The sequence below is a fragment of the Leucopleurus acutus genome (assembly GCF_964270905.1).
Source record: "Leucopleurus acutus genome assembly, chromosome: 4".
Taxonomy (NCBI): Eukaryota; Metazoa; Chordata; class Mammalia; order Artiodactyla; family Delphinidae; genus Leucopleurus; species Leucopleurus acutus.
This window is the reverse complement of record NC_139146.1, coordinates 71988767-72277124: the sequence shown is the minus strand read 5'-3', so window position 1 is coordinate 72277124 and position 288358 is coordinate 71988767. Positions and strand designations below refer to the sequence as shown.

General features: G+C 41.4%; 3 protein-coding genes and 1 pseudogene across 4 annotated transcripts; 3 read left to right on the top strand and 1 right to left on the bottom strand.

Annotated features, from left to right (window-relative positions):
• Window positions 1-48606: 48606 nt before the first annotated feature.
• On the bottom strand, window positions 48607-206230 carry SPATA18 (spermatogenesis associated 18; the record flags this gene model as incomplete). The annotated part of the gene is made up of 13 exons (XM_082838140.1): window positions 48607-48740; window positions 177265-177310; window positions 180139-180222; window positions 182015-182138; window positions 184594-184769; window positions 185599-185757; window positions 187247-187529; window positions 189219-189473; window positions 191080-191175; window positions 196145-196257; window positions 197673-197788; window positions 197908-198013; window positions 206144-206230. 13 exons carry the CDS (start codon window positions 206228-206230, stop codon window positions 48607-48609), a joined length of 1779 nt encoding a protein of 592 aa, XP_082694266.1.
• A 56-nt stretch (window positions 206231-206286) lies between these two features.
• On the top strand, window positions 206287-236029 carry SGCB (sarcoglycan beta; the record flags this gene model as incomplete). Its single annotated transcript, XM_082838139.1, has 7 exons — window positions 206287-206684; window positions 216866-217244; window positions 224038-224247; window positions 230977-231162; window positions 231824-232015; window positions 232349-232480; window positions 235826-236029. 7 exons carry the CDS (start codon window positions 206287-206289, stop codon window positions 236027-236029), a joined length of 1701 nt encoding a protein of 566 aa, XP_082694265.1.
• Window positions 236030-242456: 6427 nt separating this feature from the next.
• LRRC66 (leucine rich repeat containing 66) lies at window positions 242457-262947 on the top strand (the record flags this gene model as incomplete). The annotated part of the gene is made up of 4 exons (XM_082837997.1): window positions 242457-242952; window positions 252426-252595; window positions 259390-259582; window positions 261074-262947. The coding sequence occupies 4 exons, from the start codon at window positions 242457-242459 to the stop codon at window positions 262945-262947; spliced, it is 2733 nt and encodes a 910-aa protein (XP_082694123.1).
• On the top strand, window positions 255339-255957 carry LOC309960981 (dr1-associated corepressor-like; annotated as a pseudogene). The gene has a single exon. The product of its transcript is annotated as a dr1-associated corepressor-like (transcript).
• Window positions 262948-288358: the final 25411 nt, after the last annotated feature.

Below are 288358 nucleotides of genomic sequence, written 5' to 3'. Positions count from 1 at the left end.
TCAATCAATGAGAGCTCTCCCAGAGATCTCTGTCTCAACAATAAGACCTAGCTCCACCCAATGACCAGCAAGTTCCAGGGCTGGACACCCATGCCAAACAGCTAGCAAGACAGAAACACAACCCCATCCATTAGCAGAGAGGCTGCCTAAAATCATACTAAGTTCACAGACACCCCAAAACAACCAATGGATGCAGTCCTGATTAACAGAAAGACAAGATCCAGCCTCATCCATCAGAACACAGGCACCAGTCCCTTCTACCAGGAAGCCTACACAACCCACTGAACCAACCTTACCCACTGGGGGCAGACATCAAAAACAACAGGAACTACAACCCTGCAGCCTGAGAAAAGAAGATCCCAAATACAGTAAGTTAAGCAAAATGAGAAGAAAGAGAAATGTGCAGCAGATGAAGGAGCAAGGTAAAAACCCACCAGGCCAAACAAATGAAGAGGAAATAGGCAGTCTACCTGAAAAAGAATTCAGAGTAATGATAGTAAAGATGATTCAAAATCTTGGAAATAGAATGGAGAAAATACAAAAAACGTTTAACAAGGATCTGAACAGCTAAAGAGCAAACAAACAATGATGACAACACAATAAATGAAATTAAAAATTCTCTGGAAGGAAACAATAGCACAGTAACTGAGGCAGAAGAACAGAGAAGTAATCTGGAAGACAAAATAGTGGAAATAACTATCACAGAGCACAATAAAGAAAAAAGAATGAAAAGAATTGAGGACAGTCTCAGAGACTTCTGGGACAACATTAAATGCACCAACATTTGAATTATAGGGGTCCCAGAAGAGGAAGAGAAAAAGAAAGGGACTGAGAAAATATTTGAAGAGATTATAGTTGAAAACTTCCCTAATATGGAAAAGGAAATAGTCAATCAAGTCCAAAAGTGCAGAGAGTCCCATACAGGATAAATCCAAGGAGAAACATGCCAAGACACATACTAATCAAACAATCAAAAATTAAATACAAAGAAAAAATATTAAAAGAAGCATGGGAAAAGCCACAAATAACATACAAGGGAATCCCCATAAGGTTAACAGCTGATCTTTCAGCAGAAACTCTGCAAGCCAGAAGGGAGTGGCAGGACATATTTAAAGTGATGAAAAGGAAAAACCTATAGCCAAGATTACACTACACAGCAAGGATCTCATTCAGATTCGATGGAGAAATTAAAAACCTTTACAGACAAGAAAAGCGAAGAGAATTCAGCACCATCAAACCAGCTTTACAACAAATGCTAAAGGAACTTCTCTAGGCAGGAAACACGACAGAAGGAAAAGAACTACAATAACAAACACAAAAAAATTAAGAAAATGGTAATAGGAACATACATATCAATAATTACCTTAAATGCAAATGGATTAAAGCCTCCAACCAAAAGACATAGACTGGCTGAATGGATACAAAAACAAGACCCATATATATGCTGTCTACAAGAGACCCACTTCAGACCTACAGACACATACAGACTGAAAGTGAGGGGATGGAAAGAGATATTGCATGCAAATGGAAATGAAAAGAAAGCTGGAGTAGCAATTCTCATATCAGACAAAATAGACTTTAAAATAAAGACTATTACAGAGACAAATAAGGACATTACATAATGATCAAGGGATCAATCCAAGAAGAAGATATAACAATTGTAAATATTTATGCACCCAACATAGGAGCACCTCAATACATAGGGCAAATGCTAACAGCCATACAAGGGGAAATCAACAATAACACAATCATAGTAGGGGACTTTAACACCCCACTTTCACCAATGGACAGATCATCCAAAATGAAAATAATTAAGGAAACACAAGCTTTAAATGATACATTAAACAAGATGGACTTAATTGACATTTATAGGACATTCCATCCAAAAACAACAGAATACAATTTCTTCTCAAGTGCTCATGGAACATTCTCCAGAATAGATCATATCTTGGGTCACAAATCAAGCCTTGGTAAATTTAAGGAAATTGAAATTGTATCAAGTATCTTTTCCGACCACAATGCTATGAGACTAGATATCAATTACAGGAAAAAATCTGTAAAAAATACAAACACATGGAGGCTAAACAATACACTACTTAATAACCAAGAGATCACTGAAGAAATCAAAGAGGAATTCAAAAATTACCTAGAAACAAATGACAATGAAGACACGATGACCCAAAACCTATGGGATGCAGCAAAAGCAGTTCTAAGAGGGAAGTATATAGCAATACAATCCTACCTCAAGAAACAAGAAACAACTCAAATAAACAATCTAAACTTACACCTAAAACAATTAGAGAAAGAAGAACAAAAACCCTCAAAGTCAGCAGAAGGAAAGAAATCATAAATATCAAATCAGAAATAAATGAAAAAGAAATGAAGAAAATGATAGCAAAGATTAATAAAATTAAAAGTTGGTTCTTTGAGAAGATAAACAAAACTGATAACCTATTAGACAGACTCATCAAGAAAAAAAAGGAGAGAATCAGATCAACAGAATTAGAAATGAAAAGTAACAATTGACACTGCAGAAATACAAAGGATCATAAGAGATTGCTACAAGCAACTCTATGCCAATAAAATGGACAACCTGAAAGGAATGGACAAATTCTTAGAAAAGCATAACCTTCCAAGACTGAACCAGGAAGAAATAGAAAATATAAACAGACCAATCACAAGCACTGAAATTGAAACTGTGATTAAAAATCTTCCAAAAAACAAAAGTCCAGGACCAGATGGCTTCACAGGCAAATTCTATCAAACATTTAGAGAAGAGCTAACACCTATCCTTCTCTAACTCTTCCAAAATATAGCAGAGGGAGGAACACTCCCAAACTCATTCTATGAGGCCACCATCACCCTGATACCAAAACCAGACAAAGATGTCACAAAGAAGAACTCTACAGGCCAATATCACTGATGAACATAGACGTTAAACTCCTCAACAAAATACTAGCAAACAGAATCCAGCAGCAAATTAAGAGGATCATACACCATGATCAAGTGGGGTTTATCTCAGGAATGCAAGGATTCTTCAATATATGCAAATCAATCAATGTGATACACCATATTAACAAATTGAAGGATAAAAACCATATGATCATCTCAATAGATGCAGAAAAAGATATTGACAAAATTCAACACCGATTTATGATAAAAACTATCCAGAAAGTAGGCATAGAGGGAACTTACCTGAACAAAATAAAGGCTATATATGACAAACCCACAACCAACATCATTCTCAGTGGTGAAAAACTGAAACCATATACACTAAGATCAGGAACAAGACAAGGCTGCCCACTCTCACCACTATTATTCAACATAGTTTTGGAAGTTTAAGCCACAGCAATTAGGGAAGAAAAAGAAATAAAAGGAATCCAAATCAGAAAAGAAGTAAAACTGTCACTGTTTGAAGATGACATGATACTATACATAGAAAATCCTGAAGATGCTGCCAGAGAACTACTAGAGTTAATCAATGAATTTGGTAGAGTAGCAGGATACAAAATTAATGCACAGAAATCTCTTGCATTCCTATACACTAATGATGACAAATCTGAAAGAGAAATTAAGGAAACACTCCCATTTACCACTGCAACAAAAAGAACAAAATACCTAGGAGTAAACCTACATATGGAGACAAAGGACCTGTATGCAGAAAAGTATAAGACACTGATGAAAGAAATTAAAGATGATACCCACAGATGGAGAGATATACTATGTTCTTGGACTGGAAGAATCAGCATTGTGAAAGTGAATATACTACCCAAAGCAATCTACAGATTCAGTGCAATCCCTATGAAACTACCAATGGCATTTTTCACAGAACTAGAACAAAGATTTTCACAATTTGTATGGAAACAGAAAAGACCCTGAATAGTCAAAGCAATCTTGAGAAAGAAAAACGGAGCTGGAGGAATCAGGCTCCCTGACTTCAGATTATACTACAAAGCTACAGTAATCAAGATAGTAAGGTATTGGCACAAAAACAGAAATATAGATCAATGGAACAGGATAGAAAGCCCAGAGATAAACCCACACACATATGGTCACCATATCTTTCATAAAGGAAGCAAGAATATACAATGGAGAAAAGACAGCCTCTTCAAAAAGTGGTGCTGGGAAAACTGGACAGCTACATGTAAAAGAATGAAATTAGAACACTCCGTAACAATGTACACAAAAATAAACTCAAAATGGATTAAGGACCTAAATGTAAGGCCAGGCACTGTAAAACTCTTAGAGGAAAACTTAGGCAGAACACTCTATGACATAAATCACAGCAAGATCCTTTTTTGACCCACCTCCTACAGAAATGGAAATAAAAATAAACAAATGGGACCTAATGAAACTTAAAAGCTTTTGCACAGTAAAGGAAACCATAAAAAAGACGAAAAGACAACCCTCAGGATGAGAGAAAATATTTGCAAACAAAGCAACTGACAAAGGATTAATCTCCAAAATATACAAGCAGCTCATGCAGCTCAATATCAAAAAAACAAACAACCTAATTCAAAATGCGCAGAAGAACTAAAGAGATTTTTCTCCAAAGAAGATATACAGATTGCCAACAAACACGGGAAAGAGTGCTCAATATCACTTATCATTAGAGAGAGAAATGCAAATCAAAACCACAATGAGGTATCACCTCACACCAGTCAGAATGGCCATCATCAAAAAATCTACAAACAATAAATGCTGGAGAGGGTGTGGAGAAAAGGGAACCCTCTTGCACTGTTGGTGGGAATGTAAATTGATATAGCCACTATGGAGAACAGTATGGAGATTACTTAAAAAACTAAAAAATAGAACTACCATATGACCCAGCAATCCACTACTGGGCATGTACCCTGAGAAAGCCATCATTCAAATAGAGTCATGTACCACAATGTTCATTGCAGCACTATTTACAATAGCCAGGACATGGAACCTACCTAAGTGTCCATCAACAGATGAATGGATAAGGAAGATGTGGCACATATATACAATGGAATATTACTCAGCCATAAAACAAAAAAGAAATTGAGTTATTTGTAGTGAGGTGGATGGACCTAGAGTCTGTCATACAGAGTGAAGTAAGTCAGAAAGAGAAAAACAAATACCTTATGCTAGCACATATATATGGAATGTAAAAAAAAAAAAAAAGGTTCTGAAGAATCTAGGGGCAGGACAGGAATAAAGACGCAGACATAAACAATGGACTTAAGGACACGGGGACGGGGAAGGGTAAGCTGGGACAAAATGAGAGTGGCATTGACATATATACACTACCAAATGTAAAATAAATTGCTAGTGGGAAGCAGCCGCATAGCACAGGGAGATCAGCTCAGTGCTTTGTGACCACCTAGAAGGATGGGATAGGGATGGTGGGAGGGAGACGCAAGAGGGAGGGGATATGGGGATATATGTATACGTATAGCTGATTCACTTTGTTACACACCATGAACTAACACAACATTGTAAAGCAATTATACTCCAATAAAAATGCTAAAAAAAGTCCCACTAGGCGCATTTACAAAATAGCAGGGTTTCCCCTCTTCCCCTCCCTGTGAGGCTTGGGAAAGTTGATTTGGGCCCCACTGCTCTGTAATATGGGGCATAGATGATTGCCTTCAATGCCTGGATTCACCCAGAGAGTGTAACAAGTTTGCACTTTGCCCTGATAAAATTTTATACACTTTGAGCCAGTAATGGTAATGTAGCCTCATGATAAGAAAACCAGGTGAGGCAGCAGCCCTGAGATGAGGCTGCATTACTAATTCTGGTCACTAAATAAAGGTATCAGTAACCTCAGGCAGCAGTTTGCAAGGGTACATCGGCTGTCTCAGGTTTCAAGGCAAAATTATAGAGGGCAAATTTGATCCCTGACACACTCCCATGCTCTTTTCTGAATCCCATTCCCACAGCTGTCCTCTTCTTCCTTATCTCCCTATGTGGTAGGTTCAATGGTGAGCCCTTAAATGATATATCCACCTAAAACGTGTGAATGTGACTTTATTCTGGAAAAGGGTCTTTGCAAGATGTTACTAAGTTAAGAACCTTGAGATGAGATCACCCTGGATTACCTGGGAAGGCTCTGAATCCAATAATAAGTGTTCTCGTAAGAAGAGAAAAAGACAGCAGGAAGTGATGTGAAGACAGAAGCAGAGATTGAAATGATGCAGCTCTAAGCTAAGAAATACCAAGGATTTCCAGCAGCCACCAGAAGCTAGGAGAGAGGCATGGAGTGGATTCTTCTTCAGAGCCTCCAGATAGAACCAACCCTGCTGACACCTTGATTTCAGACTTCTGCTCTCTAGAGTCATGAGAGAACAAATTTCTGTTGTTATAATCCACTATGTTTGTAGTAATTCATTATGGAAGGTTCGGGAAACTAATGCACCTCAGTGGGGAGTTCTCTCTCTCTGTCTAAAACTTCTCCGTCCCTCTCAGGTCTTCCTTCCAAAATTTCCTCCCTCGTTTCCCTGACCCATTAAAACAGTCTCTGAATTACTACTGATTGATTTAAAGTGGTTTGCCATATGTGTAAACAAACTTTAATTTTCATTTGGTGGTTCTGAGGAGTTTGTGAAAAGCTCATGAATACTAGTTGGGGAGCTAGTACTGAACTGGGGGTCCTCCTTCCTGTAGCTAATGTGCAAGAGTGGTCACTCCCACTTTCCATGGTCTCTTCCTTCTTGGTGCAACTTTCCCAGCAAAGAGTTTTAAATAAAGAAAAATTTCTTGGGAGAAAGACATTAGACATTGAGATAAAATTTGGAACCAGAATAAATTAATGGAGGAACATTATCATCTCCTGGATTCGGCATAGAGAAATCACCTCCTTCAAAGTGGTCGCTAAATAAACGCATTAGTAACCTTGGGCAGGGTACATCGGCTGTCTCAGTTGAAGTCACAGATGTCAATACATTTCTACAAGTTTCATGTTGAATCCCACCTTTCAATTCAATAGTTCCCCTAGCTTCCATATTCCAAAGGATGTGTTCCACAAGGTCGGTCTGTGGAGGAGGTGGCATCTCCACCAATCACTTTGGAGTGACACGTCTGAACCAAATGTCCAACTCTGAAGTACAGCTTTCTCTGGGAAGTGGTAAGATTTAACAGTTCACTGAAAAAACTAGTTTACAACCAGCAAAGTTCAAACCACTCTGTTTTGAATTGGGTGAGGCTTTGGGGGAAATAGCAGTAAACAATGTAGTGAAGTTAATTTCTGGTGTAGCCAGAATTCATCTATTAAAGTTGGGGGGGTGCGTGGTGAGAGGGTGGCCTTCCTACGCATCTTATCTCCTTCATTAGCTAAACTGGATGTGCATTTTTATGAAAAAAATCTGATAAACAAAGTGCCTGATAATGGGTGAGAGATGTTTATAAAAGCCAAGCTACAAGTGGCCAAAATAATGTAGTTCAGGCCCTTTAATGGTCTGACTTCCTCTAAATAAAATAACTGAAATCAACTAAAAGAATGATTTCTCAGACAGTGCTTTACACATTATCTGAGGTCGTCCAGTGTTATTGATTGAATTGTGTGTCCTCTGGAAAATAAGTCCTAACCCTTAGTATTTCACAATATGGCCTTATTTGAAAATAACATCTTTACAGAGGTAATCACATTAAAATGAGGTCATTAGGGTGAACCCTAATCCAATATGACTGGTATCCTTATAAAAAGGGGAAATTTGGACACTGAGACAAACATGCATAGAGGAAAGACAATGTGAAGAGACACAAGTAGAAGACATTCATCCACAAGTCAAGGAGAGAAACCTGGAAAAGATCCTTCTCTCTCAGCTCTTAGAGGACTTCTAGACTCGGACTTCTAACTTCCAGAACTGTGAGACAATAAATTTCTGTTGCGGTACTTTATCACGGCAGCCCTAGCAAACTAAAACATCAAGAATGTAGGATTAACCTCAAAAGCATTTCTTTCTAAATTTTAGAGAATTTAAGAATTTTTAGGGGTTAATATCCAAAATATATAAACAGCTCATACAACTCAATATTAAAAAAAACAAACAACCCAATTCAAAAATGGGCAGAAGATCTGACTAGACAGTTTCCAAAGCAGATGTACAGATGGCTAACAGGCACATGAAAAGATGCTCAACGTTGCTAATTATTAAGGAAATGCAAATCAAAACAATGAGATATCACCTCACACCTGTCAGAATGGCGGTCATCCAAAAGTGTACAAATAACAAATGTTGGCAAGGATGTGGAGAATTGCGTTGGTGAGAATGTAAATTTCCACTATAGAAAACAGTATGGAGGTTCCTCAAAAAATTAAAAATAGAGCTACCATATGATCCAGAAATTCCACTCCTGGGCACATATTCAGAAAAAACAAAAACTCTAATTGGAAAAGATACATGTAGCCCAAAGTTTATAGCAGCACTATTTACAAGAGTCAAAGTAAGGAAGCAACCCAAGTGTCCATTAACAGAAGAATGGATAAAGAAGATGTGGTATATATATACAATGGAATATTAGCCATAAAAAAGAACAAAATCCTGCCATTTTTAGCAACATGGATGGACCTAGAGAATATTATGTTTAATGAAATAAGTCAAGCAGAGAAAGACAAATACTGTATGACATCACTTATACGTGGAATCTATAAAATAATACAAACAAATGTATATAGCAAAACATAAACAGGCTCACAGATATAGAAAACCAACTAGTGGTTGCCAGTGGGGAAAGGGAAGGGGGAGGGGGACCTTAGGGGTATGGGATTAAGTGATACAAACTACTGTGTATAAAATAGATAAGCAACAAGGATGTATTGTATAGCACAGGGAATTATAGCCATTATCCTGTAATAACTTTTTATGGAGCATAATCTACAAAAATACTGAATTGCTACGATGTATAGTTGAAAATAATATAATATTGTAAATCAGCCATACTTCAATATAAAAAAGGGAATCTTGGAGTACACACACAATGTTTATGGTTGGCTAAAGGACTAAATAGCTCTAATAGGATATTTTAAGTGAGGTTCAAACATCTTAAGGATGGACAACCTCCTTGGAAGCTTTGGCATAGTATTCTCTGCTTAAAAAGAGCAAAGTGTCATTTAATGAATGAAGGAAGGATGAATACAGATTACAAATAAATTTACTGCTTTCAACATGATTTAAGCAGTCATGTGAATCACTCAAGGGGAGAGTGAGTTACATTTCACATTCTATGCAATCTAGTCAGTCCCTTGACTAATTTAAAGAGACACAGTTGTCAAGGGATGGAGTTTATTTAAGCACTCTGAATTGGAATAGTAGATGAGAGACCACATGAGAGACCACAGTAGTACTTGAAAAGCACTATTTTACTTAAGTAAGTGCATTTTACTTAAGCTGGTAAATAGATATTATCCTAGATCTGCACCCTCCACCCTCTGTCTTGTCCCTTATCAATTCTACTGCTTTTACTTTTCCATAATCTTTACAGCAGACATTGTATTGATTGACTCTGGAGTCAACTCTCTAGACACTGATGGTCAACCCTAATCTAGCTCCTGACCTGGTCCATTACATCTAACAGCAGCTAGGTAAGCACACCTGGATTTTTTTAAAATAACTTTTTATTCAGTTATTTATTTACTTGGCTGCTTCGGGTCTTAGTTGTGGCACACGGGGATCTTTGTTGTGGCACACGGGCTTCTCTAGTTGTGGCATGTGGGCTCAGCAGCCCCACAGCATATGGGATCCTAGTTCCCTGACCAGGGATCGAGCCCATTTCCCCTGCATTAGAAGGTGGATTCTTAACCACTGGACCACCAGGGAAGTTCCTGGAATTTTTTTTTTTTTTAAGAATTATTTTTCTCACGAATGTATTTTATTTTATTTATTTATTTTGGCTGCATCGGGTCTTTGTTGCTGCACGCGGGCTTTCTCTAGTTGAGGCGAGCGGGGGCTACTCTTCATTGCAGTGCGCAGGCTTCTCTTTGCCGTGCATTCTCTTGTTGAGGAGCATGGGCTCTAGGTGCATGGGCTTCAGTAGTTGTGGCACGCGGGCTCAGTAGTTGTGGCTCGCAGGCTCTGGAGCACAGGCTCAGTAGTTGCGGTGCCCAGGCTTAGTTGCTCCGCAGCATGTGGGATCTTCCCGGACCAGGGCTTGAACCTGTGTCCCCTGCATTGGCAGGTGGATTCTTAACCACTGCCCCATCAGGGAAGCCCCGGATGTTTTTTTCAGTAGCTTACACTCGATATTACTAAACGTGAGCTCATCTTCTGTCTTTCCCTTCACAGTTCAGTGTCTCTTCTAATTTCAGTGTTCAGACTAAAACCCTGGCAGTCTCCATAGCCTCAAAATAGAGAGTCAGATATACATATTGAGATGTTTACCACAACCTATATGTTATATGTGGAAACAGCCTAAATGCTCAACTATAGAGGAATGGTTTAAACCAATCATTTTAACGCATATAATGAGTTATGATATATTCATTTACAGTAGGTTTCCAAGGAATGTTTAACGACTTGAGATGGGGCCCATAATATAAAAGTAAATAAATATAGACACAGAGGGAAAAAATGTAATATTTTAAAGTCAGACTTCAGTCAGGAAAACAAAAACACCTCCTGTCTTCCAGGTAAAGAAGGTTTTAATACAAGGAATACGAGGATTCCAGAATTGTTGGAAAGGCTGGGGGAGCCGCCCTGATCATCCGAGCCTGCATCCCTGAGGCAGGTGGCTCTCAGGAGCTCACCGGGAAGCCTCTGCAAATCTCAAGAACCCCCAGGAAGTTCTGGCCACTGTCTTTGTCTGTAGCAGTGAAGTGGCTGGTTTTCAAAGGCTCATTCCCCTTAAGCCACTACGAAGTGCACAAGCTCCTCCTCTGGCTCAGCTGCCTCCAGGCTTAACGGCTTCTCCTTCTAGGTTGGCTTTCAAACTGACATGAGCGTCTCTTATTAGCAAATCCCAACAGGACAACCATTGGGCAAGAGGATTCTGGGAACTGTAGTCTCCAGAAAGAGCTAGTGGTGATGTTGTGGTGATAGCAGATATTCAGTAAGTTACTCTAAATTACTGTGCTTCCATATAATGGAATACTATGCAGGAACTAAAAAGAATCAGATGGCTTTACATATATGTTACAATCAAAAGATTCAAGACATATTACATAAGAAAAGGATATTGCTGTACAATAATTACAGTATAACACCATTATAAAAATTTTTAAAACATGTGTTGCTGTAAAGAAACATATTTTTATAATTGCAAAGAAAGCTATCTGAAAGGTCATATATGAAATTCATAGCCACAATTAATTCTGGGAGAGAGAGTGGAATTGGGGGTTAGTGAAGAAGAGCTTCCACTTTTTAATATACTTCTTTATTGTTTGACTTTTTCATAAAAATCAATTCATGTACTACTTATATAATTTAAAAATTTGAACTATACTTATATACATATATATATGTATATGTGTGTATATAGGTATATCTATCTATGTATGTATATAGATATATATCTCATCTATCTATCTATCTATCTATCTATCTATCTATCTATCTATCTTCATTCATGCATTGTAATGTGCCAGATATTGGGAAAAAAATGATGACCAAAACAGACAAGAGTCTGGGTCTCCATAGAACTTATAGTTTCCCCTTCTTAACAACCTTTAATGAATTCCCACTAGTGACTTGTTAAGTTCTTGCCTCTCTTTACCTACTCATTTTCACCAGCTATCCATCTGAGTCTCTTTATTTCACCTCCCAGAGGTATTCTCCTCTCTTTCTTCTTGTTTAAATTCTATCGAAATTCTACAGACTTCAAGGTTTTGTTCAACTCTTAGTTTCTCTATAAAATATTGTGACTTGGGGAACGATTCCCAAACTTTAAGTCCCATCCTGATCTGAAGGTCAATGTCAAGTTTCTCCCTGGGAAGCAATCTTCCTGCCTTGTCAACATTGTCAAGCACATGGCTATTTACAATCCATTTAATAGACAAGGAAACGAGGCTCTCTGAAAGCCAGACTGTGTTTCCCAGCTGCCTGAAATAAGTGCAGTGAAACCGCCTCTACTTCCACTCAGTCCTGATATTAGATGCTGTCTGATGTCTGTTTGGATTGTGCTGTTTTGAGAGGAAGGCTTGAAGGAACAGAGCTCAGGAGACATGTGATACTTTATACACAGCACAGACTAGCCCTCTGTTCCCTTGTTGAAGATTGTCAAAGTGCTCATTTTCTATCCATAGATGTAATTTGAGATCAAAGGTGCAGGTGTTTTGTAGTAAACAAACAAACAATGGACTTGCCTTTCAGCAGGAAAAGAAAAGGAAGCCTTAGGAAGCCTTCACCTTTTCTCTGAAATCTTCTTGAATAAACTCCCTTTTATAGCCATGTTCCCACGTAGGATTAACCTGAATGCTCTTGCTTCCAGAGGGTTCCGTTCTTCATGAAAATATGTCACTGATCACACAGGGTTATGGATAAGTATAGAAGTAAAGGTCTAGCTCCCCTGTGACATTGTGCTACTCTCTGGAAAGATGGTAATTAAGAGACGTGCCTGGCCTTGATGAGCTCACAAGCTCAAGTTTCTCAGAACATGTTACAAGTTCCTTTGGGATCTAAGCTTCCTGGTAATCAGGCCTGTGTTCCTATCCCAGCTTGGACAGATGGCACCAGTGTGTGATTCCACTTGACTCTCAGGACCAGCATGAATGAAGGTCCCTGAGGGCCCAATGTAATTAACATTCATCAGTCAACAACTATTAACTGAGCGCCTACCAAGAGCAAGGTGCGGCAAGGGTAGGGACCTGATGCTGAGTGAGATGAGCTCCTTGCCTTTTAGGCAATTGCACACCAGAGGTAAGTTTCCTTAGTTTTATTATAACTAAAGGCTCTTTCTGTTACTATCTTCTCTATTCCCATGACTCTCTGGTCTTGTGATTTTGAGCCTCTGCCACTGCCATGAAAAAAACATGGCTAGGCTATCTCCCTAGTCTCAGGGGAAGGATGAAGAAGTTAAGCAGCAAAGCTGAACTGTCCCAGCCCAGTCCAGGCAAGTGAGCTGACACTCAACTGGCCAGCAGCCCCAAGAGGATAAGTTGTTGCTATTGTAACCCACTGAGTCTTGGGGTTGTTTGTTATGCAGAGAATCTAAGCCAATCCGCAGTATGATATTACAGTCCACGCCCCATTTACAGCTGGGCCTTGGCTAGCTGTCTTACAGGTAGGCAAGTTTGAATATTCTGATAAACTACACGATCTTTCTTTTGTTCCTCAGATTACGACTCCTACAGTTCTTAAAATTTGAAGGACGTAAGAATTATGATTAATTTGATTAAGTGAGATTTTTCTACTCACTCATTTTAGAATCTAACCCCAATTAAAGTGGAACTCCACTATGTTTATCCACATTTAGGTTGTAAGCTTCTGGAGGAAGGGACTGTATTACATTTATCTCTGTGTCCGCCTATCCCCCCACTCCACTCCCATGCTAGCTCAGTGTTGGTTTAATTGAATTGTTTTGTAGTCATTAAGCATCCCATTGCACAGGACAGCGTTTCTAGAGAGCTCTAGGGACACCGTTTGTTGCTGCCAAAAGCTTGCAAGCTAAGGTGTGGAAGTGTTCATTCAAACATTACATAAATCTTTTAATTGAAAATTTAAAGCCAGGGAACACCAGTCTCTTGGGTGTACATTTCCCTTGCCAATTAAAGCAGCAAGATTTTCTTCCTCTCCGCCAACCAGGTGCAAATTAGAAACAGGATATTTTAGAAAAATTGTCCCTCCCTCAGATTTCATCACACAGCTGCTCTCAGCTCACACACCCCGACAATTACAGAATGTCCCAGGAACCATTGCACTTGAAGGAGGCACGTTCAAAGTCCTGGCCTAGGAACTGGGGATCTTCTCTAGGAGACCTGACCGAAGCTCCCACTCTGGCTGCAGGAGGATACAGCCCATTTCTCTTCCCACACCTGCCCCTGTGTGATCTAGGTCAACACAGCCAACCTCCTTTGTTTGTACAGCTGGACATTAGGGATAATGACACCCAACTATCTCACCAGGGTATCGAAGAGTTCAACAATTAATCACATTGAAGCCCTTGGTTGAAAAGGGCCACAAAAGTGGGCAGGAGAGAGAAATCCCCTTCAGCGAAAAAGGAAGAGCTGTGGCAGAAAGACCCCTCCAGCAAAAAAGCCCTTCCCCTCCCACCCCTGAGGTTCCCCAGGTATTAGCTAGAAGACAATCCGCTTGTCCCCCAACTGCAGGGACCCATGTTAACTTTCGCAGAGCCCCTGCCTTTTGACGTTTGTTTAGGAGGAAGCACCCTTGCCCGGAAGTGAGGGTGGGCCTTACCGCACACCAGCAATTCTGTCTCCGACAAGCTTTCTCATGCCTCCAACTCTTTCCTCAGCTTCAAAAGCTGGAGATTGATGGTCAGTTAAGGGAAAAATCTCAGTTTTCCACAACTTCCTATTGCAAGTCCTGCCTGATGGTCTCACATCTCACTTGGGAATGTGGCTTCTGTATCTTGACACCTCAGGTAAACTGTAACAAGAAGAATCCAATTTTTTTTAAATTAATTAACTAATTTGTTTATTTTTGGCTGTGTTGGGTCTTTGTTGCTGCTTGCGGGCTTTCTCTGCTTGTGGCGAGCGGAGGCTAAACTTCATTGCGGTGCACGGGCTTCTCATTGCGGTGGCTTCCCTTATTGCGGAGCACGGGCTCTAGGCACGCGGGCTTGGGTAGTTGTGACTCTCGGGGTCTAGAGCACAGGCTCGGTAGTTGTGGTGCACGGGCTTCGTTGCTCCGCGGCATGTGGGATCTTCCCAGACCAGGGCTCGAACCCGTGTCCCCTGCATTGGCAGGTGGATTCTTAACCACTGCATCACCAGGGAAGTCCCAGAAGAATCCAATTTTAACACCCCGTTATTTTGCTGGTAAATTGCCAGGCTCATAGGCACCTGATAAATTTTGTTGAGTGAATAAATATTGCTATTTCTTTATCATTTGTTTTGTTTTGTGTTTTTACTCTCCAATTAGATTTTCAGCTACTCTAGGACAGAGACTATGCCTTGCATAGAGCAGGACCACAGTGAGTCCAAGTAACCCAAAGTATGGTCCTGGGACCACTAGCATATATTATATCAGTTACTGGTCTCAATAGAAGTCTCATTGTCAGTTGTCCTAGCAAAGTGCCACTAAATTTCCTTGCTTTCTGTTTCTCTCTCCAAGAGCAATTTGTACTTTTACACTGTAGAAGAAACAAATAAAACCAGTCCTGATTTATCACAGTATATTTAGTGTACTTTTGACAGTTCTATCATGCTTCTAATGTTACACATTTTTTCTCTTTCTGTATTTTGAGAAAGGTACAAGTTCAACTCATCCTCCAGCATACAATAATCCCCCCCACATACTAAATTTATTGTTGAAGTGTTTGATTTCTTTGAGATTTCCCTTTATTGTGCCTACTGCCCTACATGCATACAGTAAACGCTCAATAAATGTTACAGTCTCCTGTCAATAGAGTTTTGATGAGAAATTCAGTGATTAGTAGGAGAGAGTGGCAAATCCAAAGCATTAGGGTTATAACATATTGGCATAAAGATCGTTCTTGGGAAGAGGACAGAGAATTATGAGGAGAGACAGAGTCTGTAAATGGGTGAGGTAATTAGAAACACCTGGTGTGCAAAGATCAGTGACTGTGTTAATGTTTTGGTAAGGATAATCACAATTTTAGTTATTCTCCAACACTACAGATTTCTGTACTGACTCCTATTGTTAAAATATGCACCTGCAAATCTCAAGTAAAACTTTTTTTACTTGTTTACTTGTCTCTTGTTGAGCTCATCTTAAATGTTGGCTGGAACTTCATTTTTTACTAGGGGAAACTTTATAGCTATTATCTGGAATGATGAGTACATGCCTTGAAGTTAACAAGGATTTCCCAGTGGAAATGTTCCACTGTTACAAACTGGGAGCATTCAAGATGCAGGGAATAACGTCAGCATAGGAACTGGGCATCCATTTCTCCCTACTGACTTTCTTGGTCTTTTTGGACCTCTGCAGAAGATTATATAAATTCTTTGAAATTTGACCTCATACACAAGCTGGGAGAAGGATCCCACAAAAGATTGATTGCTAACTCTATAGTGCTCTACACAATGTGATGTCGTATAGTTGGAGTGCAAATGTGGAGAATCTGAGCCTCTCGCTGTAAATGAGAATATGACAACAATAGAGAAAAATTAACAAAAGCAAATATTGGTTCCTCTAAAAGATCACCCAAATTGACAAAACTTTAGCTAGACTAACAAGAACCAAAGAGTAAAGATTCAAATTACTAAAATCAGGAATGAAAGAGAAGATATTAGCATTGACCTTCCAGAAATAAAAATGATTACATGGAAATACTATGATTAATCAGTTTATCTGGATGAAATGGAGAAATTCCTAAAAAACACAAAATATCAAAACTGACTCAAGAAGAAGTAGAAAATTTAAATAGACTTAGAACAAGTAAACAGATTGACCTAGTAATTTAAAACCTTTTCACAAAGAAAAGCCCAGGCCCAGATGACTTACCACTGAATTCTACTAACCATGTAAAGAAGAAGTAATGCCAGTTCTTCACAAACTCTTCCAAAAAAATAGAAAAGAAGGAAATAGTCCCCAGCTCATTCTATGAGGCCAGGATAATCCTGTTACCAATGCCAGACAAAGACATCACAGAAAAAAAAACTATGGACCAGCACCCCTATGAACATAGATGCAGTAATCCTCAACAAAATACTAATAAAATGAATCTAGCAATGTATTTTAAAAAGGATTATACAACATGACCAAATGGAATTTAACCCCCAAATGAATTTTATGGTAAGTAAATTATGTCTTAATAGTAAGCAGTTTTTAAAAAAAGAAAAAAGGAATCTGAGATCCCAGGCACAGTTGTATTTTGAGGAAGATCAGTGAGGAAGTTTCCTAACTACAGTATCTTCTGGACGTATTGAATACCCACTTGGTACCATATTGTTTAGTTCTTCACAACTCCCCTGAACCTTTTTGTGCCCCTAACATTTCCCCTGAACTGATTTTTGTCAGCAGCTTTGTCCTTAGATTTGCAGTAGACATCTCAAACTATACATATCTCACATTGAACCCTTGATTCTCTCCAAACCTGCTTCTTCTCCACTTTTCTCCATCCCAGTAATTGGAATCACCATTCACCTAATTGGGCAAGCCAAAAACTCAGCTGCCATCCTCAGTTATAATCTTTCCTCCCACATCTTGTTACCAAACCAAACTTCAATCCACTCACCCATGCCCAGTAAAGCCAATCTACTGATACCGGGTGGTGGTGAAAGAAAGTGCAGCATTTATTGTAAGGCACCATACAAGTAGTCCAAGACAGTTAATGCTCAAAAAGCCTGAACTCTCTGAGCAAAGCCTTTTATAGGCAAAATTTTGGGGGCGGGATGCAGGGTATGTGACCCTCCTCTGATTGGTTGGTGGTAAGTTAACAGGGTGGTGTTCCAGGAATCTCAACCCTCAGCTTTCTGGTTCCAACCAGTCTGGGGTCCACGTCAGTGTACTCAGCCTGAAGTTACCATCCTCCACCTGGGTGGGGGACTTAGTTCCTGTAGAAGAACTCAGAGATATGTATCAGGCCCAGAGAAGGAACCAGGCCCAGGCCCCATGCTGCACTGTTGTTTCTTTCCGCATTCCCTCACTCCTCTAATTACTGTTTGAATCTGCGCTTTGGAACTCAGAGAGGGTCTAGGAGGCTGAAAGATTTTTCCTACAAACAAGAGATGGGGGACACAGAAAGGCCTTTGTATTGGGGAGGGCCCCGCAGAGTCCTGAATGGTTTCAATCCCTCAGCTAGTCTTGATTATACAACTCCAAAACCTATCCTGAATCCATTTACTTAAATTCCCTCCCTGCTATCGACCTAATCCAAGCCACCAACAGCTCTCTACTCTGCTGGGCTCTGGTCTAATCTCCGGCCTTCTACTCTTGCCCCTACAAAATCCATTCTCTTCACATCAGCAGACTAACATTTAAATATATAAATCAGATCATGTCACTCACTTGCTTAAAAACCTCAGGGCATTTTTGGTAGTCACCCTTTAAGATGGCCTCAATGATATCTGCCTTCTTATATTCATGCCCTTGTGGATTCCATTCTCACACTGAATAAGGCTGACCTGTGCAACCACTAGGATATTGTGGAACTGATGCTTTGAAAATTCCAGTGCTAAGACATAAGACACCATAGCTTTCATCTTGCTCTTTCTCATATCATATGCTTTGGGGGAAGCCAGCTGCCATGTCATGAGGACATTCAAGCAGCCCCTGGTGAGGACTACATGACAAGGCGCTGAGTCTTCTTGTCAACAACCAACACCAACTTGCCGGTTATTTGTGTGCACCATCTTGGAAGTGGATATTCCAACTCCAATCAAGCCTTCGGTGACTGCAACCCTTGCCAACACCTTGATTATAACCTATGAGAGACTGTGAGTGAAACCACCCAACCAAGTTGCTCCTAGGTTCCCGACTCACAGGAACTATGTGAAATAAAAAATATCTGTTGCTTTACACCACTAGATTTTGGGAAAATTTGTTACATGGTAATTGATAACCATTATAGATTTTGGTACATGGAAGTCAGGTGCTAACATAACAAAAACAAAATGTGGGATTGAAACCAAGCAGGACCCTGTGGGGACCTCCCAAATATAAAGGCCTTGCTCTGCCCCCAATTTCTAGTGTGTAGGAAAAAGGCTTTCAGCCTCTTAGACCTTCCCTGAGTTCCAAAAGGCACATAAACAATCACTATGTAGGAGAGGGAGGGAATGCAGAAAGAAACAATAGTGCCTCGATGGGGCCTGGGCCCGTTCCTTCTTTGGGCATGTTCACAACAACCTGATACAAATCTCTGAGTTCTTCTACAGGAACTAAGGACCCCACCCAGGTGGAGGATGGTAAGTTGAGGCTGAGCACAAGCATGTGGACCCCAGACTGGTTGGAACCAGAAGACTGATGATCGAGATTCCTGGAACATCACCCTGTTACTTCACTGTCAACCAATCAGAGAAGTGTTACACACCAAAATTTGTCTATAAAAACTTCTTCCCTGCAACCCATCGGGGAGTTCAGGTCTTTTGCGCACGAGCCACCCATTCTCCTTATATGGCCCTTGCATGAACATTTCTCTGCTCCAAACTCTGACAACATTTCAAAGTTTGTTTGGCTTCACTGTGCGTCGGGCACACGAACTTGGGTTTGACAAAAGGAGTAACTTTGTAATCAGGAAGTGGGTGAAAGAACTTTTAGGAAATTGTGCTAGTGAAAACCTAGGAGTTTTGACTAAGGTTTAGCAGAAGCCCACTGGTCCTAGAGGAGGCTACCAGAGAGAATTTAAAGGGAAGGAAGAAAATGGCCTTGGAAACTGGAGGAAAGAAGTACGCAATGGTAGAAAGTTTAGCAACCCTAAACTGTGGGATTGTGGGAAAAAAAAATGTGCCCAGTGAACTAGCTGACCTAGGGAAGGAAATTTCCAGGCAGTGCTGAAGGAGCCTCCTGCTTTCTTCTTCCTGCTTATATTTAAATGCAAGAGGAAAGAGATACAATTGAGGAAGGATTTTTAAACAAAAGGAGTCTGGACTTGCAGGTTTTGAAAATTCTCAGCTTCTTCTAATGACAAAGAATAAAATTTTAAATTGGCTTTGAGGTAACATCAATTCTATTGCAGCAATCCATAATTTGTTACGCAGCAGTACATAATGTATATACTTTCCAACACTTTCAGAATGAAGTCTTTAATCCTTTACCAAGGCCTTTAAAACTGCCCTTTATCTATCTCTCCAGCTGACCAACTCCTGTAGCACCCTCTTCCCACCTCACTGGGCTCCAGCCAGGCTGAATTTCTCTCTCATTCTTTAACACTCCAAGCTCTCTTCCAGCTAAGTGACTGTATCTGCTATTCCCTCGATTTCAAATGCTATTCCCCCACATGTCCATGGATGACACTTTCTTGTCTTTCAGTCCTTCCTTTTAATTTAGATCAAATACAAAGAGAAGGGTTAAAAGAAAAGCCAAAGTTTCTCTAAGGAGGTAACATTTCAGCTGTGGTCTGAATGACAAGAAAGAGTTATTAGTAAGTATCATTCAGTAGCTGGTATTTTCATTTATTGATTTGTGTATGTTTTAATTGTCTCTACACCCCATCAGAAATGTCAATTCCATGAGAGACCTTGTCTTTCTTATTTCCCACTATATCCTCAGTATTCAGAATGGTGCCCAGCACATAGTAGGAACCTGATAAATGTGTGGTGAATAAACAATTGAATGAATGAATAAGTGAATGAACGAATGCCTAGTTTAGGGCCACATGCCACAGCTAGCAAGGGTGAAACTGGTAACTCAACATACTTGCCCTTAACCTCTCACCTCAATTATTAGAACATTTCCAATGAAATTAATGTTGTTAATGACTTCAGATCTCTATATATATTGACACAACGTTTTTCACATGTATTAACAGAAACACACAATCTACCCAGAACAGAAAAAAATTATAAAATAGTAGTTCAAGAGGCTCTTATCTTTTTTTTTTTTTTTATAAATTCGTTTTATTTATTTATTTGGCTGCGTTGGGTCTACGTTTCTGTGCGAGGGCTTTCTCTGGTTGCGGTGAGCAGGGGTCACTCTTCATTGCGGTGCGCAGGCCTCTCACCGTCACGGCCTCTCCTGTTGTGGAGCACAGGCTCCAGATGCGCAGGCTCAGTAGTTGTGGCTCATGCGCCCAGTTGCTCCGTGGCATGTGGGATCTTCCCAGACCAGGGCTCGAACCCATGTACCCTGCATTGTCAGGCAGATTCTCAACCACTGCGCCACCCGGGAAGCCCAAGGCTCTTATTTTGTTATTATTATAAGATGTATTCAAAGTCTGAAAAAGTATTAATTTCATTTCATCTTTTCTTTCTATATATTTTCCATAGAATTTTCCTTTTTTCTACCACACTCAGGTAAGTAAGGATTTAGGAGTTCATCCTTTCTCCCTTTATTCCTCTTCCCAGATTTCACAGAAAAAATATATGACCAAAGAAAAGCCCACTGAAGGGAATAATGAATACTGAGAGGCCATATGGAGCTGAGTGGAAGCCATTAGAGTCACTTCATCTTGTTTGGAGGGTAAATCACTGGCAAGTGCAGGCATGACGTGAATTCATTGCCACATGGCAGGGAGTGTTCTGGCTGAGTGATTATTTTTGCAACTCCATCTGCCTGGCATCACCAGAGCCTCCAATAGCATGCAGGTACATTGAGACAATCTCACCTTGGTCGGGGGAATCCAAGCTCTTCCATTATTGGGTTCCTCTGGGGCTTATGGGGGTCCTTTCCAGCTGAGAGGTCTGCTTTGATCTCACTAGGGGTGAAGTCCATTACTCTCTCTGGGATGGCCCTATTGGCTCACTCAGCAGCCCTCAACCATTTTAGCTTCATACTGAAAGCTTTTCTTGAGCCAAGGAAGCAGGAGACGTAAATAGCACCCAGCTTTGAAAACTGTGGGCAAATTGTGTCTCAGTTACAGTGTTCTAACCGGTAAGTCTTACTCCTCCCCCATAATAATCCCTCAAAACTCACACACACACACACACACACACACACACACACTACCTCACCACACACATTGACACATACACACACATACACCATACATTACGTATATACATAAACACATAGATACACACAAACACACACACGATCCCTTTAACAGTGACACTTTCAAATTAGCGTAAAAACACAAAGACTGTGCTAGGTTTCCATACTTGTATCTTGCTCATCTTAATTAAGATTTCCTGGATTTGTTCTTATCTAAATTTCTTTGCAAGTTACATGGAAGTTAGATAGACAGGAAGGCTAAATTGAAATAATAGTGAAAATACTTTCCCAAGGCTTGGTCTTTGCCTAAATGCTCATCCTAGCAAACCAGAGCAGCAAAATGCAGTGCAAATTGGTAGCTATGGTGGGAGGTGGCAATGTAGTGTCTACACATTGCATCCTCAATTTCTAGTACCTCCTGGGCTCTCTGTCTGGAGCAATATTCTAATTGGGAATTTGGCATCAAATCCTCTCTGGAATAAACTAAGAGTGTGACAGAGAGAGCGAGAGAGAGAATTTGTTTCATAGATGTTACTTGGCCATGATGGCATCCATTGAAAAGGTGGTTTGACACACAGGAAAGGGTAGGGGTAATTTGGGGACACTGAGGCAGGGTGTCCCTGCTCTGCTTATGGGTACAGATCAGTCATCAAAAGAACCTCATCAGCCTGGTCAGGCATATTTCCTAGGGAACTTTAGGCTTACCTGATCCCGTACTCCAAGAAGCCTCCACAGCTATCAATTTGTCCCCAGGATATATAGATTTCATTAGCCCCCACCTGGGATTTTCGAAGCCCCCAAGCCCACAGTCTGTACAAATAAATGTTCTCCTGTCCTTTCTGCCTCTCAACCACCAAAAATTATGTAAATGCCGTTACCTGGTACTGTTTATGGAATGTTTGTAGACTGAACAAAGGTTGTATCATGGGATGGACAAATCAGTCACCTAAGAATTAGAAGATGTGTGTTCTGGTCCTCTGCTGAGAGTTATTACCTGTGTAAACTTGGGCGAATCCCGAACCTCTCTGAGACTAAGTCTCCCCATCTTTAAAACGGAGACAGTGGTAATATCTGCTCTTCCAAACGGGTCAGAATCAAAGGACTTGAATATGTGTAACAGCCCTAAAAGGTGTGTTCCAGAGGAAAGGCACCATTGTGGTTTATGTCAGGGGGCTGCATGGAGTTTATTTATTAGAGTTTACAGTTTATGTCAGGGGGCTGTATGGAACCCAGCCGGAGAAATCTTTAATGCCCTTCACCACCCCACCAAAGCATGTTATTTTATGTATACTAGTGATTCTCAACTAGAGGGGGTTTTGCCACCCAAGTGGCATTGGCAATGTCTGGAGACAGTTTTGACAGTCATGGTTGTGGGAGAGGGAGCAGAGATGCTACTGGTACCCAGAGAGCAGAAGCCAGGGTGCCTCTACAGATCTAACAGTGCACAGGGCAGCCCCTCACCACAAATTACCGGATCCAAAATGTCAATAGTTCTGAGATGGAGAGCGCCTGATGTGTACATATGCTTACACCCTGCGCCTTAAAGCCAGAGAGCAGTTGTTGGGTGACTTGATAGCTGCTAATCCTCTGACACACACCCTGAAATCTTCTCCTGGAGAGCTGAGCCAGGTAGAGGGTGTGAAATCCCTTGCAGCAGTTTCAAAGGGGGTGGGGTAGAGGGGGAGCTCCTGAAGTATCTAAACCAGTTCCTGTCAACGTGTGGTCCTCAGACCAGCAGCATAAGCACCTCCCGGGGAGCTTGTTAGAGATGCAAAAACTAGGCCCTCACTCCAGACACACAGAGTTGGTGAGCCCCGACAACCTGCATTTTAGCAAGCCCTCCTGGTGATTCAAACCCAGGCTGTAGTTTGAGAACCGCTGCCTGAACAATAGTCACAACTCAGATTTTGCCACATAGCACTTGGAAAAGCGTTAGCTTGGACCCAGCTGTGGGGACTCCTGACAATCTTTTCAGCCCAGGAATCTCCCTGCTAGCAGCTCTATGCTTCAAGGAGCTTAGGCAACCTCTAGCTGCAGAAAGCAAATGTCGTTATGACTTAGACCTCCTATTACAAGACGCCTTGCTGAGAGCCACCTGGGGGGAGAAATGCCGCCAGATGGCACACATTCAGATGTGATAGGGCTTTAAATTTAGTTATTTATTTATTTTTGGCTGTGTTGGGTCTTCGTTTCTGTGCGAGGGCTTTCTCTAGTTGCGGCAAGTGGGGGCCACTCTTCATCGCGGTACGCGGGCCTCTCACTGTTGTGGCCTCTCTTGTTGCGGAGCACAGGCTCCAGACGCGCAGGCTCAGTAGTTGTGGCTCACGGGCCCAGTTGCTCCGCGGCATGTGGGATCTTTCCGGACCAGGGCTCGAACCCGTGTCCCCTGCTTGGCAGGCGGATTCTCAACCACTGCGCCACCAGGGAAACCCGCAGGCATTTTGAATGACAAATTTTTTCATAGCAGAGGGGAGTGTGAGCTTAACTCTTCCCTGCAAGGGGCTGGCTCCATGGTCCATGGCCCTGCCACAAGGTATGGCATGATATGAAGCAGTACTCTCTCTGACTGGTCCTCTAGGGATGTGGTTGAGGTAGAAGTAGGGGTGGACAGGCACTGAAGTTTCCAGAACCTGTGACTTTTCCTTCATGAGAGTCTCCTCAGCTTCTAGACATTTACTAGTGGACCCAGGTTCAAACCCCAATGGGAAGAGAATACAGCAAATTCCCTCTGTCTCCAGGTCAGTTATCTGGTTCTATCTCTGAACGTTCTCTGATCATGTGGCCCTGCGAAAGTTAGTAAACCTTCTCTAGATCACACTGCTTCATAAGTAACTTTGGAGGAATAATACCTTTCCACTACCTCATCACAATATTCATTCATTTAATAAACATGTATTCCATACATACTAGAATGGAAGATGTATGATGCAAACTCAGCTGGAAACACACACGTACATTCAATTGTTTATAACATAAAGTGATAATTGCTACATGAAGCCTGATGGGAGCCCAGAAGAGGAGATGTGGGGGTCATCCACCGAACCCCAGTCCCCTTTGTTCTGATAGCAGCACCCAATTCAGCGTTGGGTAACTAGGCTTCTCCCGTTGGACCCAGTCTTGGTGGAAGTGCCCATCAAGCAGTACAGCTCTCTCCTGGCTGAGGGCAGGCCCAGGAGCCATGCTTGTCCAATCAGCCATTTGGTCCCTAGAATTACATTTTTGAGCTAAGGAAGCAAAGGCTGAAAAACATTCGTACCTCATTTATCCTTACAGGGAAAGTATGAAGAGACTATCTGTCTCTATTTCCTGGATACCAGTGCTGCTTCCTGAGAAATTATTGTTCACCTTTTCCTTCAGTTCTGCAAGGGCCCAACATCACAGCCAATAAATGCCTTCTTCCTGACCCAGAGTTGTTTCTGTTGCTCACAACCAGGGGACTCTAACTAATATAGGGATTGTGAGTATCAAATGGGCAAAGATAGGTTCACTGGGAAAGCTCTCTGAGCTTGGGCATCAGGACCCCTTCCAAGGCACTCCTATGAGCCCCGGCAGTGTGTTCACATGGTTGTATGTTTTCACTGCAAAAGGAAGATTTTAATAGTAATTGGTTACAACCGCTGCTCCTTTCCACTCTGGCTTTCCCTTTATCAACGTTTTCCCTTGTCTTGGGTGAAACTGGAGCGGCCAAAGGTATTTTGAGAGCTCAGCTCAGGGGAAGCCAAGTTAAGAATACATTTAGTTTAGGTTTAATGGAATACTTATTAGATTTTCAGTCATTTTCAGATATAATAAAGTTATTTCTAGTCATTCCAGTTTAGGAAAACCACAGGTTTTAGGCATCCTAGGTCACGTATAATAAAAAAATTTTTTGATTAACGATGTTAGAGGAATGACTAAATTATATTGCTATTTCCCTATTGAGAAATTATATTATAATATTATGAAACTTGTGACTTGAAGAGGTGATTAAAGAATACGCAGCCAAAAAAAAGTTAGGGAAAAAGTAATATAGAGATGTATCAGGTAATTAATTAAAGTATTCACTGATTTTTGTGATGTATTGTCAGCTTTTCAAAACTTGAATTTGTTGTGATTTTTCTCTTTCTAAGTAAATACTCATGTTTACATCTAATTTTTTATTCTTTACTTAAAGAAGGCCTTCCAAATTGAGTAAGGATCAGGTCTACAAAACATGATCTACCCCTGAAGATAAGATGATATATAAAATATATGGGATGGTCCTTTGGAAGCTGTGACTCATATGTCAATGTAAAGGATGACTGATTCATCCAGCAAACATTTTATTGGGAGCTGCCTTTATGCCAGGCATTGGGTAGGTACTGAGGATACAAAGTAGAAGAAGGCAGTGGTTCCCGAACCTGGCTGGGCAGCAGAATGCTGATGAGCTTTAAAAATATATAGATGTCAGGATCCAAATGAGACCCACTGAACCCAACTATCGAGATGGAGCCTATGAGTCTATATTTTAAACAAATTCCTCAAGGGATTTTATGCAGCTAAACCAGAATTGGTCCTCCAGCAATTAGAAGGCACTGGAAGGACACTGTAGGCTGTTCTTGCTGCCTACAAATTACTTCAATTCCAGTGGGAGAGACTGAGAACTAAGTTCATAATTACGGTATTATGTGATAAACGCTATGTGAGAGATATAAGCATTTAAGAAGCAGGGAATTCATTTACATCCTCATCAGACTAGAAGGTTAGTGAAGGTTTCTTTGAGGAGGTGATGCTTCCATTGGACCCATTTCGGGTTAAATCAAGGAAAGCTAAGTCCCTGCTTTTCTCAAGGTAAGCTTGTACTTTCACATCCAAAAGCTAAAATGTTTGACCTTGGTTGTTTCCTAGTGTACCAGCACCACCCAACATGGCAGCCCTGTCACTGCCTGTGTTTATATAAATGAGAAGACTGAGGATTATAGCGGGTAAGCAGCCTGCCCAACCCAGACAGCTAAGTGGTGAACCAAAGCCCCAGGCCCTGGCAGTCTGACTCCAAGTTCACGTTCCTCCAACCTCAATACATACCACCTCCATTTAATCACACACAGGACTCTGGAGGGCATCAGCCTATAGAACCTCGCTATTCAAAGTGGGATCCAAGGACCAGCAATGGGGTCATCAGTGAGCTTGTTAGAAATGCAAAACTCTAAATCTATTAAATGAGAATCTGCATTTTAAGAAGGACCTAGGGCATTTGTGTGCCCAGGAGAGTGAGAGGAACACTGTTCTGGAAAAGAGGGGGCAGATGAAGAAGCCAGCTTCTTTCCTACAGATACAAGCCAGCTTTATCCCAAGGGCGTTAGGATTTGATGAAAACATTCTTCTCCAGAGGAGGAAATTCCCAAAGATATAAAAGAGGATGCTATTTCCACTGAAATTTCTCACTCAGAGGTTCTGCTTCCCCCACCCATTTTGTTTTGAACTTCTACACCCATGCGTTGTCCAATATGGTAGCAACTGGTCACATGTGGCAATTTGGCATGTGGCTAGTCCAAATTGAGATGTGCTCTAAGGGTAAAAGGCACATCAGATTTTGACGACTTAGTATAACAGAGAACACTTTTTCATCAATAATTGTTTGTATTGATTGCAGGGTGCATTGGTAATATTTGGGGTATATTGGGTTAGATTAAATGTATTATTACAGTTAATTTTACCTATTTCCTTTTAATTTTTTTAATGTGTCTTCTAGAGCATTGTAAACCACGTTTGTCCAAGGACAGCAAGCATTTGGGGCTTGTATTCTATTTCTGTTGCACAGCATGGACCTAACACTTGAGTTTCGGTAGTAAAGAAGGACTGAAATTTCTCTGTTTTTCTATCAAGTGACGAAAGGTGAGAGCAGATTCTCACTCTAAGGTAATTCACAGGATCTACATTTCCGTTGAGATCAGGTTGGAGTCTGAGCAGGGTGCTTTCCACATGGGCTGAGGCAGGAGAGAGTCCACGTCTGTCTCTCTGGGTTTGACAAAGTGGCAGAGCTGGTCTCTATGTGCATAAGGGCTTTGGATTTGGGGCTGGGAGAGAGTCATTTTCTGGGAAGCAAGGTGGGAGAGCTGGGGAATGAAGGAGGACTCAGTGTTGTGGAGGCCTCCACAGTACAGGTAGACGCATTTCCCATGCGCTGGCCACTTGAGGGTAACAGTGATGTTTTCCTCCTTGAGTCCTTCTTGACTCGGGACATGCTTAGCTACCTTACAACCTAAAAGGATAGAGAATACATAGATGGAATAAATATTAAATTGCATCTCCGTGAATGATTCACATAAAGGTTAACAGAAAAAGAAAAAAAATGCAGAGCAAGTCATTTTTTCTATACAGTTGCCTTTCAAGCACACATTCTGGGATTATATGCCAGGAAAACCAAGTGGGGACGATGAGCTAGGTGCTTCCTGGAGACCAGAGCTGCAGCCCATATGGAGTTTTCCAGGCCTGCCAAGGTTGGCTTCACTGTGAAATAACCTTCAGCTGCTCCTACGAGCTGCTGCTTTCAGCTGAGTTCAACAGCTTAGTTCCTCAGCTCAAGAAGTGGGGAGATCCCTGAAGACTGTATTTTAAAAAACAAAACAAAACCTTGCTAAAGGTGTTCCAGCTTTTCCTGTCCCAACCCAGAGAGCTGCTTAGTGGAGCTCATGGATGTCAGTGCTATAGAACATTTCAAATAGGAAGGGAATTCTTATGATTTCCTAGTGAATTAGAAGGGGGCTCATCTTTCGGTGGGGGAGGGGGGTGGTAGTGAATTTAAAAACATTGATTATGGGCTTCCCTGGTGGCGCAGTGGTTGAGAGTCTGCCTGCCGATGCAGGGAACACGGGTTCGTGCCCCGGTCTGGGAAGATCCCACATGCCGCGGAGCGGCTGGGCCCGTGAGCCATGGCCGCTGAGCCTGCGCGTCCGGAGCCTGTGCTCCGCAACGGGAGAGGCCACAACAGTGAGAGGCCTGCGTACTGCAAAACAAACAAACAAAAAAAACGACGTGGTACATATACACAATAGAATTTTACTCAGCCATAAAAAGGAACAAAATTGGGTCATTTGTAGAGACGTCGTGGATGGACCTGAAGACTGTCATACAGAGTGAAGTAAGTCAGAAAGAGAAAAACAAATATTGTATATTAACGCATATATGTGGAATCTAGAAAAATGGCAGAGATGAACCAGTTTGCAGGGCAGAAATAGAGACACAGATGTAGAGAACAAACATATGGACACCAAGGGGGGAAAGTGGCGTGGGGGTGGTGGTGGTGGTGGGATGAATTGGGAGATTGGGATTGACATATATACACTAATATGTATAAAATAAATAACTAATAAGAACCTGCTGTATTAAAAAAAAAAACCTTCTGGAAAGGATTCACCATTCTATATGCCATTAAGGACATTTGTGATTCATGAGAACAGGTCAAAATATGAACACTAATAAGAATTTGGAAAAAGTTGATTCCAACCCTTATAATTTTGAGGGGTTCAAGACTTCAGTGGGGAAACTAACTGCAGATGTGGTGGAAATAGCAAGAGAACTAGAATTTGAAGCGGAGCCTTGAAGATGTGACTGAATTGCTGCAAATCTCATGATAAAACTTTAATGGATAAGGAGTTGCTTCTTACGGCTGAGCAAAGAAAGTGGCTTCTTGAGATGGAATCTACTCCTGGTGAAGATGCTGTGAAGACTGTCGAAATGACAAGGGATTTAGACATAAGCTTGGTTGATAAAGCAGTGGCAGGGTTTGGGAAGATTGACTCCAATTTTGAAAGAAGTTCTGTGGGTAACATGCTATCAAAGAGCATCACATGTCACAGAGAAATCGTTTGTGAAAGGAAGAGTCAATCAATGTGGCAAAATCCATTGTCGTCTTATTTTAAGAAATGGCCATCAGCGACCACCACCCTGATCAGTCAGCGGCCGTCAACATCGAGACAAGACCCTCCACCAGCAAAAATAAATATGACTCACTGAAGGCTCCGCTGATGGTCAACATTTTTTAGCAAACAAGTATTTTTAAATTAAGGTAGGCACATTGCTTTTTTTAGACATAATGCTCTTGTACACTTCATAGACTACAGTATAGTGAAAACACAGCTTATATGCACTGGGACACCAAAAAATTCATGTGACTCACTTTATTCTGATATTCGCTTTATTGCAGTTGTCTGGAACTGAATCTGCGATATCTTGGAGGTCTGCCTGTACTTGGGGCCAAAATACACACTTGCTCTATGGGACAGATGCAGGAACAAGTCCCCTTGGCCACAGCGGTAGCCTGCCAATCACCCTGATGAGTGCCTTTGGAGTGTACTCGTGTTTTGTGGGCAGAGGATACATGGAAACAGAGTGGGTCTCACCAGTGGGTGGTCACATTAAAACCATGAATATTAAAGACCTTGTATGGCTGGTGTCTATTTAGTGTTTCATGAATATTTGGCATCTCATGAATATTAGGTTTCTCTTGGTCCTTCCGTCCCTTTCTATGTTCAACGCTGATGTGCTTGTTTTGCTTATAAACTTAATATTTAACTTACCTTATAAAACTCTAACTACATCTCACAAGGTGCTTGCTTACTCATTATCCATACTTGTGTTATCTCATGAGTTTCACATCTCCTATAGTAAAATAGAATATTCTCAAACGATACTGGAAACACACATCACAACTGTTTAACGCAAACCATTTCCATTGGGATAGAAGCTCCCACAAGTTAGATTTTGTCCGTCTTGTTTATTGCTGTATCTCTAGTGTCTAGTGTATTATGGGTACCCTTTAAATTGTTGAATGAGTAAATGAATGTCATTGAAATATGGAAATACAGAGAATAATTAGGGTAAAGAAAGGAAAGAAACACACGCAAAAGCTTCCTCTGCTAAAAGCCATACATGGGTCCCAAGTCACAGATGCCCTCCTCTCCCTTGTTTTAACCAGGTCTGTGATTCTGCCAGAGCAGCGAATCTCAAAGTGTGGCCCCCAGACCAGCAGCTTCAGCATCATCTGGGACCTGGGTAGAAATGCAAATTCTCAGCTCCCCAGACCTCTCCCCCATCTACTGAATCAGAAACTCAGAGGGTGGGCCCAGCGATCTGTATTTCTAGAAGCCCTCCAGGTGATGCTGCATGTGCTCAAATTTGAGAACCACTGTGCTAGAGTATTGCGGTGTTATTGTGTTTTATTTCAAGACATTTTTCTTCCAGGATATTTTGCTTCTCCCCTCTGGAAATAGGAGTCCAGCTTCATTTGTTTGTAAATGAAATCATACATGTGTTTGCAGCTTCCTGGGATGATGAGTCTACCTCACTGACAAATACTAATGGGCAAGACCCTCCCAGGACACCCACAGACAGTGCACAACCTACAGGCTGGCTCTTTCTAGAGTGAAAATCCAACCGGAGAGACAAGAAAGAAAGAATGGTGAAAGAGGGAAGTATCAGGACAAAGCCAGCCACGTGAGGGATTTTCCTCCAAGGTTCATTGGGAAACTCAGGCATGCGCTACCTTTGGGAAGAGCACCCTGTCTTATCAGTTGCCCGGTCTTCACCACCAGGCTTGGAGCCTTTGGGAGAAAACAGATGCAACTGGGGCCCAATGGGTGGTAGATCAGAGAAAGCAGGATCAGGAAGGGAACTTGGCATCACACAGCTAAAATAGCCAAGCATTGTGTTTGTCTCTCCATGAATTTTGTTTTTGGGAATTACAAATATATTTTAAAATCATGCTCTGTTTAATTCTAAATATAAAAATAATATGGTTATTGCAGAAAATTTGGAAAACATAGGAAAGTATGAAGAAAAGAATTGAATCATCCATTACTTACTGCCTAAAGATGACAACTCAATGTTTTAAGGTATTGCATTTGAGATAGAAAAATTAATAATAGATGTCTATATAATATTTTTATACAGAGTAGGAAAGCTTGATTTTGTTTCCTTTTAAAATACTATATACTAATATATAGTATACTATATATTTTAATACTATAATACTGTATATAATTCTTCTAAGCATCATTTTTAATAGCTACAAAATATCCTGCCATGTATTTTGTTTAGCCATTTTCTCATTGTTAAAGATTTATGTAGTTTCTAATTTAATGCTAATATAAATAACATCTTCGGGTCTTTCCCTGAAGCTCTATTTCTTTACGCTTGATTCTTAGAAGTAGAATTACTGGATCAAATGGCATTTTGTGGGTGTAGTGTGAGGTGGAAGGGTGCATCTAGTCGGGGAAGAGCATGCAATTGGCATTCAGGAGACCTGGGCTCCAACCCCAGGTCTGCCAGGGATTTGCTGTATGGTCTTGAACACGTCACTTTCTTTCTCTGGATGTGAGTTTTCTCCCATGTTAAATGAGAGAGCAGGAATAAGTCCTTGCATCTTGAATGGAAGTATTATACCACTCAACTAAAAAATGTAAAGCATTACTTTTTTATTAAAACAAACTCAGGTATACTATGGAGCAATTGTAGAACTTACTTTTTTTTTTAATCCCCCTCCTTTCCCCTTTGGAAACCATAAGTCTGTTTTCTATGTCTATGAGTCTGTTTCTCTTCTGTATATAAGTTTGTTTCCATCATTTTTTAGATTCCACATATAAGTGATATCATATGATATTTGTCTTTCTCTTTCTGACTTACTTCTCTTAGTATATAATCTCTAGGTCCATCCATGTTGCTGCAAATGGCATATTTCATTCTTCTTATGGCTGAGCAATATTCCACTGTATATATATACCACATCTTCTTTACCCATAGAACTGACATTTTTGTTTTAAGATAAAATACAAAACTCCAAAAAGCTTCCTGCTTGTATTTGGCCAGTTAGATGTCTCCCATAGACCTCCCTCAGAGTATGTGTTCACTATCCTTGGCCCACAGGGGTAGGTCAGGGAGAAATTTGAGAAGAATTGAACTAGGTGATCTTATATATTGCTTGCAGTCTCGATATTCTGTACATACATGGTTCCTGTCCTGTAAGCTACAATATCTTTAGCAAATCTTCCAGGTCTGAGTTAGTCTTCATCCTGGGATTGGGATATTTTCATACATTTTTCTATTGGCCAGCTTCATGTGGACGCAGGTTAAAAAAAACTCCTAGGGCTTCTCTGGTGGCGCAGTGGGTGAGAGTCCGCCTGCCGATGCAGGGGACACGGGTTCATGCCCCGATCCGGGAAGATCCCACATACCGCGGAGCGGCTGGGCCCGTGAGCCATGGCCGCTGAGCCTGCGCGTCTGGAGCCTGTGCTCCGCAACGGGAGAGGCCCCAACAGTGAGAGGCCCGCGTACCGCAAAAAAAAACAAAAAAACCAAAAAAAACTCCTAAATGTATTTTAAAACCTGATCAATCCCTCACTTCCCTACAGCTGCTTAACACACATCACACTGGTTCATAGAAGCTCACCTTCAGGCACTTCTTCACTCACACAAAAATACTTTTGTCCAACACTATTATGTATCAGACAACATCATGAAAGGTCAAGTACAAAGATGAATAAGATATAATCTCTATCCCTGTCTTCTTGGAGTTAATAATTTATTTCCCTCAAAGTATCCCAGAAAACACCCAATGTCAATAGGCATCATTAAACAAAAAAAAAGTGTTCATATGAAATATGTTTGAGAAGTGTTGAGTTAAAGTAAGTTAAGCAGGTTTATTTACTGCAGGACTTTTCAGAACCTTTAGTGTGCTAATATGCATTGTGAATCCTCAACAGGGATATAAAGTGTGCAGTGTCCCCAAAGTTATTTGTTTAGGAAACTCTTCATTTGTGGAGGATCTCTTGGCACACAATTTGAGAAATGCTGATCTAGTAAAATCTAATCAGTGTATTTGCTCAACAAACAGGTAGTAGTTTTATAGGTAGACAACAAAATACACAGGGAACTGAAGACAGATTCTTCCTCTTGAAGAGCTTTCAATCTAATAGGAAAGGCAGTCCTGAAACACACACAGGGAATATCCACAAACAAACAGATGAAAATCAGTATGAAAGTGTGGAGTCAGCAGAAAACGGAAGGGAAATGATTGAAATTAATCAAGGAAAGTTTCATGGAAGAAGTAAGGTTTGGAGACAGAATTTCTTTCATACACTAAGATTCCAAAATTATTTTTCTTAAGAAAATAATGCAGGCTCATTAATGAAAAAAAATTTTTTAATTACAGAAAAGTAAAATAACTCCCCCGAACACATACACATACACACACACGTGTGTGTGTATGTATATATATATTTCTTTTAATGAGGGAGGATTTTCTACTAGTGTTTTTAATATGCATAGGTTTAGGAGGAGTTATTTATAATAAGTATAAATAAATATTGGGTTTTTTTCTTGCTAAGATAGGGAAAAATTTGCACTTCAAAGCTATGCATTGTTTAGATCACACCCTTCCAAATTATCCTGTTCTAACCCTCCATTGTCTTTGAGCTATTTTACAATTCTGCAAATTGTAAATAACTGATAGCAATGCAAAAATAGTTCTTGTACATAGACGTGCGCATACGTAGACATTCACTTGACTTTCCTCCCCCATTGTGGAAGAAACCAGTTTTGCTTCCACTTGCAAATTTGTCTCATCAGCAGAAGCCACAAAGAGAGTTCTCACCAGATACCAACCCTGCTGGACCTTGATCTGAACTTCCAGTCTCCAGAGCTGTGAGAAAATAGATTAGTGTTGTTTACGTTACCTAGTTTATTATTAGAATACCTAGTATTTCATTATGGCAGCGGAGAAGACTAATATATTACCATCATACCTTGTGATTTCACAATATTCCTTTGACGGAATACTGCAGAGTTTACTTGGCCATTCTTCTACTGATGAATATTTGGAGTGTTTCTATTTCTTAACTTCACAAGTTGATGCATAAGTCTCTCTCAGACTTAGCATTACTTCATTACTTCTTAAGAGAGATTTCCCCAAAGCAGGACTACTGAGTCAAAGAATATGGGAAGTTTTCAGGCTCTTGATCCATTTTGCCAGGCTGCTTTCCAAAACTCTGAATGAGAATTCTCTTTTCTTGCCAAAGGGCTGGTTAGTTCAGACCAGTGCTTGTGTTCACCCCAGTCCATTTTGGGGTCAAAGCCAGCTTGTATTACTTTAAAAAAAATCTCTTCTACTATGTTAGATAGGAAATAGTATTATCTCAGTTTGGGGTTGTCTTTTAATTAAAAATGTATTAACAATATAAAAGAATATATGAAACATTAATAAATACAGTGAGATGTGGACTTCATCCATCAGAATTCTCTTGGAGAATATTATGTGTGTTAGGAAGAAATGTCTTGATGAGATGGATGGGGTAGGGATGAGACACCAAAAAGCCTGCTCACATAGAAAATGATGGTCACTGACTGCTATATCCTCACCTCCTAGAATAATCCTTGGCAAATGGCAGGCACTCAGTAAGTCTTTGTTGAATGTATGAATTATGGAGTCTGCTTTCTAAGGAGCAGGGGTTCTATTAATTGGAGAATCCTTTCTTGTGCTGGGTCCTTGCAATGAGTTTCAGGTGAGAGGCAGGAACAGAGGCAACTGAGTTGATCTGTCAAATAGAAGTTGGAAGAGTTTGAACTTCCTGGGATCATCTTAGTGAGAGTATGGAGAAAGGACAGGGGGCACTTAACGGAGAAGAAGAGGGGGGAGAAAATCATTCAGGATGGAGGTTGAGGTTGAGACAGGACTTTGGAGTACATAAACATCTTTTTTTAAATTTATTTTATTGAAGTATAGTTGATTTACAACGTCGTGTTCATTTCTGCTGTACAACAAAGTGATTCAGTTATACTTTTCATATTCCTTTCCATTATGGTTTATCACAGGATATTGAATATAGATCCCTGTGCTGTACAGTAGGACCTTGTTTTTTTATCCATTCTCTATACAATAGTTTGCAACCGTTAATCCCAAACTCGCAATCCCATCCTCCCCTTTGCAAACCACAAGTTTGTTCTTTATATCTGTGAACATCTTAAAGGAATTTTTAAAGTGGCTTCCTGTGGGATGGGTGTTGCAAACCCTCTCCTCTGTCTCTCTTTCAGTGTTTAGCAAAAGCTGCCTTTCTTACTAATGCTTTTGTGTGAGTGGATTCAAAGAGGTGCTGAGTTCCCCATGACCGCACAGAGGGGAGAGAGGGACAGCTAGTGAGCATGCAGGCGTGGAAGAGTGAAGTGACATGTATATGAATGAAAGAATGAGAAGACAGAGAGAGATCACTCTCCTAAAACACCCACCCCCCTCTGTCTGGTGAGTGGTGTCCCCAGGGCTGTTTAAAGTGCAGGTGGCTCGAAGCACGGGTATAGAGTAAGTGGCCTTTGGGCAGGCATTTGTGCAGCTTTGAGTTTTATTGCACATTTCCTGGTGTGCCTTATTGAAAGAAAATGTCTGTGAGTTTTCACACACTGCTTCTAAAATGTATAAAAGCGGCAGGGCTCGCAAACGTTGAGTTTCAAGAACAGTTTCTTTTAAACTTCATATCTAAAAATGAGTCCCGTCAGTTTTATAGCTCTCCTGTCCGTTATTCCAGTTTTGAATTTTGTTATGCAGTCAATCCAGTGTGGCTTCAGGCTCTCCTAGGGCTTTTAGAGTTTCATTATCTTTTGATACGTGCACCTGCAATCTACATTAGAACGAAGAGGAAACGGCCCTGTTTCCACTGCTTGATGTCCACTTTTATGGCATATGAAAACTAAGCCTGATTGAATTACCTTCATATTCAAAGCTGACCCCAGACTCCTATCTTCTGTCTCCTGGGTAGTAGCAGAAAGCACTATAGTTTTCAAAGGACTTTGTATAATTCTCTTTTTAACAACTTCAATGAGGCTAAAAGTGGTTAATGGGCAAGCTAGTTTTCAAATGTGGAAGCGAGGGTATAGTAAAGTCTCAAGGACAGCAAAGTCACTGGTTGTCAACCTAGTGAGTAGGCTGTCACCTCTCCCATATATTCTTCCCTCCAGGCTAGGGACCATTATTACTCTTACCTTTTAAAACATTTGAAATGTTGGTTCTTAAAGTTCCAAGAAAGAACTAGAACAAATTAGCTTTATGACCACACTAAAAGTCTAGAAAAAACATCCAGACGGCATCCGTGTGACACTAAACTCATTCTTTTGTTCCTGTAAAGTTTTCCCCTTATTATTTGTTTTGATTTTCTCATTACAAATATGATGCGTGGTAATAAAAAACCCCATAAAATACAGACAAGGGATTCTTTTTTTTTTAAACATCTTTATTGGAGTATAATTGCTTTACAATGGTGTGTTAGTTTCTGCTTTATAAGAAAGTGAATCAGCTATACATATATCCCCATATCTCCTCCCTCTTACGTCTCCCTCCCACCCTCCCTATCCCACCCCTCTAGGTGGTCACAAAGCACGGAACTGATCTCCCTGTGCTATGCAGCTGCTTCCCACTAGCTATCTATTTTACATTTGGTAGTGTATATATGTCCATGCCACTCTCTCATTTCATCCCAGCTTACCCTTCCCCCCCTTCTCCCTCCCTGTATCCTCAAGTCCATTCTCTACATCTGCATCTTTATTCCTGTCCTGCCCCTAGGTTCTTCAGAACATTTTTCTTTTTTTATTTTTAGATTCCATATATATATGTGTTAGCATACGGTATTTGTTTTTCTCTTTCTGACTTACTTCACTCTGTATGACAGTCTCTATGTACATCCACCTCACTACAAATAACTCAATTTCATTTCTTTTTATGACTCAGTAATATTCCATTGTATCTATGTGCCACATCTTCTTTATCCATTCATCTGTTGATGGACACTTAGGTTGCTTCCACGTCCTGGCTATTGGAAATAGTGCTGCGATGAACATTGTGGTACATGACTCTTTTTGAATTATGGTTTTCTCAGGGTATATGCCCAGTAGTAGGATTGCTGGGTCATATGGTAGTTCTATTTTTAGTTTTTTAAGGAACCTCCATACTGTTCTCCACAGTGGCTGTACCAATTCACATTTCCACCAGCAGTGCAAGAGTGTTCCCTTTTCTCCACACCCTCTCCAGCATTTATTGTTTGTAGATTTTTTGATGATGGCCATTCTGACTGGTGTGAGGTGATACCTCATTGTAGTTTTGATTTGCATTTCTCTAATGACGAATGATGTTGAGCATCCTTTCATGTGTTTGTTGGCAATCTGTATATCTTCCTTGGAGAACTGTCTGTTTAGGTCTTCTGCCCATTTTTCGATTGGGTTGTTTGTTTTTTTTGATATTGAGCTGCATGAGCAAATTGTAAATTTTGGAGATTAATCCTTTGTCAGTTGCTTCATTTGCAAATATTTTCTCCCATTATGAGGGTTGTCTTTTTGTCTTCTTTATGTTTTCCTTTGCTGTGCAAAAGATTTTAAGTTTCATTAGGTCCCATTTGTTTATTTTTGTTTTTATTTCCATTACTCTAGGAGGTGGGTCAAAAAAGATTTTGCTGTGATTTATGTCAAACAGTGTTCTGCCTATGTTTTCCTCTAAGAGTTTTACAGTGTCTGGCCTTACATTTAGGTCTTTAATCCATTTGGAGTTTATTTTTTATACGGTGTTAGGGAGTGTTCTAATTTCATTCTTTTACATGTAGCTGTCAGGTTCTCCCAGCACCAGTTATTGAAGAGGTTGTCTTTTCTCCATTGTATATGCTTGCCTCCTTTATCAAAAATAAGATGACCATAGGTGCATGGGTTTATCTCTGGGCTTTCTATCCTGTTCCATTGACCTATCTTTCTGTTTTTGTGCCAATACCATACTGTCTTGATTACTGTAGCTTTCTAGTATAGTCTGAAGTCCAGGAGGCTGATTCCTCCAGCTCCATTTTTCTTTCTCAAGATTGCTTTGGCTATTCGGGGTCTTTTGTGTTTCCATACAAACTGTGAAATTTTTTGTCCTATTTCTGTGGAAAATGCCATTGGTAGTTTGATAGGGATTGCATTGAATCTGTAGATTGCTTTGGGTAGTATAGTTATTTTCACAATGTTGATTCTTCCAATCTAAGAATATAGTATATCTCTCCATTTGATTGTATCATCTTTAATTTCTTTCATCAGTGTCTTATAGTTTTCTGCATACAGGTCTTTTGTCCCCTTAGGTAGGTTTACTCCTAAGTATTTGCTTCATTTTGTTGCAATGGTAAATAGGAGTGTTTTCTTAATTTCTCTTTCAGATTTTTCATCATTAGTGTATAGGAACACAAGAGATTTCTGTGCATTAATTTTGTATCCTGCTACATTACCAAATTGATTGATTAGATCTAGTGGTTTTCTGGTAACATCTTTAGGATTCTCTATGTATAGTATCATGTCATCTGCAAACCGTGACAATTATACTTCTTTTCCGATTTGGATTCCTTTCATTTCTTATTCTTCTCTGATTGCTGTGGCTAAAACTTCCAAAACTATGTTGAGTAATAGTGGTGAGAGTGGACAACCTAGACAAGGGATTCTTGATTTTCAAGTCTCAACACCTGATTGATCTTTTGGTTGAAGGTGATGAGCAATCTTCCAATATATGGGGCTGTTCTTTATTGCAGCTCAAAAAACTGATCTTTTCCAGTGTTTTCAAATCTCTTCTTGGAGTGTGACCCATGATTTAAATTATATAATTTTTAGATATTGAATAATCTGTCTTTGGTATACATGCACATAAAATAAAATAAAACAGAATTTTCATGAATGAATACTTACCTTCTTACCTATGATATGCACTGATCCTCCCATTCAATTCTTTTACTTTTAAAAAACTGTTCTGGTTCCCTTCCCATCTTAAATAAATATTTTCTTAAATACAGGTTCCTGGCCTTGACCAATGAAAAGGTATAGAAATAATGACCCACCCAATAACAATAAGTATCTGTAGTGTCCAGATGTGTTCTCTAAATACTATTTCCCACTGAAAAGAACCAGGGCTCTTTGAAAAAGTCATTTGGGTCTGGGAGAGAAAATATTTTAAATGGGCCAAAATTAATTGTTCTACTAGAAAGGAAGGAAGGTATTAAAGAACATTAATGTCATGTCACATTGACCCAGGAGCCAACCTGAAGAGCTTCCCACAGACAAAAGATGGGACAATTTAAGCAGCAATAAAAATAATAACTGCAGTGGACTGAGACACACCAAATATATTAGAATCTATTAGTTTATAATGAGACAAAAAAAAAAACCCTCTAATTGGTAATCTCTGGAGGACGCTAAGGAACCAACTTATTATTCTAGAAACTGGTAAATAAAGGGAAACAATCAAGCATTTATTCTGCCTTTCCTGTATGGATTTTATCTCAGGGAAACCAAGTAATTGTTGAAGGAAAGTCCTTCTTTACAGGAGAAATTAGGCCAATTAATGCATTGGGATGTTAGAATTAGAATGGACTCCTTTTTTTTTATGAGTGGGTATAAAAGGGTGATATTCTAATGAAATTATGGATCTAGGTAATAATCACTAATAACTGCTAAAATCATTAGGTCAAAGCAGATGCCCAGATCAGGCTGATAACATCTGAGCCCACTGACCAATCTTAACCTCACAAAAAAGAAAGACTGCCAGACATTATGCGACGCAATAGGAAGTTCTCAACATTTCCAAGAGTAATCTTGCAGAAAATGGAAACCGGTTCTGATCAACCTTTAACTCTATGTACTATTTTACAGGAAATGCAGAAGATAGAGTAAATGTAGAAGACACAGTAAATGTTGGTAGAAACCACAACAAAAAGGAGGCTGGAGAAGTACCTTCCGTTGCAAAGCTGAGGAGGATTGTCTGCTGAAGTTATGGTCGGTGGGGTCCAGCAAGGGAACCCCCAAGAGCCCACAAATGCACTTCAAAATAAAGGGAAAACCTTTGAACATCCAGCAGGCTCAAAGAAACTCAGCTTTAAACTTCTGCCAGGGCCAGAGGGAACCAACACAAGATTACACGGGTGTCAAACACACCTCTCCTGTCCTTGATGCCCCCTCCTCCTCCACTTCAATCCTGGAGGACCCAGGGCCACCTGGTGGGCTGGGGGGCGGAGGTGGCGGTGGAGCATTGGCAGGGGAATCTCATCAAGCACACCTGTAGGGGTTGGGGGATGGGAGCTTCCACTTCAAAGGAAGTAGTTTTCACTATTAGATGGGACTAGAGTTTAATCACAGAAGGGCAGCTATTCTTTTTTTTTTTTTTAAACATCTTTATTGGAGTATAATTGCTTTACAGGGGTGTGTTAGTTTCTGCTTTGCAACTGTTCTTATAATGATAATAAACACACATCTTGTGAGGAAAACGTAGTGGTTACATACAACAAGTTTGAATAGTGAGTTAGGGGAGAAAGGAGGGGAGAATAATTGCGTTGTTCCCCGCTCTTAAACTCACCAGTTCTACTTCTACGACCAATGCTGTTTAGCAATGTGGTACATGCAGTGTATTCTAGTTTAGCAAAGATAAACTCTTTTTTTTTGGATTCCGCCAACACACTGAGTTAGAGAAAACGTTATTCACCAGACACCACTGTAAGGAGAGCTTTGCATTCATTTGGAAGAAATCCTTGGATAACTCATTGAAAATGGAAAGTGAGACTCCCAAGGGCACATTCAAGCAGCAAGGATGACAAGCCCCAGAGAAAGGAGAAGGGGACAAAGGAGACAGAACAAGGGTGAGAGATTGTGTATTGTGCAAAGTGACCACCTACCCAGGACCCTTCAAATCTTTGGTTTACTAGAAACTCATTTACGTCTGGTGTGAGTGGATGTTCCCTTCTAGGAAGCAGTGAAGGGCTGAGGTCCACACAGGACCCTCAGTCTATGTGATATCTTTGTACAAATTAGAAAAGATACCCCTCAGGTGAAACAAATTACAAAATGGTATATAGTTACAAAATTCCTGGGTGGAGGAATTACCTAAAACACTCCTTCCTCTGGGCTTTCCTTGGAGAGCTGAGCTGGAACTAGATTTAGTGGCCATCCTGTCTCTGGACAGGGCGCCTGTGTGCAGGGTCCATGCTGTGTCTAGGTGGACAGTGGCCCTGGTTCTCAGCCCAGGTTGATGGAAGAAGAAACAGCACAAATGGGCAAGGAGCCAAAAGGCAAAGAAGACTAACAAAGTGTAAGCCCCTCCAAATTTGCAGGAAAAACGAGGAAGGGCTGTGGAATTGGGATTTCAGGCAATCTTCTATAATCTTACAAGTCAGCCTGTATATACGTGTCAACTTCTGTGTACTTTCTCCATGGTTTATCTAATCTTGCCAAATCGTATATAATTCAGGGGATAAAAATCTCAGGACTGCCTCATCTATCACTGTTCACCGTTCCTAACAACCAGATAAAAGAGACTAATCAGAATGAACCAATGAGGTGTGTGGCCTGCCTTGGACTTTTTCTGGGACCCCCTCTCCTCTCCACAGCTGGGGCTCAGCACCTCTCTGCAGGCGGCCGCTTGAGCTCCAACGGACTCGCCCCCAACTCCCCAGCTACCTCTGCACACTCCACACTTTATTTCAAGGGGAACCAGATGGCAGGTCTGGGTAGGGGTCCCCTGAAAGAAAAACAAGGTGTGCAGGCAAAGAAAATAAACACAGAGGAGAAAGAGAGAAAAGCAGCTGCTGGTGGGAAAATGTGGGCAGTGGGCTGAATAGCTGCCTGAGATGTAAATGGAGAAGACCCCCCGCCTAACCGGATCTGCTGCTGCGTCCGAGGTCAAATCAGGGTGTTTTCTGGGACCGGGAGCCCCTGCCATCTCTGTGGTCAGACGCTGGGCAACAATGGCTGCCTTGTATTTATACAAGCACCTGAGCGCACCTTCTCCCCAGCGGAAGGATGTGGTGGAAGGTGGCTGGAACCCCGGGAAGAGGAGTTTAACTCAAGAAGTGAGTGCATCATGCCGGGGAGGCTGGAATCAGGAAGGGCGGAGGGCAAGATGCTTGAAGCCACGGGTCACAAGAGGGCGTTCTCTGGGCTGTGCTTTGGTGAGTGATCTGGGAGACCTGAGGTCATGCTGAGCACCTCTCTGACGGGGCTTCAGATGTGCATTTGGAGCAATCTCTGGGAATATTTCAGTCGGTAGCAGGAACTAAAAACATCAATATCGCAGTGGCAGGACAGTGAGAATGTCGAAGAGATAGAATTTCAAGGAATAGAAGCGCTCAGTCAAATGGTAATAGTGAGGGTGTAGTCTAACAAGGTAAGAGGAAATGTAAAATGAGATTCCAGACTGGTCTTTAGGTGTTCTGCTCCCCGCCCCTCACTCCAATCAGGGGGGACTCTGGGAGCTCCCATTCATGGTGTCCTGTGGTATTCACAGATGAGGCTGCTTTCGGCTACAATTTAATAGCTACAATCTAACTCCATTGCTGAAACAACAAAGATGTTTATAAACTCACAGAACAAGAAGGCTGTAGGTAGGGCCATTCCAGGGTGGTTAATTCAGTGGCTCAAAGACTTCATCAAAGACCCAGTCACTTTCCATCTTTCAGCTTGGCCAGTGTCCGCATGAGGGCTTTGTCCTCAGCCCAGCCCCCCAGCTGGTCATAAGATGGCCCCGGGATTCCCAGCAGTCAAATCCATGCTAGACACAGCCCAGGAACAGAAAGGAGACGTGTCTGCCATGCGTCTTTTTACATGTGAGGAAACCTTTCCCGAAGATTCCCAGCAGACTTCATTGCACATCCAACTGGCCCAAGGGTATCACGTGTTCTGGTCTAAACCTGCCATTGGCAAGGGGGATGATTAGCTTAGACCAGGGGTCAGAATGGTTTTCATATTTTTAAATGGCTGAAAAAAAATCAAAAGAGGAATAATATTTCATGACATGTTAAAAGTATACGAAATTCAAATTGCAGTGCCTATACACAAAATTTTATTGGAAGAGAGACACACTTTCATTCATTTACGTTGTCCATGGCCTCTTTCACACTACAATGGCAGAGTTGGGTAGCTGCAGCAGAGACATGGTCTGCAAAGCCTAAAATATTTACTCTGGCTTTTTACAGAAAAGGTTTGCTGACTCCTGGCTTTGACCATTCAGGACCACCCTCAAGGCTGGAGCTGGGGCTGGTGCCCCTGAAGCACTTAGCCACCTGGAGGAGGGGAATGATATAACCAAACTGGGCTTCTTTGGAAAGGAGGAAGCAAGCATGAAATAGACATTCCCTTCCCCTACAGCCACAGTTCACTAATTAGTCCAAGGGTAGGAATGTCCTAAGCCAGGTCAATCTAATTTTTTGAGCTTGAAAACAAGGAAGGAGGCCACCGCCTCTCTGGTGTCTTGATTGTCAAAATGAGCCAGAGAGTTGCCGATGGCCAAGTTCCCAGTGCTGTTGAGGACACCAGTTTGACAGAATGCAGCAAGTTTCAGAAACAAGAGATGGAGAAGAAGAGAGAGCATGCTGGCAGTGTTCATGTCCCTGGTTCCAGGTGGGGCCCAACCGCAGACTTCATCTTCCTGAGATTTATGATGGAAGGTCCATCCCCTGGACCTTCACCACATTCCCCATGTCACCCATGTAAGTTTCATGTGAGTGTAATGCTTCACTTTCAGACAAATGAGACCTGGCTGCTCCAGGCTTCAAAGTATCCACTGGGGAGTTAGAACTTTCCTCCTAAAAAGGGAACTAATAACCAGAAGGCCACTACTAAGGCCCAAAGGGTACACTCAGCCAGTAAATGTCATAGGGCTTCAGACGGGAGAGGAATGGCCATGAGTCGGTGTGCTCAAAGAAAAGTTATGAATGCAAGTAAACTTAAGAGAGACCTTAAGGCAAGGAGGGAAGTTTCAGGAATCTTATAGCTGGAGAACTGCCTGGGCAGAGCCAGAGGTGAAAATGCACAAAGAAGATTCAGAGCAGTGTAGCAGGCCAGTCTGACCTATTTTGTGGCTTGTAGATGAGTCAAGGTAGGTCAAAAGCCACATGAATCCCCGGATGATTGGTGAGCAGGGGCCTGACATGATACCTCTCACAGCTATTATTATTATTATTACTATTTGTTCAGATTCTGATGTAGCGTCACTTACGTATCTGGAACGTGTAGTAAAATTCCGAATTCTCTTTTACTGTGTGTATGCTGGTAATTCTAGGCCTACCCTCCCGAGGAAAGCACTGCTAGTAGAGTTTAGATATTTTTCAGTGTCCTTTCAGAATTATACATCAGCCACTAAGTCGGAATGACCAGGCTCCGCCAAATATTACTGAACTGAACAAATCGGGGAAGCTTCCTACACTCCATTATTTCCTAAGTCAGCCTTTTTTGACACTTTGAAAGATGAGGCAGGGAAACTGCTGGTCTCCTGGTAATCATCACCACCTGTTCTCTAAGCAGCCCCCCTACCCCCAGTAACATCTCCCCACAGGAAAGAGAGGGAGGGGAGGAGGGAGAGAGTCAGCCATACGGATTTGGCAGGTCTGCCTGGCGAGTGTCACTTCTGCAGACCCCTCTGCAGGGTCACAGTCTCCTGTTCTGGGAACCAGCCCGCCCTTGGCAAAATTGGGGAATGGCCAACATGTCTTTGAGGCTCCCTATCTCCTTTTCATGCTTTCTCCTAAACCATCTTTCTCAACTTTCTATCTTTCTCAGGCTTCTGGACGCTGCCCAGTGCAACCTCGCTGCCAGGATCTCCTTCTGTAAGATTATCTGGATCATGCCAACAGCCTCTGTTTAGCCTTCCTGCCCCCAACTGCACTCCCTTCAAGGCAACCCTCCACGCTGTGGCAGTTTGAGTTTTGGAAAGTGTAAACCTGACCTCACGACCCGCTTGCACCCAGATTAAAGTCCTTCAAGGATCCCACGCTGCCTGATAAACAGAGTTCAAGTTCCTTGATATTATGCAGACCGGTAGTTCTCAAAGTGTGGTCCCCAGACCAGGAGCAGCATTCCCTGGACCTTCATCCAGACCTACTGAATCAGAAACCCTGGGTGGCGGGGTGGGGATAACAATCTGTGTTTAGCAAGCTCTCCTGGTGATTCCGATGTAAGGTCAAGTTTGAGATGCACTAATGTAGGCAATCCCTGCCCACTGACCCAGACTCGTAGCTCCCTACTGCCCAATATACATCCTATGGTTTAGCCCAAAGATGGCAGAGACTTCACACAATCTGTCAATCATTCCAGGCTTTAGTGTCTACCTGATGTGCTGTGTTGAGGGTGCTGAAGCCTTAGCCTTAGTTTATTGGGCAGGAGAACCGTTCCACAATTGACTATGATGTCTACATGTGTAAGGGATAGGGTATTCATGGCACGATGCCAGGCACTTTCCAGTCTCACTCCAGCCACAGATTTTCAATCCCCCCAATTCACCAAGGCTTGTGTGGCATTGGTTTGATGGAGATACCGGCCACCCTGGCAGAAAAATGTATATTTCAAAAGATGACAACCTGGAGAGGGCTAAATTTAGCCCTAAAGAACCAATCCCTAAGAAGGAATTGAGGGCATTCAGGGTACCAGGGTGGCGTTTGAGGGGAGGGGGGGTGTGCACTGGAGCCCTGTGTACCTACATCCCTTTGTGTGCTTAGCTGTAACTGTTTAGGGACAGGGCTCAGCCCCAGGGCAGAAAGGAGACCCCATGTGAGGCAAGCCAGCCCCCTCATCTGTTGCTGGAGACGGATACTGTGGCCAGGCTCCTGCTCAGGATCCCCAAGTCCTAAGGGGGGATTTAAGTGTGATACTTAATTTTTCCTACACAAAAGGCAGAGGGCAGGGAGGCCAGACGGGGAGGGGCCAGAGGGACTGTAGGAGCCAACACAGCTGGAAGCGATTAAGACCCCGTCTAGAAGGCAGCAGACAGGTAATAGTCTGGGCCCGGTAGAGCTACAGAAAGAAACCTTTGCCCTAGAAGTGTTTGGCATCCCCCTCTGCTATATTTTGACTCAGTGTCTGACATGGCTGTGGAGGTTTCCACAGTGGAAAATGAAAAGCCCTTAGCGAGTAACTTTGCACTCTGAAGTTGGGGGCTATTTCGGATTGCTTCACACACGCAAGGGGCAAGATGCTCCCACCAGACCTACCTGAAGAAAAATATAGTTTAGAATTTCCTCTGAACTTTTTTCCTTTCCTGAAGGCTGAGGTTTAAATTTCCTGCTTGGGACATTCAGCTGCACTTTCTTTCAGATGACTCTACAAGGCATGCTTGGTCCCTCTCCTTGGTCCCCTCATTTCCTCCCTCACCCAGATCTGTCCCAGACTGGCCAGGCAGGATGAGCGTGATGGCAACAAAGCCCCTCTTTTCCTTCTACTTCGAGAGTTTCACACCTTCCTGGACATTATAAATCTAACTCTCATATTTCAGTAAAAAGGGAGCTTTATGTCCCTCTTTGTTACGGGGAAAAAAGTGCCCCTAGGATTTACTTACATGAAATATTCCAGCACAGCCCGCAGTGATTCCCTTGTCATCATACACGAAGGAGGAATGCCAACAAAAATGGGCGTGTGTTTCATCTTAGAAATTTCACCCATGCCCCTCTCCAAAAGAAAGAACAAACTAAGATGCAGAAGCATTTTGAGGAACCCTGCTTGACGCGCTGTTTCCCCTGAATTGAGCGTGCTTTGCAGGAGTACAATCTGTACGCTATTATGCCTAATTTTCTAAGTCTTTGCTAAGTTGTATCAGGCCTACCACCCTGGCTATTAAATGTCACTTAAGACCTAATTAATTTAACTGCTCTGACAAGTTTAAATTTGTTCCAACAGAGACCATAATTTGCCTTTTCCTAACTGATAGTGCTACAGGCATATTTTTAAAAGAACTTCAAAAAATTTAACTAAGCAGTATATGTTCATCATAAAAAAGTCAAAAAATAACAAAAATAAGAAAAATTTTAAAATCACATAATTTTGTCATACAGTTATAAACAGTATAAATACCTTGATGTAAATCCTTCCCCCCCCCTTTTTTTTGTATGTATCATGAGAGGTGATATTTTAAAAACTATTAATGAGTATTTTCTTTTGCATTTTCATGTTCGTGACTCAAATAGGATCTTGCAGACAGTGCATGTAAAAGCCAAGATTTGTTCAAGGAGAGAGGATTTTTTATTGAGATACAATTGACATACAACATTATATTAGCTTCAGGTGTATAACATAGTGATTCAATATTTGTATATACTGTGAAATGATCACAGTAAGTCTAGTTACCATCTGTCACAATACGTAGTTCCAAATTTTATTTCTTGTGACTTTTGAGATCTACTCTCTTAGCAACTTTTAAATATGCAATACAGTATTATCAACCATAGTTACCATGCTCAACATTACATCCCCATGACTTATTTATTTTATAACTGGAAGAGGGGAGAAAGTCAAAAGCCCACATCCATGTGCAAAAAAACTATGGAGAGAAACAGGGAGAAACAGGTGGGATAAGACTTGTAGAGCTCAGTCTCTCTACTTCAAGACAGAGGGATATGTCAGGTAAGATGAGAGGAATCCCAAGGATAGAGGACTTTTGCCCACTTGATAAATCTTAGTTACTCAGCGTAAGGCCGGGTGTGATTTTCTCTAACTATAATCAGTTCCCTGTATCTGCTATTGGAAAATTGCTGCTGTAACCAAGGGACCCGACTGTCCATCATACTCTGATGGCTACCTCAGGAATGAGAAGTAGATGAGGAAAAAGTCTGAAAAACTGGGTATATAGATCCACAAGGGACTCTGTTACCTAAACAGACTGTCCCTAATATGGAAGAGTTGATCAGATTGGACTAAATTTATCCAACCCCCATTTCTACCGAGCAAGGTAGGAAGCTCGTGACGAAAGTCAAATCAATCATCAGTTAGTAAAGAAACTACTGTTTTTTCCCTGCACATCTGAATGTAGTCTGAACGAAGTTTACCACCCCAAAACTTACATAGAAAAGTGTCTGGAAACGCTGGAGCCGGATTAGAAAATGCAGACTGATGATGTAAGCTACTTCTCACCCCGCCCCAGAGATTTGCCGTGCAGACCCCAAATCACTTAGCTGTCCCAAAATACATACCCGGACGTCGGGGGTCCCGGAGGAGGACACTTGAGCTATGTAGGACTGAAGTTCAGACATGAGTGGTAGACGGGGTGGGACAGAGTCAGAGGTTTGATTTCAGGGGGCGACTCCAGGACCTCATGAATGAAGAAGGCTCCAGTGCGGCGGCTGAGGTCAGCAGTAGGGCCTGGAGGTCAGAAGGACGAGGGCGTCAGGGTTAAGGCAGGGCTGGGCCTGAACCCCCTACCACCCAGGCCCCCTGCAGCCACTGTGAGCCCTGTGAAGGAAGGGGTTGGGTTAAGGGGTACACGAAATCCAGGGAAGGGCATTAGATCCCCAACCTCTTAAAAGCAATTCAAAAATCCCCAAAGTCTGAACAAGAAAAGTTATTTCCAACTTGGACACAAACTCATTTAGTAGGAAAACCTCACCTATACTAAACTGAAGGTCTTTATGGGTTTCTATTTATCCCACTTAGTATGAATATTCTCATATTTCACTGAAGAAATAGTAATAACCCCACACCAGGGGTGTTATGGAATACACAGCACATTCACCACATTATCTCTCTCAAGTCTGAAAAATTCTGAATTTGATATACATCTGGCCATGAGTTTCAGATAAGGGATTTATATCATGTATTTCAGAATTGTCCTTGCCACCCATGCAATGCACAGTCTTAAGTGAGTAAAATTCTCTTTGCTGTCCCGGCATTAGATTTTCTCTAATACTCTCAACGAGGTTATAGAGTTTCATCTAACAGACACAACTGACATTTATTTTCTTTATCTGGTTTTTTAATGCTGATTTAATGGATAAAGAAACATTTAGCCAACTTTTTATTTCCAGTTTATGAGGAAGCAGGAAATGCCATTATTTTTTTCCAGTTTTGATTTACTTTCTTTTTTTTTTTTTACTTTCCTTTTTATGCTTTATTCAGATTGTATGGAGGAGCGATGTTATAATACTGTAGATGGATAGCTAATTATTTTGCAACACTATTTAGGGATGCACTTTGGAACCGTATAATCAGGATAGAGATTGTGAAGGAGAGGAGATTAAGACTGAGTGTCTGCTACAAGCCACACTTTCTCCCCTACCATTTAATGTAATCCTCTTTGCATTTGCCGTTTCGTTTATTTACTGTAATCCTCATGAAATGATACAATGGTAATTTTACCACTACTCTTTAATGTAAGCCTCATGAAAAGTTTGTCAAGTAATATTCCCATTTGTGTAGTTGAGTAAACTAAAGCTCAGAGAGGTTAAGTAAGTCGCCTAAGGTCACAGGCAGTAAGTAGCAGAGCCAGGATTCCCTGTCTCATTCTTTCTAAAGAACAGTGGTTTCCTAGCTTGTCTCAATACCATTGGTCTTGTCTACCATCAGTGGCCCCCTCCACTTGCCTTGAATCCCTCCTCCAATACATCTTTCCAATGCTCATTTCTGTTCAGGGAACCTTCCTGCTGAAAATTCTCCAGTGGTCTCCTACTGCCCTCAGAATAATATCTAACCTCCTTATTCTGGTATAGAATACCATTTATGATTTGACCCTTTCCCACATTGCTACCTCCATCTCCAAGCTACAAAGAACTACTTGTCATTTCCTAAAATGTCTGTTCACTCTTCTTACTTGCACAAATTATTTCCTCTACCCAGAAGACTTCCCACTGCCTTTTCCCCAATCCTCCTTACTAATTAACTCTCATCTCCACGCCACCATAGTCTAACCAAGACTACTGCAGAAGCTACTTCATAGATCTCTCTGCTCCTACTCTCATCCACCCCATACATTTCCCCCAATCCATTCTCCTGAGAGGAGCATATGTGTGGTTTAAGGCATAAACCAGATCTGTCACTCTTCTGCCCCTCGATGGCCTACACTTACCATGGTTCACAAGGCCCAGCAAGGCCTGACCCAGCTCACCTGTCCACCCTTCCCCTTGAGTACCAATGCTCCCTCCACGCTGGCCTCCTTCCTGTCTCTCGTCACCACCTCAGGGCCTTTGAGCTTGCTGTTCTCTTGGTCGGGAATGCCCTATTTCTTTGCATGGCTAGGTGCTTCTCAACCTTTGGGTCTCAGCTTAAATAAAGCCTCTTCAGAGAGCCCTTTGCTGACTGTCCTTCCACACATTCTAAATTCAAGAGTGCCGTTCTCCCTGGCTGCCACCGCTGCTGTTCTCCATCACAGTATCCCATTTATATCCTTCCCTGGGCCATAGCCATGGTCATTTGATGTACTTGTTTGTGTATTTATTATTGCTCTTTCCCACCAGACTATCATTCTATTCTCAGCACCTGGGCATCGTGTGCAGCCCAAATCTGTATTTGTGGAATAGAAGAGTGAATGAATGAATGAATGAATGGTTCCGCCACAGCCCAGCACAAGCATCACCTCATTGCAGAAGCTTTCCCTGACCCCTCCCAGCTAAACTGGGCTTCTTATTACAGATATTGATTTTCTCACACTTCTCCCCATCCCCCAGGCCGGTTGACCATGAAGAGAAAAGACAGTGTGTATGTTCTTCGCGCCAACCACGGTGCCTGGTGCAGATGGTGAGGGGTCCATAAATGTCTCTTGAATTAATGAGGAGTGAATCCATGAAAAGAAAACAAAAACTGCCACTTTCCATGACAGCTCACAGCTCCAACCACAGTCACCTCCGCCTCATTCTCTCCGGTAACCCTGCTCCAGTGCAGCGCCTGGCACCAGGAAGGTATTCAGGAATATTTGTTAAGTGGAGGGATAAATATGTTTTTAAAAGAAAAAGACCTGCAGGGCTTATCTTTGTATTAGCAATTTCCCTTTCACAAAACTTTGCTTAAGCTTTGCCTTCATGGCATTTTTGTCACTTACCAAGAAGAATATGACTTTTCTGAATCTAAAAATATTGTAAGCATTTTTTTCTTCTAGCCTTGGTCCTCTTGACATTCTTTGGATAACTCCACATTAATCCACCTATTCATTTATCCACGTACATTTTCCCAGAGTTCCCAGAGGCCCAAGCTCAACTGTCTACACCGGAGCACTCTTTACTGAAAGATCCCAAAGCACAGAGCAACTCTTCAGCTTACCGGGCAAGAAGGACTTAGCCCTTATTACATTAAGGAACTGAGACCCAAGAAATGGGAGAGGATGAAGCTCTTAGGATTTCGAGTCCCCACTTCTAGCCCTGGTCTGGTGGACACAGTTCACCCTGGCCCATTACTTCCTCGGAAGCCATCAGGAGTCACTACACGTGGCCACTTTCTTCGGCTTCTCTCCTCGCTCTGCCCCACCCTGGCCCCACCTCCCCTCCTCAGTGTGCGATTGACCCTACTGGCCTCCCCAGCAAAAGAAAGAGTATCTGGAAATTCTGGGAAGCCCAAACTAGTGTTTTCTTGGATACGGTATTCTTAAAAGTTCAATGGAAAACCACATATAACTTTTTTTTTTTCCATTTGTTTTCTGATTTTAAAATAATACCTGTTCATTTTTGTAAATATCAGAAAATACAAAAAGAACAATGAAGAAAATTAGGCACCAGCAATACCATGCCACAGAAATAACTACTATGAATATTTGTAACATTTCCTTCTACTTAATATAATCATATTCAAACTTCTGTGTGTATCTTTTTTTTTCAATATCTTTATTGGAGTATAATTGCTTAGCAATATTGTATTAGTTTCTGCTGTATAACTCCTTTTTTTGGTCTTTTTTTTAACATCTTTATTGGACTATAATTGCTTTACAATGGTGGGTTACTTTCTGCTTTATAACAAAGCAAATCAGTTATGTCCTCATATATGTATGTCCCCATATCTCTTCCCTCTTGCGTCTCCCTCCCTCCCACCTTCCCTATCCCACCCCTTTAGGTGGTCACAAAGCACCGAGCTGATCTCCCTGGGCTATGCGGCTGCTTCCCACGAGCCATCTATTTTACGTTTGGTAGTGTATATATGTCCATGCCACTCTCTCACTTCATCCCAGCTTACCCTTCCCCCTCCCCGTATCCTGAAGTCCATTCTCTAGTAGGTCTGTGTCTTTATTCCCATCTTGCCCCTAGGTTCTTCATGACCATTTTATTTTTATTTTTTTAGATTCCATATATATGTGTTAGCATACGGTATTTGTTTTTCTCTTTCTGACTTACTTCACTCTGTATGACAGACTCTAGGTCCATCCACCTCACTACAAATAACTCAGTTTCATTTCTTTTTATGGCTGAGTAATATTCCATTGTATATATGTGCCACATCTTCTTTATCCATTCATCTGTTGATGGACACTTAGGTTGCTTCCATGTCCTGGCTATTGTAAATAGAGCTGCAATGAACATTGTGGTACATGATTCTTTTTGAATTATGGTTTTCTCCGGGTATATGCCCAGTAGTGGGATTGCTGGGTCATAAGGTAGTTCTACTTTTAGTTTTTTAAGGAACCTCCATACTGTTCTCCATAGTGGCTGTATCATTTTACATTCCCACCAACAGTGCAAAAGTGTTCCCCTTTCTCCACACCCTCTCCAGCATTTTGTAGATTTTTTGATGATGGCCATTCTGACCAGTGTCAGGGAGCCTGATTCCTCCAGCTCTGTTTTTCGTTCTCAAGATTGCTTTGGCTATTTGGGGTCTTTTGTGCTTCCATACAAATTGTGAAATCTTTTGTTCTCGTTCTGTGAAAAATGCCATTGATAGTTTGATAGGGATTGCATTGACTCTGTAGATTGCTTTGGGTAGTATAGTCATTTTCACAATGTTGATTCTTCCAATCCAAGAACATGGTATATCTCTCCATCTATTTGTATCATCTTTAATTTCTTTCATCAGTGTCTTATAATTTTCTGCATACAGGTCTTTTGTCTCCATAGGTAGGTTTATTTCTAGATATTTTATTCTTTTTGTTGCAATGGTAAATTGGAGTGTTTTCTTAATTTCTCTTTCAGATTTTTCATCATTAGTGTATAGGAATGCAAGAGACTTCTGTGCATTAATTTTGTATCCTGCTACATTACCAAATTGATTGATTGCTCTAGTAGTTTTGTGGTAGCATCTCTAGGGTTCTCTAAGTATAGTATCATGTCACCTACAGACAGTGACAGCTTTACTTCTTCTTTTCCGATTTGGATTCCTTTTATTTCTTTTTCTTCACTGATTTCTGTGGCTAAAACTTCCAAAACTATGTTGAATAATAGTGGTGAGATTAGGAAGCCTTGTCTTGTTCCTGATCTTAGTAGAAATGGTTTCAGTTTTTCACCATTGAGGATGATGTTGGCTGTGGGTTTGTCATATATGGCCTTTATTATGTTAAGGAAAGTTCCCTCTATGCCTACTTTCTGGAGGGTTTTTACCATAAATGGGTGTTGAATTTGTCCAAAGCTTTCTCTGCATCTATTGAGATGATCATATGGTTTTAATCCTTCAATTTTTAATATGATGTATCACATTGATTGATTTGTGTATATTGAAGATTCCTTGCACTCCTGGAATAAACCCCACTTGATCATGGTGTATGATCCTCTTAATGTGCTGCTGGATTCTGTTTGCTAGTATTTTGTTGAAGATTTTTGCATCTATGTTCATCAGTGATATTGGCCTGTAGTTTTCTTTCTTTGTGACATCTTTGTCTGGTTTTGGTATCAGGGTGATGGTGGCCTCATAGAATGAGTTTGGGAGTGTTCCTCCCTCTGCTACGATTTGGAAGAGTTTGAGAAGGACAGGTGTTAGCTCTTCTCTAAATTTTTGATAGAATTCGCCTGTGAAGCCCTCTGGTCCTGGGCTTTTATTTGTTGGAAGATTTTTAATCACAGTTTCAATTTCAGTGCTTGTGATTGGTCTGTTCATATTTTCTATTTCTTCCTGGTTCAGTCTCGGAAGGTTGTGCATTTCTAAGACTTTGTCCATTTCTTCCAGGTTGTCCATTTTATTGGCAAATACTTGCTTGTAGTAATCTCTCATAATTCTTTGTATTTCTGCAGTGTCAGTTGTTACTTCTCCTTTTTCATTTCTAATTCTATTGATTTGAGTCTTCTCCCTTTTTTCTTGGTGAGTCTTGCTAATGGTTTGTCAATTTTGTTTATCTTCTCAAAGAACCAGCTTTTAGTTTTGTTGATCTTTGCTATCGTTTCCTTCATTTCTTTTTCATTTATTTCTGATCTGATCTTTATGATTTCTTTCCTTCTGCTAACTTTGGGGTTTTTTCATTCTTCTTTCTCTAATTGCTTTAAGTGTAAGGTTAGGTTGTTTATTTGAGATGTTTCTTGTTTCTTAGGGTAGGATTGTATTGCTACAATCTTCCCTCTTAGAACTGCTTTTGCTGCATCCCATAGGTTTTGGGTAATCAAGTTTTCACTGTCATTTGTTTCTAGGTATTTTTTGATTTCCTCTTTGAGTTCTTCAGTGATCTCTTGGTTATTAAGTAGTGTATTGTTTAGCCTCCATATTTTGTATTTTTTACAATTTTTTCCTGTAATTAATATCTAGTCTCATAGCATTGTGGTCAGAGAAGATACTTGATATGATTTCAATTTTCTTAAATTTACCAAGGCTTGATTTGTGAACCAAGATATCCTGGAGAATGTTCCATGAGCACTTGAGAAGAATGTGTATTCTGTTGTTTTTTGGATGGAATGTCCTATAAATATCAATTAAGTCCATCTTGTTTAATGTATCATTTAAAGCTTGTGTTTCCTTATTTATTTTCATTTTGAATGATCTGTCCATTGGTGAAAGTGGGGTGTTAAAGTCCCCTACTATGATTGTGTTACTGTCGATTTCCCCTTTTATGGCCATTAGTATTTGCCTTATGTATTGAGGTGCTCCTGTGTTGGGTGCATAAATATTTACACTTCTTATATCTTCTTCTTGGATTGATCCCTTGATCATTATGTAGTGTCCTTCTTTGTCTCTTGTAATAGTCTTTGTTTTAAAGTCTATTTTGTCTGATATGAGAATTGCTACTCCAGCTTTCTTTTCATTTCCATCTGCATGGAATATCTTTTTCCATCCCCTCACTTTCAGTCTGTATGTGTCCCTAGGTCTGAAGTGGGTCTCTTGTAGACAGCATATATATGGGTCTTGTTTTTGTATCCATTCAGCCAGTCTACGTCTTTTGGTTGGAGCATTTAATCTATTTACATTTAAGGTAGTTATCGATATGTATGTTCCTATTACCATTTTCTTAACTGTTTTGGTTTTGTTATTGTAGGTCTTTTCCTTCTCTTGTGTTTCTTGCCTAGAAAAGTTCCTTTAGCATTTGTTGTAAAGCTGGTTTGGTGGTGCTGACTTCTCTTAGGTTTTGCTTGTCTGTATAGGTTTTAATTTCTCTGTGAAATCTGAATGAGATCTTTGCTGGGTAGAGTAATCTTGGTTGTAGGTTTTTCCCTTTCATCACTTTAAATATGTCCTGCCAGTCCCTTCTGGCTTGCAGAGTTTCTGCTGAAAGATCGGCTGTTAACCTTATGGGGATTCCCTTGTGTGTTATTTGGTTTTTTTCCCTTGCTGCTTTTAATATGCTTTCTTTGTATTTAATTTTTGATAGTTTGATTAATATGTGTCTTGGCATGTTTCTCCTTGGATTTATCCTGTATGGGACTCTCTGTGCTTCCCGGACTTGAGTAACTATTTCCTTTCCCATATTAGGGAAGTTTTCAACTATAATCTCTTCAAATATTTTCTCAGTCCCTTTCTTTTTCTCTTCTTCTTCTGGGACCCCTATAATTCAAATGTTGGTGCATTTAATGTTGTTCCAGAGGTCTCTGAGACTGTTCTCAATTCTTTTCATTCTTTTTTCTTTATTCCACTCTGTGGTAGTTATTTCCACTATTTTATCTTCCAGGTCACTTATCCGTTCTTCTGCCCCAGTTATTCTGCTATTGATCCCTTCTAGAGATTTTCAAATTTCATTTATTGTGTTGTTCATCACTGTTTGTTTGCTCTTTAGCTCTTCTAGTTCCGTGTTAAACATTTCTTGTATTTTCTCCATTCTATTTCCAAGATTTTGGATCATCTTTACTATCATTATTCTGAATTCTTTTTCTGGTAGACTGCCTATTTCCTCTTCATTTGTTAGGTCTGCTGGGTTTTTATCTTGCTCCTTCATCTGCTGTGTGTTTCTCTGTCTTCTCATTTTGCTTAACTTACTGTGTTTGGGGTCTCCTTTTTGCAGGCTGCAGGTTCGTAGCGCCTGTTGTTTTTGGTGTCTTTGCCCAGTGGCTAAGGTTGGTTCAGTGGGTTGTGTAGGCTTCCTGGTGGAGGGGACTAGTGCTTGTGTTCAGGTGCATGAGGCTGGATCTTGTCTTTCTGGTGGGCAGGTCCACATCTGGTGGTGTGTTTTGGGGTGTCTGTTGCCTTATTATGATTTTAGGCAGCCTCTCTGCTAATGGATGGGGTTGTGTTCCTGTCTTGCTAGTTGTTTGGCATAGGGTGTCCAGCACTGTAGCTTGCTGGTCATTGAATGGAGCTAGGTCTTGGCTTTGAGATGGAAATCTCTGGGAGATTTTTGCTGTTTGATATTACGTGGAGTTGGGAGGTCTCTTGTGGACCAGTGTCCTGAACTTGGTCCTCCCACCTCAGAGGCACAGCCCTGACGCCTGGCTGGAGCACCACGAGCCTGTCATCCACACAGCTCAGAATAAAAGGGAGAAAAAAAAGAAAGAAAGAAAGAAAGAAAGAAGAAGATAAAATAAAATAATTAAAATAAAAAGGAAAAATAATTATTAAAAAAATTTTTTTAAGTAATAAAAAAAAAAAAGAAAGAAGAGAGCAACCAAACTAAAAAATCCACCAATGATAACAAGTGCTAAAAACTATACTAAAAAAACAAACAAACACAAAAAAACCCGACAGAACCCTAGGACAAATGGTAAAAGTAAAGCTATACAGAGAAATTCACACACATAACCATAAACATACACACTCACAAAAAGAGAAAAAGGGAAAAAAAAATATATATATATATATTGCTGCTCCCAAAGTCCACGTCCTCAATTCAGGATGATTCGTTGTCTATTCAGGTTTCCACAGATGCAGGGTACATCGAGTTGATTGTGGAGCTTTAATCCGCTGCTTCTGAGGCTGCTGGGAGAGATTTCCCTTTGTCTTCTTTGTTCTCACAGCTTCCGGGGTTCAGCTTTGGATTTGGCCCCGCCTCTCCGTGTAGGTCTCCGGAGGGCGTCTGTTCTTCGCTCAGACAGGAGGGGGTTAAAGGAGCAGCTGACTTGGGGGCTCCGGCTCACTCAGGCCGGGGGGAGGGAGGGGCACGGAGTGCGGGGCGAGCCTGCGGTGACAGAGGCCGGTGTGACGTTGCACCAGCCTGAGGCGCGCCGTGCGTTCTCCCCGGGAAGTTGTCCCTGGATCACGGGACCCTGGCAGTGGCGGGCTGCACAGGCTCCCGGAAGGGGGTTGTGGATAGTGACCTGTGCTCACACACAGGCTTCTTGGTGGCTGCAGCAGCCTTAGCGTCTCATGCCCGTCTCTGGGGTCCGCGCTTTTAGCCACGGCTTGCACCGGTCTCTGGAGCTCCTTGATGCGGCGCTCTTAATCCCCTCTTCTCGCGCACCAGGAAACAAAGAGGGAAGAAAAAGTCTCTTGCCTCTTCGGCAGCTCCAGACTTTTCCCCGGACTCCCTCCTGGCTAGCCGTGGTGCACTAACCCCCTGCAGGCTGTGTTCTTGCCACCAACCCCAGTCCTCTCCCTGCGCTCAGACCGAAGCCCGAGCCTCACCTCCCAGCCCCGCCCGCCCCGGCGGGGGAGCAGACAAGCCTCTCGGGCTGGTGAGTGCCGGTTGGCACCGATCCTCTGTGCGGGAATCTCTCGCTGTGCCCTCCGCACCCCTGTTTCTGTGCTCTCCTCCGCGACTCTGAAGCTTCCCCCCTCCGCTCCCCGCAGTCTCTGCCCGCAAAGGGGCTTCCCAGTGTGTGGAAACCTTTCCTCCTTCAAAGCTCCCTCCCACTGGTGCAGGTCCCGTCCCTATTCTTTTGTCTCTGTTTATTCTTTTTTCTTTTGCCCTACCCAGCTATGTGGGGAGTTTCTTGCCTTTTGGGAGGTCTGAGGTCTTCTGCCAGTGTTCAGTAGGTGTTCTGTAGGAGCTGTTCCACATGTAGATGTATTTCTGATGTATTTGTGGGGAGGAAGGTGATCTCTACGTCTTACTCCTCCACCATCTTGAAGCTCCTCCCTCTATGTGTATGTTGTTGAATTCTTTCTCTTCACTGTTTAGGTGCTCAATAAATGAATGAATATGTAGTTTGACTTTTTCTCCAAAAGTGAGCTCATACGGTATATACTGTTTTGTTATCTAAAACCTAAAATCTATTTAATGACAACATCATATCAAGAACATTATTTCATTGAACATCTTTTTCTACAAAAATATTTTTAATAATTTAAAAGAATTTTCATTGGATTCCTTTAAAATATAGCTGCCTGGGCTTCCCTGGTGGCGCAGTGGTTGAGAGTCCTCCTGCCGATGCAGGGGACACGGGTTCGTGCCCCGGTCCGGGATGATCCCACATGCTGCGGAGCAGCTGGGCCCGTGAGCCATGGCCACTGAGCCTGCGCTCCACAATGGGAGGGGCCACAACGGTGAGAGGCCCACGTGCCGCAAAAATAAAATAAAATAAAATAAAATATAGCTGCCTAATTTTCTAAAGTGTAGGTAAAAGTTTTTAAGCAATCCCTCATTGTTGAAAGATTTAGATACTTTTTGCCTTTCTTTTTCCATTAAAAATAACACTACAAGGAGCAGTGTTGCCCATTGATCTTTGTGGGTATATCTGATTATTTCTATAGTATCCATTCCTAGTGGTGGAATTATCAGAGTGAGGGTTACATATGTTTAACATTTGTGATGTGTATTGGCACCTTGTCCTCCAGAAGACTTGCCCAATTTATCCTCCCCAGCAGTGAGGCATGGGGGTGCCTTAGTGTTGCCTGAAGTTAAATGCTTTTGAAATATCATTTATATTATTCCAGTGTAGTGTTATCGAAGCAAGATGCCTTTACTACTTCATCTGCTTCTTCAGCTTGAACATAAATAAATTGCTCTAAGTAGTGGCATTTTTCTTGTAAAGGGAATGTTTGCTGCTAACAGATCTTCCTGTCAACTAGAGGAAAAGCTCCCCATCCCCAGTGTTAGATGATGAGCATCTTGCAGATTCGTGGGCATCCTCAGTCTGCTTTTGGTCAAGACTTTGCTGATTCCTGGTTTTAGTTCAGATGAAAACAGATAATGGCATCTGCTTCCAGTTCCCCTTACAGGAGGCTGAGCTTCTGCAGGATTCCATGTGCCTTTGGGATAACACAGGTGGAACGTGGGCTGTACCTCAAGACATGGTCACCTCTGAGGTATCCAGCTAGCCTGTGAGGCCTGTGTCAGAGACCTCCTCAACAAAGAGTCCCACCCAGGGCCTGAATGTCCCCAACCAAACCCTTTCCTTCCTACCTGCCACAGATACCAGTCCTTCTGTTTTATAGTAAGTTTGTTCAGTCTATTCTTGCCTGTGATCTTTTTTATTTTTATTTATTTATTTTTTTTGCAGTACACGGGCCTCTCACTGTTGTGGCCTCTCCCTTTGCGGAGCACAGGCTCCAGACGTGCAGGCTCAGCGGCCATGGCTCATGGGCCCAGCCGCTCCATGGCATGTGGAATCGCCGGGGCATGAACCCGTGTCCCCTGCATCGGCAGGCGGACTCCCAACCACTGCACCACCAGGGAAGCCCTCTAAGTACCCATTTTTAAAATCAATATTCTGTTAGTATATTTAAAAATTCCATTTCTATGTTTTAATTTTAATTTCATTAGTATATTATAATCAATTAAATATTAGTAGCTATATACTCATACCTCCATATTAGTAGATGCCTGATACTGATTGCTGCTTGAGGAAATAGCTCTCTGTCGAATATTTTCTAATATTTTATGTGGTATTATGAAGATGACTTGTCATTCTCTTCCATTATCTGCATCCTACCTTACAGCTCTCATCCCATTGTTTTGCTAAATGAATTATTTTCCCCATTCTTTTGCTAAAAGGAAGATCATTTTGTTTAGTGCTTTATAGAAAGTGACTAATTACAAAGACAGAGGAAAATAGGCTTCTTCACTGCCTTCCAACAGAGGACATGAAATGGACCAGGAGAAATCAAAAACTCTAAAACGATGTGAACACTCATCTGAATATTTTATCCATTGGGAACCTGGCCCCATGAGGCTCCAGCTTAGAGGAGCTAATAGAACACAGATGGAAAAAGCTCTACCCTGGCCTCAACAGCTACACAGGGCAGGGCCTTGGGAAAGGCTCTGGAGTGGCATTGGCCCGCCCCACTGGCCTGGAAGCTTGGAGGCTGACCTTTCAGAGGGATGTAGCCCCCTCAGAAAAAAGAGGGCTGCTCCCTGACACCTTCAGAACTGACTAGTGTGGCTGGAAGCTCTGCAGGCACATTTCCTTGCTGCAGTGAGAGTCTAGGGGGGGCATCGTGCAGCTGTGAGAGCTCATAAAGCCAGTACGGTGACTTCATCTCTGGCCGGCAAGCAGAATGTTGACACAGAGCGGGAGCCGCCAGCTAGAGCTAAATAGGGGTGAGCAGGAAAGCCTGGGAAGGACTGGAGCGTCGCCTGTGCGTGTTAAAAACCGCACCCTGCCAAGAATGGAATCATTTTGCTATAAAGCAACAGTATCTTGCATAAGCATTGAAGGAACTGGTAAGTATGCAGGCCCCTGACCCAGGTTTTATTTAACAGATGCCCAGTGTCCTTCATCTGGCTCCTCGATGGCTGGCTGGGCCCCCCTAGGACAGGGAGTTCATTTGTTTTAAGTTGGTTTCAATCAACCCCTAATGTTGAGGGGTGTGTGTGTGTGTGTGTGTGTGTGTGTGTGTGTGTGTGTGTGTGTGTTTAGTAATATCTATTTAAGTAGGAAGCTTGAGAGGTCTTCCCCTTCAGAACATCTACAGAACGTAAAAATTCTCTTGCTTTGGCAGGAGAAATTTGGACTTACATAGAGCATATAATCTGTGGTGAGGGTTGGTTCTGAAAATGCTGTTGGTGGTTGTGTTTTTGACATTGGATAGCTAGGCATGTAAGGCCAAGTTCTCTCATATGGTCACATGGTTTTTCCATAGATCATGTTACCATGCTATTTAGGGCAATACCTTGAAATAGTCATTCATTTTTGGACCTTGTGATAGGTGCATATCTATTTGAATTCTAATTTCTGAATACTGGATTATATTTTATAAACTCCAGGGCAATATGTTGTTTAAAAGATACTTTGTGAGTCCTTTTGTTTGGTGGGCCTGGGAGAATAAACATTTACATTCCTCGGACAAAAGAAATATTCTATTATAATAGTGGACAATCTTATTATTCATAAACGTCAGAATGCGTCAATGTTATTTGCAAAGTCCTTCAATGTTTTTTCAAAATAGCAATATATTTTTCCTATCACTTGTTAATGCTACATTCCATCTCATAATATTTTTCAAAGGCTATTTTTAAAAAACGAAGATATCAAGGGACAGCTTTCAAAGCATCCATGTAGTAAATATTGGCAATGTTTTCCACTCGTTGCTCCAAGTGTTTTCATGAAGCCATGAAGTCCCTGATACATTCTGGGCACTACAAATCGACCATACCTGCTCTTCTCTAGGTATTTCCAGTTAGAAAGTCATTTAAAGCAAGGCTTGCAAACTAGCTCTTAGTTACTCATACGTCATGGTTAATCTGCTGTCGCACAGCTGACCTTCAGTACCAGTGGGATGTCACCAGGGCTATCCCCTTCTCAACTCTAGGGTTAAGTGAGTCTCCTTTAGAGTGTAAGTCAGAATTCTCTATGAGCCAGCCTGCAAAATCCCTAGAGAGCTGCTGTGAGAAGAAGAGTCTTCATATAAGAAACAACCGTAGCAAAGATGGAAGGAAGGTGGGGCGGTAATTAGCGATCTTTGCTGCATACACTCCACTTCGACAGATGAGAAAACTGAGGCCCAGAAGAGTTACCTGCTTAGCTTCAAGAGTTGTAACTATTTAAACACCCATTGGAGGCAAAAGGCATGCTTTTCTTTCTATTATTCAACATGTATTTGTTCCCCAAGCGCTGAATATCTTCTATGAACCGAGCCTACATCAGTGCCATGGAGAAGTGGATGGAAGCCGGGCTTTGGAGAGGATTTGCGTCCAGTGAGGCAGATGGCCAGGAGCCAGGTGATAAGCATTGCTGTGTTTTGCTGCTGCTGTTTCTCTTACTATAGTTTCCTTCTTCTTGGATCTAAATTCAAATTGTTACTTATCCTTGGAACAACTCCGTTTTTCCATCCCCTCCTGGTTACCAAGAGACTATATATTACGCCCAAATGTTCCTACGTTTATTTTCACAGGAGCCAGTAGTGACCTGTCTGAGGGTCATAAGCTTTGAATTGTCTTTCTGGTGGTGATGGTGAGTTTGCATGAAGACATTGGCACTCATTCTGTCCACCTTTTAATTAAGGATGCCTTTCAAATAACAAAACTCCATAAATATTGACAAACTGGCCCAGTTTGGAGCACAATCTGGACTTTGAAATGGAAAAGACCCAAGATTACAATAGAGTAAAGAGAGGAAGAGCTACAGAAAGGGGTTGGATGGTCATTTGCAGCTGTCTAGTTCATTCTGTTTGATCGAATTCCCTCATTTGGGTGAGGCCAAAGCTGTATGCATACTTAGCCGCACTCCTCGCCTCATTTTAGAGCACCACCCTTGTTTTTCTTTCTCCTTTCATTCCTCTTTCAATTTACGTTTTCCTGCTATATATTTGAATCCCTTGAAGCCTCCTTAAATTTTTTCTGGAACAAGGCAAAATATAAATTAATCAATAGGTAAAGATTTTTCTGCCAGTGACGACAAGCCCATTGGGGACAGGGCCACATGCTTTTTTTTGTTTGTTTTTTTTGAGGTACGCGGGCCTCTCACTGTTGTGGCCTCTCCCGTTGCGGAGCACAGGCTCTGGACGCGCAGGCTCAGCAGCCATGGCTCACGGGCCCAGCCGCTCCGCGGCATGTGGGATCTTCCCGGACCGGGGCATGAACCCGTGTCCCCTGCATCAGCAGGCGGACTCTCAACCACTGCGCCACCAGGGAAGCCCCACATATTTTTTAATATCACAGAAGGCCTTGCACATACTTGGAGCTCAACAAGCCTGACTGATTTAAACTTGATAATTCCAGGAGTGGTGGTCTATAGTGTCCCTTTAGAAAGTTTAGAGAAGAATTTTAAGAAAACAAATCAACTAGCAGAATATATATAATTATATTGTCCAGTGAAATCTTTAGTCTCATAAACCTATGAAAGTAAACTGGATTGGATTGAAGGGTCAGACTGAAATCTTTTATTATGTCCAGCATTAATTTTAGTACATCTTACAGATGGTGACACAGATTCTATTTTTTTGTTGTTGTTGTTTTTTGGGGTTTGCCTATATTTTCTAAAACACATCCTGAATCCTTCACCTCTCCCCATCCTCGCTTCCACAATGCTGCATGCTGGTTGCAGCCCCATCACCTGTTACCTCGATGACCCAATGGCCTCCTACTGGTGACCCTGCTGCCTCTAGTCCCTCTCATGCATTCTCCTTACAGCAGCCAGAGAGGTCTTTAAGAGCTGCAATCTGGATGTGTTGCTTCCCTGCCCCATTACCTTCCATGGCTCCCTATTGCTCTGTGGATAAATATCTTCTTGTGTGACCTGCAAGGCCTAACGTGACGACAGCAGCCTTTCTCAGTTCCTAAGACGCTCCACAGTCCTGGCCTCAGTGCCTTTACGCGTGTTCTCCTCTCTGTGGAGGAGACTCTGAACTTAGCCTTAGGGCTTGGCTTCCTCAGAGAGGTCTGCCCCGGCTCCTCAGATTGATAAAGAAATGCTGATTATTCGCTGTCATTCTTCACTATGCTTTTCATGCACAGGATTGATGACAACCAGAATGAAACAACTATTTGGAGCACAGTGTCTGCTTTCCCTTGCTGGACCGGAAGCTCTCCAAAGGCAGGCACGCTTGCCTATCTTGCTCACTACTTTATCCAGAGCAACTAGCCCGGCACATAGTAGGTGCTTCATACATGTTTGTTGAGTGTATGAAAAAATACAAATGGTAAAAGAATCAGACCCTGATGTCTGGCATCCCGATAAAACCTTTGAGTTTGGAAAGATGTTTAAGGCATGGCCGGAGCTGGAAATTAAAGAGGAGGGCTGAGTTGGGAGTGATGTGGTGAAGGTATACGTGAAACAGGTTCCACAGGCCCTGAGAAGCTGATCAGAATGTGAGCTGAATGAGGATCCTTGTGAACATTGAGTAGAGAGTCCCCAAATCCGAGCCCGGGGTCTTTTCCTCAGTTGGGGAAAAAAAAAGGCCTATCCGATCTTCCCCACTTGCTAAGCCTGCACGTAAATGCCTTGATTTACTTTTGCATCCTATTTTGCACATTGTAGATAAATCTGTGATTATCTTCTAGGAATTCTACTAGGTTGAAGCCAACACACTAAATAAGTCACAGGTCACGATTCCTTTTAGAAATAATCACAAGTTGAATTTCACTTCACCTTTTCCTGGCTAACCTTTGGAATTTCGACTTATTTCTTAGCATCTCAGGATAAATTAAGAGCTTTGGGAAATGAAAAGCAGCATCTATGGTTTGAGAAATGCAGGCATCAGCCATAAGAAACAAAGCATCCACGTAATTCTCAATGTTACTGTTCTTTGGAGTCCCAGAGCTAACCTCACTGCATCTTCTTTTTCTTTCTTTTTTTTTTTAAGAAGATGTTGGGGGTAGGAGTTTATTCATTTATTTTATTTACTTTTTGCTGTGTTGGGTCTTTGTTTCCGTGCGAGGGCTTTCTCTAGTTGTGGCTAGCGGGGGCCACTCTTCATCGCCGCGCACGGGCCTCTCACTATCGCGGCCTCTCTTGTTGCGGAGCACAGGCTCCAGGTGCGCAGCCTCAGTAGTTGTGGCTCACGGGCCTAGTTGCTCCGCGGCATGTGGGATCCTCCCAGACCAGGGCTCAAACCCGTGTCCCCTGCATTAGCAGGCAGATTCTCAACCACTGCGCCACTAGGGAAGCCCTCTTTTTTTAATATTTTTCTTCCATTATGGTTTATCCCAGGAGTTCACTGCATCTTCTATTTGGTGATATTGATTTTGTTATTTTTGAATATATTAGCCATGGCAAAATACCTATATGAAGTATTTTAGTTATTCACTTCATTAAGAAGACAGAATTTTTTTTTTAATTGAAGTATAGTCAGTTTACAATGTCATGTTAGTTTCAGGTGTACAGCAAAATGATTCAGTTATACATACATATTATTTTTCAGATTCTTTTCCATTATAGGTTATTATAATATATTGAATATAGTTCCTTGTGCTATATAGTAGGTCCTTGTTGGTGATCGATTTTACCTATAGTAGTATGTATCTGTTAATCCCAAACTCCTAATTTATTCCTCCCCCACCTTCCCTTTTGGTAATCAGAAGTTTATTTTCCATGTCTGTGAGCCTGTTTCTGTTTTGTAAATAAGTTCATTTGTATCACTTTTTAGATTCCACATATAAGTGATATCATATATTTGTCTTTCTCTTTCTGACTTACTTCACTTAGTATGATAATCTCTAGGTCCATCCATGTTCCTGCAAATGGCATTATTTCATTCCTTTTTATGGCTGAGTAATATTCCACTGTATGTATGTGCCACATCTTCCTTATGCATTCCTCTGTCGATGGACATTTAGGTTGCTTCCATGTCCTGGCTATTGTGAATAGCGCTTCTATGAACATTGGGGTGCATGTATCTTTTTGAATTAGAGTTTTCGAAAAAGACAGGATTTTTAATTTTGAAAGAGTAAATTTTGGTGGGACCTTTCATAAACATAGAATGTGCCCAAAGATGTGCATACTTACTCACTCAAAAAGAACGTCCTGTCTGCCTATCATTGGCAGTTGCTTGGAAGTGAGCGTTAGTTGCTATAGGAGACAGAAAAAGACTCAAACCCAGCCCTTGCTCTCAAAGTACTTAAAAGCTACCATGGGAAGCCAGAGAGGACGACACTCTTCGAAACTATAGTTCAAGGAGAGGAGTTGTAAGTGTTGTTATAGAAGCACACATGCAATTCTATGTATCCTACACGTGTTTATGCATCTTCTATATACGTTTAGATAAGGGAAAGATTCCTTCCAGATAGCGCTGTCTTGAAAGATTCTAAAAGAAAGTCAGATTTGAAACTGGCCATAAAAGATGGTAGGTTTTCTTTTCTTTTGCTTAGTTTTTTTAAATGAATTTATTTATTTTATTTTTGGCCACATTGGGTCTTCATTGCTGTGCGCGGGCTTTCTCTAGCTGTGGTTCATGGGGGCTACTCTTTGTTGTGGTGTGCGGGCTTCTCATTGCAGCGGCTTCTCTTGTTGTGCAGCACGGGGTCTAGGCACACGGGCTCAGTAGTTGTGGCTCGTGGGCTCTAAAGCGCAGGCTCAGTAGTTTTGGCGCACGGGCTTAGTTGCTCCGCGACATGTGGGATCTTCCCGGACCACGGCTCGAACCCGTGTCCCCTGCACTGGCAGGCAGATTCTTAATCACTGTGCCACCAAGGAAGTCCCTCTTTTGCTTATTAATTTACTTTATTTGTTATAAAGAAATAAATATATGTAGACGGTATCAATGAATGAAAATGATCAAATAAAAACCTAATATCACTACACAGAGATAATCACTGTTAACAGCTTTTCCCTGTATGTATTTATGTTGTTATTTTACAAAATTGGAATCAAATACCGTATAACGTTTGTAACCTGCTTTTCTCATTTAGCAAGTTGTCATAAACATCTCTCCATGTCTGCTTGTCAGTCGATACACGGGTACCTTTTTTTACCTGGTAGCAGCTAGGAAGGAAATGTCTGAATCTGAGCTGCAGGATCTTCGAGAACAAAGTCTAGGAGAAAAGTGTAGTCTATGTGCGGGAAGCGCGCTCAGTGAGGGCCCGGGAATTCCTGCTGAGTGCACAATTCCAGGCTGGCCATTTCTCTTCTTGGCATCAGATGATGCTGGCAACACTTCAAAAACACACCACAGTACATCTTACCATTCTGTTTAATAACCTGGTCTATACAATCAGCCCAAGTGCTACTGAGATGCTTGGGGAAACAAAAGGTCATTAGAAAAATTCTCTACCCAGTGGAGCAGAGCTGTGGTCACTGTTGGGAGTGTCCCTGCCTTTTGATTCATTGCCAGCTGTAGCAAATGTGGCATGTGGGTGGCCGTATTTTTATTCAGAAGAGCACTGCCAATTAGATGGTGAAGGCCTGCAATTTTCTGAATGTTTATAATCTAAGTGGGTGTGCTCAGGGTGCGGCCCGGTGAGAAACTTAACATTCCACTTGAAAACAGGCTAACCAAGGGCCATGGTGCACAGACTGGTTGTTTTTCTCTGAAACAGAATAAATTTTCAAGTGCCTGACGTGAATGTGAGAGTGGTTCAGAATGTCTGACCTCCAACACAGGAAGTTAGTGTTTGCCTCTGTGGCAGTACTCTGGGGAAGAAACGTTGGTAAGCTAAAGTTCATGGTGATATTATCAGGAGGTTTTGGACCTACTCATGACCTGCGAGCGAAGACTAGTAGCATCTTGAAAATAAGTGTCCTGTGGCCAGATTGGAGATACGCAAAGAGCGGCAGACGGTTCTATTATTCATTTGCTTACACACAGAGTGACTTATTAGATGTCTGTTACCATGTGCCAGCCACAAGGCAAAATTCCACTCATGGCAAATCTTTCAAATCTGCCTTATTTGTGGGAGCAGGCAGGGAAAACATGACACCTGGCCAAACTTTGTCTAGCTGCAGGAAAAACGTTACACCAGGGATCAAAAGAGCAGGATTGAACCAAGCAGAGCAGGCCGTGTGTCCATGTGGTGTGACTGTCCTGGGAGTTTTTAGGGCCAGGATTGGATGCTCCCACAGTGAAAGAGCCCCTGGGGAGACCCCTTTGATTTATAAAGTACAGACTTCACAGGGAAAAGGAATTATGAAGCAACAGCCTCATGCCAGGGAGAGGAGGGTTTATCTCATAGCCCTCGTAAGGAGCCCCCGCCCCCCAGCCGTTGCTCCTATGCCTGTGTTCTCTGCCCCATGTTCCCAGAACGTGCCAGAATGCGCCCATTCTATGTCACCTGCAGTGGAGTCAGATTGCTCCTTATTTCTTCAGAGAAATGTTGGTTCCTTCTCCCATGCTGCAAGCACCCCAACTGTGCTCTCAGGCCCACTGAGTGAGTCAGTCCTGACCAAACCCCTCCTGCCCAGGCCTTTCGCGAGGACGGGCACACCTTGGTAACTGAATGTTCGTGGTAGTCAAGAGGGCAGGCTCTGGAGTGTGAGCTGTGCAAATCCACCTGGGTGCAAATTGCAGATTGATAATAATTAGCTGTGTGAACTTGGACAAATTATTTAACCTCTCTGTGCCTTGGTTTCTGCATCAAAAAAGGAGAAGGGGGCCTCCCTGGTGGCGCAGTGGTTGAGAGTCCGCCTGCCGAGGCAGGGGACACGGGTTCGTGCCCCGGTCCGGGAAGATCCCACATGCCGCGGAGCGGCTGGGCCCGTGAGCCATGGCCGCTGAGCCTGCGCGTCCGGAGCCTGTGCTCCGCAATGGGAGAGGCCACAACAGTGAGAGGCCCGCGTACCGCAAAAAAATAAAAGAAAAAAAAAAAAGGAGAAGGGATAATATTATCTACCTGCTAGGGCTGTTGTCCTCACATTAAAAGACGTAATACTCAAAAAATGCTCAGAGGTGTTCCTGGCACTTAATCAATATTAACCTTTATTATCATTTTAAAGTTATTATCATTATTACAGAACTGGGAAGGCTCTTGAACATTTATTATCGTTTTAAAGTTATTATTACTATTTTGCAGCAACATGGAGGGACCTAGAGATTATCATACTAAGTGAAGTATGCCAGACAAAGACAAATATCATGATATCGCTTATGTGTGGCATTAAAAAAAAATGATACAAATGAACTTATTTTACAAAACAGAAATAGATTCACAGACATAGAAAACAACCTTATGGTTACCAAAGGGGGAAGGTGGAGAGGGATAAATTAGGAGTTTAGGATTAACATATACACGCTACTATATATAAAATAGATAACCAGCAAGTTCCTACTCTATTGCACAGGGAAATATACCCAATATCTTATAATAACTATAATGGAAGCGAATCTAAAAACGAGATATATACATATATATATAATATATATGTAAACCGAATCACTTTGCTGTACACCTGAAACTAACACAGCATTGTAAATCAACTATATTTCAATAAAAATTGACAAAAATAAAATGAAAAAATAAAGTTATCATTACTATTACGGAATTAGGAAGGCATGATTTCAGACTCTTTCAGCCATAGATAGTCTTTGCTGCTCTCAAAATTTAGTGACTATACAGAAACTCTTTTATCCTCTTTTTCTAGCCCATTTTCCCCCTACCATTCATCAGATGATGAGTGAGTGGAAAACAGAAATGAAGTCTTTGCTCTGGATCTAAACTGAAATTAATTTCCACTTCAGTTTCCTTGCCAAATCCTGTGGCTGGAGGGACCAGCGAACGTTGCAGGATTTAGAGCTGTAATAGGGGAGGGAGTGCGGTCGGGAGCCTGCAGCAGGGGAAGAACGAAGGAGGGGGGTCTGAACTGGGTCTCTTGTGTCTCCCCTTGATGTCTTCTTTGTGCCCAGAGCGGGGATTCAGATGAACACTTGAAAGTGGCGGTGTGATAGGTGTTGCAGTTGCCTTTTGGGGTTGTTAGGACTTGAGGTATTATTTCAAAAATGGCTGTGACATCTACTCCAAAGTTTTGCCAGATGACATAAACCACCAAATCTTCCACCTTCATATTTATGGGGAATTTTGTTAAATGTTTTCCCTGTGCCCTCATGTCTGGACACACCTCTGTTTCAAGTCAAGAAGATCTGTGTACTATGACTAAGAGGCCCCAAAGCACTATATTAAAATTCAATCAGGGTATCACATATTATTCTACAAGCCAGAACGAACCCAGGGGCCAGAGTGGCCTTATGGGGCTGTTTCATCCCAGGCAACCAAAGGGAATTTGGTTGGGAAATAGGGTAGCAGGCCTAAACAGGTTCTTTAATGTTCACCAGAACCTGCAAATCACCAAGTATGTCATAAAATTCTTACTAAAGGCTTTCAGTCGAACTCAAAATACGAAACATTTTAAAATGTGCATAGTGGATTTTTAATAAAGTCTGGTACAGTTATTATGAGTATTTCCTCTGAAGGAGACTTCTCAGGTTCAGATCCTGGCCCTACCGCTTATCACCTGTGTGACCCTGAACCAATCTGCTGACCCTGCTGTGCTAGTTCCCTCATCTATCTAATGGGGATGATAGTAGCCACCTCCTAGGGTTGAGTAAAGGAAGTAAACCTTATAAAGCCCTTAAAACAGCACTTGGCTCATAATAACCCCTCAGTTGGTGTGAGTTATGAACATAATTTTAATTTTCAAGTGTCTGGTCAACCGCCTGTATAAAATCACAAACACATCTACCTCTAAATGCTTAAGAAATAATATATTTTTTAAAAATTCTTTTAATTGCAAAATTAATATCTGATCAATGAAAAAATTACAACAGTGGTTTTATTTTTTGAATATACATAGACATGCCATAAAGAATGAATATTTTAAAGTATAGGCTTGGTAAAATACTTTATCAAGGTAAAAATACCATCAGATTTTCTCTTCTGTCCCTTGTTAAGGAGGAAGAAGAAGTTGATTTTCAGCTATGCTTGAATCTAGAAAGGTCTAGAAGGTTGCTGTCTATGGTCCTTTGAACTCTCTACCAAGTGAGCACCAAATGTCATCCACTATGCTTCCGTTGTGGGCATGGATGGCCAGGCCTGCCAGCTTGCATCAGGGCTTGGTCTGCATTTCCATCCTTCACCTAAAACCAGAGATATTTACATGAAACTGCGAGTCTCTCCTCTCCTCAGTCTATTCTCTAGCCCACGATTTTAATTACCTTCTCTGGAAAACTCACATATTTATAGCTCCAGCCCAGACTTTCCAAACTCTGGACTATCTCCAACTTAATATGTCCTCCAGGGCGTCCAAGAAACCTTGAAATCAACATAACTAGAACTGAACTCATCATCTTCTCTCTCAAACCTGATGCTCTTTCAAGCATCCCTGTTTCATTGAATGGCACCACCGTTCCATCATTCAAGCCATAAACTTCAGCTCAACCCTGACACCTTCTTCTCTCTCGCCTTTTACCCAACTCTTCACCAAATCTCATTGGTTCTACCTCTTAAATTTCCATGGAAGCATTTACTTCTGCATGTATCTACTCCGATTCCCACTACTAGTACTTTAGCTCAAACTACCCACATTGCTCATCTGGACCACTGCCTTTTAGCTGGGTTTCCCAAATTCACTCTAGGTGAGCAATCTAGAGTTATCTTTTCAAATCTGATTAAGTCACCTCCCTGCTTAGAATACTCAAATGATTTTTCATTATTTTTAGAATAAGGATAACTTCTTGACTTCTTAATTCAACCTACAAGGTCCTACATGGTCTGGCCTCCCCCTTCCCTTCCTCTTTCATCTTGCAATCCAGTTTCACTTGGTCTCTCCTCCTCTGTCCTTCAGGCTTCCTTTCTGTCCTATCTTTTTCACACTCCCTCTTGCCACAGGGTCTTTGCACATATTGCCTTGAATGATCTTCCATCCTTTCTCAGCCTAATCAATGCCTACTTTTCTTTTTAGCTCAAGCATCACTTTGGCAAGGAAGCCTTTCTTGACCTCCCTGATGAGATCAACTTCTTTTAATAAGGGATCTCTGAACACTGAATACTTCTGACAGTACTCTATTAATGTATTCATCCAAGGAATATTTATTGAGCACCTACCATGTGTCAAGTTCTGTACAAGGTGCTAGAGCTATATCACTGAACAGGGCAGACAATGTCTCTCTTATGGAGCTGCCATTTTAGGATGGGAAACAGACAATAAACAAACAAATAAATATAAATGTCACAGGATGATAAGTATTTTAAAAACAGATAAAGCAGGGAAGTGGAATGGATACATGGGAGGGTGTCAGATTTGCAGTTTTCCATTTGTTTGTATGGTTATTTGATTAATACTTGTATTTTCCACTAGACTGTAAGCTCCAAGAGGGCTGGGTTTTCTCACCATTTATCTTCAGCATTTAGCACATATATATGAGGTAGTGCCTATTTAATACTAGACATCCAGTAAAAATGGTTGAATAATTCTCATCCCAACTAACAGCAATTGTACAGAATGGAATACAACACTGTTGGGTTGCCTTATATGAGTAGATATTAATATTTTTTTAAAGTGATATTTGAAAATGAATGGCATGTCTCACTTCAAAGCAATTTAACTTTTTAAATTCCTATATTTGAATGTAACACAGAGATCTTGGGAAATTTCAGAACTGAACACTGAGTGCACTTTCTTCTTAGATGAAAAAAAAAATCCTGAACACTTCCTGCACTTCCTTAATTTTTACACTTGTAAATGATTTTCAAATTGAAAATTAGAAACGTAATTAAATTAGTGAAATCTCCTGTGGCGGAAGAAGCCAGCTAAAACACAGTCCTGCTTCACAACTGGTTCTGTACTTTTGGGAAGAGCATAATTCTCCCCAAAGAATGGGCAATGGCCCTAAAACCATATGCTTTAACTTGAGCTTTGTAGCTATTTCGAGGAAGCAAGAATAACTACATTTTCAAAAGGTTTATTTTTCTTTTCTATAGAGAGAGTCAGCATTTTTGAAAAACAGAGGGTTTGTCTGCTAAGCATTTCTGAGTAAGGCAAAGTGCCCTCTGGTATATCTGCTTTATTTCTCAATTAGAATGAAACCTAAAATAGGGGGGAGGATAGTGAGGAAAAAGTAAATGCAAACAGGATTTTTTGGTGACATTTAATTTTAAAAGCACTAAATCTGTCTGCAATAACTATTCTAAATTGTTTTTGTGAATTTACTATGTAGCAGGTTTTCTCTTGGTTTTCACATTTTCTGCTAAAGGAGCTCTTGAAAAACAATAATTTTGCAGAAATCCCTCCAGAAAAATGAAGAGGAGGAAAGCTCCAATAAGGCAGAAAATTGTGCTGAAAGCAGAATTCTAGTGAGACGGATATGAGGGTGGGTATGGGGCAAGGACACATGAATTCATGGCCATTTGGTAAAAAAATGCAAGAAAGCAAAAGCACAATGAGTTTGCTTTGAAAAATTTCCAAGAACAGATCATCCTAACCAAGCAGTGATACCAGTTGACCATAGAGCTCTACTGACATCTATTGCACAAAAACGTAATGACATTCTATGCAATGAAATACTCTCCATTGTTATATACACTAAAAAGTAAAATATTTATGTACCCATATAGGTCAAGAGAAACCATAGCAATGGAAATCCTTCAGTGGAAGGCTTTTTTATATAACATTTCATTTGTTCCTTCTGCAATAACCCTGCAAGCAAAGTAGAGCAATGATTATCAATCTCATTTCACAAATGGGGAAACGATTTTCCCAAGATGACATGCCTAGTGAGGGACAGACCAGGACAAAAACAAAAGATTTCTTCCATCTCAGACCTCTTTCTCCTGCAAATCTCTCTGCATTCACAGTACTGCCTTCCCAGCTTCAGAGGACACTGAAAGACGTGTCCTCCAAAGGTAGATAAGAAGGTCTCTCCTTTTTTTTTTTATTTTTAACATCTTTATTGGAGTATAATTGCTCTACAATGGTGTGTTAGTTTCTGCCTTATAACAAAGTGAATCAGTTATACAAATACATATGTTCCCATATCTCTTCCCTCTTGCATCTCCCTCCCTCCCATCCTCCCTATCCCACCCCTCTAGGTGGTCACAAAGCACCGAGCTGCTCTCCCTGTGCTATGCGGCTGCTTCCCACTAGCTATCTATTTTACGTTTGGTAGTGTATATATGTCCATGCCACTCTCTCACTTCGTCACAGCTTACCCTTCCCCCTCCCCATATCCTAAAGTCCATTCTCTAGTAGGTCTGCGTCTTTATTCCCATCTTGCCCCTAGGTTCTTCATGACCTTTTTTTTTTTTTCTTAGATTCCATGTATATGTGTTAGCATACGGTATTTGTTTTTCTCTTTCTGACTTACTTCAGTCTGTATGACAGACTCTAAGTCCATCCACCTCATACAAATAACTCAATTTCATTTCTTTTTATGGCTGAGTAATATTCCATTGTATAAATGTGCCACATCTTCTTTATCCATTCATCTGTCGATGGACACTTAGGTTGTTTCCATGTCCTGGCTATTGTAAATAGAGCTGCAATGAACATTTTGGTACATGACTCTTTTTGAATTATGGTTTTCTCAGGGTCTATGCCCAGTAGTGGGATTGCTGGGTCATATGGTAATCTCACACCGGTCAGAATGGCCATGATAAAAAAATCTAGAAACAATAAATGCTGGAGAGGGTGTGGAGAAAAGGGAACACTCTTGCACTGTTGGTGGGAATGCAAATTGATACAACCACTATAGAGAACAGTATGGAGGTTCCTTAAAAAACTAAGGCCTCTCCTTATTTGGGGGAAGGGGAGGGGAGAAAGGCATAATCTGATCTCAATCCCAGGGAAATTAATTGAGTAGTCTCTCTAAATTTGTGCTACCCTAGCCTCTAAAACCACAAATTACAAAAATCCAACTCCCTAGCAAAAACGGTCATTGGAAAGTAACAAACAACTAACCTTTTTCTCCATTTCCAAACAAAAAGAAAAAAAAAAAATATATATATATATATATCACCCCCCAAAGTTAGAGTTTTTTCCTCCAGTATATTTTACACTGCAGGCAGATCCCAAGCATCTAATTTTAAGTTTGTCCATTTAATAGCAAAGACAACAAACAAACAAAAAACCCAGGAGGCCAGATAAATAGTAAAAAAATTATAAAAAGAATAACTGTGGGGAGTACAGATAGCTTATGGGAGAGAACATTTGCTTTCATTTGGGTTTCTAAAAGGATTTATTTGGGGATAACTGTGGCCCCAATTCAGACTTCTGACCCAATTTCAACCTTTCCAAAGGCTTTTAAAAATGTTTGAGGTCTCATAGTTAAAGTACTATAAAGTCAACTTATTCTGAATAAAATTTAATAATAACTATGCACTAAAAAGTGAATTTATATGAACAGGTTTAAATATTTGGGGGGAAATGTACCTTTCCTTATTCATCTAGGGGAATCATGATTTGTTTAATAAATGTTATAAGAGCGTTTTTACTGGTGAAAGGGTCATTACCTATACCCTGGTTCATTTTAAAAAGCATAATCTCAACTTCTTTAATTATAGCTTAAAAAGCAATCAAAGAGAGCAGACATTTGTGCTTCATCTGACCTATAACCAGGATTAAACTTTCTGAAAAAAAGTTAAAAGATCTTTATGAAGAACTTTTAACTTCATCTTCATTATGGAATCTGATCTTTTTACACTGAGTTGATTACAAAAAAATGTCCAAGAGAACACTCCTAAAATTTAAAATGAGAAGGGAAGGGGTAGGGTGGTATTTAGAACTTAAGGATTTTCCCAGGCCATCAGTTTTAAGATTTGACCCATTAATATATGTTTTCATTGGAATCCTAAAAGCAAAGGTTTTAATGAGGGAAAATGATGGTTATTTGTTGAAACAATATAATTATTTGTTTGAACAGAAAATTACTATAATTTACTTCAACTCCCATCCAGCTCAGGATTTCATTTTCATATCTGTTTCCTTTGACATAGAAAATAAACATATTGGAAGCTGCTAAGAGATTTATTAGGACATCTTGAACTGAGCAAGAAATAATTAGAAATTGACTACCTACCAATTTGGTGTGTTCTTAAGAGTTTGTGTTTTCTGCCCATAGAAGTTTTAGCACGATGAGCAAAGGAATAGTTTGTCAGTTGCTGTGTTAATTTCAATGAGGAAGAAGCCAACCCAGGTCATTAAACAGCCGCCTGGTCTGCTTGCTGACTACATTGACTTAATTAACCTAATACTATACTTCCTCTGAAAGGGTGCACAATAGTCAAAACCTCGAAGTAGGAACAGGAAAGAAGTTATGAGAACCTGATAGGAGTAGTTCATCTCAAGAAATGAGTAAAGGTTGTCATGGTCAAGAAATGTCTTATAACAGGAGTCGCATGTTTAAATATCCTTAGGAGCCACAGAGATGACATGCGAGAGAGGTGAGGGTTGGAGTTATAATCAGGTGGTAAAGAACGTGACAAATTGGACAGCACGTGCCCTGATTCAAGAAGCAGCATCTACTACCCTCCTCCAGTCAATTATGTGAGGTAAGAATGTCAGGAGAGGTCAGGAATCAGGAGTTTTCATGAAATCTCCCAACTTTTAAAATACTGGCTATTAATTCAACCCAAAGACTCAGACAGGGCCAAACCAAGAATGTCTGTAGATTGCATTCAACTCATGAGTCACCAGTTTATGATATCTGACATGTAACATCTGGGCTGCATCAACTTTGCATTTCTCGTGTGTATATATGTGTGTGCTTGTGTGTGTGTGTGCGGGGTGTATGTGTGTTACACAGACGTAGATTTACATATCTTAGATCTATCTACATAGCCAAGGATGAGTCAAATTGATGAATTAAAATAACAGCCCCCGCCCCCCCCCGAAAAAATCAGTCTGCTGATGGATCCCCTTCAGCTATGTGATAGACACTGGTAAGGGTAACAGGGTCATCCTCCAGGTCCCCTCCCCTCCCAATTCTTCTTGGGCCTCCCAACTCCTACCTCTGCCCCAATTTCCCACCTTTGCTGTACTTTGGCCTCCAACAGGCAGAATCTGCAGTTCTTCTGTGCAGGACGCCTTAGACCAACTGAAGCCACTTTGCTGACAGGTGCAGAGAACCAGAGGTACATCCCGCCTAGGGCAGGCAGCCCTTAACTATTGACTTTCTGGCATGGGAGTATGAAAGCCCGACTCCCCTGCCTTGGATTGGGGTGACTTTGAGCTGGAACATCCACCCCAGAGCTCCCCTGCAGGATTACGATGATGCTTCCTTCCACAGGACTTTGTCTCCATTGGACCCTTGTTTGGCTTTCTCCTCTTCCCCCCTCTGCTCCCCTATTCCCCTTTGGTCACCCCTGGGAGCAAGCCCTTCCTTGATAAATCACTTGCACATAAACCCTCATCTCAGAATTCTGCTGCAACCAACCTAAGAGCACCAGCCTCCACTGCACCTTAATTTCCTCTTCCTTATTATGAGGACAGTAATGTTACCTACCTCCTAGCGTGATTGTGATGATTAAATGACTTAGCGTATATAAAGAGCTTAGAACAATCTCTGGCAATCACCATGTAAGTGTTGGCTGAAAGTATCTCTCATGATGTTAAGAAGATACAAATAAAAATGAAACCATCATCATCTTTCTTTCAGCCAAGTTCTGTTTTCTAATGCAAGCACATATTGACTTAAACTTTGGAGATATATAGATATATATATAGATATATATAGAGAGAGAGATAGATATATAGTAGGATATAGTCTTGCAATCCTTTTGGGCAGGAATTAAGTAAATTATACTTGCTTAAGACTTAGGGCTTTGCACAGGGATATCAGCTCGGTGCTTTGTGACCGCCTGGAGGGGTGGGAGGGAGGGAGACGCAAGAGGGAAGAGATACGGGAACATATGTATATGTATAACTGATTCACTTTGTTATAAAGCAGAAACTAACACACCATTGTAAAGCAATTATACCCCAATAAAGATGTTAAAAAAAAAAGACTTAGGGCTTTGAAGTGTATATATATATATATATATATATATATATATGTATATATATATATCAGTACATCTTTCTGTTTTCCAAGATGTACATATGACCACATGACACGCCTCTGTGATGAAGCAGGATCCCCAAAACAAACCCAACCTAAGCGCAGAATGGAGGGTGTGCTTATAGGTGGCAAAACCACCAGACCGTGGCATGGGATATCACAGACACATCAGGCGTCCTAATGAAGCATCACAATTGATTCAGCTGCAGCCCATCTGTCAAATGAACAGGCCATGGTAAGTTTAACTCCCATGGTCCATTTGTTTCTTCTACATTGATGTGGCTTAAGCTTCCTGTCTTTCCTGCAGAAACAGGCATCTCTTTCCAAATTTCTCCATTGTTGTCAACAGCACCGTCATCTTTCTAATCCCTCAAGATTACAAGCTTAGGATAGTTTATTTCCAAATTCATCCCCCCCAACCGATCTATCATCATGTTTTGCTTACTGTTTTTTCATGAAGCTCAGCAGATCTTTTCCTTTCTGAAGCTGCCACTGTAATTTATATAAGCCCTAATATGTCATGTTTGGGGATTCCCACTGCTGACTTGTTCTCATGCCTTCTTGTCTCTTCTGTCTTCAAGTCATTGTCAATATAGCTGGTAGAATACTCTGTTAGACTTTTCATGATTTCTTTCTATAACCAAAGTGCATGTATAACCTGCTCAAATTATTTAAAATAAAAGTATGTAGTGCAACCTATGTGCCTGTTCTAAGTGCTTTACAAATAAAGCAACCCTCCAAGGTAGGTGTTATTATTGCCCCGATTTTATAAATGAGGAAACTGAGAGACAAATAACTTGCCTGAGGTTATCAAGCTAGTAGATGTCAGAGCCACGACTCAGAGTCACAGCAGTCGGGTTCCAGGGTCCGTGCACTTACTGTCAGGCACCTACTGACATACTGCCACACCAACCCTGCCTCCCAATCAACACTGGCTGTCACCATTGTCAACCTTTACCGCTACGTTCTCCCAAACCCTCAGTTATCCTCATTTCTGAGTTAATGTGTGTCATTTTGTAGAAACGTTCTGGGAATGGTGAGAAGATGCTTTGTTTGGGAGATTTAAGGAGGAGAATCATAGGAAATAACACTGGGGTGGGTGATATTTTGGTGAAGAATCAGGCTACAATTATAGGCTGATCTGCTCATGAACACACTAACTAGTGAATGTATCTATCACTGGCTCTAAAAATGTTAATAATCTCAGTTTTTCCAGCCTCCCACCTTGAGATATGTTCTTAGGGAACTTGGCCAGAGTCTGCTTTATGGCCCCACTAAGTCCTTTTCCCCACAGACCAGGAACCAACCTCACAAAGAGCCTATGGGTAACTCTCATATTCTTGGATTCCTTAAACCTCCAAGACTCTTCCTCAAAGGTTGGAGCAGGGATTATCTCTCTTTGTTTCAGAATATGAATTCCAAATTTCCAGTGCTATCTCTTCAATAATTGTCCAGGATGCCTAAGGGGTCTTCATGCCGATAGAACCCAAATGGCCTGCTGAATGTCCCGAAGACCCCATGAGAAATGTAAACATTAGGATACACTTATGATTCTACTACACTTGAATATATATATATATTTTTAACTTAATGACTTTGAGGATTACAAGCAATGCTTCCATTATTACCACACTGATGTATGTTACTTCACGCTCAGAAGGCCCACCTGAATTCTTATTTACCTTCAAACAAACTAAATCTGGCTGTGGCCATGAATCTTTAGTAATTTGCCCATCCTTGCCCTAATTTGCCCACCCACACAATTAATTTTCAAAGTAATTGCTTAAATGATCATTAACATCTTCCTTAGGAAAACATTAATATCTGCTGAATCTTTTAACCAAAATATAATTACTAGGGGTGGTTTCATAAACGATTACAATGAAGCACTAAAAATCAACAAAAATATAATATGTTCCAAAACCTTTGCAACATAACTATTAAACTGAAGAAAATAAAGACTTCACATATATGTGGTTCATTCATCACATGGAATGGCTTCATACAGTAAAATACAAAAACAGTACTATAGAATGTATTTTATTGTATTTCTTCAAACTAAGTCAATTATAGAGCCATATAGCAGGAGCAGATTGTGGTTATTTGGCTGGGGTGAACATAAGTTTTTAAATTATTGTTTTCAATTATTGAACCCAAAGGGAGGTGACAAAGAATAGTTGGGCATTAATTCCTTTAAAATTATCCCCTGAGGGAATATAGCAACAATTTTATTTCATCGTAGCTAAAACATAATATCGATATGCCTCCCCCAACTGGACCGAACATGACACATGACAGAACCATTGGCAGCAGATGAGTTGGTGGCATGAGATCAAAGCAGGAAGGGGGCAGGAGGCACTCAAAGTCAAATTCTCTTGGCCAAAATTAATTAAATTTGCAGATTTTAAATATTCCTTATGATATTGTCTCAGGATTCAGAGCAAGGTTGTAGAGGGTTTGTATCTTATATAAAGTTCTGCTCCTAGCTGAAATCTTAACTTCAACAGTCACACCCTAGATATCTCTATTAAATAATTCCTGGAGGGGATCTTTAACAAAAGATTAGTTAAAAATGCCAAAACCCATTTTAAAGCATCAATACTGTATAAAGCTTTCCATACATTAATTTGGGCATCAATAATCACATTCAAGCATGAATTCACACCAAATCTCATTTTAAAAGGGGTGTAATTTACATTATTAAAATATAAAGAAATGTAGAAAATTAGTAAGAGAAAATTAAGCCTAGTAAAATATTTGAAGGCAAGGTTAGTTAGTACATTAAAATATATGTACAGTTGCGAGAAATAGTTAACAAAACTGGTTCTAAGCTTCATAGAGGCCAAAGCAAAGAGAAAAACATCTTAATGTATGAAATTCACAGAATTCATAAACATAAGAACAGAACACTTTTTCAGTGGAAATCAGTCTTTCTTAGTATTAAGACCTGAAAGTAATTTTTTTCATAATTCTTCATAAAGGAGGTCTGGGCGAATTCAGTTTTAGCCATAGAATCTTCCTCAACAGCCCAGTACATGTGCTCTTTCCTTTTTCTAAACTCTTAACATGTTCATTTGTCTTTCATTCCAAAATGTTTATTGAGTACCTGGCATTTGTGTCAGATGCTGGGGAATTCAATGGTTGAGCAGAACAGACCCGATCTTGTTATGGAGTTTATAGTCTGGTGAGTCAGAGAGAAATGAAGTTTTTGAAAACCACATAAACAAACATGTAATTATAATATATATCTATAATGCAATATATAAATATATATGATTACAAACTATGATCAGTGCTATAAAGGAAATCTATGAGGTACTATGAAAACAAGTGGCTTGATCTACTTTTAAAGGCCAGAGAACACATCCCTGAGGAAATGAATGAAGTTTGTGCTTGGAACTACAAAAGGAGTGAGTACTATCTCATTTAATACTACGTTGTATAAATGCTGGAGAGGGTGTGGAGAAAAGGGAACCCTCTTGCACTGTTGGTGGGAATGTAAATTGATACAGCCACTACGGAGAACAGTATGGAGGTTTCTTAAAAAACTAAAAATAGAACTACCATATGACCCAGCATTCCCACTACTGGGCACATACCCTGAGAAAACCATAATTCAAAAAGAGTCATGTACCACAATGTTCATTGCAGCTCTATTTACAATAGCCAGGACATGGAAGCAACCTAAGTGTCCATCAACAGATGAATGGATAAAGAAGATGTGGCATATATATACAATGGAATATTACTCAGCCATAAAAAGAAACGAAATTGAGCTATTTGTAATGAGGTGGATAGACCTAGAGTCTGTCATACAGAGTGAAGTAAGTCAGAAAGAGAAAAACAAATACCGTATGCTAACACATATATATGGAATCTAAGAAAAAAAAAAAAGGTCATGAAGAACCTAGGGGCAAGATGGGAATAAAGACACAGACCTACTAGAGAATGGACTTGAGGATACGGGGAGGGGGAAGGGTAAGCTGGGACAAAGTGAGAGAGAGGCATGGACATATATACACTACCAAATGTAAGGTAGATAGCTAGTGGGAAGCAGCCGCATAGCACAGGGAGATCATCTCGGTGCTTTGTGACCACCTGGAGGGGTGGGATAGGGAGGGTGGGAGGGAGGAAGATGCAAGAGGGAAGAGATATGGGAACATATGTATATGTATAACTGATTCACTTTGTTATAAAGCAGAAACTAACACACCATTGTAGAGCAATTATACTCCAATAAAGATGTTAAAAAAAAATACTACATTGTGTTTTGGGGATTCTTTTTCCCTATTGTTTAAGGGGGAGGGAATCTGGTCTTGTGTTTTGGGGATTTTTTTCCCTATTGTTTAGGGGGGAGGGAATCTGGTCTTGTCTTCCAAATTTCCCCTGTGGATGCTGAGCCCCTCTTGGCATAAATCATACCTTCTCCTTCTGTATCCTCCATCCTGCCTCAACCATGTCAGGGACACTGCAGTACCCAAGAAACCCTTGATTCGGTCAACTGCAATTGAAGAATACAATATAGTTTAATACCACCACCACCAAAAGTGCTCAGCAAGAAAATATAGCTCCCTTAGCCTCAACTCTTAGTACTTTGGACTAACGAATGTTTTCATTGACGGGAAATTCAAATACATCTTCCAATCACTTTATTATTATTACAAGTTTTCAGGGGGACTGGACTTCCCCTGCAGAGAAATTTAAGCTGGAGAGCTGGAAAAACCCATGCTTTGTCACAACCTGGGACTTTCTCTTCACATGCTTTTTTTCTTCTGCTCATAGTAACTGATATTTCAATATTCCCTCTGCAGCAAATAACCAAGCAGCACCTGCAGGCCTGTTCTCTTGTTGCTACTATAACAAATTGTTAATTATTCACAAATACCACCAAACTGTTGCAACATGCCCCTGAGGTCACTTAAACCAGTCTCAACTTCTCTCTTCCCCTTTTCTCCTTTTTTTCTACTTCCAGTCTTCCTTCCCTCCCTCTCTTTTCTTTCCTGTAACCCTCACAGGCAACTCTCTCCCTTTCTAACCCTACTAGCTTCCCTTCTCAGGATGTAAAAATAATAAAGCCTGATGCTGCTGCATCATGACGCAAAGCCTGTGGAGATCGGTGATTATGTGCTTGGTGACTTCACCCCTAGATTCGCGCTTTTCCTGCCTTGGAGGTGCAGGAGATGCAGCTGGCCTTGGACTATCCCTGCGTGTTTGTAGGCGGCAGTTAAGGTATAGGCAAGGAAAGAAGGTCCGGCAGAATAAAAGGGAACTGATGTTCCTATCCTACATGGGACAGGAGCAAATAGCAAGGGAAGATATTAATAATGAAACCAGTGGGAATGGGCAGAGAGCAAGGCTGGAACCCGAAGAGAAAGCCCTCAATGGGGAATGAGCAATGTATAGTTAGGGAGTTTGGGTTAGAAAACAGAATTTCGAGGAATTCCCAGAACCGACGACATAAGAGACAGACCTTAGTCTTGGGCTGAGTCTGGAAGGAGGAATCGCTGTTGAGGGTCCTTTGTCCAGGTAACATTTTTCCCTCAGCTTTATTGAGATATAATTGACTTAACATTGTGTAAATTTAAGGTATACAACGTGTTAATTTGATACACTTGTATATTGCAAAATGATTACAACCATGGCATTAGCTAATGCCACCATCACGTCACATGACTACCATGGCAGAGCGATGAGGGAGTGTGCGGTTAACTGCAGCATTCTGGGGTCAGACAACCCAAATTGGAATCCTGATCCTGCTTCTTAAGCTACAGGACCTTGGGCAAGTGACTTACCTTCTCTAAGCCTCATTGCCTGATCTGTAAAATGGGGAGAATAATATGAACCACAGTGGTAATTGCCCAAGAAGTGGTAGCTCTTATTATTTCTTCTTCTACTATTACTATTCTAACAATGTCTAGCGTACGATAGGTACTAAATTTTGTTGTTGTTGTTGACTGTGGAAGGGATATATGTGCTATCTTGGAAAAGTAAGGAAAAGTTCTTCTCATAGGACAAAGTGCAACCAATCAACAGACTTTAAAAAACTTCTTTCACATATTACGAACATTGGCTGGACATGAAAGAGCTTGTTTTGAGCCTTGACAGTCCCCATGTGGCCACAGAGCCCTGTCCTATGCTTATTTTCCTGGATGTCCCCCTATCATACAATCGGGTTTGCTTCATTCTTTAGGAGCTACAATCTGCCAATGGAAACATCAGCATCCTCTTTCCTCAGGCCAGCAAGCTATGCTATGGAAAGGAAAACAGCCCTATTGACCTGCACTTAGATGCAACCTTGATTTGGGGCAGCCAGGAGCTGAGAGGCTGGACCTCAGTGTTGATGGTCTCTGGGCAAAGATCAGAGTTCTGATGATGTGGATTTCAATCAACAGCATGGCAAGAAAAGTGACTGCAAGTCATCTGCACTCTCTATGACCCTGACAATGTGACTGTTAGGACCACCCATGCCAGTTTGGATGACTAAAGCAAATGAGAAGCCTTAAATAAACCAAGCAGAGATGTCAAAATATTAGGATGGTCAGATCCCATCTGGCATACTGTGTTGAATTTTGGAGACCATATTTTAAGTGAATATCCTAAAGGTGTGTCCCAAGAATAGCAACAAGATGAGAAAGATAATGATAATTTATGGACCACAGCACACAGATGTGTCAGGTTTTTAGCTCTGAATTAAGAGCTAAATTCAGGTTTTTAGCTCTGAATTAAGAGCTAAAAAACACTGAATAAGCATCATCCCATGGAATGTTCACCACAACCCCATAAGAGAGCTAGTGGTCCCCATGTGACAGACAAAAACACAAACACTAGAGAACTATAGGTAAAGTTTCTAAAGTCACAGCTAAAAAGCTATGAAGATGAGTTACAGCCTCAGGTGTGTTTCATTCCAAAGTCTCTCCTCTTTACAGTTACAGAGATTTGGAACATGACCGTTCAGAAGAGGCTGGGAGAACTTGAGAATGGCCAAGATGGAGAAGAATTGACAAAGACAAGACACAGCATTTGTCTTCATTGTAAGAAAAAAACATGTTTTTTTTCTATTTAGCTACAGACCTTGATTCTAGGCTGGAAGCTTCTTAGAAGCAGGTTTGACTTAATATAAATAGGAATTCTCCAACAGCTTGAGCTGACTTAACAAAGAAATGGGCAGATGGGCAAGTTCTGAATGTCCCCACATATTCAAGCAATAGCCCAGTGTTCTTCTGACAAGGAATGTGGTAGAGAGACCCTTGCATCAGGTGATGGCCAGACCATTACTTCTAAGATCTCATCAATACCAGGATTATGCAGTCCTGAGTCAGCATCTGCATTGTGTGTTATCAGGTCATGTTACACACACCGCAGGCCAGCTCTTGAGTAGAGCAGTGTCTAAAGGAGGACTCTTCTGATCTCAAATGACTGAAGGCCCAACTCAAACTGGCCTAAGCAAAAACTAATAAAAATGGAAATAAATAAACCAGAGGGAAAATACTGGCTCAAGCAATTGAAAAGTCATGTAGCTGTGGATGTGGCTAGAAATACCACTGGATCTAGTCACAAATAATAGCTTCAGGATCTGACTTCTTCATTTTTATCCCTAAGCCCTGCTCCATCTCTCTTGAGTGATTCTCACTTATAACATCAAGTTGGCTTCCAGAATTTCTGGGGGACTATATCCTTCCAGGTTCAAAACCATCACGAGAAAAAAAAAAAAAAGTTGAGCTGAGTGTGTTTGTCCCAACATTCCAATGAGCCCTGTGATTCACTTTGACAAAACTGGCTTCAGGACCTATTATGTTCAGAGAAATGAGAAAGTCTGATTGACCTGGGCCGGGCCACAAGTCAATTCCCAGGAGACCCACCCAGACCACACAGACAGAAGTGGGGAAAGACTAGATATTTTACTCATTCAATGAACATTATTCTATAAAAAAAGAATGAAATAATGCCATTTGCAGCAACATGGTTGGACCTAGAGATTATCACACTAAGTGAAGTAAGTCAGACAGAGAAAGACAAATATCATATGATATCACTTATGTGTGGAATCTAAAAAAATGATACAAATGAACTTATTTACAAAACAGAAATAGATTAACAGACATAGAAAACAAACTTATGGTTACCAAAGGGAAAAGGGGGAGGATAAATTGGGAATTTGGGATTAACAGATGTACACTACGATATATAAAATAGGTAAACAACAGGGACCTACTGTATAGCACAGGGAACTATATTCAGTATCCTATAATAACCTATGATGGAAAAGAATCTAATATATATATAATATATACATACATATTTATACATAACTGAATTACTTGGCTGTACGCGTGAAACACTGTAAATCAACTACAACTTTAAAAAATGAATATTATTGAGGACCTACTATGTGAATAGAGCGTTGTGCTGCGCACCAGTGAGCATACAAAGATGACTAAAAAAATCAAACCTGTTGTGTATGACAGCTAAAGGACGGTTCATTTGTACTGAATGACATTTAGGAAACGGTTTTATGCTCATCATTTTGCCTTTGTGTAGGAAATCTTATTTTTCTCATATTAGGAAATCTGGGGAACCTCTCACTGGTTCTCAATCGAGACAATTTTACTGTCCAGTCCCCACCTCCTGGGGATCATGTGACAACATCTGGAAACATCTTTTGTTGTCACAAGCAGAGGAATGCTCCCGGCATCTGGTGAGAAGAGGCCAGGGTGCTGCTAAACATCCTATAATACACAGGACAACTCCTGAAAACAAAAATATGCCTTGCAAAATGTCAATAGCACTGAGGTTGAGAAACCCTGCTGTAATGGGAAGCACATTGCATTTGCAATGTCCAGAAGCCTCCCTGTTACAGGTAAAACTCTATGGTACTGTAATAACTGATAGCACAACAGTATAGCTCTAAAATGGGAGAGGTGTGCCACATTCAGATTGGAACAAAGGGTAGAGAATCAGGCCTCATGCAGAGGCACTGCCAGTAATTGTTCACAGGTGGTTGGTCACCTACTCTCTCATCCTAATGAAACCATCCCCAGCTGGAACACACGCCACATTACCTTCCAGCTTCCAAACTGATCACCCAACAATCAGTAACCCAGGATCACTAGGAATTCATACCTGCTGGAAACTAGCCAGACAGCTAATGAATTGCACAGGGTTGCTGTCAAACACACGTCTTTAATTGGTCAAGAGACCTAACTTCATTTCAAAACTATTTGCTTGCCTCGCAGATGGGTGTTCCAGATGTCAAGGACAGAATCCCGTTGATGATCCAGGAACTGTGCCAAAAATATTTGCTGGCAGTACTCCAAGGAATTGACTTCACACTCTTTGCAGTGGGCTAGAATCGGCCAGTGGTCGTGTGAGGGTTCTTATTGAATTTGTGCTGCACAACCAGATCTCACGGCCCAGAAACTTCATCAGCCTACAGTGAAATTCCACCTACACTATCACTTCAGCAAGTCTGAAGCAGACTGGCAGATTGAAGGACAGAACATGAAAAAAAAAATATGACTGAAACTGTGTTATTTCAAACCAAAGAGCCTTCTTCTGCCTTTCTGCCTCATTCTGAATTTGAAAATTCCTGCTATAATAAACTAATCCATGAATAGTCAAATATCATCACTTTTAGGCCATGTCTATTCAAACCCCCCAACACTATCATTTTATTTATTCAATTTTGCCAACGGGGAAACAAATCAATGGTTTGACTAATTTAGCATTGATTTCACTTAAATCGGTAGTTCTCAATTTTGGCTTTATGTTGGGACCACTTATGGAGCTTTTATAAGTCCTAGTACCCAAGCCACTCCCTCGACAAATTCTTACGATTATGTAAGAATCTCTGGAGGTGGAAATCAGTATTTTTAAAGCTCTCCTGTTGATTCTAAAGTACTCCTGCCTACACGTCCATACTTCCCACTTTATGATCTGGTAACCATGAATGACTTAAGGAGGCTTAGACTATAAGCATGACCTGAGACTTACCACTAATGAAGGAAAAAGGAAGGAAAGAAAGGGAGGAAGAAAGAGAGGGAGGAAGGGAGGGAGGAAGGGAGGACGAAGGAAGGAAGGAAAGAAGGAAGGGAGGAAATTCATTTCAGACCATTGCTATAGGTTCATTAGACTTGGAATTTGGGTTTCATGTATGCATAACTTCCTCTCTATTAACAATAAAAAAGTAGCTGTTCAGTTCTCTTGTGCAGAAATAATTCTGCATAGTGAAAGTGGTTTTCTACAGTTTATGCAAGTAGAAAAGAAAGTCATAAACATTTTAGACCAGATAGTGTAGTCAACGCTGAGATAGATCATTTTCTGGTATTACTACTTGTTTACCCATGTTAATAAAAATATTGAGCCACAGAGAACTGCACGTGGTTGGGGACAGAGGAGAGACTTCTCAATTTCCTGTTAGTCCATTTAGGGAAGCACAGATGACTTCTATGCATTTGCGTTAGCCTTAACTAGAGACCACAGCTCTGTTATAGATTCTTGGCTTCACTTGGATCATTAGAGCTAAGAGATGCCACCCACCTCCTTGAGCTTAGATTTTCCTAAAATAGTGGGACATAAAAGACAGGACAAACGTTCTTCTTCCCTGGTACAGGAGAGTTCTCTGGCATTTAGCCTCCCTGCAGGATCGAAAACTACCCTTAAAAACTTCATACATTCTGCCTGAGAGTTATGTTTTTCCAAGCCTAGGTTGCTAGTCCAAGCTGTTTCCTGAAATGAATGACCAGTTGGAGAGAATATATGTTTGGAATCTGCATCCATGGGGGTTGTATAACCATCTCAGGACTAGATCCCTTTTTCCTGGGAGTGGTATGCTTCTCATAGCCCCTGACAGCTCATCATAAAAGGTTGTTGCTGGACTTCCCTGGTAGTTCACTGGTTAAGACTCCACGCTTCCAGTGCAGGGGGCAGAGGCTTGATCCCTGGTCGGGGAACTAAGATGTCGCATGGCACGGCCAAAAAAAAAAGGTCTTTGCTAAATTACTTGCTGTCACTCCCAGTGGAGACAGGAATGTTGGATACCATTTCAGGCAGTGAGGATAGGTGGATGGCAAGGCAGATGCAGAGAGGGTATGGGGCGGTAGGCCTACTCGTCTGAGGCCTCAAATGTACACTCAACTTTATCTCCAAAGCATGGAATTCATAGAGTTTGGGAAGATTCAAAGGCGTTATTCGTTACATCCATTTCATGTATACCCCACTAGCTGTCTACGGTGCCTCTAATATATTATGAATTAATATTTTAATAAATTCTGAATTTCTTATGAATAACATCATTACATTGCATTGTTTTTTCATGTGTTAAAAGTGCTAATATAGGGCTTCCCTGGTGGCGCAGTGGTTAATTGAGAGTCCGCCTGCTGATGCAGGGGACGCGGGTTTGTGCCCTGGTCGGGGAAGATCCCACGTGTGCGGAGCGGCTGGGCCCGTGAGCCATGGCCGCTGAGCCCGCGTGTCCGGAGCCTGTGCTCCTCAACGCGAGAGGCCACAACAGTGAGAGGCCCGCGTACAGCAAAAAAAAAAAAAAGTTCTAATATATTAAATGTAAACATTTACAATATACTACGATTTTTATAAACATGTTTGGATATGTCTGTTTTTTTTAAATGAACCTCAAACTATGGGAGTGGTCAAGGTCTGTCTCAAATTCTGAGGGGCCAGGGGAAAAGAGTGTGTGTCAGGAGATGGTCCGCAGAACCCTTCCGGGGGGAGCAAGGTATTCCATGTGGCTTTGTTCTCTGAAGCTCGGCTGGGGCTGGGGCTGGTAGCCCTTTGATCTCCCACATGCTGACAGAGCCACATTTGGCTCTCCCTCAAGCTGGCATAAAGGAGAGACCGGATCCCCTTTGAAGGGGTCCTGCCCAACAGAATGCAGACAGATGCTGGAGGAGGAGGTGCCCCCGGCGCAGAGGCCTGCTGGATTAACCCTCTGCCCGTCTGCTGCCCTTTCACACCTTCCCTGGTGGGCAACCAGAGGCTGAGTTCAAAGGATACACAAGAAGGGCCCTGGCCTCGCCGATGAGCACTCCAGTACCATATCCTGAGAAGCTGGACATGCCCTAGACCTTGAGTTGAAGACTTAAACTTATGTCTATGGGTTTTCTCAGATGATGACTCTACAGTGGAAAATTCTTCTCAGTGCCCCAGCACCATGGTTAGAGGTGCTATTGCTAATAAGAAGGGGGAGTACAAGTGGTTAGGCTAAATAATTTTTAAAAGAGCCAGCTCTAAACTAGTTGTAATAACAGAGCCAAGGATGATGGAGTAGTTTTCTACTGCGGCTGTTAACAAATTACCACCAACTTAGTGGCTTAAAACACCACGAATTTAATATCTTATAGTCCCAGAGGTCAGAATTCCAAAATGGGTCTCACTGGGCTAAAATCAAGGTGTCAGCAGGGTTGTATTCCTCCTGAGGCTCTAGGGGAAAATCGGTGTTCTTGCCTTTTCCAGTTTCTAGACATGCATTCCTTGGCTTATGGACCCCTCCTCCACCTTCAAAGCCAGCAACAGTGAGGCAAGCCCTTCTCACCGAGCATCTCTCTGGTTCTGTCTTCTGATTCCCTCTTCCACATTTACACTTGTGATTACCTTAGGCCCACCCAGATAACCCAGGTTCATCTCCCTATTTTATTTCTAATTTTTTTTTCTTGGCAATTTTTAACATTTTATTTTTCCCAGTTTCACTGAGATACATTTGACATTTCATTAAGATATAATTCACTGAGAATATTGTATTAGTTTAAGTTGTACAACATAATGATTTGAGATAGATAGATAGATATAAATAGTGAAATGATCATCACAGTAAGTTTAGGTAACATCCATCATCTCACCTTGTTACAATTTTGTTCTTATAATGAGAACTTTGAAGATCTATTCTCTTACCTATATTTTTGTATTCTATGGAAATACCATAATCTCCCTATTTTAAAGTCGGATGATTAGCAGCCATTAATTCCATCTGCAAGCCTAACTCCCACTTTCCCCACAACATGTAACCTAACATCTTCATGGGCCCCAGGGATGGGAAGGTAGACCTCTTTGGGAGGTCATTATTCTTCTCCCATAGGTGACATGGATACATTACAATTGGAGATCAAACAGGCTTTTATCAACAGACATTTATTGAGCACCAATTTGCACCAGGGATGTAAACACTAGACACGAGGAGAGAAGGCAGTGTGAGAAGTAACAGGATGGACGCCTCGGCAAAGAGGAAGGAATGGCTCACTCTGCTCGGTGGGCAGGGAAGTCCTCACGCGGAGCATGCTGTTTACCCAAGAATCTCACTTATTTCCGCCACTTTCCTGACAGTCATGTCAGAGCTGCAAAACTAAGTAGACAAATGGGTTCGTGTACCACCCTCACCATTGCTAATGTTTAATGGAGCACTTACTGCACGCCAGGTACTGTCCTAAGATGCTTTACTTATACTAACTCATTAAACCCTCGCAACAATCCAATGAGGCAAGTGCTGGTATCTCTTTAGTAGAGAAGGAGCCTGAGGCCCAGAGTCTGCATAACTTGCCCAAGTTCGCAGAGCTGGAAAATATTCTTGCTCTTCCTCGTTCTGCTGGCTGTGTTTGCCATTGGTGTGGCAAAGAGACAGAAAATGATAATAGTAGTAGTAATAGTCATAGCAAGTGTTTATTGAATGTTTTCTCTTTACCAGGTGCAGTACTAAGTGTCCTACATACGTGAACTCACTTAATCCCAGCGACACCCCTGAAATATAATTATTATTCCCACTGTCCTAATAAATACATAGAAACTCAAAGACACCCACTTGACCATGGTCACCTAATCAGAAAGTGGTGTTCCAGCTCATCTAGCTTCAAACCCTGTGCTTGGGAAAAGAAAAACAAGGAGACAAAGTATGGCTCAGTGCAGTGGTTCTCAAACTTCAATGTGCATGAGAATCACCTGGAAGGCTGGCTAAAGTCCAGATGTTTCTGATTCAGTGGGAATCTAGTTAGATCTAGAGCTCTAAGCTGTGGCTATGGCAGGAGGAAATGACAGATCCCTTGTTCTTTCAGCACTTCAGCTATGTTGAACTTTGACCTTTGCCTCCAACCATCATGTGGAAAATTTCACCACAGAACCATATGGGTGATATGATCATGGAGTCAGGCCTCCCAGAAACCTGGGAGACAATTTCATCTCAGGAGAGCCTTATTAGAGCCAATCCTATTCTCCCAGAACTTCTGGTAACAGTGATGGGGACATTTGTGGCATCAAACACCTGGTGGGTCTGTGAGGACTGAGAAAAGACCTTGGAGACATGAGCACTTATATACGTTGTATCATTATTTTTTTTCTTTAAAGGGTAAACAGTGTCTCATTTCAAACGTTTCTCCTTCAGTCATGTACTTGAAACAAAACCAGTGCCAGAGTCTTTTGGATTTGATGAAAGCTTAGCTTCATTCTTCCCCAGAAGTGCTATCCCTCTGCCAACCTCCTCATAATTAACCGCTGGTCATAACCTTCAGCTTGCACTTTCAGACACGCCTGGTAGAGTTCTCTTCTAAGATGCTAAAATCACCAGAAAGAGCCATAGACTCTGAGAAACTTTTCAGGTGTTAAGATATAACAACAAAATTGACTTACTGAACACTTTCAATATTACCTCCTTTGGACACAAAATATATTCCCAGGAGAGTTAATCTGATAAAATAAAATGAGAGGCCAATGTCGTGATTTATTAGAGAGATAGTTCTTGGAGAAGTAACGTCCAGGCCCTGGAGTAAGGGCTGATAAACACCTGGAAAACAGGGCCATGAGCATCAGGAAAGCCTGGTGTCTGTTATGCAAGTCTGTGAGAAAATTAGAGATAAAAAAGGTCAGTCTGGAGCTTCCCTGGTGGCGCAGTGGTTGAGAGTCCACCTGCCGATGCAGGGGACACGGGTTCGTGCCCCGGTCTGGGAAGATCCCACATGGCTGGGCCCGTGAGCCATGGCCGCTGAGCCTGCGTGTCCGGAACCTGCGCTCCACAACGGGAGAGGCCACAACAGTGAGAGGCCCGCGTACCGCAAAAAAAAAAAAAAAAAAGTCAGTCTGTGTCCCTATCTCTTAAACATTGCAGACTAGTGTGTGCTTACACACACGCACACACACATTTTTTAAAGGGTACCCAGAATTTATTTTAATCATGAATGGTAAGACATGACAACATGCAAATGACGGTCATGAAGGAAGAAGTTTCTTATCCTCACAGATTCCTAGAAACAGGAGGCATGAGACACCACACACGGCCACCCGGGGAAGCACTAGGGTTAGGTGAGGAGGCAGAAGGAGTGAGGGGAAAACGTGGGCAAGAGCCTTTATTGTGGTTTTTGTGGGAAGGGTAAGCAGCCTTAGGCTAGTTTGAATAAATTCAGCGAGTTCTGGGGCATAGGGGCTGTCCCTGGTTGTCTGGTATCTGGCCTTGGAGTGATCAGGGAGGGTAAATAGTGGCCCAGAGTGTGAGAATCCAGTAGAGAAGGTGGTTGGGGGAGAGGGTGAACTTTGCAATGATTGGTTTGCATTTGAAAGGCACACCCCTGGGAAAGTGGGTGCTATCTCTAGGAATTAGCTCACCCTGGAAGGGCAATCCCTCCAGGGCCAGCAAGGCCCCAAGATGTCAAATCATCAGAATACAGAAAATAAGACACACACAGACACACACACACAGAGCTGGGAAGTTTTACAGCATAATACCTTACATCAGGCATCCGTTTGATTTCAGGATTATTTTGTGTTTCTTCCATAGACCCTTTGCTGGCAGTAGATGCTTTTTTCCCCCTGCAAGCGACTAGCTCGGTAATGGATGTTGCTGTCTTGTCTCCGCATCTCATGTTGTTTTTATCACCAGTGTAGTGGTGGGAGGGGAGGGGGGGCGTCCAGGGTTTTAGCTTTTCAGGGCCTTTCAGGAGCTGCCCCAGCACTGAAAGAAAGGTGAGATCTAAATTTGGTGTAAGTCTGATAGGAAAGAAAAAAGTCCTCGCAGACTGATGAGAACGCTGATGATAGCAACTCCGTATATCACTGACACAAAAAAATTTCAAGGATTTTGGCAAACGGGTTATTCTCTCAATATCCTCAAGAGGCAAATCAGGGGCGTATGGAAGCTTTGGTGTTTGTTTACCAGCACTCAGCTCCTTGCCCCTGATACCATACTCGATTGACCCCCTCTCCCGCCAATACTGCCACCAAGGTGGGTGACCCAGGCTAGGCCAATCCTAGTGTCCCATCTTGCTGGCCACATGGACCTGCACCCAAGCTGGAACAACCCCAGCCCTTCCCTGGGAGTCCTCTGCTGGTGTCTTCTAGGTTCAAAGAGCTAAAATAAAACAAACACTTAAAGAAACAATAGTAATAACTAATATGTTTTGAGTGATTATTAGATGCTGGGCACACTCAAAACACTCTACACGGGTTATCTCTTTTAGCTTGATCTTCACAATCACCCTATAAAGGTAAGTACTGTTTTTGTCCTTATTATAAAAAGAGGAAACTGAGGCACAAGATAGTTAAGGAATTTGCTCAAGGTCACGACCTTGTAAGCAGCAGAGCCAGGATGCTGCCTGAGGCAGTCTGATTCCTGAACCCAAGCTCTGAACAATTATTGTCTATTTTCTCTGGAATTGCTGGCAGCTGTGTTCCCTGCTGTTTGAAGGAAACATGTGTGGTAGAAGAGAATACTAAACTGTTTCCCATTAGGAATTGTTTTCAACTGCATATAATAGAAAACCCAAATAACACAACCTTCAACAAGATTTAGGGAGTTAAACTTTTCTTTTGTATCATATGAAGTGCAGAAGTAGGCAGTCCACGGCTGGAATGCAGGCTTTCAATGTCATCGGGGATGCAGGCTTGCTTTCTTCTCCTCTGTCTTTAGTGCATGGTTTCCATCATCAAGCTTGCTTCATCATCCAAGATGGCTACTTGGAGCGCCAACCATCAGGTTATGATTCCAAGCAGGAAATACGAAGAATGGAGAGATGTGGGAAATGGTGGTTTTATCAACTCTTAAAGCCCCACCTGACAACTTCTGCTTATATCTCACTGGCTGCTCTGGACTGAAGGGAACTGGGAGTACAGTCTTCAAGGTGGTAATTCCAAGGAAAGAGGGGAGAATAGGTGGCAGTTCTCAATTTCTGCTACAAACACAGATATGTTCTAACAGGACACTAACAAGCAAAATTCTGTGTGTCCAACTCACTAGCTCGTATGTGCAAAACGGGGAAAAGATTTCAGTCTTCTGAACTCCAACTCAGGGAATTTTTCATCACCCAAAGAGCTCACCTCCTAAAGCAGTAGCCGATGTTGAGCTTGGCATCCTTTTAAGCTCAGGAAAAGCCGGCAAAATTGAGTAGAATCAATCCACTGGCATCTCCATATTATCCTGGGGCTCGTAGAAAGCCTCATGCAGGAGAACTAGCTTGTTAGAAATGAGACATGCAGCAGGACAACGCCAACTTTCTCCAGGGGCTACCACGGACAGTGCTGACTGACATCCCAAGCAAATCACACAAGCTGGTTTCAAAGTTCTTTTGCATATCCCAACCCACCAAGGACTTAGACCACCAAATCCATTCCATAAGAACCTAATAATGCAATTATCACAAAGCCCCCAGAGCATATGAGAATGCTTTGTTCACAAAGTCCAACAGCCCTTGTAAACAGGCCCTAAAACTGGATTTCTCTCTAAATTTATGAGAGCAGTGAATTTATATTATTTCATATATCATGTAAAAATGAACAGTGCTGTGACATTTACAAGGCCCTCTCCCTCCTGTGTTATTCTTTCCTCGATATATATTCTTACATACACAGTTAGTTAGACTTGACTCAATCTTCAGGAAATATACCAAGAATGCAAAAGGGAGAACATTGCTGGTAATGAACCCTACACATCTGTCATGAGAAGATGGGAGAAGACGCTGATTCTTCACAGATGTACACTTACCCTATATGCACATTCACATAGTCTTTAGGCAGCCCTCGCCAGACCCTACACACCTCATGGGCTTTTGTTTGTTTGTTGTTTGTTCATTTTGGCTTCTATGACTTTGCATGTGTTTTTCCCTCTGCCTAAAGCACTTTTATCTCCCTATCGGTCTGATGAACTCCTATTTGTCCTTCACAGCTCCACTTAGATGTCACCTCTTCTGCGAATCCTGAACTCTACATCCCCTAGGATTCTCAAAACAAATTCATTACCAACAAGGGCCTACTGTATAACACAGGGAGCTATACTTAATAGTTTGTAGTAACCTATACGGTAAAAGAATCTGAAAAGGAATGTATAGACATGTGTATGTATAACTGAATTGTTGTGCGGTATATACCTGAAACTAACATGATACTATAAATCAACTATACTTCAAAAACAACCCCATTGCTTTCTCTCCTGTGCCATTGCAGGTACTCAGCATAATTATCATAACAAATTGTTACTTATTTGTTTTCATGGCTGTCTCCTTAACTGGACCGTGAGCTCACCAGCAGGAACTGTGTCTTATTTATTTGTACATTCAGTGCTGGTTACACAGTAAGTGCTTAGCAACGTGGTCGAATTTTAAAGTGCATTGCGTTGGACAATAGCTCCCGTCTTACACTGGTTTTCCCTGAACATATGACCCCACCGTTATTCTCTCCCTCACTCACAGACTTGTGCTCCTCAAGGAATTGTGTTCAATCTCACAGTGCTCAAGTTGCCCCATTCATCTCAGCACCTGAATCCAAAGTTCTGAAAGTTTCAAACTCTGATGCGAGGAAATCCACTTCCCTCTTTGCACCCTGCTTATTTTTACTTAGCTTCTCTAAATTCTTCCCAAGAATCAGAACCTGTGAAAGAGGAAAATATGTCTTCTAACTAAGCAATTACAGATAAGATTTTAATTTCAATTAAAACTCCCTATCTGATCCAGGAAAACCAAGGGGATATTATTGGATTAGGAAAGTTCCATAAGACACTCCTTGCCTCCAAATCAGACTGGCAAACTCTGAGCTCTGCTGGAGCCTGTTGGACTGTGGTTGGGAGGCTGTGATGGGTGGAATAGAGGACTGAGTGAGTGTATTGGCAAAGGACATTTGAGGGAGGGTGGGCAGGATGCCTGGATCAGATGTGGTTCATGTACAAGATTATCGGACTTAGTTTTAGAATGAATTTTATATGGTTGCTGGGCATAAGAAGGCCCAGCTTTGGAGTTAGTCAGATTAAGGTTTGAATGATGACTTGGTCAGTTACTAAGCTTGGTTCATGACTAAACTTGTGAGCTTGGGCATATTCTTTACTGGACCTTAGTTTATCATCTCAAAAATGAAGACAGTAATATGCACAGGGTGTCTGCTGGGATACAGTGAGCTTATCCCTTTAAAATATCTAGTGGCACATAACCAGAACATAGGAAGCTGAGTGTTACTCTCCTTCTTTCCTCTTTGAAACACGTGGGTCAAGAGATCATCATCCCTGACTGCCCTCCCCCTCGACCCCCTCCCTCAACCCTTAGAAGAAAAAGGAGACTTGCTTTGCCATTGAATGGAACCAGTGTAGGCACTTTCATTCACTCAACCAATATGATTCAATGAATATTTAATGATGAATTGGACTACATCCCTTCTCTCAAAGAACTCACAGTCTAGAGAAAAAAGACAGATCAGTAAGAGTTAAGATTTTATCCCCAAGGGCAATAGAGAGCCAGTGAAGAGACCACCATACGTGCACAGAGTGTAGAGAATGGATTGGAGGCAGAGCGAGGTGATGGCAATGCCAGTGAGATATTTGCAGCCTGATGGAAGGGGTTGCAGTGGACAGTTATGGAAGGAGAAGGGCAGTTAGAGCAGGTGTGCTGACTTAACACAGTGTAAACAGGTAGATGACAAAACTGGATAGATTGAATGTAAAGGAGGTGAGGAAGGAAAGGAAACTTAAAGTCATTTATGAGAGAGAAATACAAGGGAAGGAGCCTGTTGTGGGAGCTGGGAAGAAGGGTGGATAAGTTCAATTTTAGACACTGAGTTTGCGATCCTATGGGACCTCCGAATAGAGGTGTGCAGTGGGAAAATGGATGGGCAGTTCCTAAACACAGCAAAGAGATGTGGGCTACAGGCTCAGACTTGGGAGGAAGAATAGAGATGGCAGATGACCTGCTGAGATTATCCAAGAAGGGTACATAGATCCTAAGCCTTTGATCAGGAGACCAAATAAAATATTTCTTTATCACTTTTAATTATGAGGTTGACTATGTCTTTGGGGCCTATGGTTGTGTAGCTAAAATGTGAGCAAAGGGTAAACCAAAGAATCAGGAACAGGATCCTACCACAGCCTCAAGAACCCATAACCGGTCCTCTGTGGTTCAAAGATAGTGGCTTCTCTGGTCTCTCTTCCCCAAACATGTTTTGATTTGAGTGATGTTCAGAGAAAGAACACAGATGTGGCTGAGCTAATGCATGACAAATGTAACTGTCTCTCTGTCCCAGATTTCCACAAGCAATTTAAGGTGCAAATGAGTATGGGCAGAGCTATGAGGATAGGACTTTTTCCTAGCTTGAGGTAAGCTGGCCCTCCTCCCCAATTTCCTGTAAAGGTACAACCTTGTTTATCCTGTGTTCTTCCAATGACGCCTCTGGTTTTCAACGTTCAATTCAATGTGCCCATAGTAGTTCCTAGGTGCACGGTACTGGTTCTGCCTGGGTCATGTGGCCCTGACAATAGCATATCGTCAAGTCTCCAGGCAAGAGCAGCCTTTCTCACCTTGAATTGTGTAGAGTCTTCAGATATCCTCTGGGATCAAGTGGCACAGCAAGATATCCACCCAAGCAGATGGGTCCAATTTCAGTTGCTCTTTTTTTGGCCAAAGGAATCCATATGGGCATTTACAGTAGCCACAGTGATTGCAAATTTTAACATATCTGAGTCATTGAGATAGCCATCTAAGAAAGCTAATGTTGGCAGGCCTATTCACTGAAGCATCTCAAATCCAGTGGAAGGAAATACAGTTTCTCATGGACACAGAGTCAGTTTCACACAAGGGCTACACAGTTTTCAAAAGCTCTGGCTCTGGAGCTAGACTGACTGGATCCGATCTGTGGCTTCGGTGCCTATTAGCTGTGACCTGGGACTTCTATTTTTCCAGTCTTTAAAATGGAAATAATAATCCTACCCCTGTCACTGGGTTATTGTGAGAACTGAATACAGGTAGCATACCTAAAACCGTACCTGGTACATAGTAAATACTCAATAAACGTTTGGTATTATTATTGATATTACTATTTCTACATGTTTCTAGAAGGAGGATAGTGTGCTCAAGCTTGTCTCAGTCTCACATAGTCATCCAAAGAAAATATCACAAATATGGAGTTAATTAGAACAAGTGCCTGGGAGTATGTCAGAGTCAACTTCGAAGAGCTGGAGTTGGAACGCTAGCTGCATACAATCTGGCTGATGACGTCTAACAGAAGCTAAGATCATCAACGTGTTATGAAAAGGCCCAGAGCACTACTTAGCGTCCAGTTTGCTCTGACCAACCACATTCTAATGACTTGGGTGCAAATGAGTCAAAAACACACGGACTAGATTTCCTGTCAAATACACATGGGTTTCAAAATTAAGGGGAAGGAGAGCTTGCCAAAATGCATTTCGTAATAATACTATAATAATGAATGGCTCATTGAGCCAGAAACATCAATGGATCATCTGTGATCCTCATTAAACCCATGAGGCAGCAGGTTGAAATACTCAGGAAATACTTAGAAAGAGATCAAAGAGGCTCTGTCCCATCAGTGTTTGAAAGCTGAAATATGACTGATTGGAGAAGAAAAAGGAAGATGTTTCTTTTTTTTTGGAGGATTATTCCAAAGGAATATGACTTATTTAGAGAAAGTGGTCTATTTAGAACAACATCATTAAAAAAACAAAACAAAACCAAAAAAACCCCCAAAAAACCGGCACACTGTTCTAAACAGGGGCTTACTATAGGAAGATGTTTCTTAACCCTGGTCGGGAGCATGGCACTAAGAAAGAGAAAAAAGATAGATTGAAAGGTGACAACTTGCTTCTCTGGACCGAGTGCAGGGTTGCATTTTGGGAGGCTGGATCCCATGACAGTTCTTCCCTAGTTAGCTGTCGGACCTTGGACAAGTTCTTTCACCTCCTCAAGCCTGTTGCTTCATCTGCGAAGTGAGGATTTGGATCCAATGTCCTCTAAGCTTTCTTGCCACGGTGAACATCAGTAGGCATTTTTTAGCAGAAAATAGGGACTTGAATCCTCTTGGCGTCTAGTAAGAAAATACCACTCCAAATTAGAAACAATATGTCAGGTACTTGAAGATTTGGAAGAGAAGAACGTTGGAGACAAGAAAACTTTCCTGATCACAGCAAATCTCTGCTTTTGCCAGTTGAAGGCCTCACTGAGGAAAGCTGAAAGACGCACATCCAGATGGGAGTGTTTTAATAAGGCACTTTTGGCCCAGTCTCTTGCTGCTGCAGTCAACAGCAGTTTCTGCTAATGAGCTTTGACAGGATTAGAAATATTAAAGTAAATTACAGATGTGGCAAATACACAGTTTGACTGAATTACAAATGTCTGGATGAAAGAAAAAAAAAAAAAGCAAAATTCACCTAAAGCCAAATTATCCTAATCAGAGAACATACTTCTGGCATAACCACAATAAATCTAAATAATAATAATTATTATCAAACCTTTATTAGTTAACCTTTTATTAGCTAAATTGTACAAATTTACCATTAAGATTTAGAGGAATAGTTTCTGAGCTTTGCCAGTTGCTAGATTGTTCCTGGGGTTACTTGCCTTCATGTCTGCTGCACTGAATGGCCACTGACTTTAAACTGATAGCAGAAAAGGAGGGAGAGGGTTTTTAGATACTTCATTTTTCTCTAGTACTGTCTCATGTTCCTCAGAGTGTATATTTTTTCTTACATCTGGATCAATGGTAATTTTTCATAGATGCTGCTGTACATGATTATGAAGATTTTCCTCCTTACATAATTTTGAGATGAAAAAGTTGGCATTCTGCTTTTAATTCATTCACCAAAATTCTTAAATGGTCTTTGCCTTCAAAGAAATAACCCAAATGGGGGTTAAATCACTCAAAATTAAATAATTTCTTTAAGATTATTTTGTTTAATGTTAGGAATGCTAATACACCAAACGATTCCACAAAGATTCTAATTATGAATAAAATCGAGCTTGATTATTCAGCCTTGTGTTATTGTTTTAATTTTTATAAGCACTTGTTGGCTAGAAAAGGATATAAACTTCTTCCTAAAGCTGTGTAGTTAATACATTCTCTTAACGTTCATACAATGAATCAATTTACCTATTTAACTGTTCGAACATTCTTTTTGTTTTTGTATGTAAAATTAACAACTTTCACAATAATTAGTAATATAATATTACACTCTTTGAAATTAGTAAGTGTACACCTACTTCAAAGAAATAATAGAATTTCAACATATAAAACACATAAAGAGATTTTTCATCCAGGTTACATCAACAGTGCTTACCTACATTTAAAAGTGAGTATTCAATGTTAATAAATTTGCTTTGTTCACATTATAGACTTCGTTACAATGATTAGATGTGATAGACGTGATTGGAACTTATCCAATCGTGCACTCATTGAGACCAGCCAAGTTCAGGAAGGCCAAAAATGATACTGAAGAGGCATTTGGCTATTCAGCCTTCCAACAGCGGGGACCGATGTCGAAGTTAAGGGGCAACTTTTGGCCAAAGCCAACCTGCAGTGCATTCCTGCAATGTTCACAGGGCTTCCCCAAAGCCTCTTAAAGAGAATTCTTTGCTCAATCCATTTCTGGGCCTTAATTTCACGATTTAAGGCTATGGCTGGACATTAAAAAAACTGAAGAGCTTACATTTATTAACACGAAAGAGGCATGGACCTCAGTCTGGAAGGTGAGAGAGATCAGCTGAGGCTGGAGAGAAAGACAAAGACTAGAGACTGTCAGGGGGAGCAGCTGCTGTAAAGATGCAACTCTGGGGAGAGAGAGATGTTTAAAGATGGGGTTTAGGAATGTTTGCTGCGTACTGTGTGGCAGTTTTCCATTTACTGCCTCTTCAAAGAGACTTTCATAAATTTTCTTTCCAGACATTTTGACGTGAAATTTTGTTTCCTCCTAGATGAGTCACATGCTTATTATTTTGAGAACACAAAGGCTTAGTCTCATTCAAATGGCAAAGAAGAAAAAGTCAAAATCACGCTGTCCTTGAAACACTGTTCACATTTAAATAGCTCTTGGTTAGAAACAAGTGGGAATATATTTCAAGCACATATAGGAATGTTCATTTTGACTCAGCAATTCCACTTTGAGTAATCTAGAGTAATTAGAAATGTAAGCAAAGATCTATGTGCACAGGTATTCATTATACCAAGATTTGTAGGAGCAAAATCAGTGGAAATCTTCAAAAGAGAAACGGCTCAGTAAACGGTACATATAATCACATGATGGAATGTTATGTATGTATCTATTAAAATGATGTTTCCAAAGAGACTTTGATTAATTTGGAAAGGTCTCATATTTTTAAAGGGTTTTTTTAATCAGTATAAAATATAATTTTATGACTCTGTGATGTATTTTTACCAGTATAAAATATATGTTTAACATAGATGTTTCATTTGCATCTTCCTGAAAGTTTTCCAGGTCAAAACAGTTTTGGCCAGACTAATGGAATAGAACTTGGACCTTCAAGTACCCATTTGTCTGTGCTTTGTAGCCCTTTGAAAACAATTTCCCCAGGGAAAAAACCTTGGGAACAAGCACCTCTTCAGCTCACTTCTAAATAAATAATGGCATGGTCTTCTAAAAAGATGGGCAAGGCTAGGCCACTTCATTTTTCCAAGAGGATTTCAACCCTACCTTCATTATTTTACCCCAACTCCTGGGATCCCCACCATGGTCACCACCCAAACTGTCTCTTAAGACCAATGGGTCCATATCAGTGGTTCTCAGAGAGTGATCTCTGAAGTAACAGAAGCAGCAGCACATGGGAACTTATTAGGAATGCAAATTATTGGACCCCACCCCAAGCCCTCTAAAGCAAAACCTCTTGGGGCGAGCTGATAATCTAGGTTTTAAGAAGCCTTCTTGGGGAATCTGATGTAAGCACAAGCTTGAGAACCACCGTTCCATGTTTAACTCCAGGGTTCATTGGTAGTAGACCTCACTACTGTACTCACCAACACTTACCAGTCCTTGGATGAAAAACATTTTAAAACTATATTTACAGATGATTAATTACAGGATATGAAGTCCATCTATTTGTCTTCAGAATCTAAAATCTACCGCCATAGATGGTGCTGCTCTCCCACGTTAACTGCCTTTCCTGAATTCAACTTGGTCTTTTTTGAGGGATGCTACGAAACACAGCCCACAAAATTCATCTTTTGTCCCAGTTGGGATGTTCCTGAAGTAGGCCTTCCCTTCTCCACTCTGGCACTCTCCCCCTACTTGAAATGATATATTTTTAACTTATTTACTTGGTTATTGTCTGTCTCTTTCACTAGAATGTAAGATCCCTAACACAGAAACTTATTAAATACTGTATTCCTAACACCTAGAACTGCCTGAACCAGAGTAGGTGCTTAATAATAATGAAACAATAAATGAAAGAATAAATAGCATCATTAATTACATTACAGCCAAGTATTTATAAGATAGCCAAGTATTTATAAGATTACTTCTGCCTGGTCATAATATCAACAATAGCAGTATTTCTGTTGACAATTTGATCTGTTTTTAATCTTATGAACACCAAGCCTTTTGTAATGGACAACGCTCCCCGTTTTGGAATTAGAAGCTTACAAACTTAGAGCAAACTTTGTGGAATGCCAGAAGCATAAAAACCAGAAGGTTTTTATGGTTTGGAATTTTTAGTCAATTCCTGATTCCATTTTATGGTCTTACCTTTGTTTTTCCTTCCACTGTTCCTGTTTTTAACTGATGTCATATCACTCTGTTCTGTGACTTGGAGTGTGGGTACTTAAGCACAGTGTTCTGGTTCAAATCCCAGTCTCACCACTTATTTCCCTTGTGACCTTGGGCAAATTATATAACCTTTGTCTGCCTCAGTTTCCTCATCTGTAAAATGAAGATCATAAGAGTTTTTACTTTATATGGTAAAGTGCTTAGAATAGTGCCAAGCTTTTAATAAGTGCTGTCGTGCTGGTGGTGGTAAAAGAAACAAATAAGTAAACATAGAGATATAAAGAAAATATGCTCAAATGTTTATAGTGGTCATCTCTAGGTGCAGAGTTGGGGAATCATTATTTTCTTTTCACCGTTTCTGTGTTTTCAAAATCTTAAACAAAGAACACGCTTTAAAAAAAAAAAAAAAGCAAAAATAATAGCTCATGCAGTAGTGTAGTTGAGTTTAAAAAACATGACAGGAGAATTTACTCCAGTCATATCCCTAAAGAGCAATATATAGATCTGTCAGAAAAAAATCAGCTCTCTAGTTTATACAAAGATATATGGCTGGTGTAGATGACTGTGAGAGACACAGAGAGATGATTCAATCACAAAGATGACAGTGTTGGCTTATTTCCCTCAAGAGTTCCTAAAACTTGGACATGGACATGTAGGAAGATGGTGGTGGTCATATATCTCCCTTACATGTTTCAATCACAGTAAATAGTGTTATTTTAGGGTTTTACTGCCATTTCTAAATTTTTACCCCCTTTTTTTTTTTTTTTACTCAGCCTAATTTTAAAGCGCAAAATAACAAAGGAAGTAGCAAACAATAAAAGGCACGTAAAGTGTAAGGCTCATTGCCTGGTTGAGATGGGGTGCTGGGTTGCCTCACTTGCCCTTCCAGATCCACCCTTCACCCTGTTCTGTGTCCTGGGACACTCACCTCTATGGAGTCTATCAGTTGGGCTTCTTTGCCCCCTGGTTCCTGTCTGTTTTGGCCAATGGCCGTCCCTGACAAGGGATTCAAGGTCAAGAAGAGAAAGATGTTGGGATATTTTGCTCCACGTTCCTTCCCTACTGCGTTGGCAGTGGTTGCGGTCCTCCACCAATAGCTACAGCTCCTGTCAGGCAGCCATCTCCTACAGCTGCAGACTCCTTCCATGTGCCAGCAACTGCTTCTCATGTCTCCTCCAGGCTCTGGCTGCAGTGGCTTCCTTCCAGCTGCAGCCAGCCCCAGGAGGTCCCACCATAACTCACTGGTTTCCCTTAACCCTCCCCAGACCTTCATTAAACTCTTGACAATGATTTGTTAAAGTGTCAGGAGGGCCAAGACTCTGCCTGCTGTGGGGGCAAATGTGCCAAAAGAGATGCAGTGAAGGAAACCAACCAGACTTGTACACAGTACGTAGCTCCAAGCCTCCTAGCAGCCAAGTCAAAGAGAAGAGCACGATGGATTACACGCTCTCCTTATCTGACAAAAGGAAGCATGGCTGCTAGCAGAAAAGGATGTGCTTGCTTTACTCAATATTCTGTGATAACCTATATGGGAAAAGAATCTGAAAAAGAAGGTATATATGTATATGTGTAACTGAATCACTTTGCTGTACACCTGAAACTAACACAAAATGGTAAATCAACTATACTCCAATAAAAATATTTTTTTAATTTTTAAAAATTCTTTACTCTGGGCCCTGAGTGGAATTTTTCACATGCGTCTTTACACAGGGGAAGTGTCCGTACATCCCACCTCCATCGTGGTGCTCTAACTCCTCATGTAGGAAGAAAGTGATCAGCATCAGGGTCAAATCAAGAAGTGGGGCAAGGGCTTCCCTGGTGGCGCAGTGGTTGAGAGTCCGCCTGCCGATGCAGGGGACACGGGTTCGTGCCCCGGTCCGGGAGGATTCCACATGCCGCGGAGCGGCTGGGCCCGTGAGCCATGGCCGCTGAGCCTGCGCGTCCGGAGCCTGTGCTCCGCAACGGGAGAGGCCACAACAGTGAGAGGCCTGCGTACCGCAAAAAAAAAAAGAAGTGGGGCAACAGTGAGGAAGATTCAGCACCATGAGGGCCGCTCTCCACACTTAACCAAGGTGATAATCATGCCTGTGAAATAACCAGACTGCCAGGAACTTTGTGGTATCTTCTAGAAAAGTGCCTCTAGGCACATAGAAGACTCTCAATAAATAATAGCTGACTGAGACAATGAATATCTTAAAATCTTTGAAGCATCACATCTTGGCCTCTGGGCCTCAGTTTCTGAATGCCACATTTCCCACAAGGAGGAAACATGATATAGTAGAATCAGGTTCTCAAACTTGGCTGAACATTGGTGTTATCTGAAGAGCTGTGACAAATACAGTTGCCCGGGCCTTATGACAAGTCCTTCTGATATCCTTGGTCTGGGGTTCAGCCAGGGCATGAAGATTTTTCCTAACATCATCCAGAGGATTCTGATGTGCAGTCCAGACGGAGAACATGGGTTCACAAAATGTTCTGAAATTGGAGTCAAGAGCCCTGGGTCCAGACCTCAGCTCTAGTAACGACAAGCAGAGAGTTCAACTCCTCTGAACTGCAGTTTTCCCGTGTGTGAAATGAAGACAAAAATATCTGCCCTGAATATCTCACAGGCTTTTGCGTGAATTAAGTAAAATTATGTCTGTAAACATTCCTTGTAAACTCTACGCTCTACATAGACATCACCACCATCATTAACATGTAACAGGAAATGTGTTAACATATTGCCGTTAGTGACACATAAACCCGCTTACAATGTTGAATATTCTCCCTCAGGTCACATTTTAAAGTCCCCACAGAAGTGCATTTGATGTTGAAGACTTTCTTGAGATGCCATTTGAGGTCTGTAAACCATTATCCCCCAAGTTAAACAAGACACACCACACTTGGCAACAACACTGATAGCTCAAAGTAGAGGAAAAAGGCTTTTTCTTTAAACTCGATGAATTTGTAAAAAAGCCATGCTGAGAATGTGAATTTCCACGGTTGTTTGGCTACACATGAGTACAATCTCAAGCTTGGTCATGCTAGAGAGTCCAACTGTGGCCCAGGATGGATGGACTTGACCCTAGCATTATTCTTTCTCTCCCAGATGTGTGTCCTATGGTGATGATCATTATCTCAGGTTCTTAGCATTTTAGAATCCTTGAGTCAGTTGGATCCCTTCCATTGTTTATTCATCCCCTTAATGTGTGCGATCATAGGAGATTACATTCCTTTTTGAAAACCCCAATAGATATTTTTAAAAATTCAGTCCAAAAAAGTTGGTATTACGTACTCTACTAGTATAATTCTATTCAAATCTAGTGGGACATTTTGAAACTTTCTTTGGACTAAAACAAATAGTAGAATTCAAGTGATACATTTTTATAAAACTGTAGATTATCTTCTATTTACTTGAAAAATCTGTTTTCCTTATAAAGTGTTTAATGTTCACTAGATCCCATTTAATTTCTATAAAATTTTCCAGGATGAGGAGTCAGGGGAGAAAACCCTGTAGGTTTTTTCAAGCTAAACTTTTCTGTAAGTTCCCTTAATCATGCAAGTCTCATGCTGGCTCATCTTCACATGCCATTTCCTAGAGCAAAAAAAAAAATTCTCCCTTATAAGTCTGGAAGCCTTGTCTATCATATCTGAATTCCTTAGGAAAATCACTTCTTGCTAATGCTATGATTTTAATTCAACCAAGTGCCTCTGGCATCTCTTCAAGGTTACCCTAGGCCCAAATGTCAGCTTATAAACTCATTTGTACAGATATTGATGGGAGATGGTGTAGATTTCTAAAAGGCCATAGGAATGTGAAGACATGGAAGGGGCAGTGTAGAGAAGGTCACTTTGCCTGAAGAATCTGCCTGAAAACACCCAACTAAATGTTAGCTCTGTAGATAGGAAACAGAACAGAATCCTCATAATTTCAAAAATATAAGAAAATATGTTTAGAAAGTGAAGAGATTAGATTTAAAGCAAGATAGGGGAGAATTCAGAAAAACACTGATACATTTTTAAAGACATACATTGGAGTACTTTGATTCCTTGATAGCACTTATATGCTCTAATGATTTTATATGTTCAACTTAACCATTCAACAATTAGATGACAAATTACATGGTCCTGGCATGTAAAACCATGCCCAGATGAAAGTCACCCTTTTAAAGTATACAATTAAGTGGGTTTTAGTACATTCACAGAGTTGGTATATTCACCATAACCACTAATTATAAGTACATTTTCATCACCCTAAAAAGAATCCCAGACCCATTTGGGATTCTTCCCAATGGGAAGCAGTCACTTCCCATTCCTCCCTTACCTCAAGCCCTAGCAAACACAAATCTACTTTCTGTCTTTATGTATCTGCCTATCTTTGACATTTGATACAAATGGAGTGATATGATATGTGATCTTTGCATTCATATTTTCCTTTAATTCTTTAGACGTTGTTTCCTTTAGTTCTCTGCAAATATTTGCAATAGCTGACTTAAAGTCTTTGTCTAGTAAGTCCAACAGTTGGACTTCCTCCGGACGCATTTCTATTGACTTCTTTTTCTCCTTTGTATGGACCATACTTTTCTTTGCAAGTTGGAAACCGGATATTTTAAATAATATAATGTGGCAATCCCAAAAATAAGGTTTTCCTCCTCTCCAGGGATGTTATTGTTGCTGTTCGTTTTTGTTGTTACTATTTGTTTGCTTAGTCATTTCCTTACTAATTCTGTAAAATCTATATTATTTTTTATTTGCAGCCATTGAAGTACCGTATTGGCTAGCTTAGTGGTCAGCTAATGATTGTATAGAGATTTCCTTAAATGCCTTGAACCAGTAAGTTTCCCACTCTTTTCTGAGGAGCTCTGTGTGTATATTGTGGCATGACTTCACCGCTGTGGCAGTTTACAATTCTGCCTCAGCCTTTACTACTTGCTTATACAGAGCCTCAAGGTCAGACAGAGGCTAGAAATTAGAGCCTTCTCTTTCCTGGTAGTGCACATGTGTGTGTCCTTCTAGGCTCCCAGTAATATGCTGGAGCTTTTCAAAGTCCCCTATTCCAATTTTCCCTTTGGAAGTCCCCACCTGGTATCACTGCCTCCAGCCATTGTGATGCTAAACAATTGCCATTGATCATTTACAACAAACATCCTGGGAAAAGGGATTTCGCACTGAGCTAGGTCTGAGTCAAGTTAAATAAAGACAAGCTCTGCAAAGGAGGTTTTCAGAGAGCTGCCAGACAGGTCATTTTATGACAAATTTCTGGAGATGGGACTTGGGGGAGCTCCAAATCCATCTGCCTTCTTTAGGGGCCATGAGGCTGTTGACATAGCTGTTGTCATGGCTGTAAGGCTGTTCATATTCAAGGCTACCATAAAACTGGAGAGAGGAAAATGAGATAGGGATAGTTAAAATGCCGCAAAGTATGCTGTCCTTATCAAGATACAGCCATTTTTCTTGAATAAACACTCTTTAGATTTGTGCAAACTTTTGATTAATTTCCAGAGAACTGAAAATTTTAATTGTGAAAAATTTTACCAATGTTTTTCTTGCTTTCATTGAGGAGTGGATTTTTGGATGCCCTTATTCCACAATTCTGGAAGTACTTTCTCCCAAATAATAATTTCTCAAGTGTTATTGATTGAGATAGTCCTGGTTTGGGATCACAGCTCCAATTTTAGTCAGCCATGTGACCTTGGACAAAGTATGTGACCTTCCTAAGCCGATTGGTTTTCACTTCAGAAAATTTCTTGGAAAATGTTTGTAAGAGCCCATAATAGATGCCCACAAATGTTTATTTTTCTTTCACTTTGCCTGAAATGAAATGATACTAGGACTCCACTCTAGTGAGAGATCTAGTAGCAAGTCTGCTATACATTAACTGTTAACCTGGACAGATTATTTAACTCTAGGTATCTATATCAGCTATAAAATAGAGGGGTTTGTTAACCTCCCAAGTCCATTCTTTTTTTTTAATAAATTTATTTATTTATTTATTTATTATTTTTGGCTGCATTGGGTCTTTGTTGCTGCACGTGGCTTTCTCTAGTTGCGGTGAGCGGGGGCTACTCTTTGTTGCGGTGCACAGGCTTCTCCTGTTGCGGAGCTCGGGCCCTAGGCGCGCAGGCTTCAGTAGTTGTGGCTCGTGGGCTCTAGAGCGCAGGATCAGTAGTTGTGGCACACGGGTTTAGTTGCTCCGCGGCATGTGGGATCTTCCCAGACCAGGGCTCGAACCCGTGTCCCTGCAATGGCAGGTGGATTCTTAACCACTGTGCCACCAGGGAAGTCCCCAAGTCCACTCTTGCACTCTGTTTCTATGAAAACTTGGTGCTTTCTTTTTCCACTAAGCAAATTAATAATGCAAACAGGCAGATTTTTCAAACTGATGCTAAACACTGTCTCTAAGCATTTTCAAAGTCAAAATAACATGATCCATTTACATGCACAGAACACATCATTACAAATTATGTTATCAGCTTGTTAAATTAGGCATTCTTTTAAGCAGAGAATTATTAATTTTTGTGATATTAAATCCTAATGCACTAAAAGAGTTATAACTATTAATTCTGATTTTCATGAATTTGAACTGTCTCTCTCTATTTTTTTCTACATTTGTAAAGGCATCTCAAGCAAGAAAATGAAGTTCAAAAGTGCAAGATAATCAAATTTTGGATTTAAAACAAAATATAGGTAGTTATCTCAAGAGTTAAAATATATTTAACTATTACCTATAATATAATAAATATAATACAAATGTATAATATAATAAATACTTTTTTTCACTCAAGACTAAAAGTGTGCTTAGATTCAATTTCAAAAATGAAGTGAAACAAAGAGACTAAGCCTTCTTTCCAGTTCACTTGGAGTGGCAGTCTTTTCCTGCAAAAGTTTTTGCATAATTATATTTCTAACTCACAGGACCTCCCAGATTTATTCATAGTAAATACCTGCAACTACAGTATGTCTCTCTTCACTCTGAAATCTACTCTAAAAGAAACTACGTGGTATCAGACTGTGAGAAATAATGTGACCTCGTGTCTGACTTCTGACATGACTGCACTGAAGTCTTCATTCATTTCTCATGTCTACTTGAAAAGCTGTTTCATAGCAGTAAATCCCCCTTTTCCAAGCAACTGAAAATACTGGGCAAGCTGAGGACAAAAGGGTCCAAAATTTATACCTGAAATGCAAATGTGGATTCTTCCAAATTTTTAAACTGTTCACTTTTGATTACAGAAATGATATATTTTACAGTTAAAAATTATAAAAGTATCCAAAGATAAGAAAAAAATGTCACCTATATGTTGATCATGCAGATATGGTCGTTCTTAATATTATGGAGTTTTTATTTTCTACCCACACATATATATATATATATTTAAAATATGTTTTATATTCTCCCTCTCTCTCTCTCTCTTTCTCTCTCTCTTTTGCTCTCCAGTTATCCCTCAATATCTATGAAGAATTTGTTCCAGGATCCCCGCAAATACCAAAATCCAAGGATGCTCAAGTCTAATATAAAATGATGCAGTATTGGGCTTCCCTGGTGGCGCAGTGGTTGAGAGTCCGCCTGCTGATGCAGGGGACACGGGTTCGTGCCCCGGTCTGGGAAGATCTCACATGCCGCGGAGTGGCTGGGCCCGTGAGCCCTGGCTGTTGAGCCTGCGCGTCTGCAGCCTGTGCTCCACAACGGGAGAGGCCACAACAGTGAGAGGCCCGCGTACCACCAAAAAAAAAAAAAAAAAGATGCAGTATTTGCATATAACCTACATACATCCTCCCGTATACTTTGTATACTTTAAATCCTCTCTACAGTAGGCATAATACCTAATACAATGTAAATGCTATGTAAATAGTTATAAACACAGTGTCAATGCTATGAAAAATATTGCCAGGGCGTGGCAAATTCAAGTTTTGCTTTTTGGAACTTTCTAGAATTTTTTTTTAAAATACTTCCAATCGGCAGTTGGTTGAATCCATAGATGTAGAACCTGCAGATATGGAGGGCCGATTCCATATGTGTTTATATATATATATATATATATATATATATATATATATATAGAGAGAGAGAGAGAGAGAGAGAGAGAGAGAGAGAGAGAGGGAGAGAGAGACTTCTTTGAGAAAAAACTAACTTTAAAATATAAGTGTACATTGGGATTCCCAGGAAAGGAACAATGAAAAGAAGAAGGGGGAGCCCTAACCATGCAAATGTTCCTAGGGAGGGCAGCCCTTAGCTAGGGATCCTAAGGTGCAAGTGTCAGCCGCTCCCGATGGCTCACCCTCTATCCCCTTGGCCCACCCCCGAGTTCACCTTCGGCTCCGGTGGACTAGCGCTTAGCACACTGACAGCTGCATACCTCAGCACCACCTCTCTCTGCCTTTCTGTATGAGGGCTTTCTCCAGCACCAGAGTAACCACCATGGCAGAAATGAGGGCTAGGCATGTGCCCAATCGCATGAGTCCCTTTTCACCAAACCTGCTAGAGGTACTGTCACCGATGGGTAACCGACCTATCAGGAGCCAGACTGATACTGAGCTCTTTTGAGGAGACCGACCAAACATTTGATGTCAAGTTGATTACAAGGGACCCCTTCTACTCCGGAAGGAGCAGTGATTTATGGTAAAAGAAGTTTGATAAACGGCACATAACCATGGAACTCATTGCTCTTACCATATAGCGCCATCATGCAGAATCTCTTGATTGCCCTGGTAGAGCTTTGAAATGGGCTCTCAGAGGCTCAGCTAAGGCTCTCGCTGGAGGAGAACACATTGTGGAGCTGGGGCACTGTCTTCCCAAGTGCAGTCTATATGTGGAATCGACGGCCACTCACAATGCCATGTCCCTAACAGCCAGAAGACAAATGCTAGGAACCAAGGGGGTGGCAGCGTCCTGCATTCCCGGTCCCTGCTTCGGGGAGTTGTGCTTCCACCGCCACAATTTTAGGTGCTGCAGGATCATAAGCCCCAAGAGGATGCTTCCACCAAGAGATATAATAAGAGTTCCACTTAAACCTAAGTTTACAGCTGTCACCTGGTCATTTTGTGAACCTGATGATTGTAAGCCCACAGGCCAAAAAGGAGCTACTTTAGTGTTGCAGGGAGCCAAGCCACGAGAAGCTAAGGTCGTGTCTTCATGGTGGAGGCGGGAAAGTGTACGGCAGTGGGTGAATTCACCACGGGGCGGCATGGGGTACGGGTCTCGGTCCTTCCCCATCCAGTAAGAACTATGAGAACCTGGTGGACTGGAACAGATAACGGTTGCCGTTCCACCCCTCCACTCCTAGACAATTTGAGGCAGGTGGTCAGCTGCCTTCTTAACTACTTGCCTCTCTTTGCTTACCTGCCTGAGGGTTTTCTCCATCCCCCTGAGGGAATTTGTGCAGTCCTCCTGCAGGGCAACCGCAAATGCCAGGGATGTTGCCCATCCAAAGATAACTCTCAATTCATGAAGGACAGAAGCTGATGGATAAATACTGCAGCTTCCTTGCCTCTGATGGAGGTCAATTCTAGGACATATTCCACGTGATTTCTCCAGGGGCCCCCAGGAGGTTGAACTCAGTCACTGACAGTGGTAAGTCCTCATTGCTGCCCTGCGTATCAGCTTTGACCGCTTCCCTCCTTCACTTTCCCTGTTGCCCTACTCTGTTCCTTGGAATCACCTTCCCAAATGGAGGACCTGCACTCCAGTCCTTGCTTCTGGGTCTGCTTTTGGGAAAACTCCAGTTCAGACAGTGTTTTAAAGGTTAAAAACAAAAGCACCAACAGGGAATGAACAGAGGCAGAGATAATACCCAGGAAACAGGAGTGGGCAGTGCAGAGATCATGGGCACATCCTCCCCCAAAGTTCATATCAAGGACTGGAAAGAGAGACAGCAGGAGAACAGAGGGGCCCAGGACTCCAAGTGGACACCCTCTGCATGGATGGTAGCTTAGGTGGGGCACCCTCATCCACTCAGTTTAGAAGAGAATTGATGGGAAGAATTCCAGGAAATCTTATGAAAGGGAAGTACATGAACAGGGCCTCAGGGAGCATGGGAAGTCTGCATTTATTCATCCGCTCATTCACTCAAATATTTATTGATGGCCCACTGCTTGCTGGGCATCATTTGAGGCCCTGGGGATACAGCTAGGAACAAACTAGCAAGACCCTGCCCTTATTGAGCTCCAGTTCTAGCAGGGGAAGACAGACAATAGACACAATTAAATGTACAACATTAGATGTGTGCTATGATGAAAGATAAAGGTGGGTAAAAAGAATGGTAGGATTTGTTTAGCTTTGTTTCTGTTTCGTTTTAAGGTTAGGGGTCTCTTGGGGATTCTCTGATTAGGTGACATTTGCACAGACACCTGAGTGAATAAGGAAGCAAGCCGTGCAGGTTTCTAGGGGAAGCACAGGGAAAAGAAATGGCGAGGACAAATGGCTGTCGTAGCCAAAACCCTTCAATTAGACCTGGAGCAAGCCATCTGCCTGATCAGCATATTTGTTTCCTATCTCTGAGGTAATACATTACCACAAATTAGTGGCTTAAACAGTACAATTTATTATTTTCCATTCTGGAGGTCAGACGTCTGACGTGACTTTCACTGAGCTAGAATCGAGGTGTCTGCAGTGCTGTGTTTCTTTCAGAGGCTCTAGGGAGCATCCATCTGCTTGCCTTCTAAGCTTCTAGAGGCTGCCTGCTCTCCTCACCTCATGGCCTCCCCTTCCTCTATCTTCAAAGCTAGTAATGCTTTGTCCCTTTGACCCTTCTTTTGTCCTCACATATCTCTCTGAGCACAGGCCTGGAAAGGTTCTCTGCTTTTAAGGACTCATGTGATTAGACTGGGCCCACCCAGATAATATGGGATAGTCTCACAAAGTCCTAAACCTTAATCACATTTGCAAAGCCCCTTTTGTAAAGGTAACGTATTCACAGGTTTTAGAGATTAGGGCGTAGGCATCCTTGGGGGCCATTTTTCTGCCTATCACGGAGTGTTTGGATGAAGGATGTGGGCAGGCTCGAGGTCTTTGCTGATATAATTAAAGATCTTGAGATGAGATCATCCTGGATTATCTGGGTGGGCTCTAAATCCAACGACAAGGTTCCTACTAGAGTGAGGCCGAGGGAATTTTGACACAAAGAGGAGATGGTGACGTGAAGACAGAAGCAGAGTTTACAGTTACGCAGCCATAAGCCAAGGAATGCTGGCAACCACCAGAAGCCGAAAGAAGCAAGGAAGGATTCTCCCTTAGAAACTTCAGAGGGAGAGGGGCCCTGCCAAAACCTTGATGTTGGATTTCTGGCCTCCAGAACTGTGAGAGAATAGATATCTGTTTTAAGACACCTAGTTTGTACATTAGAAAACTAATACACAAGTGCATCCAGGGTTACCGGATTCTCTCACTTTCTAAAATTAGGTAGAAATCCAGAATTTTTTACACGTGAAATCTTATTTTTAAAGGTCGACAATGTTTTCAATGTTAAAACACTGAACCATCCAAACAAAACACATGTGCAGGTAAATTCTGAGTCACTGGTACCAATTTGCCATGTTTCTGCTAAACATTCACAAAGCCTTCCCAACGCTTAACCACTCATTAGTCAACACTGACTTCAACGCACATCCCCAAATCAGATTTTTTTCTTTATGGGCCTTGTTCTGGAAATAGGCTAAATTGGTTTCTAAAATCACAAGGTGGAAAATAAAAATCACTTGTTCTTTACATCCATCATTGTTCAACACTAAAAATGAGAAACATTTCAGATCACCTGTTTGATCCATTTAGGGATAACAAACGCATCGATTAGTTTTTTTGAACTTGACATATGTCTTTCAACCCAAATCTGTGTCAGAGACAGATGCTAAGTTGGGCCTGTTCAGACATCCACCCTCGTTAAGAGTTTGGCCAGCAAACACTGGCTTACAGGTCCTTGACCCTGTCAGAAGAAATCAGCTGTGAGTCCATCTCCACTTCTCCTCTTTCCAGAGAGTTTTGCATACTTGCTGTTAGATTCATTCCTGTAAATAGTTTTAATTTGCTGTCTCCCCATTAGCATTTTTAGGTTGCTAAGTCATTTTGCCTGGATTCCAAGGTAATTTTGAAGAGGAAATAACAACTAATCTTCCCCATATTTGGGCTAGGCCTGGCCAGCAGGAGATTGGGCTTCAGTCCCAGTTTGCCACTAAACAGCTGCATAACCTTGGCCAACTCTCTTCACCTCTCTAGTCCTCAATTTCCTGTAGCCGATCTCTGAATTTCCTCTCAGCTTTAAAAATTATTTGGACAGGGTAATTTAATTATGCAGTAAGATCTCAAATCTAGTTCATCTTTCTCCAGGTTTACCCACGGGTAGGGAACGCAGGACGCTTGCTTGCGTTCATTCACCAACCATTCACTAGGCTTCTACCATGTGCCAGGCGCTCTGCCAAGCGCTGGGGCACAAATCTGAAAACAACACCGGCCCCGCCCCATGGATCCCACAGTCTCTTGGGAGCTGGGGGTGCAGCTACAAAGAAATCAGCAAATATGATACAGGGCTATGTCAGAGGGCTGCATGGAGCTCAAGAGAAGCCTTAGAAAGGCCAGGTAACTCACATGGGAACAGTCAGGGGAGGGTCATTGAGGGGGTGGGGCTTGCAGGACCAGCAGAGGTTAGAAAGGCAAAGAGGAGAAACAGCAGCCCTCACAAAAATATAAAGGAATAAAACGGTCCCCGGAAAGCGCATGGCACTCCGAGAATGGCCAGTAATTTTTAGCTGAATGAATAAAACGGGATGACAACCGCAACACCTGAACTCTTTCAAGGAACAGGATCCTCTAGATGTGGCCAAACAGATGTGAGCTAACAGTCTTACTACTAAATGAAATCTGTGTAATGGTCACTGTCACAATGGCTCACAATGGACAACGGTCGTTTTCCACGCACCCGTTTATATGAAACTTTAAAGTTCTTGGGTGCAGAATAGACTCCCCACCTTATCCTACCTCAAACTTTTGTGGCTTCTTGACTCCACAACCCAAGCGCTGAAAATATTCACAGAGCACAAACAGGAAGTTATGGATAAGATAAAGCTTTTCAGCTTACTATAAAAGACCAAGAAATACTGTATTTCTATGTGAAGGACATGTTCCTTCTAATTTGATGAGAATGAGAGTCATAGCAACATACTGTGATTCCTTCTTCCTGAACATTCAAGCACGTAAAACGCAAGATCTACAGACGCTGACCTCGCATAATCTAAAGTGTGTTCACAAGTTGTTCCAGCTGATACTTTCAAAGGAAACAGGCAAAGAAAAAAACTGTAAAAATAGTCAGCAGTCAATAGCTCTTCCTAAATCAGTTAAACGGCTACAGAATTGACCTGTGTACAAGAACTCTCTGGAACTTCTAATGAAAGAACCTCATCTGACCTTTGGTTTAGAACAAATGTCTTTTCAGGAAATTCAGCTGTAAGAAGGTGTTAGCATCTTGGGAGAAAGAGGATTGAAAAATGTACACCATCTATTTTCCTTAAAGAATAAAATCACAGCAAGCAAGTTAATTTGTGCCCATATTCCCAGCGTGTTTATGCAACTGCTACGAGGTCAGTTCAAATATTTTTATTTTTTTAAAAAATTCTGAAGAACTCAACAGGACTTCTTGTGACCTTCTTTTAAATGTTGGAAAGGCATACTACACAAAGGAAGCACTCACCAACTGGTGAAGACACAAAAGAATGGAAACCACCACCAACTAAGCACACTTAGCAGAAAGCCAAGGCAGGAGGATCCAACCTGGGGTCCTGCAGCACCTTTCCCCACTGCCTGCGCCCTCTCCAACTTCTTTTTGCTTTATCATTGCTGAAGATGGGAATCTATTATATCAGCCGTCATATGCATTCTATTGTATCTCAAGGGACTGTTGAATCCTCTTCTTATTAAAATTATTTGATCTCACTCATTTAGTTCCCTTAGAGAGACCCCCAAAAAAAGGACCATTTAAAATACATGAAAAGACTTGAAGTTCAGGCCTGTTTTATTGCTGGTGTGATCAGTGATTTAAGCTATTTCACGTACAAGCCATGAACACTTGTCAAAAGGATGATGTTTTGCAAAATGAAATATTTTCTCTTAAACATTCCCTTATCTGCGCCAGACTTAGTTGGATATGCCTTGACTCATGTTAATTTTGCTTTTTATTTCTCCTGAATAGTCATGATTTTATTTACCTTTAAAACTAATTGGTAAATTTACCTTTAAAACTAATTGGTAAAATATGGGAACTTGAAAAAGCAAACATGAATCATACTTATTCTTTGGGTTTTATCAGGTAGATCAGGCTGAAGTTAATTTCCTTTGTCTTCTGGGAAAACATTCAAAAATATTACCTTCTTGTGCCATTATCTTTAGTTTGAGGGAGCTCTTTACTCTTTTCCAAGGCCAATGCAGTGTTCTGGATCCGGGAGGTCTTAAACCCTCAGAAAGAGGTCATAAGACAAAGGACTGAACTTGTCCTTGCTGTAGGTCCAGTGCCTCCCTCCCCTCCAGCCAGGAAGCCACTGGCTTTAGGTCCTGCTTACTGCCTGTAACCTCCTGCAGGGCATAACAAAATCTCATTTCTCTCTGGACCTCCATCACCAGATACATAAAGAAGCAGGTGTTCAATAACCATTTGTTGAATTGATTAGTTTAGTGGCAAAAAAAAGATAAAACTCAAAACAAAATAATAATAAAAAATAACAATAATAGTTAACATTTATCGAGAGCTGCTAGTGCCAGCCAATATTTTAAGTCCTTAAACATTTTACAATTTGTTAATCTTATACAATAAAAGGAGGCTATTAGTATGACCAATATGAATGTCAATTATTATCAATAGCCAATAGAAGGTTCTGCTTGTATTCTCCAGTTTTCAGATGAGAGAAATAGGCAGACAGGGTAGTCATCTGTTCAAGGTCACGAAGCTGATGAGTGATGGATCTGGGAGCCACACCCCCAGGCAGTCTGACTTCAGAGTCCACGCAATTAACCATGACAGCTACGAATTACCATGTATCCAAGGAGTTCATGAGTTCTATCCACTGCTATAAACTGTTGCCCCAGACTTTGTGGCCCTTTCCCCATCACATTCCATCATAAGTTCCACTGGCCCACATTTCAACAGAGAAGCTCTGGGGGCACTTGAGGTCTCAGGATGCTTAGATGACCCAAATCCTCATTATAAGAGTAATAGATATAGAGCGCCTCCATTGTGTACAATGTCTTCCAACATTTAAAACGCTGTCACAAGAAAAGGGAGTTAAATCAGTTCCATGTTCATCCAGAGAAGAAAATAAGGACTAGTGGTAGAAATTACTGGAAGGCTGACTTTTCCCCTAGTCCTTTATTATTTCAAATATAGAGAAAAGTTGAGAGAATAGTAAAATGAACACCTCTATACCTATTCCTTTCAGCCATTAATTTTTTGTCATATTTATTTTATTTACTATATATAAGCATATATGCTATTTTTCCTGAACCATTTTAAAGTTAGTTGCAGATATCATAATACTTCACCCTTATTTTTAAAATGCATCTCCAGTAATAAGGGCTTTCTCCTACATAACCACACGACCATTATCCACACCTAAGAAAATTAACAATAAATGAGAAGATGGATTTGATACAATATATTAAGGAATTTGTTCAGAATTAGAGCTCCCCAAAGATCAAGTATGAAGTGAGTTCTCCATCGCTGGTAGAATGAGTTCATAACTACCTCTCAAGGAAAACATAGAAAGACCGTACATATCAGGACTTGCTTGGAATTCTAGGTCCTTCCTGGTTTTGAGTTACATAACTAAAGTCTCTTCCCATTATCTTATCCCAGGAGACAGAACAAAACCTAATCTACTTTCCTAGAAAGAAGTGTGCTTTTTCTCCTTCTGCCATCATCCCAGTACCTATTCTCTCATAATCCCAGGTATCTGCCCACTGGGGCCACCCAGCCATCCTTCCTGGCTCCACTGCATAATTATTGACTCTTGAAGTTGGAAGATTCCATCAAGGCCACCTATGTTAGAGCCTGCTGGGCATCTTAAAAACAACCTTCCCCCACCCTGCACCCACCTTCCTCACTGCCCCAAAGCTGAATCTGCAGTAGCTCTTCAAAAGCTCCAAGCCCAGCCTGATGCCTGAACGCTCTTCCCAGAAAGGGAAGTCTGAACGCTGGGTCCCACGTGGGGTTATAGTTTATTGGCCTGAGCGCAAGGAAGGACAGGACTGATCTATGAGCCCAGAGTATGGGGTTGAGGATTATCCGAGTTCAGGGACAGTGAAATAGCTAGACCAAGTGAAGGGGCCATCCAAAAAGACTAGGCTGAAAGCCTGGCTCTCCTAGGCAACGGAACAGAAACCATATTAGTCAGGGTTTTCCAGAGAAACAGAATCGATAGGATATGCATACATAGATAGATAATCATTTGTCAATTGATTGGTTGATTGATTGATTGATTAGAAGTTACAGGTTCAGGGTTTCCCTGGTGGCGCAGTGGTTGAGAGTCCGCCTGCCGATGAAGGGGACGCGGGTTCGTGCCCCGGTCCGGGAAGATCCCACATGCCGCGGAGCGGCTGGGCCCGTGAGCCATGGCCGCTGGGCCTGCGCGTCCGGAGCCTGTGCTCCGCAACGGGAGAGGCCCCAACAGTGAGAGGCCTGCATACCGCAGAAAAAAAAAAAAAAAAGAAGTTACAGGTTCACATGATTATGAAGGCTGAGTAGTCCCATGATCTGCCATCTGCAAGCTAGAGACCCAGGAAGGCCAGCAGTATAGTTTGAAAGTCTGAGAGCTAAAAAATTGATGGTGTAGATTCCAGTCCAGGTCCAAAGGCTTGAGAGCCAGGATCTTTGAGGGCAGGATGAGACCAATATCCAGCTCGAGCAGTCAGGCAGAGGGAGCAAATCCTCCCTTCCTCCACCCTTTTGCTCTATTCAGGCCCTCAGTGGATTGTATAAAGCCATATTGGGGAGGGCTGTATGCTTTACTCAGCCCACCAATTGAATCGCTAATCTCTAACAGAAACACCCTCAGAGATACACCCAGAAATAATGTTTAACCAGCTACCCGGGCACCCCTTGGTGCAATCAAGTTGACACATAACATTAACAATCACAGAAAACTAGGATCCCAGAGATTGAGAGAGACCGGTTGGGGGCAGAGCCTAGTAAGAGATGCTAAGCTGTTAGCAAGGCACTCTTGATTAGCGTCCACACCCCCAAATGAGTCAGGAGGAAGCTAAAGGAATAGAAGCGAGTGGTTGCAATGAAGCCCAACTTGCAAAAAGAGGTACGTGAGCTAGGGGAGCAGGAGTTCAGTCTTCTAATCCAAGGAGTCTGATTAATTTCACGATGCTCTACTCAGAGCCCAGCCCACTCTGAGGCACTCTGCCTTTCCTGTCCCCTACCTTGTAATCTGAAGCCACCTTGCCAACCAGAGAGAAGAAATGACTGAAAACTTTGAGCAGGGGCTAAATATCAGTGGAGGAGGAAACAATGGGATAAAAAAGACAGAGATGCTGTAGTAGAGGGAGGGAAAAGGCAGAAAGAGAGAAATTCCAGAAGAGATGCTGTCTGCTGAATGGGAGGGATGGTCACAACGCATATTAAAGGAAAAAAAAAAATCTAGGGTCTGACAGAACACAGGGGAGGCTGACAGGCCAGCAAAACCAGACTCAGTTCCCCTCCTGCTGTGAACAGGATGATAACTCTTGAATCAGAAGTAAAGAATGAATTGAACATTCTCAAGATTGCAGGTGTGGGCTTGACCACTAACAGGAAGACCACTGTGATACAGATGACACTGCCAGTCTTTTGTACATGGGGCATAGTGCAGAGCTACTAAGAGCTTTACAGAGGTTATCACAGGAGAAAAACAACTTCCCCGTACTCAACTATTCCTCCAGAAAGAAACCAGAAATTCACTTGTTTATTTTATTAAGAAAATACCACCTTGGGCTTCCATGGTGGCTCAGTGCTTAAGAATCTGCCTGCCAATGCAGGGGACACGGGTTCGAGCCCTGGTCTGGGAAGACCCCACATGCCGCGGAGCTACTAAGCCCATGAGCCACAACTACTGAGCCTGCGCGTCTGGAGCCTGTGCTCCACAACGGGAGAGACCATGACAGTGAGAGGCCCGCACACCGCGATGAAGAGTGGCCCCCGCTCGCCCCAACTGGAGAAAGCCCTTGCACAGAAACGAAGACCCAACACTGCCAAAAATAAATAAATAAAATTTTTTAAAAATGTGGCAAGTAATTGAGTTAATTTTTAAAAAAAAGAAAATACCACCTCGTCTTTGTGTCTTACCTTCAATAAATGATGACTGGACAGAGACAGAGGTGGAAACGTGGATGCTTCCGAACTTCCCCTTTCCTTCTTCTCTGGCTATAAGCAAGGAGAGAAGACGAGAATGAGCCCGGGGTCTAGAGGAAGCTGGGAGAGGAGGCTGCCTCTCAAGCTGCGTGTCAGGAGAGACCTGAGCCCCAAAGATTGTGGTCTGCCTTCCTTCAACACACTCATGATGGCTCTGCAATGCGTCGGCTTGGCTGAACTACACTTCCCAGAATTCCCTTTACTGCGCGTTTCTAGGTAGGGTGGGCCATAAGAGACATTTTGGTGCGAGATTTGGAGCGCAAAAGTGAAGAGGCAGTCGTATTGGCTCCTGTGCTAGCAAGGTGGGCGCTTGCTCTTGTGTATCATTCTGTCTGCCGACCCACCTCCTTGTCAGGCAGCAGCCAGCTCTGCGACTGTCCCCTGGTCCCCTGGGTCCTGCTTCAGCGTTTCTTCTGGGCTAGGTGTGTGTTTAGCTCCTTGGTGCAGGGCGCTAACTTCTCCTGCAAGATACCACATCATCAAGGTTGGAAGCAAGGAGAACTGACTTGAATTCCAGTCAGTCTTCGTGGGTTCCAGCTTGTCCTTGCTCTCTCCCGCTTGACATCCATCTCCCCTTCCCAGCCACCTGCCCTGTGAACTTCAAGCTCATGATTAGACATAAAAATATATCTCATGCACAAGTAAGATATAGATATATAGATATAGATATAGATATATGCTTCTCTGATTGAACCCTGACTGATTCAATTCAGTTCCAGGTCCTCCCCAGGACACGCTGCTCAACCTTTTCAAGGTCACATTAATTTTCCACCAGATTGTTATCAGCAAACCATTTTATATGCTCCCCTGTCAGGAGAAATAAAAACATAAGAATGCAGCCATTTCGAAGAATTTTCTCAAACACCTCCAAGCTGACAACTTGTATTAAACATTCTATGTCTCATTCCAAGTAGAAGAAGTTAATTATTCCCAAGCTATACGTGTTTTTGTTGTTGTCATTTTTAATCTCTCTGAGCATTGAAAAGCCCCTTGTTAACTGTGCAATTTTGAGCAAGTAACTTCAACTCTTTGTATTTCATTTCTTCATCTGTAAAATGGATCTGTAACAGGATTGTTGTGATGATTAAAAATAATGACAGTAGGGCTTCCCTGGTGGCGCAGTGGTTGACAGTCCGCCTGCCGATGCAGGGGACACGGGTTCGTCCGGGAATATCCCACATGTCGCGGAGCGGCTGGGCCCGTGAGCCATGGCCGCTGAGCCTGCGCGTCCGGAGCCTGTGCTCCGCAACGGGAGAGGCTGCGACAGTGAGAGGCCTGCGTACCGCAAAAAAAAAAAAAAAAAAGTTTTTTTAATAAAAAAATAATAACAGTAAAGAAATTTGTATAGTATCTGGTCCAGAATCATTATTCCATTTGGAAAATAAGGAGAGAAAGCAAGGAGGTCTTGAATTTTGCCTGAAGAAAAAAGAAACTTAGCCATCTAAGAGAGAGAGAGAGAACTTGGAATCAAAAGATCAGGCACAGATGCGAAGAAAGAGCTCAGGAATTTTTCTAGATTTACTCTAGGGGCTGTGGCTAAATAAACTTTGAAAAGCCTTTTATTTTAAGAAGGAATAATAAGATGAAGACTTCTTTAGTTTGTTGAGTAATTGTGCTTAAGAGACAGGGACACCTGCTTCTAGAGGTCACAAGAAAAATGTAAGGACTTCAGAATATTGAAAGAGAAAATAGTATTGTATCCTTTTAAAAATTATTTTTAGAAATTATTTTATTGATAGTTTTAAATGGGAACAATTGCTTATCGTACAAAATTTAAGATATACAAAAATACATATAATGAAAAGCAATCCTCCTTCCCCCATTTTCTCTTTCCTCTATTACCCATTTCTTGTATATCCATTCAGAGACAGTCTATACATGTATAAATACACACACATACACACACACAGACCCATCTGACAGAATACAGGTCAAGTAGACCTGTATGCTTTATGTAATTATACAATATGTATTTCATATATTGTTTATTTTTGTATAGTTTATTCTACATATTCTTCTCTACTTTGCTTTTTATACCTCACAATGTATCATGGAACTTCAAATATGCCTGCCTCATTCTTTTTAATGGTTGCATAATATTCGGTTTTATAGATGTGCAAAAAGTACAATAATTTTTGACCTGTACAATTACATTGTTGCCATTCTTTCACTATTAAAATAATGCTGCAATGAACAGACTTATACACATTATTTCACATGTGTGTGGTTATATCTTAGGTTAAATTCCCAGAAAAGGAAATTGTTGAGTCAAAGGATTTGTATGCTATTTATAGATATTGTTAATATAATTTTGTTAGAGATTTTATCAAGTTTTACTTCCACTATACAATTCTCTGTTCCCCTACACTAACAACATTGTGTTATCAAAAATTTCGTATTTACCAATCTGGTAAAAGATATAACTCATTTTAGTTTTAAGGACATTTCTCTTGTCATGAGTAACGACTGGATCTTTTCATATTTTAAGAGTTATATAAAATTTTGTTTTCTGTGAATTATCTGTTAACATGCTTGCCCAATTTTCCACTGGTGGTTGGTCTTATACCTATTTGTAGGAAAACTCTTTATACTAAAGAAATAAGCCCTCTGTGATATGAATTGTAAATGCAGTTTGTCTTTGGTCTCCTGGCTTTGTGGTGGTTTTATCAGGCAGAATTTTTTCAAACAAGCTGCATTTTTATATCCTATTTTGCTTCTGAAAAGCACTGATCTACCAAAGCTTCCTGAGAGCTCAAAAGTTTATTCATGAAAACCTAGATTAAAACTCCCAAATAATATTAATTTAATAAAATATTGCTTGGATTTGACCTAAGATTGAAACCATAGGTGGAAAAATTTCTCCAAAAATATTTATGTCCTAGGAAAAGCTTGAAGGATTCCATAAATAAGTATTGGAGAAATATAAAGAAATACCCAGTTTGGGACAAAAAACGACTTATTAAGCATTAGTTTAATTAGACCTTTCTGTTTCAACTATCAGTATTGTGAAGGTATCTGTGCTAAATACTGAAACAGAAAGTATTAATTTAACAAAGTTATTAACTCTTATTAGTGTAAAAACAATTAACTATAAAAGAGCCACAAGCTACAAGGTACACTAGTAACCCACAGGAAGAAAAGTCCCAAACCGAAAAGCCCATGTCTGCAAACATTTCACAAAGCTACATTCTCCTCAAGACACTCTTCTCACAGCCTGTCCAGAGAAGCTTCTGCTGAGAAGCAAAGGGCAAACCACCTCCAGAAACCAGAGCATTTGGACTTGTGTGGCGTCTCTGACGTCACAAAGGCATGTCAGTGAGTTTTGTCCCCTGAGATGGGAGCAAAATGGAGTAATTCCTGTTCTCTAATTGTAAAAGTCAAGTGCTATCCCAGAGCCAAACTGAGAGAAGGATACAGAAGAAAGATACAGGCAATCCGGGGCAAAACAGGAAGGGCAAGAGGGTTCTGCAGACTTGAATGGACCACAGACAAACCCAGCAGGTATTCAGAAAAGAAAAACAACATCTCTCCCCTCTGACCAAGTCGCATTGCTGTCCTAGGAAGGCAGCCATCGTTTAGCAAGCACTCTCTCTTCCTAGGCTCTCCTTGGAGAAGGATCAAACCCTCAGCTAGGGAGCCCCGTGTCTGTGACCCCAGAGACCTCGAACGATCGTTTCCGTTTGTGCCTGGTGTTGTCACAGATGCTGCTGGTTCCCTTGCTGACTCTGGCTCAAGGACCCATTGCCATCCCTCCAGAATGACTTCCCTTTGGGGTCCCTTTCCAGGTTCTCTCAACTCTGGTTCCTGAAACAGCCTTTTGGTTTGTGGTCTTCCATTTTTCAGTAGCTGAAGGAGACACTGTCAGGAGGTGCAAGGAAATATGTTGTGGAAAGGAGTTGCTTTTTACCCACCTCGGCCAGCATGAAGCCAGAAAAAGCAGTGTTCTTTTCATGGCTTCACTCTGGGTCAATGTGGGCCAGAGGGAAGCAGTGGAGTAGGCTCTTCTGTGGCCAAGGACAGAGGAAGCTGTCTAAAATCAATATATGGAGTTGTCTCACACCATCAGTTCTCACTTTCAATATTTTAACAAGACTTTCTGCCCCTCTCCTTCTCTGCCTGCCCTTTCAGCTGGAGAGCACTGTGGATTTCACAGAACAGCGAGCATGTGAGAAATATTGGGACTTAAGGAAGTGGTAAATTATGCAGATGCTGTTGATAAACGGGGTCTCTAAAGCCAGCTGTCTGTCGCTATGCCAAAGCCTTGACTCAAACAAATGGTCATAGCTCTTACAGCCAGCAGGAACCCCGGAGACCATCAAGTACAGACACCCTTCTTACAGATGAGGCTGAGAGAGTAAAGGTGCTTAAGTGTCTTGTCCAGGGTCATTCAGCTGCAAGTGGCAGAGCCAGGATGCTGAGCCAGGTCTTTTGACTGGAGGTCCTGTGTTGTTGCCATGATCCACATGTGCCATGATCCACACATGAGCAACTGGCTGTCCATAGGCTGGGATTTTGTGAAAGGATTGCTGCACCCTTCTTTGAGCTAGCCTCAGCAAGGGAAATGTCATACACACACACATAAATACACACACACACCCCCTATGTACAGTGCCTTTTCAGTCCTCAAGTCAGAAAGCAAACACTGGACTTCCTGGTGGCTCAGTGGTTAAGAATCTTAAGAATCTGCCTGCTAATGCAGGGGACACAGGTTTGAGCCCCAGTCCGGGAAGATCCCACATGCCGCGGAGCAACTAAGCCCGTGCGACACAACTACTGAGCCTGCGAGCCACAACTACTGAACCCGTGTGCCGCAAGTACTGAAACCCACACACCTAGGGCCGGTGCTCCGCAACAAGAGAAGCCACCAATGAGAAGCCCGCGCACCACGACGACGAGTAGCCCCTGCTCGCCACAACTAGAGAAAAGCCCACGCACAGCAACAAAGACCCAACACAGCCAAAAATAAATAAATAAATTTATAAAAAAACAAACAAACAAACCCTTAAGCCTTTGGGCTTCTAACAAGTTGTGCACAACCTTCCCTAGCCAGTAATTGGGAGGTTTCTATAATATCAAACAATATATCAGCCATTCATTTGTCTAAGACAGTGAAAATTTTGACCAATCCGAAAAAATTACCTTTACACGTAACTCCATTGTAATTGCTCAAAGGTGTTCTCAGGTTTTGAGAATTTCAGATGGTTTAATAAATACTCCTTGCTGTTTATCTTTTGACTTTGGTGACTCCCAGATGAGCCTTGTCCAAAAAGAAAAAAAAAGATTTAGGGAAAGGAAAAATTACGGACTTTCAGCTAAAAGGCTGGATTTAAAAGTTTTATTTGGCTCACATCGTGTTTGGCCTGGGAAGCAAGGGTTTTCCCTCAATTCTGGTCTAGAATTACATGTCTTACCATTTTTCCAGATATCTCATCTTTTCTTACAGATGTCACTATAATAATAAATTTGTTGGAGTAAGACATAGGACTGGGAAAGGTCAAAGGGCACAGAGAATCCTATTTCTTGAGCAACAATCTGGTCAGGGATGGTCACTTACGCTTCATACATTGGTAGCTGGCAGTCAGTGCTGGCTGTGAGCTGAGACTCCCACTTACAAGGGAACTAGAAAGTCATCATTTTCCTAGCTCCCAAGGAAAAAGCAGGGCTCTGCTGCCATTGAATAAGGGGAGTTCCAGTATCACCCACAGATGCTGTAGGCAAAATAAAATCAGATCTTACCAATCCACTACGGTCTTCCCTGCTGATGACCCTTTCTCAGATACGAAAGTTACCTGCCACAAGGGAAATGTGTTGTCATCCACCCCAGAGAGGCATTTCCTCTCTCTCCTTGTACTCAAAGCATTACTTGGATGGCAAGTTTGGTGGACTGGCAGTTGGAGGATGAAGGGGAGGGGAACAGGTCAGTGGTCTGTGCTATTATCACCACCATCACTCTCTCAGCCAGCACTGATTGTCACTGGGTCCGCACAGGACTTTTGGCGACAGCTCCCTCCTTGATAAAAGCAGCCCTCAAGGCTCAGAGGCTCAAGACCTCTCTGAGAAGGACCCCGTCTCTGAGTGTGTCTGACGACACTTGACTGATTATGCGATGAGGAGCTAGGGAGCCGGGTGTCCTGTCTTCCTGTCTTCTGGCTCCTGGACACACCAGAGTAGTCTATGCACTCTGGCTCTACACTTACCTTTCCATTTTTACCTCTCTTCCCCCCTCCGTGCAATCCAGTTAGAGAATCAAATCTTAAATCAACCAATCTGTAACTGGATAGGAAGGAGGGGTAGGTACAATCTAATGGCTGTCATGATTTATCTGTTTTCTAAGTCTTAAAACACTTTATTTCAACTTAAAAATATATAAGTGTACCATTTAAATTGTATACAATATATATTGTATATTAAATATATAATACATAATCATAAAAATAGAAAAAAACATAAATATATAAATATACAAGGTATTTGTCAATGTGTAGGGCCAAGGCCTTTTCTTTTGGTGTGAGTACATTATTTGATGATCTGTAAAATCGTCTGACACCAGCCATGCCCATAATTCATTGCCTGACATTCCCAACTTCAATTTTTTAAAGATGAACAGAAATTTAAAGACACTTCCGTATCAGTTAAAGAATAAAATTTTTCTGAATTTCCATTACTTTTTTTCCAGCCCTTGTCTAACACATGTAGTTATCGCTTATCTTTAGTTTGTGGCAATGAGTATTTTGTGAGGTCTACAACAGTGGTCATAAAATAAATAGAACCATAACATCTTCTATCACTGATTTCATGTGTGATCATGTTTCATTTAACATTTGTAAATTTTGTTCTCTCTGAGAAAGGCACACTATAAAATGGGGAGAGAAATTCAAATAAAAACTGGTACACAAATGTTCATAGCAACACTGTTAAAAATAGCGAAAAGGTGCAAATTACCCTAATGCCCATCCACTGATGAATGGATAAACAAAATGTGGTCTGGCCACATGAGGGAATATTATTCAGCCATAAAAAATGAAATACTGATACATGCTATAACATAGATGAACCTCAAAAATACTATACTAAAAAGAAGCTAGAGACGAAAGGTCATGTATTTTACGATTCCATTTATATGGTATATCCAAAACAGGTAAAGCCATAGAGACAGGAAGCAGATTAGTGGTCATCAGAGGCTTGGAAGAAGGATGATATGGGAGAGACAGCTTAAGGGGCACAGGGTTTCCTTTCAGGGTGATAAAATATTTGGGGACTAGATAGAGGGGGGGTTGCACAACATTGTGAATGTACTAAATGCCACCGAGTTGTACACTTTTAAGTGGTTAATTTTAGGTTATGTGAATTTTAACTCAATACAGAAAAAGAATGGGAGAGAGGGAATAGGTCCTAAGAACTTAGGAATAGGTGTCCCCCAGCACACACCCACTTTCACTCATGTGGTACACGTACAGGTACATACATGAGTGATGTCCGGGACCTAGGGCTTCCTTAGCAGTGGGTCCTTCTGCCTTCCCAGAGGTTACTGCACAGTGACTCCTTCTTTCTGTACCAGAGGCCTATTGATCTCTCAGACCCTTAGCACCACTGTAACCATCTTATGATCGTCAATTTCTCCCTACCCAGACTAAATCCCATTCTCCTCTCCTCAAAGTCTGCACTAAAGGGACTGCCAGGATCCAGCCTTGATTGGCCATTTGGGACACTCTCCTGAGATGACCCCAAGAGGTCTCACTGGGCCATTTCCCACTCCATGAAAGTGACCAGGGGCGTAAACTGCATATCCCTCCACCATTTGCATTCACTGAAGGACATTACTTCCTTTCCAGAGCACAGATGGGCCACATCTGGAGATGAACACACCAACTGCTTCTCCCAAAACGTAGATGTCGTAAGCTAAGCCCTGCTGGTGCTGCACACATTAGCCACACTGCCGTGCCTGGAATATGTATCTCAGGATTGGGTGGGCTCAGCGACCTCTGACTGAAGTTGCCAAACGTTCCACAAGAAGAGGAAGAAAAAGAGCTCCAATGGGACAGCTGAGCTCTGAACAGGAGTTTCTCCCATCCTTATCTCTGGGAGCCCTACATAAAGCAGATCCTGCCCTGGGAGCCCATCATGAGATGCGGTAAGCCTCGGAGAGGAGGATTGAGGCTAACAGAAAGCAAATGTCTTCTTTGGCAACATCCACAGCTGACGTCAGTGTATTTTTCTCTCCATTGTTAATGAAAAAAAGGTTATAAGAAGACAGCTCTGTGGAACACGCTAAATACAAAAATGTTCTGTTTGACTCTGATCATTTGCACTTCCTATGATAAGCAACACATGGCAGCAACCCTATTGTGTGAATGTACTAAATTAACAATTTAAAGATCTTTGCCACAAAAGTTTATCTGCTGGGGAAGAAAACGGCAAAGGACTAAAACAAAAAGAATGACTCCAGCAAAGACACAAATATATGTTTGGATGTACGTAATGAGCATGATTCCGTTGGTAACCTGGTGTCCCCATATTCCCTAGTTTTTGGTGTTACCCTTTAACATCCAAATGAAATGGCTGGAACCTCCATCCCACGTGCTGTGGGAAAGACTCCAACCCCTGCCAGGAATTGCTTGGGGGGCAGGGGGAGATTTTCATTCTGTAGACCTGTCCAGGCTGAGCCTTCTTTCCGGCCATCACATTCAGCTCTACAGAGGTCGCCCTCTCTCACTGTCCTATTTCACGCCTTACTGAACACAACCCAATGCACTTTGTCCCCCAGAGAATCACGAACCCAGGGTTGTTGTGCATCGCCTGCTTTGACTAAAAGTTGGGGACATAGGAGGAACTGACAGCACAGTAAGGTAAATGGCAACAAATAAAACTGTATTAGACATCCCTTGGTTGTTCCCTGGGGTAGGGAATTTTTTCCTGCTGGTCATGGTCTGTCCCCCAGACTGCAGCTTGTCACCAACGTCTTGCCTTCCTCTACCCTCCTGAGACGCTTTTCCTATGAACTCGAGTTCCCAGCTTCAACCCTCCTAAATAGTGCTTATTTTCTGACGTAATGCCGTTACCTACCACATCGCACGCATGCGCACACACACACACTCTAAACTATTCTCTGGGTCTAACTTTGCATCTCCAAATACCCCCAGTTAGTGTGCTCTACTAAACAAAGGATCTCCGCCTCCAAATCTCCACCTTTTGATAGCAGAAAACCCTCACAGAAGCTTCCAAGTTCCAGGATTTCCATCACCAACCTATATCACAGGTTATACCATTGGAGGGAGGGACAGGGTCAGTTTTTTGAACTGTGCAGGGAAAGGTGCGGGGGGGGGGGTTGCCTATTCAAAACTGGAATCATATTTGAGGGAAAGGGATGAAATAGATACTAGGTAGGCAACCAGTAGTTTCCCCTAGTTTTCTACCTCAGATCTTTGTAAATGGGGTAGGTGTGTGTGAATAATAACAGATTTGTTCCCCTTAGCTAGAACAAGTCTGGAAATATCGTGGGAGCATATTGCTCTGGAATCAAAGGAGATTTTATGGGCAATAGAAATGGATTATGCAAAAATATTAAGGAATCTCTAAACAGATCAAACAAGCTCCAAAACCCTGCATTCAAGCTAACATATGGAATGATGTTTATGCCTCAAGCTTGAGAAATAATGTTTTGTTTAACTCAATATGGAGGTGTACGATGAGAGCAACAATAATGAATTTGTGTGAATTGTGAACAGGAGTGAATTTGTAGTTTTTCAAAACTGCATTCTAATGTGTTGTCTCATTTGATCGTGCTTAAATGTGCTACAACTAAGGGAATCATTCTGCCAGTTTAAGTTTTAAAATATTTCATTTTCATTGATTAAGCCACCGTTTTATGGAGATATTCAGCCTCCTCAAGTGCATTCTGACTTCAAGAAGCTGGTTAGACTGCCCTGAGAACCATGAGGAAGAAGCAATGGTTGATGATTTCAATCTGGAAAAAGGAAGAAAGATCAACCATTTTTATAGTTCTTCCTAGAGGAATCGCATTAAAACTAAATAATCTGGGCTTCCCTGGGGGCGCAGTGGTTGAGAGTCCGCCTGCCGATGCAGGGGACGCGGGTTCGTGCCCCGGTCCGGGAAGATCCCACATGCCGCGGAGCGGCTGGGCTCGTGAGCCATGGCCGCTGAGCCTGCGCGTCCGGAGCCTGTGCTCCGCAACGGGGGAGGCCACAGCAGTGAGAGGCCCGCATACCGCAAAAAAAAAAAAAAAAAACTAAATAATCTTATGTGAGTACTGGCAACAATTTTTCCTCTTCACGAAAGAGTTGCTGCTTCTGAAATTTGGGGGAAAGTCATAAAATATCTATTAATTAGTTTTATTTTTAAATATTACTTAATCAATCTAAAATGTTTTTAAATTATTGATTCCCAATATAGCCAAGCCAATCTTTTACCCTTAGCCAAAAAAAAAAAAAAAAATCGGATTAAAATACATTAGAAACATCCAACTGAACAGAAATTGTTTATGAATATGATGCCACAGAAAATAGTAATCTCAGGGTCCTCCTACAGAAAAGTCCACAGTTCAACAGCTATATCTAACTTTCAATACATCAAATACATCAGTTTGTCAGAATGAAGTTCTCAGAATACACATTTGTGTCCTTTGAAGTATAGCAAATCCCTTTAGAATGTTTATTATACCTGTTGAAGGACGTTTACACTAAAACAGGTCAAAATGTAAATTCAGGAAGTCAAAAAATACCATGAATTTGTAATAGCCTAAGACAAATTTGGCTACCTAGAGTTCGTGGGATGTGCTCTGTAAGTTAGCTTCCATCTGTGTACACTGTGAACAAATTAAAATTTCCACAAAAGCAAATAATTTTCACATCTCCAATTCATGCATTCTCCTGAAAACTCATGACTCTAGCAGATCCAAGGAAAGAAACCACTGAGAAAAGGCTGTAATAATTTTAGGGAGAACATTTTACAGTTTGTGTTTCACTTCAATTATCTCTTTGCTTCTTGTGGATGTTTGATTTATTACTGCTGTCAAGAAAACTCCTCAGTTTCTAGTAAGAAGCTGAAGAAAGGCTGAGACGCCCACATCCCAGATGTCCAAGGTTCCAGACACATGGCATCTGTGCAAATATGAGTGATAAAGCTCTGGTTTCCAATCTTAGTTGATGAAAATCAAGCTTTCAGTTTTTCCTATCCCTCTAGTGGTTATATCCCTTTTGAACTTTATATTTTAAAGTTTAAACCTCCAGGAATATTGTAAACCAATGAGCCAAAGATTTTATTTGAAGAAATAAAATTATTTTTAAAAGTATCATTCTTTTTAAAAGTATCACATAATAACAATACCCCAAATCTCTATGAAGCAGATTTAGGAAAACAATCCAAATCTCAAATAACCCCAAATCTCCAGAGATAAACACACTTTTCTCAGGAAGGGAAAGACAGAAACACTGGAAAGCAAATCTATATTCAAAAAGTTTCAATCTGAAGCATTCTGGCTAATGAAGTCTCAGAAGCTTATTCAGAAGACTTTATATCTACTAATAATTATAGCCATCAAGTTTCCAGAAGGTATACAATTTTGCATTTTGTCAGAAGTTTTCAGGTTTGTACATATTCTTGGGAATACTTAGTCTCAGTCTTACTTTGGGGGTCTTTTTGGGGAGACTATGGTTGGAGACCAATAAATATGTATCCTAAGGGGTTTTACAAGTGGTTCCGGGCTCTCCATGTGCCTGTACTGGACACTGTTAGCTCCCTGCACAGAATCTTTCTTCCTTCTTCCTTCCTACCAACTTAGGTTGAGCTCCCGCAGTAGCAGAACCTGAGGCAGGGATTTGTGGGCTAGGAGTTTGTTTGAGAGGTGATATGAGGAAGCACTGGTAGGAGTGTGAGGACGTGACACAGGAAGGGAAGGGAAGGGAAGGAAGTAAATACAGTGTGTTGATGAGCCGATTATCACTGTGAGCAACGAACTCAGTACCCCTGGGGACCTAAAGGAGATGGTGGAACACACTTAAGAGTTTTCCCTCCAAAGGACAACGTAAATTCTCATCCATTGGTGACTGAGGGCTGCTTCCAGGAGAATCAATTCCTCAGCACTTTTCAGTCTGCCCCACATGCAAGCCAAATACGTTCTTGTGAAATCCCTCAGATAGAGCAAATCCCAGAGAAATCCCTCCGAGACACACAGAGAGAGAGAGAGAGAGAGAGAGAGAGAGAGTAACAGACACTTGCCTAGGAAGTTATCAACGTGCATCAAAAATGGTGCCTAACAAGATGAGGACAGGTATCAATCATCTCTGCTACACTAAGCAAATACCAATTTTGGCCAGATATCCACTGCTCCCCAAAACACTATTGCCTCAGGAGAATGTGGCACCCATAGCTTTAAGGATGACTGAGACTGATATAAAATAATCTCATTTACATTTACAGTGATTTCAGAAATGGACCTGAAATTTATGGCAATTAAGTTATGGTTAGAGGTCGTCAGAAAGGAAGGAAGATTCTAGGGAAAGTTTCTTTCTGTTAAAACAGACTGTTAAAAATACATTGTCTCTCTTTTTCCAGGGACAATGTCACGTCTTGTGGTGAGTGCTGGAGCTGCTGCAGCCATTTTGCCACTTAATGGAGGAGGAAGCCAGCATTGAGAAGAGTTGTAAAGAACCTGTTCCTGACATTATTGGGCACATGAATCCACCGAGCCTGAATCCTGTCTTACTTCTGCACAGCTATTAACGAGGTATTTCCTTATGTTTAGGCCAATGTGTTTTAAGTTTTCTGTTTCTTGCTGCAAAAAGAATCTTCAACAATATTACTTATAGACTGAACAGGTAATATGAATTACTCATATAATTTCTACTACTTCCAGTGCTGTTGAGATTGAAAAATATTCATTCACAACTGTTACTAAAGTATTGATAATACCTATCCCATTTATTTCCTCAACCAAGAGCTAGTAAAAATACCACAATTTGTAAGAGGGTTCATATAAATTTTTTATCTTAAAGAAGGATCCTTGCACTTGAAAAAATAAAAAACCATGGCTGAAGATAATGAGAAATACGCTATTTTATGGTTACAAAAGACCAACCCATTCTTAACATTTATATAGACTTTATCATTTATAAAACATTTTCATACCCATGCTCTTGCTTTTACAGCAAAGTTGTAAAGAAGTTTAAGCTAGTATTTTTATCATTCCCAAGTTATAAACATGTATATACATGAGGAAAAGTGGGGCTCCAGGGTGGTAAGTGACCTGTTCATCACCTTACAACTCTTAGGAACTTACTTACTCCAAGTCTCAAACCCAGCTCCTCTGATTAGAAGTACCAAGGTGTGTTCTTAGCTGTGAAGCCTGATAGCTAGTGAATCCTTATGCGTTCCATCCTCTGTCCTTACTGGTCAGAAAAGTCACCTACCGCTTTTAGTTAAGGAGGATGAGATCCTATTAAGAAGTAAGACACCAGAATAGAAGTATACAGTGCAAATGAATTTCCAAGCACTTCTGGTAAACAATTACGCTTAAAAGGGCTGCTTTGAGGAACACTGGAGTGTTCAACAGCCATCAACTTGCTTTCTGGAAATCATGTAGAGGGGGAAATGTCATGAAATTTTCAAACAAACAAAAAACTTATACTTAGGGCTTCCCTGGTGGCTCAGTGGTTGAGAGTCCACCTGCCGATGCAGGGGACGCGGGTTCATGCCCCAGTCTGGGAAGATCCCACATGCCGCGGAGCAGCCGGGCCCGTGAGCCATGGCCGCTGAGCCTGCGCATCCGGAGCCTGTGCTCCGCAACGGGAGAGGCCACAACAGTGAGAGGCCCGCGTACCGCAAAAAAAAAAAAAAAAAAAAAAAACTTATACTTAAAAAGAGATAGTTTTCCTTGATTTAGGCTCACCCTGGGTTTACATTTCTGCATTGTTCTATAATACTTTAATTCATTTGGTTTTATTTCCATTTTATAATTCAAAGAGTAATACATGCTTGAAACGCACAACATGAAAAACTAAGAAAATAGTTTTTTGATTTTTTAAATGCTTATAATAACATAAAAGAAGGCATGAATACATGAAAGCACAGAGCGTGTTCCTGGATAGGAAGACAATATGGTTAAGAAGTCAATGCTCATTCAATTAATATATACATTTAATGTAATTTCCATTGAAATCTCAATGGGCTTTGTTTTTGTCAAAATAATTCTAAAGTTTTTATCTGTCAGGTTTAAGTTGAATTCTGATTAATAGAAAATCCCAAATAACAGTGGCAAAAACAAACTTAGACTATTTTTCTCTCAAGTAGGCAGAACCCCTAGGTAAGAGGCATAGGGTTGACCTAACCCTTCTTGTATCTGGGGATTTGGCCCTTTTCACCTTATTACTCTGTCATTCCCAGTGCATGGCTTCCCCTTGGGTCCAGGATGGCTGCTCAAACTTCAGCGGTGATTGTCTGCAGGAGGAAAAAAGAAGAGGGGTGAGGGCGTGTTCCTTTCCTTCAGAACTCTCCCCAGAAATTGAACACACCACTTCTACTTAAAATCCATTGGCCAGATATCAATCATACAGCCACACTTAACTTCCAGGGAGGTTTGGAACTGTAGTTATTATTCTTAGCAGCAGGTACTCACCTAAAACCTCAGGGTTTTATTAGTATGAAAGAAGGTGAGAGTGGGTTTTTTTAATATTTTATCTTTTATTATTATTGGGTTTTTTTTGGCATGGCATGTGGGATCTTAGTTCCCCAACCTGGGATCGGACCGCACCCCCTGCAGTGAAAGTGTGGAGTCTTAACCACTGGACCACCAAGGAAGTCCCAAAAATGGCTTTTGAAGGACTGTTAGCAATGTCTATGATATCATTTGCCTTCTATATATTAAATAGGTACAATTATTAAATTATACCTACTGAAGAATTAAATAACAGATAAATTGATCAAAATATAAATCTCAAGAGTTTGTAAGAATTTAGTATATGATTTTTAAAAGGCAGTGGAAATTAAAATCCAGACGAAAAATTCCAGCATATGGGATGGGGAGAAAAGGGTTACTACTTTTAATACTTAAAGAGCCCTTAAAAATTAGTGATGGCACTATTTACAAAAGCCAAGACATGGAAGCAGCCTAAATTTGTCTATCAACAGATGAATGGATAAAGAAGTTGTGGTACATATATACAATGGAATATTACTCAGTCATAAAAAAGAATGAAATAATGCCATTTGCAGCAACATGGATGGACCTAGAGATTATCATACTAAATGAAGTAAGTCAGAAAGAGAAAGACAAATACCATATGATGTCTCTTATATGTGGAATCTAAAATATGACATAAATGAATGTCCATGAAATGGACACAGGCTCACAGATATAGAGAACAGATTTGTGGTTGCCAAGGAGGGGGTGGAGGAGGGAAGAATTAGGAGTTTGGGATTAGGAGATGCAAAGTATTATATATAGAATGGATAAACAACAAGGTCCTACTGTAGAGCACCGGGAACTATATTCAATATCCTGTAATAAACCATAATGGAAAAGAATATGAAAAATATATATATATCATTTATAATATATATACTTTTTAATATTCTTTTCATATTCATAAAGTATATAAAAAGTATATGTATATCTGAATCACTTTGCTGTATAGCAGAAACTAACACAACATTGTAAATCAACTATACTTCAATAAATAATTTTTTTTTAAATTACTGATGGCAGACCTCCACTTCCAGCTGATACGGAATAACAAGGACTAGATTTACCCTCTTACATGAAACAACTAAAACCCTGGACAGATATATGGTGCAGCAGTTTCCAGGACGTTAGACATGAGGTAACAGTGATCCTTGGGAGACAAGAAACCAGCATGATTGGTTCTAAAATTGCCCCAGATTATTCCCTTGCTAGAGTTTCCAGGCTGCAGCAGGGTGGGGGAAACAGGGTAGAGCCCACAGATACCCTGGGTGAAGGAGGCAAAGGTGAGAGACCAGGGAGATCAAGGAAGCTGGAGTTCACAGGGCAGAGGACCTGAGAAAAAGAGGTACACAAAGGAGTCCAGAGATGTGTAGAAGTGTCCCCTCAAGTATCAGCAGAGTACTGATCAGTGTATGTGTTTGAGGAAACATCTGAGGCTACCCAAAAGGATTTCAGGGAATAGTTCCCAGAGCTCACAGAGGCAGGAGTGAGTGCCCACTCTTGTCAGCTACACTGAAAAATCTCATAATTCATGGAGCACCAGGTAGAGTTCTCCGAAGGGTCTTGCCTCAACGGCGATAAATAATGAACCCTAGAATAAACGATGCTCTCGTCCCTCCGAACAAATCTTATAAGCAAGACCAAACGTATCAAACTGTTTCCAATTAACTAAATTACGTCTCAAAACAAAGCTTAAGAATGGTCACAGGAATATAAAAATATCCAGCACCAACTGAATTAAAATCCACACTATCTGGCATCTAATAAAATGACTAGATATGCAAAGAAGTAGAAAAATATAACCCATGGTGAGGGAAAAGAAATCAATCAATCAAAATTGACTCAGAACTGACACAGATGTGTGAATGAGCAGACAAATACATTGAAACAATTATATAACTGTGTTCCATATGTCTGAAAGCCTGAGGAAAGACAGAATATGTTAAGTGGAGACATGGAAGATAACTTTAGAAAATCAAAATTCTAGAGATGAAAACTAAAATGTCTGAGATGGAAAATACACTGGATGAGATTCATGGTATATTAAATATTGCAGAAGAAAATATGAGTAACCATGGAGACACAACCCAAAATGAAAACTATAAAGCCACCAATCCAAGGCTCAATGAGCGTCAAGCACAAGAAATAAAACTTTACCAAGACACATCATAATAAAATTACTGAAAACCAATAGCAAAGAGAAAACTCTTAAAAGCAGACCTGACCCTTCAGGGCGGCAGCCCAAAGAAATCTGGCTGTCCGCCTGGCAGACTAAAATAGGTGACTCTGCTTCTGCCCCACCTGTGACAGGAACCAGAGAACATGAATGACTTTAGCCAAGCTTCTGAGAGACCTTTAAAAACACTAACTGCTCAGAGCAGGGCATCTTGTGTGGTTCATTCTGAATAAGTGTTGATGGATACGTGCTCATTAAGAGTAAGTCTTTGATGTGGGCTGATCTTGAGTTTACATTTGTTCATAATCTAGATCCAGTTTTATATTTAGGTACATGAATGTTTTGGTCACTTTTTAGATAATATTTATTTCATTTGCAGTTTGTGAAAAGTCATTCGGAGGAGACAGCGGCAAGAATAGCAAACACAGACTTGATACAGATGTGTAACGTATTTCCCCATCCGTTTAAGGTAAGTCTCTCCAAAGCATAAAAGTTTTCCTCCTTTCCCCTTGAAGGAGAACGGTTGGGCTTGTCAGTATCTGGAGTGGAAGAGTTTTCTTTTCTTCTGGCGATGCCAAAAGAAATAGATGGCAGATGCGCCCGAAGGCTCAGGTGTTGCAATAAAAACCTCTCTCCATGCCCAAGGCAGCAGCTGAATTGACTTTGGCCTGGACGTCGCCTCTGGACTTGGGTCAGGGATCCAGAAGAGAGGCCACGCCCTCTGAGTGCCGGCAGCTCCAGAGGCCCAGAAGAGGTAACACTGCCAGGTCTCGCCTGCTCGGGGGCCACATTGCTCTTCTACACCCTGCCCTAGCTCTCCTTCCTCAACCTCCAGCCAAGGGAGGAAAAGAAGGAACCATAGAAGGGCCTCCCAGGAGTAAGACCCACACGCATTCCCGTTCATGTGAGTTGGAAAGATGCCCCGCTTTCTCCCCTGCTAACCCCAGGGTCCAAGAACAACCTAGAAACACTTTTATGAATATTTTCCTTTGGCCTTCAGTCTCTCACAGGCCCCACTGATTTCTGGTTGAGAGTGGAGCCCCAAATCCAAGCACTAGCTGTTTCACTTTGATTTTTCATTCATTCATTCAGCAAATATTTATTGAGCACCTAATGAGAGTCAAGAACTCTCCTGGGAATTCAAGATGTGCAAAATCTGATATGCTCCCTCCCCTCATGGAGCTTATAGTCCAGTGCAAGAAAAATGCGTGACTCAAACTATTGCACAAGATGACGGAAAATGGCAACAGTGACAGGTACACTACAAATGTGTGTGGTGGTGTGAGAGGAGTTGACCAAGGGTGAGTGGGGATAAGACCAATATGGTGTATGTGCTTATTATACAAATGAGTACTTTATAATACATGGTTATTATATTTACGTGGAAATTGTGGCACATATGGTTTACCTAAAACCTTGTAACTTTGAGTGGTGTGATAACAGAATAGCATAGTAAGATTTGTAGTCGGAAGACATGAGTTTGCGTTCTAGCTCTCTGTCAGATGTGTGCTCACAGACAAGCTTTGAGCTCCTCTTTCACTACGTGTAAAAGGGAAATAATACTACCTATTCCTCCTAACATACAGATTTCTTGAAGAAATAAATAAGGTGGCATATATAAAAGCACCTGTAAACTCTATATAGATATAGGAAGATTCATTTTATCTTTATCAATGAGGCATACGTCCCCTGGCTTTGTTATTATCTAGGGACAGCATGTTGAGGTGATAAATTAGGGCTTTTCTCTTCCAGATTTTAGGATACCAGTACTTGCCCAACATCCTTTAACATGAAGCTGCTTTTCCTTATTTTTTTTTAAATTAATTAATTTATTTATTTTTGGCTGTGTTGGGTCTTCGTTGCTGCGCACAGGCTTTCTTTAGTTGTGGTGAGCGCAGGCTACTCTTCTTTGCAGTGTGCAGACTTCTCATTGCGGTGGCTTCTCTTGTTGCAGAGCACGGGCTCTAGGCACACGGGCTTCCGTAGTTGTGGCACATGGGTTCAGTAGTTGTGGCTCACAGGCTCCAGAGCGCAGGCTCAGTAGTTGCGGCACACGGGCTTAGTTGCTCTGCAGCATATGGGAATTTCGCGGACCAGGGCACGAACCCGTGTCCCCTGCATTGGCAGGCAGATTCTTAACCACTGCACAACAAGGGAAGCCCCTGCTTTTCCTTTATGTGGCCCATAAAATCTGAACCCTTGGGGAAGGCCTGACTTTAGCATACGGCTCGAAACCAAAAGATGGGGAAGATGGGGCCAAAGGCAGTCAGGGAGCATGGAGACTTGGTGTCCCTTTACAGCATCACCGCTTGCCAGGAGGGCAGGTGTGGAGTCCCCTGGGGCCCAGGTGAGGGTCTGAGACTCTGGAAGAGGAGGTGCAGGAGTAGAGGGGAACGTGAACACCAAGCAGGTCCCAGCTGGGAAATAAAATGGGTCAAACCAGTAGCACTTCTTACTCACAAATCAAAGGGAAAGTCTCAGTGGGCAAGTCACCAGGAGCGTGCTGGCCGCCCGTCAAAGGAAAAACGGAAAGGCTTATAGACTTCCATGAAAACACATGCCCAGGGCTTCCCTGGTGGCACAGTGGTTGAGAGTCCGCCTGCCGATGCAGGGGACACGGGTTCGTGCCCCGGTGCAGGAAGATCTCACATGCCGCGGAGCGGCTGGGCCCGTGAGCCATGGCCGCTGAGCCTGCGCGTCCAGAGCCTGGGCTCCGCAACGGAAGAGGCCACAACAGTGAAACGCCCGTGTACCGCAAAAAAAAAAAGAGAGAGAAAAAAACACATGCCCAGAAGTAAGCAGAGTTGTTTTCCCTGATGAGAAGATGGGAGAAGGAGGCAGTGCTGCCTCTGTCCCCTCAGGAGCATCTCACTCATTGTAGCACATTCTGCAGGGCAACAGTGTCTCATCACACATGCCTTGCAGCTCCAAGCATAACAGCTCATACTTATAAGATTTTAACTGAATCAAACTCAAGGTGAACAAAAAGAAATCAATTCATAACTGTTTTCTGAGCACACAACATGTACAACGAACTCTGTCGAGTGTGTCCAAGGTGAGACTGTAAAGAAAGGAGGATGTAACATATTTTATTTAATACGTTGTTCGTTGATTTATACCTTATTTATAATTTTTCAATATTTAGACATATGGTACTGGGTCTCCATCTGTACCCTTACCACAAGTCCTGCAATGGTGAAGAGAAAGCTTGGCCTCAGAGAATTATTTTAAGTAGCACCATGATAAATCAGTGCTAGCGAGAGAAGTTCCACAATCTAGCAGGCTTACTAATTGCGTCCTTAATGTATATTGGTGAATTAAGTGTTTAGAAGCCAATATTTATGATAGCCTTTTTCTGACAAAATGCCCATTAACAGAATGGGAATTTATAGAAAGTACTTTTTCTTTTAAAATATTTAGGTATTCAATAAAGGTTTCTTGATATCACCATTAAAAAAAAAAAAAGCAAAGAAAAGGCTCGGCCTTTGGTGCTAGAGGCAGAGAAACAGGCAAGGCCTCACGAGATCATTTGGGGCACAGTTTGCCAAAATTCTCTACCTGCTTAATGCCCCTGCTGCCCACGCTCTAAGCCTCGTTCTCTCACCTTGCCAGCAATTGTCTTTCAGCAATGTTGTCTTTTGCTTAAATCGGTCAGAATTCATTTCGGTGGCATGCAACTAAGTACACTAAATGCAGAAAAGACTCTTCAGCAGCCTGTGAGTTAGCTGAATGGCACGGAACCATCTCAATAAAATAAAGCCCCTTCGTCTGCTAGCAGCTTCTATTCAGGATCCTGATTCTCAGTTTATGAAAGCTGTAGCCTTTCCAGGGCTCGCATGATCCAGGGAGAGTAAACTGCTCTCTGAAATCACAGCCACAGTCAGAGGCCTCTGGGGATTGGAACCTGCACAGCTGTGGGTCTGGGAAATATTGTTCTGGCTGTTTCCAGCTAAGGCCTTAAGCCTGAGTCACCTTTGGGACTTATTGGCCAAGGATCACTCTCCAGTCACAGGTTCAGACATCCCATCTCTGGGAGGTCTCAAAAGTGAAAAGTTGGAGAGACTTAGACCCAGAAGAAAAAACAATTGACAAGAGCGTACCATGCCTTGGCAGGACCTCTCTCACCCAGATTTCAACTAAGGTCTTCCCCATCTTGTGCCATGATCCCAAATACATTAGGGATCCCTATCTTACGGCATTATAAACTATTCTAGAACTGTACATAAAAACACACACACTCTTAAATACACCCCACTCCACACACACACACACACACGCACACACGCACACACACACATTTTATTTACATAAGAAGAAGGCAAAGACCATCAGGAGAGTCACCCATATGTTCCTTGTGATCATTGATTAGTGGTAAGATTATAGGTGATTTTTTTTCTCCGCTTATTTGTACTTCCTACCTTTTCAACAATAAACAGATTGTATTTATGTAAAATTCAAGAAGCATGAAAAAGAGAAAAGGGAAAAGGGAGGAGTTCAAATCCTACAACTGAGAGTTTAAGATTTACACATGAGCACTAAATTGACACTCACGAGTCTCCTCAACTGATAAACTCGGGCAAAATCTTATTAGTTCCATGTGTTGAGAACTTCAGCATTCTAACAGACTCAAAGTTGCCCTGGAATCACCCCCTTGATTATGTGTCAATATTTCCCTCAAAAACATAGTTAATAATCTTGTCTCTATCATTGTGCCAATTGTGTTGGCTTGCCTGTGTTTTCATTCTACGGAGTTTTATTGAGGATTCTTGGAAGCATTATAAACATGCATCACTCGATCTCCCATACAGAAGCCTTTTTTTCTCTCTTCTCACTCTTTATTAATCTGAAGAATATTAGAGGCCCTTTGTCTTCAGCTAGAAATTATTTATCAGGTTGCAGAACAAGCAGAGAATCCTCACTTGGTGTGTTCTCACCTAAAGTTTGGAAGCTAACTTGAAATTCAGGCCTCAGTCTTCCTTCCATTCAACTTCAGGGGCATCCTCATGGCTCTCAGAGAGATTTTTTTTCTCCCCTTCTATTTCAGAGAAGTTTGTAATCATTTGCCAAAGCTAATATGTTTATGATGGAAACATATTATAAGTTCTCAACCTAAGTTTGCCTCATTGTTTGTAGGGACAAAAAGTCAAGATGCCAAATAAGCTGGTATTCTATACTAAAAGGAAATCTGAAATCAGTCTCTACAGTTATGGAGCCTATAGAGTTCTCCATGTGGGGCTCAGAGGGAGAATGAAAAGTCCAGAAGGATAAGTATCTGCAGAAGGTGGGCACAGGAAGAGGCAAATCATTTTTCACAGTTTCATTTAAGCAGCAAGAGCTAGATGTAGGAAGTATGGGAGGAGGCTGGTTACAAGCATGATTCTGGCAATCAAACAGATCTGGATGCAAATCCCAATCCCACCATACATCAGCCTTATGATCTTGAAGAAAGTACTTCATCTCTCTGTGCCCGGACTTCCTCATCTATAAAAAGGGAATTCTAATAGTATCTGTTTCAGAGTTCTTTTTTTCCTGTTTGCTTTTACATCTTTGTTTTGTTCTGTTTTATTTTTAAGGATGCACTAAGACATACCACATAGAGTACCAAGCACCATGTCCAGATTGTAGTTCTCAATGAACATTGGTCTTTCAAACTCTACCTGGGGGATACTTCCAGTCGTCATGGATTAACAGGAATCAGGTTTACCCTCCTGCCTGGACAACTTAAAAACCAGACAAAATTTTTTTTCTTTTGTTTTTTTGCGGTACGCGGGGCTCTCACTGTTGTGGCCTCTCCCGTTGCGGAGCACAGGCTCAGGACGTGCCGGCTCAGTGGCCATGGCTCACGGGCCCAGCCGCTCCGCGGCATGTGGGATCTTCCCAGAATGGGGCACGAACCCGCGTCCCCTGCATCGGCAGGAGGACTCTCAACCACTGCGCCACCAGGGAAGCCCCCAGACAAAATTTTTGAAGCAAAAATTTCAAGACATTGGACACAAAGCAACAAAGGACAATGATCCCTAATTTGATCATTCCAATCAAATTTCCCAGCTGTTTTTTTTTTTGTTGTTGTTGTTAAAATTTACAAACTGATTCTCAAATTCACATAGAAACAACTTTGACAAAGAAAAATAAACTTGGAAGATTTCTACTACGTTACTTTAAGACTTATTTAAAAGCTACAGTAATTAAAACTGTATGTTATTGGTGTCCAAGTAAACAAAGATCAATGTAACAAAATATAGAGTACAGAAATAGACCCACACATGTATGGTCAACTGGTTTTTTTTACAAAGGCACAAGGGAAATTCAGTCTGGAAAGAATAGTATTTTCAACAGATATTTTGGCGTCAAGTGGATATCCATATGCCAAAAAAAAAAGCTAACTTGAATTCGTATCAAATCTCACACCAAATACAGAAATTAACTCAAAATGGATCATAGATCCAAGTGTTAAACCTAAAACTAAAATTTCTAGAAGAATACATAGGAAAAAATATTTGTAACCATGAGTTAGGCAACAATTTCTTAGGTAACATCAAAAGCAAGAGCCTTAAATGAATGAAAATGTATAACTTTTTTTTGATCTGCATCAAAATTAGGAATGTCTCTCCTTTGAAAGACACTGTTATGAGAATAAAAAGAAAATTCACAGATTAAGAGAAAATATTTGCAAATCATATATCTGATAAAGAGTTTACATCCACAATTTGTAAAGAATCTTCAAAACTAGATAGTAAAAAAATAAGCAATCAAATAAAAAGTCAACCAAAAAACCAAGAAACTTCATCAAAGAAGATATATGGATGCAATAAAAAGAAAGAAGAAAGAAGAGCATATCCTCAGCATCATTTGTCATTAGTGAAATGTGAATTAAAACCACAGTGAGGTACCACCACTACATACCTACTAGAATAAGAAAGACTGACCTTACCAAGAGTTGGTAAGAATATGGAGCAACCGAAACTCTCATACACTGCTCAAGGAATGTAAGACGGTATAACATTTTGGAAAGTAGTTTGTTAGTTTCTTAAAAATTTAACCATCCAGCTACCATATGACCCAGACATCTCACGCCTAAGTATTTACCCAAGAGAAATGAAAGCATATGTTCACAACAAAAACTTGTACACAAATGTTTATAGCATTATTTGTAATAGCCCAAGACTGGAAACAATCCAAATGTCTGATAAGTGAATGGATAAACAAATTGTGGTATATCCATACAATGGTATACTACTCAGCAATAAAAAGGAATGCACTATTGATACACACAAAGGATGAATCACAAAATAATTACACTGAGTAAAATAAGCTATACAAATAAAAGAGAGAGAGAGAAAGATGCTGTATGATTCCATATATATAAAACTCTAGAAATTTAAATGAATTTAAGACAGAAAGCAGATAAGTGATTGCCTGGGGGCATGGAGAGTGCTGTGATGGAGGGATTATAAAGGAGCACAAGGACACTTTGGGGATTTGTAGACATGTTTATTATTTTGATTGTAATGATAGTCTCATGGGGATTTACATATGTCAAAAACTCATCAAAAGAGGGAAGAGATATGGGGATATATGTATATGTATAGCTGATTCACTTGGTTGTAAAGCAGAAACTAACACACCATTGTAAAGCAATTATACTCCAATAAAGATGTTAAAAAAATTAAAAAATGAAGCAACATGGTAAAGAAAAAAACCTCATCAAATTGTACACTTTAAATAACTTTGTTCATAGTTAGTTATATCTCAATGAAGATTTTTTTTAAACTTGTCTAATCATTTTTCAAAAGTCTGTGAAACGATGACTGTGCAATTTATTCACTGTAGCATTATTTTTAAGAGAAAATTGAAAACGATCCATACCATTAATAAAGTTCTGGATAAATATGTTATGGGGCATCCATATATTAAAATATATATGGAAAGATCTCCAAGATGCTCTGATAAGGGCAAAAGACAAGGTCAGAAGATTCTTCTAGAGCTCTGATCTTGAGTAGACATTCACACTCCCTTCCATGAGTACTGAATGGGGAAGTCTGGAGGCTCCAGAATACTAGGGAACTATATTCAAGTGTTTATTTAAAGAAGCCCATTGATTTGGGATCCTGACTTTTGTCCTCTGCAATTTAAATTGAAAGTTTATATTTACATGTGTGTGTTTAAATGTTAGAGATAAGAACCTGTATTCATTACCAATATATTCGATATATTATATATTTGCTCATATATATATAAAGATATTCTAGAAGGATTCCAAAAAGTGGAAAACCATGGAAAAGAAATAGGCAGATGGAATAAGTACAGCAAGGAGCTTTTTAAAATTAACTTGATAATCTATATCAAAATCTTTCTGAATCTTTAAAAAAATAGAAAACTTCTGCCTAGGGACTGAGGAAAAGGAGAATTTCTAAAGAAAACTCTAAAAAGGTATATTTATTCAGAAATCTGGAACTAAGACCTCACAGCTTCCTCATCCAAGAGAAAAAGTACATAAAATAACTAGACTTCAAAGATGCAGAATCTTTTTGGGGACTTTTCCGCCTAGTTTCTTAGACCTTTTACTGAATTTCACAAAGCTTATTTCAGTTCCAGTTTTCTGATATAGCCTGCTGAAGTTTTAGTCTTGTAATACCTTCATAAAATGGATTAAAAGTGCTAACCACTTCATAGCTATTGGTATATTCCTAATAGATAATGACCAATATTCAAGATGTTTATCTGTTCTTCTCTTTTCCTGTTTTTCCCCCTCTTGCCAGCCCCTGTCTTACTTTCTTGTAGGTCAGATATTAAACAGTCAATGTCAAAAGTTACTTGCAGGCAAATAAGGAAATAAAATCATTGTTATTTTTTTCAAACAATTGTTTAGTTCCAGAATCCATACGAAAATGAGTGGTCAACTGTGCTTAACCTTATTAAATGAAAAAAGAAAGGATAGTGCAAGCATCACACACACAAAAATAAAGGAATTATTAAATCTCATTTATAGTACCATGAAATCTATACAATTCAGCTGAAAAACATTTGCCCACGGATGGCTGCCTCATTGTGAGCAGATGTTGCCTTCAAAGAATTTTAGACAACAGTGGGTGAAGAGCTTTCCAAATATAATTTAAATGTATACATCTATATTTATATGTTACCCAATGTCCAGTGGCATAGATACATTTTTTTATCTGGGATTCAATTTCTTCATGACTGCCTTGATCTGTGTAATAAGTTTCAAGTAATTGTGACCTTCACCATATCCCAAAACTAAAAGGATTTGGCAAGAAATAAATAAAAGTTTGATTTTTCTCTTCATTCATCACTCATCAAGGTTATTATTTGCAATTTGTTTGGTTCTTTATTTCTTTGGCTTAACATCTGTTTTATTGGAAAGACATATGTGATGTAGAGAAAATTAAACCAGGATTATTTCCTGGCAATCAACAACCAAGAGTGAATACTAAATTTGTTGGTCGTTAAAGCCTTAAAGAGTATTTGGAGGAAAGAGTATTTCTTTCTCTTATTTCATTTACAGTGGAAAATCAAAAAGTGGATTCTGAAGGAATCATCTCCTGATGATTTTATTTTTTTTTATGTTTTTATTTTCTCTGTGAATCTAGTGGAGATTGCACATTTCAGCAGAGATGGCCAATACACTGAGTTTTAGAAAGGGACAATTCTGAGTTTATTTTCTTAAATGGGTTTATACTTCATATATAGTCCCCCTTTTTCTTTTAAGAAAACAAATGTCATTGGCTTTTCCCCATGTAGGAAAGTGTATAAGTTTATTTTGTACATAGGTTTTTTCTGAAACCTAGTTTCTATAACTTGGTTCCAGAGCCAGCTTCATGGGTGTGTGATCTGTCCAGTAACACAGGGCCCCTCACTCTGAAGGGCCCAATGCTTGAGTTAATGCTCTGCTGTCGCCATCTTAGTACTCTTAATAATTAGAACGAGGGACCTCACATTTTCATCTTGAGCTGGGCCCCCCAAATGATGTAGCAGACATGCTCAGTTCATGTAAACAATCATCAAAGTTCTAGTGAAAGAGTATCCTGGGCCTTATGAAGTAAAATAAAGGACACTTATTGAGCATTAGGTGCTGTGCTAAGAACTTTACGGGTATTAATTAATTTGAGCCTTAAGAAAACCACTACAAGGCACGTGTGATCGTAGGCCTCATTTTACAGATGCAGAAACTGAAACACAGAGGTTCATGAAATTAATCACTTGCTGAGTAAATTGAGGGGCCAGAATTTGATCCCAGACAGCCTGACTCCAGAGCCTGCTATGTTAAAAGTAGTGAGAGCAGTTAAAGATCATTTCAGAATCATGTGGCTTCCATAACAGAGCGCCAATCTTGTTTTGTGCCTCTATTTCCCATGTCCCTAGTTTCAGACTTTATCTGGGTAACCAGTATGCTGTAGATGTTTGATTTAGCAGAATTTATAGGATGCCCCCAATTCTTTGATCCGTGAAGGATCCCACCTGGAAGTATATCCACAGACCAAAGGATCACATTCTAATTCTTTTGGGAGCACCCACGTTACCATCAAAGCACCTGGGGTGTTTAAGGTTAACTTCCTAATTCACATATTTGCTAATCCAGAAGATATTCTTACTTTTTACTTCTTATTTAAGATGGACTCAGTTCTTTGGCTGAACTAAAAATGCATATTGCCCCATAAAACTTGCTTCAGCAGACTTCTAATTAGTTTGCCTTCTGTCAGCAATGGGGAAACCAGCTTCTGGACACTAATATTTTTCAGGCAGGGAAGGTAATAAAATCTGGCAGTCAGCAACTATGAATAAAAACAAAGAAAGCAGAAAGGAAGTCCCATTTTGTGAGACATGGCAACTCAAGGCCAAAACATCCATGTGGTAAGGGATTTACTTAAAAGTATTTTCTGACAAAGAAAAGAAGATGTAACATAAACACCTCACTGGAGGGAACATGATTGAAGGTGATAAAAAAAGATTGCCAACATACACCCAGTGAAGGCAATGAGAAGAGTTTAGCCTGGTGGCTATGAACTCTATAGCTTTAAGATCCGGCTTTAAATCCTGGCTTTATCACTTAATAGAAAGTGAAATCTTAGACAAGGTTTTATTCTTTTTGGCTGTGTTGGGTCTTCTTTGCTGCACGGTCTTTCTCTAGTTGCCGTGAGCAGGGGCTACTCTTCATTGCAGTGCGTGGGCTTCTCACTGCGGTGGCTTCTCTTGTTGTGGCATGCGGGCTCTAGGGCACTCGGTCTTCAGTAGTTGTGACACGCGGGCTTCAGTAGTTGTGGCTCGAGGGGTCTAGAATTCAGGCTCATTAGCAATGGTGCATGGGCTTAGTTGCTCCATGGCATGTGGGATCTTCCTGGACCAGGGCTCGAACCCGTGTCCCCTGCATTGGCAGGCAAATTCTTAACCACTGCACCACCAGGGAAGTCCCGGCAAGGTTTTCTTTTATGTAAAATGAACACCTACTATGTGCCAAGAGTTGTGCAAGTGTCAGAAAAAAAAAAAGCAACCCAACATGGTGCCTGCTTTTAAGACATTTCCATCTAGAGTGATACTAGTAGAATACTACTATTGCACATATATACAATAAGTATAGAAGATGGTGAGTTCTAGCATCACTCAGTATTCCACCTCTCTGAGGAACTGGTTATAACCTTACCGAGGGTTAATAGAACGACTTGCAGTGGGATGTCCATTTCTGGCTTTTGAGACCTCACTTCCAATGACACAAAGAGCTCATTCTGCTTAAACACTCCTCAGGAGTGCTTACCAGGGCAGTGGTAGACCCAACACTGGGCTTCAGCAGCTAATGGTGTTTAGGGTTCTTCTCTTGAAGCATCTGAAGTACGAGGTTCATGAAGATGATGCTAAATATTCTCTTAAGGCTAAGACCATAAATTCAACTACAAAACTGGAACATTTTCAACCCTATTTCCCCATAATGTGAGTGTTTGGGGTTTTTTTAAAGTACTTTTCCAGTAAATTGCACACTGCTTGTCCACAGAAGTAAACAGCAGCTCAAGGGCAAATGATGAGCACCCGTGGCCTTCGGTGCATAAGTTGTAAGAACACTTCCCCCTCAAATGTCACCGAATTTCTACAGCCAAGTTAAGCACCATATGTGTGCCACATTTATTTCCAGGGCAGCTGTTACTCTTCTTGCCCCCAGCAAAGGTTATGAGTCATGTTTGGGTGACTCAGGGCTTCACAAATTGTGGTAAATGGAGTCAAATTTTCTTTTTCTTATGTGATTGAGCAACAAAAATCACTGTTCTTGATAACACAAACATGAGTGTTATGACATATGTTCACAGGGCCTCGAATAGGTTAATAGGTCCCTTTCAGAACATCTCCTATATTTTAAGGTCCATGTTTTTTCCAGCACAGACTTGGGTACCAGGCTTGAGTGATTTTTGTATTCCCTTGGTCTCTCCGCATTAAAATCTTAGGCTCTGGTCAAGTTCAGCTTTCCAATCCAAACCTCCAGCTAGATAAAAGAAAATGTGCTAGAGACGTAGCTAACCAAATCTGGAAAAGGGGTCTTAGGAGTGTGGATGAGGGGTGACCTCACTGGGATGGGTAAGAAGAAAATCTTCTTTATCATCGGTTTGGTGGATGTCTGGAAAACAAAAGGGCTGCGGTTATTCCCCTCCCTGCATCCAGGCCCTTTGCAATACGATGCTGCAGCCCCTGCCATCATCAAGATGCAGCCTGTTTCCCCCGTCCTTGGATCTGACCTGGCCTTGTAACTTGCTTTGGCCAATAGAATGTGGAAGAAGTGACAGTGTACAAGGACCTGCACTCTCCCCCTCTCCTTGACCTTGTGAACAAACCAGGGCACACCTGCTAGAGAATGAAAGACCACTTGGTCCATGGTCAGCTGACTTGATTTACCAACTGTAATCCCAGCTGGTACCTATGGTACACATGGTACAGGGTCCAAGAGCCCCATGTGACAAAGTCCAGCCAAGATGAGCTTATTCATCTGCAGCTGACTGTGTACAGGCATGAGCAAGCCCAGTTGACAACAACCAACCCTGGCCCAAATCATCAGAACCACACAGGTGCCCCACTGACTTGTGGGCAATAATATGTAGTTATTATCTTAAACTATGGAGGTTTGTTGTGGCTTGGTATACAGCAGTAACTACCTGATACAAGCATAATCACCATAATCATCTACATCATCAATAACCATCATTCATTTTCACGTTTTTTTCCATATACCTTCTCATCCCATATACCCAGTTTCCCTTATTATTAACATCTGATATTAGTGTGGCCCATTTGTTACAATGATGAGCTAATATTAATACATTATTATTAACTAAAGTCCATAGTTACATTAGGGTTCACTGTATTGCACCTTCTACAAGTTTTGACTAATGTATGATGACATGTATTTCCCATTATGGTATCATACAGGGTAATTTCACTGCCCTGAAAATCCCCTGTGCTCCTATTCATTCCTCCTTTCCTCCCCCACTGAGTCGCTGGCAACCACTGACCTTTTTACTGTCTCCATAGTTTTGTCTTTTCCAGAATGTCATGTAGCTGGAATCATACAGTATGTAACCTTTTCAGATTGGCTCATTTGAATGGTTTCTATTTGTCTTGCACTGTGTTACTTTTCCTACATGATCTCATTTAACCCCGGAGGGTGCTATTATTATGCTTAGTTTACAGAGGAGAGAACTGAACTCACAGATGAGTTAACTGGCCCAAGGACACACAGCTAATAAGTGCTGGGGCCCCAGAAACCCCATCCTTTCTGATTTTCGAGCCTAAACTCTTAATTATTACAGGAAAAGTTGCAAAGTGGTGATCCAGAGGCCACATTCAGCCTACGGTTTTGTTTCATTTGGCTCACCTGCTGTTTTAAATACCAGAAAATGTCAGCTTTTCTTTTAAATATTGTAGGGTGTGGCAATTTTAGGCCTGAGTTCTCACACTGAAGTTGTCTCAGCTGGGACTGGGTGGTTTAAACAACATTTATTCCTCACAGTTCCGGAGGCCAGAAGTCTGAGATCAATCAAGGGGCCAGCAGACTGAGAAGCGAGAGCTCTCTTCCTTGTAAGGAGGATGGTCTGCCTAAAGGATGACAATTTCACTCAACCAAACACCTTGATGGATTCTGGTCCTGAGAAAATGGGCCTGGAGGTACATTGGGAATAGGGGCTGGAGGGAACAGAGCTAGAGGAGCATGGAGTCCCTATGGGTACCTTGGGCCATATGCTGGTGAAGGAGAAAGAAAGGAAATTGAGAGAGAGGAAGAGCTAGCAAAGTGGCATGAAGCCTAGGCATTATATGGTGTGGCAGAGCTAGTGAGAGGTGCTGGTGGTGATAGGTGTCTTAAAACATCTAAGACCAAGTGCTGGCAAGGATGTGAAGAAATTGAAACCCTTGCACACTTTAGTGAGAACTCAGAATGGTGCAGTTACTATAGAAAACAATATGGAAGTTCTCAAAAATTAAAAAATAGAACTACCATATGACCCAGCAATCCCACTTATGGGTATATATCCAAAAGAATTGAAATCAGGATCTCAAAGAGATATCTATACCCCCATGTTCACTGCAGCATGATTGACAATAGCCAAGATATAGAGACAGCCCAAATGGCCAGATGAATGGATAAAGAAAATGTTATTTATATATATATATATATATATATATATATATATATACACACACACACACACACATACATAATGGAATATTATTCAGCCTTAAAAAACAAAGGAAATTCCACCATTTGTGACAACATGGATGAAACTAGAGGACATTACGCTAAGTGAAATAAGCCAATCATAGGACAAATGTGTATGATACCACCTATGTGAGGTATCTAAAAATAGTTAAATTTTTAAATCAACTATACTCCAATAGAAATTTTTTTTAAAAAAGTAGTCAACCTCACAGAAACCAAGAATAGAATAGTAGTTGTCAGGGGCTAGGGAAGAGGGAAATGGAGAATTGTTTCTCAAAAGGTATAAAGTTTCTGTTATGCAAGATGAATAAGTTCTAGATATCTGCTGTACAGTACAGTATCTATAGCTAACGACATGGTATTGTGCACTTTCAAAATATGTTAATAGGATAGATCTCATGAAGTATTCCTACAAGAAAAAATAAAATGCAAAAGAACAAAGGAAATTTTTGGAGGTGAAACATATTTAGTACCTTGTTTGTGGTGATAATATCACAGGTGTATGCATATGTCCAAATTCATCAAGATATATACATTAAATGTATGCAATTTTTTGTATACCAATTATACCCCAATAAAGTTTAAAAAAAAGAATAAAACTATTTAATATGCAATTTCACACTGATTACTGTGCAATGTGGTGTTATGGAACTCCCTCATACTAATTCATAGACCTTTAGTGAAAGTTCTACTACAGTCCACAGCTGTGTATTCACAATTGTTTGGGGGACAGACATCAAGAGGAAGATTCTAAGTTTGGAGTAAAATGGGGCAAAGAAAATAGAAATAACACTAAGATTCAGAATGTAAAACAAGACTTCAGAGGACACAGGAAATCAGAAGGAGAGACAATGAATTTCAGAATGTTGGGTGGACATTGAACTTTAGCTGAGGTCTTTATTTGCGGGCTCAGGCTATTTCTGTCTAGATCATAAGGGCTCAGGAGACTTCAGATGATATCTGAGTTACACAACCATTGGGTTTAATCAAGAATTTCCCACTGAAATCTCCCAGCTGGTTCCATTTGCCCTGCCCCAGGCAAATGCAAACCACAGGTATTTGACTCTAGCTGGGGAGCAGAGTGTCCGGACAGAATAAATGCATGGGCCTTGATAGTGTATTTTCCCAACAATCTCTGCAATTAAAGAAGTTTGTAATCCAAGATTTGAATAAGTAGTTGTATGAGAGAAGATGGAATCTGTTTGAGGTTTCTAGATGAAGTATAAATAACAGAAATCCTTAAATTGCACTGAGCTTTTTACTTTTAAAAGTATGTCTTCAGAGTACAGGACATTTTGGCATCTTGACCTAGTGGAAATTTTTATCCCAAGCTCTTGATACTAAAGACTATTTCTGCTCATGGAACATTCTCCAGGATAGATCATATCTTGGGTCACAAATCAAGCCTTGGTAAATTTAAGAAAATTGAAATCGTATCAAATATCTTTTCCGACCACAATGCTATGAGACTAGATATCAATTACAGGAAAAAATCTGTAAAAAATACAAACACATGGAGGCTAAACAATACACTACTAAATAACCAAGAGATCACTGAAGAAATCAAAGAGGAAATAAAAAAATACCTAGAAACAAATGACAATGAAAACATGATGACCCAAAACCTATGGGATGCAGCAAAAGCAGTTCTAAGAGGGAAGTTTATAGCAATAAAATCCTACCTCAAGAAACAAGAAACATCTCAAATAAAAAACCTAACCTTACACTAAAACAATTAGAGAAAGAAGAAAAAAAAACCCAAAGTTAGCAGAAGGAAAGAAATTATAAAGATCAGACCAGAAATAAATGAAAAAAATGAAGGAAACAAGAGCAAAGATCAATAAAACTAAAAACTAATTCTTTGAGAAGATAAACAAAATTGATAAACTATTAGCCAGACTGGTCAAGAAAAAAAGGGAGAAGACTCAAATCAATAGAATTAGAAATGAAAAAGGAAAAGTAACAACTGACACTGCAGAAATACAAAGGATCATGAGAGGTTACTACAAGCAACTATATGCCAATAAAATGGACAACCTGGAAGAAATGGACAAAGTCTTAGAAAAGCACAACCTTCTGAGACTGAACCAGGAAGAAATATAAACAGACCAATCAAAAGCACTGAAATTGAGACTGTGATTAAAAATCTTCCAACAAACAAAAGTCCAGGACCAGATGGCTTCACAGGAAAATTCTATCAAACATTTAGAGAAGAGCTAACACCTATCCTTCTCTAACTCTTCCAAAATATAGCAGAGGGAGGAACACTCCCAAACTCATTCTATGAAGCCACCATCACCCTGATACCAAAACCAGACAAAGATGTCACAGAGAAGAACTCTACAGGCCAATATCACTGATAAACATAAATGCAAAAATTCTCAGCAAAATACTAGCAAACAGAATCCAACAGCACATTTAAAGGATCATACACCATGATCAAGTGGGGTGTAACCCAGGAATGCAAGGATTCTTCAATATACACAAATCAATCAATGTGATATACCATATTAACAAATTGAAGGAGAAAAACCATATGATCATCTCAATAGATGCAGAAAATGCTTTTGACAAAATTTAACACCCATTTATGATAAAAACTCTTCAGAAAGTAGGCATAGAGTGAACTTACCTCAACATAATAAAGGCTATATATGACAAACCCACAGCCAACATCATTCTCAATGGTGAAAAACTGAAACCATTTTCACTAAGATCATGAACAATACAAGGTTGCCCACTCTAACCACTATTATTCAACATAGTTTTGGAGGTTTTAGCCACAGCAATCAGAGAAGAAAAAGAAATAAAAGAAATCCAAATCAGAAAAGAAGAAATAAAGCTATCACTGTTTGCAGATGGCATGATACTATACTTAGAGAAACCTAAAGATGCTACCAGAAAACTACTAGAGCTAATCAATCAATCTGGTAATGTAGCAGGATACAAAATTAATGCACAGAAGTCTCTTGCATTCCTATATACTAATGATGAAAAACCTGAAAGAGAAATTAAGGAAACACTCCCATTTACCACTGCAACAAAAGGAATAAAATACCTAGGAATAAACATACCTAAGGAGACAAAAGACCTGTATGCAGAAAACTATAAGACACTGATGAAGGAAATTAAAGATAGTACAAACAGATGGAGAGATATACAATGTTCTTGGATTGGAAGAATCAAAGTTGTGAAAATGACTATACTACTCAAAGCAATCTACAGATTCAATGCAATCCCTATCAAACTACCAATGGCATTTATCACAGAACTAGGACAAAAAATTTCACAATTTGTATGGAAACACAAAAGACCCCGAATAGCCAAAGCAATCTTGAGAAAGAAAAATGGAGCTGGAGGAATCAGGCTCCCTGACTTCAGACTACATTACAAAGCTAGAGTAATCAAGACAGTATGGTACTGGCACAGAAACAGAAATATAGATCAATGGAAAGGATAGAAAGCCCAGAGATTAACCCACACACCTATGGTCACCTTATTTTTGATAAAGGAGGCGAGAGTATACAATGGAGAAAAGACAGTGGTGCTGGGAAAGCTGGACAGCTACATGTAAAAGAGTGAAATTAGAACACTCCCTAACACCATACACAGAAATAAACTCCAAATGGATTAAAGACCTAAATGTAAGGCCAAACACTATAAAACTCTTAGAGGAAAACATAGGCAGAACACTCTATGACATAAATCACAGCAAGATCCTTTTTGACCCACCTCCCAGAGAAATAGAAATAAAAACAAAAATAAACAAATGGGACCTAATGAAACTTAAAAGCTTTTGCACAGCAAAGGAAAACATAAACAAGACGAAAAGACAACCCTCAGAATGGGAGAAAATATTTGCAAACGAAGCAACTGACAAAGGATTAATCTCCAAAATTTACAATTAGCTCATGCAGCTCAATATCAAAAAAACAAACAACCCAAACCAAAAATGGGCAGAAGACCTAAACAGACATTTCTCCAAGGAAGATATACAGACTGGCAACAAACACATGAAAGGATGCTCAACATCACTAATCATTAGAGAAAGGCAAATCAAAACTACAATTAGATATCACCTCACACCAGTCAGAATGGCCATCATCAAAAAATCTACAAACAATAAATGCTGGAGAGGACGTGGAGAAAAGGGAACCCTCTTGCACTGTTGGTGGGAATGTAAATTGATACAGCCACTATGGAGAACAGTATGGTATGGAGGTTCCTTAAAAAACTAAAACTAGAACTACCATATGACCCAGCAATCCCACTACTGGGCATATACCCTGAGAAAACCATAATTCAAAAAACGTCATGTACCACAATGTTCATTGCAGCTCTATTTACAATAGCCAGGACATGGAAGCAACCTAAGTGTCCATCGATAGATGAATGGATAAAGAAGATGTGGCACATATATACAATGGAATATTACTCAGCCATAAAAAGAAAGGAAATTGAGTTATTTGTAGTGAGGTGGATGCACCTAGAGTCTGTCATACAGAGTGAAGTAAGTCAGAAAGAGAAAAACAAATACCGTATGCTAACACATATATATGGAATCTAAAAAAAAAAAGATGGTTCTGAAGAACCTAGGAGCAGGACAGGAATAAAGACGCAGACGTAGAGAATGGACTTGAGGACACGGGGAGGGGGAAGGGTAAGCTGGGACGAAGTGAGAGAGTGGTATGGACTTATATACACTACCAAATGTAAAACAGATAGCTAGTGGGAAGCAGCTGCATAGCACAGGGAGATCAGCTCGGTGCTTTGTGACCACCTAGAGGGGTAGGATAGGGAGGCTGGGAGGGAGACGCAAGAGGGAGGGGATATGGGGATATATGTATATGTATAGCTGATTCACTTTGTTATAAAGCAGAAACTAACACACCACTGTAAAGCAATTATACTCCAATAAAGATTTAAATAATAAAGACTATTTCTCTATACGTTTCAATCAGAATGATATGAATATTGATAAATTTCCATATACTATGTTTCAGAAAATATAATTATCAGTTAGGCATTATATTCAGCTGTGAGTAAACTGATACCTGAAAAAAAACTAGTGTATTGATCACACAAGAATGTATTCTCTTTTGTAGAAGAAGTCTGGAGTGAGGCCCTCCAGGAATCACATGGTGATTCAGAGTTTATCGCTTCCATATAAATACAGGAGCTTCCTTTGCATATCAGACTAGGAAGAGGCCTTTTGTGACTTCACCAGAACTGCTGAACACTTTAATAATCTAAGGGTCCAAATGTTCTGCCTCCTTCCATAACTGCTGTCTCATGCAAGTCTCACCTGAGGTAGGTCTGGAGACATTATTACCTCCCTTGCACAAACCATGAAAGATAAAGGATGTAGGTCATGAACCAGGAAGTGGCAGTTCTCTTTCCGAGTGAATGAGTATGAAAAGCTCCAGATTTGCCACCAAAGACTGGACAAACAGCTTCTCTGGGACAATGGACACATCATGGGCACTGCTCTCAGGACACACTGAGGTTTCTCACTTCAACCAAACAGGAAGTTCCTGGGCAGAGAATGCCCCCATCCAGGCCAAGCAAGGCCTGGGAGAAAGAACCCAGCTGCCCTGGGTCTCAGTGTTCTATTCCCCCTAAGCGTCCACAACCCCGTTAAAGCTCCAGACCCCACTTCTTATTTCATTGTGTGGCAAGGACAATTTATCTGCAGCTTTCTCAACTCTCACAAGGCCTCACTGTAGCTCTGTTGATCTGATTTAATTAAAATAAATTCCTGAGAAAACTCATACAAAGGACTTGACCTATAACAATATTCATTGTTCTCTTTTGCTAATTTACTGGAAAAATGTACTTAAACCCATTGAACCCAACAGATTGCAGATCCAACTGTATGATCATCCAAAACTTTATTTCTCACTTCCTAAACTAGTTATATAGTCAGGTTCAGGTTCACAGGAAACCCCCAGATCTCATGCAACTTTTTCAGAGCCCAGAGATGTGAGCTGTGTTCCCTTTAAGATGGACTGGAAATCTAGCATGGAAATGATGTTTCTAAATCAGATTCTCTCACTCTGTGGGCTCCAGCTACTCAAATTTCATGAGGATGACTTCTCAGGGCCTTCAGATCTCATTTCACATCAAGCAAAATCTGGTCTTGATTAAAGTAGCAGTGAGGAAAGCATACGGCAGTCAGAGATGCAGAGACTGAGCAGTCAGCCCCTACAGGTTCACACTGAAGAAAGTAAGAGCCCATAAACTGTCTGCATTGAAGTTGGGCTCTGAATGAAACATGAGCTTGCACAGTCCCTGTGTTTATATATTTGAGTTAATTGAGTTTTTAATTATTAAAAGTGAGTCGAGCCAGGCAAGGGATTTAGTGAGCTCAGTATTACAATAACACATAGAGGCAAACTTTGTCCAACTCTGACAGGATGAGGGTCGGGACTCTCTGTTGTCACGTATTTTAATAGGAAAAGAAGGGGTTGGAGCTGAGACCATGCACAAGTTACTAAGCTTTTGCATCTGCAGAGTGGAAGGAATAATGCCTTTAGCTTTCGAATTCCGTTAGGACTAGACAAAACACTGCTTCCGGGAAACGCTGCAAGAACTAGCCATGCAAAGAGGAAATGGAGCTTCTCTTCCTGTCATCAAAGCTACAGGCCAGACCAGACCAGAAATTACACTGGTTACTTCTACAGACATGGCCTGGGGAGAGCATTTGCAGAGAGGTCTCATTACAGAAGGAATCGATTCACAGGTCTTGTCCTAAATGTTCAGAGTTCTTTATGCTCAGGAGAAAAGCTTTAGAGGTGAAGTTCCCCAGCTTCATAAATTGTTTGCTTTTTTATTTTAATGGTGTAGAATATTTCAAAACAGTAAGATAGTATTGCAGCAGGGTGCTCCTGTTTTTTAAGATGTCTGCATCCTTTCCTGCCAAAACAATGTGCTATTCAGTCCTCTCTCTTATGCACAATCCTTAACTATGCTCAAAAATATTAATTCTTTCTAAAGAAACAGCAGTAATGTTTTTCCACCAAAGCCCAGAGCAGAACCATGTTTGCCCTGGCCGCCTGTATACTCTACAGTGGGTTTTCCTTGGCAAACAGTATCCTGCCTTCACTGACAGCTTCTCACAAGTAATATCCCAGGATTCCTAGAAGTGACCCTGCCTGGGAACGAAAACCAGAAAACTGAGAGCCTGGGAATCAGAGAAAGGGGCCACAGCACTGGGGAGGAAAGGGACGGGGCTGGCGTGGAGTGTGCAGAGACGGAATGCTGAGTGTCGTCAGCAAGAGACAGCTTAACTTCTCCAGCTGCTTCTTCAATGTTCTACGGAGGTTTGGGTTCTCAACACATTTAACTAGTACCTGTTCTGCCTTGTTTCAAATTTAGTTCTTAAAATATCCCATTTTATCCATCAAGAAAGTGCGTCTCTGGGAAGTTAAGTGAATTGCCCGAGTTCACAAAGGAAACCACAGGCAGCATAGGGATTCCCACCGCCAAAGAACTGATGCCAAGCCCTGGGCACTAGTTCCGCAGACCAAACAACCTGGAAATGCTGCCCAGAGGGTCAAGAATTGGTTCCCATTGAGTCATGGAGCTATGGAAGGCTCAGCAGTTCTGGGGGATGGAGTGAGGGGAGGTAACAAGAGGGAGTGGACAGTTTGGCTGTCAACTCAGAAGGAGCCGCACATGCTGAGACCTCCAGACCTACCCAGTAATCTGCCACTCCTTTTATCCATGATTTTTATCCTACCAGTTTCTCTCCCTACCCCTCTCTCTCTGTGCTGGCTTCACATACATCTCTTTCATCCACCCAAATCACTCTCTCCCTCCTCCTGGTGCCCAAAGGAAACTCCCACCTACTGGTAGGAAAGTCTTGTAGCAGCCAAGGATTCTTCTTAGTTAGGGTGACGAAGGAGAGGGAGAAGAGGGAAGAAAGGAAAGGAGAGAAGATAAGGAACCCAAACTGATGCCACATTTCTTCAAGGTGGTACCTCCGCAGGGGCCACCATCAGGGAGTCCCTTCTTGTCTTCCTTCTGTATTCTCTTGTTCCTGACAGATCTCCCTGCAAGGCCCGGCATTCCTCAACAGAAACCAGGCCCTGCACAGCTCTAGCTAGTGACCATCCTCCAGCCCCAATATAATTGCAGGAGGAGCCACCTGTGGATGAGGCCAATCCTCTAACACACCCTGTGGGGCAATGGTGGAAGTTCTCATCCATCCAATGTCTCCAGGCTGGAGACTCGGATCCTTGGGGTGAAGTCTCCCACCTCGCTGAGATGTGGGGTTGGCCTGAGACCTGTCAGAAACCTCCCAAGCTCTGGACAGGGCTGCCTGAGTACAACATGGTCCCTGAGTAAACCTCTACTTGCAGCTGTGTGAGGCCCAGTGTCACTTCTCCCATCCTCCCAGGAGGAAGAGAACCACCAAGGACAGGCCTCAGAAACCTAGAACACCCCCAGACACTTCATTTGACTTTGAGAGGGCAAACTCCTGGGAAGATTTTTTTCTCTCACAGGAATCATTGCAACCCACTTCTGAAGTTTCTGGACTGACAGTTATCTAAAAACTGGCATCAGCTCAATTCTCATGCTACTCTCAGTAAGAGCAAATACTTTACTTCATGAGACATGAGTGAATTTTTTTTCAAAGAGTCATGGCCTGGAGTAGACTTTCTCTGGACACTTCCTCTCTGAGGCAGGGTCCCAGCAGGCAGACTTTACATAGTCAGAGTAAAATTGCCCCCAGCCAAGACTCCAGCCTTTATCAGCACACGTTTGCATGCAGTACAGAGTGTGTGTCCATGTGTTTGTGAGCAGTTGACAGAATCTCTCATTTGGCTGGCTCTGGAACGCCTGTCTGTTGGTCATATACCAGCAGAGGAAGCAGCCCAGTGAAAAAGTATTGTCCTCACGTCACCTCCCAACCTCCCTCGGTCACTCTGGCCCTGCGTTTTGCACAGGGCATCGGCAGTCTGCTGCGCTCAAAGCTGAGCCCGAGGAAAAGTGATGGAGTGGATAACCCAGCTCTCTTCTCTCAGTAAAACCTGGAGAAGTATTCTATTTATGCAAACAGTGCCACACTAGTCCCCATTCAGTGTCCACATTGGTTGGTGTGGCTCCCGCAAGGCTCAGAGACACCGTGTGCAAAGCTGCCTCTGTGGCTAGAATTCCCTCCTCAGACAAATGCTGTGGAGTTGAGGCTGGTACTGAAGTGAGTTCCCTGCCAGGGGTCCTGTGGAGAGGGCTTCTGCTGGCAGCCAGGACCATCACATGGGCAGTAAAGAGCAAGAGGAAAGGGAATTGTCCAGACATCGAGAACTTCTTTTCCGGTCAGAGTTTCTAGTAACAAAACCAGTCCCCTCCCGTGTGGGAAATTCTGAAGAGAGGCGAGCACAGTAGCTGTGGGAAACATGCAAGATGACCATCTTCTCGAAAAGCCTCAGTGGACAGATGGGCTTCATGTTTTGCCCCGTACATGTTGTCTTCAAAGACCTTAAACTTTGAAGAAATTATGACACATCCCCTCCACCCATTTACAATTCAATTTTTTTCACAGTCTAAAAGCTTGAGGAAGTCCAACAAAATTCTGATTTTTTTTCCCTAAAGCTACTTATAATACTTTTTGAGAGTAACAGACACTAAGTTATTTTACTTGGGAGGTGACCTTGCTCTGCTGATACCCTAGTCCATGGTCAGTCTGACTAGCAGCAGCCCAGGATTGGTCCTGGTCCTCTACTTCCAAATATAAAAATCAAAACAGGGTTTCCCTGGTGGCGCAGTGGTTGAGGGTCCGCCTGCCAATGCAGGGGACACGGGTTCATGCCCCGGTCCGGGAAGATCCCACATGCCGCGGAGTGGCTGAGCCCGTGAGCCATGGCCGCTGAGCCTGCGCGTCCAGAGCCTGTGCTCCGCAAAGGGAGAGGGCCGCGTACCGCAAAAAAAAAAAAAAAAAAAAAAATCAAAACAGAGCATTCTTGTTGTCCCTCGGGGTTATAAGCAAACATAGATCTGCAGGTTCATAAGAAGAAGGAAAGAATAAGCTTTCTTTTGTTTTCAATGACTCTATTGTCATAATTAAGAATATTTAGAAATTAATAAGTTCATTTAAATTTATTTATGGCTCTGGGGAAAGGGGTGTTCCAAGAGAGGAGGCTTAGTGGGACATGGGTATTATCTCCAAAGGGAATGACTTTCCAAAGTTTCTTTATGAAGTTCTTATTGTTCTTCAAAGCAGAGATCACTCAAGTGCTAGTGTACTCTGCACCATCCTGTAATTGACGGAGGGCTAACTCTTCTTAAGGCAACTCTCCAGTCCACAGAGACTAAAGCCAAACAAGATAAGTATTTCAGAAAACCCCATCAAAGAACAGACAATGGGATTACATCCAGTAATTAACAACTCCCCCTCATCTTTGACTTTTCCAAGGAAATGTCTCTCTTCCTGACACAAGATGTTCTCTTTCAGTGTGAATGTCAGAGATTATATTTTGCTCAAATAACAGTTTCTATGTTGTTAAATGTCTTTAAATTTTTATTCACTGTACGCTTGATTAGAAATGCCTTTTAGGTCCACCAGTACGGATGTCCACACATCAGATGGGCACCTCCATCCCAATGTCCGTATTGGTCTGAAATACGCCTAGGATTAAAAGGAAGTGTATTGATCAGACCTGTGTAACAAAGTTCATGTGATCAGAAACTGAAATTGGGCAAACCCTCATTATTTCTTAGATCTAGCATTTTTTATTTTTGTGGCTACAGAGAAAAGTTGCTGATAAATGCAGTTTCATGTGTTCCAAGAGACCTGTTACTTTTGGTCTTGTTTTGTTTCCAAACTGATTTCTTGAACAGATATGGATCACAATGAGATTCTCTCATCAAAGCCCAGAGATACTAGCCATATTGAATTAATTTACAGATGATTCAAAGCATGCATTCAGAATTCAAAAGAATGTATTATCAATATCATCCCTATCTTTATTTAAAGTGCAAGTACTTTGTTCGTCATGGATTTTTTTCATTAACTTTGACTTTTTTTTAATATTGCATTAAAATGTTATTTTATTACTGAGTTTTTGGTACCCAGTGCAACGGCTTGCCTCACCCGAGTCCAGATCCTGTGCATACTTCTCTTCCTAAAGGATCTCAGAAGAAAGGGAGAAGCCCCATTTGAAGAATATGGTTTATTTCCCCTCAGCAGGGGAACAGCAAAAATGGTTCTGATAATCTCTTCTATATGAGGCCTTCCAGGAACTTTGAAGATGCTACTAAAACCAATACTAGAGCCACTTTCTCTTATGCAAGTTTGCTGGATAAGGTTCACTGTTGGGCAATGCACAATTCTAGGGAACACTGCTCTCATCAGAGTCTAATTGGTGCTGCTCAGGACTGCTATCAGCCCACAAGCTATTGATTTTAGGTCCACCATTAAGTAAGGAGCTTGCATCAGAATTTAAATCAACTCTATCCCTAAGCATGCTGTTTAGTGCAGCTTTTTTTTTTTTTTTTCCCCGTAGCAAAACTTTCTCAACAAAGGAAGCAGTTCATTGATTTACAATCAGGTCCCAGCTCCTTGTTGATTGGCACTTTGAATAGCAGTGATCCAAGTGAGAGGAGCTCCCTGGGGTTGGGAAAAGCAAAATCTGCACCACTGAACGCTGACATCCTGTTTTCACCTCTCCTCGACTTCTTGATAGACACAGCTCCAGAAGCAAAACTAGTAACAAAGAGATGTCCTTGGAAACAGACCCCCTTCAACTTCTTCTTTAATCCTAACCCCTTTTCCTTATATCTTTAACACTCAGAACTTTTCCTTTCCATTTCCTGGATTGACTCTGGGGCAAAGTCACTATTACACTATTACACTATTCGGTTTAAGAGAGATAGGTACCTTACCCACAGTGACTTCTGTCCTCCTGGGACCATGCACAATGTCTATGTATTAAAATTAAATACTAAGTAGATGGATGCTCTGTTGTTAAAACTAAATACAAATAAGCTCTTGGCTTCCAAGAAAAATTGGAAAAATTTTTAGTGGAAAATTTTTAGTGGAAAATTTTTAGTGAAAAATTCCAATTTTTAGTGGAAAAATTGGGGATTTGATCCCCTTACCCAAAAGTCTGACCCAGGTGATACAGAGCCTAAAGACCTGGATTAAAGCCTCAGTGAAGGAGGGGGATGTATAAAATCCTTTGTAAAATTTTGTTTGGAGACTAGAATTTTCACTTAAACTTAGGTGTGTGGTCATTGGCAGAAGGAATATTTAACTGATAAATTCACTGACCTTAAAGACATAAATTTTAAGATCAATGCTCTCAGAAAAAATTATGTTAAAAAATAAAATAGAAAAAAAATACCAAAGCACGTCTAGAGAAGCCAAAATGCAAATCTACATTTTTTAATTGAAGTATAGTTAATTTACAGTGTTGCGTTAGTTTCAAGTATACAGCAAGGTGATTCAGTTATGCATATATATTCTTTTTCGGATTCTTTTCCACTATAAATTATTACAAGATATTGAGTATAGTTCCCTGTGTTATACAGTAGGTCCTGGTTTATTTTATATGTAGTAGTATGTATATGTTAATCCCAAACTCCTAATTTATCTCCTCCCACCCCCCATCCTGGAAATCTACATTTTTGACCGGAAACATTTCTGCTTCTTCAAAATTTACTTTTTAAGTAAATAGTTTTAATTAATGCTATAGAATTTTCTTCCTTTCATTTGTGACCTTTTTCAAACGCTCCCATATTATTCTTGTGAGTCCCTGTAATTTCTTAAGAGAGTTTCTCAGCAATATTATTCCATCTTCCAGGTGAAAACTGAAATATTTGCTTGGAATAACCCTAAGGGTCTCTGAAACTGACCTCCCTGCTCAGGACAGACCTGGGGAGTTTGGACCATGGGAAAAGCTAACAATCTGAAAAAGTTTGGAAACCTTCAAGGATGATTAAACCTTCAGTTTCTCCTATTCCATGTTTAAAAGCAAAGAACTATATTCAAAATATTTATTAACAAACTGAATCATGCCTCATTAAGAACTCCAAGTTAACAAGATGGTGGTGGTAGGTTGCATAAGGAAATTTAAAAATTAACACACAGAAAGCTTTGTTTTAGCAGAGGAATTTCTTCCCAGGCCTTGGGGATCAAATACATAAATACTTTATTAGGTATAATGATAGCTATTTAACACTTCACATTTTCTATCACACTTTTTGTATTTTATGCATGGCCATCCTCCATCAATTTAACTTATTCTCTAAATTTATGGAGAGCAGTAAAACTGGTCATTGTTATAGATTTTACCTAAGGAATTGCTATTTCCCAATTTGAGTCTTAGGACTGGGGGAGAGTAGCCTATTTCTTAAGCAACATTGCCATCTGGTGGCTGTTCATACATGTCCCAGACCTACGCGAACTAAAGAGACCTCAAGATTGGAATTGATTTATGTCCCACAATTTCCTTTAATTGTGGATCAAATTGGTTAAGGACAAAGGGATTACCCTGCCCCCCCCCAAATATTGCAACTTTTATTTCCAATAATCAGTGTTGTTTTGTTTTACAAGGCCACTTCTAGCTATTCAATGAAGAAAAGCTGAACCAAACAAGGAAAACATTAAGAAAAAATTTTAAAATCTATCATTATTTCCACGAAAGCACCATGTATTTCAAATACTGGCATATTCAATCTGAAGTTACATTTAGCCCCTCTGTATCAATATTTCTTTCTTGGAGCTTTTGAGAACCTAATTTTCAACACTAAGACACTAGTGATGAGAGATTATATTGCGCTCTGAAAACAGAAAAAGTGCTTTAGATTTTACGAATAGAAACTGAAACAGGTTCATTTCCAATCTTCTCTTTGGAACATTTGGTGAGTAAACAGGAAAAGCCAAATGTCTCTCCTCTATTTAATATTTGGGAAAATTCCAGTTGAGGTGGGCCACCTGTGAGGTCTAATATTTGGATGTCAGTTTCACTCTGTTTTAGATTTTCTCTAGAGATTCATGTGAATAATCATAAAACTGTTCCAAAGTCTGAATCATCCAGGTGACAAGCTCCATTTGGCAGACAACCATGAGTAAGCAAACTGTGGCCAATGGGGACTCGTTATTCTGTGTTTCTAACACAGTTTAGAAACTGTGTTTCTAACAGGTAGAAGGGAATGACTTATGAAATACACATTCTGACAGCTCAACAAAGAGGCTATCCAAATACGAAACACAAGAAAGGACATTTTTTAACCTCTAGGGAAGAAAAATAAAATTTCTATTCTTTTTTGTCCTCCTCTTTCTTTTATTGAAAATCTAATTATATAGTAATCTTTTTGTATATATGTACACAGATCAAGAATACATATACTAAATTTTCAGTAACTTACCTATTACTGGAGTAGGGCAAATAATATTCTCAGAGGCTTTTAAATTAATATATTATTTTCCATTTAGAAATTTAAGGACAGCATAATACATGCAATAAATTACTTCTGCAATACTCTGCTTGTGAGTCATTAAATCCAGATCGAGGGCAGTGCTTTTCAAACTTGTCTGCCAATGTTAAAAATACAGATGCCCCTGGAGATTCTGATTCAGTATGCTTGGAATAGAGTCCAAGAATCTATCTTTGATAAGTATGCCAAGTGATTTTCATCATCAAACAAATTGGGGAAATATTAATCAACATTTTTATTGAAGTGACTTAAGATGTAAGTATAATCACAACTCAGACTTATTGGAAGTTACACATAAGTTAAGAATTGTCATTTTTAATAACCCAAATATGCAAAAGTTTAGAAAATAGTTATTTTAAAATTTCATAAAATGCATGCATTATATGAATGAGGATACAAATTCATCTTTATAGGGAATGCTATTCAGTGGGTTCTAATTTTGAATAATATCCATTTGTCTCTTTCACTGATTCATAATTACATTAAAGGTTAGGTACCTGTTTTTAAGAAGTGTAAATAGATTTACAGTAGAGAGACTAACTAGGAAAACAAAACCCTGATAAAGCAGAAGAGAACAAGAAAGAGAAAATAGAAGTAAAGATGCAAAGGCATAACATGTGAGGGACTGAAGGAGAAACATGAATGCTGGAAAAGCAACACTGACATAAATACTGGGTTTAAGGGAATTTTATTTTATGATACACTTGATAGAAGGGTGAAGAAAATAAGGCAAAAGGGAAAGATAAGCAGAAGTATAAAGAATAGGGATAAATAAGAGATTTCCATTTTGAGCCTTTTATTCCGTAATGAGTTTATTGAGTGAAAAGTCTGTTTATCAGAGTCAGAATTCTTCTTTCACTTGTAAAAGTTCATAAAATCTAACTCCCAGTGGTGAGCAGCATCTGTAATTCTAGAAAACCAATAGGTCTGAGGAAGAATTTCCTGAAACAGGTCTTCTAGAACAGTACTTCTTCAAGAACTCCATGAAAAAAAAGGTTTCCATGGCAAAATAAATTTGGAGAGTCTGCACATGACATTCTCTTTGAAGTGCCCCACAAACAGTAGATTAAAGGCTCTGAGGTCCTATAGAGATTTGTTTGAATCACATTTAACACATTATTTTCCAAACTTAGTTGGCCACAGGACACATTTTTTTAGTTCACATCTTATTAACATTCTGTAGAATCAGGGAGAAGAGGGTGGGGCTCAACATCAGAAAACCTGGGTTGAACTTTTGCTCCAATATTTACGTACTTCGTGACCTGGGTCAGGTTACTTAATAACTTAACCTTAGCTTCCCCATCTGTAAAATGGGTTTAATAATGCGTAGCACAACATCTGGCACATAAAAAATGTTGGATTAAGTACTAGTTACTTGTATTCTGCAAAGGCTATTCTGAGAAACATCTTAAGCTTTCTGTCAAATTATCAGTAAGAAGCGTATGTATTAAAGGATGCCATCACTCTTCTTAACATCAGAAGAAATTTATTTTTCCAGTGAAAGAAAACCTGAAAATTTTTCTTTTATTTTTCCTCCCTCCACCCCCAACCCTTTTTATTTTCAGTTAGGCAATTTCAAATCAAACCAAGAAAGGTCAGAAATCAGTGACATCACATCCAGGCCAGTGATATGCAGCAGAGAGTTGTCATAAACAACAGGATAGAATGGATACAAACGGGTCTTAGATAAAGATAACCATTATCTTAGTCTGTTCGGGCTGCCATAACAAAAATAGCATAGAGTGGGAACTTACTCAACATTTATTTCTCACAGTTCTGGAGGCTGGGTTGTCGAAAATCAAGGTGTCAGCAGCTTCAATGTCTGGTGAGAACCCGCTTTTGGGTTCATAGACGGTCATCTTCTTGCTGTGTCCTTACATGGCAGAAGGGCTGAGGGAGCTCGAGGGGGTCTCTTTTATAAAGGCACTAATCACATTCATGAAGGCTCCACCCTCATGACCTAATCACCTCCCAAAGCCCTCATCTCCAAACACCATCACATTGGGGTTTAGGTTTCAACATATGGATTTTGCGGGGACACAAATATCCAGTCTAAAGCAACCATTTCTAAGATGAAGCCGCCTTCTGGAAACACAGATTCCTGCCGAGTAAAACTCTACTGGTGCCAAACACAAGAGTGTAATAGGTGTAACTTGGTTTTCATGCCCTTGACCATCCCATTCAAAGGGTAAAATTCCATTATATATCCTGCCAACCCTAATCACATGCTAAAGGACCTAATAGTCCTTCATCTCCCTCTCTATCCATATGACTTCCTGAAAAGACTCCAAAACCTCCTGACACCATGACTAGAACATCATTTAACATGCATCAAGGGACTTCCCTGGTGGCGCAGTGGTTAAGAATCCGCTTGCCAATGCTGGGGACATGGGTTCAGTTCCTAGTCTGGGAAGATCCCACGTGCCATGGAGCAACTAAGCACAACTACTGAAGCCCACATACTTAGAGCCCATGCTCCGCAACCAGAGAAGCCACCGCAATGAGAAGCCCACACACAACAAAGAAGAGTAGCCCCCGCTCACTGCAACTAGAGAAAGCCCGCATGCAGCAACAGAGACCCAATGCAGCCAAAAATAAATAAATTAAAAAAAAAAAAAAAGCATAGACAAATGCTTCCTAAATGAATCAATGATGAATGAATGAATAACTGTTTCCATTCTCATTTCAACTTTGTGACCCACAGAGCCAGGCCAATCCTAAAGTCTGTTATTCTGAAGACACAGCTCTGAACTTTGTTCCCTGGTCTAAGATAGAAGCAAGTAGGAGGGGTGTATAATGCCACATCTGCCCAGCATCCCAACATCAGAAATTAATTGTGAAAGGGTCCAATTCATCAAATGGCATTCAAGAGTTTCTGACAATTATCCGATTACTAACTTTTCCAAAATATATTTCACATCACATTTCAAGACATTATTTTGGTTGTATCCTGAAATTATGGCTTAAACTATATTGAAATAAAGCTATAACATGCCCATTTATCATATTTTTTGTTGCTTACCCAATAACAAATAGAGTTACCTGCCTGGTTTTTTTTGTTTTTTGGGTTTTTTACATCTTTATTGGAGTATAATTGCTTTACAATGGTGTGTTAGTTTCTGCTTTGTAACAAAGTGAATCCGATATACGTATACACATATCCCCATATCCCCTCCCTCTTGCGTCTCCCTCCCACCCTCCCTATCCCACCCTTCTAGATGGACACAAAGCACCGAGCTGATCTCCCTGTGCTGTGTGGCTGCTTCCCACTAGCTATCTATTTTACATTTGGTAGTGTATATATGTCCATGCCACTCTCTCACTTAGTCCCAGCTTACCCTTCCCCCTCCCCATATCCTTAAGTCCATTCTCTACGTCTGCGTCTTTATTCCTGTCCTGCCCCTAAGTTCTTCAGAACCTTTTTTTTTTTTTAGATTCCATATATATGTGTTAGCATATGGTATTTGTTTTTCTCTTTCTGACTTACTTCACTCTGTATGACAGTCTCTAGGTCCATCCACCTCACTACGAATAACTCAATTTCATTTCTTTTTATGGCTGAGTAGTATTCCATTGTATATATGTGCCACATCTTCTTTATCCATTCACCTGTCGATGGACACTTAGGTTGCTTCCATGTCCTGGCTATTGTAAATAGTGCTGCAATGAACATTGTGGTACATGCCTCTTTTTGAATTATGGTTTTCTCAGGGTATATGTCCAATAGTGGGATTTCTGAGTCATATGGTAGTTCTATTTTTAGTTTTTTAAGGAACCTCCATACCGTTTTCCATAGTGGCTGTATCCATTTACATTCCCACCAACAGTGCAAGAGGGTTCCCTTTTCTCCACGTCCTCTCCAGCATTTATTGTTTGTAGATTTTTTGATGATGGCCATTCTGACTGGTGTGAGGTGATATCTAATTGTAGTTTTGGTTTTCATTTCTCTAATGATTAGTGATGTTGAGCATCCTTCCATGTGTTTGTTGGCTGCCTGGTTTTGATACACTAATTGCCAGTAATACTATGGAAAGTATGATGTTCATGCTGGCACCCAGGGGGCAATTTTTATTTTTTTATTTTTTTGCGGTACGCGGGCCTCTCACTGTTGTGGCCTCTCCCGTTGCGGAGCACAGGCTCCGGACGCGCAGGCTCAGCGGCCATGGCTCACGGGCCCAGCCGCTCCGTGGCATGTGGGATCTTCCCGGACCGGGGCACGAACCCGTGTCCCCTGCATCGGCAGGCGGACTCTCAACCACTGCGCCACCAGGGAAGCCCATGGGGGTCAATTTTTTAAGCGTGAAATTATCGCATCACACTGCATTTGAAAGAAAATTAGTTCCTGCTTCATTTTCGATGCCCCTATTCACTCAATGTATTAAGGCCAACAGCCTTCACCGTTTTCGTATTTAAATGGCATATGCGGAATGTCACTTACCCGTATGGTTCCTGGGCTCACATTTCAATGACCTAATGCAGTTTGGAATACTAGCTTCTTAAAATCTCCATAACACATTACCCTTAACTATAGGTATGATATTATTCAAAGTCATACTACTAAGAAGTCTTCCATTCAACACAAACTTTATAGAACACTATTGGCAGCAATCTGCCTTGTGAAGGATTTGCAGGTGCCTAAAAGTGAATTCTAATGCTCTGCAACTTGCCATTTCTTAGGAATATGGCAAGTGGAGGACACAGCTGCGGTAATTGGAAGTATTAGCTGGATCTCTGGGCCCCTCCCCCCGCACTCATTTTATGGTTGATGATGATCTTAGGATTATAGTTTCAGTAGATACTTGTAAAAGGACTGAGTAATTCACCTGTGGATGACATAACTGAGTTACATTCTTTTGTGAAGTTCACCATATTTCTCCCATTGTCTTGCATAACTTTCTTATATATAGGTATTTGCCCCCCAAATGAATTCTTCAATTGATATGTGGCACTCTCTCTTTTAAATTTGCTCTACTGGCTGTATTTTTTTTTTCTTTCTTCCATCATATATGCTGTCTACGACAGGAAAAACACAAAGGAATGCAACTGGACATGACATTAAGCTCCAGGAGAGCCCGAACCGTGTCCATCACTACATCCCTAGCAGTACATACTGTATCTTGCACACGGGAGGTGCTCAATGAACTTGTGACTGTATGAATGAATGAATGAACGAACAAACCAATAAACAAAAGAACTGATGCTATAGGCCATAGAGGAACAAAAGAAAACAGGAGAGAATATTATTCTGAAATAAAAAGGCTTGGAAGAAGACCACATGGTGTATTGGATGAACAGGTTCCTAACCTATTTTACACTGAAGACAACCTGGATTTCTCGTGGGGAGAAACTGAAATAATGTACATAAAAACAGTATAGGACTCCTCAGAGAGTGTCTTGAATATGAAGACAATGAATTGTGAATAAAATAACCTGAATCTGATAATTAAGCTGCAGCACGGAATCACAGCATCATGGAGTCAACCCCAGAGCAGAGGTACCATTGATATTTATTGAGGGAATTTGTGGCCCTGGTTCAGACCTCAGAAAATGGAGATGGGTGAAGGGAATCTGCAAGGAAAGCAGTTCATTGCAAAGAACCTACAAGTACAGAAGCACTTTTTTTTCTTAATTTCATGATTAGATGTTAAACTGATAATACAAAAACTAACATGTATTCAAGTTACAAAGAAAGAGTTTATCACTTGTCAAAGTCACCAAGGTTAAGGTGCACACCCTGATGAAATGAGTAGAGGTCAGCCTCCCTTGGTTTTGTGGATCCTTTCCAAGAATTAGTCTAGACTAACTGCCATGGCCTGTGCAATTACGGATCAAATCAGAGACTTGAGAAATGGCAAGTGGCCAGACAGGGTACAAAGCAAATAAACTGAGTACATGTGACCTTTTTCCCAATCAGATGCATTCCCATATTTCACTCCTAAAAAATTCTGATATGTAGGCATTCTCATTATTTAGTGAGATTTTAGAAAAGACCTTTTAACATATAACACATTCTATGGTTTTAATATACACCAGCTTCTCCAGGAATGCATTTACTATGTAAATTAAGGCACAGCTGTAAGTTTTTGTTCAAAACTTTACCAAGAGTTTTTCACCATTCCAGAAAACCCATGACATTAGTGTTTATGATATTGCCAGTACAACGCACATTGATCTGCACTTGTAGCTAGTAATTCTACATAAAGGCGTAAGCGTCTGATGACTTTATCTTCCGGGATAGTCATACCCAAGCTTTTTTGTTGAAATACATTCTATTTTATTAAAAACTGCTTTCCTTTTTTCCGATTTATATTACAGTTCAAGTACTATATTCGTTGTTTAAAAGTATATATGCCTATAAATCATATTAACTTTGAACATCATTTCAGAATAGCCAAAATAAAATATTTGTTATGAAAGAGGGCGTGAGTCTGGGAGGGTTGAGAGAACCACTGATCCCATCCACCCTCGCTATGCAGTGAAACTGAGGCTCAGAGAGACGCAGTAATTTGCTTAAGGTCACCAAGCAAGCTCTTGACCAAGTCAGAACTGGAGTTACCTGGGCACTGGGTTCTCCTTCCAGCACGCGGCCCTGCCTCAAAGTGATGACTACATAAACGCAGAGGGAGAACAATTAAGTTCACGCTTCAGAATGAGTTGGTGACCATTAGACCCAAAGGGTGGAGACTGGGGAGGTCTCTCCCCGTCCCTGTGTCCCAGCACAAGAGGCAAGATGCTTTAGAGAAGATTTTTTTTGTTTTTTTGGGGGGTTTTTGGTTTGTTTGTTTTCACCTAAAAAGCCCCAGGTGCTGGTCCTGGTGCTGAGATTACACAAACTGAGCTGTGACCAGTTCAGCGCTTCTCTCTAAAAGGCACACAGCAAAAGCTGTCATTTGCAAAGCTTGTGTTTAAAACCAGCATTAAAGTGAAAAGAATTTAAAAAAAACCCAAAAACAGAAAGAACAGTATTCATCTTGAGAAAGCAACACTCCATTATAATCTTGAATGTGAACTTTTTCAACAGTACTTCACAGTGAAGAAATCAAGGGATAGACATTCAATTTAAAATCCATAAATGGTACCCTTAGCTTTTAGCCTTGGGTTTAAGTGTTTTTAGTCAGATGGAGTTCTTACGCGCTCTGAGTTTGTAAACAACCAGGTGGAATAGGTAAAGGGTGTGTCCCAGGAAGCTTTTATATTTCACACGTACATTAATACTGCCCGAAATATTCCCGGGAGATAAACACAAGGTAATTAACATTTATCTCCAAACTGGCTTCTATCCAAATCACAGCTCAGCATTTATGAAGCAAGAGGATTCTCTCAAGTAAGTAGCTTCAACAAACAGTGCTCAACTCAGCCACACTGGGCACTTCACAGTAAGAAAAGAGAAGCAGGCCAATGAACTATATTCTCCTAAATCATCATCACCTACCTTTAGCCTGAAGTCACTGCTATGCTATAAGTTCCCCAACCTGAGACTAGGGCTGTCTTCCAAACCCCCAAAGAAAATTAAAACACCCCAGATTGTTTTCCAGTTAAAGCTAAAACCAGCAATTATAATATTTATGATCAGTTTATAAACTGAAATGACTCCTCTTGTCTTTTGGACTCAGCACGGTAAAGATTTTCCACTTTAGCTCTTGTAGTTGCTATAAAAGAGCCTCGTATTTCAGGATGAGAATCCTGAACCTGTGTAATAGACTTTGCTTCAAATTAATATGATCCTAAATACCTAGGCAATTGTGTTTTTTTGTTGTTTTTTTGTTTTTTGCTGTACGTGGGCCTCTCACTGTTGTGGCCTCTCCCATTGCGGAGCACAGGCTCCGGACGCATAGGCCCAGCGGCCATGGTTCACGGGCCCAGCCGCTCCGCGGCATGTGGGATCCTCCCGGACCGGGGCACGAACCCGTGTCCCCCGCATCAGCAGGAGGGCTCTCAACCACTGTGCCACCAGGGAAGCCCTAGGCAATTGTTTTTTATCAAATTAATGGAATCTGTATCTATAAAATAAAATAAAATGCTATATATCTGTACAAATGCGCTAAGCCAAAACATTTAACTCTCTGTGTGAAGTGATACACAGAATTGCCTTTTCACATTATTTTAGTGAGGTCTGAGGCAGACAGCAGGCAGGTGGAGGCACTGGGTAAGTTGGCCATTGCAGACATCCTGGGCAGAGGAACATGGCTGGTGGTTTTAAAACCCTAGGGAGAAAAGTAAACGGTTCATTATTATGGTCCATTTCTTTTGGGAAGACCTAAAAGAAAGGTGGATGGTTAATCTAAGTTTACATCAATCAAATCTCTCCATGAGAGCCTCTTCCGGTGTCACCCACGGCACCTGCTGTGGTACCATCCGCAAGAAGGCCCAGAAATAAGAGGTGTGAAGTGGAGGTGAGAAATGTTCTCCAAGGAGCAAAACATTCACTTTGCTGCACGATGCTGAGCTCTAAAAGCAACAATAAAAAGCAGAAACTTTGTTCCATCTAGACCATCCGACTTACTTGGCAATCCACACCTTATTGGAGAAGGACTCCGGCTTCGAGATATCTGGAAAATATAAAAGTGTAGTGCGAATTACACAGTAGATGGAGCTCAAAGAAAGAATCCTTTTGATGTTTTTTTCCTAAAACCAGCTAAAGAGTTTATCTGAAGCAGTTTAGAACTATGATGGTTTCCCCCTAAGGCTGAGCACTGTGATTCCTTTTATACTTCCTGAAGTAAATGGACACTCAACTTAGCTTAAATTATATTATTAACTAAAAGCTGAGCTCCGTGGCCTAGTTGTTTATTGGGTTTTGTTGCTGTGGTTGTTTTTAGTGGTTGCTAAACACTTTGAGACTGGATGTTCACTGGCCATACTGAAGTCTATGCTTTCCAGAAAATACTTATTATTATTATTAATGAAAGCTAAAATGATCCAATACTCTCTGGCACATCCTTTATATGAATTATGTCATGTGTCCAAAATGCTGTCCTATTAAGGAGGGTCACTGGGAAGCCAGAAAAGAGCCATTTTTCAAATCTCACCTTTGCTTTCACTGAGGAAAACCTACCCCCATATCTACAAGCCTGCGATGGCTCGGAAATAACTGACCACAATTGTCATTCTTGCTGTGAGCTTTCAAGCACTTTAGATAAGTAGACGTTAACAAAGATGGAAGCTGTTCTGGATATGAGGTCTCAAACCAGTCAACCAGATTAACCAAAAATGTTTGTACCGGGGGCTTCCCTGGTGGCGCAGTGGTTGAGAGTCCGCCTGCCTATGCAGGGCACACGGGTTCGTGCCCCGGTCTGGGAGGATCCCACATGCCGCGGAGTGGCTGGGCCCGTGAGCCATGGCCGCTGAGCCTGCACGTCCGGAGCCTGTGCTCCGCAACGGGAGAGGCCACAACAGTGAGAGGCCCGCGTACCGAAAAAAAAAAAAAAAAAGTTTGTACCGGGCTCGTCGTAAAGAGATGATGCTGGAAAGGGACAGGATTTGAGCAGCAGCTTCACCTTTGAGCACCTACTTTAGTCTATCAAAAGCTTAAGTTTGCTCTCCCTGGGCACAAAGTAGGAAAAAGAGAGGATGGGTTCAAACATACACAGGTACTTATTCCAGAGGGACATTGCCCATTGCTAAGCTTTCCAGTGATGGTCCAGAGTTAAAACTTGCCAGGGCTGTGAGTGCCACAGGTGTCTAATATGGCTCTTTCTTCTGACAGAACGCTTCCTCTTAGAATGAGCATTGTGATTCTTCCAGTATAAAACTCATAATATGTCTTTTTCATTTATCAGCCCATTAAATGTACTGTCCTTTCGCTTTTTCCTACTGTGAATACCTATTTGGCAATAAGGATAATTAAGTTATATTAAAATCAGCAAGAGCTAAAGAACTGTGTCTGACACATGGCTTTCCATTCTCAGGCCATTTCTTTCATGGGGATAGTCGTCCCCAGTTTCCCAGCCCACAAAAATTCTGCCAGATCACATAACAACTCCACCGTGAACTAAAGCCAGAGGGAATCTCTACCTCCTCCGACAGCTGTAACATTCAGTTACTTTGTTGAAATCATACTGATCTTCCTATATTGAAACACATTCAGGGAGGAAACCATGTTTTAGTCATTTCTGTATCGCCCACACACACATACACACTAGCATCCATCCGATAACGGAAAAAATGTTTGATAAGAACGGTATCAGGGCTTCCCTGGTGGCACAGTGGTTAAGAATCCGCCTGCCAATGCAGGGGACACGGGTTCGAGTCCTGGTCCAGGAAGATCCCACATGCTACAGAGCAACTAAGCCCGTGTGCTACAACTACTGAGTCCTGCACTCTAGAGTCCGCGAGTCACAACTACTGAGCCCGTGTGCTACAACTACTGACGCCCGCATGCCTAGAGCCCGTGCTCCACAACAAGGGAAGCCACCGCAATGAGAAGCCTGTGCACTGTAACGAAGAGTAGCCCCTGCTTGTCACAACTAGAGAAAGCTCGCGTGCAGCAACGAAGACACAATGCAGCCAAAAATAAATAAATTTATATAAAAAAAAAGAATGTTATCAAACATAATGTTTTGTTGAGAGGGGTTTAGAAGTTTAGGGCTAGAGTTGCATCGCTAGAGATAATTTCAGAGAAGTTGCCTTCTCTACCACTCTCCCTAAAACAAGTTTGAACAAATATTTAAAGAATTTTTATTTGGAGGAGCAGCAAATTGTTAGCCTATCTGGTATCTTAACATGTCTTGGTCTAGATCTCTATTCAAAAGGCATTGACTAAATATTATGTGTTGAATGAATGAACAGTGGTGAATCATAATAATGTTAGTTTTTAGGGATACTATAACCACAGTTTTCAGAGATGTTTTTGCTGTTATTTTTTTCTTTGATATATGTGTTAGTAATCCTAAGAATGAATACACAGAGACTAATCTTAATTCTTCCTACTTTGAAGTTTGGAGGAAAATTAAGACCTGCAATGCCCTTTATACAGTATTAAAATCCAGACCATTTGAGCAATTTCTCCAAACTCATACAAGAAGTTCTAGAGATACCAGAGACTGATGTGTGCAGAGATCAGTTGACTAAGATGTCCTATTCTCTGCTCAGGAGACTTATAGCTAATAGCCCATTTTCATTTAAAGATAAAAATAAAACACGAAATAACTAAAGTCTATTATTCTTTCAACTAATGGAAAAAAACTACTTCTACTTCCTTCTTTCTAGACTGATAAATTCCTTAGCCAAGGTGGTATAAAAATCCATCTGGGGTGATTGTAGTAGGTTCTCTTTCTACCTACAAACTTATCATCGCCTCTTTTATAGGTGACTGTGGACAAAAAAACCCGTCAACCATAAGATGATTTTGTGTAAAAATGATTAGACAGATACATACCGTGTTTAAACTAACACGGCTACGAGGGCAGATGGGACTTAAACTCCTGCTTCGACATCGACTTAGAGATCGCACTGAATTCCACTAGAAAAAAAGAAAGAGAAAAATATTCAATAGTTTGTGAAAGCCCAGGTGGCTTAAAACAATACTCATATCCCATAGAACGAACAAGAGGTTTTCCTGATACGATTACACTTGCCCGTTACTGGTCGCCAGTAAGTACACTCATTTGCTATAGCTGCCCAATATTTGACAGTAGCTCTAGGGTACTTCTCAAATAAAATCCCATTACAATGAACTTTGGGATATTCAAATTCATGATGCTAGGGGAACTTTGTTTTGATGAGTAAACTGTTAGAAATTACATTCAAGTTTGCAAGTGTTGGAGAACGTAAGCTCCATCTGGTCAGGAATTTGTGTTTGTTTTGTTCGTTGCTGAATCCTCAGCATCTAAACACAGAGCTTGGGTCATAAATAACTATCGAATAAAATGAATTAATGAATAAGTGAGTGAGTGAATCACTACTGTGGCCCACCTACTGTCCAACTAAGTTAATGAACAAAAAGAAAATTTTATTTCCTATAATGAGATTTTACTAGTCAAAGTCTTCTCATCAATTCCCGTCATTCAACCCTTTCCCGGGTTCTCGCTTTTAGGGCATTTTCTTTGTTTTAGGAGTCTAAGCTTGGGTGAATATTGGTGACATACTGGAGGGGAGAGAAGAAGGAAGTTAAAGGCAATTTGCTATTTGATGGAGAACATAAGAATAGTGGCTATTTCCTCTCCCTCCCCTCCAAATTGCACTGCAGACAGTTTACAAGAGTTCCTTAACAGAGGGTAATTGTTGTAAGGGCAAGAAGCACGTTTTATGAGTTCATTCATTGTAGAGCACGTGCTCTACACGTTGCCAAGTCAACGCAAACCAGTTTCTATGGGCTCAACTCTTACAGCACAGAATATTTTCATTGAGATACTTTATGCTACAGTGGGATATTTAAGCTTAAGTTCTTTTAAATACACTACTCCACTTCTCCACTTCATGTGTGAAAAGCTGCCATGAAGCACTTCCCCTATCCTCCAGGTCAAAGAGAACAGGAACTGAGACCACCCAGATGGTGGCTTTGCTCTGGACCTGGGAGCTCCTCTCCTGAATTCACTTAACTTCTAGAAAGGGCAGGGTAATACTCCATAATGGGAACACAATATAGACTATCCAAGCACCCGTAGCAACAAGTTCCAACATCCTCTCCCCACCTTAACACACACACTTACACACTTGCATACCTAAGACTCCATTCTGAAGGCTGTCCAATTATTTAACATGTTCAAAACATTCTACAGCCAATGTATATAGGAAGCAACCCTCCAAAACTGATTGGCTCTTCTCTCCCCGCCTCCTCTGCCCTCTTTTTCTCCATCCCTCCCCTCCCTACACATCGTACCAAGGAGAGAAAAACAGGACACATTCATCATATCCCAAAATACAGAACTATCAGTAAAAATTGGGCCAATTGTTTTCTGATAGTTAATCGATCACTTTTAAATGCTTAGAACTGTAGAGGGCCTCTAAAAGTTGAGCTCAAGGGGCTTTGCCCTTATAATAGCATCATATTTCTAAGACAGAGGAGGCAAATAGGACCAGTTCTATCTTGTAAATAAAGCAATAAACAAAGAAATGACTGCCAGGAAATGATGAAGAAGAATCAAAGAAAAGAATCTGTTCTTTCCCAGCCAGTCCCTTTCCTCTCCTTTGTACGAAATCTTATCAAATAACCCTTTATGAACTTCTTTTATAGAATCTCTGGGTTTATAAATGTTCTCGAACTTGTGAATCAAACACTTGGGCTGAATTGTCATTATGCAAGGGCACCATACAAAAGCCCCTCTCCTGGTGACAGCTTCTCCCTTCATAATGACACAGTCATTCTCCATGAGAGCAGGCCACACGTGATAGAAGACCAAGGGAGCCGTGAAATCGGAGTCATAGCTTCGACGGTACCTATTTTAAACACCCAAAAGAACAAGAAAGAGAAGATAAGCAGTTATGTAACCTAACTGGGAGGGAAGCGGACATCAGTGTAAATTCTCATCTTTTATTCTGCTCACACTTAGATAAATATGGATCCTGATTCTATTATTAAAGAGATAGTTGTGGGCTCCTAGAATAGGAACCACTGATAACAAGGACCCGACATGGGCTCACTAAAAACAAGTCATGTCATAGAGAACAGACTGGTGGTTGCCGTGGGGGAAGGGTTGTGGGAGGGATGAACTGGAAGGTTGGGGTTAGCGGATGCAAACTAGTATATTTATTTATTTTTTATTTTATTTTATTTATTTATTTATTTATTTGCGGTATGTGGGCCTCTCACTGTTGTGGCCTCTCCCGTTGCGGAGCACAGGCTCCAGACACGCAGGCTCAGTGGCCATGGCTCACAGGCTCAGCCGCTCCGCGGCATGTGGGATCTTCCCGGACCGGGGCACGAACCCGTGTCCCCTGCATCGGCAGGCGGACTCTCAACCACTGCGCCACCAGGGAAGCCCCAAACTAGTATATTTAGATGGATAAACAACAAGGTCCCACTGTAGAGCACAGAGAACTATATATAATATCCTATGATAAACCATAATGAAAAAGAATATTTTAAAAAGAATATATATAGAGATGCATATGTGTAACTGAATCACGTTGCTGTAGAGCAGAAATTAACACAGCATTGTAGAAGTGCAATGTGCTATCACTGCACAATGGAGCCACCCCAACACAATACTGTAAATCAATTATACTTCAATTTTTTTAAACTGACAAAAAAAAAAGTCATGTCAGACTAGTCTTGTTCCTTGTCAGGATTACAAGAATTGTAATTCAGGGAAATGCTAGAAACAGAGACCATCTAAGTCCCACAGGCAACCTATAAGATTTCTCATGCTGGGGACTTCCCTGATGGCGCGGTGGTTAAGAATCCGCCTGCCAGTGCAGGGAACACGGGTTCGAGCCCTGGTCCAGGAAGATCCCACATGCCGCGGAGCAACTAAGCCCGTGCGCCACAACTGCTGAGCCTGCGCTCTAGAGTCCGTGAGCCACAATTACTAAGCCCGCGAGCCACAGCTACTGAGCCCGCGTGCCGCAACTACTGAAGCCTGCGTGCCTAGAGCCCATGCTCTGCAACAAGAGAAGCCACCGTAATGAGAAGCCCGTGCACCGCAACGAATATTAGCCCCCGCTCACCGCAACTAGAGAAAGCCTGCCCGCACGCAGCAGCGAAGACCCAAAGCAGCCAAAAATAAATAAATAAATAGATTTATTTTAAAAAGCAATTAAAAACAGAATTACCATATGATCCAGCAATTCCACTTCTAGGTATTTATCCAAAGAAAACTAAACACTAATTTGAAAAGATATATACACCCCCATGTTCATTGCTGCTTTATTTACAATAGCCAAGATGGACATCTAAGTGTTCATTGATGGACTAATGGTTTAAAAAGCTGTGGTATCTATACAATGGGATACTATTTTGCTATTTAAAGAAAAGAGAATGAAATCTTGTCAAGTGAGACAACATGGATGGACCTCGAGGGCATTATGAAATAAGTCAGACAGAGAAAGACAAATGCCACACAATCTCACTTATATGTGGACTCTAAAGCAAACAAACAAACAAAAACCAAGCTCACAGATACAGAAAACAGATTAGTGATTGCTGGACATGGGGGCAAAATGGGTTAGGGAAGTCAAAAGGTACAAACTTCCGGTTACAAAAGAAATGTTATGCAGACGTATAACTGTTAACAATATAGTTAATAATACTGTATTGCAAATTTGAAAGTTGCTTAGAGAATAGATCTTAAAAGTTCTCATTGGAAGAAAAAAAAGTTTTGTAACTATATATGGTGACTGATGGTGATAATCATTTCACAATATATACAAATGTAGAATCATTATTGTTGTAGACGTGAAACTGATACAATCTTATAGGTCAGTTTTACCTCAATAAAAAAATTTTAAACAATAAAAAGCAATATATGTCTGTATTTCTATAGCACTTTTTTTTAACATCTTTGTTGGAGTACAACTGCTTTATAATGGTGTGTTAGTTTCTGCTTTATAACAAAGTGAATCAGCTATACATATATCCCCATACCTCCTCCCTAGCACTTTTATTTTAAAGAGTTCCAAACAGACTCCAGGTACTCATTAGTTCTCCCCAGGACCAATATGTTCAATGGAAATCATAACATCACCTCTGAAGCACATTTGACGTAGAAGGAAAATGACCCCAGAAGAGGGCCCTGCCCTGTAGTACAGAGAAGTATATGGCTGGGTCTGAAAATCAGGTAATGTCTGTTGATTTCCCCACCCAGAGCTCTTTTCCCTAAATTGTTCCCAGAGAATACAGACAAGATAATTTATTTATAAAGAATCCCTTAGCTTCTGCTCCTATGTCTCTTACTTGCAATCATTAAAAACTTCTCCATCGGCCCCAACTGCAATGTCGAGGGGTGGGTCTAAAGTCTGCATTGCAAACGCAATGCAACATATCTCCTGGATGAAGTTACTGAGGAGGCGAAAATCAACTTCAGGAGGGAATGAAATCTTGGGATTGACATTCATGGCTCGGATCACATCCTGAAAAACAAAAAGATGGCATCACCTTGTTACCAACCTGTGAAATACACACTGAAAATCCTAAGGACGTTATGACTGCTGGGAGGGGGAAAGAGCATGTGAGTGAAAACAAGGTAAACTAGAAGAGAAGTGCATGTGCTGAAACAGAGAAGGAGGAAAGATGACAGAGAACAAATGACATACTAAAGGCCAAGAAAGTCTCCATAAACAAAAAACTAAAGCAAAAACCCTTAGTAGCTTTTATTTATTATTTCCTTATTTTTCTATTCTGAGCAAGTTATATAATTGCCAACACAGGACTCTGACTTGTTCATAAACTATAATAATAATTATAATAGCTTGCTCTTATTGAGAGTTTACTCTGTGCCAACTCTTGTGCTAAGCAAATTACCTGCTTCCTTTCATTTAATCCTCTCAAAAACTCTATGGGGTCATGACCGTTGTTGCTCCCATTTTAAGATTAGAAAACTAAAGCACAGAGAGGTTAAATAAATGTGCAAGGTCACACAGCTAGTAAGTGGCAGAACCAGGATGCAAATCCATAGCTATCTTTCCCAAAATCATTGCTCCTAAGCACTATGGTATTCTATCTTCCAATCTTAAGAGCCAGTCTGAAGAATAAAACTAGAAAGCTCAAAATATTTTCCTCATAATATGTCTAAGAAAGAAAGAGCCAATAATGACTGGTTCTACAAAATATATTGGATACTCATTCCCGCTCTTCCATTACATAGATGCGACACTAAGCTGGATGGATTTCTGAGTTATTAGTATTCATTATAAACAGCAGCAGCAGCAAACCAGTCCCAATAAAAGACCCAACACTTACATTAACACTGCTTTGGGAATCATATAGATCAAGATGACAAACGATATAATCCAAGACAGCATCCTCAAAGTCGTTTGACCCTGCATAAGACGATGTCAGCGATTTCCTCACACGGATCTTAAAGTGTCTGAATGCCGTTTTAGCTACCTGGAACGCCTCCTGCACATAAAAGTACAGCAAATTTATCTGGTGGGAGGAGGGAGGTAAAGAGGTCCAAAGCAAGGAATGAAGAAAGAATGCCCAACAAAAATTCAACATCATATTGGACTTCTGGTAACTAAATCCAGCGGTCAAAACTACTTTTAATCTGGGAGAAAATACATATCTAAATCTTGGAAAGTACATAAATACATATAAGACTACCCATATTCACTAATTTCAAGACAGTTGACCACTGTTCTGGTAATCCTGATTGCAAGGAGCAGGACGATGCAGGCATTCAAGGAAATAAAATCACCTGTGGTTACATAAATACTTGAAATATGCTAGTTGATGCTTTGATCCCACAGCAATATCATACTACTGGTCAAGAAATAAGAGAAAATTATCAATCTAGTGGTCACGTCATACATAGACACATATCAAGCGTCTGACATGTTTCCTGGCATATATTAATTCAACAAATATTTATTAAATGCTTGTAATATAGCAGGCACGGGGAAAACTCAGTTATGCATGAAAGATATAGCCTCTACAATTACAGAATTTTAACCAACTCAGTACATGATTCTTATATAAATTATATATAAATTAAATAATTCTTAATGATATAAATTCTTTTTTCTGTAAAAAGCCAGATAGTAAACATTTTAGGCTTTGCCGGTCACATAATTGTCTCTGTCATTTTTTTGTTTTACAACGCTTTAAAATGTAAAACCATTCGTATATGTTAGCTCTTGGGTGGTATTTCTCTTAGAATTACAGATCAGGGCCAGATATGGCCCAGGGGTCACAGTTTGCTGACTCCCGATATAAATGAATAAATATAGGATAAAGTCCGGTAGATTCTGATAATTCCGCTCTCACACCAATATTTTGTTTTGTTTGTTAATATTTAGCTGTTCTCATTACAGACTCTTAGTATCTCCGTATGGTACCCACAGAATAAATGCATTTGCTTTGGATTTTGAGATTATATATGAGCACTTTTTAATCTTGCCATACTCAAGTAGTTAGCAGTTCTAGTAACTACTCTTAGTTAAATAAACAGAAGAGTGAACACAATCACAGCCTTTTGATTTTTCTAAGAGAAGGTAACCAATCAAATGATAGCCCTTAGCAATAATATATCCATTGTGCGTACATATACCCATATTACAATAGAAGATCCAGCGCGAATCAACTTCGTATATACCCATCTGAGATAGTCCTACATTTATGGATGCTTCAACAAATGTCTGGTCAAAATAGATATTAACATATATGAATAGTTATTGAGTGTGAAAAATAATTCATCGCAAATATCTGTAATGGAAGGCAGGCAGGGAGGGAGGGAGGGAGGAGACAGATGGAAACCCACCCTCCTTCAGTGACCTCAGGCCCTACCAAGTCTTTTTTAAGCCGTCTTGTTCAGTTTACCCAAGCACTGCCTGGCCGCAGCGCCCTTGGACCGCGGAAGTGCAGCGGCGCGCGCGCGAGGCTCACGTACCACTGCCGCGATGTAGATGATCCGCTGCACCGTCTCGGCGTTGTGGATGCAGCGCCGCAGCAGGCACTGCGCATCCAGGCGGGTCTGGGAATAGACGTCGCTGAACCGGGACAGCAGGGCGGCCTTGCGCGCCACGCTGGACAGTTTGGCGCGACTCGGAGACGGGCTCCTGACCTTCGCGACCGCGGTGGAGGGGCTGGTGGACCGTCTGCGGCTGCGGCTGTGACTGCGGCTGCGGCCGCGGCTGCGAGGGTCAGGGCTCGGAGACCGGATTCTGGCGGACCTGTTGGTGAACAGGAATCAGGCAGGGAAGCGCTCTGATTCCCTTCACTCTCTTGTTCCTAGACTCGGCTGCTTCTCTCCCCATAAACCAGAAGCCATGGGAGCAGGGAGAGCAGCTCCCTGTGAGAGGCACTGTGTCACCATAAGGCCTCAAATAGGACCACAAACAAAAAACAATACTCTATATTTGCCTGGTGCATTAGAATTTATAACACACTTTCACTCACTCAGCACATCAATTTATCCTTCAAGCAGCCAGGTAAGGTTAGCATTGATTGTTGGCCCTTTTACAGATGAAGAAGTTGAGGTTCAGAAATGCTAACAAGGCTATCCTAGAGTAACACAGCTAGCAAGAGCGAGAGTTAAATAAAAAGTCAGATTTTCAGTATTTCTTACCCCAACCTTGGGCCACTAACACATCACTGAGCTTTCTGGTATAAAATGAGATGAACACTGATTGAACAATGAGAAAGAAATTCTGTGTTCTCCCTCCATAGCAATGGAACCATTTGCAGTCATTTTCTCCTCCGCAGGTTCTCCATTTTCACCTACATAATTTGTGCCCTATTTCGGGATGGTGGGGAGGTTATCAAGTGAGCTAATACATGTGGAAGTACTTGGTGAATCGAAAAGCATTCCATCAGTGAAACATATATTGCTACCAAGTACAAAGTAAATGATCAGACTAGCTAGTCCAAAGGGAATGGGCCACCAAAAAGAGAAGTTTTGTAGAAGGAACTGTGGGGCAAAAGGTAGTACAAAGCAGACTCTCCGAAGGTGGAAAAGGAAAAAAAGCCCTCATTTATAGTGTTCGCCAGTTTCCATGATGCAACAAATACTCTCACCATAGCCAATTTCAAACTATCAATGTGACGTCACTGAAACCAGAGTTAGGTAGAAATGCACAGAATCAGTTCCCAGAGCTAGTACAAGCTGGCACTCGCACAACACTGATGGAGTGACTCTCCAAAATGAAAGCCTAAGGTGACATTTAGGGGAATGGAGAACAGGGTTAGGGGTGGCTTTGATAGCCTGAATCTGGGCACACTGTGGGGCTGGGGGGTGTGGGCGGGGAAGAGGGGAAGTGTTAGAAAGAACAAGGAAAATGCAGAAACTCCAAAGAGAGAAACACTCTACTTTGTCCTCACTTAACACTGTCTGAATGACCTGTCTTAACGTTCTCTCCATCAGTAGAAGGGAATTTCACATTCCCTTACCTACTCATTCCATCAAACAAAGTGAGATGTAAAAAAGGCAATACCCTGTGAAATGACAGTTGGTCATCCTGGCGAGAGAACTCCTAGAACTCAGAGAACAGGACCCTCCCCCCATCATGGAACAGTCTTTCAACATGGGTACCGCCTTTTGCATTATAGGCGCTCAAATCTGGTAACAAGACAAAGAACCTTCCTTTGGCACGTCTTAGTTTCATTCCTTAAGCTTCAATGTCAGTCCGAAATTAATTAGTGCCCAAGTATTGTCAATCCACGAGGTATTTTCTCTATGGAAGGGTGAAGTTAGAGAAAACAATCCCTCTACGGTTCAAAGTTTTCCATATTATTGGGGTTCGCGCTCAGGATATCATTTTTTTTTCTTTTTTCTTTTTCTTTTTTCCTTTTCCAAGCCAGGCTTTTATCACTAACTCAACAAAAGGAGCTTAAATGAAAAGATCTGTGAGAATTTGTCAGACCTTCCTTGGAGTACAGATTTTTCAGCAGACAGAACAGCTATCTCGTCCTTCAGCGTTCGGAGCTGTTTCTCATAATCGCATATCGCTTCTGCCTTCCGCTGGTCTACGCTCCACCTGTCCGCGCCCATCTGCTCCGAGCCCTGGGGCTCCGAGCCCCGCAGCTCCTCTCTCCTACGCTCGGAGCCCCGCTTCTCTGAGCTCCTATGCTCTGAGTGTCTGTGGCGAGATTCCTCCTGGGCTTGAAGAGATGTAAGCCTGAACAGAAAAAAAGGTTTGAAAGAAAAGAGAAAGGGAGGGATGGAGGAAAGGTAATAAACGGCAATTGGCCTACTTAAGGAGGATGCTTTATTTAGTGTGCAGTTATTGCCCTGGGAAACTCGGATGGAAATACATAGGATCAAACACAAATGAACAAAGAGCAGAATTGCCAGGGTCAGGGTGCCACTTCATGTCTGTAGCTTGCATGGAAAAAGGCTCCTGAAGAAAAAATAGGCATGCAAATCCTCTAGCCAAAGCAGAGTGGGCAGAGTCATGAAGTCTTTGCAGAGGCAAAGCAGAGACATACTATTCTACGTTGGACGGCTTCACTGCACAAAACTCTGGAAGCCTGTGATCTCCAAAACCTAGTCCAGAAGCTGGTCAAAGAGATAATCTATTCTCACTAGCTCTTCTATTCTCTGAACAGATGGAATGTGGGGGGAAACTGCAGTGGAAATTGAGTAACATCCACAACACTAAGCAGAAGTGTGGACCTATGAAAATAATGTACTACTATGGAAAGGAGTAAAGCTTTAGAAATAAAACTGGCATCCTCATTAATAAAAAGAAGTATGGCCATCATACAAGGGAGCAAAAGCCATAAGAAGAGAACATGCTGTGATGAAAATAACAATGGTGTAAGAAGAAAAGGGAAGGCGTAAGATTAAGAAGGATGTAGAAAAGCTAAAAACTCAATAGCAGAATTCAAAGCTGCCCTAGAGACAGTAAAAAACAGAACTGGTGCGATAGGGAATTGCTGAGTAATATGATCAAAGAATTTGAGAAGCTATATCAACTAGGAGATGAGATTAGTGCTCCAAGCTAAAATTTATGGATGTTCCTGAAGAAATCAGAACAATTGGAACATGTATGAAGGCAATAGAAAGGTATGTATGTTCGTATGTGTATATATATATGTATATATATATATATACACACACATATATATATATATATATATATATTTTTTTTTTTTACTGCAACTCCCATTTGCTCTTTTTTGGGGAAAGAAAAATCAAAGTTAAGATTGAAAAAAGTATACCCTTAAAGGATCAGTGTTTATTTTCCCCTTCTAGAAATTTATCTTTAGAGGATAATCTGAAATTTAAACTAAGATTGGCCACAAAAAATTATTTCCAATGTTGAAAATTGGCATCAAAGTAAATATTCCCTGTTAGGGAAATACTCAAATGAGGAAATATGATGTACCTATTTAAGACTAAGCTCTGCTTTATTTTTTCTTAGTAATAGAAAAAAATAATGTTAAATGAAAAAACGGGGTCCACAGTTGTATACTTACATTTTGTTGTCTTAACTTTATTTTTAATGTACTAATTGACAGAAATAGAAAATGGTGACAGTAACTGGCTCTGGAATTATGAGGGCTAAGGTTCCTTTCTACCATGTTGTACTTTGAAGATTTTCTATAGTGGATAAGTACTGTTTTGTAGTAAGAAAAATATATAAAACATTAATAAAAACATTGCTGCCTTTCCTCTTTATGGACAGATTCTTTCGTATTGTAATGGAGCACCAAAAAAAGCTAAATTCAAAGGTTAATCAGCAGCCTGCAATAATCCTGTCATTTTTTTTTTTTTCTTACTGCTTTCTTAGCTGATTTATTTCCCCCTCTGCAGTCAGAAGGGATATGGCCGATCTGTTCTTGGTTTCTTTAAGAGTCTTTTCAGTTTCAGCCATACTGTAAGAGAAATCAGTAACTAAAGACAGATTTTCCAAAATTGGCAGACTTTCTAAATCAAGGCATAGGTTCTCTTGGGAACTTTTGCCGTATGATATAAATTCAATATAAACAACATCGAATTATAAGACATCTGCATTCAATTAGATGATATTACAAATATCATGGCACACTAGTATGCAAAAACATGCTAGCATCTTTCCTCGATGTCAAACACAAAGAAATTACAGAGTTACTACCTCTAAAAGGCTAGGTAATAATTACTGTTATTAGAATGTAAAAGACAAACTTGTTCAGTTTCTCCTTCTCACCCTCCTAATTCATCTGCTCTAATTACACTGAATCCCCAGGTTGCCTCTCTATAAAATCTCCATTTTTCTGTAATATACTAATACCTATTCTTATTACTTTGCACTGTAGAGTTGCATTTGACTTAATTTTCCCAGATTTGCTAAATATAGAAAAATTATTTGCCCGCCTATAAAAAAGTCCTCCACAATTACACTCGACTACCAAGTACTTCGTGTCTTCCTGCCTCTGACTTCCACCACTAATTGAGCACAGTTTTCCTGAGTTTTCAACTAGCTTAGTCCTTGTTAGTTTCAAGGACTCTCTTCGTTGTAGACAAATCATAATAAATCGTACTATTTCTTTAGGAAATGAGAATGTGATGGATGCCACTGGATGAAGACCAATGGTTCTCAATGACGTTGTCCTAGTACAGTGAGAGATTGCGGATTGGCAAAGGTTTTGGGACTTCTCTGACCTTGCATCCCTGGAACACCAAGTATCTTTCATCACAGTAGTTCTGTAGCTAAGAGATTGCAACTGTTATCCAAACTCACACCAGTCTTCCTTCCTACACTTGGATGGAAACATGGAAGGTCAAACACTGGCCTCCCCTATACAGTGAGGCAGACTGAGAAATAATGGGACAGCAGGATCCCTATCAATTCCGCACAGATCCGATGAGGCAATGCAGGAGGTGGTGTGCGTTTCCCCAAATTCCGTCTCATCCCCTTCTCCTCTAACAAACGCCCACTCATCCAATGAGTGCCTCTCCAAAGGCCACACCTGACTCTCAAGAAGAGTTTGTCTTCCCTTCTCCTGAGCTCCTCCAACACTTGTTCACATCTGTAATCTCATTACAAACACACTGTGAACTACTTGAAGGCAAAGATTTCATTTTATTCATCTCTTTATCCCCAGCTCCTAAAACAGTACCTGTCATATAGATTTTTTAAAAAAACGGAAAAACTGAATGAATGAATGCATGAATGAAATGTCTGAAGTCTAAAATAAAACCAGAGGAGCAATAACTTCACGATAGGGATGCTGGCTATTGTAAGGAAATTGCTGTGATTTAATTTCAATGTGAATATGTTATAGATTTTTTAAAGTATATATGGGAAAATGAACATTTTTATCAAGAGAAAACTGTGGAAAATTAAAAGAAGAAAATAGACCAAGAAAGAAACAAGAGTGTGAACAGTAATCAGGTTTTTTTCTCTCGAGACATGGCATACATGTGTGAGCACATATATATACAGACAAATATATATGCGAACTTGTCCCCCTTGGATGATATACAGAGAGAAGAAAGGAGATACCTTCATGTGACAAGCATTGTTTTAAGCAGGCTAACATATTTATTTTTTGTTATGGATTTATTCATTCATTGAGCAAGTTATAGAGAATTTACGATGCTAGATGCTGGAGATACAAGTGTCAGAATAGCGATACAGGACAGTAACCCTTTGGAGCTTCCAGTCTACTGGATCATAAATATTCACACAAATTTTTCAAAGTTCCAACTTGCAATAAGTGCTATTCTTAGATGATTGTGAAAGAGAATTAGAGGAGAGGGAGAGGAAAGACCATTCAATGTATAGTGGTCGCAGAGTCTGAGAAAGTCACATTTAAGCTGAGACCTAAAGGACAAGAAAAAGCCAGCCATGCCAAGAGCCAGCAGACGACTTCCATTTCTCTGAAAAAGCACAGGCAAAGGCCTCGAGGTGAGGAAGTAGACAGAAGACTAGGTGAGGGGAACTTGGCATGAGATGAGGGTGCAGCAAGAGGTAGGGTCAGATCACGCAGGGCTGGGAGAGCCCTGGGAAGGAATTTAGATTTTTTTTCTAAGTACTGAAAGAAGCAACTAACAGCTTTTAAGCCAGGGGGTGACTTGCTACAATAAAAGTATATCTATATTTGCTGTGTGGAAAATGAGTTGTAGTACAGCAAGAATGGACCCAGGGAAGCCAGCTGGAAGGCAACTGGCTGAGGCAAAAGGTAACAGCGACTTGAATGAGGGCAGTGGTAGTAGAATAGAAAGGAGCACGTGTGGGAGACGTTTAGGAGGTAGATTCCACTGGATGTTCTAATAGATTGGATATAGGAAATGAGGACAGGTGAGATTTCTAACCAGAGTCCCAACATAAAATCCAGCAGTCTTCCCTTGTCTAGGGCTCGTCAGACCTGAGCAAACCTGTCCCCATTCAACACTCTATTGGAATTTGCACCTTTGCAACTGAGTCACAGCTAAACTGGTCTCCACGGGGTTAGCCATGGGAACCTCCTGGGGTGGGCCCCTCATTCCACATTAGGTAGCACCCTGGATTTAAAGACAGGTAGGCAGAGTAGTGGAGGAGAGAGCTGGCTACCATAGAATGTGGGGAACAGCCTCCATCATTTCTGATGCCTTAGAAAATGGAACATGAACCACACATGGGTTAAAAAACAAAAACAGGGAAAAGCAAAAGGGAAAAGCACCTTCCTGTGTGCAACTTTCAAATGGCGGAGGGCAGTGTGTATACAGATAGGGAAAGTATACATACAAATGATAAAGCAGGGACTTCCCTGATGGCACAGTGGTTAAGAATCCGCCTGCCAGTGCAGGGGAAACAGGTTCGAGCCCTGGTCCGGGAAGATCGTACATGCCGCAGAGCAACTAAGCCTGTGTGCCACAACTACTGAGCCCGTGCACCACTACTGAAGCCCGCATGCCTAGACCCCGTGATCCTCAACAAGAGAAGCCACCACAATGGAAAGCACGCACACTGCAATGAAGAGTAGCCCCTGCTTGCTGCAACTAGAGAAAGCCTGCATGCAGCAACGAAGGCCCAACACAGCCAAAAATAAATAAATTTAATTAATTAATTAAAAAATGATAAAGCAAACAGGACAAGGGGCATGTGAAAGGGTATATGGGTGTTCTTAGTACTATTCTTGCAAATTTTCTGTATTTGAAATTATTTCCAAATAAAAAGCTTTTTTAAAAAAAGCGTGCAGTCCTCGTTTTTGGTCCATGATGCCCCTGATGGGTAACTACACAGCCATAGTGACAAGAGAGGCAGGTAGGAATTCCTGGCTCCTACGGATTCTGACTGAAAACAAGAATCAGCAAGTCGCGAAGCTTTGCCTCACAACCAGAGGCAAATGGAGGCAGCAGCAGGGGCCAGCGAATGCGTGAGGAAACTTAACCAGATGAGCCACAACTCAGCGCCCATCAGCACAAGACTCCAGTGCCCAGGTAGAACCAAGGCAGCAAGAACCCAGAGGGCAGTACAAGACAAAAAGCCCCTCTCCTCCATCACCAGGAGAGCACGGAAACAGCCCTTCACCCCTAGACGCCTGTCTAAGGAAGGAGGAGGACAATGAGACCCCTTGAAAGGGCAAACACAGCCCCGAACAGAGCTTGGAATTAACTGCATATTTACACAAAACAAACTACGATAAACCAGAAAAGAAGTGGCAGATTTAAGGTTCCTTCTTACCCTTCTCCAAATCAGTTGACATTAGTTGAAATAAGTCATACGAATTCAGAGGAATTAGGCATCTTGCACAGTTCATTTGTAAATTTTGACTGCTGCAGCTGTAAAACTACACACTGACAGTGGTTCCAGTTGGAAAAATGAATGGGAGTGTGTAGAGGTAACCCTGTTACCGTGTGTGTGTGTGAGAAAGGAAAAATGTCTGGAGTAAAATATGCCAAAATGTTAACAGGCATGAACTAACAGTTGATTTTCATCTTTATACTTTTATTTGTTATATGCATTTTGACAAAGGAAATGTGTATTACTTTTATAATCGGACAAAATTAAATCAATCAATAGAGATGTTTTCCTTAGAAGGAAATCTAATCAGAGAACAAGGCAGAATGCCATACCCTATTCCATCACAAGCCTTAACTAGTGACAAAAGAATCCCTTGCCATCCTCTACATGTCAGCCATGGAGCAATGCTGTGGTAGGAGAAACACCTTACTGATGGATTTTTATTAGATATGTTAAAAGCAGCTGCATCACATCTATCTATCTCCCTCAAGTACAACCCAAAGTTTGCAATTTTCTTTGCAGTGATTCCTTGAACTTGCTACCCTGGCTTTGCACACAGCATACATCTGAGATCTGTTACTGCCAGACATTGCTTAACTTTTTAAAAATACATTTTTATATCTAAAAGTTATTCCAAAATCTTGAATGGTTCTCAGTTAGGTGTGTATAACCTCTAACTGACAGATAGATGCAGGCTGCCTCATCTTACTTTTTCTCTCTTTCTCTTAATTTTTCTCTTTACCTGATCTTTCACTCTCTTTAACCCTTCCTCTTCTGCCTCTTTTCTTATTTTCCTCCCCAAAGTTAGATTTTCATGCAACAATCTTTCTCTTTCATACATATGGACTGATAGTGGGCCTAAGGAAAAGGAGGAGCCCCAGGAATGAAGCCAAGGGGACCAGGGTCTTAGGGATCATAATGTAATATAGGAATCCTGTCCCCAAATTCAAAGACACTGCCTCCCAACTCATACACACACACACACACACACACACACACACACACACACACATACACACATCATATGACTTATTTGCAAATGTCTACATTTTACATGAGCCAGTATTCTCCTTTCAAACTTAAAAATTAAAAACAGGCAATTCTTTTTGGAAGAAAATAACTTGCATTCCTCTTACTCGTCTTGAACCTGGTTGAGTTGATTACGAGTTGCATTCAAATCAGCATCTAATTGTTGTATGTCCCGATCCCGAGCGCCAAACTCTTTACGTCCGTCCTTATCAAACGAGTCCTGGAATGGTACACAAATCAAAACAGAGTCTGAATACATGAAACCGCATGAGCAGATTGCAAAAACACTACGCTGGAAAAAAGAAGTCAAGTACAAAAGGGACGTAATGTATAGTTCCATCTTCATCAATTTCCCATGCAGGCAAAATTAATGGAGAGTGATAAAAATCAGAAGAGTGGTTGCCCTGAGGGTGGAAAGAGGGGACTGGGAAGTGGCATAAGGGAATGCTCTGAAGTGATGGAAATGTTCTATATCTCGATAGTGGTGTGACTTACAAGAATATATCCATTTGTCAAAATTCACCAACCTATGGTTTCACTACCGGTAAATGATACCTCAGATTTTTAAAAAAGACAGTGAAATATCATCCTACACCTTTATACCCAAAATAACATCCACAGGGGGTGAAAATCTAAGAGGCATATGAAAATCCCCACATAAAAATTTGTTTAATAACAGCTGATGTCTCCAGAGCCCTTACTACATGGAAGTTGTTTCGCAGGTTTATCACGTTTAACTCTCACAGTGACCCTGTTAGGTCAGCAAAAGCATTGTTTCCATATAACAGATGAGGAAACTGAGACCTAACAGGTTGGACAACCTACACAGGACCATAGAAGATAGACTAGGATTCTGTCCAGTGATCTCTAAGCAGGAGTGCTTTGGCCGCTACCTCATAAGGCCCTCTTGCTTAGAACGGCCTGCTCTAAATGGTTCAGTTTTTGAAAGGATTTTATGTAAATCCATATAAACATTTAAAATCAAGGTTACAAATGTTTTGCCTATCCAGACATAGTGATACCAGCGCCTTAAGCAAAGTATGCGTTGTCTTTCCAGTCTGGTCCTCAATTGTTAAAACACTGCCACTGTCGCATGGAAACCACCAATATCAACCACAAATGATGACACTCATGATCGATCTACCAGAATTGAGTTTTCTTCTTATCTTGGAAGTTTCCAAGTAGTTTTGTTTTACTCTTTCAGGATACTGAGCTTTCCCCCATCTAATGATCTCTTTCTCTTCTGACTCCACCCGGTGGTACCCTGTCTGGGTGGCTAACTTGTTGTTTAAAAGTTACTATTTAGTGCCTAATGTGGGCCCAGCAATGTCCCAGATGCAGACCATCACAAGGACCTTTTCACAGCTGAGGAAGCAGGGGCTTATTGAGTTGCCTGAAGCCATACCACCAGTAAGTAGGCAAGGCTGAGATTTTAATGCCCATCTGTCTTAGGAAAAAGCTTAATCCATTATGCCACGTATTACTGTATATAGAAACTCACCTTTTCAACCCATGTCTCAATTCACTAACTAGAGTTGAGCCCCTTACTAGGTAAAAACCATGTCTTACATATGTTTGAGTCCCCAGAGCCTGATCAGGTGCTGAACACCTAGGAGGATCCTTTAGCATCCCTACCTGTAGAGAGGGGACCTTGCTGTCGACAGGTTTTCCTAGGGAAGCGGCAGTAAAGGAGGCCTCCAGCCAAGGCAAAAGGCGCGATTTGATTGTTTCCACACCATCATAACGTCCTCCTAGAAGAATCCACAAATCAGGTCAGCGAGAGAAATCCAACCACAGCAACCCAGTCAGAGAGCACAGAGAAGGGACAAAGAAAAGAAAGCAAAGACGGGGATGCATGGGCCATTCTCACCTTCTTGGGCTGCTGTAGTAAAGATCCCAAAGAGTTGTCCCTGCACTTTGGCGACTTGTTCAATGAGTTGGAGGCAATGATTTAGATTTTGATCACATGAGTTCGTCTGCAAAGCCAGAGCAGTAGACATCAGTGCAATTTCCTTATTCTGGGACCCACTGCAGGTGATCAAGCACTTCACTTTACACAGGGCCAGCTGGCTCTGGTGTGCTCCCAGGGCAGAGACTGCTGTGTGCTCACAAAACACACTTCCCTCTCCTCCTGGGCACCCACTAGACTGCTTCCCCCAGCTTCCCTAGTGGTCGGTGCAGCTGTGCAAACCAGTCCCTGTTAGGGATGGGAAGTCATGTGATTGTCCTCAATGATTGTCTTCTTCCTCTCTCCCCACGTCTACTAGCCAAATGCAGAGGACCCCAAGGGCATAAGGGACGGTGGACCACAGGATTTAGAAGGTTGCTAACTGAACACTTGAATTGAACTGTCACATCACTGAGAAAGTTTTTCGGTGGGCATTAAGCCGCTGAAACTTGGGGGTTGTTTCTATAGCAATAACCCTGACTCCCTACTCAATGGAACCCTGAAAAGACTTCTTTTAAAAGTAAATAGTCCTTTTGTAACACAATTTAAATCACTGCCTCCTAATTTACCCACTTCACTGGTTCTTACCCTCTACCTAAGTTCAATACGTGCATAAAGGGCACTACTTGCTAACAATAAGAAGGTATTGCTGGTTTGAGGATACAATGGAGAATAAGACCAAAAAGATGGCCCAGGCCATACGGTGAGCCAGACAAGTGGGAGAGAGAGGAGAGTAGACAGTTACCCTGCAGTGGAATGAAGTCTTACTATAGGGATGAGCACAAGGTCTATTCAAGAGCCCATTGTCTTAGAAAGTCAGGGAAGGCTTCCAAGACAAAGTGAAATCTAGGTGAGAAGAAATTAGGCAGACTTGGGGAAAGTCTGTCCCCAGAAAGAAGCAGCTAAGAGGTAGACCTCTCAGCTCTTTTTCTGCTTTTCTCATCTCCTTGGTGACCTTTCACCAATTCCTCGTTAGCCAAACCTCTAACTGATTCTAACTCCAAAGGAATGAATGCAACTACAAGCAACAAATTGTGTGGGTGTAAAAATGCATAGATTTATGTGTGACCTCAAGCCATAATAAGGCGCTAGCAGGGGGTACCTTCTGGGTACTACGAATCCCAAGGCAGGAAGTGGGAACTAGAAACTGGAATGAAGGGGAAAGGTTCAGATGACCTCTAGGTAAAAGTTTACAAGTAAAATGCAGATCTGTGTCAACAAGGGAAATGGTGCAGACAGGCAGTAAGCTCTTGTGGACAGAGGATATGCCTGGCCTGTCCACTGTTGCATTCCCAGCCCTGCATTCTATTGTCTGTCTGTATTCAAACTCAATATGTATTGGGTTGATGAATGAAAATGAGGCGATTCACTCACTATGGCTTTATTACATCCCCCCCTAAATGCCAGGCACTGTTACTGCTTTACATACGTAAACTCAGTTAACCCCACTATAGTACCCTAGGAGATTTGGAGGGCCTTTGTCATCATCCCCATTTTCAGATGAGAAAACTGAGACCCAGAGAGGTTAAATAACATGGCCAAGGTTACTTTAGTAAAATGCCGGAACTGAGACCTGGTTTCAGAGCCCATGCTCTTAACTACTAAACTATAGTGACTTTTGGATCATGATTCGTGCCGGGAGGAAGAGGAGAAGGACTGGATGATGTGACAAAGTGTGAATGAGGAGGGCGCTCAGGGAGGCCTCTCTGAGGACGAGACACTGGAGCTAAGTTCCGGATGCAGAACACCAGGGAAAGAGCAGGCCGGGCTGTGGGAACAGCAAGGGCAAAGGCCCAACGGCAGGAAGGAGCCTGGCAAACTTGAACCAGAAGTAGGTACACGTGGCAGAGGACAGGTGGTCAGAGAGGTTGGCAGGACAGATCCTGGAGGGTCCAGGAGGCCTGGTAAGCAGTCCAGATGGAATGGACTCGTTGTAACTGAGAGGAAGCTGCTGGTTTACCTTCCATGCCTGGTTAACGGTACCTGGGGACTAGCTCTGTTGTAGCATTGATTTCTGTTGTAGCCATTTCTTCTTGTGTCTCATCCTTCTATCCCCTTTTCCTTACAAGACTAAGTATTTTTGTTTGGGTTTGGTTTGGGTTGGGGTTCTTTTGTTTGTTTATTGTTTGGCCTCGCTGCACGGTTTGGGGGATCTTAGTTCCCCGACCAGGGATCGAACCTGGGCCCCCTGTAGTGGAAGTGCGGAATCCTAACCGCTGGACTGCCAGGGAATTCCCTGGTTTGGTTTTGACTGAGTTTTTTTTAAAGACTTTGTCTTTCTCATGTTTGTATCAATCATCACTAGTATCCATAGCAAATCGAAGGGCTCAAAACATTTGATGAATGAGTGACTTAGCATAATATTGACATGATCAGAACATATGGAATCCACAGTCTGAACAGCTCTCTCCATTCCTTCCTCACTGAACCAGCAGCTCCTTGCCCTTGCTGTTTTATCCCTGCACTTACCACAGTGAACTTCAATTCCCCACTTACAGCCATTTGCCCTCTGGCTAGATCATGCCATGTGCTAAGTGGACAGAGAAGGGGCTTGGGAGTCAAGCAGACCTGAGTACCTCAGCTCTGCTACCTGCCACAGTCCTGTGTGATCCTGCACAGGTTATTTAACCTCTCTGATCCCATTTCCTATCCAGGAAAATGGGATAAAGCCTTGCAGAGTGTTAAGAGAATTAAAATCCAAAAAAATGCACGTTCCGCACCTTAAAGGCAAAAGTTGTTCAACAGTTGGTACCTGCGAGTCACTACACAGAACTGACTGGAGCAATGAACTGAGTAATAGGGCAGACCATGGTTCAGATCTAGTTCTCCACTTATTAGCTTTTTCTCTTAGAAAGGACATTTTAAATATGAACTTCCATTTACTCGTATTTAGAAGGTGGTTGATCTCACCAGTTTACTTAGGTGCAGAGTAGAGGAGGTGTGTAATAGTTAGCATTATTGTAGTATTATTACTATATGTTCCTGTGCTATGCCCAATGCCTGATACATAGCGGGGGTTCAGTGTTTGTCAAATGAGTTTGTACACACGACTTAAATAACAGAAGAGAATATACCACGTCAGACAGCTCCTGATCCCAAGACACGTTACAACATGCTGCTGTTTCTAACACAAAGCATTGCACAAGACACTCAACCTGCAATAGAGTCACAGTATTCTACCAAACAATTACTCCCACAAGATAAATAGAGCAAGGATATGAACTAATTATATTGTCTCCTAATTCCAAAGCTCATTCATTCATAAATCACTGAGTTCCTTTCATTTGTAAGCTTTGGGCTGGCAGCTCAGGAAACAAAACTACATTAAAAAATAAAAAGTTGCCTGCTGTCAATGAGCTCACCAGCTGGTGAAGCCAGGATGGAGAATGGGAAACACACAGAAGATAAATAATTCCCTTAGGGCTTCCCTGGTGGCGCAGCGGTTGAGAGTCCGCCTGCCGATGCAGGGGACGCGGGTTCGTGCCCCGGTCTGGGAGGATCCCACGTGCCGCGGAGCGACTGGGCCCGTGGGCCATGGCCGCTGAGCCTGCGTGTCTGGAGCCTGTGCTCCGCAACGGGAGAGGCCACAGCAGTGAGAGGCCCGCGTACCGCAAAATAATAATAATAATAATAATTCCCTTAGCGTTTATTAAATGCTCTAGGAAGACAATGAGCTGTAGAGGGAGCAAGATACACTCTGGTGAGGGGTGAGGGTAAGAGGTTAGGACACCTCAAAACGAAAAACAACAGGTACCAGGCAAGAAACAGTAAGGCATACTATACAGGAGAAGGGAATGCAGGGTCCAGCGACCAGGTAATGAAGGACTTTATTTGCCACATGAAGGGCTTTGGGCTTTATCCCATCACTGAAAAGTTTAATGGAGCAAGTGGAAGATTTGCTTTGATTTTACAAGAATTACTCTGGCAGGAACAGACCAGATAATTTGGATTAGAGAGCGAGTCCTGTGAGACGGTAGTAGCTGTCTGGCTGAGAGATGCTGAGAGCTGTGGCAATGACAAGGGTCCCCTAAGAGTCCTTCCCAGCCCCCAAATTACATCTGTATCAGGCAAGGTCCCACTGATTCTAGCATTACCTGAGGAGGAAGTCAGGATGTTTGGAAACAGGTAAGAGGTATGAGAGGGAAGATACTGTTTTCAGACAGTTTAAAGGGTTTGAAGGAGCTTCAGATAGAGAAGTCCAGTGAGAGTATGTAACCATTACTGAGCACCTACCCTTTGCCAGCCAGGCACTGTGCTAAGAGCTTTAAATACATGTTTAAACGTTTCATTTAATCCTCAAAACAACCCTACAAATTGGACACCATCCATCATCTCAAATTCACTAATGAGGAAGACAAAGCTCTTAAGTAATTTGGAAGACATGGTGGTTCAGCTGGAACCTAAACCCATCCTTGCAGCTTCTGGAACTGGAGCCGAGCTCTCTAACACGAAGCTTTACCAGAAGCCGTTGGAAAGTCATCTGGATCTCAGAAAAGAGGTGAAGGTTAGAGATGCGGCTCTGGAAGCCTCCAGCAGAGGAAGAATGGAAGCCACGTGCACAGAGGAGGGCCCGTCGAGAGGGGAGAGTGGGGAGGGGGCTGAGGGCGGGGCAGAGGGCAATTTGACTGTTTCAGAAGTGGGCTGAGGAAGAGGGGCCAGTGAATGAAAAACGAAGCAAGAGCAGTAAGAAATAAAAGGACAGCCAGAAAGAAGGATGAAGAACGAGGAAGCCAAAGAAGATAGTTTATTCTCTGCTTCACTCATGCATTGACGTTCTCAACAAATCTTTATGGAGGAGGCTACGGTGTGCTGGGTGCTAGGGACCCAAGATAGTCTCGTGCCCACAAGGAATTTATAGTCTCAGATAAACACGTAAATGAATGCAAAATCGAGTACTGCCTGCTATAATAAAGGTCGGTCCAGAATTCAGAGGTGAGGCTCAAAGGAGGAAGTGGTAAGATGCCAGGAAGATTCAGGAAAGCCTTCACCCGAGGAGCCTTGTGGGCTCCCACTCTTAAAAATTCTAACTGCTCTAGTGTGGGATCTGGGCATTAGAAAGCTTAAAAAGCTTTCTAGATGATTTGTAGGTGTCACCAAGACCACAACGTTAATGGGAAGTGATATTGATTTAGTGAGTCTCATTCAGCTCTCCCTAAAAAAATTAATGAAAAAGAAAACAGAGTATATCACAATTACTAAAGAGAAGAATTATTTATGAACCTTTACTTCAGTTATATAAGGGTGTATGTGTGCTATGTCGTGATGTAAAATGCATTCATTTCTATGGGTAAGTTTTAAAAACACTGTCCCAGGGCATAGGGCTTTGCCTGCGTTGAGAATCACTGGTATGGGGAATGAGGAGCCCCCGCAGAACGATCCCCTGTACAGCTGTATAAAAATTGGATTGGAGGGCTTCCCTGGTGGCGCAGTGGTTGAGAGTCCGCCTGCCGATGCAGGGGACACGGGTTCGTGCCCCGGTCCGGGAAGATCCCACATGCCGCGGAGCGGCTGGGCCCCTGAGCCATGGCCGCTGAGCCTGCGCGTCCGGAGCCTGTGCTCCGCAATGGGAGAGGCCACAACAGTGAGAGGCCCGCGTACCGCAAAAAAAAAAAAAAAATTCAGTTCCTCAGTTTGCACTTGCCAGAGTTCAAGTGCCCAATGTCCACCATATTGGACAGTGCAGGTATAGGTATAGATATAGATATAGATACAGAACACATCTGTCATCATAGAAAGTTCTGTTGGACAGCTTTGCTCTAAGACTGCCAGTATTGCTGGAGTGGTTGAGCAAGGGAGAGGGTAAGAGATGACATCACAGAATTTAAAGGACCACAGTTGTATAGGAGCTTGATGGCCATTGTAGGAACTCTTTTTCTGAGACAGGAAGTTTGGAGAGTTTTGCCAGAGGAGTAACCTGATCTGACTTGACATTTAGAAGAATCACTGTGGGTTATTTTTTTAATGATCCAAATAAAAGATGACCAAAGGTGGACAAGGGTGGCAGCAGCAGGGGTGGTGGAAAGTGATCAGGTTCTGCACGAATTTACAGCTGGTACCCACAGATTCTGCTGGTGAGAAGAAAGTGGAGTATGTCATGATAAAGACTATTAAGTTAGGAAAGAAGTTGGTGTTTGGGGCATGGGAGAGGCTAGGGTCAGTCTTAGGCTGATTTGACTTTGAGATGACAATAGCACAACTGAAAATGTCCAATGTACAGTTGGAGAAGAGAGAGCTCAGATGAGAATAGGACCTGAATATAGATATGAGATGATCAGCATAGGAGTAAGACATGAAGCAGGAATGGAGGTAGAAGAGAAGATTTCTAAAGTCTGGCCCTTGAAGAACAGTTACAAGGGGGCAGTGGGTGAGGCAAGGAGACAAATTATTAGAGCCTTAGAAGAATAGGGGTGTCGAGAGTCAAATGTGACAGAGACACCAAAGAGTTGAGAAGAAATGATGTTGCCCAGGGAATGGCCACAAAATTTGGAAAGCCATTTATCTCTTAGAGTGCAGTCTCTACTATTCATGTGTGTGTGTGTGTGTGTGTGTGTGTGTGTTTTAGGGGGCGGGGTGGGACAGGTGAAGAATCTAGATTAAAATGGTCTCAGTGAGAACAGAGGAATGGGATGCACCAGTGTCAGTGAGAAGGGAAAGTGCAATAAACTTTGGCATTTCTCAGTACTTACAGGTATTTTCAAAGCAATCATTTAATTTGGTCCAGCCACTACTAGTATCATTTGTGTTAAATATTGTCTAGTGACAAACTGAATACACTTTTTAATATTCAGAGTTAATTTAGACCACAAGCAAGAAAAACATTTTTTCTTGTAAGAGGGAGTTTTAAGAAGGGTGAATACATGTATAGGACTTGTTATTCTCAACCTTCTGAGACTAGGTAACAAGTAGCCACTTTTAAAGGTAGGTGCTAAGGGGAATCCAAGGCTTTGTGCTAGAGGTGAATTTTAGTTTTCCTGCAATCTCGGTGGAGAAGGAATAATCAGTGCTCGTTCTTTAAATGTGCGCGAAGGGGGTAAACCCTAGGAAGGAAGGCTAAGAAGAAAGCTGTAGCTATGCTTTGAGCTCCCCTCCTCCCAGGAGCCCTGGTTAGAGGGTGGATAGGAAAGCCCAGGGACTCATGACAGCAACCAGTTGCATTTTTCCTGGTAGAATTTCAGAAACAAGCTGATCTAGACTCAAAAATTTGAGATCTAAAAAGGAACTTTACCTATCATCTAATTCCAGTCTCCCATTTAGCAGGGGAGGTACTGAGACCCAGAGGTTAAATAAGTTGATTCAGCTAGTTCTATGCAGAGCCAGACCTAGAAGCTAGGGGGACTGATTCCGTGTCCCCAGCTCTCTCTGCCTCCCTGTTCTACTTACTGTGTGAAAATAGGACTCCCCTTTTTAAGACAGACCAACCGAAGCAAAATTCAGCACTGGAGTTCTACTCTCTGGGTGGTGGAGATTAACTGGAACTGGAGTGGGAGTGGGGATTAAGGAGATTTGAAGAACCCTTCTGGGTTTGATGAGAGAATATGGGCTTACACATGCCTTGGCAACAGGCCTTCTGAAATCTGCCCTGGTGTTGAAACTGTGCCTTACTTGCCATGCTGACCAGAACACAAGTGAAACCCGCAACAGTAACAACTGCCCGTTTCACTGATTTCTGGGTACTAACTCCTGGGTGTATTTTTATAAAAATCCATCCTGATACAACCACAAGTTATCCCCAGAGTGGGAGACTTGAGGAAAGGCAAGAGGAGGGATGTAGTAAAAATAATAATAATAATTCGAGTCGGGGGTATGAGGGTAGACTGCTGGCGGAGGGGATAGGTGGGAGAGTGGCAGTCTTGACCAGACCCCGGCGGCTCGCAGGGCTTTCGCGTTGCTAGGGCCGCCGGCGTCCTTGGCTACTGCTGGGTAAAATGCGTGCTCTCTTCCCAGACTCCGAGTCCCGCGCTCCGCACGGAGAAAGGGGAACCCGCACTTTCCTTCCTTCCCGGCGATGCGGGTCCGATGCTGGGCCCTAGTTAGGCATCACAACCGCGGAACTTGGCAAAGCGGCCACCCGGAGACCAGTGCTAAGAAGTCCCCGCCGAGGGTCGTGCGAGGAACTAGAGGGAGGGGCGAGCCCCGGGGGTCTCCCACCCTGACTCACGTTGTACTGCCTCAGCCAGGACTCTAGCTGGTTCTGCATCGATCTTAAAGATTCGTTGGAGACCAGTTTCCTCAGGTTATCCGCCATTGCTCGTTTTTCCGCTCGGCCCCGCTCTGGGAGATGGACTCGTGGACCGCGAGCCGATGTGGCGGGAAAAGTGTTATCTTCTGGAGGGGCTCAGAGCACGGCTGATGTTTCCATCCTCCCTCTCCGGTCGGACGGGGCAGGGTTCGGGAAGCCGGAGGGAGGTGCCCTGGGCCACAGCCGCCGCAGCTCATACGCCGCCCCGCGCGGTCTCCAGGCTCCCCTGCGGCTGCCCGGAGCCCCGGCCAGAACACCCGGGTGATTGTGAAACAAACCTTGACGTGAGCGCGCGGCTGTTAGGTACGCGCACCGCCCAGCCCCAGCCGCGCCCTCCGCCCGCCTGCAGCCCAGGCGCCCTCCCTCCGACCCCGGGGGTCCCGGGCACCCCGCGCGTGCCGCCGTTCCTCCCGATGCTGGTGGTGCTGCTGGTGGTCGAAAGCGAGGGTGCCCAAAGCCAGTGAGACTCCGGGTTGGGCCGGGGGCTGGAAGACGCTAAGACTACGGACGGCGGCTGCCCTACCCGCTGATGGGCTGAGACGCGCCCGCAGTGTAGGATGGGGGTCAGCTGGAGGCCTCTTGTCTAGAAAAGCAAAGGTCGTTTCTCCCTAGACGTCTTTGGTCAGGCTCTGAAGAAAGCACCTGTTTGGGTCCTTCCTTTATTCTTTCATTTCTCAAGGCTTTAATTCTTCATTTGTTAACACCTAGGGTTTTGTGGGTGCCCAGGTAAATAGATGTTAGCTCCAGGATGTTCACAAATTAATCAGGTTTAAACAAGATTTGGTCTATTTTTAGAATCACTAACACTCTAAAGCTTCATTTAATTATGAATTCTCTAATTGAGACTTTGTTCAAGTTCAGGGCCGGCTTGGCGCTATTTCAAAAGGGTGTATTAAGCCACAGTGATAGTTTGAACCACTTAAGAAATGAAACCATTTCAACCATCATTAAGCACTTTAGAACCCTTATTTTCTATGCCATCAAATGATGTGCAGATTGCAAATCATCCTTATCTATTCATTAAAACAGTGTGGGTGGAGCAGGGCCTCAACTAGCTAGTTTAATTCAGTTCCTTTTCTTCAGGTATATGAGAATATATGAACATTGCACATGTCCACCTACCGTAAAATTCAGAATTTTTGCCCCTCCCCTTTTTTCCTCTTAATTACAATGGTTTTAATGTCCTCTAATAAAAATGAAAGGCTCATTTCTGGAGCCTATGTTCTTACTATCTTCTATAGACCACAAAATAAGAACTATAAAAGTTCTCATCACAAGAAAAAAAAAAAACCAAACTTGTAACTATGTGTGGTGATGGATGTTAATTAGATTTATTGTGGTGATCGTTTCACAGAATATACAAATATTGAATCATACATAATGTATTCTTTTGATTATATCTCTACAAAAAGAGAAAAACTAAGGAATATAAAAAGAACACACATTATTTTATCATGGTGCAATAACAATTACTAAACTAAAAACACCACTATTCATTAGAGACTTTCTTCCTTTAAAAAATTATAAAGAAGGAGGAAGGGAATGGAGAAGAATCTCATAGATTTCTTAATTTAGGGCTAGTAACTGCACATTTTAATAGGCAATTGGAATCTTTGAACAGTCGGATTTACTTATTAATAAAAACCAATTTGGAATATTTGCTTATATCAGATTGTGTTAAATCCTCTTCCTTGCTATGGACACTTTAATTAACTGCTAATCCTTGTTTATATCATCTTACAATAGTTCTTACTTCACAGGAATATTACAGACTAAATAAGATCATTCATGTGAAGTATACTTAGCACAGTGCTTGGCATATATTATAGCAAGTGCCTCCTAAATGCTATGATCACTATTACGACGAATGTAGATCACAGTATTATATTAAACAGAGAAAACTAGGTTGGAAACAATGTAAATCAATGATAGGGTAATGACTGAGCAAACCATTCAATGAAATTTTCACACTAGAAATCTTGTTATTGAGGAATATCTAGTATCTAGGAATTCTTACTACATAATGTTAAGTGAAAAAAGCCAGACACTAAATTATATATATTGTGTTACATTATACAACATGAAACCAAGGCATGACTATGGATGATTTTAATTTGCTCCTTTATACTTTTCTGATTTTCCAAATTTCTACCATGAACACAAACTGCTTTTATGAAAACTTACTCAGAAACAAAGTTACCCAAAAACTTTACCACCTTCAGAAAAATGTTAGTCAAAATATCAATATTTAAGCCAACTCAAAACAGAATATGCTTTGACCAAATGTTCATATTACTAATTTAATAGACTATAGAGTCTTAGGATAAAATGGGTCTTTGAAATCACTTTACAATATGCTACCTGATGTTATTTATCTCTACAATACTGGAGCCCCACAGCTAGATTCAAGACCCTTCAGGCCTCCAGTCATTTCATACACTTCTTGGTTTCTGTAGAATTCTGGAGCATGGCTGCCCATAGCAGGAACTTGACGCTTACTAACAACAAGCATAGTTCTTAAGGACTCAAAACAAAGGAAATGCATACTTATTCATTATTTATCCCCCCAAAACTTCCAAAAGAGGATCTGAGATGGCTTACAGTAAAAGGCTTGTGGAAAATATCATTGTTAGATTTAGAAATTTGTGTGTGTGTGTGTGTGTGTGGTACACGGGCCTCTCACTGTTGTGGCCTCTCCTGTTGCGGAGCACAGGCTCCGGACGCGCAGGCTCAGTGGCCATGGCTCACGGGCCCAGCCACTCCGCAGCATGTGGGATCTTCCCAGACCGGGGCACAAACCCGTGTCCCCTGCATCGGCAGGCGGACTCTCAACCACTGCGCCACCAGGGAAGCCCCCTAGAAATTTTTTTAATGGAAAAAATATGCCCCCAATTTAAGCTTATGTACTAAGATTGAGCCTTATTTTACATTTATTTCTGGGCTTTGTAGTAGTCAAGGCAAAAAGGAAAATGGCCGGTATGATTAGTACTATTTGATTTTAAAAGTATACATACTAATTTTTTGAATGAAAACACATTTTTCTGGTACCAGTTCTAAAATATGTTTATTCTTTTCCAAAGAGTATAGAACAACATAGATGAAGCTGTCCTTAATAACCCCCCCTTTTTTTTTTTAGAAAATATAGAAACAATCTTAATTTGATTGTTTCTTGCAGTCACCTTTGATCAATGCTAAGGGGGTAAAACTAGAACACATGCCATCAAAGAGAGGGCCAAGCAATTGACACCCCATTTCTTAGCTCTCTGGTGATGTTACTTGATACAAGCTTAGAATTTCCATACGTGTAGGAATAAGTGGATATCCTCATAAGTGCCCTTAATGATGATCCCCTCCTCAGAGCTTTTTATGGGTGTAGGATGGTAATCAATTTAAGAGAGAGCTAGAGTCTGGAATGCAAACAGTCGATGTTGCTGATTAAAGAAGAATCCATATGCTTCAAACTACAAGTATGCACTCAACAAGTTTGAGATTCTGCTTTAAAAGTCTATTTTAGGGCTTCCCTGGTGGCGCAGTGGTTGAGAGTCCACCTGCCTATGCAGGGGACACGGGTTCGTGCCCCGGTCCGGGAAGATCCCACGTGCCGCGGAGCGGCTGGGCCCGTGAGCCATGGCCGCTGAGCCTGCGCGTCCGGAGCCTGTGCTCCGCAACGGGAGAGGCCACAACAGTGAGAGGCCCGCGTACCGCAAAAAAATTTTTAAAAAATAAATAAAAGTTTATTTTATGTGTATATATGAAAGAAAATATCAGTTAAGTAAAGGTACTATTCGGAGAATCTTTTGATGCTCTAAATTTTGTTCTAATTTGATTATTTTAGGATATTATCAAGTAGGCAATTATTTGGGAAGAAAAGATAAAAATCAAATCTTTCTTTTTGGTACACTATCAGGTAACATGGAGAAGTTGAAAGAACAATGAACTTGGAACATGGATACTCTTGCTTTATCTCACACTCTGCCAGTTAGTGGCTTCTCACGACTTTACATAAGTCTTTAATCATTCCGAACCTCATGTTTTTTCCATTCTATATAATGAAAAACATGGACTAGATGAGCTCTAAGATCTCTTACAGTTCTCACATTCTTTAATGCTATTTTTCCTTTTTTTTTCCTTTTAACATATTGGTTATGGTTCGGATTGAGCAAATCTTGCCCTTTGTTTCAGTTTTTGGTTCACAGTTCAGTTGAGGTCAAGCCTTGATTCTGAGAGCATTAGCCAATAAGCAAAAGTTGAGCCTCTTTCTTGCATACAACTTAATCTGCAGACTTTCTGGAATAACTAATATACCTAACCTCCAGGAAATAAACAAGTGGGTTCACTAGAGTTGCACTTTGTGTGTGTGTGTGTGTGTGTGTGTGTGTGTGTGTGTGTGTGTGTGGTACGCAGGCCTCTCACTGTTGTGGCCTCTCCCGTTGCAGAGCACAGGCTCCGGACGCGTGGGCTCAGCGGCCATGGCTCACGGGCCCAGCCGCTCCGCGGCATGTGGGCTCTTCCCGGACCGGGTCACGAACCCGTGTCCCCTGCATCGGCAGGCAGACTCTCAACCACTGCGCCACCAGGGAAGCCCTAGTTGCACTTTTAATTAATTTAAATCCAGCTCAAACTGACAAAATCTTCCTAACTCCTCCAACCCCACAAAGCTCATTACTCTCTTCTTTATACTTTCTCTCTCTAACTTTAGACATGTTGATACTGTTAAAGTTATCATACTATATTAAACTTATTTGTCTGCATCCTATATAAACTTGTGAGCTTCTTAAAGAAAAGGGCAAAGGTTTATTTAGCTTCATATCCTCAGCACAGCAAGTGACACTTTCTAAGCCCTCTATAAATGTTTGTTAAACTGAATTGTTAACAAAAAGATACAGAAGTAAAAGAAAGAAAAGAGGAAAGAAGGTAGGAAGGAGATGATTGGCTGCTTCATATCTGATGTCATAATCCCATTGAGGTAGAAGAAAAGCAAATTTAATAGCCAGGTGGTTGTTCTTAGAGCATCATAATTCTACCACCCAGCCAGGAGCCATTTGATCTAGAGAAGTGTAAGAGTCAAACATCTGGGTGGAATAGGCTTTCTGAAAGTTCTTAATTGTGTCTGGTTCATATTTTACCTACATCAGTTAGCTGGAGATATTTTTAATTTGGGATTTTAAGAAGCCAACAAAAGACTGACAGAACCCACTCTCAGTATAGTGAGAGCTGTGTGTGTTTTTCACGCTTGTATGTAAGAAACCTGTATGCAAGAAGCTACAAGGATATACAGTGGGATCTTCATCATAATTTCCAGTGTTCCCTCACTAGGGACAGTTGCAAACCCTTAGCCAGTGTGGCTAAAGGCATAATCTGTTCTGCTCTGGCCAGGATTCTTTTTCAGGCACCCCAGTCCTCTTCTGTGTGTGCCATGCTATTCTTATCCTACGGCTGTCCGTGTCAGAATCTCAGTCCTTTGGGTCAGGGCCTATATTACCATTTGAAGAAAATCTTTTAGCCTTTGCTGACCCGATTGCATGAAGTGTCCTTTAAATTCAATTTGTATTGGTAGTATTGCCAAAGCACTTTGTCTCTACTCGTAGGTAGAAAACACTAATTTGTCCATTCACTCAGCATTCTGTAACCTGAAAGCTCTGTGTTCTCATACTATCAACTTCATTTGGATCTTTTTGTTCTCTGCCACACTGGAAAGAAGCTTCCCCCCGCTGGACAGAAGCAGGGATGCTGTTTTCTGTATAATACCAACAAGCATTCCCTACTCAGTGCAACAGTTCAGAATTTTTCTGTAAAATTATTTCATGCCCACTATTGATTAAACTACAAAAATGAGGAAAATTTTAATATATCACAACTGTATCACCTTAGCATGTAAATAAACTATTGATACTATAGGACATTTGTAGCAAATACAGATTAGAAGAGGGGGGAAGGTAGATGTGGTGTGATTTTTGAGGGTTACAAGATACCCCTCCTATCTCAACCCAGGATTCCATCATTTTAGTTAGTTCAAAAAAGAAGGCATCCTTGCCCTCAAGCTTTTCAGCTTTGCTCGCTAGACTCTTGGCAAATACTTGGCTCTGAGAAAATGGTCATTGAAGGTATGAGCTTAGGACACATTAAGCTGATGCAAAGGTGCAGTGGGTATAATCTACATTATAAGATACCCTTAAACACCTGAGGAGAGGGACGTGGACAGCATGAGAACAGTCTCTAGGATGAAGGATGTTGAAATAGATCTTTTCAACACATTTGATAAACATTTACTGAATTTCTAGTGTGACAGAAACAACTGCCTTAATCCTAAGGCAAAATTAGACTCAGTCCCTTCTCCCTAGCATCTCACAATCTATTCAGGAGAGAGAGACACAACCATAGTTCATTGTGACAAGTTACAATAGGGTAAATATAAAATTGTATGGAAACACTGACCTTCCTCTACTTCCTCCTCCATCCCCCTGAAGAAAGGAAATTGTAATGCATGTGCACATATCAGCAACACTTAGGTGCCAGTAATATTTTCTACCCAATAGAAAAAAATTAATCCAATAGTCACCCATCAAAGTTACTAAGTACATATGATGTACTTGGTTCCTAATATGTCCAGGATTTGGGGCAACACAGAAGTAGTAACACATTATCCCTATATTTTAATGAGCTTACAGTCTACCCAGGAGCACAATCTATGTGCATGAAAAGTAAAATAACACAAGATAATGTGTTACTAAGTATCAAATGGGTGTCATAGCAAATTGGTGCAATACAGTTAAAAATAGAGAGTAAGGGACCCCTCGTGGCACAGTGGTTAAGAATCTGCCTGCCAATGCCGGGGACACGGGTTCGAGCCCTGGTCTGGGAAGATCCCACATGCCACAGAGAAGCTAAGCCCGTGCGTCACAACTACTGAGCCCACGTGCTGCAACTACTGAAGCCCGCACGCCTACAGCCTGTGCTCCGCAGCAAGAGAAGCCACCGCAATGAGAAGCCCGCGCACCGCAACGAAGAGTAGCCCCGCTCGCCGCTACTAAAGAAAGCCAGCGCGCAGCAATGAACACCCAAGGCAGCCAAAAATTAATCCATTAATTATTTTTTAAAAAGAGCATAATAATGATTGGCTGTAATTGTCAGGCAGAGGTGGAACTGAGGTTGGTGCCTAAAGATGACTGGAATTTGGGGAGGTATGAATTCATAGACCAGAAAGATGGCCAAATAAATAAATTTCAGCTTAGTGGAAGAAATGTGACAATAAAGGCATGCTTGAGGATCACAGGCAGGGGCACGGAAATCAGCAGTTCATGATGGGGAGGAAGATTTAAAAAGTCTTCCCAGGGCTTCCCTGGTGGCGCAGTGGTTGAGAGTCCGCCTGCCAATGCAGGGGATGCGGGTTCGTGCCCCGGTCCGGGAAGATCCCACATGCCGCAGAGCGGCTGGGCCCGTGAGCCATGACCGCTGAGCCTGCGCGTCCAGAGCCTGTGCCCCGCAACGGGAGAGGCCACCACAGTGAGAAGCCCACGTACCGCAAAAAAAAATAATAATAAGAAGTCTTCCCAAAAGAAATATCCCTTGAGCTGCGTTTTAGTGGACAAGCTGAAGAATATCTAGATAAAAAAGAGAAATATCCACATATGCAAAGGCACAGAGACATGAAGAACTTGATATGTTCAGACAAATACTTGGGAACTGCAGATACTGCACACGGCAGGAGTGAAGGATGAGTTTGTGGAAGGGGCAGGAAAGGAGGCTAAAAAGAGGTAGACAGGAACCAAAAAGTAAAGGACTATATATATATACATATATATATATGTGTATATATATATATATATATATTACCATAAAGAGTTTGATTTTTATCATGCAAGGTATTGGAGGGTTTTAAGCACCAGGGTGAGGAGAGACATGATCAGGTTTGTATTGTAGAAGGATCACACTAGAAATAGTATAGAATGACTTTTGAGGTTTCTGACAGGATGGTGGTGTCATTCACTAAGAGAACACAGGAAAAGTAGATTGAGGGGAAGTTTTTGAGTTTAATTTTTGGATGGTTTCCTAAGCACTGCCATGACAAATGATCACAAACTTGGTGGCTTCAAACAACAGAAACATTCTCTCACAGTTCTGAAAGTTAGATGTTAGCAGGGTTGGTTCCTTCTGGAGCCTCTAAGGGAGAATCTGTCTCAGGCTGCTCTCCTAGTTTTTGGTGACAAGTCTTGGCATCCCTTGCCTTGTAGACACATGGCTCCAATCTCTGCCTCTGTCTTCACGTCATCTTCTCCCATGTGTGTGTCTCTGTCCTCACTTCTTCTTATAAGGACATCAGGCATTACATTTACAGCCTACTCTAAATCCAGAGTGATCGCATCTTGAGATCCTTAACTTTATTACATCTGCAAAGACCCTATTCCCAAAAAATGTCACATTCGCAGGTACTGGAAATTAGGACTTGGATATATCTTTTGCGGGGGGAACACTATTTAACCCACTGTAATGTGAATGAATGGATAATGGTCTCTATGTTCTGACTAGTACTCTAGCCTTGCGGAGCTCTGCTTTGCACTTCTAAATGCTAATACTATGTAACAGGCAAAAGGAAGCGCAGAATTAAAGGTTATGTGATATGGTAGAAAAAGCAAACACTTTAGTCAAGTGGACTTAGGTTCAATCCTGGCTAGTAGTTGAAAGCTTGGTTAGGTGTTTAACCTCTATGAGCCTTGATTTCTTCATTTGTAAAATGGGGATAACATGACCTATCTCGTAAGAGTGCTGGGAGAATTGGACTTAAAATATTATTTCAGGAAAAAAAAGCTTGAAGATAATGCATTTGGGACTGACCTACATCAAAGTTGTGGTCTTATGAGTGAATTTAAAGACTATACAGGAATTGGCATCAAGGAGAGTAGTGAGGTGTCCTTTCACAGAGCTGGAGATCAGCAAGTAGGAATCCAAGAGAAGGTACTTTTTTTTTCAGATAGCCTAAGGGGAATTTGGCATTAGGAAAATCAGGTATCTCACCACCTAAGTGCGAGAGAGGTTGGCAAAGTCAAGGCAGGGCTGCTGGTCTTAGAAACTGGGGTATCAGGCATATTTATAAGACATTTATTAAGTTTCCTTACTGTGTTAGGCATTGGAGATAAAAGAGTGAGTGAGATACGGGCGTTCCAGATAGAGCTCCCTGTTTTTTAGATGAAATTAGACAGGTTAACAAAATAGAATACAATGCAATCTAAAGTGCGTGTAGAAGACCAGGAGCAGAGTTAAGGGACGGACCAGCTAAAACTGCACATACGCCTGGGAAGGCTTTAAAGAGAATGAGACATTTGAATGGATTTTTGGAGGACATATAAGAGTGTGCTTGGGCTTCCCTGGTGGCGCAGTGGTTGAGAGTCCGCCTGCCGATGCAGGGGACACGGGTTAGTGCCCTGGTCCGGGAAGATCCCACATGCCGCGGAGCGGCTGGGCCCGTGAGCCATGGCCGCTGAGCCTGCGCGTCCGGAACCTGTGCTCCGCAACGGGAGAGGCCACAGCAGTGAGAGGCCCGCGTACCGCACAAAAAAAAAAAAAAAAAAAGTGTGCTTGCCAGAAAAAAAGAGAAGGATTTTCCAAGCAGAGGGAAAAAAGGCAAAGCATAGGAAGTAAGGACTACAGGACCAGAATTGGAGACAGGAAATAAGGATCAGTCAAAAGCCCTGTTATCTGAATGGATAATTGGGACCACAGTCAAGACTATTCAAAGAGACTTACTGCTGACTCCCAAAGCATTGGGCTATAACTTATAGTCTTCCTGCCTAAGATGAGGTTTGTCCTAGAGATCCAGGCAGGAGTGAGCCTAGAGATGCAAATCAATTGGTTCCAGCATTTGGGAAAGGATAGGCAGAGACTGATGACCAGGTAGGTACTGACATTAGCCAAAACCAGAGGAGAGAAGGGAAAAGATTATGAGGGACTTACCACGTGAGAGAGTGTCTAACTTAAACTTCACGGCAATCCTCCGAAGTAGGCAGAGAGCGAAACAACGGCTCCAGTCATCGAAAAGCAAAACTGACCTAGTTCCCAGAGAAAGGAAAACTTGGCCAGTAGGTAGGTCTCTTTGGTGCTTCCTGCTGAGTTAGGCAGGCCTAGGGCCCAAAGGTGCTTAGAACTGGTTTCAGCTACCTGAGGAACAGTTCTTGGAACGGTTCTTGCACCTTGAATGCCACTGCCCTCTTTTTTTTTTTTTTTAATTAGAGGATTTAATTTAATTAGAGGATTATTGGATTATATTGACTCGACTGGGAACAAGGAATGTGTACTCGAGTTACTTGTGTATCTGAGTGGCTTCCTGGTGAGCAGTAAATATCTGTTAAATCGGGTTCCGCGGGAGATATACATCGACACTATCTCCAACCCACCTCCAATACTACAGAAAAAAGCATTAGACTTCACAGGCCCTCCAGAGCTAAGAAGCATCCCTGAAGTGATTGTATGTCCTCTTAAGGGGTCTCGGTTTTCAAGATTTTCGCTACCTAATCGGCAACTTGTTAACTTTTGCCACATTATCACCACCTCCTTCCTCGTCCACGCGTACTCTCCTCTCTCCAGGGAGATCCCGGCCCGTGCAGCAAGGAGGACTCGGGATGGCACCAGCCTCTCGTGATGGGGTAGGGACGGCAAAGGGAGAGGCGTCTTCCGTATTTTGAGGGCGCCCTTTCGGAGGAATCCAGAGGCAGCACGAGGTCGCGAGCAATCCCGGCGCGTGGGAAAATGCGCCCGGAGGCCACCGCCTGGGCGCCGGGCCCCCGCGGCCGCCGCGGGCTCAGAACCTCCCTGCCGGGGCGGGGCGAGGTTGGAGGTGGGGAGGGGCGGTGAGGGGCTGGGCCCCCCTCCCGCCCCTCCAGGACGCAAGCGCAGGCGCGCGGGGTGCGGCCGCGGTGGGGAGGGAGGTGGCAGCGGCAGCGGCGGTGGCCAGCGCTGGAAGATGGCGGCATCGGCGGCGGCGGCGGCAGCGGCGGCGGCTGCTGCGGCGGTGGCGGCAGCCGAGCAGGTCTGTGAGCCCCACCGCGGCCGGGCGCTGGAGGGCCAGCGGAGGCCGGGGTGCTGCCGGCGGGGCCCGCCTAGGGCCAGAGGGGATGACTCCGCGGGGTGGGGCGGGGCGGGAGGAGCTGTCCGCAGTCCGAGATGCTGGCAAAGGCCGGGCGGGACCCCAGGCAGGGGCCCCGGGGCGGAGAAGGGGGAGCCGGCCCCGGCCCTCGGCCTGGCCTGGCTGTCCGTCGGCGAGGTGAGGAGGGGTCGCTCTCCTGAGGGCCCGGGAGGCGGCCGTGGCAGCCAGGAGCCTGGGCCAGGTCGTGCCGGGGACATGCCCTGCTCGGTGGCCAGCGAAGATGCAGGCAAAAATAACCCCAGCCAGCGATCCAAGAGCCTCCCCTGACACCAGCCAAGAAACACTCAGCTGTTGCCTGGGTGTCAACTTGCAGCCCCTTCGTGTGTGCCATCCCCATATGCTGACATCCACGTTTCTCCTCCCGCTTTGGTTTTTGGAGACAGTCACCAATATAAAACTGTCTCCTATCCAGTTGGTTTAAAATCATTTTTTAAAATGCTTTATCAAGTATTTCCTGATCTGCATTGTAAACGGGTAACTTAGAATAATAGTTTAAAAGGCTATTTTCTTACAAAAAGCAAGCTATACATAGGCACACATGCACACACACATATATACATACCTGTAGTTACTAGGGTGATTTGTTATAATAAATATAATTTTGATAGCCACTTTTTCCCCTTAACTGTTATTTCCTTTTAAAAAGAAACTGTGGTATGATAGTTTCTTTGGGAAAGTCTCATTCTTCGACACTGCTGAAAAAATACACAAGTCAAGTAGCCAACATTCTGTTTCCAGAACTGGAAAGATTTTCTTAGGCAATTAACAGCTTTTAGAGACATAGTAGATAGATATCACTGGAACAGTCATTCTGAGGGACATAAAAAATAAAAGACATGACATCTGCCTTCAAAGCTTAAAGTCAAACTGACAGATAAATGCAGAAAAATCAGCTAAAGATGGTAGGCAAGCTACAGGTCCTAACAATAAAATAAAATCTAAAGGAATGAGTGAAATTGAAAGGAGACAAAGCTTCTTGAAGTTGTTGAGATTAAAATTGTCCCTTGACTTTCCTCCTGATTTATCAGTGCCCATTTTAGATGGTTCTTTTTTCATCTGCATCACCTGTTAATGCGCTTGAAGTTCCACTGAACTTCTTTTCTTGCTTTACACCTGCACTGGGCAATCTGATCCATTCCTCAATCTCTACTTCAGAGTTAGGCGTTTATGTCTCCAGCCTGAAATGAACTGAATTTTCCACAGGCACCCCAAACTCAAAAATGTTGGATTGGATCATATGCACCATTAAAAGGGTTACAGCCATCCATTCAACTTGGTTCACCTCGCCACAAATTTGGGAGCAGGGCGGGCTCAAGGGAACTCAGAAGGGACCCACATTTGATTTAATGCTCTGCTGTCCCAAGCTTGATATTTGAGCAAAGGGCCTCACATTTTCTTTTTGCTCTGGACCCCACAAATTATGTAGCGGGTCCTACTTGGGAGTCATCTTAGATGCCTCTAAGTCACACTCACACCCAGGCAATCATCAGGTCCTTTCGGTTCTACCTCTTAAGGCTTCTCCCCAATATTCTCTTCATCTGCAGCGCCAAAGCTCAGTCAAGCCTTCATTTGGACTGTTAGAGAAACCTGTTGTTGAAATCTCCATCTCGAAACTCTTCTATTCTAGTTCATCTCTTTTTGGTTTGGTTTTGCTATAATGCAGATCTGATTATATCACTGACCTATTTGAAATCTTCGGTAGTTCCCCATTGCCTTCAGGATAAAATTCATCATTCTAGATGTGATACTTACGTCCACTCGTTTTCTAGCCCCTAACCACATCTCACCTCAAGTTTTGTCCCATTCCTATACTCATCCTCTTCACCATCCTCATAAAGCTACGAAAATTAGTTTGCAGAGATGACTTATACTCCAAGTTCCCATGCTGTTCCCTCCGCCTGGGATGCCTTTCTCTGTACTTTGCTTGGCTAACTCCTATTTGTCCTTCAAGATTCAACTGAAGCCCCAACTTTTCTTAAAAAGCTTCAACTGATGCCCCTGCTCGCTAAGTCGAGTGGCATTCCTCTTACGCACTCTTTCAATATTGTGTGCATTGCCATACGACAGCACTTGCCGTGTTGAACTGCAGTTGCTAGTGACCCTGTCTATCTACTCTGCTGGCCTATAGGTAAGTTTGTTGAGGGTAGCTGCTCTACCTTGATTATCTTGGTAGTCTGAGGCCTCTGACGTATAGTAACTCCAATAAATGGTAAGTGCATCAAATGAACATGAATTGGCAGAGAAAATTAAAGAGTGCATCTCAGGAGGGTAAGTTTTGCCCTGGCTCTCTATTATGTAGACCTATATTCAAACTCTGGCTAAGATTTTTAAATTGCCCACCTGTCAGCACTGTCATAAACCCATACTGTGTCTGTGGACATGAGAAGCAAGCACTCTTCCCCTAAGATATTTCACTGCTTTCGGCTGTCAAAATGCATGTTCAACTCTAAAATGTTTGAGTGTCAATGCACCCTCGTAGCTGTTGTACCCCATGCAGATATACAACCTACACAACTGTATTCAGCAACTTGTTTTGTGTTAAATCTGTTGAGTAGATTGAATTATCTTCTACAGAGCCTTTCTTACCGCTTTGTAGAATTTTAAAATTTTTGTCTGCCGCATTACTCACAATGATTATTCCTGTCTTTTTCCATTTTCCATAAGCCCTCAACCAGCCTGCTACCCGTGCCACCACGGTAAGATTCCAGCTGCCCTCTCCACTCTTTCTCGGCAGATGACCTTGCCTATTACATCCCCAGGGAAAAGAAGAATTTTTTTTTTTTTTCTCTTCTTGGTGTGAACCATTTCAATGAGGTGGGAACGCACCCTTTAAGACTGATTTCTCCTGTGCTATCACTTTTCTTTCCTATCTCCTGAAAGATCTTATTTCCCTCATTATTCTGCCCTACTCTGAGGTCTTTGACCTTTGCCCTTCTTGGCATCTTTCCCTCTGCCATCAAACATACAAGTCTTCCTGCAAATTGTTGTGAGGAGAGGATGAAGAGATACAACAACAAGAACAAGCACAATTTTCCTCCGACAGTACATAATTCTTTAGTCTTCTCTCTTAACACTTCTGTCTTTCTGGACTCGAAAATAAATGCATACATGCCGGCATCCTTTCAGGACTATCCCTAGTTACCAATTTGCTGCTCAGAGTTCGTATCTGAAATTCACAGAGGCACTTTTGACAAGTTCAGCAACACTGCACATCCGTAGTTTTCTTGTATTTCTCATTTTCCACTGTTCCTGCATGTTTAAAGTTTTCCACGGGTACATTCTTGGCTTTTTATTCTCTTCCTCTATAGTGTTTTTTACAGCAAACTGATGTGGTCTCATAGATTTAATTTACCTTGAAGGTGAAGACTCTCAAATCTGTATTTCTAGTCCTGACCGACCTAATACCCCATCCCATCCTTCCCATTGCCTTTAAGGCAGGTGGTTATTTCTCAATCAGTTCAAATACAACATGTGTAAAATCTTCTCCCTGCTTCATTCCCCATATTTAAATAGTCACCATTCACTAAACATGAGGGGCTTTTTTTTTAACCTGCTACAAATTCACTTAACTCTTCTCTTGAAGTATATTTTAAATCTATCCTTTTTCATCCCACCTTAGTTTAGGCCCTCAATACTTCAGGCCTCCATTACCACAGCATCCCAACAGCCTCCTTGCTCGTTTTCCTCTTTCCCGTGTCTCCTACAAATGCCCACACATTGAGCATCCTGAAACGTATGTCATTCATCTTCAGAGACTTCCAGTGACTCCCAAATCAGCAGACATAAAGACTAGAGTTTGTACCCAGATGTCCAAAAACTCACAACCTATTCTCCATGTCCAACTTGATTCTTCTTCATTGCCAGATTTGACCCACCTACTCCTCCTGGTTTCCCTGACAACTCCAAGCCCTCCTGTCTCTTCTCCCATGAACTCCACGGGATTTATTGTCTCAACTATTGATTTTGGCATCCGAACATACAGAGCATTTTATTGCATTGCTAACTGTTTTGTGTACCCAAATCACATTTGTAATATCTGGAGGATAAGGATCTTGTCCTATATTTCTTTTGTATTCCTATTTATAGTATTAGTGTTTAAGCATAAAGTGCTTAATAAATGCCTATTCAATAAATTAATTTTCTCAGAGCTCTGAAAAATATGAAAATTGGGCAGTATTCCATTCTACTCCTTCCTTTTGTGTTCATGATGTACCAGATTATCACCCAAAATGTCTTTCAACCATAGTCGAAAGTCAGAGGTTCTCAAACTCTTTGGTCTCAGGTTCTCTTTATACTCTTTTATTTTTTAAGATTTTTTTTTTTTTTTAGATGTGGACCATTTTTAAAGTCTTTATTGAATTTGTTACAATATTGCTTCTGTTTTGGTTTTTTGGCGTGAGGCATGTGGGATCTTAGCTTCCCGAACAGGGATCAAATCTGTATCCCCTGCATTGGAAGGCAAAGTCCTGACCACTGGACCGTCAGAGAAGTTCCCCTCTTGATACTCTTAAGAATGACTGAGGGGGCTTCCCTGGTGGCGCAGTGGTTGAGAGTCCGCCTGCTGATGCAGGGGATGCGGGTTCATGTCCCGGTCTGGGAAGATCCTACATGCCGCGGCGCGGCTGGGCCCATGAGCCATGGCCGCTGAGCCTGCGCGTCCGGAGCCTGTGCTCCGCAACCGGAGAGGCCACCACAGTGAGAGGCCTGCGTACCGCAAAAAAAAAAATGACTGAGAATCCCAAAGAGCTTTTGTTTATGTGGGTTATATCTGTTGATATTTACCATATTAGAAATTTAAACTGGGAAATTTTGTAAACACAGGAGTATACAAACACACATTCCATTAGCTGTTAGAGCAATGGTGTCATCACATATGGTCATGTAGCCTCTGGAAGCGTCACTGTACAGTTGACCCTGGAATGACGCAAGGGTTAGAGGCGCTGATCCCCACACAGTCAAAAGTTCACGTATAACTTTTGACTCCCCCAAAACCTAAACTAATAGAATGCTGTTGACCAGAAGCCTTACTGGTTACCTAAACAGTCAATTAACATGTATTTTGTATGTTATATTTGTTATATACTGTATTCTTACAATAAAGTAAGCCAGAGGAAAGAAAATGTTATTAAGAAAATCATAAGGAAGGAGAAAATACATTTACAGTACTGTACTGTCTTTATCGATACCATAAATTTATGTCGTCTGTTTACAAGATGAATCATCTGTCAGCACCTACATCAATATTGTCTTATATGGTACAAAACACTGTAGATGTTATACATATTACTAACACTGGACATCAAAAATGAAAAGATAATGTGGAAAAGAAATTCATATTTATTTATGTGCATAACGTTTCATGCATTGATAACGAAGAAGCAGCAGTATGGTTGCTTTACAGTAGCCTCGTGTAATCAGTACAATTCCTTCACAGTAGCCTAACCTATACACTAATGAAAGGATCGTAATAAAATTTTTTATGGCATAGAGTATCACAGTCATATTCATAATATCTTTTTTAAAAAACCAGTTACATGGGATGATAGGCTGATACACAATTTCTCCAGTTATGAGAGAGAGAGACTGTACAGTAATGTAATTCTTTGAAAGCAAAGTTATAAAACAGTAAGAAAACTAGCATTATTAATTTTATATTAAATGTCACTAAACTTACGTATCTACATATATTTTATGCATTCATGACACACCTTTTTCTTAATTTTTTTGATATTTCTAGGCTACACAGTTTATCTGCAAGTTTTTTCAAATTGTTGCAGATCTCCAAATTTTTTTCCAGTATATTTACTGAAAAAAATCCACGTATGGGGCTTCCCTGGTGGCGCAGTGGTTGAGAGTCCGCCTGCCAATGCAGGGGACACGGGTTCGTGCCCCGGTCCGGGAAGATCCCACATGCCGCGGAGCGGCTAGGCCCGTGAGCCATGGTCGCTGAGCCTGCGCGTCCGGAGCCTGTGCTCCGCAAAGGGAGAGGCCACAGCAGTGACAGGCCCGCATACCACACACACACACACAAAAATCCACGTATAGGTGGACCCATGCAGTTCAAATCCATGTTGTTCAAGTGTCATCTGCATATTCATGGGAGAAGAAGAGTAAAAAAAGAAAATAACATCTTAGTGTTATTTTGAAAATAATTTGCACCCACCAGACACTTGAAAGAGTTCAGGGGACCCCTCCAGGGCTTCCCAGCCCGTATTTTGAAAACTGCTTGTCTAGGATAATGTTAACTGTAGCCATTTGGAGTGATGAATAAAGTGTATTAGCCTTTCCAAATTATTTTCATATAAATGAAAAACTATATACAATTAAACAAATTGTTATAAATCATTAATTAAAACAAGATTACCCACTGTAGAATGTGTATGTTAACTCTTCCCCCAAATGAGCTAGCTGTTCAGTTTACTGACGGTAGGACTATTCAAAGCAGACAGTAGAAATATGTTATCAGATGGTCACACTGAAGGTTCTTCTCTATGACCCTTCTCAGCACAGTCATGTCCTTACTTGGAGCCTGCAGCTCAACACGACTTGAGGTTTATTGGTGGAAAATATATCACTATCCAATTCAGCTTCCTTTAGTCATGAATTTGCACCTAACAAATAAATGCATCAAAAAGAGAGGGTATAGCTGCTCCATTGTGTTGTATTTTGTTTTTAGCAAAGTTCCAATGGTCCTGTAAAGAAGTCCATGCGTGAGAAGGCTGTTGAAAGAAGGAATGTCAATAAAGAGCACAACAGTAACTTTAAAGCCGGGTATATTCCAATTGATGAAGATCGCCTGCATAAAACGGGACTGAGAGGGAGAAAGGGCAATTTAGCCATCTGTGTGATTATCCTCCTGTTTATTCTGGCTGTCATCAATTTAATTGTGAGTATTTAGTACAGAATATTCTTAATTACCATGGGGAATTTTTCTTCTGTCTTTTAGTCAAATCATGGACTCTCTTCCTATCATTTTTTTCAGGACCCTCTTTCTGCTTTTCTATACAGGCATACCATGTTTTATCACACTTAGCATTATTGCACTTTGCAGATACTGCGTTGTTTACAAATTGAAGGTTGTGGCAACCCTGCCTCAAGCACATCTGTCGGTGCCATTTTCCCAACTGCATTTGCTCACTTCAGTCTCCATGTCACAGTTTTGTAATTCTCACAATATTTAAAGCTTTTTCAATATTAGTATATTTGTTATGGTGATCTGTGATCCGTGATCTTTAAAGTTACTATTGTAATGTTTTTGGGTTGCCACTAACCACATCCAGGTAAGATGGTGGATTTAATTGATAAATGTTGTGTACGTTCTGACTGCTCCATTGACTGGCCGCTCCCCGTTTCTCTCCCTCTTCTCAGACCTCCCTATTCCCTGAGATAACCCTACAATGGCCTCTAAGCGTTCAAGTGAAAGGAGGAGTTGCAGGTGTCCCTCACTTTAAACAAAAGTTAGAAATGGTTAAGCTTAGTGAGGAAGGCATGTGAAAAGCTGAGATCAGCTGAAAGCTAGTCCTCTTACGCCAAATACTTAGCCAACTTGTGAATGCAAAGGAAAGGTTCTTGAAGGAAATAAAAGTCCTACTCTAGGGAACATATGAATGATAAGAAAGCAAAACAGTCTTATTGCTGATATGGAGAAAGGTTTACTGGTCTGGGTAGAAGATCAAACCAACTACAACATTCCCTTAAGTCAAAGACAAATCCAGAGCAACGCCCTAACTCTCTTCAATTCTGTGAAGGCTGAGAGAGGTGAGGAAGCTGCAGAAGAAAAGTCTGAAGTTAGTAGAGGCTGGTTCATGAGGTTTAAGGTTTCATGCTATGAAGCCGTCTCCATAATATCAAAGTGCAAGGCGAAGCAGCAAGTGCTGATGTAGAAGCTGCAGCAGCTTATCCAGAAGATCTTGCTAAGATAAGTAATGAAGGTGGCTACACTAAACAACAAATTTTCCATGCAAACAAAACAGCCTTCTATTAGAAGAAGATGCCGTCTTGGACTTCCATAGCTAGAGAGGAGAAGTCAGTGCCTGGCTTCAAAGCTTCAAAGGACAGGGTGACTCTCCGTTAGGGGCTAAGGCAGCCAGTGACTTTAAGTTGAATCCAGTGCTCATTTGCCATTTGGAAAATCCTAGGGCCCATAAGAATTATGCTAAATCTACTTCTGCCTGTGCTCTATAAACGGAACAATGAAATCTGGATAACTGCACACCTGTTTACAACATAGTTTACTGAATATTTTAAGCCCACTGTTAAGATCTACTGCTCAGAAAAAAAAGATTTCTTTCAAAATATTACACCTCATGGACACTGCATTGGTCACCCAAGAGCTCTGATGGAGATGTACAATGAGATTAGTGTTGTTTTCATGCTTACTAACACAACATCCATTCTGCAGCCCACGGATCAAGCAATAATTTTGACTTTCAGGTCTTATTATTTAAGAAATACATTTTTTAAAGCTATAGCTGCCATAGATTATGATTCCTCTGATGGACCTAGGTAAAGTAAGTTGAAAAGCCTCTGGAAAGGATTCATCATTCTAGATGCCATTAAGAACATTAGCAGTTCTTGGGAAGAGGTCAAAATATCAAAGTTAACAGGAGTTTGGAAGAAGTTGATTCCAGCCCCATGGATGACTTTGAGGGGTTTAAGCCTTCAGTGGAGCAAGTAACTGCAGATGTGATAGAAATAGCAAGATAATTAGAATTAGAAGTGGAGCCTGAAGGTGTGACTAAATTGCTACAATCTCATGAAAAAACTTTAAAGGATAAGGAGTTACTTCTTACGGATGAGCAAAGAAAGTGTTTTCTTGAAATGGAATCTACTCCTGGTGGAGATGCTGTGAAGATTATTGAAATGACAATAAAGAATTTAGACTATTACATAAACTTAGTTGATAAGGCAGTGGCAGGGGCTGCCTGAGCTGCTTCCAAGCCTTAAGAATGTTTGCATCTCCGTGAAGCCCTGCTGTACCTAAGTTTACCAGGAGATTTGGGTCCGAGTGGGGCTGTTGGGCTTCATCGTTTATAAAGTCAGGAGTGCTGATAAAAGCAGTAAAGCCTTGAAAGCTTCCAGTCCTACGCCTGCTCATGGTCATCATTAACCAGCTTTACTTGGATGGGACATCGGTCTGGCTGTATTGTGGGAATGTGGGACATCATGCACCCTTGTAGCAGTGCCGCTGTCCTCGAGCACGAATAGACATACCTGTGAGATGCCCCCTACAAAAAGAAAAATTAAATAAAGCAGTGGCAGGATTTGAGAGGACTGACTCCAATTTTGAGAGAAGTTCTACTGTGGCTGAAACGCTATCAAACGGCATCACATGCTACAGAGAAACCGTTCGTGGAAGGAAGAGTCAGTGCAGCAGACTTCATTGTGGTCTCACTTTAAGAAATGGCCCCAGCCACCCCAGCCATCAGTGACCACCACCCTGGTCAGTCAGCAGCCGTCAGCGTCAAGGGAAGACCCTCCACCAGCAAAGAGATTACAACTTGCTAAACGCTCAGGTGATGGTTCGCATTTTTTAGCAAAAAAGTATTTTCTAATTAAGGTATGTACATAGGTTTTTTTGGGTTTTGGTTTTTTGGTTTTTTCAGCCGCATCGCATGGCTTGTACAGGACCTTAGTTCCCGAACCAGGGATTGAACCCCGGGACCCCGGCAGTGAGAGCGCTGAGTCCTAACCACTGGACTGCCAGGGAATTCCCTATACATAGTTTTTTTAGACATAATCCTGTTGCACACGTAATAGACTACAGTGTAGTGTAGCCATAAGTTTTATATGCACTTGGAAACCAAAAAAGTTTGTGTGGACTTGCTTTATTGCAATATTCACTTTATCGTTGTTATCTGGAACCAAACCCACAATTTCTCTGAAGTATGCCTGTATATGTTTTATCTCTTATTGAATTTTAATGAATATTTTCTATATGAAAACTTAGTATGTTAATATTGCCATGCACTAATTTTATTTAGAAAAAAATGTTCATAGACTCTTTCCTTTAAAAGACTTAAATTTTAGGGCTTCCCACAATGCAGGAGACATGGGTTCAAGCCCTGGTCCGGGAACATCCCACATGCCACAGAGCAACTAAGCCCGTGCGCCACAACTACTGAGCCTGTGTTCTAGAGCCCGTGCTCCACAACAAGAGAAGCCACCGCAATGAGAAACCCGCACACCGCAACGAAGAGTAGCCCCCGCTCGCCAGCAACAAAGACCCAATGCAACCAAAAATAATTGATTAATTAATTTTAAAAAATAAAATAAAAATAAAAGACAACTTTTAAAAGGTTAGAGTCAACTCAATAGAAGAGACCTTTGCCAAGATGATTTTACTGCCTTCATCTCTCCTAAAAATATACTCCTTCCTGTTTTCATTCAACTTTTCCAAAATTTGCTCTTGCCTCCTCAGCTAGATTTTAAAATTGTAAGCCTTGGATGGCAGTAAAGCGTTATATTTTGTAGTCCTAAATCTCTGTTATAAAAGAATGAAAGGATATGAGGTAGACTGGTTTACACTAAGGTGTGAGGAACTGGTGTGTTGCCTTTTCCAAAGATATTTGCTTTCTTAAAGAAAGGGGTTAAATTTGAACCCCTCTGGCATGTGTGTGGATAGATATTTTCAGAGAGTGATTATTGGTATCCCTGAGACCAATCATGAACATGGATGCAGCAGTTCTAACGTAATTTCATTTACTACTGTATTTTTTTACTTCTAACACTCTCAAACCAGTCCATTGTATTTTATGTACATCCAAAACGTTTGTGTCTAATTCTTCACTTAAATCAAAAAGAGCTGATACTGTAAATAGCTTTACTAGGAGCACATGTTCTGAATTTATTTTATTTTAGAAATTTATTTTTTTGGAAAGTTATGGTTAAGATGGCAAAAAAAAAAAAAAAAGACATTTTCATCCCCTTCTGCTTTAAAAGCTGATCCTTAGGTGACAATGTCAAGAATCAGAAATACCTTGGAAGAAAGTGGGAGGCAACCGAAATCCTGAACCGGAATATATGAAGACAAAAAGGAGGAGGAGTGGCAAATAACTTACTAGAGAAGAGAAACTGCGTGTTGGGGGAGAGGGTTGCAGGGGGCATTGGTGGAAGTGTCTTGCAGAATCCTGAAAAGCCTCAGGAACTGGAAGTACAAGTGCCTTGAAAAGTAGGAGTGAAGGGGGAACTGAAAACAGAGAGCTTGTTTGAAAAGTCCATAGAAGAAGGCATGCAATCCCCAGCCTCCCTCTCCTTCCAGGCAGCAGTTAGGCAGCCAGCCCTCCTAACCCCACACTGAACCAGAGGGGATTCTTTCTGCCTGAGGATATTGCCAAGAGGAGGATAGGGATGGGTTTCCACACTGAAGGCAGGAAAGTCTGTATCCTGAGCACTGAGGCTCCCGTATCCTCATCCTCCAGCTCCAGCTCCCTGTACCAGGCTTACATCCCCCAGCAAGAGATAAAATAGCCTGCTCTGGAGAAACCGAAGAACATAGAGAAAAAACCTGAAGATACACGTGGCAGGTCCCTGTGAAAAAGCCACCTAATCTCCCTACTGTGAAGCCTGTCAGTCACAAGTGCCACCCTACCCAGAGAACTTTCCCTGAACTTTTTATAACCGCTCTGTTAACTATGAACACAGAGCCACCAGGGATCAGTAGATTTTTATGGAAAGCTCCCAGAATTGAGAAATGATTGAGACCAAAAGCACCCAAACCATGGGGAAAGTGGGCATTCAGGGAAATGGAGAAAGTGCAACAAATGACAGGAAACTTAAAAGAATTAAAGCACACAATCAATAGCTTCAGAGAAGTCAGAGGATATTGCATCCATTAAACAAGGATACTGTGCCATTAAAAAGAAGCAGTTAAAGAATATGGAAGAACTCATAGAAATACACATACATGGATGGATGGATGGATAGATAGATAGACATTGGAAGATAAAAGAAAATCTTCCACAAAGTTCAACTAAATTAAAGAATGAATCCAGGAACATTCTGTTAATTGGAGTTTTAGAAAGAGAGAAGAAAAAACACAATGGGAAGAAAGTTATCAAATAAATAAATCAAGAAAGAGTCCTAGGACAGGTTGAAAACTACCATTCTGGATCCAGCATAGGTATAAAAAAAAAGACTCACACCAAGGCTATTACTGTGAAATTTAAGAAGACCAGGAATAAAGAGATGATCCTAAACTCTTCCAGAGAATTAAAAAAAAATGGGTTTTGTATAAAGAACACAAAATCAGAGTGGCATCGGACCCTGTCAAAAGCAGTGCTGGAAACTAGAAGGCAAGAAAGCAAGGACCTTCAAGATTCAGAGAGAAAATAATTTCAAATCTAGAAATGCATACCAAGCTAAACTCTCAGTCAAACGTGAGGAATTACAGAGACATTGTTTTAGCCACGCACACTCTCAAAAAATATTTCACATACATTCTTTTTAAAGAAGCCCCGGGACAATGTGCTCTACCAAAAGAAGGTACTAAACCGAGAATGTTGAAGACAAGGATACCGGAAACTGGGTATCCTGCATGGGAGAAAGACGAAAGGAAGTTCCAGCATGAAAGTGAATGGAAAGCTCGTGGTTATAGCCGTGCGACAGATCCAGAGGGCAGGAGCTCAGACTGGAGCAAGAAGATGAGGGTTCGTTCCGGAAAGATTTCCTGGGAGAGGCAAATAGAGCTAATACATTTTCTGGGAGGTTTGGACTCTTAGAACATTTTATTGAGAGACATTTTACAGAAATGTTGGAGAGTTTGAAAAAACTTAGTCTGATTTTCAAAGAAACTAAGCAAATGAAAGAAGGACAAATATTAAACTCTGAAAGACACAAAGTACAAGAAGGGAACTGCCATCATAGTGCAGTATTTGCCTTAGCAGTGAACAATATTTACATTGTTGTAATACTGAAAATACTGAACATGGATTTAACCAAAACTTGAGATTGGAGTTGGAGGAGAAGAAATATAAATGAGCTAAAATTCTCATCTGCTAAAATAGGAAATTGATAGATACAACCTAAAATTGATCAGTGAAGAAATAACATATACTTATTATTTAGAAATATGGAGATAAATTCTAGACGAAACGGCTAAGATTGTTGAAAGTGGTTGTTCTGGGACGAGGTATAGGGGAGGTAGAAGAAATAAACTAATCTTTTTTTATTAATTATAGAACCTTTAGCACTTTTTTTTTTTTTTTTTGGCGGTATGTGGACCTCTCACTGTTGTGGCCTCTCCCGTTGCGGAGCACAGGCTCCGGACGCACAGGCTCAGTGGCCATGGCTCATGGGCCTAGCCGCTCCGCGGCACGTGGGATCTTCCCGGACCGGGGCACAAACCCGTGTCCCCTGCAACGGCAGGCGGACTCTCAACCACTGCGCCACCAGGGAAGCCCACCTTTAGCACTTTTTGACTTTTAGTTATTGGTATGTAATACCTTGATAAAAATAAAATTGGTTTTGTTTGTAAGTGGAAACCCAATTGATATGTTCATCTCACTGATGAAACATTTTAGGAAGTTTAATCCTTTAGCAACTACCTTTCCTATTTGTTTACTGATTATGTTAAATGTATGCTACCTATTATCAGTGGGCTTGATTTCTTTTTTAGGTAACACTTGTTATCTGGGCTGTGATTCGCATTGGACCAAATGGCTGTGACAGCATGGAGTTTCATGAAAGTGGCCTGCTTCGATTTAAGCAAGTGTCTGACATGGGAGTTATACACCCTCTTTATAAGAGCACAGTAGGAGGAAGGCGAAATGAAAATTTAGTCATCACTGGCAACAACCAACCTGTAAGTAACCACATTAATTGAGGAACATTAGAGAAAAATTCTTCGTAAAAACCTAGAGTTGATTACTGGAAATGGATATTTTCCTTTAAAGAAAATTCATAATATATTTAATAATATTGTTGGTCTTCTCATCCATCTATTACTGTTAGATACTTTCTTAATATTCTAGATTTTGTCCCATGGTAGCATTTTCTGGGATAGATATAATTACTGTAAGAGTACATAGTTTACTCTTTTCTCCTCCATGTGAGGAAACCATTTAAAAAAGCACCTTCCCAGGTTAGAATACCCTCTACTCTCTGGGCGTCTGGAAGAGAATATGCCAGTCTAGTCAGTGGCAACCCCTGTCAAGTGGCTACTATAACGTAGGTTTTCAACTGACCAGAACCTCAAGGAGGCATCCTTACTGCCCCTGCCCGTCTTAGCTCTGGGTCCCTGTGCTCTGCGACCATCTGTGTCTGCCAAGCATTACAGCAAATAAGCATGTTAAGCCCTCGTTTTAAAGGACTCTTCTCCCAAGTGGGTGGAGGGAGTCAGAGAGAGGCAGTTAAAATCATTAGGAGTTAAGCCTGCTATTGTAGAGTTTTTTTAGAATGTTCTTGATGAATTTTGGATGCAGTCTTGGTCGAAAACATATTCATGATAAAGTGTTTTTCTGAAGATTGTTTTTCAGCAAGGGACGACAAAGCTCAGTGTAGAAAAGAACAAAACTTCTATCATAAGTGACATTGGTGTGCAGTTTTTCGACCCAAGGACTCAAAATATCTTATTCAGCACAGACTATGAAACTCATGAGTTTCGTTTGCCAAGTGGAGTGAAAAGTTTGAATGTTCAAAAAGCATCTACTGAAAGGGTATGATTTATTTTCCTTGCTTTTATTAATGGAAGAGAATTATTATCTAAGGTTACAAAGTGTGTGAGGTGGGGGGCAGGGGCAGCTTTACTGATAAAATGCTATGAATGAAGTGACTCCAGAGCAGCGGAAAGGATTAGTTCTAGATTTGTCATCAACTAGTTTATGTGACCATTATCAAATCATCTCTCTTTATCTCTACATGTGTGAAATGTGAATCAAAACACTTGCTTTCATATTTTGTCGTTGAAACGCCTCCTCCTCTATCTCTAATAATAATCCTCACTTTAATTTAGAAACTCTTCATCACTACTTTTTTTTTTTAATCTTCAGATTACCAGCAATGCTACTAGTGATTTAAATATAAAAGTTGATGGGCGTGCTATTGTGCGTGGAAATGAAGGAGTATTCATTATGGGCAAAACCATTGAATTTCGCATGGGTGGTAATATGGAGTTAAAGGCTGTGAGTATTTTTTGATTTTAAGAGAATTATTAGATTCTTGGGGGCATAAGTCCTTATGTGGAAAAAGAGTTATGAAAAATGATAATGTAGTTGTATTTTTCGGACATGAAAAGATGTTCAAAATGGATTATGAAGTGAAAGAAAGTTATAGAACAATCTGTGAAATATCTCATCTTTATTTTTCAGATTATGTGTATGTTTATAGAAACCTAGAAGGGTATGCCAAAATGTCAACAATGGTTAGTTATGGGTAGCAGAGTAACAGATGATTTTCATTTTATTTCTGTTTGCCTGTTATTTTCTAAATTTTTTTTTTTTTGCATAATGATGCCTGTGTTATTTTAAAAGGCAAACAAACAAACAAGCAAAAAGCTTCCAAAAGAGAATTCTCAGTATGCATGCCCTGAAGTTGATAGGGTTTTTTTCAGTTAAAGATTTTTCACATCTCTTCGTGGGTTTTGTGTCTAGTGACGTGAAAATCAATTAGCAAATATATTAAATGTATTTTTAATTATACATCTATTATTAATTGTAAAGGAAAAAGATTTTGCCTTTATTATACCTGTTGAAAAGTAAACTTTTCTTTGTGCCTCACAGGTTATATCTGAACTTTAATAAGTAACATATCTCATTTAAGGAGCCATAAGTTCGAAAACATTTTACCTGCTCACAATTCTGGTCAAAGTATATTTATTCAAAATGTCTTTGGGCATCTGCTCTATGCTACCTAATTAAAGCTAATTAACTTTGTGCTACTAAGCATTAAATGACAAAAGTTAAACCTAAGGACTTATAAAATAGTTCTTTCCTTTTAAAAACTTTAATCATAGTTCTTGAAGGAAAAAACTTTAAAAAATTAAGTTCTTTCACTTTCATAAATATCTTTTCCCCCTGAAGAATATGTTCCAATCTCTAAATAATAAACATGAACATAAAATGTGATTCTTGCCAGAAACTCAATAGTAGTGCTGAGTATTGTTTGCATACATTGTAGAAAGAAGCCATTCCTCTGAGAGAATAATAGTGTTGAAGAATGGTCACAGTGGGGCTGTTGTTCTCTGCATCAGAAACTCAAAGCAGCAAGAGATGTGATTGATTTGTTTATAACCATTAGCAAGTCACCTAAATCTTTTAAGTTTTTCTACCTGAAAATTCTACCTGTTGTTAATATGACATACTTTGAAATACATATACACACATATCAGTTTCTCCACAGTTAAAAAAAAATAAACCAGTATTGAAAAGATAATTAGCTTTATAATTCAGTTAATATCAGAGGTTAGTTTTTAAGTGTATGGCTAGTCATTAGAAAGAATTTTATCAATCAAACTGCTTCTTTAAAAAAACTGCTAAGACAAATATTATATCACTTATATGTGGACTCTAAGAAACAGTACAAATGAATCTATATACAAAATAGAAACAGACTCACAGACATTAAAAACAAATTTATGGTTACCAAAGGGGAAAGGAAGGCAGGGAGGGATAAATTAGGAGAATGGGATTAACAGATACAAACTACTATATATAAAACAGATAAGCAACAAGAATTTAATAACCTATAATGGAAAATAACCTGAAAAAATATATATATGACTGAATCACCTTGATGTACACCTGAAACTGACACAATATTGTAAATTAACTATACTTCAATTTTTAAAAAAAAAAAACCTACTTTAGCAGTTTAAAGAAAGTAAAATTACATAACCACAAGATGGCAGCGTTAGAACAAAATTTGAAAATTCCATATACTATCACTACATAGTCAGTTAGCCGTTTCCATTACTTCATAATCAACTTTCGTTGCTTTAAATACCCTCTATAAGCTGATGACTCTCAACTTTGGAACTCCTTCTTTCTCCTCTGAACTAAGTAAGATTCACATATCCAGCTGCCTTCTTACCTGTCCACTTCAATATCTAATAGGCATCTCAAACTCAACAAGTCTAAAGTCTTCATATCCTCCTTCCCTCCCCAAACATGCATTTCTTTCAGTGTTCCCATCTTGTTAATGGTACCCATTATTTCGTCAGCAAAGCCTCTGGGCTCTACCTTCAGAAGATGTACAGAGTCTGGCTGATTCTCACCACCACCACCACACCATGGTGTAAACCAGCATCGTTTCCTGCCTGCACTGCTAGAATAGCCTCCAAAGTGGTCTCCCTGCTTCGTCTTTCACCCCTGTATTCAGTTCTCTGTACAGCAGCCAGAGCGATCCTTTTTAAAAGATCGTCACTTCTCTGTTCAGAACCTTCCAAATGGCTTCCCGTCTGATTCAGAATAAAAGCCAAAGTCCATACCCTGGCCTTATATGTCTGGCCCCTAGTTATTTCTTTGACTCATCTCCTACCTACCAGTCGACTCCCTCTCTCTGTCCTTGAACCACTCTGGCCTCCTCTCTGTTCCTAGAACACAAGGCACATCCTCACCTTGGGGCCTTTGCGTATGTGCTTTCCTCTGCCCAGTTACCCACATGCCCTAGTCCCTCATGTCATCCAGTTTCCATCAGACTGTGACCTTATCAGAGAGGCCTTCCCTGACCATCCTCTGGTCACTCTCTCTCTCCACTCACCCTGACTTGCTTTTCTCAGATGTCCTGTTTGTTTTACCTCTTCAGGTGTTTGTCGTCTGCCCCTCCCCAGTAAATGGGGATTTGGACTTTGCCTGTCTGTTGACTGCTGCATCCCCAGTACCTAGAATAGTATCTGACACATAGGAGACCTTTAATAATTATTTGTTGAACGAATGAAAGAAGAAAAGGGAAGAAGGGAGAGAGAGGGTTAGGAGTTCCAAAAAAGAGAGGGTCTGCAATACAAGAATGTTCCTGGGATAGTGGGCTTGAAGAAGAGAACTTCCAGGCAGTTTTCTTTGAGTGCCTGGGCTTCAAAATTGTATGGTTTGAATCTTCATTTATGGTGTCACACAAAAACATTGGAAATTCAAATTACTTTTCTCTAGGAGAAAAACAGTCTTTTTCTTCTTAGCGTCGGAAATGTATCAATCAGCAACTTGGTCAAAACTCTCTTAGGAAATAATAAATGAAAATGATCTGAGACTTTATCAGTATTCGTCTTATTGTGCACTTAGGAATTTTGATATAATTTTTAACTAATTGAGAAATAAATTGTGTTAACAAGTGTACTGATATACATTGTGAACAGTTACTAAGAGGTCACTAGGTGAATTTTGATTGGTTTGGGGTTTTTGTTGTTGTTGTTTCGGTCATGACTTTTTCTCGCTGCCTTCTATTCTTGCTAATATTTCAGTGAGTGTTGTTCATTAATCTTATTCTCGCCCTACTTGTGGATGCAAACAAGCCATATATGAGTTTTCTCCTGATAGGAAAACAGCATCATCCTGAATGGAACTGTGGTGGTCAGCACAACTCGCCTCCCTAGTTCCTCCAGCGGAGACCAGTTTGGTGGTGGTGACTGGGTGCGCTACAAGCTCTGTATGTGCGCTGATGGAACCCTCTTCAAAGTACAGGTGACGGGCCAGAACATGGGCTGCCAGACCTCAGACAACCCCTGTGGAGACACTCACTAGAAGAACCCGAGAGGACGTCAGTAGGTTCAGATCGTGACTTGACTTTTTTTTTTTTTTCAGAGTAGGCATGCAAATCATGTTTTTACAGAGTTTGTGATAACTCGTAATTATTTTATCTGCAGAGCACTGCTGTATCTATTATATAGTCTCCATGTTTAAAATAGTCTCAGAGAGCCTAAATTCTAATACATTTCATTAAGTTGCACTGATCTTCGATTTACAGTTCTCTAAAACAATTAAGAGAAGTGAATACAATCAATATTAATCTTTAAAGAAGTGTTTTTAAAATGCCACTTTTCCTTGTCTAAAGGCTAAAGGTCTGAAGCAACTGTTTAGACTCACTGTAAGTAAGCTTTTGGTAACTAATGGGGATAGACCCACTTAAGACGTTTAAAGGTACACCATCAGTAAATGTTACATGCTCTGTCTTTTGGCTTCTAAGAGGAAAGACAGATTTTTTTTTTTTTCTTTGCGGTACGCGGGCCTCTCACCGATGCGGCCTCTCCCGCTGCGGAGCACAGGCTCTGGACGCGCAGACTCAGCGGCCATGGCTCACGGGCCCAGCCGCTCCGCGGCACGTGGGATCCTTCCAGACCGGGCAGGGACCCATATCCCCTGCATCAGCAGGCGGACTCTCAACCACTGCGCCACCAGGGAAGCCCGGAAAGACAGATTTTTAGTGCATTGACTTTCAGCCGTATTCTCACATGCAAGTGAGGTCGTTAAAGAACTTCGCATATGGGAGTTAGTAAGAAACTATGGTTCCTTAGTTTTGCACTAGGAAGAAAATACTCTAATAGAATGTATACTCATTAAATATTGGTAAATATTGTGCTCGCAATGTGGTAGAAATTAAAGCACCATCTCAGCTTTAACTGTTAAATGATGATAGCTGTCATGTATCGAGCATCTTACAGTGCTAGGCATTGTCCTAGGCATTGCACATGGAATGTCTCTAATTCACACCACAACTCTATAAGCAGGTGTTGTTATCCCAGTTTACCCATTAGGAAACTGAGGTTCAGAGAAGTTAAGAAACTTGCCTAATGTTACAGAGGAAATAGCAGAGTTGGGATTGGAATTCAGGTGTGACTCAAACCTAGATGAACCTGTTTCTAAATACCGCATTCTTTTCACTATCTGCGCTGGAGTTTTAATTATTTAAAACTCTGCAAAGATGAACAAAGACTAATTCAGACTTACCTAGGCAGATAAGAAACAAAAAAACAGGTATGCTTACTCTAATTAAAAGGAAATAAATCAATCTCAGTCAAAAAACTGACCAATCACTGTCAGATTTTAAATTTTCTTAAGCCAATTCTAAAATATATTATAGAGAGATCAAATTGGCCTAGTTGTGGGTCACCCCCGTTTCCCAACTGGGGTACCTGAATGGGTAAAAGGGTTGCCAAGATATGTATACCCTCAGCCCTCAGGGCAGCACAGTGGGACATGGGGAGGCCATACCCCAGACGAGTCCTGCTGGCCCAGAATGGCTGGTGGATTTACCCCAGCAAGCCAGACAGATATTACCCTTTTTAATATGTGCCGTACCTTGAAAAAAGTCAGGAAGCACTGGACTAAAGGGTACTAATGCAGGAGATAATATAAGTAATTTTCACGTAAGTATGAGATTGACCTCTGCTCCTAACATCACCACCCGTTATAAAGTTTTACAACCCTCAAGCCAGTTGATTTTTAAGGTGTTTTATATTTGACCTGAAAGGAACTCGCTGGTATTATTAAGATACACACGACATCAGGAAGAGAGACCTCAAAGTAGTGTGCTGTAAAATAGGCAGAAGAGATAACCCCATTCTGCATTCAAGTATAATATTCTGTCCTTGCCAGTTTGAACGATATAGATAGGAAAATCGATACAAAAAAAAATTTGCATTCAATATTGTCAAAGTTCTCTCTGATAGAAAAACCAAATACTTTAGAGATTATGAGTAGTCATTAAAGTATACTAAAGTACAGATTGACTTACTACCTACTACTGAGTGAAGTTATTTTTTAAGTGAAGAAAAAAAGAGAGAGTGAAATTCATGACCTCTGGGTGTTATTTGTTGTAGTGATATTCAGAGCCCATATGAATATATTCAGTATCATTTAATATCTGAATAATGTTCAGAAAAAAATCCATTGGAATATTCGTTCAGATGCTCAGTGTATTTGTAAATTTTACATTCATTACTTGTCTGCTCTATTTAGATTTGTTTTGAAAGTTTGTTTAGATAAATATTTTTTACAAAAACCACAGAACACTATGTTACAAAGTATTATTTATTGAATGTAATTCATGAAATAATCTATTTTTACTCCTCTTTGAGAAATACTTGTTTTTGATACATCTCCATTAAGTGCTTTGGACATGAGAGAATATTTTGATGTTTTTACAGAACTGATTGTTAAGGTAACAGGTATAGTAATTTAGGACACTTCACAGGTAGCTTTTGCTTTTTCATTGAAATGTAGACCTAGGAAATTCCCTGGGAAGCGGAACAAGAACAAACTGTCCATTTTGCCTGTGACCTGTTTAGCATAACAGTAAAGCCTCAGCTACTCATTCTCACCATCAGATGCTATTTTTCTATAAACTGAATTGTTAACTTTGCCTCTTCTGCTGTCATTCCTCCCCTCCATCAAGCGCTGATATGACAAGCAACAGACTTGGGGGAGGTAGAGGACAAACACAGGATCCCCGGAGATGGGGCAGACACATGCTTGTTTAAATAACTACAGTCCTTCAGAGGTGGATTATAATGACATGGGGGACAAATGAAATGAAAGCAAGGTATCTTAGGGGCTCTCTAATGGGCAGGTAGGAAGAATGCAAAAACTATACACAGTAGGGACTGTATGTGTGCTCTGTAATATTTAAAAATATACTTATTTGTATTCTTTTTGCATTGAAAAAACAAATTATGTGTGATAGTTTTGAATGAAAAGTGGAAGTTCTACGTGATAGTTTTTAATGAAAAGTGGAAGTTCTACCTAGTTTTTGAGTGAGTTTTTTTGAAGATCATGAGGATGTTACGGTGCTAAACTTGACCAAAAAAAAAAAGAGAGAACATTGAAATGCTGATAATTTTAGTAATCTTTTTTAAAGCACTGAGGGGGCAAAGATTACAAATTATGCCATAGAAAAATAAACCTATAAATGTGTCGAGTTACCAATTTGACTTTCAGTTGATTCAGTTTGTAATAACTATTAATGACCTCTGTTTACAATAAAGATTCTGTAAAATTGTTTGCTGTTAATTTTTTAATTGTTAAAATAGTAGCAGGTTTCTACTTACTCATATAAACGTGCTTGAGAATTGGACGCCGCCAGTATTTATGTAATCTCTCTGGAATCCTGGAGCTCAAAGTTAGAAGTTGTACAGACCCAGTCTGGAAACTCCTACCCTCTGCATTGCAGAAGGCCTCTCTCTGTTGGCTTTTCCCCCAGTATCCCAGGGGAATGTGCACCGCTGTCTGTTGCTATCACCTCTGCAAGAGGCCAGAGCTTGGAGATGAAAGGGTTGAAGGTTTGCCACAGGGCAGGCTCCAGGGCAGATGGGTGGAGCCTCAAAGGCTCAAGTCTAAAATCCCCACCTGGCTTGATTCAGAGAGAGATCCATTTGAAAAATCCCTAAGGACCAAAGGTATGCCTTAGAAACAGTGTTACTGTTGTGTTCTTTCTACATCTTAGCAAAACTAGCCTCTCCTGCTTTTTTTCTTCTAACTATTGTAACTTCTCTTTCTTTTATATAGGAATGAACTCTTCATTTCCTTTCTACTTTGTTTTTTCTACTGCCTTCTCCCTGTCTCACTGTCTGACACACCCAGTATTTCTGCTTCCTCATACTTCAGCTTGAATATGTCCATTTAAAGATTTACATTCCACGTAATTGTCTCCAATATCCTCAGAAAATTTTTCTAGAGTTCTCAGGTGTTCCTTACCTAATACATATAAGTTTGTTTTGTATATATATAATATTTTTTAAAATTTACAAACGAATACCTTTCACTTTATGCTGTAAGATTATCCTTATCTAGCTGTTTTGAACTCAAAACTGTTAGTTATAGATAAATCTCTTCAACTTAGAAAGAATCAGGTCAGTGAAAGTCTTACTTAAGTCCCCTTAAGAAGTTTTTTCCAACCACGTGTTTCTCTTCAGTATTGTAGTGTGTCTATGAATGATGAATCTTTTTTTTGTTGCTGACATTGTTACATTAGCTTTCTATATAATTACATATGTAATGATTGCAGCTTTGAATATGGTAACAAATATCTTTCTGACTCTACAAATTAATTGAATTTCTGGTATTGCATAAGAGGCACACTTTAAAAATAAATCACTCCTCCGTGCTGTAGGGCACCTTTGCAGTTCATAGCCATGTGTACAGGAACTTAGATGCCTTTCAAAATATGGCAGATTTGACCTTGTATGAAACCAAAGTTTAAAAAGTTACATGGTAAATTTCATCCATTGCATGCATTCATTTATCCAAGCAGAGCATAACCCTATGACAGACTGCAGACTATTAAAAATATAAAACATGGGGGAAAATATATAGATACATAGATGAGATAAATAGATGATACATAGATAATACAGATATAGATATATAGATAGCATAGTCCTATGACAGACTAAAGACTATTAAAAATATAAAACATGGGGGGAAGTTATATATATATGTATGTATGTATGAAAACATGGCCCTTACCATCTGGGAGCTTATAGTCTTTTGGGCTGTTTAAAACAGACACAATGCAAAGCGATAGCCATACAGGACGGTACTGATATTCTGTCAAACTGAATGTTACTAACATGCATTCATTCATTCAATAAATATTTACTGAAAGATTTCTGAACAAAATAGAGGCCAAAGCAGGAAGAAGGGTCTTCAGGTCATAGGGTTTGTGATGGATCTGGAAGGACATATGTAGGATTTGGACTGAGGAGAGGAAAAGGCATTGGGCTTGGAATTGGAGTGAAGTAAAAGCTAATTTTTGCATGAGATCTACATATATACCGAGGTGCACAAGCCCCATCTTGTAGTTGCTCCACATGTACTTTTAAAACTAGTTCATGAACTTAGGTAAATAATACAAAGTCTGGGATGCCAACCTGAGGAGTTTGGACTGTAGGCACTGCAGAGCCCTTTAAGGCTTCTGAATGAGGATATGATATGGGAAAACAGTACTATGGGGAAGTAACCCTTTGGAATTTCATTGGATGAAGCAAGAAGGAAAATTGAAAGGCAGTGACAGGAAAACCAGTTAAGCCCATGCTAGTATTGCAGATTAGTGATGAGAACTAGAATGGTGACATTTGCCATTGGAACAGAACGGAAGGGACAATTTGCTGTAAACCTACGTGCCGAGTAATGTGGTTATTTGTACACACACTGAGTTTTTAATGGAATTTAGTAATTAAATCATTAAATTTAGTAATTAATTTAGTAATTAAATCACAAAAAAGTTATTCATCTACTCTTTTGTTGTTTTTTATTGGAGTATAATTGCTTTACAGTGGTGTGTTCGTTTCTGCTTTATAACAAAGTGAATCAGTTATACATATACCTATGTTCCCACATCTCTTCCCTCTTGCGTCTCCCTCCCTCCCACCCTCCCTATCCCACCCCTCCTCATCTACTCTTAAAATTGTTTTTTGTGCATACATTCAGGCATTGTGATTTGTAGATACTTGTTTTAAAGCTTTCAATTGCTTCTCAAGAATCTTTGGTGAGAAAGATCCTTGAGTTTCTGTATCTAATTATATCTTCATGGGTCCTAGGGAGAGCATCCTTTTTATAACCGATTTTTTTTTAACGTAGGTATCTAAATGGTTTCAAGTGGATTTGAAAAGCCACAAAAGCCGCAAAGACAAAGCTTGTAGTTCTTCTAGTCATTAAAAAAAATCGAGTCTCTTTCATGAGTTGAACTTTCCACCGATACAGTTCCACGGTTTGGTGTAACGATATGGCTTGTCACTCATGTGATAAAGCACATGGCTGATTACCGTGCTGTAAAATAAGGAAAATAGACTTTGCTCGGTACTGAAGACCAGGAAGGAAGCAGAGAAGTTTTTCATCTTGGTAGGTTTCCCTCATTCCAAAGCAGACTGCAGGGTGAGTAATCCTGGAAAAGCAGACACAGGTGAGGCCCAAGTGAGTACACATTTTCTGACAAATCAGGAGGGGTTCTTTCTTTAAAACTGTGGCATAAATGTAATTTTACACTCTAGCTGTTTACCATTTTGGTAGCTACATTTTGCCCCACTGTCTAAGAAATCAAACATCCGTGTAACTTGGCAATCAAGGCAAGATAACTTTCCTGAATCTTAAATTGAAAATTAAAATTTCTGCTTATTTGCTATTCGTTTTTACATAAGTTATTTTGAATAAGTCAATTTTTCTTTCTCCAGGCATTATGAAAAACCTACATCTCAGAGTCGTTACCATGGTTATAGGTCTTTATTTTACTGACACAATGACAAACCCATCAAGAAAAAGCAGTATTTTATTCAATTCCGAGTGCCAATGGAACGGATATCTTCTGACAAATTGTTCTTTTGCTGGAAAGCATGAAATACCTGTGGACATATCACAGATAGCAGCCATAGTGGACGTAAGTTCCAGTTTCTTCAGGGTTCTCTTACAAACTCACATGAAAAAAGAAGACTGGAATATAAGACACCTGGACCTCAGTAACAATCTTATATCGAAAATAACCTTAAGCTCTCTTGTACATTTTCGTGCTTTGGAAATATTAAACCTCAGCAACAACGCCATTCAGTCCGTGTCATTGGATCTACTCAGTTTCAAGTCCTTGTGGGTGAAACGCCACAGAGGCAGCTTGAGAAATGGGCTTCCATTTCTAAAGTTGCTCATTCTTCAAAGAAATAAACTCAGTGACATTCCCAAGGGTAAGTACAACTTTAAAAGATGGACTAGACCAAGAAACAATGAGTATGTGGGGAGCTAATATTTTATGTCAGTAAGAATTCCAGGTTTGTTTTCAGTTTCAAGGAAAGAGCTGAAAGTAAAGCAGTTGGATCAGAGCAAATATAATAAAAGGAGTTTCTTAGTGGAATTTTAAGTTATAATATGTGGAATTTAAAGTCAATGTAATTTAACCTCCCATTGCTATAACTTACATTAATCTTATATGGATTTGTCAAGAGATACTAGGAAGTATTTAAGTACTAAATAATTATGTGTGATTTTAAATTACCTACTTTGATTTATGTATTTTTTTTTACTAATTACAGAAAAGCACTGAGAAATAAGTAGTTCAGATACTTTTAATATGTAACAATGCAAATTAAGTGTTGCCATATTTATAATTTTTATTTTTACAGAATACGTTTTACATCTTCTTATCTGGTTTTCCTCCAAATGTAGACTACATATATGCTAATATTATATATAAACTTCCTTATTATCAAATCAAAGTAGGACTCCTTATCAGAACTCCACATACCCTCCTATTATAATAAATTCTCATCCATTCCAACACTCAGTAATCTACATTTTGGAGTTCCTTAACTAATCCACCAATGTTTTATTTAGAAAATGTATCAGATTCATAAGCCAGAGCTTCCTTTTTATATTCAGGAGTGCTAGACAGTTTCCTTTCCCCGTCTATTTTCAGTCTTGGTCACTCTTTGCTAAGTACTTACTTTATATAAGATCTTATGCTAAAAAAAGAAAGTGTAAGGATTTTCTCATTTTTCTCCATCTCAAATTATGCATATTTAGTTTTTCTCATTTTCAGTTCTTTCATTTCATGCTTTTATTTTTTTGTTTATTTTTTTCATTTATTTTTTTTTTCATTTATTTTTTGCTCTTTCTCCAGTATCTTGTTTTAAGCATAATTTTGACTATAATAGCCTGGCAGGTGAAGGGACTACTATTTCAGTCACCACAGCAGCAGAATTTTGTGAGAAGGACAGGAGTCTTCTCTCCCTGAACTTTCCCATAAAAGCAGTGTATTTTCAGTGCAAAGTGCAAACTAATTGCGTTTTATTTTATGATTTTTATCATATTGTTCTTATTACAAAAGGAATGCCTGTTTTTTGTAAAATATTAGGAATTAAAGAAAAATTTAAAGGGAAACATTAAAGTCCCTCATGTAATATGTATTCTTCAAGTTTATTCTTTATGCCTACATATATATTTTTCTTTCAAAATTGGATTTACTGTCCATAATATTTCATAACATAATTTTATATCACAGAATATTTTGAACATCTTTACATAATTAAGCAATCTCATAAATAATATTTTAAATAGTTGAATAATTTTAATATATTATAATCTGTTCAATCAAACAACATTTAGATTATTTCCATTTTGTTTGCTATAACTCTGACGAACATCATTAAAGCTACACATATCCACATGATATAACTGTGTTTTCTAACGAGTATGGTAGATGTGAATCTCAACCCACAAATTCAAGTGTACTAGAGATATAACCTTCTACTGTTTATAACTCAAAACAGTTTCTGATTCTGAGCCCCCATTTTGCTAGCGTCAGTTGTGGTGGGATGTACGGGTACTTACACTTAACATCAGTTTTTCATGGGCTTTCCTTTATCTTTTCCTAGATTTATACCGCAGCTCTAGAATCTTATACCCTGACAAGGCATCAAAGTGTGTGTGTGGTGTGTGTGTGTCCCTTACCCCCTCTAGCCAGAGAATGTTTCTTTTCAGTCTTTCAGTTCGTAGAAAATTCTTACGTGCTTTTGTTTCTTCAAAACTCTCTATCTAGATCTAGAAATTCCTTTCCTCTAAAGACTCAGGCCTTTGGAAAACAAAAGCCAAAAAGACTTGTAGTCGCCTCTGCTCGCCTCTGCTTTCTGCCTTGCCATGTGCCTCCCCTGGAACAATTAACACAGAGCTTTTACTTACTGCTTGAACAGAGAGAAAGGACACAAGGAAAATAGAGACAGGTAGAAGCTTAATATGTCAAGATATTATCCCATCATAACAGTAGATAGAGAAACGCTGACTATATCTCCTTAAGGCAGATGAATTCTCCAGAGCTAACTGGAGGTTAGGATGAATACATTTCATGTAAGGACCAAATATCCCTATAAAATGCAGATGCAGTCCCATCCTCCTTTCCCAAGTTAAACTTCTACCTCCCAGAATATCAGGAAATATGTTAAGCTTGCAAAGGAGGGGATAAAAAGATGTGAAATGAGTGAATCCTTTATCTGAAATTCTAATGGAATTCTAGCAAATAAAACCATGGAGAGATGAATGAAACAGATTGATGATGGAGGTCCACTGTAAGCCCTGAATCTAATTGGATGTAATTCAGAGTTCTTTTCTCCATAGCATTTTGGGGTTTGTTTTCCTGTAATCATCATACACTTTCAGTTCTTATTAGGGACTAGAGTCCCCTCTGGCGTCCTGTCCCATTTTATGATTCTGTGACTATGGCTGGGTAACTCTGACGTTGAAATCCCATTTTCGAGGGAAAAAGCTGGTAAGAGAGGTGCTCCCTGAGGTGCCATCCTATTCCTGACCTTCGTTCTTTTTTGATTCCTTTATCCTACGCCTTTTTAAAGGAAATGTCTAGATAATGTAATATTTACTCAGAAGTGTGAGGATTAAAGGAAAGACGTATCTTAAGAACCTAACTTAACACGGTATTTGGCATCATAAACAGTAGCTATTAAAATGTGAAAAGTACTTCATAAACTTCTAAAGTACTTTGCAAATATTAGTTCTTATTACTCTTGGCACAAATTGAGAATAACAGTCTTTTAGAAACAAATGATAAATTTGTTTTTGTCCGAATCTCAAGTTATCTTTTAAAATGTTAAATAATTATTGCAGTAGATGTGACTCCTAGCCCACTATAATTCATAAGCAGACAATCATTTGTATCTATTTACATAGGTGTTTGCACTCATCTAAAGATAATGATTAATTAGAGATTTCTCAGAAAGCAGCAGTCAAGCAATTGGCCTATAGCACCTTTATAAATCATGTTTCACATATCTTAATATGGTGACAGTTTATAGAGCCAGTGAAAAGTTGCTTTGACTGTGGAAAGCCCATTTTTGTAAGGGTGAAAGATCACATTGACTAACCAGCTCAGTGTCAGCTGATTTCCTTTCTTGATGCTGATCATCTGTGATGTTACCAATAAGCTTCATGTTGGGAAAACACCCAGAGGAGCTACTGGCCAATGCAATTCACAGAACAGAAGCCAGCCATGAATTTAACCTTCATGACCATATTCCTCCCATATTCTTGGAGTACAGCATTAATAATGGAAAAATCAGTTTAAAAAAATTGAGAACAAGGGGATTGGTCTCCAGTTAAACTATCCCACTTTCATCAAACAGTATTTCTGGAGTGCCCACAAAGTGCCTGAAAATGTTTCAGCACCAACATCTTACTGAGTTTCCAGTTAGGTTGAAAGACCAGATGTGACAGCCTCACATTAACATACTAAATTCCAGAATCCAAGAGATAAATATGTTGTCAGTGAGATGAAATAATACCTGATTTTTGAAACTGGTGGAGGAGAAAAAAACATAACCAGCGTATTGTTGAAAAAAAAGTATATTGTACTCTTCCATTTGTAGGGAATTAAACCTTTCATCCTGATTACTGTTTGGATTATGGAAATACCAATAACCAATGTTCTCAAAACCAATTCAGGTTCTAAAGTAACAAAATGAATGTATATCATTAAGCTAAGAGGTCAAGGTCTTTGGCTCACCTATATAAATTTGACCACATTAAGGGGCTGATTTTATGACTCAAATATCTTATCCAGGATCATTCCAGACTCTATTCCAATTCCTAATACTCTTTGAACTTGAAGCCGTAACCCTTGAATATCATCATTTTATGTTATCAGATTATCACATTTGGGAGACCACTTAAGAAATTCAGCGTCCAAAGGAATGTTTCTAAGATGGTGTAATGTCTGGGCATGCCCTCTGTGGCCTTTTTTTTCTCATAGACACTGAGATAATTTCTTGGAAATAATGAAACTGCCTCTGGCGTTCTAAATGCAAAGGCTTATCAAATTCCTGCCTATGTGATCATCAGAAAGCAGTTCAATAAATAATCCCATCTCCACAAAAATGCCTCCATATGCCTCTCCCAACATTGGACTCTCTCAAAACATAAAATGTACTCTCTGATGTCCAAGCCCCAGCTCTTAATGCGCCTCACAACCTCTTTCACTCACCTGAATACTCCTCAACATTGATTCGCCATGCAAAATATGTAAAAGAACATATTCTCTTATTGAGAAACACAGCCAAGTGTCATAGAAGAGTTTACCCAAATTTTCCAACTCCATCTTGAGAGACCACCAAACGAAAAGGACATTTGCAGGACTCCACTAGTTCTCTTAATAACATTGTACCTTAATTCTCTAAAATTGGAAGTAAAAGGAAAATCTTCACATGGGAGGAGTAACTGAACTTCACAGTCTTAATTCCCATGTGCAGAAGTTTCCCTTCTTCTTGGGGATCTTAGCTTGATATTAAGAAGGGAATCAAATAAGAGGATATTCTTATAACTCTCCATGTTCAAAATCCCCCCCATGCTTGGGCATGTTCTGGTCCTACTCTTCCTATTTACTCTTTTACTTTATCTTTTATACACCTTGTATTACTCTATTTGCTTGTTTATTGACCTTAAGCAAGTCACTTAACCTATAAAAGCTTCCTGGTCCTTATCTTTAACTGGAGATAGTGATATATACAGGGTTGATGTGAGGGTTAGAAATAGCATTTGTAAAAACTATAACACACAGAGTGATGACATATATAAAACATCTCTCATTGTACCTCGTACATAACAGGTGTTAGTTCTCCTTTAGGGCCATTTGATCAGCCTGAGTATCTAATTCTGTTTCCCATCCTAGTCTTTGCTATAATAGTCATCACCTCCTTGATTTCTGGTACAATGAGTAACCGAAGGTGATTTTCATTCTCTTTCTACAACTGTTCAGAGTTTGTATAAAGTTCAGAGTGCTCACCAACAATCTTGCACTACAGTTCATACTTCTGTAGGCCTGTATAATGTTGGAGACCCCTGATTCTCCATGTTCCGAGTGCTCTGGTCTGTCCTCTGGCTCTCTGAACCACACTGACTTGTGAGACCATCACCACTATCAAGTTAACTATCCATCACCCCCCAGAATTTCCTCATGCCTCTCTGCAATCGATCTTTCCCACCCATCATCTCTCCCCTGCCCAAGTAGCCACTGATCTTCTTTCTGTCACTATCGATTCATTTGCATTTTCTATAATTTTATATAAATGCAATCGTTCAACACATTCTTTTATTTTTGATGTATCTTCTCTCATTCAGTATAATTATTTTGAGATTCATCCATGTCGTTGTATGTATTAAAAGTGCATTCCTTTTTATTTCTGAGTAGAATTTCATCGTGTGGATACTCTCATTTACCTGTCAGCAGACACTTGGGCTGTCTTTTTTGGTATTACAAATAAAACTGCTAGCTAAAGGGATGGAGAAAGATTCGCCATTAGAGAAACACTAATCTAAGGAAAGGTGGAGTAGCCATATTAATTTCAGACAGAGGAGACTTCAGGGATAAAGAAAGCACTACTTAATGATAAAGGGATCAGTTCTTGAAGGGGATATAATAATTCTAATGTGAATACACCTAACAATAGATTGTCAAAATATGTGAGGAAAAACCTGACAGAACTGTACAGAGAAGTGAGCAAATCTGTTACCGAACCTAACTTGTGTCTGCTGGCCCGATGTGCAACAAAGCCGATCTCCTGACACCGGGTTGTGGTGAAGGAAAGCACAGACAGCATTTACCTCAGGGTGCCGAGGAAGGAGAACAGGCAACTCATGCTCACATGGCCTGAACTCCTCGATGGTTTTCAGAGAAGAGTTTTTAAAGACAGGGTGAGGGAGAGGGTCACAGGGTGTGTGATCTGCTCATGCGTAATTCTTTGATTGGTTGATGGCAAAGAAACAGGGTGATGTTTCAGGAACCATCAACCTTCTGGTTCCAACCATGGGGTCTATGTGCTCATGGGGTCAGCATGCAGTTAACTTCCTCCACCGGGTGGGGTCTTAGTATCTGCAAAACAGCTCAAGGCTATGACTCAGGATATTATCTATACCCTTGAGGAGGAACTAAAGGTCTTTTTGACTTTTTTTTATAGCTAAACTATTATTTTTCTTAATTGAAGTATAGTTGATTCACAATGTTGTTCCAATCTCTGCTGTACAGCAAAGGGACTCAGTTATACTCTTATATACATTCTTTTCTTATATTCTTTTCCATTATGGTTTATCACAGGATACTGAATATAGTTCCCTGTGCGATACTGTAGGACCTTGTTGTTTATCCATTCTAAAGGTAATAGCTTGCATCTACCAACCCAAAACTCCCCCAGTCTGTCCCTCTCCCTCCCCCACTCTCCCTTGGCAACCACGTCTGTTTCTGTTTTGTAGATGGGTTCATTTGTGCCATATTTTAGATTCCACATATAAGTGATATCACGTATTTGTCTTTCTCTTTCTGACTTACTTCACTTAGTATGATAATCTCTAGTTGCATCATGTTGCTGCAAATGGCATTATTTCGTTCTTTTTTATGGCTGAGTAGTATTCCATTGTATATGTGTACCACATCTTCTTTATCCATTCCTCTGTCAATGGACATTTAGGTTGCTTCCATGTTTTGGCTGTTGTGAACAGTGCTGCTATGAACACAGGGGGGCATGTATCTTTTTGAATTATAGTTTTGTCCGCGTATATTCTCAGGAGTTGGATTGCTGGACCATATGGTCATTCTATTTTTATAAACTATTATTATTTTGTCTTGCTTGACTGTTTTCCTTTGTTTCTACATTTTGTCACTTCTGTGATTGAATTTGCTCTTTGGAACTTGGGGAAGCCCTAGGAGGCTAAAGCTTTTCTACAAATGAGAGGCCAGGGACACAGGGGTCTGTCCCTGAGAAGGACCTGCAAGGTCCAGCTCCATTTCAAATCCACTGTTACAGTTGGAGATTTCAACACCCCCCTGTCCATTGATAGAGACCAAACTAGACATGGTCTCCCTCTCCACTGAACTCCCGGGGTACTTATTCAATTCAATTAAGTACTAGATATGATAGGGACCATGAGCTCACATCCCTGTACAGGTCAGGCAATTATCATGAAAATGTTAAGAAACTTCTTACATATCAGCTTCTGTGTTGCATTTTTTTCTCAAGACCCATACATTTGCATATTAAAACACGTAGGAATATTCTTCAGTCCAGAAAGAAATGTATTTTTCCAGAGCTTATATTCAAAATATTTAACAAGAGGCCTTTAGCCTGGGTTCCCAAGTTGGATGCCTTCTGGCTGTAATGATGAAGCAGAATCCTGCTGGGGGTGGGAGGTGGAAGGGAGAATAGACTAAAGTCCCTAGCGCGGCGGGGCAACACACAGTGGCTCAGCAGGAGCTATTTATGAACCAATATGGAAGTATTTCTCACCAGCATATGCCGGCTGAATCTCAGCCTTCGCTCTCTCTCTTTTTTTTTTTTTTTTTTTTTTGCGGTACGCGGGCCTCTCACTGTTGTGGCCTCTCCCGTTGTGGAGCACAGGCTCCGGACGCGCGGGCTCAGCGGCCATGGCTCACGGGCCCAGCCGCTCCGCGGCATGTGGGATCTTCCCGGACCGGGGCACGAACCCGCGTTCCCTGCATCGGCAGGCGGACTCTCAACCACTGCGCCACCAGGAAAGCCCTCTCTCATTTTTTTAAACATGCAGGCTTCTTGGCCTATCCTTTGTCTTCCTATTTTTGATAGAGACATCACATTCTTCTATAAGTCCATGCCCCATCCGTAGCAGGCAGCCCTCATTCAGCTCCAGCCAAATGTCTTGTGCCAGTTGAGATTTATTTTTCAAGAAAAGCTAGAAATGTACATGTTCGTACTGAATCTTTGATGTTGGCTCAACAACTTTTAAATCTCTGTGCAGGTCAAACACCGTGACTTCTAGCCTATTGAATGTATATTATATATTGGGCATTACAAGTGTTCACAAGGGTGTGAATTCTGCCCTGAAAGGACTAATCATCTGATGGAGAGGCTGACGAACAACAATTATTTTACAGTCAATAGTGGGGGTAAAACTGCTTTATATAACTAATAACTTTTTCTTGTGTGTGTGTCTTATCACGCAACCAGACACAAAGTTTGTCCGCTGTCTTTGTCCTCAGCACTAAGTAGCATGCTCATAATATTTCGACTGAGTTGTCGTCCTTGTGGTCTCTTGCTCAGTCTCTACAGCTGAAATGAGCAAATGAGAACATAGATGTGCAGCCATTTCATTTAGGTCATCATGTCTCTGCATAATTAGTCTTACAGTAAGTACTGATAGTTTGCAGACAGTAGACAAGGAATAAACCCTTCTGGAATTGAACCAACCTGATCTGCTATGTAGTCGTTTGTTAAAGACGCAGACTATGTGTGAGAACAGAGCAGAAAGAAATGTAAAAATGCAGGGCTTCCACGTGAGGCTCATATGGGAACTCAGATTTGGAAGACTGCTACGGCTGGTACATCATTCTCAACCTTTTCCTTCAGTGCCAGATGGGCCTCATGGTTACTTCTGGAATCAAGTGAAATACAAAGGCAGAGACCAAAACTCAATTCTATTATTTTGCCAGAAACTAAAACCTCTAGCTCTAACATATTACCTTTGAAAAATATAAAAAATAGTTATAATATCAACGATAAGTAGTTAAAGGATACAGCTACAAAATAGAAGGAGGACATCTTAAAAGGGGAAGAATTCATCCATGTAAATAAAGCATCAAAACAACTTTTTCCTCTATAACCATAGCAAGGTCATCCAGTTTTACCCATAGTTCAATCAAATAAGCAAGTATCATATTTACCGTTTCATTCAATCAAGGTTAGATTTTTGATTGATGCTTTTATTATAAAATTACATGTTCATTCAAAGGAAGAATTCAAAAGTGTATAAAATCGAAGCATAGTTTCACCTCCCTCTGCCATCCTACTTCTAGGTGTAGCTACCACTGGTAGCTTAGTTCATCTCCTTCCAGGCCTTCTTCTCTGCTCGCTTGAAACATGTGTGTATGTTTGCATGTGGCCTTTTTTCCCCAAGAACATTGGAATTATACTCTACTTTCCTGCAACTTAACTTTTCCTTCCTGTTCAGTTATTTCAGGTTGATCTATCCCATTCTCTTTTAAGACTACGCAGTATTTTGTAGTATTGATATAGCCATCCTTTGCCCATTTCTCTGTCGTGAGCCATTTAAGTTGTGTCCAGTTTTCCATCATTACAGACAATGCTGCAGTAAGTACCACCACTTTATATTTCAAGTTGCTTTTTAATTTTAACAGGGCTGTGGAAACTGAAGTCATTACAGAGTTTGGATCTGTCATTCAATGGGATAACGCAAATTGGTTTGTCTGATTTTCATAACTGCCTGCAACTAGAAAGCCTCCATTTAAAGAGCAACAAGATATTCAGAATTCATCCAGAAGCCTTCAAGGACCTAAAAAAATTACAGGTTAGAAAATAGTGTTTATACTATTTCTAATATGCAGAACTATAGGCAATGCTATTAGAAGAATACTTCCATTGAAGAGTTTCTTCGTGCCCAGTAGTACTGGCTACCAATCAAAAACTATAAGTCTATTTTAAGATGCCCCTAAAAGAGCTGAAGTCTCTCTCTTGCCTCAAAAATCCAAGGCCTCAGTAGTGGACATGAATGTGGACATTTTATTTGAACATGTAGGCTCAGCAGCAAGGATTGGTTCATTATTTTTCCTAAATCTAATTAAACCCAACTCCAAGCTTCCACTTACCAGTTGGCAAGAAATTAAATCTCGGTTATTAGCAAGGCTCCCTCCCTGAACTACAAGGTCAGTCAAAGGTCCCTGGGGTTTTATGCAATTTGGGACTATATGGGCCTAAATGAGCTCTACACCCCATAGAGCCCAGGACCACATGGGCCTCTGAAGGCCAGTGACCCTGATGCTTCCACACCAAAATTGGGCACAGAATGATACAAATCATAATGATATCAACTCATCTTTGCCTCCCACTTACCACGTGCCACACGCAGTTCTAAACATCAGAGCCAGGTTGGGGGGATCGACGTCACGTTTTGGAGGCATGGTGCCTGTCTCTCGGGCACCTTGCAGTGACTCTCACCGAGGTCCTGACAGCTGGGAGTGTGAGTAACCCCTAGAGCCCTGCTCCAGCTTTGGCAGCTTCAGCCCCGTCTCCTCCTAGCCCCTTCCTCCTCTCTCCTCCTCTATGGGGAGATATTGTAGAATCTCCCCTCAGTGCTCCTTTAGAAACACCAGGACCTAGAGATGGCTTAGGCGAAGCTTGAATCCCCTGTCCCCGTAACCTGCACCACAACCCCCATTCTTTATATAGGCCAGTATCATCCAATAAAGCATAATGTGGGCCACATACGTAACTTTAGATGTTCTCGGTAACTAGATTTAAGAAGTAAAAATAAGCAGGTGAATTTAATTTTACTAATATATTTTGTAACCCAATATATCCAGATATTATCTTTTACACATGTAGTCAATGTAAAAATTATTAATGAGATATTTTCCATTCTCTTTTTTCATACTAAGTCTTCAAAGCCCTGTGTGTATAGCTGATGCTTGGTATCCAAGGGGATTGGTTCCAGGACCCCCATGGGTACCAAAATCTGCGGATCCTCAAGTCCCTTATGTAAAATGGCATAGTACTTGCGTATAACCTAAACACATCCTCCCATATACTTTAAATCATCTCTAGATTACTTATAATAATACAATGTAAATGCTATGTAAATACAATGTAAGTGCTATGTAAATAGTTGCCTGTGCAGGACAAATTCAAGTTTTGCTTTTTGGAACACTCAGCATTTTTTTTTTTTTAAACTATTTTCTGTCCATGGTTGGTTGAATCTGAGAATGCAGAAACCACAGATATGGAGGGCAGACTGTATCTTACCCTTACTGCACATCCCAGTTTGGACTAGCCATAGCATAGCTGCAAGACAAATGCCCAACCTCGCCCCTGCCCCTTTCAACTGGAATGGCCCTCCAAGCCCGTCCTCTCTCGGAGACTAGTGACTCAGTGGTGAGGGAGGTCGACTCTGCAGCCAGCTGCCTGAGTTTAAACCTAGGCTCTGCCCCTCGCCAGCCACACGATCTTGGGTAAGTTACCGAATCACTCTGTGCCTCAGTTTTCTCATCTGTACAAGGGAGGTAAGTTGCTTCCTTCTTCATAGAGTTTTGTGAGAATTAAATGTTTTAATCCATAGACTGTGCTTTGAACAGTAGTTGGAATATAGTAAGCCCTTTATAAATGTAGACTGCGTATAGAAATTCTAAAGTGGTTGCGACGCCCTACTCTTTTTTTTTTTTTTTTTTTTTTTTTTTTTTGCGGTACGCGGGCCTCTCACTGTTGTGGCCTCTCCCGTTGCGGAGCACAGGCTCCGGACGCGCAGGCTCAGCGGCCATGGATCACGGGCCCAGCCGCTCCGCGGCATGTGGAATCTTCCCGGACCGGGGCACGAACCCGTGTCCCCTGCATCGGCAGGCGGACTCTCAACCACTGCGCCACCAGGGAAGCCCAGCTCTACTATTTTAACATACAAATCTGATTGTAAGCTTTCACGACAAGGGCCTGGCCCCTGCTTGCCCCTCCAGCCTCATTTCAAGCCACCCTCCCCTTGCTGACTGCATTCCTGCCTAGTTTTCACCCCAAGCCCTCCCCTATTGCTGATCCTTTTGCCTGGAAGAGCTAACTCTTACTACTCCTCAAGGAAGCCTTCCCTGGGTCTCCAGATTGAATTAGTTTCCCTTTACACACAGGTATAGTAGACTATGCTTTTTCCATATTGCACGTATGGAAACTGAAATTATTTCATTCTAGGTATGGTTTAGCCATTAATGCCTATATCCCCATAACCCTTCTACCAGACGGTGAGCTCTTTGAGGACATACATCATGTCTATTTTGTTTTCTAAGGCTTAACATATGTCCAGTACATACCATGTATTTACAAACACTTGTTGAATAAACAAAGGAACGAACGGCTAGATAATGATCATGGATAGGTGTATTAGTTATCTATTGCTGAGGTCAGCAATCCAGGCAAGGCTTGCCTGGGGCCTCTGCTGAAGATGTCTCAAGAGGCTGCAGTCAAACCACGGAGGGCAGGTGGGCGACGAGCAGGCCCAGGGGCCGGGAGGCTGCGGGCAGTGGCGCTGTGCCCGGCGCAGCCAGAGAGGCCCCGAGATGCCGAGCAAGAGGAGGTACAACGTGTGGCTCCCACCGGCCCGGATCAAGAAGATAGTGTAGACGGATGAAGAGATTGGGAAGGCGGCGGCGGCTGTGCCTGTCATCCTCTGTCGGGTGCTCGAGCTTTTCCTGGAGTCACCATGGAAGAAAGCCTGCCGGTGACCCAGTCCTGAAACGCCAAGACCGTGACCACATCCCACCGGAAGCAGTGCATTGAGCTGGAGCCGCAGTTTGACTTCTTGCAGGATCTGGTGGCATCCGTGCCTAACATGTAGGGGGATGGGGAAGACAACCACATGGGTGGGAACAAGGGTCCCCGCAGGGGCCGGAAGCCAGGAGGCAGCAGCCGGAAGAATGGTGGGATGCGAAGCAGAGGCAAAGACAAGAAGCTGTCAGGGACAGGCTCACAGCAGGAGAATGTCTGAGGATACAGATACTGACGGAGAAGAAGAGACACCACTGTCCCCATCCCAGGCCAGCCACCTCCCTGCCCACTTCCAGAGCCCCCCTGACACCCTTCATGCCCTTCACCTCGACTCTGCCTCTGCCCCCAGCACCCCACCCCCTGGGCCCCTCAGCACCTGAGACAGAGGATGAAGAGGATTATGACTCCTAGCGCCCTCTGCCCCCCAGGCCACACCCGCTTTTAGCTGGGTTTAGTTGCTTTGGGGGAGAGAGAGAAGTTAGAGCTGTTCTTAACTTTATTATCGGATGAATGGATAAAGAAGATGTGGCACATATATACAATGGAATATTACTCAGCCATAAAAAGAAACGAAATTGAGCTATTTGTAGTGAGGTGGATAGACCTAGAGTCTGTCATACAGAGTGAAGTAAGTCAGAAAGAGAAAGATAAATACCGTATGCTAACACATATATATGGAATTTAAGAAAAAAAGATGTCATGAAGAGCCTAGGGGTAAGACGGGAATAAAGACACAGACCTACTAGAGAATGGACTTGAGGATATGGGGAGGGGGAAGGGTAAGCTGTGACAAAGCGACAGAGAGGCATGGACATATATACACTACCAAACGTAAAATAGATAGCTAGTGGGAAGCGGCCGCATAGCACAGGGAGATCAGCTCGGTGCTTTGTGACCGCCTAGAGGGGTGGGATAGGGAGCGTGGGAGGGAGACGCAAGAGGGAGGAGATATGGGGATATATGTATATGTATAGCTGATTCACTTTGTTATAAAGCAGAAACTAACACACCATTGTAAAGCAGTGATACTCCAATAAAGATGTAAAAAAATAAATAAAAATTAAAAATAGTTTATTAATAAAATAATAATAAAAGGGGGGGAAAAGGCTGCAATCAAGGTGTTGGCCAGGGCTGGAGTCTCACCTGAAGGCCCAGCTGAAGAAGGATCCACTTCCAAGCTCACGTGGTTGTTGGCAGGATTCAGTTCCACGTGGGCTACTGGGCTTCGGGCGCCATTCCTTACTGGCTATCAGCCGAAGCCTGCCCTCAGTTCTGTGCCGTGTGGACCTCCCCACAGGGCAGTTCACAGCATGGCAGCTCGCTTCAGAGCCCGAAGGAGAGAGCCTGCTAGCAAGAACATCACAGTCTTATGGAATGTAATCGTGGAAGGGACATCCATTGCTTTTGCCATGGTCTGTCGGTTAGAAGAGAGGCACAGGTCTTGCCTATACTCAAGGGGAGGAGATGACCCAGATGGTGTGAATATGGGGACAGGTTATTGGGGACCTGTCTGCCGTCATAGTTATCAGAGCAGACGAGAAAGTCCACTTAACTTGGCAGTGCTCTCGGTTCACCACAAACAGGCCGTCAGATTGCCTGGGAACCTCATTTAGCATATTGTATACTGATTATATTTGTATGTGCAATTTCCCTATGCCTGTTTTATTTCCTGTGCATTTTCATTGTGCTTTATAAGTCTTCTGCAGCTCACAGGTCATAGATGCTACAGGCAAACTAAAAAACAAGCCCAAGAATGTTCTGAATCATCTGTAATTCTAAATTACGTGAGCTGCCCAGAATCATACAATTTCTCCTTCTCTATTAACCCTTCTGCCTGTTCAGCAGTAACTCTAAAAACCTCTTTGGGAACACGATGAGCATATTTGGTACCAGAAAGTCAAATATTCAAATGGATGTAGTTGGGTTTTTTTCCAGGAGACGTATTTAATACTTGCAGTATATATATATTACATGTCTTTCCACGTGGGAATCTTTTCAGAAACCAGATAGATTTCTCAAAGCATCAATTCATCATCATGTAGAGGTAGAATGAAATGTTTCATTGACACTTCAAATAAGCATTCCTTCTCCTCTGCCATTCTTCTTAGAGCAGTGATTCGCTAGCAACATTATATGCTTCTCCCAATCTTTCCATAACGTACACTCCTTTCAAATGACAGTGGATGGCCACTTCTTTAGCCAAATTGGACTATTCTGTTTTAATCTTTTCTCAGAAATGATTCCTCCTGCATCATTTGATTAGCTCTCTGTCCTCTCTTCTGTGTTGCTTTTAGTTTCGTGATTTATAATATAACAGCTGCTAGGATGGAAAAAAAAATGCAGACATGCACTAAGAAGAAAATACCCCAAAAAACATTAGACTATTTCACCCTTTTGTTGAGGGGGGGTACATAGAAAACTATTGATCCTAGTCAAGGCCAGGCCAAAGCAGTTTTGTGGGGGTTTCTTTTTCCTTCCTGGTCCCAGTCTCCTACTTCCTATTTTTGACAGCCTTCCCTTGGGAGTCAAGAGTGCTTGGTTACTCAACAGTGCGAAGGTCCCCCTCACTACTGAGTCTTGGTTATGGTGCTGTTTGAGTGTTTGTCTGAGTAAAAGCTCTTCTCAGGAATTTAGATAACCCAAGACACCAGTGCTGCTTTTTCCCTGATGTTTATTAAACAATTGACCTGAATTACATTCAGCCTCCATGGTTTTCATCCATGGCCCTCTTTTTTACTTTTCAGCAAGGTTTGCATTTATGATTTTCTCCCAAACCCCATGACCCCACTCTGGTGGCTCACGCTCCGGGCCTCCTCTGTGCATCCCTTCACTCCAGGGCAGTGGGAGCTCAGGCTCCGAGAGGCTGTGTTCTGGAGTGGAGGGCACACAGCTACGGAGCCAGATCAGATCTCAGCTCTGCCATTCACTCATTCATTCATTCATTCGTTCATTCCTCCATTATTTTCTGCGCACCTGGTACCAAGCCTTAGGAGTAGGGATTATATGGGATATACTGTGACCTAGCCCAGTTTCCTCCTCTGTAAAAAGGGGGAAATGACAAAGCTGTTGGGAGGAATAGACATAATGCATGTAAAGCACCCAGTGGGATGCCTGGTACACAGCAATGCTCTGCAAATGGTAGCTAGAGCTACACCTAACTATGCTGTCCTGGCCACATCACACCACTGCCATATCCAGCTTCACAGATCCTACTCTGTGTTTTTAGAGTCACTGAATCCTTTTTGTTCCCCAGTTTCCCCTTCATTTCTGATGAGACTAGGAAAATTAGTCATTTTGTTTATACTGAATAGCCGTGGATGCAGAGAAATGTACTATTACCTTTAAGATAATACTTGATGCAAAAGAGCTCTCTTTGCCACTTTTAGTCAACCACAGTTCTTCTGGGCTCTCTGTCCTCATCATCCAGTATCTCCTGCCACTTTCAAGATCACAGTGCTTCTAGACGTTCGAGACCTGATCTCTAATTCCAGACCTTGACAACAACTGGGAGTCTAGGTTATATTGAACAGTACAAATCACAGTTCATAGGAAAGAAGGAAGGGAAAGTGATGGGGCATCTAATACAGGCACCATACTGAAAGTTTTCACATACATTTAATCCTCAGAACAACCCTGGGAGGTAGGCTCATTGAGAGTCAAGAATTTGCCAAGTCTCACAGAGTCCTTAGGGACAGAGCAGAGAATTAAACCCAGTATTCTGACTCTGAAATCAGTGCTAAATTCACATGGCTTCCATAGAGATATAGACAGTATCTGTAACTAGTTTATTTTGTCTCCAAATGTCTTTATTCACAGACTGTCCTAAATTTGTTTCTTCTCAAGCAGGTTGTAGACCTCAGCAACAATGCTCTGACCGCCATTCTGCCGATGATGATCGTGGCTCTGGAACTTCCCCACCTGGAGGCTGACTTGGCTGTTAACCAGTGGCAGTGTGACTATAGCGTGGAGGTCTTCCAAAATGTTATTTCTGAATCCTGGAGAAAAAAGTGGAATGCAATTTGCAACAAGTCTATTGGTAAGTCAGTAGTGCCTCTTCTCTCAGAAATGGTTCCATTTAAACAGAAAAGAGACATGAAAAATTTAGTCTCATTTGAAACAATGACAGTCCCCCCAGAAGCAAGAGTGCTGATCTATGGCATTAATCATCCTTGGGCTGTATCACAGAAAAATCATTGGGACCTAACTGTTCTCCTCAGTTCATGAACGAGTTTCTTCACGTGGTCAGAGAAACCTAGTTCAGCTAGCTCAGAAATCACTGGCTTTGGTCAAAACCAGAAATTTCACAAAGAGAGAATTTTTCCATAAAGCCCCAAAATGTCATATTTTTATCCCAAATATTAATAAAATAACTGATCAAAGAAAGGACTTCTAAAACTTGAAATATAATTATTTAAAATGCTGGCTAACCCTCTGAAAGTATAATCCTACACATACACAAAACACACATATTTCAAAAGTATATTTTTCTTTGATTTGTTCCCTGCCACTCTCCCAAACTGCTAGAATATGTTACTGCAATTGAATATTTTGGAAAGCTTCCCCCACCACACGCACACTATTAACTATCTTGGCTAATTCTCAAACTCTTAACTGGGGGAAAAAAAAAAAAAGTCATTTTTTAAAAAGTGAGTCCTGGCCTCTGTTCTATTCAGGACTGCTATTCAGTAGAGACATGGCCACGCTTACCAGGTTTAGGAGAAATCCATGAAGGTTAGAGAGAAGTCTTAATGGTGTCAGCCACACTTGGTTCATCGCCCTGTAAGAGCCACACGGGCATTCCGAGTGTGGAGGGCAGAATGTCAGGAACCAGCAGAGAAACCCGAATATTTTTGCTGTTTGCCAGCACCGAGGAATAGTGAGGAAATGATATAGCAAACACAGGTGTGGCCAAGGCAGATTTTTGCAGAGGGTTGATGGAATGTTCTCGTAAATGTGCAGTAAGTAAGGGAAGGCTGTGGAGAAAGGAGGAGCAATGTGGCTGTCCCTACAGACTGGCTTCCTTTCTCCTGTGGGCAGCAGTCAGTCAGGAAGCCTAAGAAACACAGTCTCCCGGGCCTGGGAGCAGCAGACCCGAGCCTGAGAGCCTCATGTAAGCGTGCACAGAGCCTGACACATGCTGTTGGCATCGACAACCAATCAAGCAATCAGTCAGTAAAGTTGCTAATCGTGTAATACCCACTTTAAATCTAGCTAGACGAGGACTCACAGATGCTTTTTATTTACTTATTTATGGGTTTTTTTTGCGGTACGCGGGCCTCTCACTGTTGTGGCCTCTCCCGTTGCGGAGCACAGGCTCCGGACACGCAGGCTCAGCGGCCATGGCTCACGGGCCCAGCCGCTCCGCGGCATGTGGGATCTTCCCGGACCGGGGCACGAACCCGCGTCCCCTTCATCGGCAGGCGGACTCTCAACCACTGCGCCACCAGGGAAGCCCACAGATGCTTTTTAAACCACTGGAATGTCATTCCCGCGTCAACTCAGCGTGTGCTTTTACCCCCACTCTCAGGGAAGGAGGAGGCGTACTGGTGGACGCCCACAAGGCGCGTGTCCAGAGAGACCCACCTTCCTCGCTCTAATCTGAATCATACGAAAAGCCTCGCGACGAGCACAGCTGAGAGGCCCTGGGAAGTGCGCTTTTCCACTCTGCGCAAGAAGGACCCTGCGGGCTCTGACACCAGTGACAGGGAGAGGCGGCTGCCAGGAAGGGTTAGGAGCACCGGGGATGTGCAAGCTGCTGGCAGAAGGGAGGACGCTTCCCAGGACCTGGTCCTGGCCGTCTGTCTGTCAGTGTCCATCACGTTCTTCGTGGCTTTCTGCCTGGGGGCTTTTGCGCGGCCTTATGTGGACAGACTGTGGCAACAGAGATGCCGGAAAAAAAGTCCAGGTTCAGGGAACGTGTATTCAAACCAGGGCTTCTACGATGAGATCAAAGCTGTAGGGAACATGGAGCAGCCAAGGATGGATCTGCGCCAAACTTTCCACGATCCAAACCTCTGTGAGAACCAAGCCCCACCCGCGGCTGTCACTCCTGCGAGAACGCTGGCGCCGAGCAGAAAGGAGGCTGGCGGCGGGCAGGGCGGAGCACGATGCGGGGACCACACCGGGGCAGGAAGCGGGAAGGATAACGCGCTTCCAAATCACGGTGCGGCCCGGCCCGTTCTCCGCGGATGGCCGAATGCTGATGACACCCAACTCATGCCGGCGGGACAGGACTGCATCTACAGGTATGATATTCCTGGAGAAGTAAATTATGACACTGTGGCTGGGGAAGGTTCCCTCGGTGAGCGATCAGTGGGCATCCCTGCCGTGGCTGCCAGGTTACAGACAAGCCCTGGCTCAATCTGTAAGGATTCCAACGAATTAGGCCCACCCATCCCCAGGGAAATGACCACGCCTCTCTCCCAAATGGTGGCTCGTACGAAAGCTCTGAGGACTGGAGAGAAGGAGGGGAGAGGGGGCAGTCCACACTTCCCTTCGGAGTTTTCTAAGGAGAATGTGCTAAGCGCACAGCAGCAAAGGCTCGAGGGCGCCGGTGACGAGGAAGAGCCCCTCGCCCACTACGGAGCGGCCACGCTCAGTGACCCAGGAGCCACGGACCCGTCCCCACCCGTCTCCACTCCGGGGTGGGGTCATGACCTGCATGTGACTCCTGCTAGCAAGGAACTAGCACAAAAGGACACGGCTGACGCTCAGTGCGAGCTGGACACCGATTCTGACGAAGGGTCTTTATTTACTCTAAGTTCAACAAGTTCAGAAGACTGGAGAAGTGTGGCTGAAGCAGAGGCACATGGTGAGGAGAACTGCAGAGCCAACGAGCCCCTGGGGGATGAGGACTCGGGGGAGAGGAGGGACAATGTCGTGTCATTAGAGAGTCTTGAGGACAGCATCGCCTTCCAGAAGATTCTGGGGAAATGTGAGAATCAGGAACATCATTCTGGAAAAACTCTCACTTCTGATCCAGACTACGGTTTGGACGCGACTCATCCGGAAAGTGGCTCTAACACCAATATAGTTGAGGATCCGTTGACCTTGCCCAGGTCACCGGGCAACAGTCCTTGCAGTGATGAGATCCCAGGCATGTCCATTGACGACTATGTCACAGCTCTTCAATCCAAGGCAGCAGAGTGGCAATGCTCACTCAGAGACTTGGAGTTTTCAAACGTAGATGTTTTACCACAAACGCCAACATGTTCTGCTGAAGTCCCCTCAGATCCTGATGAGAGTGCCTGTGGCGAAGGAGATGCAGGCATTTGTAAATATGAACCTTACGTTCAGGGAGTAGACACAGCTCAAAGCAATATTCCTTCCAAGATCGCTGTGGGGAAAAACTTAAGACCCTCACGACAAGTTTCTGAAGAGGACAACATGAATGGGCACTGATGAGGGGTTCGTGTGTCCTCGTGAGGACAGGGATTCCAGAAAGGTTATAAGCCAAACACAGTTATTACACTCCTCTGGTGACGAACCAGATCTTCAGCGTGAAAGGGGGTGGGATGGTGGGAGGGGTATTTTGAAGATGGTGTCAAGAGCCAGGTACCACTATGACAGATGCTTCCAAATGAAACCAGTTCACTAAGAACACGGGAGCACTTCAGTGACAGAGACTGGGGTCAACATTCAGAGCCGAATCAGTGAATTTGATTCTCTAAATTCTTCCCTATGTTTAGTTAATTCTAATATAAAACTACCATTCACAAGACATAGATCATTTAGGTAGGAAAGCACTGAGATATTTGAACATCAAAGGTTCCAATTAATAAATTTTACATTAAAACTTAACACTGATGATGCTGCAGTTAGGAAAAGATGATTCTAATTTTTATACTCAAATGCAGACCCAGAGAAACCTGATGGTTGTTGGCTGTCTATAAGCACGTTCAAGTCCCTTCAACATTCACATTGAAGAACGGAAACACCACCCTGCTGCTCCCTCAGAATACCACCTTCTTTTCTCCTTTATAGCTAGGCTTCTCCAAGGAATAGTCAGCAACTGTCAGTTGACACACCAGCACACTGACCACACCGTGGTCAGGTTTCAGCTCACCGTTCCTTTAACCCATGCCAGTAGAGGTCACCAACAACCTCCCATGGGACATGCATGGACTCTTCGGTCTCATCAGGTAAAACCTCTGCAGCTTTGGACACTGTCGGCCACTCCCAACTTGACATTCTTTCTCTGTAGTTTCGTGACACAACTCTGTAAAGGTGAGGATCCCAGCAGGACCCAGACGGCGAGAAACAGGGATGACTAGAGAGAGTTTAGTGAAAGGACCATTTGGAAAGAACCGGACAGGATGAAGGGAAATTAGTAAGGGAAGGTGAAGGACCTAAAGGCTAGTAATAAACGGGGGAAGCCTTTCCCACACTTAGGCCTGAAGAGACAAGGGGAATTGCAGCTCCGGGTGCACAGCAGGAGCTGTGGCCTTTGGTAGAGGAACACAGCCACCAGGAATCCATTGCCCAGTAGGAGGAAGCCACGAGAATCACCACCTGAACTCTCTCCTCACCCTCCAGCCTCCCAGGGGCTGACCTCTGCAAGCCAGAGGGCAGTCCACAGCGGTCAGCCTTCCAGGCCACAGAGCAGGACAGAGAGGGGGAGAAAGTCAATTTGGAGAAGAGATTTGGGCAAACAGGGACCATACAGCACGTACTTGCTTTTGATTCTTCTACGATTCTGGTCGCTCTGAGGCTCCTTCTACCTCCTCCTTCTGTGTTTGCCTGGTAAATATCTACGTTTCCCAGGGTTTGGTCCCGGACCTCCTAGTCTCCTCACTCAATGTCCTTTCCCCATGTGAGGTGTCACTTGTCATGGCTTTTCCACCATCACCTAATTGCTGCTGTTTCCTGCTTCCGTATCTCCAGCTCTGAAATCCTTCTGGAGCTTTACACTCACCTCCAGCTCCCTGTTGGATATCCCCGTGGGCGCTTCTAACCAAGCAATGCCTATGCCTACAGTGAAACTCAGCAGCAACCGCTAATCCTCTCCATCCACCCAGTCTGATCCCCCGAGTTCCATTTCACTATCTGCTCCATCCAGAAACCCAGGAGTCTTCCTCTCTTCACTGCACTGAGTGCAGCCACTTCTGGCCCCTCAACATCTGTCAAGTCCATTCCATCCTCTCGGTCCACACAGCCCCAGCTTCAGCTCTCACCTCGACACTCCCCCCAGATCTGTGACGACAACACACCAACTGGTTTCTTTACCTCCAGTCCTACGTGCCTTTATTATCCCCAAGCTACAGCCGGGGGGGTGGTTCCTAAAACCCAAGTATGATCGCGTGGCTCCCCTGAGTAGGGTCTACATGGCTGCAGGCTTTTCTGTTTTTCTAAACACCGCATAACTCCCTGTCTCCAGACCTTTGCCCACTTCACATCTGCCTGAAATGCTCTTAACAGCCCCACCCAACAAGCCCACCCAAACAAGCCCCCCTTTAGCTCAGTAGATCCTACCTGTGTCCCAGCCTTAACTGTCACTTCCTCACGGAAACCTTCCCAGACCCCCTAGACTAAGTTAGACTTCCCTGTTGCAAACTCTTTCCTTACACAGGCATTGTCCTTCTCAGAGGAGAGCTCATCACAAGCAAGGTTAAATAATTGCTCGTGTGATTATTGATTTAATGTGTGTCTGCCCCTTCTATCCCTCTACTTCTGTGAGAGCAACAACAACAAAAATGTGTCTTGTCTCCTAAAGGCCTGGCATTTATTAGGTTCTCAATAGATGGATTTATTCAATAAATGAATGAAAACAAACTCTTTAGTGTGAGACACAAGGATGTCGGTGACCCGGACCGGCTTTCCATTCAACTTTCCATGTGGCATTTATCTCTCTGTGCCCTACCTCCTTCCTGAAAGCCACAGTTACAGACACACCAGACTATGTCACCCCACCACGCCTTGCCCACCTGCTCCCCACATCTGGGGGCACATCTGGCCTCTCTGCTAAGCCCTGCCTCATCTGCCTGGCAAATATCTCTGCTGTTTTCGAGACACTGTTTAAGGTCACCTCCTCCATGAGCCTTTCTTGGCTTATTCCTCCCAAGTAGAACAGACCACTTCCTTCCTTCCTTCGGCCCCCACTGCACTGCTGTGCATTCTGGAGAAAACAAAGTTTCACGTGGTTTGATTGAGATCTACTAGAGACTCTTCTATGGGCCAACATCCAACTTCTGGGTGAAGTTCAGTGCCCGCCTAGAGTCTACGAAGCCGAAATATCATCTCAGAGTTAGCAGTTACTTTATACAGTGAAAAATGACTATTTCAGCAGCACTGAGAAAAAAGTATATACAGTTTTGACTATTTTTGTTTGTTTTTGTTCACACTTCCAAAACAAAAGCTTCTGGTAATGTGGCATAAACATCACAGGCATTGCAGTTTAGTAGCTCTGTGTCTCAGCAAGCACTCGTAAAAACAAAACTTTAAAACCCCTCTCACTACGCCTTGCTGTAGGCTTGGCTAACACGGCTTGATGGGAGTGAGATTTGAGGCCTGCTACTTCCAGATTTCCAAAATGTCTCACCTTTGGGGTCTGCCCCCAGATTGACTCAAACTTTAAACTACCTAAGTTCCATAGATCTCCTTTACCCCAATTTCCCCCTCTGTTGTAGTTTCACTTATTTGGATTATGTCTCTAGTTCTAGTTTTACACAAGTGACCTTTAAAACATCACACTTTTCATTAAGATAAGTCTTTTTGCATTTCTTTAGCAGAGTAACTCAATTTCTTATCAGTCTAACAATTCCATAATAGCATATTTTCATCTAAGAAACATTCAAAAAATCCCTGGCATAATTTACCTTTACATGTTGCTAAAACTTTTAAATACAACTTAGACTAATGGCTGCAAACCCAACATATGAAACATTAAAATCTTTTCTTTTTTGAAGAGCAACTAGTGCCACATTTAATTGTCTTTTTAATGTTATCTTCTACCCTTCAGGTTCAATAAAGTCAGTTTTGGTTCATGTTGACAAAATTTTCCCCTAACCCTCTAGAATGGTTCAATATGTAAGGCCTCAGGCCTCTCCCTCACTCCTCAGGAAAGATTCATCCAGTTCTTTTCAGTGGCCGTGCAGGGCAAAGGAGAAAATCCAGGGAGTAACAACCAGGAATAACCGCTAGAACCACCAAACGGCAAATAAATGCAAGCAAAGAGATATCGCCATATTTCCAGTCTATTTGAAAGACAAAATCCATTCAACTCAAAGCTACAAGTTTTCTTTGAAGTACCTTCAGACCCAAGGGAGATGCAGGTGAGAGGGGGAGAAGGGGTTCCTATAGCCTGTGAATTTCACTAGTGCTTTATACTAGATTACTATGTCATCAAATAAAGTAAGTGGCAGGCCACAGACTTAACAGCAGGAGGGCTCACGAGCCTATCCACTAATAAGTAAAGGGGAGAGAGTGCCGTCTTTCTGTTGCCCGAAAAATCTTATATTCATGAGAACTTGAGGGCAAGAACTGTGGCTACCTGAACATGGTTTCTGCATAAACTTCAGCCAGTTTATATTTTTCAAATGTTCTACTGCTATCTGAAAATTCTAGGTGATGTGGGCAATGAAAGTGTTAATGAGTTTTAAGGCTCTGTGGACTCTATAATTTAACATATAACAAATGTACTTCGGTTGCCAGAATGAACAAGGACATCCCGAACCTGGGCTAGAAATCTTTTCAGTCTTTTGCCGACGAGTATTTCATCTGCCTTTGTGTGTCTATGTATCTGCAATCCTGAGGCAATTCGTACGCTTAAACATAATAACATCTTTGCTCCTTTGAGTAAATATAACACGTTACTTGAAAAGAAAATTCTCATTATTTTTCTTTGAATATCGTTATTGACTCTGGCTTTTCATGACTCAATGTGTTGTAATTACCATAATTTTTTTGTTTTATTTTTATATTTTGATACTCAAATTGTTGCAATTTGGTCAATGCATCCCCCTTTAAGCTGGTTTCTGTGTCCTTCTTCAGAATTTCTAAAGCATCATTACTTTCTGGCTATAAATGTTCCAAGTCAGCCTAGACTATTACCCCAAGAATGGAATTAGTTTCTCTCCAAGGAGACCTGCCTTCATTTAGTGGAGAATAAATAGTTCTGGTTTGTCTGCTATAAGGTGAAATGTGCATTACTGAAAAACCTCACATTCTACAAAATCGCACATTAAAAGTCATGGGGCTTATGGGATAAATAAAGTTGGAGAGGGCTTCCCTGGTGGTGCAGTGGTTAAGAATCCGCCTGCCAATGTAGGGGACACGGGTTCGAGCCCTGGTCCGGGAAGATCCCACATGCTGCGGAGCAACTAAGCCCGTGAGCCACAACTACTGAGCCTGCACTCTAGAGCCCACAAGACACGACTACTGAAGCCCGCGTGCCTAGAGCCCGTGCTCCGCCACAAGAGAAGCCACCTCAATGAGAAGCCTGCGCACTGCAACAAAGAGTAGCCCTTGTTCATCGCAACTAGAGAAAGCCCGCGCACAGCAATGAAGACCCAACACAGCCAAAATTAAATAAAATAAATAAATTTAAAAATAATAAAGTTGGGGAGACCGCTCAAAATAGGCAACCTTGTAACCAAAGGACTAAGAAAAACAATCACTGGTACCTTGGAAATCACCTTGGACCACCCAGGCAGGCAGCTAGACATGCCTAGAGGCTACAACAGTAGACATTAAAAATTTACATAAACATTGAGTGGCAATGCTGGCCACAGTTTAGTTAGAGCAGAGCTTGGGGGTGGGGGTGGGGGTGCTGGGACAATCCAGCCCAAACCATCTCCAAGCCAGGAACTTCCCAGGCACAGGAGCCAAAAGTGGCACAAGGCTGGGGTGTACCTCTCTGGGCCTCCCCAGAGAGCCCGATGCAGGTGCTCATTTTCAATGTTCACAAAACACAGCTAAAGGATTCCTACTCCCAGTACAGCACTGAATTGTGGGATTGTTTTCTTTCCTGCTGAAGGTTCCAATTCTACTCCTCCTCTTCTGGCTCCCCTTGCCTAGAAAAAATCTGATATGATCAACCTTGACTTCTAGGTTAGACTGACATCATTCTTTAATTGCACATGAACTAATTCATATGGTAGAAACATGCTTTGTGAAACCATCCATTTCTTCTCTCTTTGTATATGCAGGGTACATTGAGAGGTGGAGACTATTCTCCCACCTCCTCAAATCTGAGCTGACCTGTGACTGCTTTAACCAATAGAGTGCAGCAGAAGCAACACTGTAGGACTTCCAAGATTGTCATAAGAACTTTTGCAGCTTCTGCCTGTACCTTGGAATGTTCGCTCTGGGTGAAGCCAGCTACCACATAGGAAGTTCAGTTACCCTAAGGCCACCATACTGTAAGGAAGCTCAAGCTAGCCGTATGGCGAGAGAGATGCCCAACCAGCTCCCCACTGTTCCAGACTCTCCATCGGATGTCAGATATTTAAAGATGATGACTTCACGGAGTTCCCTGGTGGTCTAGTTGTTAGGACTCAGCGCTTTCACTGCTGTGGCCCGGGTTCAATCCCTGGAGGGGGAACTGAGATCCTGCAAGCCTCGTGGCACAGCCAAATTAAAAAAAATATATATATATATATATAACAAAGATATATATACTTCAGCCACAGGCCACACCTGACTGCATCCTATAAGACCCAAAGTAAGAACAACTCAGCCGAACCTGTCAACCTCCAGAAATGTGAGAGATAATAGTATCAACAGATTGTTGCTTTAAGCCACTACGTTTTAGGGTGGTCTGTTATGTAGTTGACCAGAACATGGAGGAATATACTATACTAGCATATGAAAATTAGGCATAAGGATGGAGAATAGATTATCTGTGTTGAGTGTAGTATTGGGATAACTGTAGCTGGGCTATTTAAGGGCAGAGTTAGGAAAGGTCTCCTTTGTATACATGAGTTCACATGAACACTTTCAAGGTTTAGTTTTACATTTGTTCTGTGACATACCTGCTAAAACTTTTAGCTTCTCTTCCTAACTTTAATTTTAACTCCTTTTCTTTCATAATTTGCTGTCATAGCTTTATTTATAACTTAAAATCAAATAATATAACTACTTGTTTTATCCTTCCACACAAAATAAGTAAGTCTAAAGTAAAAATGTTAATATTAACACAGATAATAAGGCTACTGGATGACTAATAAGGTTTAACATTGCAGTGTTCGGCGGCTGTATTTGTACATATCCCATTACTGATTGCTACTCAGATAGCACTCAGTTTGCTTTTGATTTATTTTGTTATCTTTGTTTTGATTTATTGGGGTTGAAACATAAACAAAGCTTCTGTTGTGTTTAGGTTTTGAGATTGTTGAAAGCCTTATCTTTACCATGCTACTGTTTCAAATACCAGAAATTATAATGTACTTCCTAAAGTATTAGTAGAAACAGAAACAGCTTTTAGTAGAGAAAGGAGAAAACATAACTTGTTTTAAGTTTATTTACATTTGCAGTCATTAACAAGTACCATTTTTTTCTATTTACTATCGCTTACCTGTATTTTGTGACTTTTTAAACTTCTCTAAAATCTGTTTCATGATTATTGACATCCAAATGAACAATACAGGTTTACATTTCACGTGGGTCAAAAGAAGCTTTTATCATAAAACAGTCTGATAACAAGAGAGTTCTGATGGCTTTACACTGAATGGCTGGGAAACAGCCAAAAACAATTATCACCAGAGATAGGCAGTCTCACTCACCTGAGACTTTGTCTCAACCCTATCATTTAGCAAATATGTACTGGTGGCAACACCTTCTCTTTTCAACAAAGGTATTATTTGCATATGATGCCCAATTAAACAAATGTACATTTAGGTGCAAGAGCATCTGCTCACAGTTCCCTTTTACTGAGAGAAAAAATTTTAAACACATCTGATAAAGGACTTGTATCAACAATATATAAAAAACTCTTATAACTCAACAATAAAACAACAAACATCCTGATTTAAAAATAGGCAAAAGGGCTTCCCTGTTGGCGCAGTGGTTGAGAGTCCACCTGCTGATGCGGGGGACACGGGTTCGTGCCCCGGTCCGGGAGGATCCCACGTGCCATGGGGCGGCTGGGCCCGTGAGCTGTGGCCACTGAGCCTGCGCGTCCGGAACCTGTGCTCCGCAATGGGAGAGGCCACAGCGGTGAGAGGCCCGCGTACCGCAAAAAAAAAAAAAAAAAGTCTTCAGGGACTTTCCTTTCCTCTCAGGACAGGAATTGTCTTTCACAGTTCCTTTAAATTAAAATATTTTCCTTTCTTAAAGAGACTTAATTTTTTTGTTCCCTATTTCTCTCAAAAAGGGGCTTATATTACTCTGGGGTGTATAACATTCTATTTGTCTTTCTTGCCATGTGACTTCCCCACATGTCTTATGATTTTTGTCTGTGAGCTCTCTTCTATGGAGCCCTTTCTGTGAAGTCCCACGCATCTGCCCTCCCCTGGGCAGATGGCCTCTGTCCAGGCTCTGTGGGATTTGTTGATTCCAAATCAATTTTCACCTTAGCTTTACAGGTTGTGGAAAAGGTATTGATAGAAGATTGGCGGGAGAGGAACTGAAAGGACCAACTGGAGAGACATCATGAGGGTAGGATCCACAGAGTTGATTGACTAACCCAGTGCCTGTCGCATAGTGAGTGCCGAATGAATATTTGTCAAATACATGAACGAGGGGATGAAGGGAGGAGGGAGGAAGGGGGAGGCAGAAGAAAGAAGGGAAGGCAGAGAATTCTGCTATAACGAGGTGCAGTAGGTCTTTTTAAATCTAGATGAATCCTCACTCCACTACCACCTCTTTCCATACCCTTGACTCGCTTAAGACACGGGGTAAATTTCCTGCAGAGTGACCTACGGTCCGGATTTGGCTAATTGCTTCCTCCTAGTATCATTTTATTCCATCTCTGGCTGTTCCTGAGTGCAAGAATTATGTTTCTCCATTACTTGCCTGTGAATATCCCACCCACCCTTCAGAACCCACCTCAAAAGCTGCTCCCCTCTTTATGAAGCCTCTTCTCATTGTTCCAGAATCAACCTTCCTCGTTTCTCTCTCTGTGTTCCCCAAACGCATACCTTATAATTCTCTTTAGCCTTTATTCCACTCTGCCTTGCACCGCATGGTTTTTCTGACCCGGCTGTGTCTTGGCAGCGGTCCCTGGATTGTCTCCTTCAGGAGCTTCCCTAAAACACCATGTTACAAGACTTCAGATTTGCTTTCTTTAGTCATCAGACTGTTCTCCAAATGTATTGAGACAAAAAGCTGGCTGATGAAACTCGATTGCTAAATAGCAGCTTAAATTTAGGCCCCAATATTATGTTTGAAAGGTAAGCGTGGGACTTTCAGCCATGTACTTTTATAGGATTAGTGGGCTATGGTGGCAGCACAGCCCAGGCCCTGAAAGCTGGCCTCTCTTGATACGGTCAGGACTCCATCACTGACTGCAGTAAACAGAGGGCCCTCTGACTTTCTCTGCAGGGTAGCCCAAGGCAATAGGATGTGCCCTGGGTGGTGTACTGGGTACCACCTGGAGACTCCAGGCTGTCAGAACTAGTCCTTCTTCCTTTTCTTTGACAACAAGCTTTGCTCTTCCCAGAAGGGCTGGAGATGGCATTGAAGCTTACTGGTGTTTTACCTGCACCTCGTGGGGCTGCGTAAAGATCCCCTCTAATTTAGAGAAAAAAAGACCCTGCTTCCAATTCCATCCCCCAGAACTAGAACGTCAGTCCTTGAGCAACCCGTGTCCTATATTGTCTGGACTGCAAGCTCACTGAGAGCAAGGGTCATGCTTTATATGTAACTCCCACCCCTACGTTCCAGCATTAAATAGTGAACAGAAATTAAGGAAAAGGCAGATTTCAAATAATCCTTCCTTGGTGAATTAGTTCATCAAAATAATTAAACACGGAGTTGATGCTTCCGTTTTTTTTGTTTTGTTTTGTTTTTATTTATATACATCTTTATTGGAGTATAACTGCTTCACAATGCTGTGTTAGTTTCTGTCGTACAACGAAGTGAATGAGCCATATTCATACGTATATCCCCATATCCCCTCCGTCTTGAGCCTCCCTCCCACCCTCCCTATCCCACCCCTCTAGGTGGTCACAAAGCACCGAGCTGATCTCCCTGTGCTATGCGGCTGCTTCCCACTAGCTATCTATTTTACTTTTGGTAGTATATATATGTCGATGCTATATATATGTCGATCTCACTTCGCCCCAGCTTCCCCCTCCCCACCCCATGTCCTCAAGTCCATTCTCTATGTCTGCATCTCTATTCCTACCCTGCCACTGGGTTCATCAGTACCTTTTTTTTTTTTTTTTTTTTTTTTAGATTCCATATATATGCGTTAGCATATGGTATTTGTTTTTCTCTTTCTGACTTACTTCCCTCTGTATGACAGACTCTAGGTCCATCCACCTCACTACAAATAACTCAATTTCGTTTCTTTTTATGGCTGAGTAATATTCTATTGTATGTATATGCCACATCTTCTTTAACCATTCATCTGTCGATGGACACTTAGGTGATGCTTCAGTTTTAAAAAAAAGTAATCTGGTGTAGCTCATAAACAAGGAGAATTAGCAAGGCCTTGACCAATTCTGGGTGGAGGATTGTAACCCATTCATTCAATAGCAGATGTACCTAGAAGGAGTGAACCCGTGGGTTCCTGCAATTTTTGCCTAAGATGTGATATAGAAATTAGCAATGTTTCCAAATCAAATGTAAAGTTACAAAATGAACAAAAATGAAAAATAAGACTAGGGCTTCCCTGGTGGCGCAGTGGTTGGGAGTCCGCCTGCCGATGCAGGGGACGCGGGTTCGTGCCCCGGTCCGGGAAGATCCCACATGCCGCGGAGCGGCTGGGCCCGTGAGCCATGGACGCTGAGCCTGCGCGTCCGGAGCCTGTGCTCCGCAACGGGAGAGGCCACAACAGGGAGAGACCCACATACCGTAAAAAAAATAAATAAATAAAATAAGACTAGATATTTCCCATAAATTCTCTTTTTTAATAAATGTATTTATTTATTTTTTATTTATTTATTTTTGGCTGTGTTGGGTCTCTGTTGCTACGCGCGGGCTTTCTCTAGTTGCTGTAAGCAGGGGCTACTCTTCGTTGCCATGCCCTGGCTTCTCATTGCGGTGGCTTCTCTTTTTGCAGAGCACGGGCTCTAGAGCGCAGGCTCAGTAGTTGTGGTGCACGGGCTTAGTAGCTCCCTGGCATTTGTGATCTTCCTGGACCAGGGCTGGAACCCGTGTCCCTTGCATTGTCAGGAGGATTCTTAACCATTGCACCACCAGGGAAGTCCCTTCCGTAAATTCTTTACATTCATGTAAAGTCGTCTTTCTATATACTTAATGCCCTTAATAACTAATGTAAATATTGCAGTCATTTCTTAGATCTCATTGATTTAAAAGCTCGTTTTCCATTCAAATGCAATGTTTTGACTGGTTAAATAGTAGTTACCTGAATACACCTGTGAAAAACCTAGAGTTACATACACATTCATTGACTACTTTTAGATTCACTAATTATTAACATTTGCCATATTTGCTTTTTCTCACATGCATGCACATGCACACACACACTAAATACATACATACATATATATACATTCCAGAAACATGGGTGAATAATATCACAGATATCTTCAATCTGCCAAATATTTTTAACGTACAACAGTATTATCTATGATTCCAGACTCTATGGACATCCTTAGATACCAAAATCACTATAACTATAGTTTTGTTTTGCCTCAGCATTGAATTATTAATGTTGCTCACGTTCAGAATGCCATCCCTCAGCAAGGGGAATAAACTTCTGATGCTGGATGATAAGAAATAATGTTGATAATTATGCAGGAAATAACAAATCCGCTTCCCCCTTTTTTTTTTTTTTTCCCCCAGCTTTGTTATTCTCTCCTTTCTAATAGCTGGCGTAGGTAACTGACTGACCTGACTTTGGGGAAGCACTGTTCCAGTTTGGAGCCGTTTCCCGGTGAATAACGGATCAGAGCTGGCAGAGTTCACCATTGATTCCAACCTTGTGATGTAGAGGAGAAAACTGAAGCACAGATTCATAAATTGATGTGCCCAAGGTCACCCAGCTAGTCCTTGTTTCCAACCAGAATTCACTTCGGATGTCCCGCACCATTGAGGACAATCTTTATCCTTGCCTCCCCCGCTGGCTGGGTTGCTTGACCGGGGGCTCTGCCACCCAGAAGATTTAGAAAACATTCTTTTTAGGATGTCACAACATCTTCCAGACGCTCCTTCCCAAGAAGACCGGCCGCCTGCTGCAGCAGACGCCACGCCTGTTGTCCTCGCAGCTCCGGGCACGGGGACAGGGGGTGGTACCCGGCAACTGGGTGTAGCCCTGGGCTTTCCACAGTTCCAGCCCCGAACTTCACCTTCCTACGTTCTGCAGATGAGCAGACGAGGGTCAAGGCTTCCTCGTCCCCCCGTTCCATGGCTCCCTCCGGATCCAGGGGAGCCGTGCGGTTCTCCCTCTCTGGATGGTTCTCCCCCCGGATGGATCCCTTCTCGCCCCGCTCCTTCCCTCAGGTGGGCTGGGCGCACTCAGCTTTGGGGCAACCGGGACACTCTACAACCCCAAGAGCGGTAAAATCTATAACAGCCCTAGGTTGCTAAACCGCTCCCCACCCTCCTTTTTGTTTTTTTTTTTTAAACTCAAGCAGTTGAGTGTGTTTGTGTGTTCTGGAGTTATTCCTGCTACAGACAGCCGCGACCCGGCTGGCAGAGGCCTTCTGCTCTGAGAGCAGCCTCCCTGCCTCCTGCCAGCCCCAGGCGCGGCTGCCCACGCGGCCTCGCTCCTGGCACGGAGGGACCTGGTGCCGCAGGACACCTTGACGTGAGATCAACTCACCACTCAGCGCCTCGCTTACAGAGGGAGCACGTCCGCCCGCAGAGCTGGCTGGGACTGTGATTTTTTTTTTATTCTGTTTTTTTAAATTGAAGTAAAGTTGATTTACAACGTTGTGCTAATTTCTGCTGTACAGAAAAGTGACTCACTTATACACATATATATATTCTTTTTCAATATTCTTTTCCATTGTGGTTTATCCCAGGAGATTGGATATAGTTCCCTGGCTCTACAGTAGGACCTTGTGTAAATAGTTTATATCCACTAACCCCAAACTCCCCCAGTCCATCCCTCTCCCTCCCCAATGCCCCTTGGCAATCACAAGTCTGTTCTCTATGTCTGTGAGTCTGTTTCTGATTTGTAGATAGGTTTACTTGTGCCATATTTTAGATTCCACATATAAGTGATGTCATATGATATTTGTCTTTCTCTTTAATTAGGGCTGCCATGTTTAGCAAATAAAAATACAGAACACCCAGCTGAGTTTGCCTTTCAAGCATACAACAAATACTCTCTTCCTATGTAGGTGTGTCTCATGCAATATTTGGGACTTATTTTACTAAAATATTCTTCGTTGTTTAGCTGAAATTCAGATCCAACTGGGTGACCTATGTTTTACCTGGCAACCCTAGTTTAACATTCAAATAAAAAGGAGCTGAAATATCTTCCACGCAAGGTCCTGAGAGAGTCTGCAACTCCAGCAAGGGTGTGAGACAGTGAACATTACGTTTGCTGCCTCCAAGGCAGTGATCAGATGTCTGGTATGTCCTGCATGAGGCATTTAAGCACACGCCACGCATGCCAGCAAAAGTGTCTCGTCAAAGCCCAGACAATGATTTACAAGCAGTAAAAATGGAAATCCACTCACACCCAAATCCAGGGAGCAGAAAACCTAGAACAAGTCCTGCCCGCTGTTGCCAAGGGTGGGGGGTGGGAGGAAAACGTGATAAAACCAAATAGATGCAAAAGCATTTCCTTGCACAGAAGCAAAGAGTTCCTTGTAGGGAGAGTGGGTTATGTAAAAGCTTGCAGTTTCCGTAGGAGAAGCTCCTAAGATCCTTCCGTTCGGTAAATCCTACCAACAGCGGTAGGTCACAGCGCGCACGTAACTCCACCAACTCCCCGACCTCATGGCTTCAATGTATCAGCTTTTACTTTGGCTGACTCAGCAGCCGGGGATGAATTACTTTCCGTTAACTCGGTGGCACATTTTTAAACCCCTAAGTATTTATGGCAGGCCGACTTTGGCTCGCTGAATTGTACACGAACAGGCACGGAAAAGCGCTTGGATTTACCCCTCCATTCAGCGTAAAGCGTCTCGTGTGCAAAATGCAGTGAGGGCCACCGGGTGAGGATGGGGTGCGGCGTATGAGGGAGGATGGGGGCCGGGGCTGGACCCACAGCGACGCCGTCCTGCCCTCAGACCGCTTAGAATTCAGAGGGAAAGACTCAGGAAGACAAGCTTCCTTCACCAGCAGTACAAACGCCTGCCACGAGGGTGGGAGGGTGACGCATGAGGAAGGAGGTACGGGGATATATGTATATGTATAGCTGATTCACTTTGTTATAAAGCAGAAACTAACACACCATTGTAAAGCAATTATACTCCAATAAAGACGTTAAAAAAAAAAAAAATCCGCCTGTCACTACAGGGGACACAGCTTTGAGCCCTGGTCTGGGAAGATCCCACATGCCGCAGAGCAACTAAGCCCTGTGCACCACAACTGCTGAGCCTGCGCTCTAGAGCCCACGAGCCACAACTACTGAAGCCCACGTGCCTGGAGCCCGTGCTGTGCAACAAGAGAAGCCACTGCAATGAGAAGCCCGCGCACTTGAACAAAGAGTTGCCCCCGCTCCTCCACAACTAGAGAAAGGCCATGCAGCAACGAAGACCCAACGCCACCAAAAATAAATAAATAAATTTATAAAAGAAAATAAAGTAGCACACCCCACCCAAAGCATTCTTTATCACATTCATACCTCCTAAAATTATCTATAAAATTATTGTTTATTTAAATACTTCCTTGTGTTATTGCCTGTCTTCCCAGTAAGAGCAAAAATTGGATTTGTTTTGGTCACTAGAGCATTCCCTGGGCTGGGGACAGTGCCTGGCACAGAGTAAGTGTTCTACAAACATTTTTTTTTAATTGGGGTATGGTTGTTTTACAGTGTTGTGTTAGTTTCTACTGTACAGCGACGTGAAGTAGGGTACCTTAAGCTATACAGCAGGTTCTCATTAGTTGTCTCTTTTATACATATTAGTTAGTGTATATATCAATCCCAATCTCCCAATTCATCTCACCTCCCCTTTCCCCCCTTGGTGTCTCAATAAACATTTCTGATTGAACAAATAAATTTCAACTGAAGCCAGAAAAAGTAATTTTTGACATACTTCTATGAGAAAGGACACACATGTTAGTGATGGGAAGGAGGTCTTAGAAGGTTCACTTTGCAGAAATCACTAAAGAAGAATGCAATCTCCTCTAATAATAACTTTTTGTGATCTCTTGGGAAGCATCCTCATGTTCTAAAAATTTTTGTAATTAGATGAACGTTAACTATTCCTGACTTTCAGTCTAACTTTCTCTTCGCTTAAAACGTTTTCATAAAATTTCAATAGATAGAGTGACCAAGTACTATCTCTCTGACAATTTTCACCATTGGAAGAGGGCTGCTTGGACCCAACTCTTCTATGCTTTGGTAAAGGGAAAGCCACTTGTGAGTGTATTTTAAAAGGGCTTGGTAAAGATTCCTGGGATTTCTAGGTCCCCGGTGGTATCTACCCTCGTCTCTTGAGTCTGACATACCTTCCTCGGCCCCTTTCAGTGCTTTAACCAAAGCCCTGAACTTGCCCTGGCTTCCCACCCATACTGGGCCCCCACCTTGATTTCGACATGACCCATGTGCCTAAATGCAGTCATGCCCCAGTAGGAGCGTTTTATTATAAATCTCCGTCATTCCCATCAGGGAGGATGTGTTGAATTCCTCCTCAAGGGCCAGGAGCAGGTTTCTATAATCCTCCATGGGTCTCAGCACCTCAGTCTACAAACCCGGGACAATGAGGACAGCCAGCAACCCAGGGCCTCCCTGCATCTAACTGTGAGATCTTTCATCTGTCTTCTCACTTTGAAAAATCTTTTCAAGGAAGTATGTACAACCCTGGCATAAAAAATTATCTTAAAAACTTTAAAAGTAAGGATAGCTAACAATTCAGCCTCCTCCCACTGCTCTGTTGGAGATTTTATGAAATCACGAATCAGATTACCTAGAACCAGGAAGCCAATAAATAGCTGACTGGTTCTAGAAACACTTAGCCACTTGGCTCCGATTCAAGTTGCCTGAAATGAGAAAAGAGGTAAATGCTCCAAATCAGTGCCTCCCCCCCAAATCCTTCACTGGAGCTCACCAGGTGCTCACAGAAAGGCTGCAGACAGGACGGTGACGACGCTTTGGGTCACGGCCAGGAACACTGAGTTTAGGGAGTCACCTCCTTCAGAGCAAGCCTGCTCTTTGTCTTCGAGGAGGCGTCGCCTCATTCCTTGAGCTGCTCCCAGCAGACACAACCCTGAGAAGTGCCCTGGGAAGGGGGCTGAGAGCTTGCATTCCTGGTACACGCAGTAGGAACTTGCAGGCACCCACATGGCCGAGCACCTCTCCTGACAAGGTCAAGAACCAGTCTCAGAGGACCCGGCCCAGAGAGTTCTTCCGTGGAATAGGGAAGATCACTTTCCTGCCCACCGGGCCTGGGCCACGGGCTTACTGTTTGAACAGGAGGATGTGAAATAGTGGAAATGAAAGGTCAGAACCTGCCCCTCTGGCCTTGAAGGATTGTAGGAGGGGATAAGAGACGAAGAAGGAGGAGAAAAGAGAGGTGTGGAGAGAGGGACTTGGGTTACACGAGACCAGGGGATGCTGAGGGCATCAGGTAGGATTCTGGGAGGGGGTTGCCTCAGACACTACCCCCTCTCACCGACCTGGGGCCACCAGAGCCAAACTGCCTCAGCCAGGCCAGGAGGAGGGAGCTGGAAGGTAGCTTTCCAGAGCAGCTCTCTGTACCACTGTGCCGGGGCTCAGACCAGGCAATCCCGCAACGACCCAGAAGGGGGTGCACTGGACCTAACTTACGTGCCTCCCCGGATTGCTTTGGCCACGTGCTCCTGGGCCCAGCCATGGGGCTGCTGCCAGCTGTGCTGGACCCTTTCCACCCTCTGCCAAAAGCTAGCAGCACATCCCCACCTGTATGCCTTAGTGTCTTCATCCATGGAATAGGGATAAGAATAGCACCTACCCCATAGGCTGACATAACCACTTTGTGCCTTGGTTTCCTATCTGCAAAATGAAGATAATAATATTATCTATTTCAAATGACCGATGTAAGAATTAAATGATTCAACATTTATAAAGCGTTTCAACCATGTCTGGCACTAATAAGGACCAAGCAAAAGTTTATTGTTACTGTTATTCTACTTGCAAGTTAGATTTGCTTCATCAAAGTTTCTGTGTGAAACTTAGGAAAGTTTCATTTCACTTAGGAAATGAAAATATTTGTGTCACAGAATCATAGCCTTTTAGAGCTGGAATGAATTTTTTAAAATTAGTCAAGCCCAACACTTTTGTGTTTCAAATGACAAAAGTCAGCTCAGAGTAGCACAGCCAAGGTCGGCCAGCCCTTAACTCAGGGCTGGGACCAGAATGAAGTTCAGCAGTTCAGAGTTCTCTCCCACATGCCACACTGCATCCGTGCTTATCAAACAAAGCACCATGTGCCAGGGACCCTGAGCAAGCCAGAGCCTTTACTGCAACAATCAAGCTTGGGTCCGGAAAGCAACACAGAAGCAGAGAGGAAGAATTTGGAAATCACCCCCAACACCACCACCATCCCACTGTCTTTGGCTTGAGATACCTCTAGAAACCTGATCGCCTAATCCCAGAACCTCTGGAGCTATTGCTGAGTCCCCCTCTGGGCTGCCCCAACCACCGCAGCTTTCAGTGGAATTCTAGGGATTAAACAGGAAAGTTCTTCCGGTTCTTCCCAAATGAGCTGTGTTTATGCTACCTCTTAATTCTCCCTAAGAAGTCTCTTGCCCTGAGGAGAGTTTATGTAACTTTCTGCTAAGGTCAAAGCACTGTTTTCTTTCAGCAGCTGGATACTAATTGGTCATTGATCTTTGAACTATGCTCTTTCAGACTGCTGGGCTGAGAAAAATGAATAACATTTGTCTTTTGGAGTGCTTTCTGCAAAAATCTCTCTCACCCATCCTTTCCTCTCCTTTGTCCCAAACCCTCATTCCAGGTGGACACTTTTTACCCTCTGGGTGATATATCACAATGTGCTCTGGTGCACTGGTGAGGAGGACAGCTCTGGGGTGAGATCTCGGTTTGAGCCCTGGCTCTGCTGTTAGTGCCCAGGGAAGTGCTTTGGGGGAAGTGGCCTAACTCCTCTAAGCAGATGTGCTAGTGCTGGCTCCAGTGGCGAAGGGGAGCAAATTTTGTGCCTCTCTTCCCAACTGGGGGCTCACCACCACCCCTAGTGTGGGAGGATTCTCAGGTTTAAACTGTGATGGTCAAGCTTCTCCGATGGAAGGTGCTGCCTGCCACACAGTCTTCATGGATGCTCTCCAGGCCTTTTGCTGCTATTTCTATTTCCTGTTCGGCTTTCAGCTTTCCTCGTCTGTCAGTATCATCACCTCCAGATGGAAGAAGAGAAAGCAGGTTACACTGAGATGTGCCCATGAGATGCCAAAAAGCTATTGAGCCTGACTGTGTACGAAAGCTAACTTTTCCCTGAACTAACCAGCCATTTGTCTAGTTTGCTGGCTTCAGAAAATCTGCTTTGTGATTTGCTCTGAGCTCTAGCAGAGTGGTGGAAGGAAGATAGACCATTAACTGTCCTTACTTTTATTAGAGTTTGCAAGGTTAATCATGTATGCCAAGGCTCTGCACACTCCCTTGAAAAGAGGGAAGGGAGAAGTGTTTGGCCACTTATTCTTTCCAACTTAACCTTTCTGCCCACATCCTTACCACAGCTTACCTAGCTCTTCCATGATTTTCCAGTTGGCCAGCCGCTCACCATCCCCCCTCCCTGACTCCCCACTAAGCCCATACACCTGATCTAAGCCACTTTGTTTTCCTTAGCTAACTTGTTCCAGATACAAACAAATCTCCTCCCTCCTCAGTTCAGTGCAGCAGAGTTTCGTAATTTTTTGCAAGACCTTTATTAAGAACCTAATGGACAAGCTAGTATTGAACTGGTATTCACCAGTGTGATCCTACTGGTTATAAAGACATTGAAATATTGCAAATGACATGATCTTATATATAGAAATCCCTAAAGACTCCACTAAAAAACTATTAGAAGTGATAAACAGATTCAGTAGAATCGCAGGATTCAAAATCAACATACAAAAAGCAGTAGCATTTGTATACACTACCAGCAAACTATCTGAGAAATAACCTTTTAAAACATCCCATTTACAATAGCATCAAAACCAAAAAATATTCAGAAATAAATTTAACCAAGGAGATGAAATATCTGAATACCGAAAACTATAAAACATTGATGAAAGAAATTGAAGAAGACACAGGTAAATGGAAATATATCTCATGTTCATGGATTGGAAGAATTAATATTATTATTATTTTTATTTTTTTGTGGTATGCGGGCCTCTCACTGTTGTGGCCTCTCCCGTTGCGGGAGTCAGAGAAGAAAAAGAAATAAAAAGAATACAAATTGGAAAAGAAGAAGTAAAACTGTCACTGTTTGCAGATGACATGATACTATACATGGAGATGCCACCAGAAAACTACTAGAGCTAATCAATGAATTTGGTAAAGTTGTAGGATAAAAACTTAATGCACAGAAATCTCTTACAATCCTATATACTAATGATGAAAAATCTGAAAGAGAAATTAAGGAAACACTCCCATTTACCATTGCAACAAAAAGAATAAAATACCTAGGAATAAACCTACCTAGAGAGACAAAAGACATGTATGCAGAAAACTATAAGACACTGATGAAAGAAATTAAAGACGATACAAACAGATGGAGAGATATACCATGTTCTTGGATTGGAAGAATCAATATTGTGAAAATGACTATACTACCCAAAGCAATCTACAGATTCAATGCAATCCCTATCAAATTACCAATGGCATTTTTTACAGAACTAGAACAAAAAGTCTTAAAATTTGTATGGAGACACAAAAGACTCCAAATACCCAAAGTGGTCTTGTGGGAACAAAACAGAGCTGGAGGAATCAGACTCCCTGACTTCAGACTATACTACAGACCTCAGTAACCAAGGCTATATGGTACTGGCACAAAAACAGAAATACAGATCAATGGAACAGGATAGAAAGCCCGGAGATAAACCCACGCACCTGTGGTCAACTAATCTATGGCAAAGGAGGCAAGGATATACAATGGAGAAAAGACAGTCTCTTCAATAAGTGGTGCTGGGAAAACTGGACAGCTACATGTAAAGGAATGAAATTAGAACACTCCGTAACACTATACACAAAAATAAACTCAAAATGGATTAGAGACCTAAATGTAAGACTGGACACTATAAAACTCTTAGAGGAAAACATAGGAAGACACTCTTTGACATAAATCACAGCAAGATCTTTTTTGATCCACCTTTTAGAGTAGTGGAAATAAAACCAAAAATAAACAAATGGGACCTAATGAAACTTAAAAGCTTTTGCACAGCAAAGGAAACTACAAACAAGACGAAAAGACAACCCTCAGAATGGGAGAAAATATTTGCAAATGAATCAACGGACAAAGGATTAATCTCCAAAATATATAAACAGCTTATGCAGCTCAGTATCAAAAAAACATACAACCCAATCAAAAAATGGGCAGAAGACCTAAGTAGACATTTCTCCAAAGAAGACATACAGATGGCCAAGAAGCACATGAAAAGCTGCTCAACATCACTAATTATTAGAGAAATGCAAATCAAAACTACAATGAGGTATCACCTCATACCAGTTAGAATGGGCATCATCAGAAAATCTACAAACAACAAATGTTGGAGGGGGTGTGGAGAAGAGGGAACCCTCTTGCACTGTTGGTGGGAATGTAAATTGATACAGCCACTGTGAAGAACGGTATGGAGGTTCCTTAAAAAACTAAAAATAGAACTACCATATGACCCAGCAATCCCACTACTGGGCATATACCCAGAGAAAACCATAATTCCAAAAGATACTGCACCCCAGTGTTCATTGCAGCACTATTTACAATAGCCAGGACATGGAAGCAACCTAAATGCCCATCGACAGATGAATGGATAAAGAAGATGTGGTAATATATATAATGGAATTTTACTCGGCCATAAAAAGGAACGAAATTGGGTCATTTGTAGAGACGTGGATGGATCTAGAGACTGTCATACAGAGTGAAGTAAGTCAGGAAGAGAAAAACAAATATTGTATATTAATGCATATATGTGGAACCTAGAACAATGGTACAGATGAACTGGTTTGCAGGGCAGTAATTGAGACACAGATGTAGAGAGCAAACGTATGGACACTAAGGGGGGAAAGTGGCATGGGGTGTGGTGGTGGGATGAATTGGGAGACTGGGGTTGACATGTATACACTAATATGTATAAAATGGATAACTAATAAGAACCTGCTGTATAAATAAATAAATTAAATTAAATTTAGAAAAAAATTCCAAAGGCATTTTTCACTGAAATAGAAAAGACAATCTTAAAATTTATATGGAACCATGAAAGACCCCAAATAGTCAAATCAATCTTAAACAAAAAGATCAAAACTGGAGGCACCACACTTTCTGATTTCAAAATGTTCCACAAAGCTATAGTAATCAAAACAGTATGGTAATGGCATAACAGCAGATAAATAGACCAGTGGAACAGAATAGAGACTCTAGAAATAAATCCACGCATTTTCAGGCAATTGATCTTTGGCAAAGGTCCAAGAACACACAATAGGAAAGGAATAAACTCTTCAATACACGGTGTTGAGAAAACTGGATAGCCACATACAGAAGAATGAAACTAGACCCTTGTCCCATACCATATAAAAAAATTATATTAAAATGGATTAAAGACATAAATATAAGACCTGAAACTGTAAAACTATTAGAAGAAAACATAGGGGAGAAGCTTCTTGACCTTGGTCTGGACAATTATTTTTTGGATATGACCCCAAAAATCACAGGTAACAAAAACAAAAATAGACAAATGGGACTGAATCAAGCTAAAAAGCTTTTGCATAGCAAAGAAATCAACAGAGTAAATAGACAATCTATGGAACAGGAAAAAATATTTGCAAACTGTACCTCGGGTAAGGAGCTAATATTCAAAATATACAAGGCATCCAAACAACTCAATAGCAAGAAAACAAATAACTCTATTAAAAAATAGGCAAAGGACCTAAAACGTCATAAAGAAGACATATATGAAAAAATACAACATCACTTATCATTAGAAAAATACAAACCAAAACCACAATAAGGTGTCACCTCCATGTGTTAGAATGGCTATTATCAAAAGACAAGTTTTGGGTGTAGAGAAAAGGAACACTTACACACTGTTGATAGGAAAGTAAATTGGTACAGCCATTATGGAAAACAGTATGGAGGTTCCTCAAAAAGTTAAAAATTTAACTATCTGTTGTCGACAGAAAAAAAATGCACAACATGAGTTAATGAGTTAAGTTTATTTGGGGCAAAATGAGAACTATAGCCCAGTAGACAGCATTTCGGATAGCTCTGAGAAACTGCTCCAAAGAGGTAGGGGAGAGGTCAGTATTATATACGATTTTAGTGAAGGGGGTTATATGCAGTCGAGCACACATGTTGGCAGAGGCTTGCTAGTAGTCACGAGGAGCAAAGGTCCCCACTAATGATTTTAGTGCTTTTCCAGATATGAGGAGATGCAAGAATTGGGCTCATAAAATCATCTCCTGAAAATATCTAACTATCTGAAGGCCTGTTCTGCCAGGTTTTCCCAGAGCAGAGTGCCTCATTCCTGATCTCCACCCTGACCTCCTTTCAGAGTGCATTGAAGGTCGGCTGTACAGCAGTTTGTGACTTAATCCTTGTAGAAGCAGATGCAAATGCCTATTTTTAGTTGGCACTATGATCCAGAAATCCCACTTCTGGGTATATATACAAAGGAGATGAAATCAGGATCTTGAAGAGATATCTGCATTCCCATGTTCATGGCAGCATTATTCACAATAGCCAAGATATGGCATTAACGAAGTGTCTATGATGGATGAATAAATAAAGCAAATGTAGTGTATATATACAATGGAATATTATTCAGCCTTAAAAAAAAAATGAAGGAAATCCTGTCATTTGTGATAACATGGATGAACCTAGAGGACATTATGCTAAGGGAAATACGCAAGGCACAGAAAGACAAATGCTGCATGATCTCACCTATATGTGGAATCTAAAAAAGTCATACTCACTAGCAGAGAGTACTGAGTATGGTGGTTGCCAGGGAGTGGGGTGGGGAAGGAAAAATGAGGTGATGTTGGTAAAATGGTACCAGTTATGCAGGATAAGTAAATTGTGGAGATCTAATGTATAGCATGGTGACTATAGGTAACAATATCATATACTTGAAATTTGGTCAGGCAAAATGTTCTCATCACACACACACACACACACACACACACACACACACACACACACACACAAATGGTAACTATGTGAAGTGATGGATATGTTGAGTTGATCATGGTTATCATTTCACAATGTATCCATATATCAAAACATCACACTGTATACTGTAAATACTAGTAATTTTTATTTGTCAATTTTACTAAATTTTTAATAAAGCTGGGAGGGGCGCGTGTAAGATATTGAAACACTGGTATTCATTCAGCAGTTTCCCCAAGCCTCCTGAAACCCTCCAGCAAAGGCAGAGCACCCGGTAAAGCAGCAGGGGGCGCTCCAGATCCCTGCCCCAACACTCAGCCAGCATCCATTCCACTGATGAATGGTTGTCCTTAAAAGAGTTGACTGTTACCACATGCTGAGGGAAATAAATAAGATTACACATTCCAGAGTCAGATTCCTCAACTGAAATTGAGTGGCCAGAGACTGGCAGACTTCCACTGCCTGGGGGACATAGCCAGGCTCCTCCCACAGAGCTGCCCTGTCCCAGGTAAACTCCCTTGTTGGTTGAGGCAAGGGACATTTCACTGCTCCTTCTCTGTTTCTAGCATAGAACCTTGGCTCCCTCCTAGAAGCATGAGGCCTCTTGGCCCAATGATTCCCAAACAGCCACTGAAGATCAGTGCCCAACTGCGATGAAGTTTTACCAGCCTGCTGAGATATGAGTGATGCAAGAGATACACTCACATAGGGTGGGTTTTGTTCTGTTTTGAAGAGGAGAATGATGGTTTCATTTATTTTATTTTACTTTTTATTTTTAATTGTGATATAAAACATAAAATTTTCCATCTTAACACTTTTAAGTGTGCAGTTCAGTAGTGTTAAACATATTCACATTATTGTGCAACACATCTCCAGAATTTTTCCTCGTGCAAAATTGAAACTCTGTTCCTGTTAAACAATAACTCCCATATCCTCCTCTCCCCAGCCCCTGGCAACCACCATTCTACTTTCTGTCTCTGAGTTTGACTACTCTAGGTCCCTAATATAAGTGGAATCATACAGTATTTGTCTTTTTGTGATTGGCTTATTTTACTTAGCATAATATTCTCAAGTTTCATTTATGTTGTAGCATGTGTCAGAATTTCATTCTCTTTTAATATATTATCTGGTATCTATATACCACATTTTGTTCATCTGTTTACCTGTCAATGGACAATTTGGTTGCTTCCACCTTTTGGCTATTGTGAATAGTGCTGCTATGAACATGGGTGTACAAATCTCTTCAAGACCTTGCTTTCAATTCTTATGGGTATTTACCCAGAAGTAGAATAGTTGGATCATATGAAAATTTTAATTTTTTGAGGAACCACTGTATTGTTTTCTATAGCAGCGGCATCATTTTACATTGCCACCAACAGGGAACATGGGTTACAATATCTCCACATTCCCACCAATGCTTGTTATTTTCTTTTCAAGAATGGGTGTGATCATGTAGGGTGTGAAGAGATAAATCTCTTTCATCATCCTTTATTTTAGGATTGTGTCTTCTTTTACTTTTTTAAAGGTTAAAATCACCTTTCTTTCATCAAATGGTGGCAATCATAGATGGTATTTTTTTTAATATCCTTACGTGGAAAAATTAAAAGTTGACATTGCTATGTCAATCCCTGCCATTAAAAGAAAAATTTCAGGTCATAAAATCCAAGTCTAGAAACTGTTGGGCAGGAAACAGCAATAAATGCACTAATACTTGCTTAGGATAAGAAGAAGATGGGTTTAAAATACAAAAAGAAAATCCATGGATTCTAGCATAGATGCAATAGAGACAGAATAACACCTCCTAGCTGGAAACCAGTCTTACTCACTCTAATCCAGAAGGGGGAGCAGGTCGGATCTGAGTACGCCCTGCCTCCCCTACCCCACTTCCGGGGAGGCTGTGAGTTGAGAATGGATGCAACAGAAACAGGATGATCTGTCCAACCGGCCACTGCTGCTGTTCCTCTTTATTTCATATTCCTCTGTAGTTTCTTTCCCATTTAAATAACTTATGGAAAACTGCACTCTCTATGCGGCTAGTTACTACACTGGAATTTGTTTCAGATCACAAAACTGCACATAACAGGTGCATTTAGAAATGCTGTGCTGCACAGAGCCACCTCGTACATAGCAAAAAGCCTAGAAAAAGTAAACTAATGCACACTGTTCATCTTTTCAAGATCTCAGATATTATCCTATTGTAGACCTAAACCATTTAAATCTGTACCTTGTCATAATTCTTAGCACCAAAGAGAGAGAGAAAGAGAGATGATTGATTG